Source organism: Bos taurus, chromosome 14, assembly GCF_002263795.3.
Source record: "Bos taurus isolate L1 Dominette 01449 registration number 42190680 breed Hereford chromosome 14, ARS-UCD2.0, whole genome shotgun sequence".
Lineage (NCBI taxonomy): Eukaryota > Metazoa > Chordata > Mammalia > Artiodactyla > Bovidae > Bos > Bos taurus.
Window position 1 is genome coordinate 63,431,657 of NC_037341.1, and position 274,582 is coordinate 63,706,238.

Sequence of the window (274,582 nt, forward strand, 5' to 3'; positions counted from 1 at the left end):
TTCTGAATTAGTTTGGAGCAGGTAGGTTAAAACTGTCAAGAGGAGAGAGGTAACACATAATTTTATGTTTTGTTTTAATGAACGCAAGTTCTACTGGTTTTCTTAACTCCTGTCATGCACAAAAATCAAATCAGGGAGTACCCTGGTGGTCCAGTGCTCAGGACTTCACATTTTGACTGCAGAGGCTGCAGGTTCCACTGCTCGTTGGTTAAGGTCGCGCGAGCCAGGAAGCAAAAATCAAACCAGAAGAATGAAAGATTTAAAAGCAAACTTTGGAATGGTCGTAAGATGTTTGAGTAACTTGCTGACCTTGAAGTCTGTAAGGAAAAGTCTAGTAAAGGTGGACTCAGAAAACTAGAAACATTAAAGCAGTCAATATATGAACCTTAATATAAATTCAACTGTATAGGAATTTCTTTATACCTGGAAGTGGAGGGAAACAACTGAGGAAAGACATTGGACAAAAAGCGAGTATAAATATGTAAAGAATTATAATAAAAATAGGAAAATGGACAAAGATTCAGAACAGGCATTTTTATAGAAGAAAATATCTGATCATTAAATACATGAAAAGAGGCTTAACAGAGAAATGGCAAACCAAGACCACAACTTAAATTAACTACCGTTTTACTCCATTTGATTGATACAGTTTGAAAGTCTGGCCTTACCAGACATTGGAGATCATGTGGGTGGAAATGTCACATACGGTGTTGATTGGAGTTTAAATTACATCCCTTTGGACAACAATTTGGCATTATCTTGTAAAGTAGCCAAGCAATTCTCTTGAACACATCTCTTAAAAATACTTGCATGTGTGCCCCAAGAAACTGAAATAGAGTTTTCAGAGCTAAACTATTGGGAAAAAAACCTAGAGACGATCCAAACGTTCATTGAAAGGAAATGGATAAATATTTTTCCCATGAGATAGTCCTCATTCATGAAAGTAAGTCAACTATGGTCCTGTCAATAACATGGTTGAATTTTAATAACATTGAGTAAGAAAACAGCCTCAGTAAACTACATAATACAGTACAATATAAAGTTCAAAAATGAGCAGATCTTTTGCCTAGGCAAACAATGTGATAAAACTTTCTGTACCGAGGACTTGTATGACAAGTACAAAATGTAGAACAGAGGTGAACTATGGAGAGGGATAGGCTAGGATGGGAAGACAAAGTAAATACGTTACTGGTTATCTGCTTGGGAGCAGGGCAGTGGGTTCACAAATACTCAGAGATCCATTCAAGAAGAGGGGTGAAACAAGGATTCTGATTAACCCAGTTCTGGGTATTGAAAGTCAAAGAAAGGAAAGGAACTAAATGGAAACAAAGTACAGAGGGCCAATCAGTCAAAAGCTTGCTTGAATGGTAAAACGATTGGCAGTTTTAAAAATAACGGAAAACAGCAAGATTCATGAAGCCGTCAATACTTAAAAATTGCCACCCCGTGCATTACACCCTAAAACTCCTACCATCCTTTGCATTTAATTGTGCAGGAGTAGGAAGCAAGAACCAGAGCTTTGGCCGGAAGAATGACTGAGCCAGTAAGGTGTGTTAGGAAACACTGAAACAAGTGAGGAATGAAGGGTCTCAACATGAAAGAGGAAAGTCTTTAGGAACTTTTGACAGCACATTCTGGGTCTATCCTGAAGAATTTTGGGGTCTGAAGAATTGTCATACCAGCCAAACCACTTCAGCGAATTCACCCTAAGTTCCTCACTCCTTAACATTTAGAGGAAACATGTTGCATTCAGTCCTAAATCACTGAGGCATTTCCTTTCGCACCTTCAGATCAGATCAGATCAGTCGCTCAGTCAAGTCCGACTCTTTGCGACCCCATGAATCACAGCACGCCAGGCTTTCCTGTCCATCACCAACCGATTCTTAAATTTTTCAATATTTTTTCATCTCTTGGATTCTTCAGGAGTTCTTAATTGGTTTCTGTAGGGAAAGTCTATTGAATTAAAAGTACAAAATCTACTTTTTTATGATCCGTACACAGAAGTACTTAGGTCAAATAGAAATACAGCTGTTGGTCCTTTGTTTTCTTTCCCAAGGTTTGCAAGATAGATATCCAGATAATCATTTTTGGAGACTTTAGTCCACACTTGGTCTTAAGGATAAAAGTTGAAGGGCCAGAAAAATTGAAAATGAGACAGTTTGGAGAAAGCTTTAAAGAGCTGGGCATGTCCCTCCACCACCACCTGCCTGCTTGGGAAGAAAGGAGAGGGCATTTCATAAACTTGTGAAATCTACTGTGTGATGCTCTGTGAAGCCAGGTTCACTGGGAATTCTCGAGTCGAGACAGTGTCTAGCTGGTGATACTGATAGCAGATGGGGAAAAGTGATGGCATTCGAAATGGTCTGCTCTCAGGATTTCTGAAGACAGAAGAACGTGGACATGCTTCCAGGAGGCCAGGATCAAGACCAGGAACTTGGTCTAAAAGGGTTGCCTGGCTGGGATCCCCTGAAGGGCAGAGCAGCAGCAGCTGATGGTGAGAGAGCTCAAGATTTAATCTGTGACTGATCTCCAAAGAATCAACAGATGGCTAGGAAAGTTGGCTTAAAACATCTGTCATGGTCAGAGGAGAGCAATGCTCATTTTCTTTGGTTCTCTTCCTGTGAGAGCTGCCCCCACCTAATGCAACCCCGCTGGAGCCAGTGCAGCTGGCCGCCGAAGGCAGAGTGGGCCAGGTGAGGACATGGAGAACGAAGCTGCCCACCCATCCCTCCATCAGCGCACCGCAAAGGAAGGAAATTAACAGGCTGTGCAATTAGGTCTTCATCTCCATTTTTAAAACAATCTCAGCTCAGTGAAAAATGACAAGGGTGAGACTGCAAAAGAACGGAAGGATTCACACTCTAAGAGCTTGAGTGAAAGAGCCATCTGAAAGAAACAGGAAAAAACGGTTTTTGATACGACTAAGAAGGTGAAAGAATAGAAACCAAAATGAAAAAGAAGACACTGAAAAAAACTGAACAGGTGATTGAATAATAATTGAATAATCTGGCAGGTAATCTAAAAAAACTCAGCTCAGTAAACTGAGAAAACATGTTCTTACTTGATTAAGTTTTCTTTCAAGGAACAAGCAAAAACACCAGTGAGGAATTTTACTTTTTCCAGAAAATAAAATCTGTCTTATGACACAAAACAGCAACCACTTTTTCCTGGGAAGAAAGCCTTATAATCAGTCTTTTATTAAGAAAAAACTGTTATATATTAATATAGTCCGTGTATCTTAAAACATTTAGCAAAATTTGAGAGTGTCCTCTCATCAAAGAAATAGGATCAATGTTGTGGAACTTCAGGTGATTTAGAGTTAAAAACCTTTTTTGATTGCATATTCTTAACAAGAGTAGCAAACATGAAACGGTCTTTTGTAAAATTTTAGACTTAGAGAAAAGTTGTAAAAATAATATGAAGAATTTTTATGTACCTTTCATCCAAGCTTTCCAAATGTCAATATATTGCCATATTTTTCTCCCTGAGTAATTTTTCTGAATCATGTGAGAGTAAATTTGAGAGGTGATGCCTCTTTACCAGTGTATGCTGGAGTGTTTATTTGAAAAGAGAAAAGACAGTCACAGGAATTCCCTGGCAGTCCAATGGTTAGGACTCGACACTTTCACTGCAGGGGGCGCCTGGATTCAATCCCTGGTCAGGAGTCTCAAGATCCTGAAAGCCACCACACAGCCAAAACAAAAGAAAATAAGAAAATCTTATATAAAACTATATAATGATCAAACCCAGAAAATTTACACCTGCGATTCTATAGTCTACAGACCTTATTCAAATCTGCCTGTTCTGCTAATGACCTTTGTGGCAGAAGAAAGGAACTTCTTTTCTGGGTCTAAGATCCAACCCAGGACCTTAGTTATGTCTCTGTAGTTTCCTTTAACCTGACACAGTTTCTTGGTTCTCGTCTTCATGGCATGTTTTCAGAGTACAGGCCAATGATCTGTGTTTCTGTTCTTGATTGTGGGCTTTGTTTTTCCCTGATGTTTTCCCGTTAGTTTCAGGTTGTGCTCTTTTTTCAAAGAGTTGCCCTGAAATGAGCTGGGGTCCTCAGGGTATCGAGACAGGAGGCATGTGATAGCCCCACCCCATTGCTGATGCTGTGAAAGAAAAAAAATCTCTCTTAAGAAAGTAGAGGGTACATCATTTATTCAACATTCTCATTGTTTTAAAATTATATAAATAAATTGCCCAAATACCACACTCTCCTTGTTGACAGGAGACCCCAAAATTATCCTGACCTCTAGCAGGAATTCAACAATGAATAAAACCATCCCCAGCTAGAATCTGCACATACAAGAGGACACCAGGAAAAGTGTACCCTCCCTACTCAGGGCAAGCATTCTGGAGACACCCCAGCCAAGTTACACCCAACAGGGACAGTGAATTAAGCTGCTAGAGGGCAAAAACGATGTTCTATTGATCATTCTGTTCTTCACTCAGCATAGAACGTGGCGCAGAATAGATCCTTAGCAAACGATTGTAAATAAGCCGTAAACCTCTTTCTGGCATCTGTACTAACAAACAAAAAGATTTTTCTCTTTTTGACTTTGCAAACACCTACCTGACTTCCCAGTTGGTGCCAGTGGTAAAGAACTCACCTGCCAGTGCAGGAGATGTGGGTTCAGTTCCTGGTCTGGAAGATTTCCTGGAGCAGGGTATGGCAACCCAAGCCAGTATTCTTGCTGGAGAATCCCATGGACAGAAGCCTGGTGGTCTATGGTCCATGGGGTCGCAGAAAAGTCGGACCCTACTGAAGCAATTTTGTACGCATACATAGCATGCAACAATGACTTACTAGAAATAGGGGTTCAAAAAATATTGTGTTAGAAGAAGGAATCTCACTTGTAATTTGCTCCCAAGACCGTATTTCCAGAATAAAGTCTGTTTTATATTTAACAGCTATTTTTTAATATAAAAAAATAGCCTCAAGGGACCATGATAATAGCAGTATCACTTTGAGTTATTGGCAAATTTGGAAAGCTTAGGGTGTATTTTAAAGACGTACCTGGCTCCTAGGGTTCTAGTCCAAGGTAGGCTTTATTATAGATGTCTGTCCTGTGCCCTGTGGATTGGTGGGGTCCGCTCTTGTTCACACAAGGACCTCCACAAGGATCTGTTTGGCTCTTAATAGCCTGCAGTCAGAGTGTTATATCTGCCTTCCCTCACCAGAAGTTGGCCCGATGTTAAACCCTTAAGCTCCAGGGAGGAAAAGGCCCAGTGTTCTGCAGCATTAAGGAACAAAGACAGCAGAGTTTATTTCAGGCATCTTGTGCTGACTTTTTTTCCTACAGGACCCTAAGACATGAGCTGATAAGCACTAAGGGTGTCTGTTCACCCAGGTTTTTATGCAGTGTAGTAGAGAACTCCTAAAATCAGAATTATTCTTTAAGACATAAAGAAATAATTAGTGCATCCCTCGTGGTGGGATTTCAGGCAACAGGGGAGGAGCTATTTTTATGCCCTCTCTAGCATCTCACGAATCATAATGCTGCCCTTGTATGTAAGGCGCCTACCCTGCTGTGACTTGATGGGACACAGGTAACTGGCCTGAATGGATAAGTCCAAATGTGACAGAAAATATCTCTGCCCCTGCTTCTCCCTCCCCGCCTCCTCTTTCTGTCCGGAGATGGCTTCAGTAAGTCATGGGCCAGGAGGAAAGGGAGCCTTTGCTTCAAAAGCTCCTGGGCATTCCGCTCTGTGGAAATGTCAGAAGAAAGGGCTGTCCAGCGCCAGAGAAAGGGGTGGTTCTCCTATCTCTCCTAGCTCATTAAACTCTCCATTCTCAAGCCTGGAAAAAACACCTAGTCCAACAACCATCTGATTAAAGAATCATGTATTTATTTATTCATTGCTTTATCCACTGGTGAACTGTTTGATAGATTCATGCATGAATTCAGCATCTAGTGAGTAGCTGCTGTGGACCAGATAATGTGCCGGTCACTGGAGAAGCTGAAATAAAAGGCGTAATTCAAGCACAACTGTTATTAATATAAGGTGATTTAAACAGGGGAGCACTTGGACAGGTCCTAAGCCTCCACGTGGAACATTTCTCCTGGTAGACTTTGCCTGGAACCTCAAAGGCCTGTATCTCCCAGCCTTTGGATGCTGTCCATTGATTCACAGGAAGTTCCCATCTTCAGACAGTCCCTATACCTACAGACAGAAACTGACCTCCCTGAGCCTCTGTCCCATAGGCCCTCTCTCTGGGCACCAGCAGGTGAGGCATCTCCCTGTTATTTAGTTGTTGGATCCTCACAGGATATGCATCTTGTTGGACTGGAGGAAGGCATATCCGTTTGGCCTCCCCTCATTGATTTATGCAAAAACATCTACAGACTTAAGAGCTACAGACTTAAGACTTGGTCTTAAGGCTCCAGAGAATTTCACCTACAGAAATCGACACTTAGTTAACAGCTCCTGAAGTGAGCCATCAACCTGGAGTTTCTCTTTCTTCTTTGTTACATCCTGGCTCCTAATTTCCTTCACAGTCTCTTGGAATCCTCAGAAGGGAATTAACTTCCTTCATCTTCTGTTGCATAAGATTGACTATAGAACTTCATGAAGCAAGAGATCCTACCCACTGGCCCAAAGGGAGCAGCCTCTTCTGGGTTGAGTGGGCAGCTCCATATCCATTTCCCAGCCTCCCAGCCTCTTGTCAAGAGATGACAAGAACAAGAGGAAGACTCAGAAGTACCCAGATGCTTCCAAGAGTGAGTGGCTGACTTCCCCAGAGGGTGCTCCCAAGGAGGAGTTCAGAGAATGATGGCACATCAGTGACGAAAGGGACTTCAGAGATCTTCAACCCCTCCATGTTACAAACGAGGAAACAGAAACCCAGGAGGCGCCAGTGGCAAAGAACCCACCTGCCAGTGCAGGAGACACAGGAGACATAGGTTCGACCCCAGGGTCAGAAAGATCCCCTGGAGGAGGAAATGGCAACCCACTCCACTATTCTTGCCTGGAGAATCCCATGGACAGAGGAGCCTGGCGGGCTACAGTCCATAGGGTTGCAAAGAGTCGGACACGACTGAGGCAACTTAGCACGCATGCATGAGAGAAACCCAAAAGACAGGTGATTTTCTTCAGGTGGACCCAGCTGATGGGTGGACAGGATGCTCATCCCAAAGGTGGGATGAGCATTTCCTGAGCACTGGGGCAGACTCTCATCAGGTACAGCTCTACTCTGCCCTGGGGCCTCTGGTTGTCTTTGTAGAGACAACTGCCTTCCAGCTCACATGTGGACCCTGGATGTCTTGAGCTGACTTATTTGTTGGTCATATTCCTTTACTTCTACATTTAGAGTCAAAACCTGCACTGTCCAATGCGAGATCCACGTCCACGCGTGACTCTTAGGAACTTGAAAGTGTCTGGTCCAGGCTGAGACGGGCCAGATTTCTGAGGGTGAGTATGAAAAAAGAATGTAAAATAAACTTGATAATGTTTTTATGTTGATTATAGAAATGATAATATTTGGCACATACAAAATTAAAAGGCATAGATTTTTAAAATTAATTTTTACTTTTTAATGTGACTACAAGAAAATTTTAAATGACATATGTGGCTTGCATGCTATTAATGATGGCCTAAAAAGTAAAAATCACTTATTTTTTTTAAAAAACTTTTCAAAAAGTTAAGAAAAAACTCTTAAATGTAAAATGAACATGTGTCAAGGATTTTTAAAAACTCACTAATTAGGGAACCAATAAGATGTTATGACCAGTACAAAGAACACATGAAAAGCCAAGATGTTAGGAATTAACAATGATTGAATAATGAAATGTTAGGACACAATTGCTGGGTTAGATATAAAACCAGTGAAATCTTAAGGGTTATTTGTTCCACTCAACAGAAATTATCTGCATCTCTACTGGAAAAAAGTTTATAAACTAACAAGTAACTTCATTACATCTAGAACTTTTAATCAATAGGAAACAATGAGATGTTCTAAGTACATTCCACTAGAGCAGTCCTCCCAACAGAAATAAAATTCAAACCACAGACATAATTTAAAACTTTTGATTAGCCATATTTAAAAAGGAGCTGAAGTTAACCTTTTTTTTTTTGATTTTTTTTTTGAAGTTAACTTTAGTAATAAATTTTATTTAACCCAATATATCTGAAATATTATCACTTCAACATGGAATCAACAGGAAACATTTTAATAAGCAATGTTGCAATTTTTTTCCATGCTGAGTCTATGAAGTCCAGTGTAGAGTTTCCACTTAACAGCACATCTCAATCCAGATGCCACCATTCAAAAGCTCACAGGCAGAGTGGCTAGTGGCTATTGCATTGGGCAGAACAATTCTAGACACTCTGGGGTGCTCTTTGACCTGCTATGATGTGAAAAGGTGTGCCATCTTCATCTTCTCTGCCTTATTTCCAAATGGTGGTTTTTATAGAGAGTACCCAGAGCTCCATATGAAATAGGTGGGCTCTGAGGATGTTTGGGATGGAAAAGTTTGTGCAGTGAATCTGAGCGTGGACTATGGATGATTGAATACGATGATACATGTCATATTTAGCTCAGTGTCCAGCACATAGGAGATGCCCCATAAGAACCAGTAGCCCCTCTGGCGAGGGAAGGAGTCATTCAGACGAGTCACCTGTACACAAAGCTTGGTAGAGACTCACCCCAGCCAGGGTTAAAGTACTGCTGGCTGAGAAACGCTTTTCAGAAACTTCCCCCATTTTTAGTGCTCACTCACCCAGAATTCTCTGCGGCCTCCATGGGGCTCAAACACGTTCAGTTCAGTTCAGTTGCTCAGTCGTGTCTGACTCTCTGAGACCCCATGGACTGCAGCATGCCAGGCCTCCCTGTCCATCACCAACTCCCGGAGTTTACTCAAACTCATGTCCATTGAGTCAGTGATGCCATCCAACCACGTTAGCTTCCTCCTTCTTATCCCTAGAAAGGCTGAAAAGGGGAAATGCAGCTTCAAAACTCTTGCAGGCAAGTCAAGTCCCCTCAGACCCAAGCAGCAGCCACAAGGAACAGCTGTGCTGTGCACTCCACAGGTGGCCTGGAGGTGAAAACCAGTCCGGACTCAGCCCGCAGAGCTGACTCATTCCTCAGTCTGAGAACCGTTCACTTGGTAAAAGAAGAAGTGAGGGCAGGGGAGCCTGATAAGAGAGGGCCACAACCTTCAGTAAAAATGCAGATGCTTGAAAAGCTTTCATAATAGTTAAAGACAGGTGTGATATTCAGCCTTGAATGCTGGATTCAAGCATCAGGTTCAAGCACCAGTCCAGCTGTTGACAGCCACTGCCTGTTCTAATAGGCTGGCAGCCAGGCCTTTCCAGTTAAGATGTTATTATTCAAATAGTATCTCTAGATGGAGGCACCCTTTATCAAACCTCTCAAGATGCTTCATGATACCAAAAGGAACTTATGGTCCTTCACTCATACTACTTCCTTGCCCTCTCTCTTCCTTGCCATCTCTCTTCTCCTCTCTTCTCCACTAGATTCAACATCGACAGACAAGCCTGCTACTCCCCTGTAGCTTGCCTGGCCCTTGGAAGAGAGACTTTCCAATACTATGCACTCTGTTGATCGGACCAGAGATGGTCAGCTGAGCCCCAAACAGTTGGCTGGTGAGTTGGGTATCCTGGATTGGACAACTGAGCTAGATCAATCATTCTAGAATTCAAACGAATTCTGTACCTTGTGGTCAGGTAGTGACAAAGCAAATAAAAACAAAGCAAATCAGAAACGGTACTAGAAGTTTATCTGGATTCTGGGCTTGGAGCCTATGGCAGCAGTCTGGGGGCTCATTTACAGGCTGATGAGCACACAGAGAAGCTGATCTACAGAGAAAAAGGAAGAGATGTACAGAGGGAGTCAGAAATGAGAGAGAGTGAGGGATGGAGGAAGGGAGGGAAGGGAGGAGTAGGAGAGAGAGAATGAAAAAGAGGTGGGCTCTTCTGGTAGTTCAGAGGATGGTTTCCAGGTGGTTCCTGCCAATGCAGGAGACACGGGTTTGATCCCTGATGTGGGAAGATCCCACATGCTGTGGAGCAATGAAGCCCGTGCATCTACTGAGCCTGCGCTCTAGAGCCCGGGAGCTGCAACTACTGAGCCCATGCACCCTGGAGCTGTGCTGTGTAACGAGAGAGGGCACCGCAGGGAGGAGCCTGAGCCAGGCAGCCAGAGTAGCCCCCACTCGCCACAACTAGAGAAAAAGGCCTGCGCAGCAATGAAGACCCAGCACAGCCAAAAATAATTTTAAAAAAAAATTTTTTTTTTTTTTTTTTTCAAAAAGAGAGAGACCATGTGTCTCCTCTGTTCTTTCCAGTGTTCCATTTCAGATCGATGACCCTGGGCTACATAACTCATTTCCTGGCTTAGGTTCCAGGAGATCCCTCAGCCCCTCATTTGAAGAGATTTCTATTCCTTGAAGTCAGATCAGCCTTGGCTAGGATATTATTCTTTGAGACTCAGATTGAGTGCCGCCTCATGCAAGGACCGCTCCCCCACCCCAACCCGCTCACCACCCTTCCCAATTCCACTGTTCTTGGCTGTTTCCTCTCTAGGTCCGAGGCTCCTCCAAGTCAGAGGCTTATCCTATGTTTCTTTGTATTCTCAGCACCCAGCACTGAGCTCACTAAATATCTGTTGCCCCATAGATGATTGAGAAAATTAAGCATATCTTAATGTTTTCCATCTCCAGTAAAAAATTCTTACCTTTGCATGGCTTTTGTAGCTTATAGAACCCGTTCATCCCCAGGCTTCTAGCTCATAGATGACCTGGTCAACCTGACTGTGTTCTTCTAGAATGACACAGACTTAGTTAGAGCTGACTGCTGCAGAGGGCTTCTGAGGCCCCTCTCACGTGGGCTATGGAGCAGTTCAGTGACCTGCCTGACGTCACACAGTTGGTGACATGACTGAGACTGGAAGATGGGTCTTCTGACTTCGAATCGGGATATTTCCTGTACTTGTAATCTGAATCCTTGCATTTATCTCCACCTTAATGGAATTTAGGCTGTGACGATCACCCTGAAATGCTAAGACTATCCTTGAAGAAGGCTTTTTCAGTCCCGCCTCTGAGCGTTCTCACCTTGCTCCGAGGACTGCCTGCTTAGCAAATCTAGGGCAAGGCTTTAAAAGGACATCATCAGCTCTCTAGGAACTGGGGCGGCTCTGCCCTCTCAAAGCAGCACTTGGCTCCCTGGTTGCTCTCCCCAGCTATAACCCTGCACAAAACCATAGTAACCAGGCCTCTGAGCTCCACGCTCTCCCCATTCCTCAGAATCCCTCCTCAGCTCATCCATTTCATTACCAAAGCAGTCCCCATGATTCCCTCATCTTGGTACCACTGAGAATGCTGGATGAAGCATCCACGCTCCAGAAGCAAGCTTCACCCTTCCTTGCTTCTATTAGCCACTCCTCCCCACCTCCCAGCAGTAACACGTGGGATGTCTAGTTCTCAAAATGTTACCCTTTAGTCAATATGCGCTTGATAAAAGAACAATTCTCTACAGCATTTTGAGTGGAATCTCCAAATTTTAGATGCTTCAAATTAGTGGCTTTTCCCCTGTATATAAGACATTTACGATACTAGGAATATATATACTAAACCAGCAGTCTGTGTACATCCCAATAACTAATGCAATTAAAACCATTTTAGCATTTTGGAAACGCTATTGAGTTTGTCAAAGAAAATGACTTATTCTACACTGTCCTCCATGACAGGCCAGTATGTGTCATTTCTGACAAATGAAAAATATTCTTTGAAGCTCTATACAAGGGGGAAAAAAATCCCCAAATTATGAGAAACACTTTTTTATGCTCCACAAAAACAACCAGCTCTTATTTTTTATTAATTGATGTGAATTCATGTTACACAGTGTCAATCATTTCAGAGTGAACGATTCAGTGTCACTTAGCACGTTCAGAAAGTTGTGTAAGTATCACCCCTGTCTAGTTCCAAGCCATTTTCATCCCTCCAAAAGGAAATAGAATGTCCATTGAACACCTGCTCCCTTCTGCCCCTGGCAACCACCAATCTGCTTTCTGTCTCCACAGGTTTACCAATTCTGGACACTTCATATATTGAATCACAATACCTTCAATTGTAGATCCCCTGCCATTTCATAGAAGAGACCTGAGAGGTTAAGGGACTGTCCCAGGGCCAGGGAGCACCAAGCACCAAGCCCCTGGCCCCACCGCCTCGCTATGGTGCTTCTGAAGCTCACTCTCTTCTTGGCTCCTGCCTTTGTCCATTCAGGCTATAGAAACAAAATACCAGAGACTGGGTAGCTTATAAACAACAGGGATTTATTTATCAGGGTCTGGACTGAGACCAGGTGCAGGCATGTCAGGTGAGGCCCCTCTTCCAGGATCAGGCTCCTGTGTCCTCACGTGGCGGAAGAGGCCACAGAGCTGTGGGGGGTCTTTTCTGGGTCAGTATCATTCAGGAGGGCTCCAGCCTCATACCCTAAGCACCTCCCAAAGCCCCGCCTCCTGATACCACCACCTTAGGGGTTAGGAGTCAATAAATGAGGGTATGGCAACCCACTTCAGTATTATTGCCTAAAAAATCCCATGGAGAGAGGAGTCTGGCGGGCTACAGTCCATGGGGTCACAGAGGCAGACACGACTGAATGACTAACAACACAACAAAATGCCTATCTCAGTACCCAAATCTCAGGTCCTCTGTGAAGGCTCCCGATGCCCCCACGTAAAATTAAGAGCTGGTTCCTGTGGGTCCCTGGGGTGTCTGCTGGTCCTCTGCTGTCGCCTTTGCCATCCCATCTGAGCATCTCCAAGACTCAGCCCCAGTGCGTGCATGTGCGCTCAGTCATGCCCAACTCCTTGCAACCCCAGGGACTGCAGCCGCCAGACTCCTCTGTTCATGGCGTTTTCCAGGCAAGAATACTGGAGTGGGCTGTGGTTGAGATCTTCCTGACCTGGCCTTTAGCCTGCAGTACCTGCCCCAAGGCAGCTGCACCCTCACCCCAGCCCCTCGGTCCAGCTCCCCGGACAGTGTTCCAGATACCCAGCAGGTCATGGTGCCCTGGGCCAGATGAGACAGTTCTGAAAGGCACACTGTGCAGGCGTTTGAGCACCTTACCCAGGCGGGAGACTATGCTGGGCCCTCAAGTTTCACCAACAGACCACAGAGGCTTTATCTGCCCTGTGTCAGTCAGTTCAGTGCAGTCGCTCAGTTGTGTCTGACTCTTTGCGACCCCGTGAATCGCAGTACGCCAGGCTTCCCTGTCCATCACCAACTCCTGGAGTTCACTCAAACTCATGTCCATCGAGTCCGTGATGCCATTCAGCCATCTCATCCTCTGTCGTCCCCTTCTCCTCCTGCCCCCAATCCCTCCCAGCATCAGGGTCTTTTTCAGTGAGTCAACTCTTCGCTTGACGTGGCCAAAGTACTGGAGTTTCAGCTTCAACATCAGTCCTTCCAAAGAACACCCAGGGCTGATCTCCTTTAGAATGGACTGATTGGATCTCCTTTAGTCCAAGGGACTCTCAGGAGTCTTCTCCAACACTACAGTTCAAAAGCATCAATTCTTCGGCACTCAGCTTTCTTCACAGTCCAACTCTCACATCCATACATGACCACTGGAAAAAACATAGCCTTGACTAGACGGACCTTTGTTGGCAAAGTAATGTCTCTGCTTTTGAATATGCTATCTGGGTTGGTCATAACTTTCCTTCCAAGGAGTAAGCGTGTTTTAATTTCATGGCTGCAGTCACCATCTGCAGGGATTTTGGAGCCCCCAAAAATAAAGTCTGTCACTGTTTCCACTGTTTCCCCATCTATTTGCCATGAAGTGATGGGACCAGATGCTGTGATCTTTGTTTTCTGAATGTTGAGCTTTAAGCCCACTTATTCACTCTCCACTTTCACTTTCATCAAGAGGCTTTTGAGTTCCTCTTCACTTTCTGCCATAAGGGTGGTGTCATCTGCATATCTGAGGTTATTGATATTTCTCCCACCAATCTTGATTCCAGCTTGTGCTTCTTCCAGCCCAGCAGCCCTGTGTAGCTTCCAGGAAAAACAGATATCACCATGTATCACATGTACTGATCTTCGCCTGTCCTCCTTGAATCACAGAGATGAAGAACTTGTAAATACTTAGTTCAGTGCATGTCCATTCCAGGTGAGAGACGAAAGTGCCAGAGAGCTAAGTGATTTGGTCAAAGCTACTCCAATTGTAGGTGGGGGCTGGGCTGGTACACGGATTCTTTGAGAGCTAGTTCTGTGCTTGCTCTGGTGGCTACCCTAGAGACTGAGAAAATCGAGGGTTTTCTTTTTTTTTCTCTTAACATCTGAGATAACAAGAGCTTTGTAGCAAATACACTTTCTTTATGTCGATTATCCCCCTAATTGATGCTCTGTGCGATTCAGCAGTTTAGCTGGGCTGGTGCCTGCACACGCCAGAGGATCAGAAGGGGTCTGGGCTGTGTAGAAGCTGATGAGACTAGCAATAGTGACCCAGGCACTCTATTGTTCAAAAACCCTGGCTTTCAGGGTTGAGGTGTCAACCTGAGAGTACTCTGGAGCCAGTTGGGTGCCGATAGGCACAGAGTTCTGGGAGTGAGCTGGGATGCCCCTGTGGTGAGCCAAGGAAACAGACAGAATACAGAGTCTGCTATCTGAAGAAGGACAGGAATCAGGGCAGAGATCTGGTGTAAAGGGCTCTGTTACAGGTTGAATTGTGTCCCTCAAGAAGGTATTGAAGTTATAAGCCCCGACACACCTGTGAATGCAGACTTATTTGGTAGTAGAGTCTTTTTTTTTGGCTGCTTCTTTTTTTTCCAGTTTTATTGAGATATAATTGACATATAACATTGTGTAAATTTAAGGTGTACAACAAACATAGACAGTATACTAAAAAGCAGAGACATCACTCTGCTGACAATGGTCCATATAATCAAAGCTATGGTTTTTCCAGTAGTCATGTACAGATGTGAGAGTTGGACCAAAAAGAAGACTGAGCGCCAAATAATTGATGCTTTTGAACTGTGGTGCTGGAGAAGACTTTTGAGAGTCCCTTGGACAGCAAGGAGATCCATCCAGTTCATCCTAGAGGAAATCAGTCCTGAATATTCATTGGAAGGACTGATGCTGAAGCGGAAGTTCCAATACTTTGGCCACCTGATGTGAAGAGCTGATTCATTGGAAAAGACCCTGATATTAGGAAAGATTGAAGGCAGGAGGAGAAGGAGATGACAGAGGGTGAGATGGCTAGATGGCATCACTGATTCAGTGGACATGAATTTGAGCAAGGTCTGAGAGATGGTGATGGACAGGGAAGTCTGGTGTGCTGCAGTCCATGGGGCTGCAGAGAGTTGGACACGACTGAGCGACTGAACAACAGACAACAACAAGGAGTGCACGTGTTGATCTGATGCACTTCTCTATTTCAAACTGAGGTAACCAGATATTTTCAACCCTTATTTGGACAATTATTTAGAAATAGAATCATCGAATGGATAATCAAGTTGTGGTCATTAGAGGACACCCAATATGACTGGTGTCCTTATAAAAAGGGGAAATATGGATGTGGAGACAGACCCACTCCCACAGAGAATACCAGCTGAAATAAAGGTAGATATTGGGATGGCACAGGAAATGCCAAAGAGTGCCAGCAAACCACCCCCAGCAAGGAGAGCATCGTGGAACAGATCCTCCCTCAGAATGCTCAGACAGAGCCACCTTCCTGACACCTCGATCACAGACTACTAGCCTCGAGAACTGAGGCAATAGACCTCTGTGGTTTAAGTCACCCAGATTGTGGTACAGCTGACACTTGAACAACACAGGTTTGAACTGCGTGGGACCCCTTATATGTGGATTTGTTTGAAGAGCAAATACAGTAGGAAACGATCCCAGTTGGTTGATCCTTGGATACAAAATGGCATGTACAGGAGGCTGACTATAGGATTTTGGATCCTGGAACCAATCTCCTCTGGGAACTGAGGCTCGACTGTATTTGTTACATCAGCCCTAGCAACCTAGTACAGGCTCCAACTGCAAGTGGACAAGAGGGAGCAGATTAGAGTCAGGGCTGGATGCTGCTTGAGAAATACCCAGAGTCCTAGAGGAGCCCCTGGTGGTTCACACATAAAGAACATTGCGAGGGAAGGGGGTGGAGGGATAAATTAGGAGATTGGGATTGACCCGTACACACAACTATATATAAAATAAATAACTAATAAGGACCTACTGTATAGCACAGGGAACTCTACTTAATATTCTATATTGACCAATATGGGAAAATAACCTAAAAAAGAGTGGCTATATGTATATGCATAACTGATTCACTTCACTGTACTGCAGAAACTAACACAATATTGTAAATCAAATATTCTCCAATTAAAAAAAAAAATCAGCGGGCAAGCTCATGATTCTAGATAAGTTCTCCTGCTGCTTCCAGACCTGGTCAGGGAGAGTCCTAGACCCTTTGAAAACCTGGATCTCTTCACCATCTCTGCCCACAGGGGCCTTGAGCATCTCTGAAAATCAGAGATGTCTCCGCTTTGTTAGATGCAGAATCAATTCAAATTGCTGTCAGCTTGTCTTCCACCTGTCAACTCCAGCCAGAGCATCATATATTTCCCATCAATAATTCAATTATATCAGCGATGGAGGCTCCAGGGTGTCCCCGAGGAGCCAGCGAGTACCATTCATTATTAAGTTCCAGCCCGGATGCCTTCTCCCTGACTCCTTCTCCCTTCCTCTCTCAGCCATCCCTTTTCATCTTCTTTTTCTGCTCCTTTCTCTGAGGCTGCTCCCCATCATCTGGTGTGGATACCTTTCAGATTTTGAACAGTTTCCCACGTCTATATGTGGTCACGCAACACAGGCAGGGATGCAAAAATCTAAGAGGAAAGATGTAGTTAAGAATTCTTCCAATTCTTCATCCCGCTTAAAAAGGTTTTTGATTGAGTGTAGGAACATTTATAAGTGTTTGCTCATTTGTTGCTCTTCCCCCGACCCAAGATCCTGGTGAATTGTTCAAACAGGGCATCTTGGCAGGGAAGCTGGGAAAAAGGACCACGAGGTTCCTTCTGATGGCTCCTTTGCACCCGCTGATTGCCTGGGAGCCACTGGTTTGGGGAGTGGTGGAGAAGAGCAAGTCAGGTGAGTGGGCTGTGCAGCAGCCAGGGGAGAGAAGCAGAGTCAGGAGAAAGGGACCGGCTAAGGACTAGCTGGTTCCCGCCTGGCTCCTTGAGCAGGACAGAGCCTGTGTTAAGGGGGTGAGGACAAGCAGTGAAGCGACTGGCTTCATCAGAGACGGTGAGGTTCTGGGATCCTCCACACCAGAGATTAGTGGCTGAGACAAGCCCTGGGACAGCGTCGGTGACAAGGCCAAACAGCAGTGGCAATGGCGAGACAGCGCTCAGTGGCAATGAGCAAAACTGAGTGGGATTTGGAACCTAAGAGGAGTAACACTGCACAGTCCGTGGCGACTGCTGCCAGCAGACAGTCTGGCTTGAGGGCACATGTGGACTCCTAGTGGAGAAGGCAATGGCAGCCCACTCCAGTATCCTTGCCTGGAGAATCCCCGTGGACAGAAGAACCTGGGAGGCTACAGTCCACGGGGTTGCAAAGAGTCGGACACAACTAAGTAACTAGCACACACACACACATCTGCGCTCCTAGAAGCAACCAGGAGAGTGAAGCAGAGTGACGGCCAGGGCAAGGCCTGTGGGCTTTCAGTCAGGCAGCTGGCAGCTCAGGGCCTCTGCATTTTGGAGATGGATGTTAATCAGATCTCTTTGGAATTCACAGTCTGTGAAAGCCTGCAACATGCAACTTAGAGTCTAAATATAGGGTGATTTAAAAAAAAAACAATTGTTGGTCACTTTCAAATATTTATTATTCAGTGTTTGAGTGATCTGAGACTAGGAAACAAAATGACCCAAGCTTTAACGGCTTAAAGCAACCATGTTTATTTTGCTCATGATTTTGTAGGTCAGGAATTTGAGGGAGGGTTCACTATCTCTGTTCTACACAATGTTGTCTGGGACAGCTAGAGGACCCAGGCCTGAGAGAGCTTTTCACTCTTGTGTCCAGCCCATTCGGTACCCCTCGGTCTCTCTCTCCCCATGTAATGTCTCATCTTCCAGGTCCTGTGCACACAGCTTGACCTTACAGCATGGGCGTCTCAGGGAAGCAGCATTTCTTACAGGGAGACTAGTTTCCAAGAGGCAGAATGTAGAGCATGACAAGCCAATTAAGGGCCACAAGAAGAACAGGCACCAGGCCATTTCCACTGTGTGGCCTTGATCAAAACAGGCACGGAGTCTTTCCAGGCAAAAGGAGAGGAGAAATAGACTCCACCACCTGATCAAGTACAGCAAGTTCTCATCAAAGAAGAGCATGTGGAATAATCTGGCCACCTTTGGAAAATTCAGCATCCCACACTAACTATGTTATGTGTGAACATATAATTAAAATTAATTTGAGAAAAATCACGGTTATCTCTATAATCAATATGCACACCTTGTGTCGCCTGGTATGCATCAATTCTACAGTCTTATGCACCCCAGACACCTTGGAGCGCGTCACCATCAGTGGTGGAAGGGACAGACGGGATGCATTCTTCCGTTTTCTAGAGGCCGTGAGGAAGAGGGTCACAACTATGGCGTTTCTGATTATCACCACTAGGGGCAAGGGAGCTCCCTGGGTTCTCTTTAATTAGTTAGTTCAGTCACTCAATCATGTCCGACTCTTTGTGACCCCATGAATCGCAGCACTCCAGGCCTCCCTGTCCATCACCAACTCCCGGAGTTCACTCAAACTCACGTCCATTGAGTCCGTGATGCCATCCAGCCATCTCATCCTCTGTCATCCCCTTTTTCTCCTGCTAACAATACCTCCCAGCATCAGAGTCTTTTCCAATGAGTCAACTCTTCGAATGAGGTGGCCAAAGTACTGGAGTTTCAGCTTTAGCATCATTCCTTCCAAAGAACACCCAGGGCTGATCTCCTTTAGAATGGACTGGTTGGATCTCCTTGCAGTTTGTGGGACTCTCAAGAGTCTTCTCCAACATCACAGTTCTCCTTACTAGGCCACTAATCTCATTTGTGGGGGCTCCACCCTTACTACATAATGACCTCTCAAGGCTCTACCTCCTAATACCATCACCCCCGGGGTTAGGACTTCAACATATGAATTCTGAGAGGACACAAACATTCAGACCATAACACATGTTCATTCTTAAAGAGTCAAGACCCATAAATCAAAATTTTGGGGAGTGCAAAAATTTTGTCTGTGTGAAATGAGTGAACATAATGACTTCAGAAAACTCATAAGTCTATCAGACTCCCACCCCTTCCAATTGCAACCCCCAAAGCAAAACAATAACCCCCCAAAAACACTGTTGTCTAATGGGTAACACTAATAGTCACTCATACAAGGCTTTTTCCTAGTGTGTAGGGTCTTTGCACTGATTGTCACCTGACTTTGATTTTCCCTAGGAAGGATGTCCAGAGAAGGCAATGGCAACCCACTCCAATACTCTTACCTGGCAAATCCCATGGACGGAGGAGCCTGGTAGGCTGCAGTCCCTGGGGTCGCAGAGTCGGACATGACTGAAGCAACTCAGCAGCAGCAGCAGCAGCAGCAGGAAGGATGTCACTTGGGATGAAGGCAGAGTCCCATCACATGAAGCTCTTAGGGTCCTGGAGAGGCTGTTTTCTACTCATGCCCCGCTTGGAGAGACTTTAAACTACTCATTATTTTCCAGGCCTGCATGACATAATGGGGAGATAGCTGTGTACAATTTTAAAATGTCTTCAGTGTTCTCAGGAAAGGCTACTTAATAATTAGCCAACTACTTATTTTCCCTTTAATCTCTGTAATTACCTTTTTATACCAGAGGCAGGAGGAGGACTGGTAGCCAAACAAGCCCAACAGGTGGAAGAAATATTAGGATGAGAAGAAAAAATTAGCCTGTCAAAATGAGGCAGAGAGACAGGGTCAACACAGGGAGCTAAAAGCTGCCCCAGTCCGCAGAGGGAGGGGCCAGATGGAAGCATCAGGGAGCAGAGATGTGAAGAAGGAATCTGACCCTTTTAGCAAAAAGTTCTCCAGAAAATGTATACTTTCCTATCTTAGTATGTGAACAGTACTGAAAATAATGGAATCACTAATGGTTGACTCATCCTTAGAAAACCTACACCAGCCTGCAATTATACTCTCATTTCTGAACTCATTGGAATAATGGCTTCCACCTCCACTGGTCTGAGTACTGCATGAGACAAAATCTGGGTTAGGTTTGCTCACCATGGTAACCCCAGAGGCTAGCAAGATGCTCGGCACATGAAGCTCTTAGAATAGCGCCTGGGAAGTACCAGTGAGTATAAAAATGTTGGCTATCATAATCATTATTGTTCATATAAGCTAGAAAATGGTTTCGGGTAAATCTCTGATCTGAGTTTGCAATGCTTTGCTCTTTTTAAAAGAATTCAGCCTAAACTAACCAATAGTTTCTGAAAGTCATGCTGTTTTTTTTTTAAACTTTTTATTTTGTATTGGCATACAGCTGGTTAACAATGTTGTGATGATTTCAGGTGAACAGCAAAGGGACACAGCCACACACACACATGCATCCCTTCTCCCCCAAGCTCCCCTTCCATCCAAGCTGCCACTACCATTGAGCAGAGCTCCAAGTGCTGTACACTACATATTTATCCATTTTAAATATAGCAATGTCCATCCCAAACTCCCCAGTTATCCCTTCCCCTATCCTTCCCCTCTGCCTGGCAATCATAAACTCGTTCTCTGTGAGTCTCTTTCTGTTTTGTAAGTTCATTTGTGTCCTTTCTTTTTAGATTCCACACATAAAGGATGTCATACAATATTTCTCCTTCTCTGTGAAAGTCTTGAGGCTTTAAATGCAGTGAAATTACGACGCATAATTGCTGGCAGTTTCAAGCTTATCTTCACTCTTCCTACATCTGTGACCAGCTCTTTTTTCTGACATTGACCCTGCCTGCTGACCAGTAGCATCTGCAGGCTCAACCCAGACACAGAGGTAATTGCCTCCCGTGGACTTCTCAACCAGCCATGTGTGGGTCCTCCAACCGCATACCTGGCTCCCCATGTTCCCTGAAAGCACTGACTTGTCTGTCCATGCCAGATCAGCCCTTCCTTTTAAACCCGCCTTTCTCAGTTTCTTCCACGATTGTGTAAGGTCTTATTCATATAACAAACCTCTTATTTTGTACCCGCAGGGGTTCTGCTTCCCTGATCAAATTCTATTATGGTTATGGTAGGTAGCTGGTCTCCAGACCTGACCCCCAGTTAGCCACTGAGAACTCTGTGAAGTCTGGCTGACCCTGTGGCTCTCTTAAATCAACAGAGACCACAGTGGAAGTGACAAATAATCTCTTAGGGCCCTAGGATTCAAGAAGGCCTGGAGACTTTCAGTTTGGCACTCATAGGACTGGCACCCCACTCCAGTGTTCTTGCCTGGAGAATCCCAGGGACAGGGGAGCCTGGTGGGCTTCCGTCTATGGGGTCGCACAGAGTCAGACACAACTGAAGCGACTTAGCAGCAGCAGGACTCCCCTCAGTCACCACGTAAGTCCTGCAGGACAGACTACGTGGGACAGCCTGGAGAGGGAGAACCCTGAGACTGTATGAGAGGGAGGAGCCCCCGTTTCAGCGTCCCTCCAGTCTAGCCTCTCGGTCACCCTCAGAAACCCGGGATGAGAGAGGGAAATGTGAGTGGCACCATCTTGAATATTCCTGCCCCAGCCAACATCTGACTCTAGAGGCAAGAGATCCTGAGTAAGACCAGAAAAAAACCAACCAGCTGAGCCCTGCAATCCACAGAAACAGGAAGAACAAGAAAATCATTGTTATAAAATTCTTTTTGACCTACAGATAAGATATGAAAACCGTATCAAAAAATCCCATATACCATTCACCCAAATTGCTCAAATGTTAACAGTCCATCTCCCTACCCTCCACCATGCTCAACTGTTTAAAAGTAAAACATGGTAACTCCTTGTGCTCATGCTTAGTCGCTCAGTCGTGTCTGACTCTTCGTGACTGCATGGACTGCAGCCCACCAGGCCCCTTCATCCATGGGGATTCCCCAGGCAAGAATACTGGAGTGGGTTGCCATTTCCTTCTCCATGGTAACTCCTTATCCCTGTGTAATTCAGTGTGTCTCTCTCTGAAAACAAGAAAATTCCTCTTTCATAAACAAGTTTAATTATTAAAACTGGAACTTTGTATTTTATAATATGATCATGTAATCTACAGACCTTGCTAAAATTTTGCCAGAGGTGTAAAAAAAAATGTCATTTACAGTAAAAGAAAATCCTGGGTCACATATTGTATTCACTTGTCATGTTTCTATTATCTCCTTTAACTTGTACCGGTTCCTCTGGCTTTCTTTGCCTTCCATGGTACTGACACTTTTGAAGAATACTGGCCAGTTAGCTTGCAGGCTGTCCTTCAGTATGGGTTTCTGCTGTTTCCTCATGATTAGATTTAGCTTATACATTTTTGACAGGAAATACTCTGGAAGAGAAGTTGTCTCTTTTTCAGTGCTTCAATCAAGAGATAGTCATTGTTGATTTGCCTCATTACCAGCAATATTGAATTTGAACTTGGTTGTGATGGTTTCTGACAGTTTTCTCAAAGTTACAGTTTTTTTCTTTGTTATTAACAGGTGTCTTACATAGAGATTCTTCAAGACCATGTGAATATCCTGTTTCTCATGACACTTTAATCCACTAGCTTTAGTATCCATTGATGAGTCAATTGATGAATCAGTTATTACCATTGTGATTGCCAACTGATGATTATCTATCTTCATCATTTCCTCTGCGTTTGATGTATTACATTGTAAGAGAGTTCTTCTCTCCCATTTATTTATTTTTATCAGTTTTTACCAATTTATTTGTATTTGGTTTAGTGGGTTATAATTTGCTCTTGTCATGATTTATTCCAATGCTTAAGTTGTCCAGGATTTGGCCTTTAGGGGGCTCTTCGACTGTTTCTATATCCTTTCGCATTTTCCATCATTCTTTGAGTACTTCTAAACTTTTTTGGCATAAGATGTTCCAGGCTCACTTTGTGCGATCCCTGCTCCAGCCTTAAAATCAACTGTTTTCCTAAGGAGCCCTCTTGCTTTTCAGCGGGAAAGATTTAGAAACCAAGATCTGGGTGCTAGGCATGCTCACTGCTACTAGAGTGTCACTGATTTTTGTCCTTCTTGGTGGAAAGAAGTAAGAAATATATAAATATATATATGTGTGTGTGTGTGTGTGTGTGAAAGTGAAAGTTGCTCAGTTGTGTCCGACTCTTTGTGACCCCGTGGACTGCAGCCTTCCAGGTTTCTCTGTCCATGGGATTCTCCAGGCAAGAATACTGGAAAGGGTAGCAATTCCCTTCTCCAAGGGATCTTCATGACCCAGAGATCGAACCCAGGTCTCCTGCTTTGCAGGCGGATTCTTTACCATCTGAGCCACTAAGGAAGCCCGTAAATGCGTATACACATGCACACACACAAATATATATATATATCTTCACACTTTATATATCTGTATTATATTAAAAACCATTAGTTCAAATCATGAGCTCATGCAGATACCTCTCATCCTTGCATTTTCTATATTTATAACTTCATTTTCCAGCAATGAAAATCCTGGATCCTATTATCCATGACACACTGACTTATCTCCATAACCCTAGAATATATAAAAAGTCACTTCAAAATTGTTAAACCACACCTCTTCCCAACTTTGCTTGGGATCCCCTCCCAATCCTCTGTTAATCTTTCCAGGCTCTCAGCTGTGGGTCCTTGACAATTATTTTGATCCCTGGTTGGGAAACTAAGATCCCATATGACGTGATGCATGGCCCAAAAAATAGAAATAAGAAAATAAAATATGTTGAAGAATGATGCTGGCCTTGCTGCCAGGCACGCAGGTGGGACATCGGTGACTTCTCAAATTAAGGAATTTGAAGAAAACTCCTTATTGCTGACTTGCTCGGGTGCGTGGAGCACTGTAACCACCACAGCAACAGCCCCACCGGGTGGTGAGTGGGCTTCAGAAGGATTGATCACAGACTCGGTAACCATTCCTCAGCATTTCAGACATTATTTAGGGAAGGAGGTGCTTATAATAAGAACAGAGTTTCCATCATAATCAGGATGAGGGCTGAGTCATTTTATTGGAATTTTCAAAGAGATGCAACCTTATGCGGTACTCCAGACTGGCTAGGCAGGACATAACTCCTTATATAACTTCATGTCAGGTGAGAAATGGGGCCTGCCCATCCAAATTGGTCTCCGCAGCTAATTTCACAAGTGTCTCAAGGGCAGAGCATGATAAATGGGCATAATGAATTTCAATATTACAGAGAGATTTCCAGGGAGTTACATTACAAATTAATAAGCTGAGACTGAATTTGGAGGGAATTAAAGTGCCTGCCTGGTCTATCTTCTGTGGCAGAGCTTTTTAACCTGAGGTTCAGGGGTGCACTTCAGGGGATCCATGTTCCCCCAGATTTATGATATTTTTATTTAGAGTCATGCTTGTGCATTTCAAAACTATTTATCTATTTTTGGCTGCCTCAGGTCTTTGTCTGGGCACGTGGGCTCTTCATTGTGGCACATGGGCTTCTCTCTACTTGTGGCTTGAGGGTTCAGTGGTTGTGGTGTGGGGGTTTAGTTGTCCTGCAGCACGTGGGATCTTAGTTCCCCGACCAGGGATCGAACCCATGTCCCCTTCATTGGAAGGTGGATTCTTAACAACTGGACCACCAAGGAAGTCCCTTTTTAAAAAGAGAATATTTATTTTTGTATAGGGTTGTGCTTGTGCATTTTTATGAGGAAAGAGTCTACAGTTTTCTTTAGATTCTCAGGGAGGCCCTTGACCCTCAAAGGTTAAGATTCTTGATCTCTTTCCACATCTCTGAGACTGGGCTTCCCAAGACAACCCCTGTAGGAGCCCTACAGCTGAAGGATGCCCTCCCATTGTGAGTTCAGATTTTAACATCCTCCCCCCTCCTCTACCCCAAATTGTGGCTGGAAGCAGGACACTACCTGGCTGGAAAGTGCCATAACTAACTGCTCCTTCAGTAGAAGTCTCTTTCCTCCTCACAAGGGAATATTTGAATGCAAGCGAGGGTGTACGAGGAGCAAAATGCCCTAATTTATTTCAAAGAGGAAATTAGCCCCAAAGAAATTATTTCCAACATTCCTCACACTCAGTTGAATCAATGCTCAGCTAAACAGTGAGATGTCCTTTGGAAGAACAATGAAAAATAAGAGTTTGAATTATGCAGTATTTGTGACCTGATGAGCCTGTGAGCCCCAGGGCAGACTTCCTGGGAGCCAGTCTTGGCTCTACTGCATCCCAGCAGTACAGTCTTGGAAGATTACTTTACTTCCCTGGGCCTCAGTTTCCTTATCTGTAAAATGGGGATGATAATAATAGCTCTGATTTTGTAGGGTTGTTTGTGAAGGTTTAACGAGTTTGTAGTTTCTAAATCCTCAGAACAGTATTCAACATGCAATAGAGAGCCCATAGATGGCAATTGTTCTTATCTTCACCATCAGTTTGAGTACTGATGCCTCCCGATGCTCTCAATAGTCAAATTTATCAGCTAGAGTCAGTTGATTGCTTGTGTAGACCCAAATTTTGCATCTATTTTGCTTTCAGTTGCTGTGTTAGAGTTTCATTAAATGGTCCATAGGTTTGATGAATCATTTCAGGAAGCATTTATGGCAGGGAGTGGATGGGCTTGCTTCTTTGGGAAACCCAGCTTCAGTCCTGAAACTGTGGATATAACATTTCTGTGTGTGAGTGCTCAGTTATGTCAGATCTTTGTGATCCTATGAACTGTAGCCTGCCAGGCTCCTCTGTCCATGGAATTTTCCAGACAAGAAATACTGTAGTGGGTTGCCATTTCCTTCTCCAGGGAATCGTCCCAACCCAGGGATTGAACCTCTGTCTCTTGTGTCTCCTGCACTGGCAGAGGGATTCTTTACCACTTGCACCACCTGGGGAGCCCTACAGCATTTCTGCTTGCATGCAAAAATCCAGATCACATGATGGTGAAAAACAGTAATGATCCCAGTGACCACTTACTGAGGGCCTTCTATTTTGTAAGGACTCTACAGATATTAATATTTTTCATCATAATTCCATAAGATCAACCTGATATACCATTTCACAGATGACAAAATTGAGACTCAGAAAGGTTGAATGCTTTTCTCAAGGTCACACTGCTGATGGATACCCATGGACTGACTTCAAAGCCCACATTCTCCCTTCTAGATTTGGCTTCCTCCTGTTTTCACAATTACCAATCAATGAGATGAGAATAATTTCATGATGCCTCCCAATGCTCTTTTATTAGCAATGCAGCTTGTTTCAAGCGGGTCTGTCTGGGAAAAGGTCCAGCAGATGTGACCCATTGATTTCTTCGTCCACACACCTCTCAAATTCAGTGTGTGTAAGGCTAGCCTTACTTCCCCACACTCCTTGTTCTATGCATGTCCTTCCCAATTCCTCCACCTTCTGTAGCCTCGGTGCTACTGGCTAGCTCACTCTCTTCCTTATCCCACTGGGAGGAAAGCAAGGAACTTCTCAGCTCCTTTGCCCCCAGCCTCCACTTCTGATCAGTCACCAAAGCCTATTGCTTCAATCCTTAAAATGCTTCTCCAGTCTCATCACTTTTTCTTAATTTGGACCTTGTCATTTTGTGGCCTGATTATTTCAACACTTTCCCAAGCCCTGAGTTTCTCCCCCTTATGATCCATCTCCATGTAGTCTACAACATTGCTAAAGCCAAATGTGATCTTTTTCATTCCTCTCAGTCTCTCCAGTTGCCCACAGGATAAAGTCCAAACCCCTTATTATGGCTTCCAGGGCCACAGGTGAGAATTTCTGGGGTATCCACCCAGTCCATGAGTCACAGGTCCCCTTTCTCTGGGAATCGTTCCTTCTCCCATCCAGGGTTGGGCTACCAGGCACCATATTCACAAAAATGTGACCTTGGCCTTTAGCAATAGTTGACTGAACCAGGGGCGGTCCCATGATGGGAGCTGTACCAACCAGAAATGTCACATCAAGAACAGGCACTGGGACCACAGAGCTGTTTTCTCTGGGTGTCTGGGTCTGTTTCGTGCAAACTCTAGTGCTATGAACAGGACAGGTGTCACAGAGACTGCATTGACCAGAATTCCTGTCTGAAAAGAGAAAGAAGGAAACATTTCTGTCTGCAGAGAGAAGAGTTAAAAATTGAAGCGTGAACACTGCCTGGGCTCACCATGACCTACCTCCAAGTTTCAGTCTTCTTGACTCTGTGATGTGGTCTTGTCTTCGGGTTCTGAGAAATCTCCTATTTCTTAAGCAATTCCATCTTTTCAACCTTAGTCAGCTTTGGTGGGTTTTTACATAGCATCCATACATGCATGCTAAGTCACTTCAGTTGTGTCTGACTCTTTGTGACCCTATGGACTATAGCCTACCAGGTTCCTCATGGGGAATCTCCAGGCAAGAATACCGGAGTGGGGTTGCCATGCCCTTCTCCAGGGATTGTCCCAACCCAGGGATCAAACCCATGTCTCCTGTGGCTCTTACATTACAGGTGGATTCTTTACTGCTGAGCCACTGGGAAAGCCCACAAACCACCAAAGTCCAGGCTAATTTGACCCCTACTTCTCTTCCTTGGGCTTCCCTGGTGGCTCAGAGGTTAAAAGCGTCTGCCCGCAATGTGGGAGACCTGGGTTCAATCCCTGGGTCAGGAAGATCCCCTGGAGAAGGAAATGGCAACCCACTCCAGTAATCTTGCCTGGAGAATCCCATGGATGGAGGAGCCTGGTGGGTTACAGTCCATGAGGTCGCAAAGAGTTGGACACGACTGAGCGACTTCACTTTCACTTTTCTTCCTTACATTTCCTACTAACTCTTTCACCTTTCCTCTGTTCTTCCTGTGCGCTCATCTTTCACGTCAGCCATGAAACCATCCTTACCATCTTCCTTACCACCTCCTCCACTCTCATCACTCTAGGCCTTCAGTTCAGTTGCTCAGTCATGTCCGACTCTTTGCGACCCCATGAATTGCAGCACACCAGGCCTCCCTGTCCATCGCCAACTCCCGGAGTTCACTCAAACTCATGGCCATCGAGTCAGTGATGCCATCCAGCCATCTCATCCTCTGTCATCCCCTTCTCCTTCTGCCCGCAATCCCTCCCAGCATCAGGGTCTTTTCCAATGAGTCAACTCTTCGCATGAGGTGGCCAAACTACTGGAGTTTCAGCTTCAGCATCAGTCCTTCCAATGAACACACAGGACTGATCTCCTTTAGAATGGACTGGTTGGATCTCCTTGCAGTCCAAGGGACTCTCAAGAGTCTTCTCCAACACCACAGTTCAAAAATATCAATTCTTCGGCACTCAGCTTTCTTCACCATCCAACTCTCACATCCATACAGGACGACTGGAAAAACCATAGCCTTGACTAGACGGACCTTTGTGGACAAAGTAATGTCTCTGCTTTTGAATATGCTATCTAGGTTGGTCATAACTTTCCTTCCAAGGAGTGAGCATCTTTTAATTTCAGGGCTGCAATCACTATTTACAGTGATTTTGGAGCCCCCAAAAATAAAGTCTGACACTGTTTCCCCATCTATTTCCCATGAAGTGATGGGACCAGATGCCATGATCTTCGTTTTCTGAATGTTGAGCTTTAAGCCAACTTTTTCACTCTCCTCTTTCACTTTCATCAAGAGGCTCTAGTTCTTCTTCACTTTCTGCCATAAGGGTGGTGTCATCTGCATGTCTAAGGTTATTGATATTTATCCCAGCAATCTTGATTCCAGCTTCTGCTTCTTCCAGCCCGGTGTTTCTCATGATGTACTCTGCATATAAGTTAAATAAGCAGGGCGACAATATACAGCCTTTTCCTATTTGGAACTAGTCTGTTGTTCTGTGTCCAGTTCTAACTGTTGCTTCCTGACCTGCGTATAGGTTTCTCAAGAGGCAGGTCAGGTGGTCTGGTATTCCCATCTCTTTCAGAATTTCCCACAGTTTATTGTGATCCACACAGTCAAAGGCTTTGGCATAGTCAATAAAACAGAAATATATATTTTTCTGGAACTCTCTTGCTTTTTCCATGATCCAGCGGATGTTTTCAATTTGATCTCTGGTTCCTCTGCCTTATCTAAAACCAGCTTGAACATCTGGAAGTTCACGGTTCATGTATTGCTGAAGCCTGGATTGGGGAATTTTGAGCATTACTTTACTAGCGTGTGAGATGAGTGCAATTGTGTGGTAGTTTGAGCACTCTTTGGCATTGCCTTTCTTTGGGATTGGAATGAAAACTGACCTTTTCCAGTCCTGTGGCCACTGCTCAGTTTTCCAAATTTGCTGGCATACTGGGTCATTCTGTTCTTTCTGCCTGGAATCCTCTTCTCTCCCTCATGGTTCGGTGAGACTCTAACCCTTTAAGGCACTATTCATGTACCACTTCCTTTCTGAAGCTTTACATTAGTCCTTCCTTTGTAGCCTCAGAGCTTCCTTTCTGTACTGTTAAACTTACCTTCTTGACTCTGTGTTTGTTTCTGTGCCATCTCAATAGATACTGAAGAGGCATATGACAAAATTCAATAACCTTTCATGATAACTCTCAGCAAACTAGGACTATGAGGAAATTGCCTAAAAATAATAAAGAAGATATAGCATTGCCAAAGAATTGATGCTTTTTTTTTTTTAATTTTATTTTATTTTTAAACTTGTGGTGTTGAAGAAGACTCTTGAGAGTCCCTTGGACTGCAAGGAGATCCAACCAGTCCATCCTAAAGGAGATCAGTCCTGGGTGTTCATTGGAAGGACTGATGTTGAAGCTGAAACTCCAATACTTTGGCCACCTGCTGCGAAGAGCTGACTCATTTGAAAAGACCCTGATGCTGGGAAAGATTGAAGATGAGAGGAGAAGGGGATGACAGAGGGTGAGATGGTTGGATGGCATCACTGATTCAATGGACATGGGTTTGGGTGAACTCCAGGAGTTGGTGATGGACAGGGAGGCCTGGCATGCTGGGGTTCATGGGGTCGCGAAGAGTTGGACACGACTGAGCGACTGAACTGAACTGATAGAATTTGCATTTCTAACAAGTTACCAGGTGATGCTAACACTGTTGGTCCAGGGACTACACTTTGGGAACCACTGATTCAGAGCCATGGTTCTCAACCTAGGTTGTGCATTAGAACTTTTTAAACACCCAATTCCTGAGTTGCACCCTGTGGAAATAAATGGAAAAGACCCAAAGCAAATCAAAAGCTAATTATTCACCGTCTGTTCTAGCAAGAGAAACAGCCACCATCACCAGCATTTGGTAGACTCAGAGGCAGGCAGAAGAGTAGGACAGCTTTAGGGTGTAAAAAAAGGAAGGCTCCAGGGGTGCCCTGATTGTGGTTGCTGGCATGGGGAAACGAGAAGAAGGGTTTCCTATATAGTTGGGTAGGGGTGCATATTTGACTTTTCTTGGTTCTTCCTAAGTTGGAAGCAGGAGCCAAAATTAGGGAAGCTGGCAGATGTAGATTAAGAACTGTGTGTCTGGTGCCAGTGCTAAAGAGGTTGTAGTTTGGTTTCCTCAGCTGGTTGCTGCAGACGGTGGGTCAGAGTTCTGTTGTCATATGTGGTTTGGCTATTGTCAGTTTGTATATTCATGTCTCTCAATCCAGACCAAATTAAGTCAGAGTTGGTGGATCCAGAGGTTTGGGCTTAAATATTTTAAAAATAAACTCTCCAAATGATTCCCACAAGAGCCAAGGTTAAGAACCTCATTTTGAGACAGCCTGAGTTCTCTTCCGGGGGAGGTGGAGAAACAGGAGGTACAAGGGAAGCGTTCTTCCTCTGCTGTCTGCCCCCAGGAACAAATGGCCTGGGTGAGGTGTCCCGCTCCCCATCAAGCTGGTTAGCAATCAGCGATCAGCTTATACCTTGAGGCACCTTTAGAGGAGGGGTCCCTAACCCCAGTGCAGAAACTTAACAAAAATATGACAGTGGGCAGGATTTGTCCTTTGTTTTAGCATCTCTTATAGATCAGCTTTTATTGAAATTAGCATAAAAATCCAAATTCACCAGGAAACTACAAAGCGTTAGTCGCTCAGTCATGTCCAACTCTTTGTGATCCCACGGACTGTAGCCCACCAGGCTCCTCCGTCCATGGAATTCTCCAGGCAAGAATACTGGAGTGGGTAGCCGTTTCCTTCTCCAGTGGATCTTCTTGACCCAGGGATCAAACTGGGGTCTCCCACCATGCAGACAGATTCTTTACCATCTGAGCCACCAGGGAAGCTATAGGACCTACAAAGTCCCTGCCAATTCTCTGGTCCAGCTTCCATCCCTGTCTCTCCCAGTCTCCACACTCCCCATTTACCATCCCCAGCTCAGCCTGGTCCTAAGGCAGGGCCTGTGGTCTTCTCCATCCACCATGCTCTCCCCTCAGATCTTCCCTTGATTTGCACATTATCATTCAGGATTTAGAAGAAACTCACATCTCGGGGACGCCTTCCCAAGCCTCCTTGCTGGGGTACTTCTCTCCTCTTCCAGTCCCTTTTTTGTCCTAGTGGTCGATTTTATTTTCCTGATAGAATTTACCTATCTGAAATTAATCAGTTTATTTATTTATTGGCCCTCTCCCCCAGCAGCAGTATAAGCTTCCTGAAGGTAGAGATTTTTGTCTGTTAGTAAGATACAGCTATATTCTTAGTGCTTGAAATATAATGCTGCTGCTGCTGCTGCTAAGTTGCTTCAGTCGTGTCCAACTCTGTGGACCCTATAGACGGCAGCCCACCAGGCTTTCCCATCCCTGGGATTCTCCAGGCAAGAACACTGGAGTGGGTTGCCATTTCCTTCTCCAATTCATGAAAGTGAAAAGTGAAAGGGAAGTCACTCAGTCGTGTCTGACTCTTCTCGACCCCATGGACTGAAGGCTACCAGGCTCCTCCGTCCATGGGATTTTCTAGGCAAAAGTACTGGAGTGGGGTGCCACTGCCTTCTCCGTGAAATATAATAGATGCTAATAAATCTTTATTGAGTGAATGAAGGGGGTCAGGACTTTGCTCTCAATTTATCCCTCTGTCATTTACTATGAGTTTGGGTCAGTCACTTCAGCCTCTCTGAACCTCAATTTTCTCATCTGTAAGTGGGAAAAAAATGATACTTTTCTAGACGATCTTCCAGTGCTGCTGACATGGTCTAGTCATATTTTGGTGGATTTAGGCTAAAAGTGCTCTTGCGATCATCACATCTGCATTTCAATAGGGCCTTCAACCAACATAAAGGCTTAAATGTCCAAGAGTAAGTCTAGTGAAAGTGGGGATATTTTGAGGAGATTGGGCACTTTCAGGGTCCTCAAATTCTGCCACCTAAGCAACTATCATCTCTGACTACACCCAGAGCCAGCCAATGGGCTACCTTCTAACACAGTCTGTATCACTCATGATGGCGGTGCTGCAATCCTTGGGGTCTTTGGGGAAAATCTACATCAGTTGGTTCAAGGGTGGAGGTGGCAGTCAAGGAGGTGGCCCCTTCCCATCTCCTTTCAAGAGGACCTGCAGGAAGCAGAGGTAACTGACAACTTCTAGCTGTATGCCTTTGTCTTCACCATGGCATTCACACCAAGGCCGTGTTTCCTGGAGCTACTTCCAGCTAATGCATGAGCACTGCAGAGATTCTGGAGCTGGGCATTCCTGCCCAACATGGGAATCTTCCAATGGGCACCCTTTGCTTGGAGACTCTGCACTGTCCAGCTAAGATTTCTCAAGCTGCACCACAGTCAGAAGATATTCCTCTCTGGGGCTCCTCCTTCCCACTCTCCTTGCACAGGTGTCAGACCTGAATTGTGAACCAAAGCCTCCCCCTGCCTACTCCTGATTCCTCCACTTTATCCTTTGCAGTATTTACCTCAATCTCTCAATCTCTCTCTGGCACATCTAATCCCATTATGGTATCTGTGTCTCAGAAGACCTGAACTAACATGGAAGAGTTGAAGACAACTCTCTTCTTTCCCTGTAGCCATAACCTCCTCATTTTGATCTCAGCCCAGTAACAACTTGCTAGGTATAAAATTTTAATAAGCATCATCGATTAGGAAACACTCTGTCTCATCCTCCTTTAATGGAGTCTGGAGCAAGCCTATCTGATGAAGTAGACATCACTTTCCTAGCTCAGGGCTGAGTGAGACAGCCCAAGGGCTCTGGTAGAGAAGAGTTGTGGAAATCACAAAAATGCATACTTTGGGAAGTCCTCTCTTTTCTAGAATCCCCAGTGGCCATGTGCTTCATTGCCCTCAAGTCCAGCTCATCCTATAAGGAAAGAAGAGCTGGGAAAAGAGGTTTGGAAATTAGGACAAACTTGCCAAGTAGAACTAATCAATGATAAGATGCAAAGAAAGTCAGGGAGGAGGAAGTAGCAATGCACTTAGGGAGATGTGCCTGGTGGACAAGATCCAGGAACAATTCCCACTCATCATGTAAAAGCCTTCAGTAAGCCCCTAGTGCAGAAAGTACTGCTTGGAGAGCTTGTCTAGGATAAACGAGAGACAGGACCAGAGGACTTAGAGCAGGGGTGCTGAGGGAACATCTTCCAGCCCAGTGCATTTCAAACAAGTCCCCAGGCATTACCTCTGACATTTTCTGGAAGGGGACATGGGGGTACCTAAGGATGAGTCTTGTCTTTTCACTGCAGTCAAAACACTTGAACCACGAGGGTTCTGCCTCTCAAAACCAGGCCTGGAAACCACTAAGGGCATCTCACTCTTTCCTGTTATGTACAGAATAATGGAAGCCCAGAGAGGCTGTGTGATTGCTCAAGGTCACACAGAAAATTAACAGCTAAGGTGATAGGATTAGAACTTGGGACCTTTGACCTTAGTCCTTCCTGCTCTCTTTCTGTTTCATAATGCCACTCCTCTGAAGAATTTATAATCTATATGTCAGCTTGGACGTAGTCCATCAAACTGAATTCACACATTAACCACATCGAGCAGATGTTCAGGCTGCATTGGGCAGATATGTCAATTTCTGTTCAGAGAAGATGAGTCCAAAAGGATTTCCCCGCTTGTCCCTTAAGGTGTCATTTATACATGTGTTACTTGGATTTACTCATGGATATTTAAATCCACCATTTGACCAACGTTCTACTACACAGACAATGTAGAGAGGTGGCAACAGACAGCCCTGAGAGCTGAGCAAGTCTAGGGTTGAACCCTGACTCCTACACCAGGACCTCAGAGAAGTTATGCCACCTTTTGGAGCCTCAGTTCTTCATCTGAGTAAGAGCACTTACTCTCCAGGTTGCTCTGAAGATTAGAAATGATGTAAGTGAAGCACTTAGGGGATCCCTGGTCACTCAAACAGTAACAAATCTGCCTGCAATGCAGGAGACCTGGGTTTGATCCCTCGGTCGGGAGAAACCCCTGGAGAAGGGAATGGCAGCCCACTCCAGTATTCTTGCCTGGGAAAGTCCGTGGACAGAGGAGCCTGGTGGGCTACAGTTCATGGGGTCACAAAGAGTTGGACACGACTGAGCAACTAACAAGTGCAGCACCTAGCCATGCCTGGCACATGTAAGTGGTGGAGAGTGTAATAGAAAGATTAGACACATGCTCTGCAGACCCTTGCAGAGTCCCAATGTTGTGGGGAAAACAAGGCCGGGGGAATGAAGGAACAATGAAGTGCTCATTATCTCTGCTGATGGAAAGGGATTCAGAGATGGGAGAGTAGGAGAATTAATTCCCAGAGACGATTTAGAGGAGAAGGGATGTGCCTTGAAGCTTAAGGGTTGGGGAGGCGGAAGGTATATGAGAAGAGCCTAACAACATGATCAGAGCGCATAGGAAGGAATCAGAGTCAGGGCCATGGAGCTCCTTGGAGTGGACTCGGTGAGCAGCGGCAGAATCACTGGAGGGCCAGGAGAAGCTCTGGAAACCCATGTCACCTGGTAGATTCTTACTGCTCCAACAGGAAGGAGAATTCTGTGACGTTTCATTCAGTGAGTTCTGGAAAGGGTTAACAGTTCTTATTGTGAATTCTGCTTTGGTTTAGGAGCTGAAGAAGGCATTAACCCTTGGTTTTCTCCTTTTCAGGTCTTTGAGCCCTTATCCCAGTTTTCCAGAGGTGAGGAACCTGAGAACCAAATGACCAAGTGCCTTCCCCAAAGTCATCCAGCTGGGAAGTGGCAGAGTTGGAGCTGCAGCCCGTACCTTCTGCCGCCCCAGGTCCATGGCCCCTTCCAGTTTCACAATTCTTTGGTTTCTCTGTGGTGCCAAACACAGGACTGGGCAGCTAGATAAATACTTGGGGAGAAAGTGATAAACCTTGACTGCAAATTCAAATAAACTGCAAGCCTTACAGCAGTGCTCTTCAACTCTTAAATGTACATTGGAATCATCCAGGGAGCTTTAAAAAAGAGAAATGCTGACCTGCCCCCCAACCCCGGCTCTGAGGCACCACTCACACCCAAACCTCAAGGGCGGGGCCCGGGTATCAGCATTTTAAGACCCTCAGGTGCTTCTGGTGGGCAGCCAGGACCGTGAGTCATTGAGCTGCTCTGTTTAACACGCCTGGGCCAACCTACGCTGGCGTTTCTCAGAAGAGCTCTTGAATGACACGCCATCTGTGTGCTTCTCGGGCCCTTCTGTGCTCGCCTCATCCTCAGGCAAGGATCTCCCTCCCTCTCTGGTTTTCTGCCACGTTGCCTCTGGATTGGGTCTTCATACTCGCGGTGGTGACTAATTAATCCTCCCAGAACAATCAAAGAGGACCTCGTCGTGGGTGAGCCATCTGGAGATGCCTTGGGTTGACTTGGACTTCAGGGAAGCTGAGGGGACGAAAGTGGGAGATGACTCATCCGTGAGATGAAACACAAAAATTGCACTTATTCAAGGAAGGTTGTGGTGCTTGGGGCGGCAACTTTTCCTCCTGCTTCTCAGTGGTTCCAGATGGTCCGTTTCCCCCTTCCACACCCCAGAGTCCACACTCATCACCACTGTATACAGGGACAGTGTGCAATCCCTGCTCACATCCCCTTGCCCAGGTCAGGGCACTCACCCCTCAGCTGCCACGCGCGGTGGCTGCAGACGGCTCCTAGCTGCCACCATCTCTGAAGTGGTCTTGGCCATTAGGTGCCCCCTACCCCCATCCAGGAAACCACGCCCATAGCCCATGACTGCCTGACAGGGAGTACAGGATGCAAACCCCTTGCCTCAAATCGGGTGTGGTTCACGGTCCTCAAAATCACGGCTTGCAAAGACGTGAGCCACAGCCTCGAACAGCATTTTCCCTTCTCTACTCCCAGCTTCCCCTAATCGCTTACAAGACTCCCCTCAGGCCACTGCCTCCAAATGCCACAGACTTTAAGATCCATTCTCAGAATCCCTTCCAGGAAACTGTCCAGCGACAGGAAGTTCTCTAGGGGATGTGAAGAGCTGCAAAGATGTTTAAGTTGTAGTTGCTTAGTCACTAACTTGTGTCCTGTAGCCCATCAGGTTCCTGTGTCCATGGGATTTCCCAGGCAAGAATACTTGAGTGGGTTGCCATTCCTGTCTCCAGGGGATCTTCCTGACCCAGGGATTGAACCCAGATCTCCTGCACTGCAGGCAGATTCTTCACCACTGAGCCACCTGGGAAGCCCAAAAGATATTTAAAACCCAATTCTTATTTATAAAATGCTTTTTGGTCCCTTACAGAGGCAACACATTAACATGCAAAAAGTTAAAGAAGTTAACGACAATGAAGTTACTTTGGGACATGTCACAAGGAACTAGACCACATTCAAACAAATTTTAGAGGTGGAATGGCTCAGAGGAGGGTGGCAGAGACCCATGAGTAGCATGCAGGAGGAGGAAATAGGAGCAAAAATATGATAAAAAAACAAGGTCCAGGAGGCACCACTGCAGTGCAGGGCTCCTGAACCTTGGCATGCAGCAGAACCACCAGCAGGGGCTGGGAAAGCGTGGAGTACCTGCCCCACGCAGTTTCTGATTTCATAGATGTATGTTAGGGTGCAAGAATTTGCCATTCTAACCATGCTGGTGCTGCTGGCCTGGGACCACACTTTGCAAACCACTGCTATCATGAGATGGGCTTCCCAGGTGGCGCTAGTGGGAAAGAATCCGCCTACTAGTGCAGGAGATGTAAGAGATGCTGGTTCAATCCCTGGGTCAGGAAGATCCTCATGGAGGAGGGCATGGAAACCCACTCCAGTGTTCTTGCCTGGAGAATCCCAGGGACAGAAGAGCCTAGCAGGCTACAGTCCATAGAGTTATAGAGTTGGACATGACTGAAGCGACTTAGCACAAACACGCATGCTATCATGAGATAAAGTTTGAGATAACAAGAATTTTCTTTCTCCTATGCATTATTCCAGGGTCCCCCCTGCTACCACTCAGGTAGCAGATTTCAGGGGAGAAAGGGTAGAACCTTAAAGAACAGATTGTCAAGTTCCTGGCTTCTGACCTTTCAGGAGACTTTCCTAAATAGCAGGCAGAGAAGTAATGACCTTAAAAGCTGTGACTTCCTAATGCAAGAACCAGGGCTCAGAGAGAAAAGGCTCTTGTGGGTTTTAAAAGCCTGGCTCTGAGTATCAAAAGCTAAAGTCGCCAAGACTGAGATCACAGAGTTTATACTATGAATCCAGGATCAGCAAACAGGGCCTGTCGCACGTTTTTGTGAATAAAGCTTTATTCATGCACAGCCACACCCTTTCCTCCACATATTGAACAGGTGTTTTCCTGCTGCAGTGGCAGAGTTGAGTTGTCACCACAGAGACAGAATGTTCCACAGAACCAACAACATTTAATAAATGAAAAAGTTTCCCAGCCTCTGCCATCAACCACAGAGTAAGGAAAATGGGGGAAGAGGAGTTTGATGATGGGAGAGCAGTTTTCCCATCTCTGAGAAAGAAGACAAATCTGTACCAGCTGAGGGAAAGCAAGAAATCATTCAGGTTATGAATTTCTCTCTGGGCCCCCAAATGAAGATACAAGCAAAGTTAAGTTCAGTTATAGGAAAAAAACTTCCATTTTTGCATTTCTGAATGATCTATAAAATTCCTAACTGCATAGGAGTAATTTAGCAGGATCAGAATAGGAAGAGAGGGAGAAAGTGAGACAAAGGTACACGTGGGTCAAACTATAGAGTGCCCCTATGCTTGGAGGATAAGGACTGGGTGTCCAGCCCTGGCACAGAGCAGGGTCGCTGGCTGAGAAGAGCTGTAGAACCACCATTGTTTCAAAGCTGTCCTCCCCCCACTCCCCTGAGGCCACACCTCATGCTTGGCAAGCTGCTTTCAGGCACTTCACCTCAACCCAGACTCATATCACCTCTGGGGGGGTGGGTAGGGGGGTACTTCCTGTCCCATCTTAGAGCAGAGGCACCGGAAGCTCTGAAAGTCTCTGGAACTTGTCCTGGGATCAGAACCCAGGTTTCCAACTCCCTCTTCAGGGCTCACCCAGTTCTGCCCAAGGAAGGGAGGGGCTGGCCCATACCTCAGGAAGGGGACTGCCAGAACTTCCTCCTGAGCTGCGTATCTGGGTGTGAGAGAGGACAGAGTATGCAAGGAGGCTGTGGAAGATGGTTCTATTTATAATAAAGGGAATACATTCACTCATTCAGCCACTCACTTACTCATTCACTCACTCATTCATTTTCTTGTATCAGAGGGCCTGTCCCTCTTGACTTCTGAAGAGAATGCATTTGACTTTTGACTTTTTTTTTAATCCTGAAGAGCTGTTGATCATCCTTCATAGTTAGCCAATCACACTGGTTTTGTAAAGCAGCTCAGCAGGTGAAAAAGGGGGGATGGGGGAGGCATAAGGCTCCATAGTCAGGTAACTTTAGGTTTACATTCCAGCCTTATGCATATACCTGCCAAGTGACTAAGCATCTGTGCCTCAGCTACCCAGTCTGAAAGTCAGGTTAATAAGACCTGCCTTCAAGCCCACTGGGTAACAGCATTATGTGAAAAGAGACAGGGTTTTCTGCTGAGTGACCAGGTGCGAACTCCAGGTTGCTGGGTGCTGAGCTGGCTGAAACGGGGGCTCCCCCTCCTCTAGGAGTAGGGCTGTGCTCACCCCACTGAGGGGTTCCTGGCTGCTATCAGCATCAGTGTGCACTTCCAAGAAGCCTTTCTCTGTCGTCCAGACCATTCTCAGGATTGCAGAAGCCTGCATTGTCACATGCTCACTGGGTGCTATTCTGACCCCACTCAGAGTCTCTGAAAAAAAAAAAAAAAAAAGGAAAGTGCAGGGGCTGCGGTCCCTGTCCTGGAGCACAACCTGTGTATTGTTCTGCCAAGCTCAGACAGTGCCAAACCAGGTGGGCCCCTTGGGCCCCACTTTTTTTCCAGCAATAATTAAAATATTTATTTAAAGTAATACATTTACAGCCCAAATAGTTCTACATTGTACATTTCAGGTTTAACCAACTTCATAAAAATACTTGAGAACAGCTGTATCCACAGATTTAGACTACTAAATTATTTCTTTGCCCATTCTTCTCTCTCTTTTCTTTCCTGAATAACCTCTTTCAGATATAGTTCAAGTAGAATTTATCCTCCTCATACTCTGTCCACCGCTCTTTAGGCAGGATCTGCTGCCTCATGCCCAGGTCCAGTGCTCTCTTAATGAGAAACACTCTGTAGTTACAAAGGTTCTCAGGAAGCCTTCTTATGGCTTCTTTTACATCGTCATCCTCATATATTGTATCATCTAGCGTTAAGCCCAGTTTATTGAATCTGTGCTGCACCAGGGGTTGGAATGAATTCCAACATCCACATGGCATGATTAAAGAACATGCTCTATAGGCGAAAGGGGAAATTTCCAGAGGCCAGTGCAGAACCAGAGAAGAGAAGGAATCTTCTCTGGCCCAGTGCTGAACCAGAGAAGAGGAATCTGTCTGCATTCTCCTTTCAGCCACAGAGAATTGTGCCTGGGGCTCAGACTCTGCTGACTGGCAGTTTGGTCTCTGTTCCATGACCAGACCCTCCCCCATGGGCCTCCCTTTGTCTAGGGTAATTGTAGGACAGCCCGTTTGACATGGAGACTATCTAGGCAGCTTGGACCAGTGGTCTGGATCAGGGCAGTGGGAGAGGGCGGAGTAGGCAGGATGCAAAGAATGTTTCTGGGCCTGAGCAACCACAGCAGCTCCAGGCCAGCCCCTCCCCTTCCTCCAGGCCAGCCCCTCCCCTTCCTCCAGGCCAGCCCCTCCCCTTCCTCCAGACTTGGGGAGCCTAGGAAGAGGAGGGGGAGTCTGCATCTGGTCACACACAAAAACCACCCACAGGACGTCTTGAACACTTGGGCCTGGACCCCAAGCTGTCTTCCCAAGTCAGGCTGATAACAATGCTTACAACCAAGCTCAGGGCTTCTAGAAACATGATTCACAAAGCAGAGCTGGCTTTTAACAGAATCATGAGTTTTATTTGGGGATCAAATAGAATCTCCCTCCCTGGGAAGTGGATTGAATCAGAAATGCTCTATTTTGACTCAGTGACAGAGAGGCAAGTCTGGATGAGACCAGATGACTAAAGGATGGCTCACAGAAGGGTTCTTATTTAATCCTATTCTTCCTACAGAGCAGAGGGTCCGTGCAGTCACTGGGCATTGGTGCCACTGACAATGTTCCAGAAGGAGGGATGAATAATGCCAGCTAATGAGTCAGGCTGGCTGCAGGCGCTGTGGTGAGCACCCACAAATCCTGGGGCGAGTTGAGGTAAACTGTTGTATCCACCTTGGAATAAAATGACTAAACAGTAAGATCCAAGCCTTGTTCTGAAAGGAACAATTTGTTTAAAAATAAAGTTTCCCCAGGAAAGTAAAGAAAAGCAATCAGTTCACGTTTCCAGCAACACTGTCCACATAAAAACCTGTGTTCTCAGTGGAGGCTGGAGACACAGAATGGGCTAGTTGGGGAGGTGGTGGCGTCTCCTGCCTGGGAAGCCAGGAGTGTTAGGCTGAATTCTCACTGGCCTGAGATGATTTAAGTGTTATTCTGCCTAAAAGCAAGTAACGGAACCACCAAAGGGCAAGCCTGTGGGGCAAATGATGGTGTCTTTAGCTGAATATCTTGTTTGAGAAACCGTTTGTTAAGCACCAATATCCTCCTGTTTAATCCGAATAATAACTCCATGAGGTAGACATTAATATGATTGTCACCATTTTACAGGTTAAAAAAATTGTGGCAATGTCCTGCAAAAGGTGAATGGATCACCTATCACGTAGCCAGATGACTTAATAGTAAAAAGAAATGAGCTATCAAGCCACAAAAAGACATGGAACTTAAATGCGTTTTGCTAAGTGAAAGCCAATCTGAAAAGACTACATACGTGCTGCATGATTCCAACTATAGGACATTCTGGAAAAGGCAAAACTCTGGAGATGATAACAAGTCAGGGGTTATGGAGGAGTGAAGGATGAATGGATAGAGCTAATATACTCTGTCTGATGTTATACTGGTGAATATACATCATTATGCATTTGTCAAAACCCACAGAATGTACAACACAAAGAATAAATTCCAATGTGAACTATGGATTTTGGTTGATTGAAAAAACAAAACAAGCGAGGGGAGGGATAAATTGGAAATTTGGGGTTAACAGGTATGCACTACTGTACATAAACAATAAGGACCTACTTGTAGCACAGGGAACTATTCATATTTTGTAAGAACCTATAATGTGAAAGAATCTGAAAGAGAATAAATAAACATAACTGAGTCACTTCGCTGTATACCTGAAACATTGTAAATCAACTACAATAAAACACAAAACCATATTATACAATACCGGGAAATAGAAAATATTTTATAATAATTATAAATGGAATATAACCTTTAAAAGTTGGTTACAATCACTGTATTGTATGCCTGAAACTTATAAATATGATATGCCAGCTACCCTTTGATAAAGAATAAATTAAAAACAAAACAAAACTGTGGTAGGTACTTACCCACCATTCATGTTCCCTGTGCCACACCTCCACCATCCTTCATGCTGTGCCCAGCATGCAGGGCTCAGTAAGTGTTTGTCAGATGAACAACTGAATAAGTGCCTTCTAACAGACGCAACTGTACTCAGTTAGCAGGTGGACATTTCTCTTATCCCTGGGAATGAATCATGATTAGTTCAAATCAGGTGTGGCAGCTTGGTTTCCTTGTGCAGTGATTGGCCTAGGAGTGGATGTACAGCCCAGTCTGGTCAATAAGACACAGCAGAACAGATGTTTAATAGGATATGTCAGAATGGTGGTACTAGTTATTAAACTAGTGAAATACTTCTGTACCAGGTGATAAATACTGTTCCCCTGGTCTTCTCTTCCCTTGCGTCTCTTCATAATCCAGCATCTACAAGGTTACTTCTGGCATTGAAGGGGCTTCCAAGACTTTGCTCCAGGGCTACATCCAGCATTTGATCTGTTCTGATTATCCTTGAATAAAATTTCTCCTTGAATAAAAAAGCAAAGGCTCATATCTTTTTGCTCATATCCTTTCTTCCTGCTGTATCACTGTTGTTAGCACCATGGCAGCCATCTTGTAACCATGAGGCAACAAGATGATGATAAGACAAACAGAACCTGAGTCCTTAATGATGCTGGTAAGCCATACTGCATCAAACCTGGAGCTGTCCTCCCTCTAGATGTGATACTATGTGAAACAAATATCTTTCATAGAAGGTTTAAGTTGTTCTGTTATTGTTCTAAACAATACAGACTCAGGCTCAATGGGTTAAGTAATAATCACATTGATACTGAGTGCTAACCATGTGTCAAGTGCTATGCTAAGCTACTTGTGCCCATCATCTCCTTTGCTCTTCTCAGTAACGTTTGATAGGTACTATTGTTATCCTCTTTTCAGAAAAGGAAACTAAGGCTTGGGAGATTTAAAAACTTCCTGAAGCTCGTGAAACCAGCAAACTAGAACTTGCACCCAGCTCTGGGCTGTATTAGAATACAAATTGTCTTTGTATTCATTTTGACTGCACACAAAGAAGACCTTGTGGGAAGATTTTTTAGGGCAGGAAGGATTTACCTTGGGAGGGCCACTGGCCCTCAGATGGGTCCCTGGCATGTGGCAGCTCCATGGCCTGGTCCCATATCCAAAGTCTGGCCCCTGATGTGCAGGTTAAGAAATTCAATTGTCAGTTACCCCAGGCTGAGTGGATGCCAGGTATCTGCCACACAAAAAACACAAGTAAGTGGGTGAAAAGAAGAGCTATCAAGCAGATCAGGTGCAGGTGAGCACTCGCTGGCACCTTCTCTCCCTTGAGGCTTGAAGATGCAAGCACATGGAAAATTAGATTACAAACCAGGAAGCTGCCTGCTAGACATGGGCTCCGAGATGATAGAGAGCTAGTGATCCTCACTGCAGATGTTCCCAGGCTCTGCAGCCCCTGCAGACAGATGGGGAACTCGCTGTGTGGGCCAAGGCACCCACCTGCAGACACTTACATCACTGGGCTTGCTCGGATTTTGCACATTTTTCACTTGGATGTGTGAATGCCTTCAGGCAGCTCGTTCCTAGCTTCCCAGCTGAAACCAAGTCATTCTCCTTCAGGGTGATTCTGTCTAGTTTGTAGGCAGCCATTACAATCTTGCTTCATCATTAAACTCCCTGGAGGCAATCTTGTTTCTGACTCCTTGTTAGTCCAATACTCCACCTGAGGTTTCTGTTTTGGTCCTACATGGAGTTTCATTCAAAAAAGCATCCTCTGACTGTGACAGTAATTTAAAGAAATTCTGATCTTACTTGGGTGGCTCAGGAACACTCAGGGGAATAATCCATAGCAATCCTGGGTTGGGATGATCCCCTGGAGGAGGGCATGGCAACCCACTCTAGTAATCTTGCTTGGAAAATCCCCATGGACAGAGGAGCCTGGCAAGCTACAGTCCATGGGGTTGTAGAAGAGTCGGACATGACTTAGTGACTAAACAACAATAACAAATGTGTCTCTGAGCTCCTCTGTTCCCTGGCTCTCATGGTCCCACACTTCCTCCAGAATCTCCAGCATCTGAAACAAGACTCAAGCACAGGTGGCTTTTTTCTTCTTTTTCTGCTTCTTCCTTTGCATCTCTTTGTTCTATAAATTGACTCAGCCACTCTGCTAAGACCTGTGTCCTTTTCTTCCAGCTTGTCCTCTCTCTCTTGGTTCTGCATCACAAAAGCTACCCCGTTAGGGGATGGGCAGGAACAGGTGTTAAAGGTTTGCATCCATCGAAATCTCCCCCAGCAGACACCAACCTGGACCCTGACGACAAGATGGTGCCCATGGCAGGGTTCTGGCCTCCACGGAGCTTCCAAGTTCTTGAAAGATACAGGTTGAGGCAACCTAGCCCAACTTGAGGCAGCTCTGACGGACAGGTGGGTGTGTGGATACAGACATAGGTTGGGTGCATACTGAGGACCGTGTGGACCTATTGCATGGATACTTACTGGCTGTATTGCTGCACCACCATTGGGAACCATGGCTGAGAATGTGGAGTCAGTGGAGAGAAAACCTCAAAGAGGAAAAGGGGCTACGTCTTGCCTTAAGAGAAGTTAAGTGCTTTAGTAGAAGGAAAGCGGCCTTGCCCTGGTCAGAGAGACATATGCAAGATTATGCATTCCTTCCTGTCACACCAACAAAGGAAAGGGATCAGGGCAGCAGCGAGGCCTCCACCTCTGGCCACGGGGACAAACTGGAGAAGTTAGTTACCTGTGCCTCTCTGTCCTGTGGGGGTGGAATAGAGGAATGGAGAGATGTGGGTGCAGCCTAGAGGAAGGGTAGGTGCAAGCTCCCAGGGGCTGACCTGTGAAGCAGTGATGTCCCAGGATTTGTTCTGCTTCATCCATTCTCACCTCCAAGCCTCCCAAGGTTTTTTCTATTACAAATAATGTGGCTATAAACATCCTTGGACATTAGCCTAGGGTGCTTTAGCTTCTATAGGGTAGATTCACAGGAATGAAATTGCTGGGTCAAAGCTTTGATTTTTTTTTTTTTTAAATTGTAATGGATGTTGTCAGGTTGCTTTCCAAAATGCCTATAACCATTCGCCATTCCACAAACAATGCAAGAGAGTTCCTTTTGCTCTGCATGGTTCAGTCACCCAGTCGTGTCTGACTCTTGTCACCCCATGAACTGTAGCCCACCAGCTTCCTCTGTCCATGGGATTCTCCAGGGAAGAATACTGGAGTAGGTTGTCATTTCCTTCTCCAGTGGATCTTCCTGACCCAGGAATTGAACCCGGGTCTCCTGCATTTCAGGGAGATTCTTTACTGACTGAGCTATGAGGGAAGCCCAATTTTTCTGCATCACTGTCATCAAAGGTGTTCCAGCTATTTTCATTTTTTCAAGTGTGGTGGATATAAAATTACTTTAATCTGCATATCCCTGGTGAGTTTTGGGCATCTTTTCAGATGTTTGTTGCTATTGAGATCTGCTTTCTCTGAGTTGTTATTTTTTTCCTTTCTTTTCTTTTATTTCTTTTCTCTTATTTTTTGGTACTTTCTTTTCAATTGTATATTACTTGTATATTATAAATATGCTTGTATATTATACATTAAATATTTCTTGTTACAAATGTAATATTTATTATACATTTGTATATGCTATATATGTATATTTGCATACATACAAATAAATATTAATATTATAAATATTTTACTCTGAACATCTATGCCCTTCAGCTTGAGAAAATTATTTTCTGCTATTTGATGACTTTCCACTCTTATTTTCCATGTTCACTGTTTCTGGAACTCATGAATCAGCTTGAAGTCCTGCGGGCAGGCAGTTGGGAAAGGAAGATGGGGGTGAAGCGGGAAGAGCAGGGACAAGGTGGAACCACAAGCACGAGTTAAGCCCCACAGGCAGGACAGAGTGACACCGGTGCCTGTTTTTGTCACCTTGACCCTTTGCTGTGATGTGGGTGTCTGCCAAACACACACCTGGCCCCCAGGAGCTAGAGAGGCTAAAAGTGGAGCAGGAGCTGCTGATTAGATGAAAGTGAAAGTTAAGCCGCTCAGTCATGTCTGATTCTTTGTGACCCCGTGGACTGTAGCCCACCAGGCTCCTTCATCCATGGGATTCTCCAGGCGAGAATACTGGAGTGGGTTGCCATTTCCTTCTCCAGGGGATCTTCCCGACCCACGGATTGAACTCAGGTCTCCCACATTGCAAACAGACGCTTTACCCTCTGAGCACCAGGGAATCCCACTCATCAGATGAGTGCACACATTGAGTTACAAATTGGTGGCCACTTCACTTCCACCCTTCAAATCACTCCTATCTCTCTTTTGGCCAACCCCAACCAAAATATACAGGGAAGGGAATTCTTGGAAATGTAGTTCAGCCAAGCCAAGCAGTTTAGTCACAAAGCCACCAGAGCTTTCTTTGAAATCTTACTTAACACTCATATAGCACACATATAACTATATGCCAACTACTGTGCTAAACATTGTGTGTATATTAACTCATTTAATTGTTATAATGCTCCTTACAAGTAGCTATTGTTATAAATATTCCCATTTTGCAGAGGGAGAAACTGAAAATAGAAAGGCTAAGTAAGCTGCTTAAGGCAGCCAGCAGGTAAGTGGGAGAGCTGGGCTATAAACCCAGGAAGTCTGACTCCAGGGTTTGCACACTATGCCACAGTGCAAAGGCAGCATTGTGCCCTGGCCAAGTAGATATTTAAAAGTGAAAATTGGTGAGCTGTAGAGCTTTATGTGGGGAGTTGTGTATTGATTGGTTGTGCTTTTATTTTGGACTCTCCCACAAATTTGTTGAATTCTGTACACTAAGGAATGTGTGTTCCAGTAATAGAGGGTCAAAATGAAATAGACTGCTCAAAGAATCTGCATTTTGTCCTCTCTTGATTCCTGTGCCCTCACTTCTCAAGTGCAGGCAATGCCAGCAGAAGGATGAGGTGGGCTCTCAGGAGGCCACTTCAAGGCCCCTCCTGTCTCTCTGCAGGCTCCAGGCTCCCAGGACTGAGATCCCTGGGCTGGGGTAGCCCCAGAGATGCCTCTGCATGCTGAGCCTCTCTCTGCAAGGTAGAAACGTGAGCTAACAGAGCCCGCTTTGCCACGGGTGCTATTCCCCTGGCACGGAGGAGAAAGCATGGGCTGCCTCTATGTTTAGGCACAGCCTGGTCTTCAACAAGGAACCTGAATCCCACACAAAATGGCAAGATACCTCCCCATGCCTTTTGCCTGGTGGCTCGGCTGTAAAAAGTCCTGAAATACAGGAGAGAAGGGTTTGGTCACTGGGTTGGAAGATCCCCTGGAGGAGGAAATGGCAACCCACTCCAGTATTCTTGCCTGGGAAATCTTAAGGACAGAAGAGCATGGCGGGCTACAGTCCATGGGGTTGCAGGAATCGAACACAACTTAGCGACTAAACCACCACCACCACCACCAAGTAGGTCATTAGAAGGGATGGGGGTGGCAACCTTGGTTTCCGACATTTTATAACCCTGGCCTCCTGCTCTGAAGCGCCTCACTCATGTGTACAGAACCCTGGTGCCCCCAAAGGCGAAGGCTGAGTGTGGGGTCACCTGGCCCCCTCAGCCCCGCTCAGGAGCCAGGGACCAGACCTCTCCCGGGGATCAAAACCTTCACTCCTGAGGCCTACCTGCGGCTGCTGTGGGCAGTGCAGGAGGTCACAGAGAAGCCTCCGGCCTGGCTTCCCCGTGCTGATACCCAAGCCTGAATGGTTGGCTGGACCCTTGTCTGCTCAGGAGCTGCACCCCCCCTCCCCCAAGCCCCCACAGTGGGTGTGAGAAGGCAGGTTAGCGCGTGACGCAGTGATCCTCAAACTTGAGTGCATAGCACAATCCCCTGGAGGGTTTAGGCCACCAGCCCCGCCCCCAAAGCGACCGAGGCCTGTGACTGTGCATTTCTTACAAGTTCCCAGTCGCTGCAGCTACCTCTGCCAGGAGGACCCCGCTTGGAGAACCACCTCTGCAGAACACCACATTGTCCTCTGAGGCATGATGCCCTTCCAGTACGCACTGCTAAACTGCTGCTGCCAACCCAGCCCGGGGTTAGCGGGGGTGGGACGGGGGAGCAGCCTGGAAGCCGGCCTTTCCTGCCCGCTGGCTCCCAGCACGGAGTTGCACAGCATCAGCAAAAGCCGCCAGAGAGGCCCCGGCCCTCAGTTGAGCCAGTCTCCTACACAAAGCGTCCTCTGTGGTGCAGACTTGCTGACAAGCACCACCCTGTGTTTTGGGGATGAACCAAATCTTCATGACATTAGACCCGTGGATTCCTGGCTCTGAAAACTAACGCGAAAAGTCCCCCTGCTCTGCCAGCTGGCCCACCCAGGGCCCGCCTCTGCAGGCCGGAAATGGAGTCTGGCCGGCCGGAAGTCTAAGAGTTACTTCCGGTGCCCCTGACACTGCCACCCCAATAGAGCTGAGGTGAGAATACTGTACTTCACAATCCCCTTGGCCTCTCCCACTTTGGCCTTAAAGGGCCTGTGACCGGACCCAGTACTCAGAACCAGAGTCAGGGGCCGGGCTGGCAGGTGGGAGCCACTCAGACCCGTCAAGGATGTCAGCTTTGCAGACAATCATGGAGGCACAGGGAACCTCACTTGACTTAAGTGTCCCTCTCAGAGCTTCCGTGGACGCCTAATTGTTTCTCGCTCTTTGGCTTTCAGAGTCTCAAGTCTCCTGACCTCTCTTCATTTTCCCATCACAATGAACTTCAGGTGATGGGCGAGGTATTCGTGCCTACAAAGATCTACTAACGACCTTCTTGGTGTTTAAACACAGGCTGTCTGGTCTACATGTCTTAACCTGGGCCCTGAACCCAAATACGGACAACGAGGTGAGTAGGTCAGCAGGTACTGAGGTGTTATTCATCTATCACGTGTTGTCAAGTGGAACTGGAGGGTTCGGAAAGATGCCTGACTGGAAAAACTTCAACCGCCCTTTGTCTCAGACTCCAGAGAAAAAAACAGAACATTCCTCACTGGGGTTCTTTCTGTTGAGTGTTTTTGCATGGTGACCAATCAGCAGACATTTGCAGTAGATAGAATAAATCACAGAGTTGTGCTGGCCATCAGAAGTCATTTATTTCACTAACTTTCAAGGGAATTTAAGAAGTTCAGAAAACTGCATGTATACGAGTAAATTCTAAACTCAAGCACAAAGAGGAGCAGTAAGTTTATTAATATAAAATTTGTTTCTCTCTGCTACTGCTAATACATATTAAATAAATATTTGTTAAAAATGGATTTGAAGGGGATGCAAAATTATAACTTGTCACAGATCTCACTATGACTCTGTGTAGATGTTTCTGAATTAAATCCTGTGGCCCCGGCTCAGGCCCTAGGCTGACCAAGGCTCTCTGCCTCAGGTTTAAGTAGGCTAATAACCAAGATTGAGGCAGTACAAGCTTTATTCGGTGGCCAAAGAAAGGAGAAGCAGAAACTAAGTTTACAGCTCAACTTCTTGCCCATCTGGAAAAAGACAAAGGCAGGAGGAATGAGGCTAGTGATGGGGAGGCAGGTGCATTAGTCTACTGGGAAAGGGACCAGGCTTCTTTCCAGGCAGTGGATGCCATCCTCTTTTTATCCCTTTTGGTCTTTACTGTCAGTCCTGGTCACTAATAGGTGTGCCATTTATTTACTAATGAAGTAAAATGAATGAAGTGTATAATGAGACTCAGCATCTGTTGAAGGTCACATTCCTGCCATCTTGGTCCTGGCTAGTTCCATTTAGTTTCTTTTTTTTTTTTTTGCCACACCATGTAGCACTCAGGATCTTAGTTCAGCAACCAGGTATTGGGGAACCCTGTGCATCCCCTGTTTTGGAAGCACAGAGTCTTAACCACTGGACTGCTAAGAAAGTCTCCATCTCATTATTGTTTGTTTGTAGCTTCCTTTATAATATCTGGACCCTTTAACTTAAGATTTATGTTAATTCCTACTAAAGGTGGGGTCATAGGTTTTGAGCAAAGATCTAGAGCAGCTCTGGTAGCATAAAATCTATGAAATGTAAGCTTGTCCAATTTTCGGGGTGAGTATTCATAGCTTTTGTTGCGTCACTAAAAACACCATGTACAACATCACCAGCTGGAAAAGGACAGGAACCAATGGCTTAGATAAAGCTCACAAGCCACTCCGACTTCTCTCCCCTCCCCTCCTTCTCTCTGCCCAGATGTCTCCAATCCTGGCTTTCCCCTGTGGACCTGATGAGGCACTAGTCTGGAGTCACATGTTTCACGAATCACCACCCAACTGTGGGTTAAAGTGAGCTGAAGGGCTTTTATAAACTGAATGAAATAATATGTATAGAAATACTTTACAAAATTATTCAAAAGTAAGGAGTTGAGGAAAAGGTAGGGAGTTGCCAGTATTGTGTTAGTGCAATGACCAATTCCCTGTCTCCTGACCACCTATCCGTGGGTATTTACTTAGTGCTGTAAGTGCTGAAGGGTACTGATGACCACAGCTAAGGTGTGCTGGTAGCTTCCTGTTCCACTTATTCCCCACACTAACCCTATGGGCCAACATTGGCTGGATCATGGAGAAAGCAAGAGAGTTCCAGAAAAACATCTATTTCTGCTTTTTGACTATGCCAAAGCCTTTGACTGTGTGGATCACAATAAACTGTGGAAAATTCTTCAAGAGATGGGAATACCAGACCACCTGACCTGCCTCTTGAGAAACCTATATGCAGGTCAGGAAGCAAGAGTTAGAACTGGACATGGAACAACAGAATGGTTCCAAATAGGAAAAGGAGTACATCAAGGCTGTATATTGTCACCCTGTTTGTTTAACTTCTATGCAGAGTACATCATGAGAAATGCTGGACTGGAAGAAACACAAGCTGGAATCAAGATTGCCGGGAGAAATAACAATAACCTCAGATATGCAGATGACACCACCCTTATGGCAGAAAGTGAAGAGGAACTTAAAAAGCCTCTTGATGAAAGTGAAAGTGGAGAGTGAAAAAGTTGGCTTAAAGCTCAACATTCAGAAAACGAAGATCATGGCATCCGGTCCCACCACTTCATGGGAAATAGATGGGAAAACAGTGGAAACAGTGTCAGACTTTATTTTTCTGGGCTCCAAAATCACTGCAGATGGTGACTGCAGCCATGAAATTAAAAGACGCTTACTCCTTGGAAGGAAAGTTATGGCCAACCTGGATAGCATATTCAAAAGCAGAGACATTTCTTTGCCAACAAAGGTCCGTCTAGTCAAGGCTGTGGTTTTTCCTGTGGTCATGTATGCATGTGAGAGTTGGACTGTGAAGAAGGCTGAGCGCCGAAGAATTGCTTTTGAACTGTGGTGTTGGAGAAGACTCTTGAGAGTCCCTTGGACTGCAAGGAGATCCAACCAGTCCATTCTGAAGGAGATCAGCCCTGGGATTTCTTTGGAAGGAATGATGCTAAAGCTGAAACTCCAGTACTTTGGCCACCTCATGCGAAGAGTTGACTCATTAGAAAAGACTCTGATGCTGGGAGGGATTGGGGGCAAGAGGAGAAGGGGACGACAGAGAATGAGATGGCTGGATGGCATCACTGACTCGATGGACATGAGTCTGAGTGAACTCCAGGAGTTGGTGATGGAAGGGAGGCCTGGCGTGCTGCTATTCATGGGGTCGCAAAGAGTCGGACACAACTGAGCTACTGATCTGATCTGATCTGATCTGAACCCTATGGGCGGAGAAGGCAATGGCACCCCACTCCAGTACTCTTGCCTAGAAAATCCCATGGATGGAGGAGCCTGGTAGGCTGCAGTCCATGGGGTCGCTAGGAGTCGGACATGACTGAAGCGACTTAGCAGCAGCAGCAGCAGCAACCCTAAGGGGCAAGCAGTGTTATTATCACCACTTTACAAATGAGGAAACCAAGGCCTAAGACAATTTAGGTAACCTGCTCGAGTTACTGGAAGATATTTGAACTGAAGGCATTCTTGCTTTGGCCCTTAGCTAATAACCTCCCCTGAGCAGCTGCTGTTTACCGGGAGCTGTGCTAACTGTGCTATGAGTATTAACCTCTGGGGTCTTTACAGTAAATCTGTGAAATGAGTGCTACTAGTATTCCCATTTTACAGAAGCCCAAACTGAGCTAGAGATTGCTTGTCTCTGGCCACAAGGTCCAAAACTAAAAATACTGGAGCTGAGATGACCCCAGTCTTACTCCAGAGTTCACACTCTTAACCCTCACACTGAAATTCTAGGCTTTAAAAAGCTGCTTAAACCAGCCTCCCAATAACTCTGGGGTGGGGACGGGGTGGTGCATTCTTTAAAGGCTATTTCTGTTTTTGGAGGATTTGAGCTATTAAGATTCAAAATCTCATGAGTAAAGAATAATTTCATCAGTCTTCTCCCACCTGCATGATCCCACTTTGGTTTCAAGAGATACTCTGCGTACACCTACTGTGTAGAAGCGCTGGGTACAGGGTGTAGGGGCTGCAAAGTTGAAGAAGAGTGGTCCTCACTGGCTGGGGGTACTTGTCTAGGCTGACAGATGCGACCATGTAAACACCACAGAAAGTAGACTGATGAGATGGCCTGACAAGGTACTAGAGAATTTGGGGAGCATTCTGGGGCTTTTGCTGACCCTTGGGTTCCCTGGTTGGGGGCCAGGGTGGGTGGGTGGGGGCTCAGCTGTGACAGGTGTCAGTGTTTTAAGAGGTGCCTACAAGCAGGGGAGACACACAGGGCTGAGATGCTACTCAGCCCACTAGCTCCTCTGCTGGTTTCAAACTGTAGGAAAAAGGAGGATTTGGTCTTGTCATCCATCTGGTCACATGCCCCAGCTGCTCTTTATTTCCTCTGCCCAATTTCTCTGTCAGTGCCCAACACAGAGACACATTTCAGGGTTGTGGGGTTCTGTGTGGTCACAGAGGAACAGACCCATCTCTCAACACTTCCGGCCTAGTGTTGGGGACATGGAGCCCTTGAGGCCCCCGCCTGCCTGTTTCCTAACTGATGATTAACTGTAGCTGACAACCTTGCATTACATAAGAGGATTATGAAATTCTGTAACAGGGAGGTAGGTGATCCGTGTGTATAAATAGACAAAAACCTCATGACTATGCTACTTTAAGACTCAGAGACATCTAGTGGCAGAAAATTGTATCTGCAGCCCTAGCAAACCTCCAAATAAGTGACTTGAAAAAGTTCTAATTTGTACCAAAACTAGGAAACTTTAGGTTAAATTACTTTCAAAGAGAAGAAATGTACTGGTTTTCCACTTGTTAGGAGTACAGTATGGTCTTTTTTTAAAAAATTGAAATATAGTTGATTTGCAACGTTTCAGGTGTACATCAAGGTGATTCAGACTATATTCAGATACTTTTCCATTATGAGTTATTACAAAATAATGAGTAGGGTTCTCTGTGATATACAATGGGTACTTATTATTTATTGTACACATAGTACTGTTGGCATGCTAAGTCACTTCAGTTGTGTCTGACTCTGTGCAACGATATGGACTGTAGCCCACCAGGCTCTTCATTCTATGGGATTCTCCAGGCAGGAATACTGCAGTGGGTTGCCATGCCCTTCTCCAGGGGATCTTCCTGACTTAGGGATTGAACTAGCCTTTCTTATGTCTCCTGCATTGGCAGGCAGGTTCTTGACCACAGCACCCCCTGGGCAGCCCCACATGTATTGCTTAATCCCAAATTCCTAATTTATCCCTCCCCAGCCTTTCCCTTTTGATAACTGTAAGTTTGTTTTCTATGTCTGTGAATCTGTTTCTGTTTTGTAAACAAGTTCATTTGTATCATTTTCTTAGATTCCACATATCGCACTTGTATTCACATCCTTTCCAGCATTTATTATTTGTAGACTTTTTGATGATGGCCATCTTGAGGTGTGAGGTGATACTCATTGCCGTTTTGATTTGAATTTCTCTGATAATAAGTAGTATTGAGCATCTTTATTATGGTATTGTCTTTAACAAAAAGTACCATAAGTCTGGGGCTTCCCAGGTGGCGCTAGTGGTAAAGAATCCACCTGCCAATGTAGGAGACACAGGAGACATGGGTTCCATCCCTGGGTCAGGAAGATCCCTTGGAGAAGCAAATGGCAAACCACTCCAGTACTCTTGCCTGGATAATTCCATGGACAGAGGAGCCTGGAGGTCCACAGTCCATGGGGTCACAAAGAGTCAGACATGACTGAGTGCCTGAGCATATACACCATAAGTCTACTTTAAGCCTGTTCTTCCCAAAGTTTTATGCACACAATTGAACAGTGTGTGAAAGAGAAAAATCAGAATATAGGATACGACTCTATTAACCACCTCTACATACTCACCTGTCATGATGCTGAACTTTTTTTGATGTGATTAGGTTTTGCACCAACTTCATAATTATCACTATCAAATTGGCCTTATAGGTGAACATACACAGATTGAGTAACTACTAAATGAAATATTGAGGAGAATATATGATGAGAAAGCTTCCCCACAGTCAGACTAGAAAATATGTTTCCTTGATTGAGGAGAAACAGAGAGAGCTGCAGGGGAAAAAATTTAGGGATGGGATTGGTGGGTCCCAGCGACTGAGGCCCTGTAGCCTGGACCACAGGCTGGGGCCCAGGAAGATAGTAAGCTACATCGTGGAAGGACAGAGTGAGAGCAGTGGTGGGACATGTGTCACGTGTCCCTGGCTGAGCCCTAAGGGACTGGCCAGACCTAGAGAAGCAGTGGCTATGATGTGATGTGCGGGACTCAGGCAGCCTCCCCATTTCCGATACCCCAGAATATCACAGGAATAGCAGAACAATACCTGCATGCCTGTGGGCAGCACAGAAAGAGGAGAAGAAAACACTGAAATTCTTGAATTGTTCATTGAGGACAAAACAGCAATGGGGTGTCTGAGGGGGAACATCCAATGACATCCCACTTGCCAATGCCTCGACACCAGGAGAGTGCCCCATCTAAGGCACAAAACCAGGGAAAAGTAGGTGGAGGCATTAAGTCCCAAACCAAGTGACCCTAAATGTTGCCACCGCAATGAAATGGAGATGCAAAATAGAAATTAAATGGAGCTATAGAAAATGATGAAAGTATTATTTCTTTAGTACCTATATTTGTGGTCTGAGATATATGCTACGTATCTGCTATATACACACAGAACAAAGTGGGACTTTTTGAAAGACTGTATACAAGAAATTTTGAAGAAAATTACCCCTCTTCATATTGCACACACATACGCACAACACACACACACACACAACTTGGGTATTAGGATCTTAGCTGGAAAAAGATGGCACACCCAAAATGGGTAATTTACAAAGTCACGGGTAGAATTCCCAGAAACTAACAAGACGTCATGCAGTACCCTGGGGTAAGGAAAGCGGGAAAGGTTACCTCCACTAGACAGAGGAGGGGGCCCAGAGGGGATTGCTGGACATGGACAGAGCCTCCAGACAGGAGCTGGGGACTTTGCTAGAAGGATGCAGCCTGTGACATAGGGAAGGAGCTTGGGAAATAAGTGCTGGTCTCATGTCTCTGTTAGTGCCTTTCCATTGGAAATCCCAACCGGAAACCAAGAGGCAAGGAAATCATCCATGGCATACACATGGGTCAGCCTCCTCACACACAGAGAAGAAAGGAAAAGAGGAGTTAGTGGGCAAGTGGAAGAAATACAGCCCTGATAGCTTTGTTCAAACTTCAGCACCTTAAATATCTACTTCTGTCTCACTCTACCACTCCCTCTCATTGCCTCAGCTACTGCCACCCATGCATATTCTAGCCACTCCTTCATTTTCAAAAACAGAAATTAAATGGATGGCTCAGTTGGTAAAAAATCTGCCTGCAATGCAGGAGACCCAGGTTTGATCCCTGGGTGTGGGAAATCCCTTGGAGGAAGAAATGGCAACCCATTCCAGTATTCTTGCCTGGAAAATCCCATGGACGGAAGAACCTTGTGGCTACAGTCCATGGGGTCATACAAAGAGTTGGACATGCCTGTATGCAGGTCAGGAAGCAACAGTCAGAACTGGACATGGAACAACAGACTGGTTCCAAATAGAAAAAGGAGTATGTCAAGGCTGTATATTGTCACCCTGCTTATTTAACTTATATGCAGAGTACATCATGAGAAACGCTGGGCTGGAGGAAGCACAAGCTGGAATCAAGATTGCCAGGAGAAATATCAATAACCTCAGATATGCAGATGATACCACCCTTATGGTGGAAAGTGAAGAAGAACTAAAGAGCCTCTTGATGAAAGTTAAAGTGAAGAGTGAAAAAGTTGGCTTAAAGCTCAACATTCAGAAAACGAAGATCATGGCATCCAGTCCCATCACTTCATGGAAAATAGATGGGGTAACAGTGGAAACAGTGGCTGACTTTATTTTTCTGGGCTCCAAAATCACTGCAGATGGTGACTGCAGCCATGAAATTAACAGACGCTTACTCCTTGGAAGGAAAGTTATGACCAACCTAGACAGCATATTCAAAAGCAGAGACATTACTTTGTCCACAAAGGTATGTCTAGTCAAGGCTATGGTTTTTCCAGTGGTCATGTATGGATGTGAGAGTTGGACTATAAAGAAAGCCAAGTGCCAAAGAACTGATGCTTTTGAACTGTGGTGTTGGAGAAGACTTGAGAGTCCCTTGGACTGCAAGGAGATCCAACCAGTCCATTCTAAAAGAGATCAGTCCTGGGTGTTCATTGGTAGGACTGATTTTGAAGCTGAAACTCCAATACTTTGGCCACCTAATGCAAAGAGCTGACTCATTTGTAAAGACCCTGATGCTGGGAAAGATTGAGGGCAGGAGGAGAAGGGGATGACAGAGTATGAGATGTTTGGATGGCATCACCGACTCGATGGACATGGGTTTGGGTGGACTTCAGAAGTTGGTGATGGACAGGGAGGCCTGGTGTGCTGCGATTCATGGGGTCGCAAAGAGTCGGACACGACTGAGCGACTGAACTGAACTGAACTAGTGACTAAACCACCATAGAAAATGATGAAAGTATTATTTCTTTAGTACTTGTATTTGTGATCTAAAATGTATGCTACGTGTCTGCTATATACTCATTGTAGTCTTTGTTATTCATGGTACAACCAGATTTTTTTCTGATTGTAAAGGTAATATGAAGACATCCCTGGTGGTCCAGTGGTTAAGACTCCATGCCCCCAATGCAGGGACCTGGGTTCAATTCCTAGTGGGGGAACTAGAACCCACATGCTGCAACTAAGACCCCGTGGAGCCAAATGAAATAAATATTTTTAAAAAATTAATATGAAACGAGATGCCAGTCCAGGTTTGATGCACGATACTGGATGCTTGGGGCTAGTGCACTGGGACGACCCAGAGGGATGGTATGGGGAGGGAGGAGGGAGGAGGGTTCAGGATGGGGAACACATGTATACTTGTGGCGGATTCATTTTGATATTTGGCAAAACTAATACAATTATGTAAAGTTTAAAAATAAAATTAAAAAAAAAGAAAAGGAAAGAAAAAAAAGCTAATTGAATAGCTATATTGTTAATGTAAAAAAATTAATATGTATTCATATATATATATATATAAAGATGTAAAGAAAGTAAAACTCATCTTAATTCCACTACACAGAAATGACCACTGTCAATGCTTTGATCTGTATCTCTATGCATATCTGGATATATATTTAAGAAATGAATCTTACCAACAAGAGATGTTTTACAGCATATTCTCAATAAATTGCATAGCTCTTTCAATGTCAGTGTAGTTACGTGTCATCAGTAGTATACAAGCATAGTATCGTATGCTATTCATAAACCATAAGTCACTTTTTTGAGGGTCATTTAGGTAGTTTCTGATGTTTTGCAATTATAAGCAATGTTGTGATACACATCCTTGTGTGCTGAGGTCTTTCGTTGCTTATCCAGTTCTTCCCCCAGGACAGTGGGTCTCGAAATACATTTCATGGAGCCCATGGGAATGCCTCAGAGGCTCTTGCAGGGGTGAGGTGAAGGCTGCCGGGCTCCAGCCCTCACCTTCCTTCATAGGTTACCTTACCAGTCATAGGTTCACCTCTCTGCTCTACTTGGTGAGAAGAAAGAGTTCATCCCTAACTGCAGCTGGAAATCCAGTGCTTTAGAACATAGTCAAGGAAAAATAAAATTGTTATGTCAGAGAGTAGGCATGTTTAAAGATCTGATACGTACTGCCAGATGACTCCTGAAAGGATAACTGATTTACATGCCTACCAAAAGCATATGTGTGCCTGTGTTTCCCACACTAACACCTTTTATTTATACAGATCTAAAGATATTCTTTTAACTTATATTAATATAAATAAATTTATATGAATTAAATTTATATTTCTTTGATTAGTCATTATATTACTTTTTTATTGCTGCTATAACACATTACTACAAACTTGTCAGCTTAAAACAGCATAAATGTATTATGTTATAGACCTGGAAGTTAGAAATCTGGCACAGGTCTTACAGGACTAACACCAGTGTGCCAGCAGGGCTGCGTTTCTTTCTAGAAGCTCTAATGGAGAACCTGTTTCCTTGCCTTTTCCAGCCTCTAGAAGCCCTGCATTCCTTGGCCTGTGGCCCTTTCCTCCATCATTATTCCAATCTCTGCTTCTTTCCTTATGTCTCCTTTTCTGACTCTGACCCTCCTTCTTCCCTCCTTTGGGACCATTCAGATAATCCAGAATAATATAATAATATTATAAATATTATAATAATATTTCAGAATAATCTCAAAATCCTTAAATCACTTTTTCAAAATCTCTTTTGTTACATGAGGTTAACATATTCACAGGTTCTGGGGATTACAACATGACATCTCTGGGGAGCCATTGTCCTATCTGTCACAGTGGTGATATAGAGCTTGTTTTCTTTTATTAATTGACAATCTGTAGTTCTTTGATAAATTATTTCTCTGTGACCGTTGCTAATTTTGCTATTAAGATATTTGTATTTTCCTGGTTGATTTGTTTTAAATATATATACATATATTTTGGAATTATAACTGTGTTGCCTATTACATATATTGCAAATCTTTTCCTTCACATTTCTGGTTTCTGAACTCTCTTTAGGTTGTGTATTTGTCTGCTTGGGTTGCTTTGGGTTGCCATAACAAAATAGACTGTAGTGTATTTTCTCACAGTTCTGGAGGTTAGAAGTCCAAGATCAAGTTGCCAGCATGGTCGATTTCTAGAGAGAGTTTTCTTTCAAGCTCACCAAAGTCTGCCTTCTTGCTGTGTCCTCACATGGCAGGGAGAGAACAAGCTCTGTGGTGTCTCTTCTTATGAGATAACTAATCCCATCATCAGGACCCCACCTTCTTGACTTCATCTAACCCTAACTACCTTCCAAAGGCATCATCTCCAAATACCCTCATATTGAGGGTTAGGACTTTGACATATGACTTTTATAGGGACACAGACATTCAGTCCGTAACAGGAAGAATTTGGATCTTTGTGTGGTCAGATCCATCTATCATACTTTTGATAATTTTGGCTTCAATGATAGCTTAGCAAGGCCGCTTTTACCAGAGATTTGTAAACATGTACATACACTTTCTTCTTCAACTTTTATATATTTGCCTTATTTAACATTCAAATTTTAGCCATTCTGTAATATAATTTGGGGTAAGGTCTTACTCTGTGTTTTGCCACCTTTGTTTACCATTTTATTCTTCAAATACAGTTTCAAAATAGTTTCTAAGGACGTGAGCCTTTAACCAGACAGGAGTCCTGGATTTGCAATCATCTGTATACTGGCCTTTTAAAACCAGTTTTTTTCCTTTGCTTTCTCAGCTAGTTGTAGAACACTATTTTCTGTCTTTCTGGAAAATCCATTCATTCAGTAAAAGACTAACAGCTGAAGCCAACTTTTATTTTAAAAGGAAACAATGAGTTTCCTTAATATTTCAGGCTTGAACAGTATTCCATGTAGAACAATTTACCATCAACTCATCTGAATGTGTACTTACAGTTTTCACATTCCTTTGAATTCTAAAGTTATTTGATTTTCAAAACCAATGGAAAAACCTATCCATGGAAGAAAATTATTTAGATCTTTGAAGTTTAAAAAACTTGGGCTGTATCTGTTGGGGCCATTCAGTGTTCCGCACTCTACAAGCCAGCATGAAACGTTTGTGCCTGGGAATCAATGATTGGGGTAAAGCTTCAAGCTGCAGAGAAGTGAGTTCTAATCTTATGAAACTGACTGAATAACTTGTAGCCACATGCAATAATTGCATATTATACATTAATAATTGTAATTCTAAAATAATATAACAGTAAATAATACAAGTATAAAATGACCTCAATGATTAAATATTCAGTTGTATTAAAATTCCCATTTACTCCAATGCCTTTCCTAAGCTCCTGTATGTGGTCTTGGCCCTGTGTTTCCAGGGACTAAAAAAATGCATGACAACAAAACAAACATTTGTGACGCAAATAATTTTGAGATACAAACAACAAATACAAATTTGTTATATAAAATATATTAATGTATATAAATTTACATGTAAATATGGTGTGATATTGCATGTGATATGGTGTCATATTACATGGTACATTTTAAGTAACAACAAGAGCAATTTTTCTACTTCATAGTCAGATCTTGAAAATGAATAGTTTCTAATCCACAAATGTGTTGAATTTGAAAAATTAGTTTCTAAATCAGTTGTTCATAACTCAGAAATTATGTGACTATAAAGATAAGATTCTAAGCGGTGGTGAGAGCCAGCCTGTGGGTGTGTGCGAGCTTAGTTGCTCAGTTGTGTCCAGCTGTTTGTGACACCATGGACTGTAGCCCACTAGGCTCCTCTGTTCATGGAATTCTCTAGGCAAGAGTACTGGATTGGGTAACCATTTCCTTCTCTAGGGGATCTTCCCAATGCAGGGATCAAACCTGGGTCTCTTGCATTGAAGGTGGATTGTTTACCATTGAGAGCCAACCTAGCTATAGGTTTTTTATTTGGTTGAAATTCTATGCATTTTCTATGAGAGGTAGTTGAAATAATATACATTTATTACAAGGAATACTTTTCAGGTATGATGCTGCTGCTGCTAAGTCGCTTCAGTTGTGTCCGACTCTGTGCGACCCCATAGACGGTAACCCACCAGGCTCCCCCATCCCTGGGATTCTCCAGGCAAGAACACTGAAGTGGATTGCCATTTGCTTCTCCAATGCATGAAAGTGAAAAGTGAAAGTGAAGTTGCTCAGTTGTGTCCAACTCTTAGCGACCCCATGGACTGCAGCCCACCAGGCTCCTCCATCCATGGGATTTTCCAGGCAAGAGTACTGGAGTGGGGTGCCATTGCCTTCTCCTTCAGGTATGATACTACTGATTAAAAGACAAAAAAAGCAATACCACTTAGTAAGACATGTTTTATTTATCTAGAACGATAATCCTTAAGGAAGTTGAAAGTTAAGTGAATGCTTTTTGTGGACATTTCAGAAAGCTTTGGGATCTTTCTAAGGGTTAGAGGTTGGTGGCATGGGTCTAAATTATGTCACAATTGCTCTTCTTGTTTTTAATACAGTGTCTTGCCCTACTGTTCTTGCTTATCAGTCATATTCACTGCTCTATTATAATTAATAAACGGGATGCTGAGAAGCCAGAAGAGCAGTGAGTTAATGAAGGAGAGGGCACAGCATTGTGAGATCCCTTGGCAGGGAAAGGGAAAGGTGGAGAAAAGGATGGTGAAGAGTCAGGGTCTTCTGTGAATTGGCCCTAAGGCCATTTTGGGGGAATCCTGCTAAAGATGCATAAGCTTCCTCAAATAATAATGATGGTCTCTGCTGCCATGACTTCCTCACCTAACCTGGTATTGAACATTGCCAGAATTAGGACTAAGACTATTGCTTCCCTAAGGGAGGGGAGATTTACATAATTTGGGGAAGAATTTGGGGATTGATGATAATTAAAGAAACAAAAACAACAAAGTTAATTATTAATTCAGGAGAAAATAAAAAACCAAGTAAGGAAAAAGAAGTGACTATAGTATACTACCAAAGAAGGCAATGGCACCCCACTCCAGTACTCTTGCCTGGAAAATCCATGGACGGAGGAGCCTGATAGGCTGCAGTCCATGGGGTTGCTAGGAGTCGGACATGACTGAGCAACTTCACTTTCACTTTTCACTTTCATGCACTGGAGAAGGAAATGGCAACCCACTCCAGTGTTCTTGCCTGGAGAATCCCAGGGACGGGGGAGCCTGGTGGGCTGCCGTCTATGGGATGGCACAGAGTCGGACACCACTGAAGCGACTTAGCAGCTGCATAGTCTACTACATGGCTCAGCTGTCAGTAAGATTTTTATACAATTATAAAAGATAACTTGTACCAGTTAGCAATTTGTTGCCTCTGGCCCCATATTCAAACTTCATTTCCGGACAAAAATTGATCTAGATCCTCCATTTCTCCTTTGCAGCCGACATGGTGTTAAAAACTATGTCAGTAGAGGGCACTGGAGGGACACTGGAGGAGGAAGGGGCTTCTCTTCCCAGTCTCAGTGTTTTCTGTTTTCCTTCTTCTTGTTCCTACTGTTTGGTTGCCAGTAGTGAATAGGTTGGGAGAGACATCAGTGGCATTCACCTATATTAAGTTTCAATAGCACCTCATGGAGAGCTTCCTAATGAATTTTCATGGCATTCCAATGAGTAGGTTTCCACTGAGTCATGCCAGCACCCCAGTGGTTGGCTTTTCAATCTTGACCTGTCAGGCTTCCTGAAAAGCTCCTTCTGCTTTCCAGTCTTGGCCATGGTTTTCTACCCACCTGGACCCTGGTGTTTTCTCCTCGTCCAGTGACTGTTGACTAGCTTTGACCTAGAGCAATTCAGTATACTTTTCTGCCAACTCAGCCTCAGGAAGGAATGTTTCTTCCTTGAGTAGGCTTACTTGCTTCTAGGGTTATTGTTCAGAGTTAGGTTTCTCCAATAAGATAGTCCCATATTGCTGTGAATAGTTGTTATACTAAACTTTCCCTTTACAAATTTCTGTGTGGTTTCTGTCTCCTGATTGGACCTTGATTAATTCAACACTGAAAACTAACCAAAATTGATTTAACTATTTTGAGAAGATGGGGAGGTGGAAAGCATGAGTGTGTGTGTGTGTGTGAGAGTCAGAGACAGAGAGAAAGAGAGAGAGAGACAAAGAGAGAGATAAGGTAGTTAAATCTTTATCTTTTGGGCTTCCTGGTGGCTCAGTGGTAGACAATCCACCTGACAATGCAGAGGGCACAGGTTCGGTTGCGATCCCTGATCCAGGAATATCCTACATGCCATGGAGCCAACTGAGTCCATGCATCACACCTATTGAGCCTGTGCTCTAGAGTCCAAGAGCCATAACTACTGAGCCCACATGCCCTAGAGCCCATGCTTTGCAGCAAGAGAAGCCACTGCAATGAGAAGCCCATACACTGCAACTAGAGAAAAACCCATGCAGCAATGGAGACCCAGCACAGCCAAACATAAATTTAAAAAAAATTTTTTTAATCTTTATCTTCCACAGTAAGAAATTGATAAGTAAAATCTAAAACTGAAAATTTATAGAATATAGTATAAGACTGACATTTGGATATTTGAAAGGGGTAATAATAGGAAATAGAGTGTGAGGTATCTGCTCTTTTTGTAACAAGACTTACATTTGAATCTTTATGATCATAGACAACTTTGGTAAGATTTTAAGTGATTAAAAGAAAATCATTGGGGTTGAAACAAACAAAAAAGAGAAGGAGGGAAAGACAGTAACAAAGTTTGTGTGATTCAAAAGATATGTCACTGAGATAGCTTGGTGTTCTTTTTTTTTTTCCATCAAACACACAATACATGATCAAACTAATAGTAAAGATAGTAGATCAATCACTTATAAAGCTTGTAGGAAAGTTAAGAGACAAAAGTAGTAAAATCATCTATATCCATAATAAGTGGTTAAGAGAGGCACATAACAACAAGATGTAAAATATGATGTCAAAAACATTAAATGTGGGGTGGGGAAGTAAAAATGTAGGATTGTTTAAAGGTATTCAAACTTAAAATAATTACATATGTAGAGAGATTACTATATATAAGGCTCATGGTAACTACAAAACAAAAATCTAAAAAGAGAATCACACACAGAAAAAGAGAAAGAAATCCAAATGTAACACTGAAGATAATCATCAAGTCACAAAGGAAGAGAGCAAAAGAAAAAGAAACAAAAAAGGACTCCAAAATCAACCCAAGAACAATTCACAAAATGGCAATAAGTACATACCAAAAATTATTTTAAATGTAAATGATTAAATGCTCTAGTCAAAAGATATATAGTGGATAAATAGATACAAAAGCAAGACCCATAATATATATACTTCTTACAAAAGACTCAATTCAGCATCTAAAGACACACAGACTGAAGGTAAGAAGATGGAAAAAGGTATTCTATGCAAATGGAAATCAAAAGAAAGCCAGGGAGCTTCCCTGTTGATTTAGTGGTAAAGAGTCTACCTGCCAATGCAGGAGACACAGGTTTGATACCTGGTATGGGAAGATCCCACATGTCATACAGCAACTAAGCCTGTGTGTCTCAACTACTGAGCCTGTGCTCTAGAGCCCAGGAGCTGCAAGTACTGAGCCCATGTGCACAACTGCTGAAGCCCACATGCCCTAGAGCCTGTGTTGCACAATAAGAGAAGCCACTGCAATGAGAAGCCTGTGCACCGCAACTAGAGAGTAGCCCCCACTCACTGCAACTAGAGAAAAGCCAGTGCAGCAACAAAGACCTAGCACAGCCATAAATAAATAAAATTGTATTTAAAAAAGAAAGCTAGGATAGCAATATTTACGTCAGACAAAACAGACTTTAAAATAAAGACTGTTAGAAATCCCTTGCATTCCTATACACTAATAATGAGAAAATAGAAAGAGAAATTAAGAAAATAATTCCATTCACCATTGCAATGAAAAGAATAAAATACTTAGGAATATATCTACCTAAAGAAACTAAAGACCTATATACAGAAAACTATAAAACACTGGTGAAAGAAATCAAAGAGGACACTAATAGATGGAGAAATATACCATGTTCATGGATTGGAAGAATCAATATAGTGAAAATGAGTATACTACCCAAAGCAATTTATAGATTCAATGCAATCCCTATCAAGCTATCAACGGTATTCTTCACAGAGCTAGAACAAACATTTCACAATTTGTATGGAAATACAAAAAACCTCGAATAGCCAAAGCAATCTTGAGAAAGAAGAATGGAACTGGAGGAATCAACCTGCCTGAATTCAGGCTCTACTACAAAGCCACAGTTATCAAGACAGTATGGTACTGGCATAAAGACAGAAATATAGATCAATGGAACAAAATAGAAAGCCCAGAGATAAATCCACGTACATATGGACACCTTATCTTTGACAAAGGAGGCAAGAATATACAATGGATTATAACAAGTGGTGCTGGGAAAACTGGTCAACCACTTGTAAAAGAATGAAACTAGAACACTTTCTAACACCATACACAAAAATAAACTCAAAATGGATTAAAGATCTAAACGTAAGACCAGAAACTATAAAACTCCTAGAGGAGAACATAGGCAAAACTCTCTCCAACACACATCACAGCAGGATCCTCTATGACCCATCTCCCAGAATATTGGAAATAAAAGCAAAAATAAACAAATGGGACCTAATTAAACTTAAAAGCTTCTGCACAACAAAGGAAACTATAAGCAAGGTGAAAAGACAGCCTTCAGAATGGGAGAAAATAATAGCAAATGAAGCAACTGACAAACAACTAATCTCAAAAATATACAAGTAACTCCTACAGCTCAATTCCAGAAAAATAAATGACCCAATCAAAAAATGGGCCAAAGAACTAAATAGACATTTCTCCAAAGAAGACATACAGATGGCTAACAAACACATGAAAAGATGCTCAACATCACTCATTATCAGAGAAATGCAAATCAAAACCACAATGAGGTACCATCTCACACCAGTCAGAATGGCTGCAATCCAAAAGTCTACAAGCAATAAATTCTGGAGAGGGTGTGGAGAAAAGGGAACCCTCTTACACTGTTGGTGGAAATGCAAACTAGTACAGCCACTATGGAGAACAGTGTGGAGATTCCTTAAAAAACTGGAAATAGAACTGCCTTATGATCCAGCAATCCCACTCACTGCTGGGCATACACACTGAGGAAACCAGAAGGGAAAGAGACACGTGTACCCCAATGTTCATCGCAGCACTGTTTATAATAGCCAGGACATGGAAGCAACCTAAATGTCCATCAGCAGATGAATGGATAAGAAAGCTGTGGTACATATACACAATGGAATATTACTCAGCCATTAAAAAGAATACATTTGAATCAGTTCTAATGAGGTGGATGAAACTGGAGCCTATTATACAGAGTGAAGTAAGCCAGAAAGAAAAACACCAATACAGTATACTAACGCATATATATGGAATTTAGAAAGATGGCAACAATAACCCTGTATACGAGACAGCAAAAGAGACACTGATGTATAGAACAGTCTTTTGGACTCTGTGGGAGAGGGAGAGGGTGGGATGATTTGGGGGAATGGCATTGAAACATGTATAATATCATATATGAAACAAGTTGCCAGTCCAGGTTCGATGCATGATACTGGATGCTTGGGGCTGGTGCACTGGGACGACCCAGAGGGATGGTATGAGGAGGGAGGAGGGAGGAGGGTTCAGGATGGGGAACACATGTATACCTGTGGCGGATTCACTTTGATATATGGCAAAACCAATACAATATTGTAAAGTTAAAAAATAGAATAAAATTAAAAAAAAATAAAGACTGTTAGAAGAAACAAAGAAGGACATGACGTAACGATAAAGGGATCAATCCAAGGCAGAGATACAACAATTGTAAATGTATACACCTAAATACACAAAGAAAATATTAATACACAGAAAGGAAGAAACTGGCAATAATGTGATATTAGTAATGGACATTAACACCCCATTTACATCAATGAACAGATTATCTAGAAAGAAAATCCACTGGGAAACACTGATCTTAAATGACACATGAGCATAGACGACTTAATAGATACATATGTAGAATATTTCATCCAAAAGCAGCAGAACACACATTCTTCTCAAGTGCGCATTGAACATCATCCAGGATAGATCTGCTAGTGCAGAGAACGAGTCTCAGTAAATTTAAGATTGGAATAATATCAAGCATCTTTTCTGCCACAACCCTATGGGACTTGAAATCAACTGTAAGAAAAAAAAACTACAGAAACATAAACACATGAGGGCTAAACAACATGCTACTAAAAAACCAATGATTTATTGCAGAAACCAAAGGGGAAATTACAAAAACACCTAAAAACAAATAGCAAAAATATAATGATCCAAAATCTATGGGAAAACAAAACAATGTACAGAGAGTTTCCCAATGGTCCAGTGGTTAGGACTCCGCACTCTCACTGCTGTGGGCCTGGGTTTAATCCCTGCTCAGGGAACTAAGATCCTACAAGCTATGCAGTGTGGGGACCAAAAAAAAAAAAAAACCTATGGAATTCAGCAAAAGCAGTTCAAAGAGAGAAGTTCATAGAGATGCAAGCCTACCTCAGGAACTAAGGAAAATCTCAAACAACCTAACTTTACAGCTAAAGGAACTAGAAAAAAGAACAAAGTCAGTAGAAGGAAAGAAATCATAAAGGTCAGAGAAGAAATAAATGAAATAGAGGTTTAAAAACAATAGAAAATATCAGTGAAACTAAGAGCTGTTTCCTTGAAAAGATAAAATTGATAAATCTTTAGGCAGATTCATTAAAAAAAGAGGGCCCAAATAAAATCAGAAATGAAAAAGAAGTTAGCAGCTGGCACCACAGAAAAAACAGAAATCATAGAGATCACTATAAACAACTATATGCCAATAAAATGGATAACCTAGAGTAAATGGACAAATTCTTAGAAATGTACAATCTCCCAAGACATAATCAGGAAGAAATACAAAATATGAACAGACCAGTTGTCAGGAGTAAAATCCAATCAGTAACAACAACAACAAAATTCCCAACAAACAGAAGTCCAGGACCAGATGGCTTCACAGTGAATTCCAGCTTTTAAAGAAGAGTTAACACCCACTCCAGTATTCTTGCCTGGAGAATCCCAGGGACAGAGGAGCCTAGTGGGCTACTGTCTATGGGGTCGCACAGCGTGGGACATGACTGAAGTGACTTAGCAGCAGCAGCAGCAGCAGCAACACCTATTCTTCTTGAACCATTCCAAAAAATTGCAGAGAAAATAATGCTTCCAAACTCAATCTGTGAGGTTAGCATCACCCAGATACTAAAAGTAGGCAAAGATATGAAAGAAAAAAGACCAATATCACTCATGAACAAAGATACAAAAATCCTCAACAAAACATTGGCAAACCAAATTCAACAATACATTAAAAAAGTCATACACCATGCTCAAGTGGGATATATCCCAGGCATGCAAGGATGTTTCAATACTTGCAAATCAATCAAAATGATATACCACACTAACAAATTGAAGAATAAAAATCATATAATCTCAATAAATGCAGAAAAAAGCTTTTGACAAAATTCAGCATCCATTCATGATAAAAACTCTCAACAAAGTGAGTATATGGGGACCATACCTCAATATAATAAAGGCTATGTACAACAAACCCACAGCTAAAATATACTTAACGGTAAAACGTTGAAAGCATTTTTTCTAAGATTAGGAACAACATAAGGATGCCCACTCTCATACGTTTATTCAATATAGTATTGGAAGTCCTAACCACAGCAATTAGACACAGTCACAATTCAGATGGTTTCAGACACAGCCCAGGAAGGCAAATGAGTCAGGTGGGCCTGGTGGGGACTGTCGCCTGTGAAGACAATCTAGTCAGAAAGCTTTCACTCCTGTCAGCTAGTGTTGAAGCTGAACTTCTGAGTATGACCTGCTGCTGGGTTGATGTGCTTAGTTACTCAGTCCTGTCCAACTCTTTTCAATCCCATGGACTGTAGCCCCAGGCTGCTCTGTCCATGGGGATTCTCCAGGCAAGAATACGGGAGGGGGTTGCCATGCCCTCCTCCAGGGCTGAAAGGAATGGTAATTAGTAGTCCTCTCCTGTGCAGTGCTCTCACCAGGGGTCCTCCATGACCCTGTTGGCTCCGGATAATCAGAGAGACCTTATCTAAGCCCTCTCCTCTCCATTTTGGGCCCTCATCTTCATCCCTCCCAGGACCCTCAAAAGGCCTGGCTAAGGCAGTTTTTCACACTGCAGTGTTAATGAATTAATAGCTCCCTGCTCACAATGGGTGTCTACCATTTCAAAGAGAATGGTCAGAACGGAAATAGATCTGGTTACCAATGAAGGTATTTTAGGGCCCTTCACACTTCAGAGGAGGGTCTTCCTTGGCTTTTCAGATCACACCAAGGGAGAAGAACAAAACCCGGTCTTTGAAGGAAGCTAGCTGAGTTCCAGCTTCTTCTGGGGCCTGGTTTAAAAGTCTTCAAGGACCCAGTCTTCCCTGCTGTTGAACAGTTAGTTGACTTATTCAATCCCCATTGTTAAGAGCCGTTTGATATCTACCAGGTATTGGTCAAAAAATACATCAAAAAAAGATATATTAAACCAGAAAAGGGAATGATCACTATAAGTTGATCTAGAATGATCAATCATTATTTCTAGTTTTTAAAAAAGTATCAGTTTTTTGTTTTTGTTTTTTGGTTGTAAGTGCATTTCTTTGGTTTTCTCCATTCAGCCAAAGGATGTCCCCTGGCTCCTAAAAGCAGTCCTTGCAATTTAAATGTGTGGTCACCAGGTGGTGGAAGTGGGCCATGTCCATGGAATCTAATTGGTGGCCCAAGAAGCTGAGTTCACCTTGCCTCAAATTGCCTTAAACCTAGGACGAGCTAGGACTTCTTTTCCTTTCAGTCATATTCAACATGGAGTTCATCAAAAGATGTTTGCCTTTCTGGCAATTCCTGTCTGAAAATGTCTAGATTGTAATGTACAGCCCTCTTGCTGAAAGATTTCACCCTTCTGTTCACTTCTGAGAAAGTCAAGAGTTCCTGTACTTAGTGTAAAAGCCTCAGAACCCTCTTTTTTTCAATCAGTGTATCCTTGTCATCTGACACTTTCTATTTCCCTTTCCCCTCTTGTTATGGTGGAAGAGCCTCTCCCCTCTCCTTACATTCTTAGGGAGGATTGCACACTCTGCTTGAGGGCAAGCCTGGAGGCTTTACTGAGTTGAGGAGGCAGGCAGCAGGCTGGGAGGGACCTGTCCAGGCAGGAGGGGATGGTGGTGATGGAGAGAAGAAGGGCTAAATGTTTCCTTTCCTTCCACTGCTGTATCTGACAAGTTGATCAGTAACTCCCTTTGGATACTTTGCTCGCTGGGAATGGCCTCACCTAGTCCCTCTGTTCCTTTACTGTTTTCATTTCCCCTCCAAGGACAAGAGATTCTCATTATTCATGGTTGTTATGTCCCATAGAGTTGCCACAAATAATCAACCATTGCACCTATGAAAACACAGGTTTAGGTTTCCATAAGCCTTCAACATTGCCAACCATTGACCAACATCTAATCTTGTTTCATGCATATTTCTGTTTAAAGACACCTTACTTACCTTTTGTACCGCAGTGGGTAAAGACTCTGCCTACAATGCAGGAGACCCGGATTTGATTCCTGGGTTGCAAAGATCCCCTGGAGAAGGAAATGGCAAGCCACTCCAGTATTCTTGTCTGGAGAATCCCATGGACAGAGGAGCTAGATTTAGAGTTCAAACTACTACTACCACTTAATATATTGATTTACTTTATAATGTTATTTTTATATACTGATTTGATATATCTGATATATTGATTAACCTTGAACTCATGGCCAATAGTAGTATAACTCATACCTGAATAAAGCTCATCTAACACAAGTATTTTCTCTATAAGGCACATCACAATCTTTCTGTACTTAGGGTAGGATCACAACCCACTTAGGGGCCATTTCAACAGTTAAGTTACCAGTAAAAGGCATAAAGGTATGATGTGTGATAAAAGGCATAAAGATGTAAAAAAAAAAAAAAAAAAGTGGCACCAAATGTACTGCACAAAGTTTACAGTATAAAAGCTGAGACAAGAAAGACTTGCCTTGTGTGGTCTCAGCTGGGAACAGATACATCAGGCAGCTCAAACTTTTACTGATCTGCGTCATGTATTGATTTGGGGGTTACAACTGAAGTTTAGCAAGTAGGCAAAATTACAAAGGCAAACCTATAGGATCAGCTGTACACATGCTCCCAAAATTCAGATCTCAGCTCTCTGAACTTTTCATTTCTCCTTCCAACAAGAGCTCTCCTATTCTCACATTGTCAACTATCATCTCTAGGCAAACTGCTTCAAAACATTCATTCAAAACCTTTCCGGGGAATTCCCTGGTAGTCCAATGACTAGGACTTGATGCTTTCACTGCCATGGCCCCAGGTTCAATCCCTGGATGGGGAACACCAGTGAAGCTTTCCAGCAGTGTCCCGCCATTCCTCTAACCAGACTTTCATTCTTTTCTTGAGGAAGAGAGTGGTGGCGAGGATTTGGTGACACATGGGAGATGGCTTGCTTCACTCCTTATGCCAAATTGTTCTGCATCCCAGTCATAGTTCATCAGGACAGACCTTTACAAGTGAAACAAGAATGAATGTATTCCACTCACAAACTTATGTAACTACACAATTCACGCCCCCACCTTCCTTCTCCCTAGGATTAGTGCTAAATCTCACGGCTTATGCAATAGCCTAATATTGGTGTGGAAGGGCTAACGCTTGATTTTAGTCTGGCCTATGATGTGAGAGAATCATATCATTGGGGAAGATTGGCTTCCCCAATGGCTCAGCCTCTCCCCTCTCCTTTCATTCTTAGGGAGGACTGCACTCTCTGCTTGGGGGCAAGCCTGGAGGCTTTTCTGGGTAAACAGCCCACCTGCAATGCAAGAGACATAGGAGACATGGGTTCCATCTCTGAGTCAGGAAGATCCCCTGAAGAAGGGAGAGGCTACCCACTCCATTATTCTTGCCTGGAGAATTCCATGGACAGAAGAGCCTGGTGAGCCATGGGGTTGCAGAGTTGGTTGCAGGGTTGCAACTGAGTGACTTAGCATGAATATGCTGACCTCCTTTATGATGTGAGAGAATAGACTTGGGGAGGGGGTGTGAGGAGTCACCACTATGGTTTCTAGTCCTGTCTCATTAGGGAGTCCCTTCCACAGACTTTGTTTCCAGAAAGGTCCCCATGGTAGCCAAGGCACATAGATTGTTCCTCTCTTGGGAGCTAGTTACTGATGCTTGATAATAGTGAATGTTAATTGCACTCTTCCAATGGGACAGTCTCCATACTGGAGGCTTTTAAGACTTTATCTCATTTAATTGTCACAAGAATCCTATGAGATAAGTATTGATATTATCTCTACTGTATAGACAGGCTCAGAGGACAAAAATAATTTGCCTCAATTAACAGCTAATTAGCAGAACTGGATGTTACCCCCAAATCCATTTGAGCCCAGGGTCCATGCACTTAGCTACTCACAATAAAACCTTTCCTCCCCTGGAAGGCTCTGGAGCCCTCCCTACTCTCCACTTTGCTGCAGTGACTCTTGTGTCCTGGTGCTGGTTGAGGACTAAAATTAGGTAGCTGTGTGTGCTCTGCTATAGTGCAGTCAACTGTTTATTCTATAAGCCAGGGTAAAGAAGAGAACCAGACCCTGCCCTCTAGAGGCTCACACAAAGCTCTGCCAAGCAGTTTGCTCCAAATGCTTCCTTTGAAACCATTCATCTCAGATTGGAACTTGAACCCATGTGCTGGAACTCAAACCAGGCCAAAACCCTGCTTGGGACTTGAACCCACATGGCCAAGACTCAAACCCAGTCAAACTCCACAGTCTCCAAAATAAGATCACACACCTGGTTTCAGGACCTAATGAAGCTCAAATTCTTGATGTCTCATCACAGAAAGAATTCAGTAAGTGACAAAGTGATAGGCAAGAAGTGGACTTATTTAGAGAGAAACACCCTCCATAGACAGAGTGTGGAACATCTCAGAAGGTGAGGGTGGCCTTGAAATGTGGTATGGTTAGCTTTTATGGGCAGGGTCATTTCATAGGCTGAGTGGGAGGATTATTCTACCTAATTTGGGGAGGGGATGGAGATTTCCAGGAATTGGGCCACGATCCCCTTTTTTGGGGGAGGGTGCTTCCCAGGTGGCCCTAGTGGTAAAGAACCCGCCTGCCACTGCAGGAGACGTAAGAGACACAGGTTTGATCTCTGGGTCAGGAAGATTACCTGGAGAAGAGCATGGCAACCCACTCCAGTATTCTTGCCTGGAGAATCCCATGGAGAGAGGAGGCTGGTGGGCTACAGTCCGTAGGCTTGCAAAGAGTCAGACATGACTGAAGTGACTTAGAACCCACTTTTTGGTCTTTTATGATTAGCCTTAGAACTGTCATGGTGCCTGTGGATGTCATTTGGCTTGCTGATGTGTTACAATGAGCATACGCTGAGGATCAAGGTCTAGTCAAAGTTGACTTACTTGTCTACCATCTTGGGCCCATTTGATTCTAACCAGTGTATGTTGGTGTCCTTGGGCTATGTCATTGCTTCAAAGGTTGTGCCCTGACCTCTTCCCTCCTGTTTTCACTTTTGCCTAACATGAGTCTATGTGTTCAGAGCACAGTGAGGCCAAACATACTGAAACAAAGGTCTAAGAGGCTGAAGCCTTTTCCCCACAAGCAAGAAACACTGGAAACTTTCATACCCTGGAGGCTCCACAGGCTCCTTCAGGACTGCCAGGGCAGAAGCTGTCCTACTATTCAAAACAAAAACCATCATCTTTGTTGCCTAAGGCCACAATGCCTATTAGTTAGGCCCATGAAGAGCCGAGGAGAAGGGCTGGTTGACTCTGACATGAGGTCTTTGAGGAGTCCCTGAGCCTTCCCCAGAGACATTGCTCTGCACAGGGAGCCTCAGTCAGCTGAAGGTTCAGAGGCAGAAACAGAGACTGGAAGAGGGAAGACAGCAAGAGGGAGGGGGAGAGGTGGCAGAGGGCTAGTCAGACAAGATGCCGGATGTTCTCAAGGAACGCGGTCCAGGATGCTGCCTCACAAAGACTTGCTCTGTGCTGAAAATGTCACCCAGCAGGGAATCCTGTCTCCTGCCATTTTGTACCAACTTCACCCAAAGGTCACCTATTGTCAGAGGGAGCCCAGGTAGAAAGTAAGACGAGAAAGGGTCCGGTAGGCTGGTTTCATTCTGATTTTTAGGATTTCTGTTTTTGTTGTTTACTTGAAGTATGATTGGTTGTTGACTAAAAAGGTGCACAACGTGAGAGCGTGAGCTAAGCTTCATTTGGGGCCAAATGAGGACTGCAGCCCGGGAGGCAGCACCTCAGAGAGCTCTGAGAGACGCTCCAAAGAGGCAGGGGGAAGGTCAATATATAAGATTTTGGTGAAGGGGGAGTCCAGTGCGATCAAGTGCTTACTTTACAACAAGTTTTCTGCTAGTCACAAGGAGCTGATGTCACCACGAAGGGACTTAGTGCTTTTCTAGATACGATGAGATGCAAGGATGCGAGGATTATGAAATCAGTTCCTGAAAATATCTCACTATCCAAAGACCTGTTCTACCAGTTTCCCTGGAGCAGAGTCCTTCCCTCTCCACCCTGAATTCCTATCAGGGAGTGCTGAAGGTCAGAAGCTGCAGCAGCACGCGTGTGGGCTAGTCGCTTCAGTCGTGTCTGACTCTGTGCGACCCCATGGACTGTAGCCCACCAGGCTCCTCTGTCCGTGGGATTCTCCAGGCAATATTACTGGAGTGGATTGCCGTGCCCTCCTCCAGGGGATCATCCCCACCCGGGGATTAAACCTGTGTCTCTTATGTCTATGTGCATTGGCAAGTGGGTTCTTTACCACTAGAGCCACCTGGGAAGCCCAAGGTGGATGGCAAATGCCCTTCTTGTTGCTGATCAGTCACCGGCAAATGCTCTTGGCAAGTGTCAATTTGTAGTTGACATGATTTACAAGGTTTCAGATATACAACAAAGTGATTCACTTGTACATTATATGTGTAAATCTGTATTTTTTAAATTCTTTTCCATTGTAAGTTATTACAAGATACTGAATATAGTTCCCTGGGCTCCACAGTAGGTCCTTGCTGTTTATTTTACATATAGTAGTGTGCATCTGTTAATCCAAAATTCCTAATTTATCCCCCTCCCCTTCCCCTTTTGCTAACCATACATTATTTTCTATGTCTGTGAGTCTATTTCTGTTTTGTTAAAAAGTCCATTTGTACCATTCTTTTAGATTCCACATAGAAGTGATATTGTCTGTCTTTTCCTGAAGTACTTTACTTAGTATGATAATCCTAGGTAGCTGGTTTTGTTTAAGTAAATTAATAGGGTGGAGTTCCAACTGGTTCCCAAATGGCAGTGAACTGTACCGTCACCCCAGAGTGATAGCTGATTTTAATATGAACAGGATTGTTCTGCATTTTCTGAAGGCAACGGTGACCAAGGAAGCAAAGGTGGATGCCCAGTCACCTAGAGAAGCTTGGAGAAGGCAGCCTTCAGAGAACAACTATCTGGTTGCCAGGGTTGAAGGTCCACACTGGTCCCTGTGGCAGCAGAAGAGAGTCTTGGGTGAACCACAAGAAAAAGACAGAAAAAGTTCTCAAATAATTGCAAACACTTGTATTACTCAGGGCACTTGGGTTGCAAACAACAGAAGTAAACTCTGGAAAACTGAAGGCAAAAAGAATATTTTTTTAAAACTTTTTATTTTGTATTGGAGTATAGACAATTAACAATGTTGTGGTGGTTTCAGACAGACAGCTAAGGGACTCGGCCACACATACACATGTATCCATTCTCCCCCAGACTCCCTTCCCGTCCAGGCTGCCACACAGCATTGAACAGAGTTCCTTGTGCTATACACTAGGTCCTTGTTGGCTATCCACTTTAAATATAACAGTATATACAGGTGGATTCCAAACTCCTTAATGATCCCTCTCCCCTGGTGACAAGCTTGTTCTCTAAGTCTGTGAGTCTGTTTCTGTTTTGTAAATAAGGCAATTTGCATCATTTCTTTTTCAGATCAGATCAGATCAGATCAGTCACTCAGTCGTGTCTGACTCTTTGCGACCCCATGAATCGCAGCATTCCAGGCCTCCCTGTCCATCACCAACTCCTGGAGTTCACTGAGACTCATGTCCATCGAGTCAGTGACGCCATCCAGCCATCTCATCCTCTGTCGTCCCCTTTTCCTCTTGCCCCCAGTCCCTCCCAGCATCAGAGTCTTTTCCAATGAGTCAACTCTTCGCATGAGGTGGTCAAAGTACTGGAGTTTCAGCTTTAGCATCATTCCTTCCAAAGAAATCCCAGGACTGGTCTCCTTCAGAATGGACTGGTTGGATCTCCTTGCAGTCCAAGGGACTCTCAAGAGTCTTCTCCAACACCACAGTTCAAAAGCATCAATTCTTTGGCACTCAGCCTTCTTCACAGTCCAACTCTCACATCCATACATAGCCTTGACTAGACGAACCTTTGTTGGCAAAGTAATGTCTCTGCTTTTGAATATGCTGTCTAGGTTGGTCATAACTTTCCTTCCAAGGAGTAAGCGTCTTTTAATTTCATGGCTGCAGTCACCATCTGCAGTGATTTTGGAGCCCAGAAAAATAAAGTCTGACACTGTTTCCACTGTTTCCCCATCTATTTCCCATGAAGTGATGGGACCAGATGCCATGATCTTTGTTTTCTGAATGTTGAGCTTTAAGCCAACTTTTTCACTCTCCTCTTTCACTTTCATCAAGAGCCTTTTTTTTTTTTTTTAAACTTTACATAATTGTATTAGTTTTGCCAAATATCAAAATGAATCCGCCACAGGTATACATGTGTTCCCCATCCTGAACCCTCCTCCCTCCTCCCTCCCCATACCATCCCTCTGGGTCGTCCCAGTGCACTAGCCCCAAGCATCCAGTATTGTGCATCGAACCTGGACTGGCAACTCGTTTCATACATGATATTTTACATGTTTCAACACCATTCTCCCAAATCTTCCCACCCTCTCCCTCTCCCACAGAGTCCATAAGACTGTTCTATACATCAGTGTCTCTTTTGCTGTCTCGTACACAGGGTTATTGTTACCATCTTTCTAAATTCCATATATATGCGTTAGTATACTGTATTGGTGTTTTTCTTTCTGGCTTACTTCACTCTGTATAATAGGCTCCAGTTTCATCCACCTCATTAGAACTGATTCAAATGTATTCTTTTTAATGGCTGAGTAATACTCCATTGTGTATATGTACCACAGCTTTCTTATCCATTCATCTGCTGATGGACATCTAGGTTGCCTCCATGTCCTGGCTATTATAAACAGTGCTGCGATGAACATTGGGGTACACGTGTCTCTTTCCTTTCTGGTTTCCTCAGTGTGTATGCCCAGCAGTGGGATTGCTGGATCATAAGGCAGTTCTATTTCCAGTTTTTTAAGGAATCTCCACACTGTTCTCCATAGTGGCTGTACTAGTTTGCATTCTCACCAACAGTGTAAGAGGGTTCCCTTTTCTCCACACCCTCTCCAGCATTTATTGCTTGTAGACTTTTGGATTGCAGCCATTCTGACTGGTGTGAGATGGTACCTCATTGTGGTTTTGATTTGCATTTCTCTGATAATGAGTGATGTTGAGCATCTTTTCATGTGTTTGTTAGCCATCTGTATGTCTTCTTTGGAGAAATGTCTATTTAGTTCTTTGGCCCATTTTTTGATTGGGTCATTTAATTTTCTGGAGTTGAGCTGTAGGAGTTGCTTGTATATTTTTGAGATTAGTTGTTTGTCAGTTGCTTCATTTGCTATTATTTTCTCCCATTCTGAAGGCTGTCTTTTCACCTTGCTAATAGTTTCCTTTGATGTGCACAAGCTTTTAAGGTTAATTAGGTCCCATTTGTTTATTTTTGCTTTTATTTCCAATATTCTGGGAGGTGGGTCATAGAGGATCCTGCTGTGATGTATGTCAGAGAGTGTTTTGCCTATGTTCTCCTCTAGGAGTTTTATAGTTTCTGGTCTTACATTTAGATCTTTAATCCCATCAAGAGGCTTTTGAATTCCTCTTCACTTTCTGCCATAAGGGTGGTGTCATCTGCATATCTGAGGTTATTGATATTTCTCCCGGCAATCTTGATTCCAGCTTGTGTTTCTTCCAGTCCAGCGTTTCTCATGATGTACTCTGCATAGAAGTTAAATAAACAGGGTGACAATATACAGCCTTGACATACTCCTTTTCCTATTTGGAACCAGTCTGTTGTTCCATGTCCAGTTCTAACTCTTGCTTCCTGACCTGCATACACATTTCTCAAGAGGCAGATCAGGTGGTCTGGTATTTCCCTCTCTTTCAAAATGTTCCACAGTTTATTGTGATCCACACAGTCAAAGGCTTTGACATAGTCAATAAAGCAGAAATAGATGTTTTTCTGGAACTCTCTTGCTTTTTCCATGATCCAGTGGATGTTGACAATTTGATCTCTGGTTCCTCTGCCTTTTCCAAAACCAGCTTGAACATCAGGAAGTTCACGATTCACATATTGCTGAAGCCTGGCTTGGAGAATTTTGAGCATTACTTTACTAGCGTGTGAGATGAGTTCAATTGTGTGGTAGTTTGAGCATCCTTTGGCATTGCCTTTCTTTGGGATTGGAATGAAAACTGACCTTTTCCAGTGCTGTGGCCACTGCTGAGTTTTCCAAATTTGCTGGCATATTGAGTGCAGCACTTTCACAGCATCATCTTTCAGGATTTGGAATAGCTCAACTGGAATTCTATCACCTCCACTAGCTTTGTTCGTAGTGATGCTTTCTAAGGCCCACTTGACTTCACATTCCAGGATTTCTGGGTCTAGGTGAGTGATCACACCATCATGATTATCTGGGTTGTGAATCATTTCTTTTTAGATTCCACAAATAAGGGATGTCATACGGTGTTTATCTTTCTCTGTCTGACTTCTCTCCATATGACAATCTCTAGATTCAGCCATGTTGCTGCAAATGGCATTATTTCATTCAAACAAAAGAATTTGGGCAGCCCAGAGAACTGAGAAAAGGCCTCAATAGGGGCAGAAACTAGGGCAGCTCAGAGATTCAGGAAGCGGAAGTGATGGGCAGCCCTGTCCTTGGGGATGAACCTGTTTTGCCATTTGGGATCCTTGTGTTCCGAGGCCCAGGGTCTAATTTTTACAGGACCAGAGTCCCATTTGCTTGGTTTGGAACATGTGCTCATGTCTGGTTGGGAGTGGGGCACCTTGCGGGACAGCCCCACTAGGCCTGCGTGCTCTGCATGGGGCAGTGTCTGGATGGGACACAGATGGAGACACAAGGGCCGCGCAAGGAGTGTGCCCCTGTGTATTCACTCACCTGGGCTTTCCCTGGAGACAAGCAGGCAGGCTCTCGTCGGAGTGAATTTTAAAGCAGCCCTGCTGGTTAGAATTGAGGCTGGAAATAAGAGAAACAGCAACAGGGAAAGTACTACAGCAGGAAAGAAACGGGAGGCGATCTCAGAAAAGAGCACCATTCAGGGATGTATGTGAAGAGAGGTGGGACACTTCTCTTCCTTCCCCTCTCTTCAGAGCTGCCGTGTACAGTTTGGGGAAAGCGCCCCATTAGCTGTGCCTGTGGGAAGGCACTAGTGTTAACCACAGATAGGAGACAAATATGGAAGAAAGAAAAGGAAAAAATTCACAAACTTTGAACCAAAGCATAAGGGCTAGCCTATGTTTGGGTGTCTAAAGACAAAATAAGTAAATGTCTTCAGTCAACATAGTCCCTCCTGGACTTCCCTAGTGGTCCAGGGGTTAAGAATGTGCTTGCCAGTGCAGAAGGGGGCGTGGCTTCCATCCCTGGTCCAGAGACACAGATAAGCCTAGAAGACTATAAAAGGACTACGCTTAGAGAACACTTGAAGTCAGGACCAAAGGCCTGCTAAGCAACAGAAACAAGTATGTCCTTGAATAGAAGAAGGCTGAGTGGCCTCTCTCTTGCTTCATTTACTCAACAGATAGATACTGAGCTTTGTTTGAGGTGCTGTGCCATGCCTTGAAAAGATACCACCACTGACTCAGTTCAGTTCAGTTCAGTCCAGTTGCTCAGTCATGTCCAACTCTTTGTGACCCCATGAATCGCAGCACGCCAGGCCTCCCTGTCCATCACCAACTCCCGGAGTTCACTCAGACCCACGTCCATCGAGTCAGTGATGCCATCCAGCCATCTCATTCTCTGTCGTCCCCTTCTCCTCCTGCCCCCAATCCCTCCCAGCATCAGAGTCTTTTCCAATGAGTCAACTCTTTGCATGAGGTGGCCAAAGTCCTGGAGTTTCAGCTTTAGCATCATTCCTTCCAAAGCAATCCCAGGGCTGATCTCCTTCAGAATGGACTGGTTGGATCTCCTTGCAGTCCAAGGGACTCTCAAGAGTCTTCTCCAACACCACAGTTCAAAAGCATCAATTCTTCAGCTCTCAGTCTTCTTCACAGTCCAACTCTCACATCCATACATGACCACAGGAAAAACCATAGCCTTGACTAGACGAACCTTTGTTGGCAAAGTAATGTCTCTGCTTTTGAATATGCTATCTAGGTTGGTCATAAGTTTCCTTCCAAGGAGTAAGCGTCTTTTAATTTCATGGCTGCAGTCACCATCTGTAAGGGATCTACATTTACTACCACCTTACCCTCTCCTACTGAAATTCCTCTTTAAAGACCTAGTGACAAAAATAGGGCAATATAGGGAATTCCCTGATGTCTAGCAGTTAAGACTCTGCCTTGCAATGCAAGGGACATGGGTTCAATCCCTAGTTAGGGAACTAAGATCCCACATGCTGCAGGGGAACTAAGTCCATGCACCACAGCTACTGAGCACACGAGCTATGACTAGAGAGAAGCCCACAGAACCAAAGCGAAGATCCTGAGTGTTGCAACTAAGACCCCATGCAACCAAAAATAAATTAATTAATTAAAAAAATTTTAAATAGGGCAATATAATAGTCACCAAGCTTTACAATTTCATTTCTATGTATCTTCTTGAGGATTTCCCTGGTAGCCCAACTGGTAAAGAATCTGCCGCAATGCAGGAGACCCCAGTTCAATTCCTGGGTCAGGAAGATCCTCTGGAGAAGGGATAAGCTACCCACTCCAGTATTCTTAGGCTTCCCTGGTGGCTCAGATGGAAAAGAATCCGCCTGCAATGCGGGAGACCTGGGTTCAATCCCTGGATCAGGAAGATCCCCTGGAGGAAGGCATGGCAACCTACTCTGGTACTCTGGCCTGGAGAATCTCTATGGCCAGAGGAGCCTGGTAGGCTACAGTCCATGGGGTCACAACAGTCGGACATGACTGAGTGACTAAGCACATACATAGCTGCTCAAACCATCATTTGAAAAAAGAAGCACAAAAATGGCAAATACAGTATGGAACTTCAAATCAAATTTTATATCAGTTTTCAAAATTTTTCTAATTAAAAAAGAAACTCTTGAAGCTTACCAACTCATTTTGCTGTTCTTTCAAAAGCATATCTTTGCTTTTGAAGCTTTGTTTAAAAGGTCATGCCTCTATTATGATAATAAAATAGTTTTTTAAAAAATTATTTAACATAGTACTCTACTCAGTTGGAAAAATACAGCAAAACATGAAGCAGGTTCAGAACTGAGAAAGATCTAGTCTAGTCTTGTGGGTTGTTTTTGGAGAGAAGAAATAGGCTAAGAAAGTTTTTGGATTTTGTCCAGGTCAGATCCAGTTCAAACTTCAAAGAGAGAACAATATTGTTATTTGAGTTCAGTTTCAATTCAAATTAAAATATCACTTTCCTACTTTGGGTTTAGTTCAGCTCCCTGCTCAGAGTGGAGAATGCCAGTTAGTGGAAGGAAAGACCCCAGGGCAATTATTTTTTAACTCATTTTGTTGCTCCTGAAGGGAGTGAAAGTGTCAGTTGCTCAGTCGTGTCTGACTCCCATCCCATGGACTGTAGCCCTCTAGGCTCCTCTGTCCATGGGATTACCCAGGCAAGAATACTGCAGTGGGTAGCCTTTCTCTTCTCCAGAGAATCTTACTGACCCAGGGATCAAAGCCCAATCTCCTGCATTGCAGGCAGATTCTTTACCATCGGAGCCACCAGGGAAACCCTGGTTACCTGCTACTCCACTGTAAATTGAGTATAGTCTGCACCTTTCAGATCCACAGAGGACAGTGGAAATCCTTCAGTGCACAGAGTTCCTTGGGCTCTGGGATCCATACGGCCAGAGAGCCTTTTTGAGTTCATGCCCTCCTCTGAGGAGAGGCAGGAAGGAGGCCCAGGTCTGATGGGTCCCTTGTGTGTGGGGGACTAGGGCTGAGGAAATGGGAGGTAGACTCTGGGGAAGCTGGCACTTGGCATCGAGATGGAAAGCAAAGGTACGCAGTGAGCTCCATCAGACACCAGGAGAAACATCAAGAGAGGTGCAAAGATACCTGTTTTCTGCTATTCATCCATTCCTAGAGACACAGAGAAGGAAAAGTGAAGAATATGGGAAGGCAATGATTCAATTCCATTAGAACTGAATTGCCTTTATAGATTTATTTGAGGGAAAATTGACATCTATACAATAACAAATTTCATTCAGCAGCTAGAATGCTGTTCTACTCTTTTGGTCTCTTTTTAATGTCCTTCAGTAAACTTATGATTTTATTCCTATCTTGCATATTTCTTTTTTCGGCTGTGCTGGGTCTTCGTTGCAACACATGGGCTTTCTCTAGTTGTGGCTTGCGGAGCACAGACTCTAGAGCGTGCAGGCTCAGTAACTGCAGTGCTCAGGCTTGCTTGCCCTGCAGCACGTGGGGTCCTAGTTCCCTGATCAGGGCTCAAACCTGCATCCCCTGCACTGGAAGGCAGATTCTTAATCACTGCACTACCAGGGAAGCCCCAATATCTTGCATATTTCTGACCATAGTTTTGCCTCAGTATTTTAGTATTTTTGTGTGTATGGCAACAATAAATAGAATCCTGGTGTGTTGCTTTTGTATCCTTCTTATTAGTCTCCTATTATCTCATTTGACTATCTTGCATTTTCTGACTAGACAATGATATCATTGACAAATAGTGACAATTGAATTCTCTCTTTAATTTTTAAAAAACATATTTATTTGTTTATTTTTGGCTGTTCTGGGTCTTCCTTGCTGCTCGAGGGCTTCCTCTCATTAAAGCAAGTGGGGGCTACTGTTTGTTGCAGTGCTCATGGCATGTGGGATCTTCCCAGACCAGGGATCAAACCCATGTCTCCTACATTGGCAGGCAGATTCTTAACCACTGGACTACCAGGGAAGTCCCCCCTCCTTTTTTTTTTTTTAAGTCGAAGTATAGTTGATTTGTAATATCATGTTAGTTTCAGGTGTGCAGCACACTGATTCATTTATACGTACATATATGAAAAATATATATATGCTTTTTCAGATTCTTTTCCCTTAGAGGTTTTTACAAAATATTGAGTAAAGTTCCCTGTGCTATATAGTATGTCCTTGATGGTTATCTATTTTATATATAGTAGGGTGTATATGCACTCAATATGCCAGCAAATTTGGAAAACTCAGCAGTGGCCACAGGACTGGAAAAGGTCAGTTTTCATTCCAATCCCAAAGAAAGGCAATGCCAAAGGATGCTCAAACTACCACACAATTGCACTCATCTCATATGCTAGTAAAGTAATGCTCAAAATTCTCCAAGCCAGGCTTCAGCAATACGTGAACTGTGAACGTCCAGATGTTCAAGCTGGTTTTAGATAAGGCAGAGGAACCAGAGATCAAATTGCCAACATCTGCTGGATCATGGAAAAAGCAAGAGAGTTCCAGAAAAACATCTATTTCTGCTTTATTGACTATGCCAAAGCCTTTGACTGTGTGGATCACAATAAACTGTGGAAAATTTTGAAAGAGATGGAAATACCAGAGCACCTGACCTGCCTCTTGAGAAATGTGTATGCAGGTCAGGAAGCAACAGTTAGAACTGGACATGGAACAACAGACTGGTTCCAAATAGGAAAAGGAGTATGTCAAGGCTGTATATTGTCACCCTGTTTATTTAACTTCTATGCAGAGTACATCATGAGAAATGCCGGGCTGGATGAAGCACAAGCTGGAATCAAGATTGCCAGGAGAAATATCAATAACCTCAGATATGCAGATGACACCACCCTTATGGCAGAAAGTGAAGAAGAACTAAAGAGCCTCTTGATGAAAGTGAAAGTGAAGAGTGAAAAAGTTGGCTTAAAGCTCAACATTCAGAAAACGAAGATCATGGCATCTGGTCCCATCACTTCGTGGGAAATAGATGGGAAAACAGTGGAAACAGTGTCAGACTTTATTTTTCTGGGCTCCAAAATCACTGCAGATGGTGACTGCAGCCATGAAATTAAAAGATGCTTACTCCTTGGAAGGAAAGTTATGACTAACCTAGACAGCATATTTAAAAGCAGAGACATTACTTTGCCAACAAAGGTCCATCTAGTCAAGGCTATAGTTTTTCCAGTAGTCATGTATGGATGTGAGAGTTGGACTGTGAAGAAGGCTGAGCACTGAAGAATTGATGCTTTTGAACTGTGGTGTTGGAGAAGACTCTTGAGAGTCCCTTGGACTACAAGGAGATCCAACCAGTCCATTCTAAAGGAGATCAGTCCTGGGTGTTCTTTGGAAGGACTGATGCTAAAGCTGAAACTCCAGTACTTTGGCCACCTCATGCGAAGAGTTGACTCATAGGAAAAGACTCTGATGCTGGGAGGGATTGGGGGCAGGAGGAGAAGGGGACGACAGAGAATGAGATGGCTGGATGGCATCACTTACTCGATGGATGTGAGTCTGAGTGAACTCCGGGAGTTGGTGATGGACAGGGAGGCCTGGCGTGCTGCTATTCATGGGGTCGCAAAGAGTCGGACACGACTGAGTGACTGAACTGAACTGAGGGTGTATATGTTAATCCTAACCTCCTAACTTATTCCTCCTCCCACCCACCTTTCCCCTTTGGTAACTATGAGTTTGTTTTTCATGTCTGTGAGTCTCTTCTGTTTTGGAAACAAGTTCATTTGTACCTTTTTTTTTAAGATTCCACATATAAGGTGATATCGTATGATATTTGTCTTTCTCTGGCTTTCTTCACTTAGTATGATAATTTCCTTTCAATCTTTATACTACTTTGAAAAAAGTATTTTTACTTTTCATTTTATTTATTTTTTTTGCTACACTGTGAGGCTTCTGGAATATTAGTTCCCCAACCAGGGGTGGAACCCAGAAGTCTTAACTGCTGGATGGCCAGGAAATTTCCTTATACTGCTTTTCTTGTATGTATTTTATTGATGTAGTAAGACTTTTGGTAGATTCCAGTGAATAGTAGTAGATGTAGAAAGTAATACTGTCATTTCCCTGGTTTAGTGGAAATACTATACTTGCACCCGTAGGTATCGTGTTTATCGTGTGGTCCTAGTAGCTAAGTTTTCATCTAGTCTGTCTTGTTGTTGTTTAGTTGCTGAGTCATGTCCAACTCTTTTGCAACCCCGTGGACTGTAGCCCCCCAGGCTCCTCTATCCATAAGATCATGTTTGTTTCAGGTGTACAGCACAGTGACTCATTTATACATACATATATAAATATATATATATATGCTTTATCAGATTCTTTTCCATTATAGGTTATTACAGAATATCGAGTAGAGTTCTCAGGCAAGAATACTGGAGTGGGTTGCCATTTCCTTCAGGGAATCTTCCTGACCCAGGGATCAAACCCACATCTCCTATATGGCAGGTGGATTTTTTTTTTTTTACCACTGAGCCATCTGGAAAGCCCTCTGTTCCACCTACTGAGAGTTTTAGTAGCAATAGGTATTGAATTTAATGAAAAGTTTTTCGATATCTCTGAGATATTCAATTGATTTTTCCTCCTTCAATCTATTAACATAATGAATTACATTAATAGAATTCCTGATGTTGAACCACTTTTGCAGCCCTAGAATTGAACTGCCTTGGTCATAGTGCATTACTTAAAATTTTTTTGTTTAGTATTTTAGCATCTATGTTCTGTGAGAATAGAACCTTAATTTTGAAGACTCTTGAATGCCAGGCTAGAGAATCTGGATTTATTTTCTGGAAACTATGAAGGTTTGATTAATATTTTTACCACCTTTGAACATCATTTTGTGATCAGTGCAGTGATAAGAATTTATCTTCAGTTAATTATCTGGGTCTCTTCTCTGCTCTCTGTTGCTGAATGTTTGTGACTCTGTCTTTTTCCAGACAGCATTATTTAGTGATTATTGCAGAGACATGACTATTAAATCTTTCCTCTTTGTATTGGAAGGGATGGATTCTATATAGTGACTCATAAGCATAACTGGAAAGCAGTATATTTTAGGCAAGTATTGTTTCTTTCATGCTTTCATGCCAACTATTCTCCAATAAAAATTAAAACAAACAAACAAACTGCACTTCCCTGGTGCTAGGATAGATAGGAATCCACCTGTGAGTGTAGGGGACACAGGTTCAATCCCTGGTCCAGGAAGACCCCACATGCCTCAGGCAACTAAGACCGTGCGTCACAACTGGCAGGCTGAGCTACAGAACCCACAAGCCACAACTAATGAATCTGAGAGCTGCAGCTGCTGCAGTCCACACGCCTGGAGCCTGTGCTCAGCGACAAGGGAAGCCACCACCATGAGAAGCCTACCCCCCACCCCCCGAAGAGACTAGAGAAAAGACCGAGCATGGCAAGGAAAACCCAGCACAACCAAAAGTCAGTCAATGGAAGCAGGCTACTCAAAACCAACAGAAACAAACTAGTTACACACTTCCGATGGCACACTGTCTACTTTCCCAGAAAGAGAAGCCGGAGTTGGAAGAGAAAGCCCACAGGTCACATATCTGTCCCTTACTCTCCTGTCATAAAGGCACTAAGTCATATCTCTTCAAGGCTTGCCTACCTATAGGGGACAGGCAAGCTTTGGCAGCTGAGGGACCAAGGGTCGAGCATTTTTTAAAAATATTTACTTATTTACTTATTTATTTGGCTGTTCCTGGTCTTAGTTGCATGATAGGGTATATCTTTAGTTGCGGCACATGGGCTATCTAGCTGGGGCACACGGACTCCAGAGCGCTCAGTAGTTACAGCACAGGCTTAGTTGCCCTAAAGCATAAGGGATCTTACTTCCCTGACTGGGGATCAAACCCGAATCCCCAGCATTGCAAGGCAGATTCTTTACCACTGGATGACGAATCTGCCTGCCAGTGTAAGAGATACGGGTTTGATCTCCGGTCCATGAAGGTCCCACATACCTCGGAGCAACCAAGCTCGTGCGCCACAACTACTGAGCTTGTGCTCTAGAGCCTGGCAGCCGCAGCTACTGAAGCCCGCAGGCCTAGAACCCATGCTCCAAAACAAGAGAAGCCGCCGCAATGAGAAGCCTGCGCACTGCAACGAGAGCACAGCCACCAGTACCACAACTAGACAAAAGCCCGTGCAGCAACAAAGGCTTTGCACAGCCAAAAATAAATCGATAAATAAAACGATTAAAAAAAAAAGACCCAGGGGGCCACGCCTTTTAACCTCTTCCTGTACTTAGAGACATGCCTGCTGTGTGCATGTTGGTGAGAGACAGGCCCCACTTGCCACGGAGGAAGCCCTATAGGCCTGTTGTTACTCACACAGAGAGAGAACAAAGCTTAGCCCACAGGTATGCCTGCCAGCTCAGATGTAGGAGGCCTGGAGATGCCAGGGCAGTTTAGTATCAGTTGGAGGGATGAGTAATAACAGTGTAGTAGTTAAACATGTATTAGTTCAAAACATAAAGAAAGAGTGAGAAATTAAGTAGCACTGTTATAGCAGATACAATCAGACATAATGAAATAAAATTCAGGGGAAAATTTAAATCATAAACACAAGGGAACATTCTAATATCAAGCTAACTAGATTATTACAAAATATTTTAAGATTTCCAGCAGGGCTCCTGCTTCTCTGCAGGGCAAATTAAGCAACACACATTTAACTTAAATTGCAACAAGCCAATGTAAACGTTGGTTAAAGCTCAGGGAGTATGACTCCCTGGGATGGGCACAGTGGCAAAAACCTCCAAGGAGAAATTATTTTCAGAGGCACAAGCTGAAAATATAAATAAATGAAGCAAACTTACAAATCAATGAAACAAGTGAACTTTAAAAAATACATGTTCTTTTCAACAAATGGTGCTGGAACAACTGGACATCCATGTGTAGAAAGGTGAATCTAGACACAGACCTTAACACCCTTCACAAAAGTAGGATCATGGACCTCATCGTAAGGTGCAAAACTGTAAAACTCCTAGAAGGTAATATAAGAGGAAACCTAGATGATTTGGGATATAGTGATGTCTCTTGTAGATATAACACCAAAGGCACAATTCATGAAATAAATAATTGACAAGCTGGATTTCATTAAAATTAAAAACAGAGGATTTGGGGGGAATCCCCTGGCGGTCCAATGGTTAACACTCTGCTCTGCCAGTGCGGAGGGCTTAGGTTCAATCCCTGGTCAGGGAACTAAAATCCCACAGCATAGCCAAAAGATTTAGAAAAAAGAGAGGGAGGGGGGATTTTTGGAAACGATAGTGGTGGACACGTGTCTTCATACATTTGTCTAAGCTCATAGAATGCTCAGCGTCAAGAATGAGCCCTAAGGTAAACCATGGACTTTGGGTAATACTTATGTGTCACTATAGGTTCATCAGTTGCCACAAATGTCCCACTCTGGTGGCGGATGTTGGCAATGGGGGAGGCTAGGCATGGGATGGGGGAGGAGGTATATGGGACATCTCTGTACCTTCCTCTCATGGTTTCTGTAAACCTAAAGTGGCTTAAACAAAGGAAACAAACAAAACTGTTTTTAAAAAGGAATGTAAAGAACTAAAATGATTAGGACCAGGCATTCTTAGAAAACTCATTTGGCCCAAAGGGCAGGAGATGAGGACTCAAGAATACGTGTTCTCCAGGCCCACAAATCCGTTGGAGTCTTTGTAGCACTTAGCAATACCTGCAGTTTTCTTCTTCATTTGTTCCCATGTTTAATCTCTGTCTCATAACACTGTGCACATAGGGATGGACTCTGTCTGCTTCTCACTGTAGAGACCCAGCACCTTAGGTACACAGGCCAGATGCTCAACATAGATTTGTGGTGGGCTGATCCCTTCCCCTTTCTTTAGGACACATCGGAACCTCAGTTCTGCTCACTTCCCTGCCGACTTTCTCACCCTCTACTCTCCAAGCAGAGGAGTCCTCACTAGATCTGAGATGTGTTAGAGCGGGGCTGGGGAGCCTTGCCCCATATCATTTTCCACGATTCTTCCAGATCTGGCTTTGCCAGAGTGCTTCCTCTGCCCCATAGGCCCAAATTATTGAATTGATGAAAGCCTTTGCCTCTGAGCCCCTCCCTTCCTAAGGCAGTGAGCCAAGGACCGCCAGGCTAAGAGACCAGAGTCACCTGCAGCAGTGCCAACCAGTAAAAAAAGTTCATCAAGCCACTGATGCAAGTCACATATCTATGTAATTTTTGATTTTCTAGTAGTCTTATTAAAAAATATTAAAAACATGAAAACTAATTTTATTACTACTACCCTATTTTACTTAATATATCCAAAACATTATCATGTCACTATGCAATCAGTATGAGAGTTATTAATGAGATAATTTCTCTTTTATTGTCCTGTCTTTGAATTTCCATGTATATTTTATGCTCACAGCACTACCGTAGGTTTGCACTAACCACATTTCTTTTTATTTCTAAAGAATATTTTCTGTAAACTCTTATTGAAATACAACACGAATAGAAAAGTGCACAAATCTAATGTATACAACCTGATGAATTTTCACAAGTGAACACCAACAAGCATTTTAAAGTGTTACATCTATATGTAATCCCTGAGAGGATTCCAGATAATACATTTTATTCTTGAAGAGGACATTGGTGAAGAGGATTCCCTTTCCCCAAGGACCTTTTTCTTTTTTAAAATTTTATTTATTTTCATTGGAGGATAATTACTTTACAATATTGTGATGGTTTCTACCATACATCAACATGAACTGGCCACAGGTATACATGTGTCCCGCCCCATCCTGGACTCCCCTCCATCTCCCTCCCCACCTTATCCCTCGAGGTTGTCCCAGAGCACCTGCTTTGTGTACCCTGCTTCATGCATCCAACTTGCACAGATCTTCTGTTTTACATATGGTAATGTACATGTTTCAGTGCTGTTCTCAGAAGTCTTGTTCTTTATCCGTCTGTGTCTCCTTTGCTGCCCTGCATGTAGGATCGTAGGTACCGTCTTTCTCAATTCCATATATATGCATTAATATAGAGTATTTGTCTTTTTCTTTCTGAACCACATTTCAGGTGTTCAGTGACCACACGTGGTAGGTGGCTTCGCAGTTTGGAGCAAGGAAAAAATGGGGAGAAAAAACCTCCATCGGTATTTTAAGATGTCCCCTCCGACCCTCACGGTGGCATCTCCAGTATACATGGTGCATCCAACCGAAGGGGAAGGAAGTGGGGGATGGGTGGCAGGGGCGGAAGGAATTGGCCACGCCCCCCTGTCTTGGATCCCTGACTACCTCTTCCCTTGGGGTGTCTGGCAGGCTGCTTGGGCCGTGCTGGGGAGTTGGAAGGGAGGTACCAATCCCCACCGAAAGCTCACAAAGAGTCAAGTGGAGGCCGCCCCCTCCGTGGTTCCACGTGGTCCTGGCCCAGGTGGTATGGAGGGCTGGCCGTGCAGAGTGGCAGGCGCATCTCCAGGCTTCTAGTGGGCTTCCCCTGTGTCTCGAGGTGTTAACAGCATTACTGCCAAACGCCAGCACCCTCGTGCTATTCTGTGCGGCGTTCCAAATAAGTGCTTTTACAGCGTCTCGGCGCCAATTAGCCTAAAGCGTAATTGCCCTATTGTGAAGCCCGGCCTTCCTTTAGAACTTGCCATCAAAGGTCTCCGGGGCTCCCTACCAAGTACTCGTGAGCTTCTTCCCCCTTTTTACTGGAGGCAAAGCGGCCTGAGAAGCCAGCAGCTGCCTATAAACAGCCGGTGAGTCAGGCAGGAAGCCAACTCCACCCGCAGGAGGCGGAAGCCCGGGAAGCCTTCCTTGTAGTGCGAGGTCACTGTCCGCTTAAGGAATGTTTCACATGCTTGCAGCTCACCCTTGTAACCACTTTTTTGACCAATAACCTAAAAGGGATTACGTAGGAGGATGATGAACATGATCTAACTTTTTCTTAATGAATCATGCTGATGATTCTTAGAATTAGGATCAGTAATTCTTAAATTAAGCTTCAACAAATAGCTTTTGTCTCTTCTCTAGCTGTCACTCCTAGCTGTCACTCCTGTTATGTGAGCCCTGCTTGCCTCAATGGCTCTTTTTCAAATGGTCTATGCAAGTCAGACACTATACCCTGTAGGAATGTGTGCAAACTAAGAGCTAGTTAGAAGCCCTGAAGAAGGATGGAGGGGGTCTCCCTCTTAGTAAGTGCTTGGGCTTTGTCACAGCTATTTTAACTGTCAAAGTTGGTTTTGTTTTGTTTTTTTTCCCCTGAATGTGATTTTTCCCCCTCTAAAGTTACACTTATCTACAGAAAATTGAGAAATTCTTTGATTTGTTTGTAAACATTACTTTCCTGGGTTATACCAAGTTTTATTTCATGTAGTCTTAAGATATTGGAGAAAATGATTCTAGCTTAGGATCCAAGCTTAGAGAACTTCCGGGAGAGCACACAAAGCTGGCATTATTTGCTATATCGAATGTTCTTATTTTTCACTAACCTCTGGGCACATTTACAAATATTCTTAAAGAAGGCATTCATAGCTTATTATCTATCCAAGGAAAAAATGGAACCGAACCTGCTTTCACTAACACCTACCTTTCAAAAACACATTCACACAGTTTCTTATTATGAAAAGGGAAAAGAATGATTGCCAGTTGGCAACAGAGGAGGTTTGTTTTGGAATCTAGTGTCATGGTTGTTTTGATGGAATCAGAGTTCACTCTGGTTTTTTTTTAATCCTTGGGAGCATTTTTTCTCCGCTCCTAGCTCAATCAACCCTAAATTCTGTGAGATCTTGATAGGTGTAAGTCTCATTATAAGGTATAAGTCTCAGTTGTGGTAGAGGCAGAAATGCCATTGCTCTGAATTCTCCCTTCACAGAGTGAAGAGCTTCCCTGGGAAAGAGACCAGACGTGGAGCTGGTGGCAACGTAGACAGTGGAGGGGCAGAAAGTTTAGCAAAGCTCACCTTCATGGAAATGGGACCGTATAACAGCACAAAACAGATGACCCTACCATCCCAAAGAGTTTTGTTCCTACACACTGGGGTAGGATTTGGGGCAGGGAAAGCAATGTGACCCCGAGGACTTCTAAGAGATAATTTGTTAAGGAATTGCTGAAAGGTATTGCAACACATCACAATAGGAGGAGGCGGGATTCTGAGGACTGCAGATAAACCCGCACAGGGAAACGTGTTGACCAAGGGGGCCCTCTCCTTCTCATTTCCTTCTCAGGGACACAGCTTCCTCCGACCTGGGGAAACACTGAAAGCCCACAGCCATGCTTACTCACCAGATAAGCCAAGAAGAAGCTACCCCTTTCCAGGAAGTCTGTGACAACAGCGTAAGCATAGGTGAGCAAGGAGGTGTAACCAGCCCAGCCGGCCCCATCTCTGACTTACATTTGGACTATGCTTTTCTGGCTTCCTTGTGCCTCAGCTCCTCTGCCTGTCAAAGGGGAGGGGGAGGGTGTGGGATCGTTTGGTAAAATTCTCTGAAATCTTTTGCTGAAAGGTTCTTCAAAAGGGCAAGATAGTAAAATTAACCCTTAGCTATCCAGTGTGAGGTTGCTATAAACAGGGTCTGGAATACGGTCACAATGTCATAGGTTTGTTTACAACAATATAAATGGGGCCATATAACGATCTACGGGAAGCTTAGCAGAATTCTTTGATAGGACATGCATTCAGGAAAGCTGAGACTCAGTCCTCCCCAGGACCAAATAGCCCCTGTGCATGGGCTTTCAGCAAAGATTTTCCTTCCTCCCAGAGCCCTGCTTCTCAGTGTGACCAGCCCAAGGCAGCTCTAGAGGAAGGTGGGTTCTGGTTGATCTAGGAGGCTGGTCCAAAATCCAGTTTATACTGAAGTGATGTGCAGGCAAGTGTGCACGTGTGTGCACATCCAGGCATCTTCTTGCCAAATCTGAATGTACCTTTAAAAATACAAAAATAAGGGGACTTCCCTGGTGGTCCAGTTGTTAAGGATCCACCTTGCAATGCAGGGGATGCAGGTTCGATCCCTGGTCAGGGAACTAAGATCCCACATGCTGTAGAGGAACTAAACCTCCACACCACAACTAGAGAGTCTGTGCACCACAATGAAGTATCCCTCGCGACTCAGTGAAGATCCCGCGTGCCACAACTAAGACCCAATGCAGCTGAATTAATTAATTAAAAAAAAGTTTTTAAGTAAGTGTAAACCTGTAGCCTAGACGACCCCACTAAGTCAGTTCTAGGATGATGCGTGTCTCTGTGTTATAAACTTGGTGGTGGCCAGCCTTTAGCTCTACTAGACTGAAATGGGAAGCAATGAGCACAGAAACTGTGGCATATTCTGAAAGGATGGGTCAAGGAATCCCTTTAGTTGGGAAGAAGCAGGAGCAAAAATGTTGGCTGGGGCAGCATTTCAGTAATGTTAATATCCTCCTAACCCATAAGAGATGACTGGGGCATGGCAGAGAGGCAGGTTCAGGAATAAACACCAAAATGGGGTGTGTGACCCCATTGTCTGTTATCACAGGACACTTTGATAGACGTATATGGAACTTATTGGTGCACGGGGAAGCCAAATGTTCAGCTTTAGCCAAGTAAAATGGTAAGGTTTCTATTCTATTTTCGTCTGGAGTGCAGAACTAAGGAAGGCACTTCTTAAGAGAGATTTAATTATGGGCATGAGCATAAGAAACATATCAGAACTTGCTCTCGCCCTCCCCCACTCCCTCAAACCTCTTATTTCCTCACATTTTTGTTGACTTAGGTGATTAAATTGATGTTTTAGATGCCTGGTACAGAGTAGCTGTCCAACTGATATTCAGTGATTGAATGAAAAATAGCATTTAAACTTTTCAGAAGTAGACAGTGAAGCAGCCTAGTGAGGGTTAAGTCCATGACTGATCAGCAGATGGAAGGCAGCAGGGAGAGGTTCTACAGAGCAGAGACTCCCTTCCTGCCTGGCTTTCTGTCTCTCCTCTTTCATTTTGCCTGCCTCACCTGCCTGGAGCCTCTAACCTCTTGGAAAATGGATGTTGGTACTACACAACTGGGAATTATCCTGACTCTGATGCCCTGGAAGGGCCAAAGCTAAATTTCCCAAGTCATTCCATGCCTGCCTGGAATAACAGGGCAACAACGGAAGACTCAATGTCACATAGGAAGGACAGCCTGATGATATATCCCCACGTCCCTGGTAAATCCCAAGTGAGCTTCCCAGACAGTCGAGTGAGGTGGTTTGGAGCTTGGGTTTGCATCCCAGCTCTACCACTAGCTGCGTGTTCTTGTAAATGGGTTTAATTATTGCACGGACCTGTATGATCAGGCCACCCAAGATGCCTGTTCTTCTGCTCTCTTATGTCCCCTACTCAATCAGACCCTTCTTTTTTTTTTTTTTTCACTTTTATTTATTTTTTGCCACACTGGGTCTTCATTGCTTTGCATGGACTTTCTCTAGTTGCGGTGAGTGGGGTCTACTCTTCATTGCAGTACACGGGCTTTTCATTGCTATGGCTCCTCTTGTTTCTGACCACAGGCTCTAGGCACATGGGCTTCAGTGGCTGTAGCACACAGGCTTGATAGTTGTCCTCCCAGACTCTAGAGCACTGGCTCAGTAGTTGTGACACATGGGCTTAGTTGCTCCATGGCATGTGGAATCTTCCTGGACCAGAGATCAAACCCATGTCGCCTGCCTTGGCAGGTGGATCCTTATCCACTATGCCACCAGGGAAGTCCAATCAGCCCTTTCTTCACCTACACCTACTCACATGGCTGATCTTCCCTCTTAATCATAGAGCTCCCAGCCCCAGCTAGCGATTGTTTTAATCTTTAGATCAGAAAGTCTCTATTACCATAGCTTATCAAAGGGGCTGTGAAGGGCATGCTCTTCTCCTGGTTTCCCTGGTAACCAGTGAGCCAACTGACATCCTGGTATCCTCCACCTTCCCCCAGAGTAAAGACTGCTTCCATGGTCTGCCTGCCATCTGCTGCCCACAGTGGACTATCACCCAAGGATCTTGCTTCAGACATGTAAGATCCTCTGTCCACTAAGCCACTGAGGTCCTGGTCAGTGATGCTGGGCTCTTTCTTCCAGCTTGAGGCTGGGCAGATACAGGGCCTGCAGGCCTGTGGGATGCAGCCCAGCCAAACTTGTCAAGCTGTTGTGAGAACTAGGGAAGAAAATCCATGTAAAGCCTCTTAGTGCAATGCCTGGAACATAGTAAGTATTCTACAATGGTTAGATTATTGTATTCCATGATTCCTGCCAAATGGTCTCCTACCCGTGCTTCTGAGCCTCCATCACAGGTACATTGATTCAACCACCCATTCTTTCAGTAACCATTCCTGAGGATCTATGGTTTGTTAAGTCAGGTGTTAGGCACAAACTGTAGGATACACGTATGAATCTGAATCTGACCTGAGTCCTGCTTTCAGACAACTTATACTAGGAGTGACCAAAGTGTAAGAAACAGAAAGTGTCTTAAAAGAGATAGGAATAAAGTGTGATATGAACACTCAGAGGAGAGAACACAGTGGGGACTCTGCTGGTGGTCCAGTGGTTAAGATTCCACACTCCCAGTGCAGGGGGTGCAGGTTTGATCCCTGGTCAGGAAACTAAGATCCAAAAACTAAGATGTTTGGGGTGGCCAAAAAATAAAAAAGAAGAAAGAACACAGTGGCTTCCAGGAGAGGAAAAGAATTTTCAGCTGGGCCTTGACAGCTGGGCAGCTTTTGGACATGGTTGGAGGTAGGAGTGGGGATGAGAACATTTAGGGTAGAAGGCAGAGGAGGAGACTCCACAGAGTGGAGAAAGCAGCAGAAGCCGTGCTTGGCTTCGAGTGTCAAGGAAAATGGTTTGGAAAGGGGTTGGAGCCAGTTAAGGGGCACGGGCCTCATGTGTTTACTCAGCCTCCTATCCAGAGCCTCCTCTAAGCCCCCAGGTCTGTTTTTCGGGACCAGGATACAAAGACATAGGTGAGGGCGTTGGGGTAGGCACTGGACCCAAATGCAGGCAGTAGACTGGCTAGTAACCTGTAGAACAAAATCAACCAGGCTAAGACTTCTTTCTCGAGAACCTCGATAAAAATGGTTCTGGTCAGTATTGCTACATCACAGGTTATCCCCAAATATAGCTACATTTGCTCTGCCAGGGAAGGACAGGGCCATCATACATACAAGTGTTGTGCTCAGACTCTTGTGACCCCATGGACTGTAGTCCGCCAGGCTCCTCTGTCCACGGGATTTTCCAGGCAGGAATACTGGGATGGGTTGCCATGTCCTTCTCCAGGGGATCTTCCCATCCCAGAGTTAGAACCCAAGTATTCTGTGGTTCTGCACTGCAGACAGATTCTTTACCCGCTGAATCACCTGGGAAGCCCTCCCTTCTCCAGGGGATCTTCCTAACCCAGGGATCAAAACCGGGTCTCTGGCATTGCAGGCAGATTCTTTACTGTCTGAGCCACCAGGGAAGCCCCTGAGCCATCATAACATGAACCAAATAGCCCTCAAAGCCATATTTACCATCATCGAGCTTTTTGGAGAAAGTTTACCAGCTGTGCTCTAGGAAAACCAGTCCAGGAGCTGTGTGTAGGATGGGCTGGCAACAAAGAGAGTGGAGGCGAGAAGATGCATTGAAGGCCACTGTCAGGATCTGGTAGGAGGTGGAGAGGGAGTGAAAAAAGGAAAGGGTGTGTCCAAGGTTAGCCGACAGGTCTGGACGCTACTTGTGCAAGGAGAACCCAGAGAACCTGAAGCCTGCATTTCCAGATGGCTGTTCATTGTGTTCCTCACTGATATCTAGCAACAGGAAAAGCAGAAACCTGTCTTCATATTTCCCACCAGACCCAGGGGAAGGTAGGTATAAATGGATGTGCAGCCATGACCCAGAATGCTATGCTCTGAACTGCTTCTGGGATCAGGTAATAGCCAGAAACAAAAATGAGAAAACAGACCATGCAAATGAAGGTAATTTCAAAATTTTTCAGATCCTTTTCTTTCTTTTTAATTGAAGTGCAGTTGATTTATAGTGTTGTGCTAGTTTAAGGCGTACTGCCAAGTGATTCAGTTATTTATACTCTTTTCCAGATTCTTTTCCATTATAGGTTATTACAAGATACTGAATATACTTTGTGATACAGTAAGTCCTTGTGTATCTATTTCATATACAGTAGCTTGTATCCGCTGACCCCAATCTCCTAATTTATTCCTCCCCTACTCCTTTCCCCTTTGATAACAGTAAGTTTGTTGTCTATGTCTGTGAGTCTGTTTCTGTTTTATAAATAAGCTCATCTGTACCCAGATTTCTCAAATGCCGTGAAAGAGGGATAGGTGGCCACTGTCCCCACCTGCACCCCTGCTCTTGAGTGGCTCATGGTTCTCGTCCCAAAACAATCCAGTATCTCTAACAGGCTTCTGGGGCCTCAGCCTCTTATCACACTTCTTTCTACTTCCTCTCTGAAATCTCCATCAGGGAAGCCACATTGGCTTTGGCAAGGCCTCAGGGAAGATGGGGAACTAAGCAGAACCTGGCTGGAGTTCTTATTGGTGGACTGAAGAATAACCATAGGCTAACACATCTTATTCACTTTTCACTTTCATGCATCGGAGAAGGAAATGGCAACCCACTCCAGCGTTCTTGCCTGGAGAATCCCAGGGACAGAGGAGCCTGGTAGGCTGCCGTCTATGGGGTTGCACAGAGTTGGACACGACTGAAGGGACTTAGCAGCAGCAGCAGCAATAACAACAACAACAACAACGAATCTTAATCTCATCAAAACAGGATCCTGTACACACATGATCAACATCCTCCACCAGAATGGTGCTCTGAGTAGATATGATAGGGGGTCCATAGGAAAGAGAACCAGGAAAGAGGGTCCACAGGGAAAGAGAACCAGGCATGACTTTCTTGACATAAGAGAAGCCATTTTGGTCTAAGCCATTTTGTGATCTAAGCCTGGCCAAAATCAGATCAGATCAGTCACTCAGTCGTGTCTGACTCTTTGCGACCCCATGAATCGCAGCACGCCAGGCCTCCCTGTCCATCACCAACTCCCGGAGTTCACTCAGACTCATGTCCATAGAGTGAGTGATGCCATCCAGCCATCTCATCCTCTGTCGTCCCCTTCTCCTCCTGCCCCCAATCCCTCCCAGCATCAGAGTCTTTTCTAATGAGTCAACTCTTCACATAAGGTGGCCAAAGTACTGGAGTTTCAGCTTTAGCATCATTCCTTCCAAAGAAATCCCAGAGCTGATCTCCTTCAGAATGGACTGGTTGGATCTCCTTGCAGTCCAAAGGACTCTCAAGAGTCTTCTCCAACACCACAGTTCAAAAGCATCAATTCTTTGGCACTCAGCCTTCTTCACAGTCCAACTCTCACATCCATACATGACCACAGGAAAGACCATAGCCTTGACTAGATGGACCTTTGTTGGCAAAGTAATGTCTCTGCTTTTGAATATGCTATCTAGGTTGGTCATAACTTTCCTTCCAAGGTGTAAGCGTCTTTTAATTTCATGGCTGCAGTCACCATCTGCAGTGATTTTGGAGCCCAGAAAAATAAAGTCTGTCACTGTTTCCGCTGTTTCCCCATCTATTTCCCATGAAGTGGTGGGACCAGATACCATGATCTTCGTTTTCTGAATGTTGAGCTTTAAGCCAACTTTTTCACTCTCCACTTTCACTTTCATCAATACATGGGCCTAAATGGGTCTCAGTGATTACTGATCTTAAGAGAACAAAAGAATACAGGAACAAATAACTGCTATTAGGCAAGACAAGTAACAATAGTAAAAATAATGTATCAGTTGTAAAGATTCCTCAGTTCAGTTCAGTCACTCAGTCGTGTCCAACTCTTTGTGACCCCAAGGACTGCAGCACGCCAGGCCTCCCTGTCCATCACCAACTCCCGGAGCTTGCTCAAACTCATGTCCATAGAGTTGGTGATGCCATCCAACCCTCTCATCCTCTGTCATCCCCTTCTCTTCCTGTCTTCAATCTCAGTGTCAGGGTCTTTTCTAAGGAATCAATTCTTCACATCAGATGGCCAAAGTATTGGAGTTTCAGCTTCAGCATCAATCCTTTCAATGAATATTCAAGACTTATTTCCTTTAGGAGTGACTGGTTTGATCTCCTTGCAGTCCAAGGGACTCTCCCAAGAGCCTTCTACAACACCACAGTTCAAAAGCATCAACTCTTCAGCTCTCAGCTTTTTTTATGGTCCAACTCTCACATCCATACATGACTACTGGAAAAACCATAGCCTTGACTAGATGGACCTTTGTTGGCAAAGTAATGTCTCTGCTTTTTAATATGCTGTCTAGGTTGGTCATAGCTTTTCTTTCAAGGAGCAAGCATCTTTTAATTTCATGGCTGCAGTCACCATCTGCAGTGAATTTGGAGCCCAAAAAAACAAAGTCTCTCACAGTTTCCTTGTTTCCCCATCTATTTCACATGAAGTGATGATACTAGATGCCATAATCTTCGTCTTTTGAATGTTGAATTTTAAGCCAGCTTTTTCATTCTCCTCTTTCACTCTCATCAAGAGGCTCTTTTAGTTCTTCTTCGCTTTCTGCCATAAGGATGGTGTCATCTGTATATCTGAGCTTATTGATATTTCTCCCAGGGAAGTAAAGATTTCTAGTAGTAAAGATTAGCCTGAAGACAACCACCAGATAGACTGGAGCCTAATGATATTGTTTATTTCTGGCCTTTGTGACTTCAGCTAAAGCTCGGACTCTGTTGACCTTTGCCCCAGTTCTATGCTGAATTCTCTGCCAAAGCCCTTTCATTAATATACATGTACGCTTAGATTAAAACTTTCCCAATTTTACTGTTCAGGGAAAGATCCTCGGTGTTTTCCTTACTTGTTGAAAGTAATAAGTTCTTCCTTCTCCCAGTCTTTGGCTTGGTTGTGTCTTTTGGATCAACACCCACCAAGAGGCAAACACAGTTTTTTGGGTAACAGTACTTTTGTTACAATTGATGAATCTACATTGACACATCATAATCACCTAAAGTCCACAGGCTTCTTTCTTGGCGTTGTACAATCTATGGTTTGGACAAATGTATAGTAACATGTATCCACCATTATAACATCACACAGAGTAGTTTCATGGCCCTGAAAGATGCTTTCTGTTCACCATCCCTCTATGCCTAGCCCTTGGCAACCACTGACCTTTTACTGTCCCCATAGTTTTGCTTTTTCCACAGAATGTCATATAATTGGAATTAGACATTATATAACTTTTCACATCATTTTTTTTCACTTGCTGATGTTCAGTCACTAAGTCATGTCTGAGTCTCTGCAACTCCATGGTCTGCAGCATGACAGTCTCCTCTGTCCTCCACTATCTCCCAGAGCTTGCTCAGACTCCTGTCCACTGAGTCGGTGATGCCATCCAACCATCTCATCCTCTGTCACCCCCTTCTCCTCTTGCCTTGAACCTTTCCCAGCATCAGGGTCTTTTACAATGAGTCAGCTCTTTGCATCAGGTGGCCAAAGTAATGAAGCTTCAGCATCAGTCTGTCCAATGAATATTCAGGGTTGGTTTCCTTTAGGATTGACTGGTTTGATCTCCTTGTTGTCCAAGAGACTCTCAAGAGTCTTTCCATCACTACAGTTTGAAAGCATCAATTCTTTGGTGCTCATTCTTAGTAATACACATTTATGGTTCCTCTGTGTCTTTCTTATCTTGATAGTTCATTTCTTTTTAGCACTGAATCATATTCCCTTGTCTGAATGTACCACAGTTTATTGATCCGTTCACTCACTTTCAAGTAATTGTTGCTAATACAATTATGAAAAAATTATTATCTATTATATCAATTAAGAATGAAAAAAAAAAAAGAAAGGTTTGGTTTTACCTTCACTTATTCCTTCTATGTGCCTCTTTTATGTAGCTCCAAGTTTCTAACCTACATCATGTTCCTTCTCTCTAAAGAACTTAACATTTCTTGCAATGCAGATCCATTGGCAAAAAAATTCCCTCAATCAATTTTTGTTTGTCTAATTATTCCTCATTTACTATTGAGGGTTAATTTCACAAACAGAACTGTTGTTTTTTTTCTCTCATCATTTTAAATGTTTCACTACATTCTCTTCTTGCTTGCCTGGGTTCTGAGGAGAAGTCAGATATAATTCTTATCTTTGCTCCTCTCTATCGGTAAGATTTTTCCCCTCTGACCTTTTTCAGGATTTTTTTTAATCTTCTATTTTCTCTAGCTTGAAAATTATAAGTTTAGATGTAGGGTTTTTTTTTTTTTTTTCCCTGCTGTTATTCTGCTTGGTGTTGTCTGAGCTTCTTGGATCTGTGTTTTGGTGTCTAACATTAACTTCTCAATCATCATTGTTTCAAATTCCTCAGCCACGTCTATTAATAAGTCCATCAAAGGTATTGGTAATTTCTCCTGTGCTTCTGTTTTGTTTCCTGATATAGTGTTGTAGATCTCTAGCATTTCTTTATTCTTTCTTAGAATTCCATCTTTCTGCTTCCATGCGTGTATATGTTCATACTAAGTTATTTCAGTTGTGTCTGATTCTTTGTGACCCTATGGACTGTAGCCCACCAGGCTTTTCTGTTCATGGGATTCTCCAGGCAGGAATACTGGAATGGGTTGCCATGTTCTCCAGGGGATCTTCCAGACCCAGGGACTGAACCTATGTGTCTTGTGCTCCTACATTACTGGCAGATTGCTCACTGCTGAGCCGCTAGGGAAGCGCCTCTCTGCTTACCTTTGCATCTATTCTTGCATGCTGACTTCTCTGTCCATTAGTGCCCTTAGCATATCAATTATAAGTGGCTTCAAATTCCCAGTCTGATCATTCTAACATCTCTGCCATAACTGAGTCTGGTTCTGATGCTTGCTTGCTCTGACCCTTCAAAGTGTGTTTTTAATTTTAAATTAAAAAACTTTTTTTTCTTGATAGCCAGATATAATGAATTGGCTAAGAGGAACTGCTGTTCCTTTGGTGATGTGGGAATTGCAGGGCAAGGGGAAGCATTTTATAGTCCTAAGATTAGGGCTCAGTCTTTTAGTGAGGCTATGGCTCTGAACTGTGAACTTCACAGGTACTTCTCAGCACTCCCCTCTCTTTAGGTGGGCAGGATGGCTGGAGGGAGCTGGAGTTGGGGACTTCCTTTCTCCTATGTGGAAGGCCACAGCCAGCTGAAGTCAGTTTGGATCTGATAAAGCTCCAGCATGTGAGGCTCTGGTTAAATAGTTTCTCTTTAGAGTGGATCTTGTTAAGAACAGAATGCTCAGAAGTTTCAAAATGGTTCCTCTTCCCCTCCCCTTACCAGAAGCATGGGGGAATTTTTCTCCAGTATTCACTGTAAGAATCCAGTAGAGCTCCAGGAAGTAAAACTCACAAAAGTTTCAGGTGTCCTGATGACTGGATCCCTCTGGAATTTTTGACTTGCCCGCACTGAGCCTCCAGTAATTCATCGGTTTCAGTTCAGGTTTCCCTTACGTGGTGCTGGTCCCCATGAAGGGTTCTTCCTTGGTAAGTTGTAATTCTCTGTATTCGCCTGTCACTCCTTCCAGTTTAGGGGACAGTGATTTGTCCTGTGACCTCACTTCCATATGGATCTAAAAAGAGTTGCTAACTTTGCAGTGTGTTCAGCCTTTTACTTGTTGCTAGGATGGAGTGGTGACTCTCAAACTTCTTACAATGCCAGGCCAGAAACCAGAAGTTCTATCCATATGTTTTGAAAAGTAGAAGGACAGCTGATATGTATTGAGCACCTGCCCTACTGATATGTATTGAGCACCTGCCCTAAATCAGGTGCTTTACCTGATCCACTATTTCATTTTTTCCTTTTAATAGTCCTCTGTGGAAGATGTGACTCTCCCCATTTTGCAGATGAGAAGCTGAGAGTTACAGGAGAAAGGACTTGCTCAAATGTTCACGACAAGTACATGGTCTGCTTCACTCCAGATCCCATCTGATTCCAACTATGTTCTTATGTAGGAAATAAAGGAGGAATAAAGGGCAGAAGTAAGCAACAAAAATCATTTCCCATGATTATAAAAGCAGTTCATACTGTAACATTTATGAAGAAAAGAACTTTTGTGTGATTAGATTCTACAGAGATGAGTGTTGGTAAAGTCCCAGGGACTGAGTTTTTAGCATACTGCTCCTTAGACATAGTGCTAAGTTGTTTCAGTCGTGTCCAACTCTTTGTGACCCCATGGACCATAGCTCACCAGGCTCCTCTGTCCATGGGATTCTCTAAGCAGGAATACTGGAGTGGGTTGCCATGTCCCCCTCCAGGGGATCTTCCCAACCCAGAGATCGAACCTGTATCCCTTATGTCTCCTGCATTGCAAACAGGTTCTTTACCACTAGCACCACCTGGGAAGGCAGACATAGACTGGGCATTTAATACATTCTTGCCAAATGAATAAATGAATGAATGAGCATTCCATCCAGTGTGTTGTACGTCATTAAAGCATTCTCTCAGTGGGCCTGGCACTGTGCTAAGTACTTTGCATTCTTTATTTCATGTAATCTTCATAATAACATAAGGGAGGGGCAATTTTTTTCTCTGTTTTTATTGTTGAGGAACCAGAGACATAGAAAAAAATAACTTTGTGCAAGATCAAATAACTAACAAGTGTAGAGGTGGGGCTTGGGCTAGGCCTGTGCAGTTCATGCTCTACACCCGGACTGTCCTTCCTGAGAGGAGTAGGGGAGGGGCTTCCTCCACACACCGCCTCTCTAGGCAGGCACCGTTGCTGATGCTCCCACTAAGCGCCTCACATCCCTTGCACAGGATAGGCCCTTACCTCCCCCAGATGCCTTCTCTAAGGGTGCAGAACTGAAGATGTTTAAAGCTTCCCCTAGACTGCAGTTCATGACCTCACAGAATCAGCTAAGCTGGAGAATCAGACAGAGGACAAGCCCAAGTGCTGCTGCCTGAAAGACATGCAGTGTGGCCCAGGAAAGTCAGGGTCTTGAGGAAAGGAGGGTCTTGAGGTCCCTGCTTGGGAATGGACATGATCCTTGCTCTGGCCTCTCTTTCCGACCCTTGGGCATCAGATGGATGGAGCACAGGATTAAAAGAAGGTCCAGCTACAGAGACCTGGAGCCAGGCTGGCCGTGTCATCCTGGGAAAGATCATTAACTTCACCAAGACTCCGTTTCCTTCTCTATTGCATAATAATCAGATTAAGAATAACAATTTCTATCTCTTGGGGCTATTATGATAACTCAGTGAGACTGGGCAGAGGAAGGTTCTTTGTAACTGGGATGCAGTCTACAAGTGACTCAGTTCCCAGAGCCCAGGACAGAGGTTATTTCTACTCTACCCTGCACCTATTCATAAGGGGATGGGAACACCTTTCACGAAGCAAGGATTTCCCAGGACCTGGTATTTTGCCCGTGTCTGGTTTCTGACCCCAGCATCTGGAAGAGTAGGCAGTGAAGGAGCTTAGCTTCTCAGAAGCTATAGCTTCTGGCTGTGGTCATCCCTGTGGAGGAGTGGGGTTCGAGGCCTATCTGAGGTCCTTGCTGCTGCTACTGCTAAGTCACTTCAGTCATGTCCGACTCTGTGCGACCCCATAGACGGCAGCCCACCAGGCTTCCCCGTCCCTGGGATTCTCCAGGCAAGAACACTGGAGTGGGTTGCCATTTCCTTCTCCAATGCATGAAAGTGAAAAGTGAAAGTGAAGTCGCTCAGTCGTGTCCGACTCAGCGACCTCATGGACTGCAGCCTACCAGGCTCCTCCATCCATGGGATTTTCCAGGCAAGAGTACTGGAGTGGGGTGCCATTGCCTTCTCCGATCTGAGGTCCTTACATCTTTAGAAACCTAGAAAATTTAGCCTCTCCTTTCTCTCCCTTGGTGATCACTGACACCTCTCTACTCCCTGCACAAGCCTACTAGTTTCTCTCCTCCTGTAGAAGGTAAGGCTGAACCATTGTAAGTGATATGGGGCTTTTTTCTCCCTCAGGACACTAATAATCATGCCAAGACCCTCTGTTGTTGCTACTCCACCCTGGGACAGCCAGTGTCTTCTGGGAGCAGGTGTGGGTGAGTAGGATTGTTTAACCCCTTAATCTACATTCCCAGAATGTACATACCCAGAAGCACAGAAACTACACAACACAACACAGCACACACACACACAAGTTAACTTTTCACTCTTCTTGCACTTCATTCTTCACAAACTGTTGCTCAAAGAGTATGGTTATCAGAGACTGCTTGGGGAACAGTGTTCTGCTCTGAACTGAAAAGCTTAACTTAGACAGAGAGGCCAAGATGGTGGAGTATGAAGACCCTGAGCTCACCTCCTCCCACAGTCACATCAAAATCACAAGTATTTACAGCAAAATTATTGAGAACAAAGACCTGAAGCCTAGTGGAAGAGATTTCCTACAACTAAAGATATAAAGAAGAAACCACAACAAGATAAGTAATAGGTCTGGAGACATGGTATAATCAAGACCCATATCCCCAGGTAGGTGGTCTACAAATGGGAGGATAATTACAATTGCATAGGTTCTCCTAAGAATCAAAGGGTACAAGCCCCACAGCAGGCTCTCCAGCCTTGTGGCTCTGTACCAGGAAGACAAACCCCCAGAATGTTTGGCCTTGAAGACCAGTGGGGCTTACTTTCAGAAGAGCCAGAGAACTGTGAGAAATAGAAACTCTACTCTTAAAGAGCACACAAAAAATCTCACACACTCTGATACTCAGAGAAGAAGCTCTAAGTTGAAAGAATTTTGGATCAGACACACCTTCTGATCTTGGAGAGCTTCCCAGAGAAACAGAGGCAATTGGAGCTCACCCTGGGGACACAGACATGGGCAGCAGTCACTTGGAGAAACTTATTCTACCAAGAGGACTCTGGAGCTTCCAAGCACTATTTTGGAATCCCCTCTCTAACTTAGCGCTAGGTCATGGCCCCACCCACCAGGTTGTCAACACCAGTACTGGAACACTTCAGGTCAAGCAGCTAGCTAGGTGGGGATACAGCCCCACTCACCAGCAAACCAGCTGCCCTGGGACACAGTGCCATCCACCAAAGGACCCAGGACTTGGCCCCACTCAACAGAAGACCAACACCAGCTCCCAGACCCTAGGCCCTGCCTTCAGGGACCCCAGGACCCACAACATCAAGTGTACTAACATTCATATCATAGGAGTCTCAGAAGGAGAAGAGAGAGAGAAAGGGGCAGAGAACACATTTGCAGACATAATAACTGAAAAGTTTCTTAACTTAGGAAAGGGAACAGACATCCAGGTCCAAGAAGCATAGAAAATCCCAAACAGATGGCTCAGTAGTAAAGAATCTGCCTGCAACACAGGAGACTTTGGAAAACCCCAAACAGTATCAATCCAAAGAGGGCCACACCAAAACACATTGTAATAAAAATAACAAAAATTAAATATAAAGAGAGAATCTTAAAAGCAGCACAGGAAAAAGCAACAAGTTATGTACAAGGGAATGTCCATAAAGCTATCAGCTGATTTTTTCAGTAGAAACTCTGCAGGCCAGAAGGGAGTGGCCCAGTATGTTTAAAGTGATAAAAGGGAAAAAACTACAAGCAAGAATACTCTACCCAGCAAGGCTTTCATTCAGAAATGATGGAGAGAGAGAGCTTTACAGAAAAGGAAAAGCTAAGAGAGTTCAGCACCACCAAACCAGCTATATACGAAATGTTAAAGGAACTGCTCTGAGCAGAAAAGAAATGAGAAATATAAAAATTATGAAAGGAAAAATCTTGCTGGTAAAGGCAAATATACAGTAAAGAAGGTAAATCAACCAGGTATAAGCCTAGTAGGAACGTTAAAAGACTAAAGTAGTAAAGTCATCTATATCCACAATAGGTAGTTAAAAGAAATACAAAACAAAAAGACGTAAAATATGATGTTAAGAACAGTAAAAGGGGAGGGGAAGAGTAAAAATTCAAGGTCGTGAAAATACATTAAACATTAAGAGATCAGCAATTTATAATTATATACATACATTATACACATTATATATATGTATATATGTATATATATAGCTATATATAGACTTCATGCTAATCACAAACCAAAATTCTGTAATACATACACACAGGAAAAAGAGTGAAGAATCCAAATGTAACATAAAGATTGTCATCAAATCATGAGAGAAGAGAGCAGAAGAAGAAAGGAACAAGAAAGCACTACAAAAACAACCTCAAATCTATTACCAAAATAGCAATAAGTACATTTCCCATCAGTAGTTAACTCTTAAAGTAAATGGGCTAAATATTCCAATAAGAAACCTAGAGTGGCTGAATAGATACAAAAGAAAGACCCACAAATAAACTACCCACAAAAGACTCACTTTAAATCTAAAGACACACAGGTAGAAAGTGAGGGGATGGACAAAGGCATTCCATGTAAATGGAAGTGAAAAGAAAGCCAGAATAGCTTCATAAATATAAAACATTCCATCCCAAAGCAGCAGAATACACATTGTTCTCAAATGTACATGGCAGATTCTTTAGGATAGAGCACATGCTTGGCCACAGAACAATTCTCAGTAAATTTAAGAAACTGAAGTCATAGTTAACAACTTTTTTGACCACAATGCTTTGAGACTAGAATTCAACCACAGAGGGGAAAAACTGCAGAACAGGAACACATGGAGGCTAAACAGTATGCTACTAAATAACCAGTGGAACACTGAAGAAATCAAACAAACAAACAAAATACCTAGAGACCAGTGAAAATGAAATGCAATGATCCAAACTCTGGGGACACAGCAAAAGCAGTTCTAAGAGTGAAGTTTATAGTGATACAAGCCTACCTCAGGAAATAAGAAGAATCTCAAATAAAAAACCTAACCTTATGTTTTTCCTTCTGGCTTACTTCACTCTGTATAATAGGCTCCAGTTTCATCCACCTCATTAGAACTGATTCAAATGTATTCTTTTTAATGGCTGAGTAATACTCCATTGTGTATATGTACCACAGCTTTCTTATCCATTCATCTGCTGATGGACATCTAGGTTGCTTCCATGTCCTGGCTATTATAAACAGTGCTGCGATGAACATTGGGGTACACGTGTCTCTTTCCCGTCTGGTTTCCTCAGTGTGTATGCCCATAAATACAGTATACTAACGCATATATATGAAATTTAGAAAGATGGTAACAATAACCCTGTGTACGAGACAGCAAAAGAGACACTGATGTATAGAACAGTCTTATGGACTCTGTGGGAGAGGGAGAAGGTGGGAAGATTTGGGAGAATGGCATTGAAACATGTAAAATATCATGTAAGAAACGAGTTGCCAGTCCAGGTTCGATGCACGATACTGGATGCTTGGGGCTAGTGCACTGGGACGACCCAGAGGGATGGTATGGGGAGGGAGGTGGGAGGAGGGTTCGGGATGGGGAACACATGTATACCTGTGGCGGATTCATTTTGATATTTGGCAAAACTAATACAATTATGTAAAGTTTAAAAATAAAATAAAATTAGAAAGGAAAAAAAAAAAAAAAAGAAAATCCAAAAAAAAAAGAAATCATAAAGATCAGAGCAGGAATAAATGAGATAGAGACCAAAAAAAAAAAAAAGACCAATGAAGCTAAGCTGATTCTTTGAATGGGTAAACAAAATGGACAAACCTTTACCAGAAGGTTTTCTTTTTATCAAGGAAAAAAGATAAAGTCAGAAATGCAAACTTCACAGTCAACACAACCGAAATTCAAAGGATGTCATGATACCCCTATGAATGATTGTATGCCAATAAAATGGACAACTTAGAAGAAATGCCTAGAAATATATAACCCTCTAGGACTAAATCAAGAAGAAAACAAAACAAAACAAAACAGAGCAATTACTAGTAATGAAATTTAGTTATAAAAAAGAAAAATTCCCCAAACAAAAAAATCCAGAATCAGATGGTTTCATAGGTAGAATCCAGCAAACATTCAGAGAAGAATCGATACCTATCCTTCTCAAATTATACCAAAAAATAGCAGAGGAAGAAATTCTTCCAAACTCATTCTATTAATACAAGGCCAGCATCACCTGACACCAAAACTAGACAAAGATAACACAAAAAAGGAAAATTACTGACCAATATCACTGATGATAGACACAAAAATCCTTATCAATATATTCAGTTCAGTTCAGTTCAGCTGCTCAGTCATGTCTGACTCTTTGCGACCCCATGAATCGCAGCACGCCAGGCCTCCCTGTCCATCACCAACTCCTGGAGTTCACCCAGACTCACGTCCGTCGAGTCAGTGATGCCATCCAGCCATTTCATCCTCTGTCATCCCCTTCTCCTCCTGCCCCCAATTCCTCCCAGCATCAGGGTCTTTTCCAATGAGTCAACTTTTCGCATGAGGTGGCCAAAGTACTGGAGTTTCAGCTTTAGCATCATTCCTTCCAAAGAAATCCCAGAGCTGATCTCCTTCAGAAAGGACTGGTTGGATCTCCTTGCAGTCCAAGGGACTCTCAAGAGTCTTTTCCAACACCACAGTTCAAAAGCATCACTTCTTTGGCGCTCAGCCTTCTTCACAGTCCGACTCTCACATCCATACATGACCACAGGAAAAACCATTGCCTTGACTAGATGGACCTTTGTTGGCAAAGTAATGTCTCTGCTTTTGAATATGCTATCTAGGTTGGTCATAACTTTCCTTCCAAGGAGTAAACTTCTTTTAATTTCATGGCTGAAGTTACCATCTGCAGTGATTTTGGAGCCCCCCAAAATAAAGTCTGACACTGTTTGCACTTTTTCCCCATCTATTTCCCATGAAGTGATGGGACCGGATGCCATGATCTTCATTTTCTGAATGTTGAGCTTTAAGCCCACTTTTTCACTCTCCACTTTCACTTTCATCAAGAGGCTTTTGAGTTCCTCTTCACTTTCTGCCATAAGGGTGGTGTCATCTGCATATCTGAGGTTATTGATATTTCTCCCGGCAATCTTGATTCCAGCTTGTGTTTCTTCCAGTCCAGCGTTTCTCATGATGTACTCTGCATAGAAGTTAAATAAGCAGGGTGACAATATACAGCCTTGACGTACTCCTTTTCCTATTTGGAACCAGTCTGTTGTTCCATGTCCAGTTCTAACTGTTGCTTCCTGACCTGCATACAGATTTCTCAAGAGGCAGGTCAGGTGCTCTGGTATTCCCATCTCTTGAAGAATTTTCCACAGTTGATTGTGATCCACACAGTCAAAGGCTTTGTCATAGTCAATAAAACAGAAATAGATGTTTTTCTGGAACTCTCTTGCTTTTTCCATGATCCAGTGGATGTTGGCAATTTGATCTCTGGTTCCTCTGCCTTTTCTAAACCCAGCTTGAACATCAGGAAGTTCATGGTTCACATATTGCTGAAGCCTGGCTTGGAGAATTTTGAACATTACTTTAGTAGCGTGTGAGATGAGTGCAATTGTGCAGTAGTTTGGGCATTCTTTGGCATTGTCTTTCTTTGGGATTGGAATGAAAACTGACCTTTTCCAGTCCTGTGGCCACTGCTGAGTTTTCCAAATTTGCTGGCATATTGAGGGCAGCACTTTCACAGCTCTTTCCAGTTGAAAGAGCTCAACTGGAATTCCATCACCTCCACTAGCTTTGCTAGTAGTGATACTTTCTAAGGCCCACTTGACTTCACATTCCAGGATGTCTGGCTCTAGGTCAGTGATCACACCATCATGATTATCTGGGTGATGAAGATCTTTTTTGTATAGTTCTTCTGTGTATTCTTGCCACCTCTTCTTAATATCTTCTGCTTCTGTTAGGTCCATACCATTTCTGTCCTTTATCGAGCCCATCTTTGTATGAAATGTTCCTTGGTATCTCTAATTTTTCTGAAGAGATCTCTAGTCTTTCCCATTCTGCTGTTTTCCTCTATTTCTTTGCAATGATCACTGAAGAAGGCTTTCTTATCTCTTCTTGCTATTCTTTGGGACTCTGCATTCAGATGCTTATATCTTTCCTTTTCTCCTTTGCTTTTTGCTTCTCTTCTTTTCACAGCTATTTGTAAGGCCTCCCCAGACAGCCATTTTGCTTTTTTGCATTTCTTTTCCATGGGGATGGTCTTGATCCCTGTCTCCTGTACAATGTCACTAAGCTCATTCCATAGTTCATCAGGCACTCTATCTATCAGATCTAGGCCCTTAAATCTATTTCTCACTTCCACTGTATAATCATAAGGGATTTGATTTAGGTCATACCTGAATAGTCTAGTGGTTTTTCCTACTTTCTTCAATTTCAGTCTGAATTTGTCAATAAGGAGTTCATGATCTGAGCCACAGTCAGCTCCTGGTCTTGTTTTTGTTAACTGTATAGAGCTTCTCCATCGTTGGCTGCAAAGAATATAATCAATCTGATTTCAGAGTTGACCATCTGGTGATGTCCATGTGTAGAGTCTTCTCTTGTGTTGTTGGAAGAGGGTGTTTGTTATGACCAGTGCATTTTCTTGGCAAAACTCTATTAGTCTTTGCCCTGCTTCATTCCATATTCCAAGGCCAAATTTGCCTGTTACTCCAGGTGTTTCTTGACTTCCTACTTTTGCATTCCAGTCCCCTATAATGAAAAGGACATCTTTTTGGGGTGATTTTAATATTAATTTATATATATTCATAGAAAATCCTGAAGATGTTACCAAAAGCTTACTAGAACTCATCAATGTATTTGAGAGTTTCAGGATACAAAATTAATATACAGAATATGTTGCATTTCTATATATTAACAACAAACTATCAGAAGAAGAAATTAAGGGACTTTGCTGGTGGCTCAGTGGTAAAGAATCTGCCTGCCAATGAAGGGGACAATGAGTCTGACCCCTGATCCAGGATGACCCCACATGCCGTGGAGCAACTATGCCCACGCACCACAGCTACTGAGCCTGAGCTCTTGAGCCTCGGAACCACAACTACTGAGCCTGCGTGCCACAACTGCTGATGCCTCCATGACCAAGAGCCCGTGCTCTGCAACAAGAGAAGCCACCACAGTGAGAAACACACATGCTGCAACCAGAAAGTAGCCCTCGCTTGCCACTAGAGAAAAGCCAGCCCAGCAATGAAGACCCATCACAGCCAAAAATAAAATAAATAAACGTAGATAATGAAGAAATTAAGAAAACAATCTCATTTAAAATTGCATCAAAAAGAATGAAACATTTAGGAATAAATCTAATGAATGAAGTAAAAGAGTGTTTTCAAAAAACTGTAAGACACTGATAAGAAAAATTGAAGATGACACAAACAGATGGGAGATATATCATGGATTGGAAGAATTAATTTTATTCTAGTGACCATACTATTCAAAGCAATCTAAAGATTCAATGCATTCTATCAAAATACCAATGACATTTTTCACAGAACTGCTGCTGCTGCTGCTAAGTCACTTCAGTTGTGTCCAACTCAGTGCGACCCCAGAGACGGCAGCCCACCAGGCTCCCCCGCCCCTGGGATTCTTCAGGCAAGAACACTGGAGTGGGTTGCCATTTCCTTCTCCAATGCACAAAAGTGAAAAAAGGGAAGTCACTCAGTCATGTCTGACTCTTAGCGACCCCATGGACTGCAGCCCACAAGACTCCTCCATCCATGGGATTTTCCAGGCAAGAGTACCAGAGTGGGTTGCCATTGCCTTCTCCATTTTCACAGAACTAGAAAAAGTAATTCTAATAATTGTATGGAAACACAAAAGACTTGAAATAGCCAAAACAATCTTAAGAAAGAATAAAACTGGTGGAAACACCCACCCTGACTTCAAACTATACTGCAAAGCTACAGTAATAAAAACAATGTGATACTGGCACAAAAGCAGACACACAGATCAATGGAACAGAACAGAGAGACCAGAAGTAAACTCACTTTTGTGTGGGCAGTTAACATACCACAGAGTAGGCAAGAATATATAAGTGGAAAAAGACAGCCTCTTTAGTAAATGGTGTTGGGAAAATTGGACAGCTATGTGCAAAGGAATCAATCTAGACTATTCTCTTATACCAAAATAAAAATGAGTTAAAAACTTAAATGTAAGACTTGAAACCATTAGACTTGGAAGAAAACGTAAGCATTATACTCTTTGACATCAGTCTTAGTAATATTTTTTGTATATGTCTCCTTAGGCAAGGGGAAGAAAAGTAAACAAACAGGACTACATCGAACTAAAAATTTCACATGGTGGAGGAAACGCTCAACAAAACAAAAACACCATCTACTAAATGGGGTAAGATATTTGCAAATGATAGATCTGACAGGACTAATGTTCAAAATATACAAAGAACTCATACAACTCAACTTCAAAAAAAAAAAAAAAGCTATACAGTGTGATTAAAAATGTGCAAAAGATCTGAATAGATATTTTTCCAAAGAGGACATACAGATGGCCAGCAGGCACAGTAAAAGATGCTCAACATTACTAATCGTTAGAGAAGTGCAAATCAAAACCACAATGAGATATTTCAAATCTGTCAAAATGGATATTATCAAAAAGACAAAAAAATAGCATCTGTTGGTGAGGATATGGAGAAAACAGAACCCTTGTACACTGTAGATGGGAATATAATTTGGTACAGCCATTATGGAAGAGAATAGAGATTCCTCAAAAAAATTTTAAAAGAAAATATCACATAATCCAGCAGTCCACTCCTGGATATTTATCTGAAGAAAATGAAATCTCTATTTAGAAAAAATACATGTACCCTTAGGTTTATAACAGCATTATTTATAATAGCCAAGATGTAGAAGCAATCTAAGTGCCTATCCAGAGAGGAATGGATAAAGAAGATATGATATACATATATACATACACACACACACACATATATATACACATACACAGATACATACACATAAAATGAAATACTACTCAGCCATAAAAAAGAATTATGTCTTGTCACTTGTAACAACATGGATAGACCTAGAGGGAGTTATTCTAAGTAAAATAAATCAAAGAAAGACAAATCCTGTATGGTTTCACTTATATGTGAAATCTCAAAAATAAAGCAAATGAACCAACATAACAGTACAGAGTTACAGATGCAGAGAACAAACAAGTGGTTGCCAGAGAGGAAAGGAGAAGGGGGAGGAGAGAATTAAATGAGGGAAACTAAGAACTACAGACTTCCGGTTGCAAAATAAATGAATCGTGGATATGAAATGTACAATGTGGGAACACAGTCGATAATTATGTGGTATCTTTGGAAACATATCATACCTAGATTTATCATGGTGATTATTTTAAAGTGCATAGAAATATCAAATCACTATGTTGTGTCCCAAGAAGTAACATAATGTTATACATCCATTATAGTTCAAAAACAAAGGAACAAACTTACAGAAAAAGAGATCATATTTATGGTTATTGGGGGCAGGAGGTTTGGGTAAGAGAACTGGATGAAGGCAGTCACAGACTTCCCATTATAAGATAAATAAATACCAATACAACATGATACATATAATTAATGCTGCTATATATTTAATATAAAAATTGTTGCAAGTAAATCCTGAGTCCTCATCGCAAGGAAAACTATATATATTTTTTATTACTTTAATTTTGTATCTATATGAGATGATGAATGTTCACTAAACTTACTGTGGTAATCATTTCATGATGCATAAGCCAAATCATTATGCTATATGCCTTAAAGTTATACAGAGCTATCGGTCAATTATATCTCAATAAAACTTGAAGAAAAAAGTTTAATGTAAGACTTATGACTCAGAATAGAGCTAGTGCTGTGTATCATATGGAATTCCTTATCACTTTCCACTGGAGGTTTGTTCCTGAAAGTAAGTTTTCTCCTATTTTCTCTTGTTAAAAGGCAAGATCAGCCAGGGACATCTCTTGAGGTTGAAACGTAGCTCGGAGAATTAACACTCTATTAGATCCCTGGATACTAACCAAAGATCCCTCTGGAACCTTTGTCTAAAGACAGTTGCCAAATGTCCCAGTGACAAGTCAATATTGATGATCATGCTGCTGCTGCTGCTAAGTCGCTTCAGTCATGTCTGAGTCTGTGTGACCCCATAGATGGCAGCCCACCAGGTTCCCCCATCCCTGGGATTCTCCAGGCAAGAACATTGGAGTGGGTTGCCATTTCTTTCTCCAATGCATGAAAGTGAAAAGTGAAAGTGAAGTCGCTCAGTCATGTCTGACTCTTAGCCACCCCGTGGACTGCAGCCTACCAGGCTCTTCCCCCCATGGGATTTTCCAGGCAAGAGTACTGGAGTGGGTTGCCATTGCCTTCTCTGATTGATGATCATATTTATAATTAAATACATTATGTAAGTACAAACTATAGCAGCAACAGTTACAGCAGGATTCTTTTTAATCTCCCTCTGCCAACTATTAGTAACTGAGCCTCCCATACAATTTCAGAGCAAAACATAAATAAAACAAAATCTCATCACGTTACATGTATGTACTTTCTTTATTTTTAATTATAGGTCATAATATCCCTCCTATTATGAGAAATTCTAATATGGTTGATTAAATAACTAAAGCAAGAATTTCCAATTTATCTTTATCATTCAGTCAAAAAATATTTTGCAGAGAGTTCCCTTGTGCTCCAGTGGTTAAGAATCCACCTTGCAGTGGAGGGGACATGAGTTTCATCCCTGGTTGAGGAACTAGGATTCCACATGCTGCAGAACAACTGAGCCTGTGCACCACAACTAGAGAATCCTCATGCCGTAACTATGATCTGGACTAATACTATCAACCCGAAACACAGACACCTGTATATTAACACTTCATTATGGTGAGAGACAGTGACTAGCTCAGGAGAGTGATCAGGAGAGGAGAATACTTACTAACAAACAACTCTTTTGGAGAACTCTCTAAAAATACTAATATTTTTGCAACTTTGTGTTTCCAGAAAATTATCTAAGATTCATCAGCATCATAGAATTTGTCAAGGGTCAGGAATCTTGAGAGACCATTTTAGAATTCTGCCTACTGCACAGATGTCAGTGCCTACATAGTCTTTAAACTACTCGCTTCCTCTCTCTGAAGCCATGGGCGTTGGTTCTGAGCCCAGGCAGACAAACAAAAATGATATCACATATGCGCTGTGAAAAACGTATACACAGAGCAGAAAGAAGAAGTGATCTACTATGCACAGGTGGTGGGGCTGCCGAGGGGATATTTAAAGGAAGTTTCAAGAAGTGATATTTCAACTGGATGGTTAGGAAAAGAACCATGCCTTCACATTTTTGTCTTCACTGTCTGGGACAGTCTTAAGGTACATAACAGACCCCTGTTGGTGTTTATTGAATGACCTTGTAGGTGTCTTCTAGTGGAGGAGGGGAAAGAGAATTCTAGGAGAGTGAATCTCATGTACTGAGACCCAAAGAGTTGTTGTTTTTGTGTTTTTTTTTTTTTTAATAAGCATTTGTTTCTATTTGTATTATTTTTATTTATTTTATTGCCTTGTCACATGGCATGTGGGATCTTAGTTCCCCAAGAAGGGATCAAACCTGCAGCCCCTGCATTGAAAGTGTGGAGTCTTAACCACTGGACTGCCAGGGAAGTTCCCAGAGACCCAAAGATTTAAAGCCACTTGCTATGTTCAAGGATCAGTGAGAAGTGTCAGATTATCTAAACATACAAGGCAAGATATGGCAAGAGAAGAGGGAGACGATGGGGCCAGAACATGGGAGGCCTGGAATATGGTGCTAGGGAGATAAGACTGTATTTTGTAAATGAAGAAGGATACTTGAAGAGCTTTAAGGAAGTGAAAAAGAAAAAGACAGATTTGTGTTTGAGAAAATTAGCTCCAGTGGAAAGCATGTGTGAAGGCTACTTTGAGGTGAGGGTTAGGATGGATGGCAGTGAGGCTAACCCAGGGCTGTAGGAATTAGTGCCTCGTGGTCTCGGAGTACAGTGAGGGAGGAGGGTCTACACCAAGACAATGTCAGTGGAAAAGAGAAGGGATTGGCTCCCAAAGCTAGTTGGGAAGTAGAGGGACTGAAGAGCATGGCTGGAAAGAAGATTTGATTGAATATGAAGGATGACAAAGTCATGAAGGATGACCTGAAGATGACTCTGGTTTAGGAGATGGAAAAATGATGAGACCTTCCATTGACCTTGAAGTTTAAGAAGAACAGGTTTGAGGAGGAGGAGGGTGTTGGCAGTGATGGAGAGAAGGGCAGCTGTGAATGACAAGTATGCTTTGGGGCATATTGAGTTTGAGATGCTTGTGGAACATCCTAACAGAATCCAAGAGGAGGCTCTTGAGTTCTGAGCTCTAGAGCTTAACAGGGATGGATACACATTGGATTCTCTAACTCCTAGGTGACCAATCAAGTCTTAGCATTGGATAATCACAGAGGGATGGTGTACAGAGTAAGAAAACAAGGAAGCTGAATATAAAACCATGAGTCACCAAAAGTTTGCCATGTTGAGGGCAGAAAACATGAACTGGAATCAAAGGTGGGAGAAGAGAGGCTTTGATGGGAACCAGTGAATCTGGGAATGTGTAGTGACCACAGAAGGTAAACAAAGAAATGAGCTTCATGGTCAGAAGAAACTGTGCCCATGAAAATATTTGCTGGTATTGACTTCACTGGCTTGAATTGGTAAAAAAAAAAAAAAAAAGTCTAGGGAGGGCAAGACCCACCAGACCATGTGTAATTTAAACACAAAACTCTAAGTAAATTAGCTCGTAGGACAGATTGTCACAGATTTCTTTACTGGGTTAGGAAATATTTGGTTTCACTGGGTTCTATTCTTCTGAGGGGAAAAAAAAAAAAAAGAACTTAGAGTGAAAATGTATGATTCTCCTTTGATCTCTATAATTAATGGATTTGACCCAAGTATTCATCAGCCCTTAATGAAAATCAGTGGTATTCCTGTTACTTTCCATGGTTTGTTTTCTCATAAGTTGAAGAACAAAAGAGTATCTTTCGTAATATCATCAAGGGTAAAATAGGATGTCACAAGAAGAGAGATCACTGTGGAATAATAAAAATTTTTAAACAGGGCTGATCCATTTTTAATTTAGTTTTCCTTTGCCCATGTCAGTTCAGTTTAGTTCAGTCACTCAGTCGTATCCAACTCCTTGTGACCCCATGGACTGCAGCACATCAGGCCTCCCTGTCCATCACCAACTCCTGGAGTTTACTCAAACTCTTGTCCATTGAATTGGTGATGCCATCCAGCCATCTCATCCTCTGTCATCCCCTTCTCCTCCCACCTTCAATCTTTCCCAGCATCAGGGTCTTTTCAAATGAGTCAGTTCTTCACATCAGGTGGCCAAAGTATTGGAGTTTCAACTTCAGCATCAGTCCTTCCAATGAATATTCAGGACTGATTTCCTTTAGGATGCACTGGTTGGATCTCCTTGCAGTCCAAGGGACTCTCAAAAAGTCTTCTCTAACACCACATTTCAAAAGCATCAATTCTTCGATGCTCAGCTTTCTTTACAGTCCAACTCTCACATCCATACATGACCACTGGAGAAACCACAGCCTTGACTAGATGGACCTTAGGTGGACCTTTGTTGGCAAAGTAATGTCTCTGCTTTTTAATGTGCTGTCTAGGTTTGGTCATAGCTTTTCTTCCAGGGAGCAAGCATCTTTTAATTTCATGGCTGTAGTTACCATCTGCAGTGATTTTGGAGCCCCCAAAAATAAAGTCTGACACTGTTTGCACTTTTTCCCCATCTATTTGTCATAAAATGATGAGATCGGATGCCATGATCTTCATTTTTTGAATGCTGAGTTTTAAGCCGGCTTTTTTACTCTCCTCTTTCACTTTCATCAGGAGGCTCTTTAGTTCTTCTTCGCTTTCTGCCATAAAGGTGGTGTCATCTGCATATCTGAGGTTATTGATATTTCTCTCAGCAATCTTGATTCTAGCTCGTGCTTCATCCAGCCCGGTGTTTCTCATGATGTACTCTGCATGTAAGTTAAATAAGCAGGGTGACAGTATATAGCCTTGACGTACTCCTTACCCTATTTGGAACCAGTCTGTTGTTCCATGTCCAGTTCTAACTGTTGCCTCCTGACCTGCATACTGCCCATGTCAGACTCCACCAAACAACCTGAATGTGAAAGTTGTTCAGTCATGTCTGACACTTTGCAACCGCATGGACTGTACCGTCCATGGAATTCTACAGGCCAGAATACTGGAATGGGTAGCCTTTCCCTTCTGCAAAGTAACCTGAATAAATACTAGCAATTGCTGTGCCCCACCAAAATTTGGACATGCTTCCAACATCTCCAAAGAAGGACAATATGCTTTTTCGAAAAAATATAAAGATTAAGTTAACCAAGTGCGTGTAAATTCACCACAACCTCTTCTCATTATCCAGAGGGGATGGCCCATGATGATAATTTAGTTAAGGCCAAGTTAATCCAAAATGCAAAGATTCAAGTGCCAAAAAGTCAGTGTGTCTCTGCTTTTCTCCTCTGCTCCCTGGAAGCTGATGTCTTGCTAAGCAGCTGGCTAAGTATTCGCATTCTTGGTGACTTGGAGGAGGCGGGAGCCTTGGCAAAGCAGCAGTAACACACACCGAGACACCTCACTTCTTGTCCTCTATAGTCCCCTCAAACAGTAAGAATGTCAAACCTTCAGTTCTAGAATGAGACTGAGGGTGTTTATGTGAAATTATTCTCTGTGTGTACTCGGTTGTTCAGTCGTGTCCAACTCTCTGTGACCCCATGTAGCCTGCCAGGCTCCCCTATCCATGGAATTTTCCAGGCAAGTATACTGGAATGGGTCGCCATGTCCTCCTCCAGGCAATCTTTCCAACCCAGGTATCAAACCCTCATCTCTTGCATCTCCTGCATTGGCAAGTGGACTCTACCACTACCTGGGAAATTACACTATTTCTCTGCTGTTCAGTTAGAGGTGGCTGTGTGCCTGGGTTCGCACCAGCAGATGAGAGGATTGGGGAGGCTCTTGACCAGTGGAGCCAATAACATGGTCAAGAGAGACCCGACCTCAGGAAAGAGGAAGAGGCCCAAATGAGCAAGTGGCAGGGGAAGCAGCAGCGGAAATGCCAAGCGCTCCTGGAGCCCGTGAGAACAGAAAGCCAAGGTCAGGGAGCCCATTCACCGGAGCAGAAGGGGAGCCAAAGAAGAACGCACCCAAAGCTGGAAAAACAGAAAGCACAGCATATTTCCTTAGCAAGAATGAGAAAGCCACTCACCCTTCTCCTCCTCTCCCCAAACACGCGTGGAGTTTGGTTTCACTCATCTCTTTGAGGAGGTGTTTCCCTATGCGCTCCGGCCTACCGATTTACAAGAACATGTATTCATCACTTCCATTAAAAAGGAATGTGAATGTCACCCATGACTAGTTTCTCGAGTGGCAGGGAAGTAGGGCAGGTTTGAGTACTTTATTTCCTGCCACATGAAGGTTTGCTGTCAAGCTGAGGTGATCACATGCAATGGGCTGAGCAGAAGCAGACTGAGTCCAAACGCTGGCCCTGTCGCTCTCAGTGTGACCTTGGGTAGGCTTTTCATAGAGCTAAACCTCCATTTTCTCACCTGTATAGTATGAATTATAACATTCCAGATCCACAATCCCTTTGTAGCAATTCTGAAATCCAAAGGGCTCCAAAAAAACAGATTTTTTTGTAAACTTGTACAAAATTCATTTGATGGCAAAACCTGATCTGAACTACTAATGTAAGACTTAGTTTTCGTTTATCCCATTAAACATGATTATCTGCAAGTGTGGTGCAGGAACATCAGTGTGTTTGATAACAGATGGGTATTATGGGGCTGTTATCAATAATCCAGTATATGCACTGATTTGTCGCTCACAAATATGAACCATTTTGAATTCTGAAGCATACCAGGGACCTGTGTGGAATCTGAATAAGAGACTGGGGACCTGTTCTTTGGGGTTGTAGGAAGTACTAAGGGAAAATAATGTGTATCAGGTGATTCTAACAATGCCTTGTTGCTGCTGATACTTAGTCACTAAGTTGTGTTTGAATCTTTGCAACCCCAAAGACTGTAGCCCACCAAGCTCCTCTGTCCATGGGATTCTCCAGGCAAGGATACTGGAGTGGGTTACGATTTTCTGCTCCAGAGGATCTTACTGACCCCAGGCTCAAACCTGCATCTCCTGCATTGGCAGGCAGATTCTTTACCACTGAGCCACCAGGGAAGCCCACAGCAATGCCTGGCAGTTTGTAACTGCTCAAGAAATACAAACTAGAATTTATTATTATAATGCAGATTGGGAGTGCTCTGCCCCAATCCTGTTACTCTGGAGTTCACCCAGGGGAAACATTGAACTCTGAGGTTCTGACTCCCCATCCACCAACTGTACACTGAAGAGTCTGGACTTTTTGAGGAAAAAACCTCCCTGGAAGGCCATGTGTACATTCCTGCAGGCACTGTGGAGTTGAGACCCAAGACCTAAAGCCAAGAAAGAAATTCCAAATGCACAACATTTGAGGATTACAAGAACAGGGAATGAAAGAAGGGCTGAAACTGGACATGCTCCTGAAACTGGACATGCTCCCTCCCAGAGGTGGTGAGGCCTGGTGGAGGGAGGCTTGCCCTTGGAGCCAGAGAGATCTCATTCCTCGCCCTGCCCTCCCTCGTGATGGGAACTGCTGGATCTCAGTTTCTTCATGTGGAAAGTGGGCTAACAGTACTTCTGAAAGCTTCACTGTGATGGAAAAGCATTCTTCATAGGGGCCTGGTACATAGATGAGATTCAGCAAGGAACAGGCGAAAACACACAGACACCATTATACTGGGTGCTAAGAAAACCAAAGTTTCTACAGAGTATAATTCTGCCTTGCCCTGAATTCCTCTCCAGAGGAAAAGCCTTATGTTTCCTGCAAAAGTGAAACTAAGAGGCCACACGGAGGGGGCATTCCATCTATGAGGAACTCTAAGCCTGTAGTGAGCGGTTCTTCTCTTTTGACGAGACAGTCACCCGTGCTCCTTGGGGGACTTCTGACTCAGAAGGACAGCCATGCACAAGGTCAAGTTCGAAACTGTAAAGGTGATCTGTGGACACACGGATGGTCAATCAGACTTATTCACCCCTTGAATCCAATTTTGGCTGGATGACCAAGTCCCAGTGTGACCCCTTATAAAAGGAACAATTGTCAAGGGTACTTGGAAGAAAAGAGGGTTGTTTTCTGCCATTCAAAGTGGATCGTTTCATGAAGGAGACCTTTCACCCAAATAATCACCTTGTCCTCGCATGTCCAGATCAGGGCCAACACAGAGAATAAACAGATACCCATTATAGAGGCGGCCTTGAGATTAACCCCAGCCAATGCCTGGTTTTCTACAGAGACTTTGACCTGAGTAATCATGTTCTCTCCAGACCTGAGCCACACGACTTGAGACATGCCAGCTGTTAAGACATTCGCAACCTCCGGGCTTTCCTCAGCACTCCTTTCCTCTTTCCTGCCCATCATGGCTGGAGGTGAGGATCCCCCTCTTTCCCGCCCTCCTGAACCTCAGGGCTTCAGCCCCCTCATTCCGGGAGAGTCAGGGCAGCATTACACACCTTCGCAGTACCTGCCGCCAAGCCCGGCATGAAGAGGCTTCCTTTGAACGGTGGCTCCCCGTGCACTCATTCCCGTTTGTTCAGAGCAGTGGCTCAACAGCCAGACCAATCTCAGGGTTAGGGTCCTGTCAACTAAACAGAGGCACAACATGAGCATTGCGAGTTACGTTTTATTTGGGGCCAAATGAGGACTGCAGCCCGGGAGACAGCACCTCAGAGAGCTCTGAGAGACTGCTCCAAAGAGGCAGTAGGGGAAGGTCAATATATAAGATTTTGGTGAAGGGGGAGTTCAGGGCAATCAAGAACTTGTTTTACAAAAGGCTTCCTGCTAGTCATGAGGAGCCATGTCACCATGAAAGGATTTAGTGCTTTTCTAGATATCAGGGAGGAAATGCAAGGACTGGGATCATGAAAGCAGTTCCTGAAAATATCAATATCTAAAGACCTGTTTCACCAGTTTCCCTGGAGCACAGAGTGCCTCACTCTCCACCCTGAAACCCCTTCAGGGAGTGTCGAAGGCCAGCAGCTGCAGTAGCACGGGCACGTGGCAAAAGCCCGTGTTGCTGTTGCTCAGTTGCTGGCAAATTTGCCAATTTGTAGTTGACAGTACCAACAGAGCTGGAGCACCAGAGAAAGGCATAGACAATTGAACATGAGAGTGAGAAGAGGGAACTTTTTTAAGAAATAATCTGACATTTGATTAATTTCTTAAAGCATCAAAGTATAAAAGAAATATCCATGGGCCAATCCTGGTATAAATAAATAGCTGAGTAAATAAATAGATGGGGACATCCCTGGTTTTCCAGTGGCTAAGACTCCGTGCTCACAGTGCAGGGAATCTGGGTTCATTCCCTTACGGGGGAACTAGATCCCACAGGTCGCAACTCAGAGTTTGCATGCCACAGCAAAGATCAAAGATCTTGAATGCCGCAACTAAGACTGGGTGCAGCGAATAAATAATAAAATAAAAATAAATATTTTAAAAGTAAGTCAATACATAAATGTAGGAGAAAGGACAGCTCTTCCTTACAAAAGAATTCCACTTAATAAATGTAGAAAGAATGAAGAAAATAGAAATTCACCGTTAGAAACCACAGGAATAACTGCGGCAGGCAAGATCCTGCTAAAATTAGCAGGCAAAAGTTTGAGGAGAAACAGTATTTGCATAGTCTCCAAGTGTTTCTCCTTTGAAAGCGAAAACTCAAAATGTTTGTGGCTCAGTCGTGTCCAACTCTTTGCAACCCAATGGATAGTAACCTGCCAGGGATTCTCTAGGCCAGAATACTGGAGTAGGTAGCTATTCCCTTCTTCCGGGCATCTTCCTGACCCAGGGATCAAACCTGGCCTCCTGCATTGTAGGTGGACTCTTTACTGTCTGTGCCACCAGGGAAGCCCATATAGCCCAACGCTGTTGATGAATTAGTGTTCCTCCCCAGGCTTACCCAGTCACTCCTCACGTTCTTCCCACCAGCACTGCCACTGCTACCATCACTCCCACCGCCTCCAGCTGAGGTACCTGAGCCGCCCACAGTGATCATTTCACACCTAGGCTCACAGTCTAGGGTTGGCATTGCTGGGACCACTGTAGCTGAACTTGAAAGTCACTGTTAGTGTTGTACGGCATCTTGCTGCTGCTGAGCGTGTGGTCACATACTGCCAAGATGCTGCCACACGGCTGGCGTTTCACCTCCCATATCTCAGCCCCGGTTTTGTGACACGGCTCCCTGCTGTCTCCTGAGACTTCACGCTCAGCCTTCTGTTTAATGAGGATTGTGTACAGGGTCTGGACCTTGAATGCCAGGATGAGACACTGTCTTGCAGAATATTTCTTTTTTATGTTTTTCTGTAAGGGAACACTGTATTGTTCCACATTTTAGCTTTGGTTTTGTAATCACTGATTATATAATGAGTTCTGGTTCTCTGCTGGCAAAATTGGTCTACACTGTTAAAGATACAGCTGCTTTAGAACACACGGAGATGGAGACCGTGTCCGTATGACCCACTGCCTCCGCCACCATCCTTGCTAATCTCCTGAAAGATCAGGCCCACGTTATACTACAATGTGGCGGGTGGCAGTGCCACAGCAGGACAACTCCACTGTTGCACAGAGAGTAGCAGATTCTCGTTGTGAAGTTGGCAATTTTGTAAAACATCAGCTACCTCTACTGGGGCCAACTTGATCTGCTTCCCTCCTGTCTCAGAGCTTGAAAGTCTGTGTCCTTGACTTCCAGATTTGGGTTTCCAGATAAAACACACAACTCCCAGTTAAATTCCAATTGCAGATAAACAGTGAAAACATTTTTTCAGTGTAAGTATGTCCCATGCAACACCTGGGACATACACTAAAAAACAGTATTCATAATTTGTCTGAAATTCAAATGTAACTGGGCTGTGCTAAGTCACTTTCAGTTGTGTCTGACTCTTTGTGACCCCATGGACTGAGCCCTCCAGGCTCCTCTGTCCACGGTATTCTCCAGGCAAGAAGACTGGAGTGGGGAGCCATTTCCTTCTCCAGGGGATCTTCCCAACCCAGGGAAATGCAACTGGGCAGCCTCTTATTTTTATTTGCTAAATCTGGCAATCCTACTCAAGATCAGACTTTTGTCATTGTCCTGTCCTCTGGGTCTGTCCTTGTGGGACTCCAATAATTCATTCCGCCAAGAAGCGTGAGACAGAATGAGGCAAAGGAAGAATCTTAATCACTCTTGGCTTTTTGTTCTTATCTAGCTCCGAGTGTCACAGATATGCATTAAATTCATAAATAAATTAAAACCTCTCATTTGAAGTTTGATTCATTTCTATCCTAAAACTTTAGCAACATTGGATTCCACTGAGAGGAAGGATGGCTCATCCCAGGCCAAGCGGCCATGATGTGGCGTGCTCACGGCATAGCACTCTCTCTTTAGTCTCTGTTTGATAACTTAAAGGAGTCAATTAAATAAATTCTAAGATCCATTCCAGGGCTAATAATTCTATGGTTCTGGCTTAAAAAAGTCTGAAACTTATGACATGGCTGGCTGTGGCTGTGAAAGTCGCTCAGTCGTGTCCAACTCTTTGGGACCCCACAGACTATACAGTCCATGGAATTCTCCAGGCCAGAATACTGAAGTGGGTAGCCTTTCCCTTTTCCAGGGGATCTTCCCAAACCAGGAATAGAACCAGGTCTCCTGCATTGCAGGTGGATTCTTTACCAACTGAGCTATCAGGGAAGCCAAAACTTAAGACATATGTAACTGAAAGTCACAGTATTAGATTTAAAAAGTTTAAACATCAGGAATTTTTTATGCTGAATTTTTTAAAGTTGCTTACCAATTTTCTATCTGTTCAGTTCAGTTCAGTCGCTCAGTCATGTCGGACTCTTTGCGACCCCATGGACCACAGCAGGCCTCCCTGTCCATCACCAACTCCCTGGAGTTTACTCAAACTCATGTCCATTGAGTTGGTGATGCCATCCAACCATCTCATCTTCTTGTCGTCCCCTTCTCCTCCCACCTTCAGGCTTTCCCAGCATCAGGGTCTTTTCATATGAGTCAGTTCTTCTCATCAGGTGGCCAAAGTATTGGAGTTTCAGCTTCAGCATCAGTCCTTCCAATGAATATTCAGGACTGATCTCCTTTAGGATGGACTGGTTAGATCTCCTTGCTGTCCAAGTGACTCTCAAGAGTCTTCTCCAATGCCACAGTTCAAAAGCATCAATTAGAAGAGTACATCTTGACCTCCTCAGAACTCTTGTTACTACATTAAATACTTTGTGAAAACTTTTTACATAATTAGTATTCAGGTACAAGATTCACCTGTTAGAATACTCTTAATAGAATTTTCCAGTCTATCATTCTTTTTTTTTTTTTAATATTTATTTATTTGGTTGTGCCAGGTCTTCGTTTCAGCATTCAGGATCTTCAGATCTTCGAACTTTGTTGTTGCACTTGGGATCTAGTTCCCTGACCAGGGATTGAACCTGGGTCCCCTGCATTGGGAACTCAGAGTCTTAGCCAGGGAAGTCCCCATGTCTATTATTCTTAAATGACTTTATTAAATTCCAACATTCTTTTTTAAAAAATTATGTATTTTTATTTTAGGCCGCACTGGGTCTTCGTTGCTGTGTGTGGGCTTTTCTCTGGCTGTGGTAAGTGAGGGCTGCTCTCTGGTTGCCGTGTGTAGGCTCCTTGCTGTGGTGGTTTCCCTTGCGGAGCATGGGCTCTAGGCACATGGGCTTCAGTAGTTGTGGCACAGGGCTTAGCTTCTCCTTGGAATCTGGAACCTTCTTGGACCAGGGATCGAACTAGAGTTCCCTGCATTGCAAGGTGGATTCTTAACCACGGAACCACCAGGAAGCCCAGTAAACTTCAGCATTCTAAATTAAAGCTGTATCCTGAACTTGAGCCATTAGTAGTTACTCTAAGGAGAGACCAGTATGATCTTGGATAAAGGAAGATATTTTATGAAGATGTTCTTACTCAAGATCTAAAATACATGCTAAGGGAAAAGCACTTAGACTTAGGTGAGCATACTTTTCAAGTAGATTCAACAAACATATTGACTATCCCACTGGACTATCCCGTATACTCTTCTGGTTTTAAACTCTTATTTTATAAATGTTTATGGCGCCCAAATTTCCATGTTCACATTTCATTTTTCTCCTCAGTTTCAAACCAAATTTCTAACTCCCTAATAGAAATCACCACCTAAATGTCCGACTGCTGCTGCTGCTGCTGCTGCTAAGTCACGTCAGTCGTGTCCGACTCTGCGACCCCATAGATGGCAGCCCACCAGGCTCCCCCGTCCCTGGGATTCTCCAGGCAAGAACACTGGAGTGGGTTGCCATTTCCTTCTCCAATGCATGAAAGTGAAAAGTGAAAGTGAAGTCACTCAGTCGTGTCTGACTCCTAGCGACCACATGGACTGTAGCCCACCAGGCTCCCCCATCCATGGGATCCTCCAGGCAAGAATACTGGAGTGGGGTGCCATTGCCTTCTCCCACAGATACCTCAAACTCAGTAAATGTAAAATAAAGTGGAATAAATACAACATTGTAAATAAACTATACTTCAATTTTTTAAAAAATGCAGTGCCTGTTCCCTTCACCCCACAACCTGCTCTGTTGGCCTCTTCGAACTTGATTAATGGTATTAATATCCACCATCATCATTATCATGGTGGAATGATGTGGCAAGAATACTGGAGTAGGTTGCCACCTCCTTTTCCAGGGTATCTTCCCAACCCAGAAATTGAACCGGCAGCAAACCACAAGACATCTCCTGCATTGACAAGCAGATGCTTTACCATTAGTGCTACCTGGGAAGCCCATTGATGAGCAGAGAAGAGGTCAAATGTCAGCAGGCTGTAAGGGGGCAGGATATTCTACAGATTGGAAAATCTGTTTCTCAGTTGTTAAAAACTCATTACTCATTAAGTAAATATTCTGTGAATACCACTTAAATTCCAGGCTTCTTGATCTTGATTTTTACTTTTTTTTTGGCTATGCTTCATGGCTTATGGGAACTTAGTTCCCAGACCAGAGATGGAACCTAGGTCCTAGCATGGAAGCATGGAATCCTAACCCTAAATCACCAAGAAAGTTCCACTTTTGACATTTTCTATTATTATGCAGCATTTGATATTACGGAAAGGGACATGAAATATATGTATGGTTTAAAAGTAATTAGTGTGTGTCACCTCCACCCTGGGCTTTCCTGGAGGCTCAGTGGTAAAGAGTCTGCCTCCAATGCAGGAGATGCAGGTTTGGTCCTTGGGTCAGGAGGATCCAGTGGAGAAGGAAATGGCAACCCACACCAGTATTCTTGCCTGGAGAATTCCACGGACAGAGGAGCCTGGCGGGCTGCAGTCCATGGGGTCAGACATGACTGAGTGATTAAATAACAGTGACCTCCACTCATGCCAAGAAATAGAATTGCCAGGGCCTCAGACCCTTCTCCTCTTGTCTTTCTTCCTGAGCACTGGAGACATCACCATCCTGACTTCTGTGATAATCATTTCATTGCTTTTATTAGTTGTTTTGCCACATTGATAGGCTAGAGAGAGAGAGATACAGGTATATATTCCAAGTTCTCTAGGACAATAAACAGTGTACGGTCAAAAATGCCTACAAGGACATATGCTAACAAGAATGAAAACTAGAAGAAAGAGACCTCCAAAGAAATTTTGAAATTACTGCACAATATATACAAGCAACTATGCTTACTAAATTCAGAGAAAAAAGTAGAAAATATATGCAAAACAGGAGATGATAAAAAGTGATTTAGCCAATTTAAAAAAGAACCAAATAGAATGTCTCAACGTAAAAAATACAATAAACCAAGTTAAAAACTCAGCAGAAATGCTTAAGCAATTTAAACACACTGAAGAGAAAATTAGAAAACAAAATATAGATCAGGAGAAATTATCCAGAGTATAATATAGAAACACAACTGGAAAAAACATAACTTTGCAAATATGACTCAGATGGTAAAGAATCTTGTCTTTAAAGACTAAGATGACACTAATTTCCTTCAGAAAGAGCTTTCATTTGCCTTTGCTAGGCACACAGGCACACTTTACTGACAAAGGTCCAGATGGTCAAAGCTATGGTTTTTCCAATATTCATGTATGGATGGGAAAGTTGGACCATAAAGAAGGCTGAGCACAGAACTGATGCTTTCAAATTGTAGTGCTGAAGAAGACTCTTGAGAGTCCCTTGAACTGCAAGGAGATCAAACCAGTCAATCCTATAGGAAATTGGTCCTTGAATATTCTTTGGAAGAGCTGATGCTGAAGTTGAAGCTCGATACTTTGGCCACCTCATGCGAAGAGCCAACTCACTGGAAAAGACCCTGGTGCTGGGAAAGATTGAGGGCAGGAGGAGAAGGTAGCGACAGAGAGTGAGATAGTTAGATAGCATCACTGAGTCAACGGACATGAATTTGAGCAAACTCCAGGAGATAGTGACGGACAGGGAAGCCTGGCGTGCTGCAGTTGATGGGGTCACAGAGTCAGACACAACTTAGTGTCTGAAAAAGAAGGAGGCACACAGGAACATTTTAAGTCACTTTAAACTAAATTCACTTTAGTTTGAGAGAGTTTTATGGTTTTATGGTTTCCTTTTCTCTTTGTTTTCATTTATTTATTTTTCATCATCAAATGAATGTGGCTTTCAAGCTGTGAGAGTGCTAACCTGCAGTTGTATCTTGTAGGGCAGTTCCCTACCTTTCCCATCTGTCCTGCTCTGCCCAGTGTAAGGACCTGAGGGAGGCGGCACATTTACTTTTGTTTCCCCGTTGCTCTGAGGGTTTTTCCTGTTTTAGTAAGGAGAGGAGCAGGCGCTAGGTTTTGACTCTGTGCTCCTTGTCCTAAGAAGCCCTAAGAACCAAACTGGCCTAATTGGCAAATGTCCTTAGTTCAAAAACAGCTTTAGGGTACCACTTAACTTTCAGAGACCGTGCTTTCCTTTGATCTGGGGCTTTAACCTCTTACTATCTTGTCTGATCTTTGATGCTTTTAAGAAGTTATAATTTTTTTTTTTTTTTTTTAGTGAGTGTTTTTGGTTGTTTCTAGTAGGAGACTGGTCTGATCCTCATCCTGCCTTATTCTTGGAAATGCAAGTCCTCTCATCTTTCTAGGCTTAACTGAACTGCACACTTAGAAACAAAAACCCAACATGATCTTCTGTAAACAAGTTACCATAGGAAAAGCAAGCACGTGTTTTTTAAGTCTCCTGTGCTTTAGGAAAAGAATCATTGTAGAGTTCACTTAAATAGGCTACAAAACTTGAACTGCCATTAAAATTTTTAACAAATATATCTGAAATTTTCTAAGAAAAGTTTCCCCCCCCAATTTAATTTTCGAACCACTTCTAAATTATTTTTAAATTGCAACATTTTATCCAGAAATTGCTTTTCCATAGAACTCAACTACCCAAGAATCTAAAAGTATATAAAATGACTCTACATAATCCAGTTAGATGACAAAAGTGTTGTCACCTTATTTAACGTACTTTATTCATCAGAAGTCTTTGAGGCCTCATTCAGAGTTGATTAGCTCTTATTTTATACACAATCCAAAGAAAACTCATTCTTTGGTTTTCTAGCCCATAAACACAGAGAAGGAATAACTTGAAGGAAAACATGTATTTTCAAAGGCAGGCTCATTACAAGAGTCAGGGATAGCACTTAACAAACCCACAAGTGTAAAACAGGATTTTATATATACATGTATAAAATGTTCAGAAAGTTCTAGAAGAGGCACAGTGGAGAATTTCTTGGCTCTCTTGGGTCTTCGTTGCTGCTCTAGGGTTTTCTCTGGTTGTGTGTGGTGCGTGGGCTTTCGTTGCAGTGGCTTCTCTTGCTCTCTAGGGCATGTGGGCTTCAGTAGTTGCAGCACGTGGGCTCAGTAGTTGTGGCTCCTGGGCTTAGTTGCCCCGTGGTGTATGTGGAATCTTCCTGGAGCAGGGATCAAGCCCGTGTCCTACACTGACAGGTGGATTCTTAACCACTGGGCCACCAGAGAAGTCTACAATGGAGACATTTTGCCCAACATTCTACAGTAGTTCCTGGGAGGCTCATGGTACCATTCACAGCTTAGTGAACAAACCTCTACATTCTTGGTATTGTTCCTGTGGTAGCATCAAACCAGTGAGGCCATTTCTGAGAAAGACAGGGATGTAATGTCTTTGATATATTTTCTGTGTTTTTTAAGGAAGTAAAATTAAAAGTTACTTTTAGGATAAAAGCTTGCCGATTTGGAGAATCTCACTCACTAGTTGGGCCTGAAAAATAAGCATTTCTGTATTACAGCCTCCTGATCCAACTTCCCTTTGAGACTGACTCCAGAAAATTCAGAGCTTATAAATACCCTAAATGTACCTTTCAGTTCTTTAGCCTTCAATCTAGGAGTTGAGAGAAGGGGCATTTTTCTCAGTATCACTGACGTCTAAAACAGGAACTTAAAGAGAAAGCAACTATACTGGCCACAAGTGAAAGAAAGAGGCAGAGATGAGGAGGGTCTGGTTTTACTTTAGAGCAGTCCCATTTGGGCCAGGTTATATATAGGTATAGAAAAGATAACCAGTGCAAAATGAAACTGTCAAGATTGTTAAGTGATAGATGACAATCAGGGTTCAAAAGTTGCATGGGGAAGGGGAGATGAAGGGAGTTGGAGGACAGGAAACATCCCCAGATGGTCCTGCTTTTGTTTATCTCTGTTTCAGCACAAAGGGTGCCAATCGGCTTCCTGATGTATGTTAGGAGACACAGCTCTCAACTTACACATTGATTTTAGATCTCCCTGAAGTGTAGGCTCTGTTTCTGTGGTATAGGAGAATCATTACTTGAAAGGTTTCAGACTTCCCTGATCCCACAAGATGAGGTGCTGAGTTTTAGTATCATTATCACTATTACATCATTAGTATCATTCTAGAATCTCAAAAGTGGGAAAACCCAGACACCTGCTTAACTGCAAGATGCTGGCTATTCTATATCCAGTATATTTCCCCTTGCTTTCCCCTTAGTATTTATCATACCAACTTGACTTCCAAGTATTTAATTTGTAAGCTATTTTTTTTTTTAATTTCACAAATGAACTTGACAACTGAAATGTAGTAGGAGAAAAAGACTTCTGTTTTGATTAGAATTGGCAAGTAGGTTTCATTTTGCTAGTCAATTCTGGTAGATCTGATGGCAAGCCACATTCTGAAGAGTATTGAAACTGCTTCTAAGTTCAGAAGGAGAGAGCTCTGAGATCCATTAGCAATGTCTGTTCCAACATAGGACTGGGAATATAGCATGCCTGTCGAATATTTGTTATCTGTGGCTTAGTGCAACAAATACTGAATGTCAAGTAGTATGCAAAGTACAAGAGTTTGTTTTATATTGTTTTTGTTTTAAATAAATAAAACATAGTTCCTTTGTTTAATGTAATAAATGGCAGGCATATGACCAAATAACTAAAATCCGGTATGGAATATGCAGTAAGGAAAGTGTATCAAGGTCCAGAGGGCCAGAGAGGAAGAAGGGAAAATGGATCTTCAGGGAATGGCTCTAGGAGAAGGCCAATAATCAGCAGTTTCAGACAGACAGCTGGGTGACCTCAGTTTTGGTCTGAATCTACCCCTTCACACTTCAACCACAGGTGGCAGAGCACCAGTATATGGCCAGTTTTTGTGCGGGCAAATTTCCTATAGTATTCTAATAACTAGCTCATAGAGCTCTTGTCATCCACAGTCTTTATCTCATTATCAGTGAATCCTGGCTGGATGCCATAAGGGTATAGACTATGCTCTGTGGGCATCTAAAGAAGCCAGCCAAGGAGTACTGCACAGAGAGCACCCCAATGGGCTTATCCTTTCAAAGCACACAGGCTAACAATGACAGGAATGGCCCCAAACTAAGAACAAATATTTTTAAAAGGCATCAGCTTTGTGAGTAGCATCAGGAAGGTCAAAAATCCAGAATAATCCATGGCTGGAAAATGCTAAACAGAAGAGCTATTTATAAGCTGTGTTTGGAACAAAACAATTGACCAAGACTATGATCAATTTGGGAGAAGAGATGCATAATGCTAACATATATAAGAGCATTATAAGAAAATAATCGGGACTTTCCTGATGGTCCAGTGGCTAAGACTCTGTATTCCCAATACAGAGGGCCCAGGTTTGACCCCAGATCAGGGAACTAGATCCCATATCCCATTTAAGACCCAGCACAGCCAAATAAATTTTAAAATACATTAAAAAATCATAATTAACAAATTACTTCCTGTCATTTTCCTCTGTAGAAGGTATTTCTCATAGATTATGCATCAAATTTATCTAGAGTATCTGTAAAAATGTATGTTCCCAGGCCCCATTTCAGACCTACCAAGCCTCTCTCTAGAAGCCTGTGGGGAATGTACATTTTTAACAGCTCTTCCTTCTCCAAGTGATCAATATATACCCTAAAGATTTAAAACCACTACTCTTAGGGACAGAATGACAAGGGCTATAAGCTTCCCCAGTGGCTCAGTGGTAAAGAATCTGCCTGCAGTACAGGAGATGTGGGAGACTCAGGTTCAATCCCTGGGTCAGGATGATCCCCTGGAGGAGGACATGGCAACCCACTCCAGTATTCTTGCCTGGAGAATCCCACCAGAGGAGCCTGGTAGGCTACAGTCCATATGGTTGCAAAGAGTTGGACATGACTGAAAGGACTGAGCACGCATAAGGAAATGAAATCCAGGATAAATGAGAAGGTGGTGAGAGTGCCAGCTGCTTTAGATGTGTTTAATTCTGCAGCTCCTATGAAATACATCCAGGATAAAAAGTAACCAGCAGATGCAATTATATACATCTCAACATCAATCTTTAAGAAATCATGCTGCTGCTGCTAAGTCACTTCAGTCGCGTCCAACTCTGTGCAACCCCATAGACGGCAGCCCACCAGGCTCCCCTGTCCCTGGGATTCTCCAGGCAAGAACACTGGAGTGGGTTGCCATTTCCTTCCCCAATGCATGCGTGCATGCTAAATCGCTTCAGTGGTGTCCGACTCTGTGTGACCCTATGGACGGCAGCCCACCAGGCTCCTCTGTCCACAGGATTCTCTAGGCAAGAAGACTGGAGTGGGTTGCCATCTCATGGGAATGGTATAATTCCTAGAAGCCTGGACGGAGGTAGATGAGTATTTGTTGCCATCACATGGCAAAAGGGAAGATTCAATAAAATACAGAATTGTCAATTGTATATGGATTCCTAGTAAAACCTTGGAAAGCATTAATAGTATTTATTCATAAACACTTAAAAGTAGGGTTGATCATTGATAGTCAGACTGGAGCCATCACAAATAAATACATGTCTTTTACTTTCAGCTGCATCAACCTCTTCTTGAAAAATGTCATTATAAATTATAAATAAAAAACTATGCACACTAAACTGATCTCATTTTTTAAATAAGTCTCTTACAACAGCAGAATGATGGAATTAGCTTGTGTTGAGTTTTTCTTAGGCATTTGCACAGGGTCTCATGATATGTACTGAGCAAGATGGCGAAATGTGAGAAAACTGGTAGGACTAACCGTTTTTAGCCACTGGACCATCAGGAAAGTCCTGATTGTTTTCTTCTGATGTTCTTACATATGTTAGCATTATCCATCTCTTCCCCCAAATTGATGATAGTCTTACTTGGTTGATTGTTTTGTTCCAAACATAGCTTATAAATGCTCTTCTGTTTAGCATTTTCCAGCCGTGGATTATTCTGGATTTTTGAGAGCCTACTTTATGTCAGGAACTCTGCCAAGTGTTTTGTGATTACTATTTAATTTAAACATCTACCCATTTCTATAAAGTGAAAACAACTGTCCCATTTTACAGATGAGGAAACTAAGCAGAGTCATCAGGTAACTTGCCCAGGGTCATATAGCCAGGATATGGTAGAGTTAAGGTTGAGGGGCCAACTCTGTGATCAAACTTTGCGTGCCTACCAACTATGCTTTATTTCAGCTGGATGAATAGGTAGAATGCCGTGTCCAGAAAGAGTTAATCCGTGGTTCATGCAAACCTGAAGGATTCACTAATGACTGCCATGGGTCAGAGTTGTCCCAGAACTGCTCAACATTTTTACTAGTGACTTAAATAAAAATATAAAGGTTGGGCTTGTTTACAGATGGCATAAAGCTAGAGAAAGGGATAACTAAAACTGTAAATGAGATTGGCAGATGAGAACAACAGGCCAGAGTCGAAAAGATAAAAATTTTTAAAGGACCATGGTAAAATCCTATACCCTGGTTACAAAAGAAAGTACAATTAAGAACACACAGCTTAAGACAAAAGGTAGAAACTTGTATTGACCCGGTCAGCCTGCTATAGACTAGTTCAAAATGATTAATATGTGACGACAATGACTTCACGTACTTCTTTAACTGGCTCCCTGACCCATGCCCCTCCAAAGCTGAAGTTACCATATTTCATCTAATTTGAGATGCTGTTGATTGCAAGATGCACCAGTGGCTTAGCACCACTGAGAAAAGAGGAGGGAATGCCATCAATTAAACGAGGACACATGCTTTCATATTTAGTTCAGTTTGGTTCAGTCACTCAGTCGTGTCCGACTCTTTGCAACCCCATGGACTGCAGCACGCCAGCCCTCTCTGTCTATCACCAACTCCTGGAGTTCACTCAAACTCATGTCCATCGAGTTGGTGATGCCATCCAACCATTTCATCCTCTGTCATCCCCTTCTCCTCCTGCCCTCAATCTTTCCCAGTGAGTCAGTTCTTCACATCAGGTGGCCAAAGTATTGGAGTTTCAGCTTCAGCATCAGTCCTCCCAATGAATATTCAGGACTGATTTCCTTTAGGATGGACTGGTTTGATCTCCTTGCAGTCCAAGGGACTCTCAAGAGTCTTCTCCAACACTACAGTTCAAAAGCATCAATTCTTTGGCGCTCAGCTTTCTTTATAATCCAACTCTCACATCCATACATGACTACTGGAAAAACCATGGCCTTGACTAGATGGACTTTTGCTGGCAAAGTAATGTCTCTGCTTTCTAATATGCTGCCTAGGTTTGCCATAACTTTTCTTCCAAGGAGCAAGCATTTTTTAATTTCATGGCTGCAGTCACCATCTGCAGGGATTTTGGAGCCCAAGAAAATAAGGTCTGTCACTGTTTCCACTGTTTTCTCATCTGTCTGCCATGAAGTGATGGGCCCAGATGCCATGATCTTAGTTTTCTGAATGTTGAGTTTTAAGCCAACTTTTTCACTCTCCTCTTTCACTTTCATCAAGAGGCTCTTTAGTTCTTCACTTTCTGTCATATTGCTTTCATATTACTTAACATTTTTGTTTCATAATGGTGGAAGGAACATTTTAAACTTTACTAGCTCTTTGTGGCACCTCCTAACCCTCAGCTGTTAGTCTTGTGCAGGAACAGTTTAGTGAGGAAGGTTTAAGGATACTAGAAAGAAGCCCTCAGAGTCAAAGAGAGAGATTCACTGAATTAGAGTTGCATTAACCAGCTGTAATGGAAAGGAAGCCCCTGCAGGAAGTGGGCATCTTTATTTAGAGGCACAAAGGAAAGAACCACAGAGTGAAAGCACTTGGTCTTCCACTAAGACTCTGAGAATTACCACAAGAAAAATTTCTTGTGCTAATGGTCCTAGGACTTGGGATCACTTTCAGATGAGAGTCCAGAGAATTCCCTTGCAGCCCAGAAGTTAGAAATCTGTGCTTTCATGGCCAAGGGCCCAGGTTCAATCCCTGGTAAGGTAACAAAAATCCTGAAAGCCATGCAGCAAAAAAAAAAAAAAAAACAACAGATGAGAGTCCAGAAGCGATCATTGATTTGTTCAGTGCTTCCAAGATTGTTCAACAGGTTACTTCAATACAGAGCCAGGAATATAGGCTGATGTCACCATTACTGATGACTCTTAACTGTGAAAAAAAAAAAAGTTTAATAGACATAGATTTGTTTTTCACATCAATTGTGCATAATACAAAAGGAAAGCATAAGAAAAAATAAATAGGTTAAGGTATTCCCCTAGACTTCTTTTCTGGAATCCAATGTTCTAAAACGCATTTCACTGCAGAGTTGGGTATATTTGTCCTGTTTTTCCAAAGACAATCATCCTCTGTGCTGCCAGAGGTATCAGTTAGGCAGGATTTCTTTAAACAGTTCTTTCAAGGATTTTTTTCCCCCGCGAGCCAATGACTCCAGCCCCCAACCCCCAATTTTTAATACAGCTCCTTTCTTGATTCTTTTCAGAAGGTGTCAACAGAAGATTCCAGAAAACAACCAAGATTGTATTCCTTCCTGAATTGCTCCTTGAATTGTTTGTTGAGTGAAAAGTTGATGAGTGGCCATTGTCCATTTGTACCATTAGAAATATAAAGCAGGTCGTTGGCTCCTATGCAAGCAGTCACTGGCCTGTGTTATCTGTTACCTGGTCAACAGCAATTACAAGACACCATTGATCAGAAGAGACATCCTAATTTCAGAGATGTTAAATGTGAAAAGATATGTATCTAAGAATCAATCAAATTCAGTAATTATGCTCTACTTGCAGACTGAAGCCAATCCAAACTTCGGAATCTTTGCTGTTCCCTGACAAAGGAGGTTCAAGAGGCTCTTGAACATTGAAAGATTTCTTAGTCACAGTTCTGTTTACTCTGGTGTAATGTAATCAAATCATCCACCATTTTTCTAAGAGAAGTATTTGAATTCTCAACGTTTAGGTTGATTCATGAGTGAGTTGCCCAGCTGAAAAGTGACTTTGGCTAAATGACATCTAGTAGCCCTACCTCAATGCATCTTCCTGGTTCTTTACATCTCATAGAATGGTCATTGTCATCACATACTCATCAGCAATCTTGCATAATATAGCACTCATGAAGATGGGGATTTCTAAACTTTTATAAATATGATAAGAGCAAAAACTGAACTCAGGTCAACTTGAGTTCTATTACGATGCTCACTAGATGTAAGATCTTGGCTGAGTTTGCCTTGCTAAGCTTCAGTGTCCTTATCAGTAAAATAGAGGTTAAACCATTACTGTTACTATTATTATTACATATTAATATTATTATTATACATTTCTTATTATTAAATAAGGTAACATATGTAAAATGCTGAACACCATGCCTGGCACACACAGTAAATGAACAATAAATGAATTCACCACAATGAATTCCAGAAGGATCAAAGATTTCAATGTAAAAAGTGAAACAATAAAAATAGTTGAAGATGACATGGGAGATTATTTTTATAGTACCAGAATGGAGAAGGCTTTTTAAAAATGATATATGTGAATAAGGAGGAGGCAAAGGAGAAGAAAAGAGCCCCAAATGAAAAGACTGATACATTTGACCACTTAAAACATAAAATTTTTCTATCTAGAATTTAAAAATACCATAAAGTGAAAAAACAAATGACAAATTGAAAAAAGTAGTTGTGCCATACAACACAAAGGATTAATTTCCTTGATATATAAAGATCTTCTAGAAATCAGCAAGGAGAAACCCTGTAAATTAATTGAAGGTTTTGCAAAGGATCTTTAAAAGAATATAACTTGCTCTTAAATAGATTAAAAACAAGAAGTTTGACCTCACTCTAAAAAGTTAAGTAGACAAGTTGAAACTACAATAAGTTATTTGTCTTCTGCACCTTTCATCAGGCACGATGCCTGTCTCCCTGCCAGGACCTCTGTCCACTGACAGGGTAGGGTCTACCTCATGCTGTCTCTCTTCACCTTGGACTCCCCATCTTGCCTCCTTCTATAAATCCCCTCTGGATATAAACCCATTAAAAAAAAAAAAAAAAAAGGCTTCACTGGACTTCCCTGGTGGTCCAGTGGTTAAGAATCCACCTGCCAATGCAGGGGACATGAGTTTGATCCCTGTTTCAGAAAGATCCCAGTTGCCACAGGGCAACTAAGCCCGAATGCCACAACTACTGAGCCTGAGTGCTGCACCTACGGAAGCCCGCACGCTCTGGAGCCTGTCCTCTGCAAGAAGAGCGGCTGCTTCAGTGAGAAGCCCAAGCCCCGCGACTAGAAAGTAGCCCCTGCTCACCACAACTAGAGAAAGCCCACACACAGCAGTGAAGACCCAGCACAGCCATAAACAAATTAATTAAAAGACTTCATCTCTACTGGCCTCCTAGAATTCCCCCTAACTTCCGGGGTCTGACGATTCTAGTCTAGCTTCTCCAGTGGAGATTGATTGAGTTCTGCTTAGGATAAACCTTAAAAACATGTTTCATTTTGATTTCATGCAGTACTAGGTCCATATGCAGGGAGCAGTAGTCTAAAATATTCTGTGCTGATCAGCTCACCGCAGAGGCAAATGTTCTTGAGATAAAGGGTTGTGAGTTCAGAGGAGGGCAGCTGCCAGGGTGGTACTGAAACCATGTCATTCGCGAACCAGCTGAAAGAAATGAGGATGTTGGGGTTATGGGGAAACTCCTGGAAGGAAACATGTCCTCCAACAGGTGGGGATATCTGTCCTAGGAGAGGGGGTTAGGCTTCTTGGGTGCCGCTCCTGAAGGCAGAACTCAGGATGAAGGGTAGAAGTCACTGGGAGAAGATCTGATAAACGTCACAGAAATCAGAGCTTGTTTAAAATGGGAGGAGTGCCTTTCTAGGAATGAACTCTCTGTAGCTGGACATATTCAAGCAGTTAGTGGATGACAGACTTTGAGGGGAGACTTCTCAAAGAGGTTACCACTGGCCAACTTAAGCTCTCTTTCTTTTTTTCTTTCATTCTGTTTCTCTCTCTCTCTCTCTCTCTCTCTCTCTCTCTCTCTCTCTCTCTCTGTTTGTCACACACACCATTCTTCCCCTTCCACAGTTTATTTTTATTTTAAAATTTTTTCTCCTTACCATATATCAACGCCTGACACCCTATATATTCTTTTCATCACTGTGATTGAAATCTCTCCCCAACTTATTGGCAGTCTCCCCCAACCTGAATGGAACTTCCTGTCCATGAGGGATTTGCCTGCCCTTTTTGTTGATGGAGCCTCATCACTCAGGACGTGCTTGGCACACAGTACACTTTATTGCTGAATGAATAAATGATCAGGGATCACTACAGAAGGAGACCCTCCCTGGGGTGAGTGGTGGGTCTGATTATCTCTGGGAACATTTCAGCTTTAGAATCTTAGGATGTGATAAGCCCTACAAGGTGGGCCCTGCGTCTCCTGACACTTGAGCTACTCTTGACTGGAGAGGAGCACTGCTTTGAAAACCATTAAGGCCGTGTGTGCGAATTTCTAATGCATGCGAGTGGCACACAGCAGGCTCTGATGTGTGGATGCCGGGCGGCAGGGGAGAAAGGCCTCAGACAAGGAGGGGTCTGAGCTACATGCAGAGGAGGACATAGGTTTCAGGTGGGAATCTCAGCCTGTAAGTACGTTACTTAATATCTCTGAAGCTCAATTTCCTCCTTCCTATTAATATGAACCTGGCAGGATTGTTGTGAAAATGCAATCACTGGCCCTAGGGAGAATCACAGAAGTCTGTTATTCAGAAAGTGCCTGCTCCCCTTTGGGTGATGCTGTTGTGCTATTTAACTTGAGTTTTGACTGGGTGAGATTTTATAGAGATGTGTAAAAGGACTTGCAAAGTAAAAGGCATGGCCTCTAAGAAGACTTGGATGCAGAAACACAAACATTATACTGGAGGACAGAGTTCCAAAGCAGTGAGTCTAGACCCAAACTGCCTGGGTTCAGATCCTGGCTAAAATTTATGACTGGGTAAGCTCCTTGACCTCTCTGTGCCTCAATAGCCTCATCTATAAAATGGGTCTAGTAATATTACCCATGCCCTAGGTCTTGTGAAAATTGAATGAGTTATCATATGTAAAGCACTTAAAACAGTGACTAGCCCAATATGAGCACTCAGTACACGGCAGCTGTGAGGATTATTATACATGCTGAAGAAAGTCTACCGCAGGTCTGTTTGGTTAAGGTCAGGAGGGAGATGTGGGAAGGAAGGATGAAACCAGACATGAGTGTCACAACAGCGTGAACCCTGCCAGACACGGGCTTTTCACACCCAAGGCCCAACCCATCTCCCTCGTCTGCCTCCCACAGAAAGCCTCTCTCGACTGCCCCGCCCCGGGTCCCTAGGTCACCCTGGATTCCTGTGTCACATATACCACCTTGTATTATCATTTGTGTTTTTATATTCTGCATGTTGCCCCTGCCCCCTTCCTAACTCAATTGTGAGTTCATCGAGGAAGGAAGGGAAATACCTGTGAATCCAGTCCCTTCCTCTGTCCTCTGCTATGAAAGTGAAGTAGGGGTGAGTAGGGGGATAAGAGCAGTTTTGGAGTCACATGGTCCTGTTTTAATTCCAGCTCTCCTACTTTCTAGATTGATATGACCTGGGCAAGTTGCTTAAACCTATGAGGCCTCAGTTTCATCATCTATGAAATGGGGACAGTATTATCGCCTAGGGCTATTGTAAAGATGGAGATAATGCATGAGGAGTATTTAGCACAGAGCCTGTGGCCATAACAAACATGGGGTAAGTGGTGAGTGTGACTATGCTAAAGGCAAAAGAAACACTGCTAAGAAATGATTCTATCAGAAGTAGAGGTTGTGGTTTACAGTGGATTGGAGCAGTAAGTGACCACCCATTGGTCCATCACTGAAGTGATAAGGACCGTGGGCCCACACTCCTCAGCCCTCAGCCCTCCACCCTCAAGCCGGAAGCACTGTTTATTTCATTCCTTGAAGATGACAGTCTTAGTTTCAGTAACAAAATGAAAAGTACCTGCTATGCATTGTATCCATATCGTGCTATAGTGCTATGGTAATGTAACATGATATTCTTGAGGGAGGCTGGATGAAGAATATATGAAAGTGAAAGTGTTAGTCCCTCAATTGTGTCCGACGCTGTGACCTCTGCTCCTCTGTCCTTGGAATTCTCCAGGCAAGAATACTGGAGTGGGTTGCCATTTCCTTCTCCAGGAAATCTTCCCAAGCCAGGGATTGAGCATGGGTCTCCTGCATTGCAGGCAAATTCTTTACTGTCTGAGCCACCAGGGAAGGGTATATGAGAGGTCTCTAAATTGCTTCTTATGACTGTGTGTAAATTTGCAATTATCTCAAAATAAAAATTATTTTAAAATAAGTACCCAAATTAACTTATCTTTCATGACCCCTCTTTTTTATGGCCTTCTTTCCCCCTAGCTCCCTTTCCACAGGCCTTGATTATACATCCCTGTGTCCTGAACACAACAGCACTTACATTGAATATTGATGCCCTGCCAAAAACATGGGGAGAAAAGAACAACAATAATGGATTATAATTAAGTGTTTATGTGCCAGAATTGTTCAAAGCACCTTTATATATATATAAACTATTTTAATCTTTACAATAACTCTTGAAGTTTCTATAACCTTCATTTCACAAATGAGAAAACTCAGGCTTTGAGAAATGAAGTAACCTGTTCAAGGTCACATAGAGCCCTGACTCTGAATTTCCTGGGCTTCAGAGCCTCTTTGGCCACTCTTTATAGATCTTGTAAATTTAAGAGTGAAATTATAAGTTTAGTGAACATCTATTATCTCCTATAGATACAAAATAATAGAAAAAAGAATACTCTTCCTTGGCTGAGAACTCTTGGGATTTATTCTCTTTCATAGATGAGATACAGTAATGTTAATTATATTAATCCTGTTGTCATTACACCCCTAGGAATTATTTATCTTACAACTGGAAGTTTGTACCATCATTTCATCATGTATATAAGTCAAAGCATTAGGCTGTACACCTTAAACTTATACAGGGCCATAAGTCAATTATATCTCAATAAAATGGAGGGAAAAACTTTTTTTGTTGTTGTTTTTAAATTGAAATATAGTTGATTTACAATGTTGTGTTCATTTCTGGTGTATGGCATATATATATATATATAAAAAACTGAATTGTCATGTATATGTATATATGATACATATATTCTTTTCCAGACTCTTTTATACTACAGACTATTATAAGATATTAAAGATAGTACCCTATGCTATACAGTAGGTCCTTGTTGTTTATCTATTTTGTATGTAGTGGTGTTTGTTTTATTCCCCCTCTCCCTTTCCCCTTGCTGCTGCCACTGCTGCTAAGTCACTTCAGTCGTGTCTGACTCTGTGCGACCCCATGGACTGCAGCCCACCAGGCTCCTCCGTCCACGGGATTTTCCAGGCAAGAGTACTGGAGTGGGGTGCCATTGCCTTCTCCGCCCTTTCCCCTTGGGTAACCACAAATTTGTTTCCTATGTCTGTGAGTCCATTTCTGTTTTGTAAATAACATTTGCATCATTAAAAAAATTTTTTTAATGTGTTTTTTGATAACCACTGGGGTTTCCTTTATCTGTGCTCAATGGGTTCTGCAGACAGGCTCCCAGGAACCATACAACAGTAAGGAACCACAAACTCAATCCCTTACCTGTCCATGAGGCCTTTTCTGGCCTCCATATTAAATGCTGGCCAATCCCCTCCATAAACCTACCCCTGCTAGGTGACCAGCTGTCCTGGTCCTCCAGGAAGTAAGGGGGCTCCCATGGTTTTTCAGTTTTAAAATCAGGACAGTGCCTGGCAAGCCTGGCAGAGATGGTCACCCCTTCCTGCTCATTCATCCTTACCTCCCTTCTGCAAAAGCCAGGGAGGTATCCAGGGACAAAGCATTCTTAGTGGAATCATAGCAAGTAGAGGTCACAGTAAATACGAAGTCCTGAGGCAAAACATGCTTGATAGGTGGAAGGAAGAGCGAGGAGGCCATTGTGGCTGGAGTGGGATAAATTGGAGACAGCTGGTGGGCAGTTAGGAAGGGGAACTGAAGGAAGGCACAGATTGTGTGGCAATGGCTATGGATTCTACTTTGAGTGAGAATGGAAGCCATTGGCATGTTTGAGGAGAGAAGTAACATGACCAGAGTTACATGTGGAATTCTGGGGATAAAAGATCAGACTGGGTATAAAAAAATGCAGTGTGGACTAAACAAAGTGTGGTGTCCTGGACTGGGGCAAACGGTACAATACATCAGTGGAAAAACTGGTTAAACCCTAATAGTCTGGAGTGCAATGAATAGGAAGAGTCCAATGTTAGTTTCTTGATTTTGACAAATGTACCAGAGTAATATAAAATAACATTGGGAGTAACTGGGTAAAAGACACGTGGGGATGCTCCTGTTTATCTTTGCAGCTTCTCTGTAAATCTGAAACTATTTCCAAAACAAAAGTTGAAAGAGAGAGAGAAAGAAAAATGAGAGAAGGTGAGAAATATAGATAGCTCTCTCTTCTCTCAAGATGGGAAAGTTTGTGGGTGAATTTTTGGCTCTGCTGAAATTCTACCTCTAAAACTTTTCTGCTCTTTACCAAAGATTCCTTTTACCTGCTTTATCAGTCATTTATACCTTAGTATAAGTTAATTTGGGCTTCCCTGGTGGCTCTGACAACAAAGAATCTGCCTGTAAGGCAGAAGACCCAGGTTCGATCCCTGGATTGGGAAGATCCCTTGGAGAAGGGAATGGCTACCCACTCTAGTATTCTTGCCTGGAGAATTCTAGGGACAGGGGAGTCTGGCAGGCTACAGTCTATGGGATCACGAGGAGTTGGACATGACTGAGGGACTAACACTTGCACTTTTTTTTCATAAATTTGTTTATCAGCTACTTTTCTGAGAACAAATGGGGCAAGAAGTAAGGAAGTCAGGGTTTGCTTCCTTCGTAATTTTGTCTAGGACTATAGACGAATTGAGTGAGGTACCTTAAGCATGCTTAGCTTTTACTTTCATTCTTTGCCTTGTGTGTGCTCAGTTGCTCAGTCGTGTCCGACTCTTTGCCTTCCACAAGTATAAATGCATATCATTCTTAGGCTTGTTTTTTTCTCTTCTTTTTTTTTTAAATGGTTGTTTACAAAATTAGCAAAAACTGGGGCAGAAACTTGTTTTCTCCCTCGGTTGCAAAAGCTTTTAGGAAGTTGCAATTTTTTTTTTTACAACTGCTTTGCTCCTGGCAGTAACCCAAGGGTAATCCACTACAGAAAAACATATCTGAAGCCCCCAGATGGCATTGCCTAGTCAGAGGATGGTGGCAGGAATGGCAGTCTCTCTGAAAATTACACGTTCTCACCTTATCTCACTGTCACAGAGCCTTGAACTTTTTCCTTCCCCTGTCATTAGGCTGAGAGTATTAGATTCCTAGGAGCAGGAGGGAAACCATAACAAGATGAGAAGATCTTATAAAGAAACTGTCCTATGCATCCTTTTTTCCTGAGTCGAATACAGTACGTGGAAATTTGTAAGCCATTAATTATAAATGTCTTATGAATGAAAGCAATAGACATTTCAAACTAACCACATTTTATATAAGAAACTTCACAGGGCTACAGAACAACAAAACTTTTGACTCTTCAAGGATGAAGTTGTACTTAATTTTTATTTCATCCAAAGCAAAAATTTAATTTCTGAACACAGGAACATACATGCTAGCCAATTAGTAACTGTGCAATTTCTATTAAACTTTAAAATACAATTGAATTCATTATTACACATGAAATCCTTAGTTCCATAAAATGTGCATTGTTGTTTTTTCATTAGAAAAACTTGCAATCATAATATCCTTTTCAAATTTTTACTGTTGTAATAAGTCCTTTTTGATCTTTGTACACCGAAGTTCTCCTTGGCTTGGCTTGGCTTATGAGGCCCATCAGCACCTTCAGGGCCAATTTATAGAAAAATGAGAACCTGTCCAAGACCTCACTAAAGAGAAACACAAAATCCTTTAAGCTGATTGGATGTTCAGTGCAAATGGAACTCAGGATCCTTATTTCATCTGTAATTCCATTGCTGTGATTTTAGCTGGAAAGGAAAGGAAGTCCTTAGCACGCCTTCACATAGCATTCAGAAGCCTCCTTTGGCATGGTTGGTTGGGAAGGGCCCCCCTGGGAAAGTGACATTTAAGCTGAGACTAAGGCGGTGCCAACTTCAAGGGGGCAAGACTTGTGTGGTCACAGAGGGTCCACATTCAGAAGGGCCTGTGCTTGGTTTAATGCCCTGCTGTTAACTTCTTGAAATTCTGAATAATTTGGGAATAAGAGGCCCTGATTTTCATTTTGCACCAGGCCCTGTAAATTATGTAACTAGTTCTGCCTGGTAGAGAATAATGCTTTGTGGAATATTTGTTGACTAGATGGCAAGAAGGAGCCAGCTGTGAGGCAAACCTGCAGATGGTTGTACCAGGTAGAAGGACTAGCAAGTGCTGAAGCCTTCCCGAGTGTAAACTGGACTGCTATGCTGGGCATTTCTGGGTCTGTCACGTACCCTGAACTTACTGAACCCCCCTCCCAGAGTTGTGCAGCACACGACCTGCATATCTGTACATGGTGGCCCCGTGAGCAAGAAACAGGAAGGCCATTGTGAATAATCATTGCAAGGTAGAGGAAAGTTGGTGCAGACAGATTACTACAAAGCAAAAAGAGTGGCATACGAGATGGGAGAGTCAGGCAGTGATCAGATCTCAGAGGGCCTCACAGACTGTGGTGTTAAACTTGGGTTTTATTCTGAGATGAGATGGAACACAGATGAGTTTTAAGCAGTTGAGTGACATGATACATTTTACGTAGAAGATGACTCCAGCTTCAGTATGGAAAATGGATGGAGGGGGTCAGAATGAAATCAAGGAGGCTGGTTAATAGCCCAGGTCAATGATTGTGTCAAGATAGCTTGGACTTTGATGGTAACAGCAGAAAGTGAAGAATGAGCTGATAAGGTATATATTTGAGAACCAGCAGCAGTATTTATGCCTAGTTTCTGCTGGCAGCTACTAATCTGGTTTGTTCTACGTCATAGGAAATCACTGAATTCTCAGGTCATCCAACATGTCAGGGGTGATGGAATTCTGTCTGACTCACCTGCCAAGAGAAGACACAGCTGCATCACAGATCTCAGTTCAGTACAGTCGCTCAGTGGTGTCTGACTCTTTGTGACCCCATGAATTGCAGCACGCCAGGCTTCCCTGTCCATCACCAACTCCCAGAGTTCACCCAAACTCATGTCCACCGAGTCGGTGATGCCATCCAGCCATTTCATCCTCTGTCATCCCCTTCTCCTCCTGCCCCCACTCCCTCCCAGCATCAGGGTCTTTTCCAATGAGTCAACTCTTTGCATGAGGTGGCCAAAGTACTGGAGTTTCAGCCTCAGCATCAGTCCTTCCAATGAACTGGGTTTATTCAGTTTAGATAATGAAGTCATGCTCATGTATGAAACAAGGAATCTGGAATTTGCGAATATCTTTGGTTATCAAGACTCTCTTTTGTATCAAAAGGAAATGAAACCATAAAAAAAAAAAATCACCTATCTAATGCACTCAAGACAGGAACTGCTGTATCATAATGACTGTGTTCCCATAGAGATCTCACAAGATATGCAAAAACCTGGGGCCACTCCACAGTCAGCACATGACTATGGATTGATAATGAGCCCGTCGGTGGATGGTGGGAGTCTGCCTGTAGCTTCAAAGTCCTTTTTAACAGGCAAAAATATTCATCAGAAGCGGGATGCTGAAAGTTGCCATAGAATTCAGCTGCCTTGAAAATAGCCTGATACACAATTGTCAAACATTTAGGAACTAAGATTAAAAAAAAAAAAATTGAACACTTTGGAAATAAGCAACTTTGCACAGTGCCAGATTCATGACTGACCTCCAGGACAACAGGAAGGCTGAGAATAAGGTCACATTGGCGGGGTTTGTCCATGACCCAGGTGTCTGGCATCTTCAGCCGGTCAAGCACTTGAAAATGCATGAAATAGAGGGTCAGCAGTCCAGTGGATTTAAGCTTGAGTCCTTTAGTCATCAAGCTCCTCTTTCCAGCACTGGGCTGACAGAGTATGGTGGCTAAGGGTGTGACAACAACTGCTTCTCATTGCTGGGATGCTGGGTGAGACACGCCACGAGGACAAAGGCAACGTGACTGCTGAATGCTCAGGAGGAAAGGGAAGCCTATAAACCAACCTGTGTCACAATCAGACTCAGGGCGGGCCAGCGCAAGCAAATGGAGGCAGAAAGAACTGTGACAGTTTCGGAAACCAGTCCTGCAGATGGCTAGAGAATCACAAGCCGATAGACCGTGTTCATACCCCGGCGCAGTATTGAGAGAATGCTAAGAACTACTGTGCAGTCAGCGTTAGGAGAGGAGCAATGGCTGCCTCGGCACCTTCGAAGGGGAAGGCTGGAACCAGACGACGTAGCTCTGCCACCTACTAGCCTTGGAACCTTGGGTGTGTCTCCTACGTTGTCTGAGTCACAGGTTTTCTGATTTGTCATCAAAGACCACTTCGGAGGATCTGTCCCACTGCAGCGTATGACACTGGTACCATCCTGACCTTGAAGTGCCTTCCTTCCTCCACTGACTTCTCTAATCTCCTGGTCTCAGTCCCAATACCATGCTGACCACGCTACATGTACCTCTTTTCCAGTGCCCACTTTATTGTTTTTAATTAATTTATTTTAATTGGAGGCTAATTGCTTTACAATATTGTAGTGGTTTTTGCCATACACTGACATAAATCAGCCACGGGTGTACATGTGTCCCACATTTGAAACCCCCTCCCACCTCCCTCCCCATCCCATCCCCCAGGGTTGTCCCAGTGCACCAGCTTTGAGCGCTCTCCACGCATCAAACTTGGACTGGCGATCTATTTCACATATGGTAATATACATATTTCAATGCTATTCTCTCAAATCATCCCACCCTTGCCTTCTCCCACAGAGTCCAAAAGTCTGTTCTTTATATCTGTGTCTCTTTTGCTGTCTTGCTTATAGCGTCATCGTTACCATCTTTCTAAATTCCATATATATGTGTTAATATACTGTATCGGTTTTTTCTTTCTGACTTACTTCCCTCTGTATAACCCAGCGCTCACTTTAAATGCCAATGTCCCCTGCCCTGATCTCTCTTCCCGTGTCCTATGCTGGAGCGAGCAGTTCATGCTCAAGCTCCCATCACCATGGTGTTTGCAGGCTCTAACTCTAGCACCAACCTTTCTCAGGGTCTTTGGACAAGTGTTTCCAACTACCTACAGATCTGGATATTTCTCCCTGGACATCCTCAGTCAGCTTAAATTCACTATGCCTAGTGTCAAAGGTCGTATTTTCCTCTTTCCTCTTCCTCTAGAATCTCTACCCCAGGCGACACCATCACCAAATACCCACCTAGAAACCTAGGAGTTATCACTTCTCTTTCCTCTCCCTCACCATAGGATCAAAACAGCACCTATTTCTCAAATACATCCCTTCCTCTCCATACACACCCACTACTCCTTTTAAAAAGTATTTTTGGCCACATTGAGTCTTAGTTGCAGCACAAGGGATTTTCACTGTAGCATGTGGAATCTTTCCTTGCGGTACATGGGCTTCTCTCTAGTTGCTGCAAGTGGGGCTTAATTGTCCCACAGCATGTAGGATCCCAGTTCCCCAAACTGGGATTGAACCTGAGTCCCCTGTACTGCAAGGTAGATTCTTAACCACTGGACCATCAGGGAAGTCCCCATAACCCACTACGTTAGTGGGAGTGGTGCCCCTCACTTTTTTTGCCTGTCCTGTTGCAATAGTGACAGAGGCTACTAATTTTCTGAATAGTATTCACTCCCTGATCTTTGTTTTAATATAAAGCCCCAAGTTTTAGACACAGACTGCCCAGTTAGAGACTACATTTCCCAAGACTCCTGGTAGCTGGGTGGCTGCATGACCAGTTGTCAGCCAAAAGGATGTCAGAGGAATTAATGCATTCACCTTCAAGGCACTTTTTTTTTTTTAAAGAAATGGTTTGCCCTCTTTTTTGCTTTCTTTCCACCTTTCCACAGGCTCATCCCACAGTTTTGACCTGATAGATGAGGAAAAAAATCCTAGATGAGTGTTTCTCAGACTTGAGTCTACCTCAGAATCACCTTTATTTTCTTGGGCTCCAAAATCATTACACACTCTGACTGCAGTCATGAAATTAAAAGACACTTGCTGCTTGGAAGAAAAGCTATGACAAACTTAGACAGCATATCAAAAAGCAGAAACATCACTTTGCCAACAAAGGTCTGCATAATCAAAGCTATGGTTTTTGCAGTAGTCATGTATGGATAAGAGAGTTGGATCATAAAGAAGACTGAGCACTGAGGAATTGATGTTTTCAAACTGTGGTGCTGGAGAAGACTCTTGACTCCCTCAGATAGCAAGGAGACCAAAACCGTCAATCCTAAATGAAAATCAACCCTGAATATTCATTGGAAGAACTGATGCTGAAGTGGAAGCTCCAATACTTTGGCCACCTGACATGAACAGCTGACTCATTGAAAAATACCCTGATGCTGGGAAAGATGGAAGGCAGGAGGAGAAGGGCACGACAGAGATGAGATAGTTGAATGTATTACCAACTCAATGTACATGAGTTTGAGCAAACTCGGGGAGATGGTGAAGGACAGGGAAGCCTGGTGTGCTGCAGTCCATGGGGTCACAAAGAGTTGGACATGACTGAGCAACTGAACAACAGAATCACCTGAAGAGCTTGGTAAAACAGATTTCTGGGCCCTACCATATGGGTTTCTAATAAAGTTCCCAGGTGATTCTGATGCTGCCAGTCTAGGGACTACACTTTAAGAACCACTGTCTTGGGGGATAGTAGAGCAACAAGATCAAAAGGGATCTCAGTTCCCAAGTGGCCTTATGGAATAGTGTCACTTACATGGCCTTTGACCACTCATTTTTAGACTCTTACATGAGGAAGAAGGAAACTCTCCTGTTTGAGTCTTATTTTGAGTCTCCATGGTACAGAAGCCTGGTCTATACCCCTAAAATGCAGCCTGTATTCCCTCCTTTATGATTCAACTTAGGTATTTTCAAACCATTGATTTACTTTACATTTCTCAAATCTCGCCTTTTGCCTAGCACAGCTTAACTCAACCAGGATCTCCGGACAAATGACGAGGCCTGGAACATCATGAGAAAATGGCGGAACTTCAGGCAAACTGGGAATTGGACAGGATCGTCTTCTATTCCTCAGGCCGCGGTAAGATATTTTCAAATTTTAAGTGCTGCAAGGGAGAAACAGTGACAAGACCCTATCTTGTCAGGGTAGATAACCAAAAGAGCAGATAACCCTAGCAGCCTGGGAGTTACATGCCAGGCATATAATTGCCCCATGGGTGATCTACTATAATATTTCCATTTTGCCAATGAGAAGACAGAGACAAAGAAGTAAGAAAACTTTGTGGCAGACCCCGAGAGTGCCCTGCTCAGAGTCCCCCCAAGGGAGGACTTGCTGCCCCGCTGTCTGCAGACGACTGCCTCCTTCGGGGTCTGCTCCAGCCACAGAGACCCACATCACCTGAGCTCATGTCTGGCCTGGCCTCTGACGCCGGGGCGGGGTGGAGGTAAAGGCCTGGCTGTTTCACCCTGACCTGCCACAACCTGGACTGGCCAATATCCTCACTCTGGAGCTCCCTGTCAGGCTGGCCAAGACTTTCAGGGGCTGATCTTATTTTCCTCCTCTGCCCAACCCTGTTTTCTTCTTCTTTCTCCCAAACCTTGATTTCTAATAACCATTCTCCCAAGTGCATCTCAGTATCTGCCTCCAGAGAACCCCACCAGCAACGCTGCTTGGAATCACAGAGCTAGTGACTGGTGAGGCTGGACTTCCGACATAGCCATCTCCACATAATCACAGTTCCACAGCAGTTTGCCAAACCGACTCATGGGATAGACTCAAGTTCCTTAGGGTGACATTCAAACTGTGTAATTTGATTTCAATCTTCTTTGTTCACCATACTTGCCACACTGCCCACTATGGGACTTATTCCATTGCCATACCGAGAATTCACTCAAGAGGCGTTTTGACTGGAAGGCCCTCCTTCCTTCCATCGAGGACCTTCCAAATCTAGCTCAGACATCATCTGTGAGGTCTTTCTGATACCCCTAGAGAGTAAATAACATCAGGGTAATGACAGAAGCCCAGCCCATCTGCCTAGTTCGAATTCCAGCTCCATGACATAGCTGTGTGACTTAGAATTTTGTAACTCCAACTCCTATCTATAATATAGGGCTAATAGAAATAAATTCACTGGCTGTCTATTAAATAAAATCTGTAAGTCTCCTAGGCCCATGCTCCTCAACCTTTAGCAGGCAGAGATATGTCCTGAACATCTTGATAAAATGTAGATTCTGAATCAGTGGGTCTGGAGTAGGGCCTAGGATTATGCATTTCTAACAAGGGCCCAGGAGATGTAGCCTCCGATGGTCCACAGACCACACATGGAGTAGGAAGGCCCCAGCTCAGAACCTGGCACTTTGTAGTCAGTCAGTGATATTTGCTTTGCCCCACCCCCAGTTCCACTCCTTCCTCTTGGCACCTATAACATTTTGTTCCCATCACTTGCATAATGTTCACCACACATAATTTAGTTAGTTGTTATATTCATGTCTCCTGCCAGACTGTGAGCAAATTGAGGATAGAAATTGTATTACCTTTCTCTCAGTATCACCAGGACCCAGTGTAGGGCCAGGTATATAAAAAGGAATCAATAAGTATTTGATGAACTAAGCCTATAAAATGGAAATAAAAATATCAATTCTGCCTGTCTCAACAAGTTATTGTAACATGCGAATGCGATAATTTGGGAGAACATGGAAACATAACATGTGGTAGAAATATAAAGCACTGCTATCCATTCAGTTTTCCACTCTGCATCAGCTCACATTTATGCAGCTGATGCATGTTTCCTTGTGGCAGTTACTCAGACTGATGATTATGAAATTCAGACTCATCTATGGTTTAAAAATAAATTCTTTTTGCGATAATAACTGTGGCACTATCTGCCTATGATAAGAAACTAATTATGATGATGTAAGTAAGAAGGGTGTATCTTTCAATCAATCAATCAGTCAAGAAGCAGGCACTGAGTACCTGTCCCCAGGTGGCTCTAGACTTTCTTATCTACCTCCTTCAAATGAGTGAGTGATCCCAGCCTTATCATCTCCTGCCTGTTTGAAGGTGGGAGGATTCACGCGGGATAGGCAGGCTTAGAAGCAGGGTAGATGTGACAGCGGGGTAGAAACACTCGAGACCAGGGGGAAAACACACATGTCCTCTTGTGGGAAGGGGTGTGGATCCAAGTGGCTATTCCTGGTGACACTGCCTGTGCCATGCCAGGTGGTCCCAGGAGCTTGGAGAGAGTGGGCTTCGAAACTAGCCACCTGGGTTCCATTTCTGGAAAAAAGGCTACCACTGGAGGCTCCCACGGTGATTCACCTGAAATATGTTAGGTGTGTTTTCTTTTTGTGTCGCGGAAGATGATGCCAGGCAGGCCGCCACCAAGGTCTCTGCTTCTTAGTGGTAGTGGTAATAGGTGGTGGCTCAGGGCGGTGAGACGAGTCATTGAGAAGACCCTGCCACACCCTTAGGGACCTCTGGGCAAGTATAAGATTCCGACTTGGGGAAATGGGGTGGAGGGAATATGGGAAGGTTAACGTAGAGGCAAAAACTCCAAAATGTAGCAACCTGGAGACCATTAGGAAGGCAGAGCTGATGTGGCAGTTTCATGCAGATCAAGAATGACATGACATTGAGGTCGCTCAGCCGTGTCCGACTCTTTGCGACCCCATGGACTGTAGCCTACCAGGCTCCTCCGTCCATGGAATTTTCCAGGCAAGAGTACTGGAGTGGGTTGCCATTTCCTTCTCCAGGAGATCTTCCTGACCCAGGGATCGAACCCGGGTCACCCGCATTGTAGGCAGATGCTTTACCGTCTGAGCCACCAGGGAAGAGAGCCTACAAACCAATAAAATTATATTTTAAATAATTTTGATTATAATTAAGTAAAGTTCATGGCAAATTTTTTTTTAAAAAAGCAAAATACAAGACATGTATTAAGAATGTTCAAAATTAATTAAATGCATATTTGTATATCATTCAGAAAAATGTGAATTTTGGTTATACTTGGGAGATTTTAATTTCTGTGTTTATTTTTTCCAATTAATATGTGTTATTTTATTACCTACTTTTTAGCCATCTTTTTGGTATTTTCAGACACTTTCCTTATAGTATCCTTCCCCTTTCTTATCACTAAATTCCTGCATGCCTCTCTCATCAGCTTGATCTCCAGACAACTTCAGGAGACAGTGATTGTTATAGAACAACCAGGTCAGCCCGGGAACCTCTTCTCCTTCTGGCGCTAATTCTCAGAACACCCAGTGTTCCAAAGGGAGGCTCTTTCCTTGTCCCGCCTTTCCCTATCACCCCACATGGGACATGCTCATGCAGTGGGAGAGAGCTTTGGGCAGAGTGCGCTGAGAGGGTCTCTGAATGCCGATCCAAAGGCTCTGCACGTTTGGGGCTGTGGAGCACAGAGACCATGTGACACCTGGTTCCTCTCCCGGTAACTGGGCTCATGGAGCCAGAGTGCCTGGAAAGACCTGCCTTCCGGGAGTTACCTGACCACTCGGCATTTGATAAGTCAGCTATGGCCTCCATACAGAAGTGAAGTCACTCAGTCGTGTCTGACTCTTTGAGACCCCATGGACGGTAGCCTACCAGGCTTCTCAGAACGTGGGATTTTCCAGACAAGAGTACTGGAGTGGGTTGCCATTTCCTTCTCCAGGGGATCTTCCCGACCCAGGGGGGATCGAACCTGGGTCTCCCGCATTGTAGGCTGACGCTTTACCCTCTGAGCCACCAGGGAAGCCATACAGAGGGATACTGTAAATGTATTCGAATGGATAAGGTACGTACACCGGCTGTGGTTGGTCCTCTAGGTCCCTTTTTCTAGATGCAACCACTGTGACCGTCTGATAGATGGTTACTTAATTCACAGGATTTAGATAAGATAGGGTAAGTAGGTTAAGAAACTCAGAGACTACAGATATTTTCTCTAGGCCTTCCCACATTTTTAACGATCACAAAGACACTTTGTAATGAATACCACATTACAAGACACAAAATCAGGAGATTGCTGATGTTTTTTCTTCTTCAAACATATTTTACTGAAGTATAGTTGATTTACAATGTTGTGATAGTTTCCAGTGTACAGCAAAATGATTCGGTTATACATATATATTCTTTTGCATATTCTTTTCCATTATGGACTATTGAAAAAAGTGAAAAGTGTTAGTCACTCATCGTGTCTGACTCTTTGTGACCCCGTGGACTGTAGTCTGCCAGGCTCCTCTGTCCATGGAATTCTCCAGGCAAGAATACTGGAGTGGGTTGCCATTCCCTTCTCCAGGGGAATCTTCCCAACCCACTCCTGTCTCCCAGATCCTTCCTTTTCATGCTGTATGTCCAAATACTAAATCCTGATGGTGTTTGTTTCTGCAATGTTTCAATTGCACTGTAAGAATTCAGAACCATTTCTTCCTTTTCTAGTTGCTTTAGGTGTAGAGTTAGGTTATTTATTTGACTTTTTTCTTGTTTCTTGAGGTATGCCTGTATTGCTATGAACTTTTCCCTTAGGACTGCTTTTACAGTATCCCACAGGTTTTGGGTTGTTGTGTTTTCATTTTCATTCGTTTCTATGCAAATTTTGATTTCTTTTTTGATTTCTTCTGTGATTTGTTGGTTATTCAGCAGCGTATTGTTCAGCCTCCGTATGTTGGAATTTTTAATACTTTTTCTCCTGTAATTGAGATCTAATCTTACTGCATTGTGGTCAGAAAAGATGCTTGGAATGATTTCTATTTTTTTGGTTAGTAGAAGGAAAGAAACATAAAAATTAGAGCAGAAATAAATGCAAAAGAAACAAAAGAGACCATAGCAAAAATCAACAAAGCCAAAAGCTGGTTCTTTGAAAGAATAAATAAAATTCACAAACCATTAGCCAGACTCATCAAGAAACAAAGGGAGAAAAATCAAATCAATAAAATTAGAAATGAAAATGGAGAGATCACAACAGACAACATAGAAATACAAAGGATCATAAGAGACTACTATCAACAATTATATGCCAATAAAATGGACAACGTGGAAGAAATGGGACAAATTCTTAGAAAAGTACAACTTTCCAAAACTGAACCAGGAAGAAATAGAAAATCTTAACAGACCCATCACAAGCATGGAAATTGAAACTGTAATCAAAAATCTTCCAGCAAACAAAAGCCCAGGTCCAGACGGCTTCACAGCTGAATTCTACCAAAAATTTAGAGAAGAGCTAACACCTATCCTGCTCAAACTCTTCCAGAAAATTGCAGAGGAAGGTAAACTTCCAAACTCAATCTATGAGGCCACCATCACCCTAATACCAAAACCTGACAAAGATCCCACAAAAAAAGAAAACTACAGGCCAATATCACTGATGAACATAGATGCAAAAATCCTTAACAAAATTCTAGCAATCAGAATCCAACAACACATTAAAAAGATCATACACCATGACCAAGTGGGCTTTATCCTAGGGATGCAAGGATTCTTCAATATCCACAAATCAATCAATGTAATACACCACATTAACAAATCGAAAAATAAAAACCATATGATTATCTCAATAGATGCAGAGAAAGCCTTTGACAAAATTCAACATTCATTTATGATAAAAACTCTCCAGAAAGCAGGAATAGAAGGAACATACCTCAACATAATAAAAGCTATATATGACAAACCCACAACAAACATTATCCTCAATGGTGAAAAATTGAAAGCATTTCCTCTAAAGTCAGGAACAAGACAAGGGTGCCCACTTTCACCATTACTATTCAACATAGTTTTGGAAGTTTTGGCCACAGCAATCGGAGCAGAAAAAGAAATAAAAGGAATCCAAACTGGAAAAGAAGAAGTAAAACTCTCACTATTTGCAGATGACATGATCCTCTACATAGAAAACCCTAAAGACTCCACCAGAAAATTACTAGAACTAATCAATGATTATAGTAAAGTTGCAGGATATAAAATCAACACACAGAAATCCCTTGTATTCCTATACACTAATAATGAGAAAACAGAAAGAGAAGGAAACAGTTCCATTCACCATCGCAACAGAAAGAATAAAATACTTAGGAATATATCTGCCTAAAGAAACTAAAGACCTATATATAGAAAACTATAAAACACTGGTGAAAGAAATCAAAGAGGACACTAATAGATGGAGAAATATACCATGTTCATGGGTTGGAAGAATCAATATAGTGAAAATGAGTATACTACCCAAAGCAATTTATAGATTCAATGCAATCCCTATCAAGCTACCAATGGTATTCTTCACAGAGCTAGAACAAATAATTTCACAATTTGTATGGAAATACAAAAAACCTCGAATAACCAAAGCAATCTTGAGAAAGAAGAATGGAACTGGAGGAATCAACCTACCTGACTTCAGGCTCTACTACAAAGCCACAGTTATCAAGACAGTATGGTACTGGCACAAAGACAGAAATATAGATCAATGGAACAAAATAGAAAGCCCAGAGATAAATCCACGCACATATGGAAACCTTATCTTTGACAAAGGAGGCAAGAATATACAATGGACTAAAGACAATCTCTTTAACAAGTGGTGCTGGGAAATCTGGTCAACCACTTGTAAAAGAATGAAACTAGAACACTTTCTAACACCATACACAAAAATAAACTCAAAATGGATTAAAGATCTAAACGTAAGACCAGAAACTATAAAACTCCTAGAGGAGAACATAGGCAAAACACTCTCCGACATACATCACAGCAGGATCCTCTATGACCCACCTCCCAGAATACTGGAAATAAAAGCAAAAATAAACAAATGGGACCTAATTAACCTTAAAAGCTTCTGCACAACAAAGGAAACTATTAGCAAGGTGAAAAGGCAGCCTTCAGAATGGGAGAAAATAATAGCAAATGAAGCAACTGACAAACAACTAATCTCAAAAATATACAAGCAACTCCTACAGCTCAATTCCAGAAAAATAAATGACCCAATCAAAAAATGGGCCAAAGAACTAAATAGACATTTCTCCAAAGAAGACATACAGATGGCTAACAAACACATGAAAAGATGCTCAACATCACTCATTATCAGAGAAATGCAAATCAAAACCACTATGAGGTACCATTTCACGCCAGTCAGAATGGCTGCGATCCAAAAGTCTACAAGCAATAAATGCTGGAGAGGGTGTGGAGAGAAAAGGGAACCCTCTTACACTGTTGGTGGGAATGCAAACTAGTACAGCCACTATGGAGAACAGTGTGGAGATTCCTTAAAAAACTGGAAATAGAACTGCCTTATGATCCAGCAATCCCACTGCTGGGCATACACACTGAGGAAACCAGAAGGGAAAGAGACACGTGTACCCCAATGTTCATCGCAGCACTGTTTATAATAGCCAGGACATGGAAGCAACCTAGATGTCCATCAGCAGATGAATGGATAAGAAAGCTGTGGTACATATACACAATGGAGTATTACTCAGCCATTAAAAAGAATACATTTGAATCAGTTCTAATGAGGTGGATGAAACTGGAGCCTATTATACAGAGTGAAGTAAGCCAGAAAGAAAAACACCAATACAGTATACTAATGCATATATATGGAATTTAGAAAGATGGTAACAATAACCCTGTGTACGAGACAGCAAAAGAGACACCGATGTATAGAACAGTCTTATGGTCTCTGTGGGAGTGGGAGAGGGTGGGAAGATTTGGGAGAATGGCATTGAAACATGTATAATATCATGTATGAAACGAATCGCCAGTCCAGGTTCGATGCACGATACTGGATGCTTGGGGCTGGTGCACTGGGACGACCCAGAGGGAGGGTATGGGGAGGGAGGAGGGAGAAGGGTTCAGGATGGGGAACACATGTATACCTGTGGCGGATTCATTTTGATATTTGGCAAAACTAATGCAATATTGTAAAGTTTAAAAATAAAATAAAAATTAAATGTTATAATGTATAAAATAAAAAAATAATAAAAGAATTCAGAACCAACTTTCTTCTGGACTATGATCCCCTAACTGTCTCTGGATTAGCTGCTTCTTAAAATCATATTCTAGACTTTGTATTCATATTCTCCTGGAGCAGGAGTCGTAAATCCAAAATTTCCCTGTTGTCTTCTCACTTAAAAAACTCAAATGACTCCTTCTTATCCGTGAGACTTGAGGCTCTCCTTGATTTGACCCCTGTCTATTTTTCCAGCCACCTCACAACTCAACTTCCTATTGCTCATTCCCTTTTCTGTGGCCTAGGTTATGCTGAGAATTCCCTGCCTACCTCTCTTTACCCACCAACGGTCACTAAGCCTTTAAGATACAACTCAGATGTTATCATGGCCAAGAACCCTCCTCTGAACGCTCAGGTGGCTTGCAGCTCCCTGTCATTTATCCTATGACCATGTCCTGGGGAGAAACTGGAGAGACTAGCGCCCAATCTCCTAAGGTTTTCCCGTGACGGGGGTCTGGTACTCAACCTGGCAGATTCAGATACTGAAATCTGGTACTCAACCTTTGCAGATTTCATCAGCAAATTGATTGAAAATAAATCCGTCTCTTAATGGCAGACTCAAATTACTTAACTTCTTGAAAAATGTATAAAGACAGAATATAAAAAATTAATTATAAGAAGTATAATTTTCCTAAGGATGGTAAGACTGGAATGTGAGAGACCAGTGCCTTCTTTCCCTGCAGAGAGACTTGCCTGTAGAGATGAATGAGAATCAGAACAACGGAAGCTAGATGAATCAAACACAAACGGAATCAGGCTAAAAAACCTGATGCCTCTATCTCCACATCAGGAAAAGCCTCCTTGCCCACAGGACCGTAATGTTAGAAGTCTGTCAAGTCATGTTTCCTTTTCCGTGGCCAAAGCCTGGATAGTCACTGCCAATGCTTGTCTCTGTCATTCCGGGTTTACTTCCCCTGCCCCCTGCTCTCAGTGCTTCTCTCTCTCATGAATCCTTTAGTGAAGTTATTGAAGAGGCTCTTGGCTAAAGCCATCCTTTTGGCTTTTGCTTTGATCACTTAAGTGTGAATTTTGTAGTTTAAGAACTCAATCTTGCGACTTCCCCGGTGGTCCAGTAGTTGAGATTCCATGGTCCCCATGCAGGGGGGCATGGGTTTGGTCCCTGGTCAGGGAACTAAGATCCCACGTGCCACATGGTATAGCCAAAAAAAAAAAAAAAAGGCAAAAATAAATTACATCAAAAAAAAAAAAAGAACTCAACCTTATTTCCAGGTACTTGATGGAGGCCTCTCTGTAGGAGCCAGAGAGGCCTCCATCAAGTAGCAGCCACATAGAAACTAGAAACTTTAACATTTAACGCTCATTTCCTCATTGGCAGAAACAGGGGCCAGGGCCTTGCAGGGGAGGCAGCCGTGAGGGGGTGAGGGGAATGGAGAGAGGTGTAAGGATTGATTCCCCTCTGCCACTTCCATTCCAGTTTCTAAAAGCAACAGCCTTCTTTTTTTAAAAAAAATATTTGTTTATTTATTTGGCTACACCCTGTCTTGGACTTCCCTTGTAGCTCAGTTAGTAAAGAATCTGCCTGCAATGCAGGAGATCAGCGTTCGATTCCTGGGTCAGGAAGATCCCCTGGAGAAGGAAATGCCAACCCACTCCAGTATTCTCGCCTGGAGAATCCCATGGACAGAGGAACCTGGTGGGCTACAGTCCATGGGATCGCAAGAGTCAGATAGGACTTAGTGACTAAACCACCACCACCACCACCACACCCTGTCTTAGCTGGGGCATGCGAGGTCTTTGTTGCAGCATTCGAACACTTAGTTGCAGCGTGTGGGATCCAGTTCCCTGACCAGGGACTGAACCCAGGTCCCCTGTATTGAGAATAAGGAGTCTTAGCCACTGGACTATCAGGGAAGTGCCAGCAATGGCCTTTTAAACAATGCTTTAGAGTGAGAAGTTGCCTCTACGGTTGTGGTGAAAAGACTTTAGAGAAAGTGATTGAAATTCAGTGGTCAGACCTTGGAACCTTCAGAGAAGAAAGCCAAAGGCAGCATGGCTTTGTGTGCTTTCACACCTCCAGCGCCATCCCCCCATCTACCTAGCGCAGTGGTTCTCAAGTGGAATCCAGACCAGAAGCAAGAGAATCAACTGGGAGTTTGTTAGAAATGCAGATTCTCCTGGCCTCTCAGAAACGCTGGGAGTGCGACCTGGTAATCTGTGTCAACAGGCCATCAGGGTAAGGGTGATATGCAGCAAAATTGGAGAACTATGAACCCATGGCCCACACACCCCACCCACATCCAGGCAGACCTATTTCCTGGATGGATTCCCCCTTCATGTTTAGAAGTGGCTTTACCTGGGCCAGCCTCAGGGTTCTTGTTTGATGTACCTGTCTTCTATGGGTCCACACACTCAAGGGGTTTACTACATGGCTAATGGACTAAAATGAATTACATAAACTGAACTATACATAGTGACATAATAAGTTCGTTTATTTCTTCAGTTCAGTTCAGTTCAGTCGTTCAGTCGTGTCCAACTCATCGCGACCCGATGAATCACAGCACGCCAGGCCTCCCTGTCCATCACCATCTCCCGGAGTTCACCCAGACTCACGTCCATCAAGTCAGTGATGCCATCCAGCCATCTCATCCTCTGTCATCCCCTTCTCCTCCTGCCCCAAATCCCTTCCGGCATTAGAGTCTTTTCCAATGAGTCAACTTTTCGCATGAGGTGGCCAAAGTACTGGAGTTTCAGCTTCAGCATCATTCCCTCCAAAGAAGTCCCAGGGCTGATCTCCTTCAGAATGGACTGGTTGGATCTCCTTGCAGTCCAAGGGACTCTCAAGAGTCTTCTCCAACAACACAGTTCAAAAGCATCAATTCTTCGGCGCTCAGCTTTCTTCACAGTCCAACTTTCACATCCATACATGACCACAGGAAAAACCATAGCCTTGACTAGATGGACCTTTGTTGGCAATGGACCTTTGTTGGCAAAGTGATGTCTCTGCTTTAGAATATGCTATCTAGGTTAGTCATAACTTTCCTTCCAAGGAGTAAGCATCTTTTAATTTCATGGCTGCAGTCACCATCTGCAGTGATTTTGGAGCCCCCCAAAATAAAATCTGACACTGTTTCCACTGTTTCCCCATCTATTTCCCATTAAGTGATGGGACTGGATGCCATGATCTTCGTTTTCTGAATGTTGAGCTTTAAGCCCACTTTTTCACTCTCCACTTTCACTTTCATCAAGAGGCTTTTGAGTTCCTCTTCACTTTCTGCCATAAGGGTGGTGTCATCTGCATATCTGAGGTTATTGATATTTCTCCTGGCAATCTTGATTCCAGCTTGTGTTTCTTCCAGTCCAGCGTTTCTCATGATGTACTCTGCATAGAAGTTAAATAAACAGGGTGACAATATACAGCCTTGACATACTCCTTTTCCTATTTGGAACCAGTCTGTTGTTCCATGTCCAGTTCTGACTGTTGCTTCCTGACCTGCATACAGATTTCTCAAGAGGCAGGTCAGGTGGTCTGGTATTCCATCTCTTTCAGAATTTTCCACAGTTGATTGTGATCCACACACTCAAAGGCTTTGGCATAGTCAATAAAGCAGAAATAGATGTTTTTCTGGAACTCTCTTGCTGTTTCCATGATCCAGTGGATGTTTGCAATTTGATCTCTAGTTCCTCTGCCTTTTCTAAAACCAGCTTGAACATCAGGAAGTTCACGGTTCACATATTGCTGAAGCCTGGCTTGGAGAATTTTGAGCATTACTTTACTAGTGTGTGAGATGAGTGCAATTGTGCGGTAGTTTGAGCATTCTTTGGCACTGCCTTTCTTTGGGATTGGAATGAAAACTGACCTTTTCCAGTCCTGTGGCCACTGCTGAGTTTTCCAAATTTCCTGGCATATTGAGTGCAGCACTTTCACAGCATCATCTTCCAGGATTTGGAATAGCTCAACTGGAATTCCATCACCTCCACTAGCTTTGTTCGTAGTGATGCTTTCTAAGGCCCACTTGACTTCACATTCCAGGATGTCTGGCTCTAGGTCAGTGATCACACCATCGTGATTATCTGGGTCATGAAGATCTTTTTTGTACAGTTCTTCTGTGTATTCTTGCCACCTCTTCTTAATATCTTCTGCTTCTGTTAGGTCCATACCATTTATGTCCTTTATCGAGCCCATCTTTGCATGAAATGTCCCCTTGGTATCTCTAATTTTCTTGAAGAGATCTCTAGTCTTTCCCATTCTGTTGTTTTCCTCTATTTCTTTGCATTGATCACTGAGGAAGGCTTTCTTATCTCTTCTTGCTATTCTTTGGAACTCTGCATTCAGATGCTTATATCTTTCCTTTTCTCCTTTGCTTTTTGCTTCTCTTCTTTTCACAGCTATTTGTAAGGCCTCCCCAGACAGCCATTTTGCTTTTTTGCATTTCTTTTCCATGGGGATGGTCTTGATCCCTGTCTCCTGTACAATGTCACGAACCTCAGTCCATAGTTCATCAGGCACCCTATCTATCAGATCTAGGCCCTTAGGTCTCTACAATTTGGCAATAACCAAGATCACCTCTCTTTCATAGCGTTTCTTTCTCTTTTCCCCCAAAGGCTCCCTTTCCCCTTCCCCACCTCCCTGAATAATATACAGAGCTCTCTAAGGTCCTATGGTACTTAGTGTGTTCTTTCTCCTCTAAACTCAGTCCCACAGAAACATTCATGCTGCTTTAAATATCACGCTGTGGGGTAACTTCCACCAGAAGGCCCAGGGTATCATATTCAACATGGCCACTACAAGCGCTGGCGCTGACTTTCCTTCTTGCCCATCCTGCCCCCGGTTGTCTGACCTGGTCTCACCGTTCTCTCTTGCTGTGGTTCCAACTCTTACTGACATCCCTGAGTCTCTCCTGCATCTTTTGTATCCATTCATTGCTGTCAACACCACAGTGGCTAACATCTTAATTCCTGGACAACTGTGATTAGCACCCAGCTGTTCTCTACCTCAAATCTCTCCTAGCTCTGGCCTAACCACAGCTCATCACTGTCAGATCAATTTTCATCAGATACCACTATGATCCTGACAGGAGGGGAACACTGCAGAACAAACGGTCGTGAGCATTGCACACCCCTGCTCTTGCAGGCAGCATTTCTGTCACCAGGGCATTGTCACAGGTTTCTCCCGTATACTCCACCCACCCACCTTGTCTACCTCCTTCACCTCTCCTTCCAGTTAGGCTCCTCTCTCTCCCATTTACTCTGATTTTTCTCCCCTTCCCTTTGGAACTCAAAGTTTATTCTTCATCATGTCAAGCTAGCTCTTCCTACCATCCCCTCAGAACTACCTTTTGACAATTAAAATAGCCTAAGAAATTGCTTTGCTAAATCCAGCTCATTAACTGAAGACAGTTCTTTCTCCTAAAGGAGGTTCGGTTGACTGCTTTTAACCTTAAGAGTTTTTCTCCCCACTAAAGAGATAGAGAAGGAGAAGGATGGAGAAGTTCAGACTGCAGTGGGCTATCCAGGTGACCAGGCCTAGCCCAGGCCTGCAGGCAGAGTTTAGGGCCTACAGAGGCTTCCTGAGTGTGCTGGAATACTGAAGGAAAGGAACCAGCCTTGAGGGTGCTGGGAAGGAAGTGTGGTGCTGGAATCTGGCTGACTGTACTTTCACAGAGAACGCTGACCCCTTTAATTTTGGATGCCAAGAGAAAGGCCAACAACTAAACACCCAGAGGCCAAGAGACACTCTTCCCAAAGAGAAACCTCCTAGCTAAGAAGGTAAACCCAAACATTTCTTGGGAAGGTGTTCCTGGATTTGTTTGGGATAACATAATTGTTTTCTTACTGAAAATGCATCTCTTAATCCTGAGAAGGTTTAGAATTAAACAGAGATAGTGAAGGAAATCAAACCTCATGGCGTTGTACCTTTCTATTAAAGAAATCTCTGTGTTTTAAATGCTTCTAATTTTTTATTTTTATTTTTTGGCCACACTGTGCAAATTATAGGATCTTAGTTCCCCATCCCGGAGAAGGCAATGGCACCCCACTCCAGTGTTCTTGCCTGGAGAATCCCAGGGACTGGGGAGCCTGGTGGGCTGCCGTTTATGGGGTCGCACAGAGTCAGACACAACTAAAGCAACTTAGCAGCAGCAGCAGTTCCCCATCCAGGGACTGAACCTGAGCCCCAGCAGTGAAAGCTGAATCCTAAACACTGGGCCACCATGTATTTCCCTGTTTGATGTTTTAAATACTTTGAATTTTTAATAGATTCATTAAAAGGAGTGGTGCTGAAGCTGAAGCTCCAATACTTTGGCCTTAAGAGTTTGTGTGAAGAGCCAAACTCACTGGATGTGAAGAGCCAACTCACTGGAAAAGACCCTGATGCTGGGAAAGATTGCAGGCAGGAGGGGAAGGGGGCAATGCAAGATGAGATGGTAGGATGGCATCACTGACTCCAATGGACATGAGTTTATAAACTCTCCAATAAACTCCAGGAGATAGTGAAGGATAGGGAAGCCTGGCGTGCTGCAGTTCACAGGGTTGCAAAGAGTCAGACATGACTTAGTGACTAAACAACAACAATGTTTAATAAAGTATCTGAAAATTAACCTTGCAATGCTGATTTAAAGTATGTAACTGACTAATTAGTTTCAACTTTTGATATCAAGTTAAAAATCTTTGAAAAACTTATACACCATATTGAAATTTTTAAGAGAACTTGTTGTTTAGTTGCTAAGTTGTGTCCAACTCTTTGGTGACACCATGGACTGTAGCCTGCCAGGCTCCCCTATCCATGGAATTTCCCAAGCAAGAATACCACTTACCATATTTATTTGTTTGATTTATTAGTTTTATGAGAATTACTTAAGTATTTTGGAAGCTGGGTTAATCAGAAAATTAATGTGTTTGAAAAAATAAACAAATTATTAAATGAACAAATGCAGTTTAAAATGATTAACCAAATAGATCAGACATCAGTTTATTAGATTTATAAATAGAATAATAAATGGGTATACTTAATGTAAAGCTGAAGCACAAATTTGGAATTTAAAAGTAATGAATTTTTAAAATCCAAAGTAACTTCTTAATAAATGTTTCAGGGTGAAAAGTTTAATGCATTTTTTAAATCCTTTCTTCTATTTCTTTTATGCTACCATGGAGAAAGTTCATAAGGAAATATACAAATTTATAAATGTAGATTCTTCTGAATAGTGAATTGCTGAGAAAGGAGCATCTGAGGCTATGTAAGTAGGCAGTGAGTGTATAGTTTGAGAAAGAGAAATAGAAATTGATAAAAATGACACAGTATAAATTTTGATGTCTCACCTTCTTTCCAGACTTGATTCTCTATTGCCTTCAACTAAATATCCTGCACCACCTTCAACTTTGTATTTTAAAAACTTAGCTCATGCTTTTTTATACCCAGCTCTCTACTCCTGGCCTCAGTTAAAGCCTTCCCTGTAGAAATCACGCATTATTGCACCACAGTCAGTCCAAGTCAATAGACTGGAAACCTTGTAGCCAGTTTTCATTCTATTCTGTCCTCCCTCACTCTAAATTCATCACCTAGTCCTGATGGGCCTTTCTTTGCAAGGTCCACTTTCCTTCCCATTTTCTGTCATCACCACAGTCTATGACCATGTAACCCTGCACCAGGATTACTGCACCAGCCTTGGTCAGTCTCCCCTGCTGCAATTCGTTCTACACAGAGCTGCCAGAAGAGCCATCAAACTTTGTTTTCATCCCTAATGTTTATTTGCATGAGCTTTTACCAACTCCCCAGTGTCTGTCGAATAAAATCTAAGCTCCGCTTGACATCTAAGGTCTTCTGTCATCTAGGAGTATTCCTCATCTCAGCTTCATTATTTCTTCATGAAGCCCCCTCTCTTTTTGTCAAGCTAATTTGCTGGTGTGCTTTCTACACGACACTGTGCCTTAAAGCACCATGTAAATGTATGTTTTTCAGTAATGATGCAAGGTAAGCATGTGACTAATAAATGTTAACATAATGACCAATACGTGTTGACCTAATGACTCAAAAAGATTATGAGATGAAGAGCATGAACCATTATGTCATAAGCAGCATCACTTCATAGAAGGCATGTCATAGCTGATGCAAGTAGATTTAGTGATTCAAACATACTGAACATCTCTGACTTACAAAAGAAGTAAATAGGACTCCAGATAGATGTTAATAGAATCAAAGTCCTCATACACAAACAGCTTATTTTTAGAGTAATTTACTGTGTTTATTCAATTATGTGGGACAATTTGAAAGGCATGGCACTTGACCAAATTCTCTCAGGTTCTGGGCACTATATTTGAAATGAATTCAATATTTGCTCATTCAACATTTTTTTTGTTTTAGCAAATATTAATTGTCCCCCAACTGTATACCAAGCACTGTTTTAGGTCCTAGAGTTACCCTGGTGAAGAGAGTTCAAGTTCCTGTTCTCAGGGATCTTACATTCCAATGGGAAAGAGAGGACATGTAAATAAAATAATTGCAGATTATAACAAGGGCTACAAAGAATGCAGTGGTGAGGGGACAACTGCAAGGGGGTCCTGTAGATGGCACATTCAAAAAAGGCATCAAGAAGGCGGTGACATTTAAGCTGAGACTGGAGGATGAAGTGGAGAGTGACAGAAAGAGCCCAGAAAAGAGCATGCCAGAGTGAGTGCAACGGCTCTGAAGCAGGAAGGGGCTGGCCTGTGTTAAGAGGCGTATGCGATTGGAGCCTAGTGATAAAAACATCTGGAGTCAGATCATGCAAAGCCCTGTGGGTCTCTGGGAGGAGTTTGGATTTTATTCTACATGTAATGGAAAGCTGCTAACACGGCTTGCATATTATTGAAATCATAATCATACTATTTAAAAAAAATCATAGTCAGTTTATAAATATCTTGGGCCACTTCACAAAACTTAGCATGATTTGGTTCAAAATACAAGTTTAGAAGAAAAATGTCTGGGCATTTTAAAATGTGGGCCTCCTCCATAAGGATGGATGAGCTGGCTATACTATGTCTGTGCTATGCGATGGTTGCCGTAGGTTCTACCTGCTGTCAGCCTTACCCGTCTTGTGAAATTAAGATTCTTCACATTCCAAATGCAAGCCATCTCATCAACAGAGAGGCCACCTTCAGGGATCCTTTAAAACAGATTTACGGCTATGCAGTCATAACAAAGGAGACTGCTGATGTACTAATATGAAATATCCCTAAACAATGTTAGGGAAAAAAAGCCTTGTGCAAAACAAAGGTGTCCTTGTATATGCATAGGATCCATAAGAAATTGATAGCATTAGTCACACCGATAGTGAAGAGACCTGGGTAGCTGGGGAAGAGAGCGGGAGAGAATTCTTACTGTATACTTAAAAAAAATTGTTTTTTAATGTTTTAAATAATGTAAACATGTTACCTTTTCAAAAAAATTTTTATCAAAGTATAGCTGATTAATAATGTTAGTTTCTCAAAAAAAAAGTTTAATCCTAATTTTTTTTCAATATAGATACTTTATCTTAAAGGAAATGAACAATGTCCCAAATTGATGAGAATGAATTTGCATTTCTGAGTAAATTTAAAGGTATTTTATGTAATTAAAAAGAAGCTTAAAATCTGGACCTGTGCTGTTCAGTACAGTAGTTGCAAGCCATATGTCTATTTAATTTTAACTTTAAGCAAATTAAATTTAATTTAAAATTCCATTTCTTGGTCAGACCAGCCACATTTCAAGGCTTAATAGCCTTTAGCTGCATGTGACCAATGTCTACCATACTGGACAGCACTGATACAGAACATTTCCATAGCATGGAAAATTCTTTCAGGTAGTCTGCTCTATAGCCTTATGCAAAATACCACCAGGGGTCTGATCTAGCTCTCAAGACTTAATCTTGCTGATTAATACATAGAGACTCAGGAGTACAGTAGTTCAAATATATTCCAATGCTAATTTCCCCAAGATGACTCACTAGAATGGTACTTTGAGGTACAATCAAAACTTGCACCACTAGATTTCTAAGGCAGGCAGGGATATAATTTTGTCACCACAAAAAAATCAGTTTGCACTAGTATAGACACTGACAGTTATGGCCTGAGAGTTAAAAATTATTTTCCTAAATGTAAATTTAGATTAAGTAAAACTAACATACTTGATATTTACTGAATTTGATATTCTGCACTGATTCAATAAATGAGTCAGTAGTGCTAACATGATAAGGGTGACTAATGAGATTTAATTATGTTCAACTTCTTTAGTACAATTTGCCAACTTTTCTCATTTTTGCTATCACTTATTTATTTTTTATCTTTTATCTTGAGAATGTGTCACATTTTTCTGGTACTTCATATATCACATAATACTGGATTGTAACCTGGACAGTTTAAATGTTATGTTACAGAAACTCCAATTTTTTTTTTAAAATATATTCCTAAAAGGTGGGCTTTCCTGGTAGCTCAGCTGGTAAAGAATCCACCCGTAAAGCAGGAGACCCCGGTTCAATTCCTGGGTGGGGAAGATCCCCTGGAGAAGGGATAGGCTACCCACTGCAATATTCTTGGGCTTCCCTGATGACTCAGGCAATAAAGAATCCACCTGCAATGCGGGAGACCTGGATTCGATCCTTGGGTTGGGAAGATCCCCTGGAGGAGGGCATGGCAACCCACTTCATTATTCTTGCCTGGAGAATCCCCATGGACAAAGGAGCCTGGTGGGTCATGTACATGGGGTCACAAGGAGTTGGACACAACCGAGCGACCAAGCACAGCACAGCACAAAAGGTATTGAATTGTTTGCTTTAGTGGCCAATTAACTTGTTTAAAGTCAAACTGCAAACAGTATAATGCCTGTGTTGAGTGCCATTTATATCTCAGTTCAGATTTTAATAACTCATTCACATATGTGCGTGGTTGACAACTCAGAGGGGTTTGGGACAAGTTTCTACATGACTGGGTTTCCCTCTTTTGGTGGTCTCCTATCCTGCCTCCTCTTCATTCTCCTGTGTTCTTAGTTTTTTCCCCTGGTACATTTTTGCTATCATTTATGACCACAGCTTTTCACAGATTAACACATTTTAACTGACTATAGTCATCATTTTCTTTTGATACTCCAATTGATGGAGTTAGTTAGTCATGAGTGTCCCTTTAAATTGGCTTCTGTGTTCTTCCATGCAATACCATTATTACTGACCAATAAAATGTTTCAAGGCTCACCTGTGCCTTCCCAGGCCCAGGCTTGAATCAGTCAGTTTTCTTAAGCATGTTGTTTTCTTTAAGTGTAAAATAGCATCAGACCCCAACTTTCAGAAATTAGGAGTGCATAGCATCAGTCTCATGATGGTAGAAAAATACTGTTCCTTGACCATTTAATTGAACAGAGCTGGAAAAGATATGTTTTATTAAATGGCATTCAGATCAGATCAGATCAGATCAGTCACTCAGTTGTGTCCGACTCTTTGTGACCCCATGAATCGCAGCCCGCCAGGCCTCCCTGTCCATTACCAACTCCCGGAGTTCACTGAGACTCATGTCCATTGAGTCAGTTATGCCATCCAGCCATCTCATCCTCTGTCGTCCCCTTCTCCTCTTGCCCCCAATCCCTCTCAGCATCAGAGTCTTTTCCAATGAGTCAACTCTTGGCATGAGGTGGCCAAAGTACTGGAGTTTCAGCTTTAGCATCATTCCTTCCAAAGAAATCCCAGGGCCGATCTCCTTTAGAATGGACTGGTTGGATCTCCTTGCAGTCCAAGGGACTCTCAAGAGTCTTCTCCAACAACACAGTTCAAAAGCATCAATTCTTTGGCACTCAGCCTTCTTCACAGTCCAACTCTCACATCCATACATGACCACAGGAAAAACCATAGCCTTGACTAGATGAACCTTTGTTGGCAAAGTAACGCCTCTGCTTTTGAATATGCTATCTAGGTTGGTCATAACTTTCCTTCCAAGGAGTAAGCATCTTTTAATTTCATGGCTGCAGTCACCATCTGCAGTGATTTTGGATCCCCCCAAAATAAAGTCTGACACTGTTTCCACTGTTTCCCCATCTATTTCCCATTAAGTGATGGGACCGGATGCCATGATCTTCGTTTTCTGAATGTTGAGCTTTAAGCCCACTTTTTCACTCTCCACTTTCACTTTCATCAAGAGGCTTTTGAGTTCCTCTTCACTTTCTGCCATAAGGGTGGTGTCATCTGCATATCTGAGGTTATTGATATTTCTCCTGGCAATCTTGATTCCAGCTTGTGTTTCTTCCAGTCCAGCGTTTCTCATGATGTACTCTGCATAGAAGTTAAATAAACAGGGTGACAATATACAGCCTTGACATACTCCTTTTCCTATTTGGAACCAGTCTGTTGTTTCATGTCCAGTTCTAACTCTTGCTTCCTGACCTGCATACAAATTTCTCAAGAGGCAGATCAGGTGGTCTGGTATTTCCATCTCTTTCAGAATTTTCCACAGTTGATTGTGATCCACACAGTCAAAGGCTTTGGCATAGTCAAAGAAATAGATGTTTTTCTGGAACTCTCTTGCTTTTTCCATGATCCAGTGGATGTTTGCAATTTGATCTCTGGTTCCTCTTTCTTTTCTAAAACCAGCTTGAACATCAGGAAGTTCACGGTTCACATATTGCTGAAGCCTGGCTTGGAGAATGTTGAGCATTACTTTACTAGCATATGAGATGAGTGCAATTGTGCGGTAGTTTGAGCATTCTTTGGCATTGCCTTTCTTTGGGATTGGAATGAAAACTGACCTTTTCCAGTCCTGTGGCCACTGCTGAGCTTTCCAAATTTGCTGGCATATTGAGTGCAGCACTTTCACAGCATCGTCTTTCAGGATTTGAAATAGCTCAACTGGAATTCTATCACCTCCACTAGCTTTGTTCGTAGTGATGCTTTCTAAGGCCCACTTGACTTCACATTCCAGGATGTCTGGCTCTAGGTCAGTGATCACACCATTGTGATTATCTGGGTCGTGAAGATCTTTTTTGTACAGTTCTTCTGTGTATTCTTGCCACCTCTTCTTAATATCTTCTGCTTCTGTTAGGTCCATACCATTTCTGTCCTTTATCTAGCCCTTCTTTGCATGAAATGTTCCTTTGGTATCTCTGATTTTCTTGAAGAGATCCCTAGTCTTTCCCATTCTGTTGTTTTCCCTTATTTCTTTGCATTGATCTCTGAAGAAGGCTTTATCTCTTCTTGCTATTCTTTGGAACTCTGCATTCAGATGCTTATATCTTTCCTTTTCTCCTTTGCTTTTCACTTCTCTCCTTTTCACAGCTATTTGTAAGGCCTCCCCAGACAGCCATTTTGCTTTTTTGCATCTCTTTTTCTTGGGGATTGTCTTGGTCCCTGTTTCCTGTACAATGTTACGAACCTCATTCCATAGTTCATCAGACACTCTATCTATCAGATCTAGGCCCTTAAATCTATTTCTCACTTCCACTGTATAATCATAAGGGATTTGATTTAGGTCATACCTGAATGGTTTAGTGGTTAGTTTATATTAATGTTTCTAACTTAGCCTCACATTGAAGTATGCCTACCTCCATTTTTTAATTCTTCATCCAAATTATATTTCTTTAATAATTCAGTGAAACATTATCACTCTAAGTAAAAATATTGGCTTCCTAACAAAGTTACTATAATCACTAATTCTTTTATCACTAATAATCACTAATTTTCTTTATTTCTTTTAAGCATAAAACAGTAATACAAAGAGTGAAACTACTACATAACATTTGAATTTTCTTTGCTTTTCTCTTTGAATACATCTCACTAAGGATGTCAACACCAATTGTTTTGCCACTCAGTAAGTCTTCATTTTGCATTTTTATATTATACTCACCAGTGTAGGGTCTGGTTCTTTCCTTTTGGTCCATCTGACTGCTTCAGTAGGCAGATGACTGACACTTCTGAGTTCTTGGATGAAGTGACTTTCAGCTTCTCACTTTTTCCTCTTGAGAAATTAGGATTTTTTTTTTCTCTTAATATATATTTCATTATAGTTCACTTACAATGCTTCAGATGCACAGCAAGATGATTGAGTTATATATATGCACATATGTTATTTTTTTGCCAACAAAGGTCTGTCTAGTCAAGGCAATGGTTTTTCATGTGGTCATGTATGGATGTGAGAGTTGGATTGTGAAGAAGGCTGAGCTCCGAAGAGTTGATGCTTTTGAACTGTTGTGTTGGAGAAGACTCTTGAGAGTCCCTTGGACTGCAAGGAGATCCAACCAGTCCATTCTGAAGGAGATCAGCCCTGGGATTTCTTTGGAAGGAATGATGCTAAAGCTGAAACTCCAGTACTTTGGCCACCTCATGTGAAGACTTGACTCATTGGAAAAGACTCTGATGCTGGGAGGGATTGGGGGCAGGAGGAGAAGGGGACGACAGAGGATGAGATGGCTGGATGGCATCACTGACTCGATGGACGTGAGTCTGAGTGAACTCTGGGAGTTGGTGATGGACAGGGAGGCCTGGCGTGCTGCAATTCATGGGGTCGCAAAGAGTCGGACATGACTGAGCGACTGAACTGAACTGAACTGATATGTTATTACAAGATATTTACTATAGCTCCCTGTGCTATACAGTAAACCTTTGTTGCTTGATGCAGATCTATTTTTTAATTATAAACCTAGCATTCTATTCATATGAAGTCAAACAAGTGGAATCAAAATATAATAAAATTTTTAGTTAGGCAAAAATACGTAAGTTTTCTAAAATATATATATTACATGTATGACTTCCCTGGTGGCTCAGACGGTAAAGCGTCTGTCTATAATACAGGAGACCTAGGTTCGATCCCTGGGTGGGGAAGATCGCCTGGAGAAGGAAATGGCACCCCACTCCAGTATTCTTGTCTGGAAAATCCCAAGGATGGAGGAGGCTGGTAGGCTACAGTCAATGGGGTCGAAAAAGTCAGACACAACTGAGTGACTTCTCAAGGCTTGATAAAGCCTTGAGAATATCAGAAAAAAGAAGAGATGGAGAAATTAGAAAACATAAACTAAATGAAATGAGAGCACTGAATATGAAATACAAAAAGTGAAACAAACCTGATAAAAATAAAAGATCATGATATACCCCACTGTTTTTAAACATGGCTGTTCATTAGAGACCTATCTGGAGCTCTGGAGGAAAAAAAAGCAATACCTGGGCTTTGGTATTTTTCAAAAAATTCAAGATAATTCTGATATGCATCTGGGCTTTAAAAAGTGATTACAGGTTTTCCTATTAAATCATAGTTTTGGTGATATCAGATCAGATCAGATCAGTCGCTCAGTAGTGTCTGACTCTTTATGACCCCGTGAATCACAGCACGCCAGGCCTCCCTGTCCATCACCAACTCCCGGAGTTCACCCAGACTCACGTCCATCGAGTCAGTTATGCCATCCAGCCATCTCATCCTCTGTCATCCCCTTCTCCTCTTGCCCCCAATCCCTCCCAGCATCAGAGTCTTTTCCAATGAGTCAACTCTTGGCATGAGGTGGCCAAAGTACTGGAGTTTCAGCTTTAGCATCAGTCCTTCCAAAGAAATCCCAGGGCTGATCTCCTTCAGAATGAACTGGTTGGATCTCCTTGCAGTCCAAGGGACTCTCAAGAGTCTTCTCCAACACCACAGTTCAAAAGCATCAACTCTTCGGCGCTCAGCCTTCTTCACAGTCCAACTCTCACATCCATACATGACCACAGGAAAAACCATAGCCTTGACTAGATGAATCTTTGTTGGCAAATGTCTCTGCTTTTGAATATGCTATCTAGGTTGGTCATAACTTTCCTTCCAAGGAGTAAGCGTCTTTTAATTTCATGGCTGCAGTCACCATCTGCAGTGATTTTGGATCCCCCCAAAATAAAATCTGACACTGTTTCCACTGTTTCCCCATCTATTTCCCATTAAGTGATGGGACTGGATGCCATGATCTTCGTTTTCTGAATGTTGAGCTTTAAGCCCACTTTTTCACTCTCCACTTTCACTTTCATCAAGAGGCTTTTGAGTTCCTCTTCTCTTTCTGCCATAAGGGTGGTGTCATCTGCATATCTGAGGTTATTGTTATTTCTCCCGGCAATCTTGATTCCAGCTTGTGTTTCTTCCAGTCCAGCGTTTCTCATGATGTACTCTGCATAGAAGTTAAATAAACAGGGTGACAATATACAGCCTTGACATACTCCTTTTCCTATTTGGAACCAGTCTGTTGTTCCATGTCCAGTTCTAACTCTTGCTTCCTGACCTGCATACAGATTTCTCAAGAGGCAGGTCAGATGGTCTGGTATTTCCATCTCTTTCAGAATTTTCCACAGTTGATTGTGATCCACACAGTCAAAGGCTTTGGCATAGTCAAAGAAATAGATGTTTTTCTGGAACTCTCTTGCTTTTTCCATGATCCAGTGGATGTTTGCAATTTGATCTCTGGTTCCTCTTTCTTTTCTAAAACCAGCTTGAACATCAGGAAGTTCACGGTTCACATATTGCTGAAGCCTGGCTTGGAGGATTTTGAGCATTACTTTACTAGCGTGTGAGATGAGTGCAATTGTGCGGTAGTTTGAGCATTCTTTGGCATTGCCTTTCTTTGGGATTGGAATGAAAACTGACCTTTTCCAGTCCTGTGGCCACTGATATAGAGTTCTATTATATTTCTTTGACCAACCATATACAATGGTGTTAAGTGAATAACAGGTACATAATCACAATATGAAAGATGTTTATCAGTTTTCACAATCAATAGCCAGACAAAAATTAAAAGATAATTGCAATTGCAAACCATAATGGGAACATGATTAACTTAACAATATAAAATAATTACATACAATTTCGGGGGGTCAAGCAGAGTGCAGTGGTAAGTGGAAGAGCATGCATGCTCATGTTTTCATCCTCCCAGCCAGTCTATGTCTTTTGGTTGCTGCATTTAATCCATTTACATTTAAGATATATATGATCCTATTACTGTTTTCTTAATTGTTTTGAGTTTATTTTCTGTAAAACTTTTCCTTCTTTTGTGTTTCCTGCCTAGAGAAATTCCTTTAGCATTTGTTGTAAAGCTGGTTTCATGGTGCTGAATTCTCTTAACTTTTGCTTGTCTGGAAAGCTTTTGATTTCTCCACCAAATTTGAATGAGAGTCTTACTGGGTAAAGTATTCTTGGTTGTAGGTTCTTCTCTTTCATCACTTTAAATGTATCATGCCACTTCCTTCTGGCTTGTAGTTTCCCTTGAGAAATCAGCCTGATGGGACTTCCCTTGTATATTTTTTGTCATTTTTTTCCCCTACTGCTTTTAATATTTTATTTTTACCTTTAATTTTTGTCAGTGTGATTACTATGTGTCTCAGTGTGTTCCTCCTTGGGTTTATCCTGCCTGGGACTCTCTGTGCTTCCTGGACTTGATTGACTATTTTCTTTCCCATGTTAAGGAAGTTTTCAGTTATTATCCCTTCAAATATTTTCACAGGTCCTTACTCTCTCTCTTCTCCTGGATCCTTATAATGTGAATATTGGTGTCTTTAGTATTGTCCCAGAGGTCTCTTAGGCTGTCCTCATATGTTTTCATTCTTTTTTCTATACTCTGTTCTGTGGCAGTGATTTCCACCATCTGTCCTCCAGGTTATTTATCCATTCTTCTGCTTCAGTTATTCTGCTATTGTTTCCTTCTAGTGTATTATTCATCACTGTTTGTTTGTCCTTTAATTCTTGTAGGTATTTGGTAAACATTTCTTGCATCTTCGGACTTCCCTGGTGGCTCAGACAGTAAAGTGTCTTGCTTACAATGCGGGAGACCTGGGTTCAATCCCTGGGTCAGGAAGATCCTCTGGAGAAGGAAATGGCAACCCACTCCAGTACTCTTGCCTGGGAAATCCCATGGACAGAGGAGCGTGGTGGGCTACAGTCCACGGGGTTGCTCGTTGGACACGAGTGAGCGACTTCACTTACTACACTCACTCTTGCATCTTCACCGTTGTTTTCCCAAGATCCTGGATCATCTTCACTATCATTAGTCTGAATTCTTTCTCTGGAACGCTACCTATCTCCATTTTATTCAGTTGTTTTTCTCGGATTTTATCCTGTCCCTTCTGTGATTGTGGTTTTCATTCTGTCTGCCCTCTGATGGATGAGGATAAGAGGCTTGTGCAACCTTTCTGATGGGAGGGACTAACTGTGGGGAAAACTGGGTCTTACTCTGGTGGGCAAGACCATGCTCAGTAAATCTTTAATCCAATTTTCTGCTGATTGGTGAGGCTGTTTTACTTCCCTGTGGTTTGACCTGAGGCCAAACTATAGTAGGGGTAATGGCAACCTCCTCCAAAAGGACTTATGCCAGCTGTGCCTCCCAGGACAGCTGCTTTCAGTGCCCCTGACCCCGCACTGACCCTGAAGCAGGGCATTGTTGACCCATGCCTCTACCAAAGACACCCAAACACTCACAGGCAAGTCTGGCTCAGTCTCTAACTCCTTTCTCCTGGGCCCTGGTGTGCACAACGTTTTGTTTATGCCCTCAAATAGTCTGTTTCCCCAGTCCTGTGGAAGTTCTGTAATTGCAAAATTCAGACTTGAATTAAAGAAAGTAGGGAAAATCACTAGGCCATTCAGATATGACCTAAATCAAATCCCTTATGGTTATACAGTGGAAGTGACAAAGAGGTTCAAGGGATTAGATCTGATACACAGAGGGCCTGAAGAACTATGGACAGAGGTTTGGAACATTGTACAGGAGGCAGTGATCAAAACCATACCCAAGAAAAAGAAATGCAGCAAGGCAAATGGTTGTCTGAGGAGGCCTTTAAAATAGCTGAGAAAAGAAGAGAAGCGAAAGGCAAAGGAGAAAAGGAAAGATATATCCATCTGAATGCAGAGTCCAAAGTATAGCAAATAGAGATAAGCCTTCTTAAGTAAACAATGCAAAGAAATAGAGGAACAGGATAAAATGGGAAATAAACCTATTTACCTCAGAATGGGACTTGAAACCACCTGGCTGGGACTGGAACCCAGGCAAACCCACGCTACCTGGTTTCAGGACCTAATGAAGCTCAGGTTCTTGATGTCTCATTGCAGAAAGAATTCAGTGAGAGACAAAGTAATAGGAAAATCTAAAGAAATGAATTTATTTAGATTCAGAGAGAAGCACACTCTACATACAGAGTGTGAGCCATGTAGGATGGTTAATTTTTATGGTTTGGGTAATATCATATGTTAATGAGTGGGAGAATTATTCCAACTATTTTGGGGGAAGGATGAAGATTTCCAGGAATTGGGCCACTTCCTACTCCTTGGTCTTTTGACAGTGCCTTGGAACTGTCATGGTTCCTCTGAGTGTGTCATTTAGCTTGTTGATTGAAGATTAAGGTCTAGTTAAAGCCATCTTCCAGGGCTTCCCTGGTGGCTCAGAGGTTAAAGTGTCTGCCTCCAATGCAGGAGACCTGGGTTCGATCCCTGGGTTGGAAAGATCCCCTGGAGAAGGAAATGGTAACCCACTCCACTATTCTTGCCTGGAGAATCCCATGGAAAGAGGAGCCTAGCGGGCTACAGTCCATGGGGTTGCAAAGAGTCGGACACAACTGAGCGACTTCACTTCACTTCATGTTAAAGCCATCTTGGACCCATTTGATTCTAATCTGTTTATGTTGTATCCCTGGGCTATGTCATTCTTTCAAAAGTTGTGCCCTGCCCCTTTCCCTCCTGTTACAGACAGACTAGCAGTCTCTTCAGGAAAATTAGAGATACCAAAGGAACTTTCACCCAAAGATGGGCACAATAAAGAACAGAAATGGTGTGGACCTAACAGAGCCAGAAGATATTAAGAAGAGGTGGCAAGAGTACACAGAAGAACTGTACAGAAAAGGTCTTAATGACTTGGATAACCACAGTGGTGTGATCACTCACCTAGAGCCAGACATCCTGGAGTGTGAAGTCAAGTGGGCCTTAGGAAGCATTACTATAAACAAAGCTAGTGGAGGTGATGGAATTCCAGCTGAGTTATTTCAAATCCTGAAAGATGATCCTGTTAGAGTGCTGCACTCAATATGCCAGCAAATTTGAAAACCTCAGCAGTCCTGGCCACAGGACTGGAAAAGGTCAGTTTTCATTCCAATCCCAAAGAAGGGCAACGGCAAAGAATGTTCAAACTACTGCACAATTGTACTCATTTCTCATACTAGCAAGGTAATGCTCAAATTCCTTCAAGCTAGGCTTTAAAAGTATGTGAACAGAAAACTTCAAGATATACAAGCTGGATTTAGAAAAGGCAGAAGAACCAGAGATCCAACTGCCAACATCTGTTGGGTCCTAGAAAAAGCAAGGGAATTCCAGGAAAAAAACATCTATTTCTGCTTCATTGACTATGCTAAAGCCTTTGACTATGTGGATCATAACAAACTGTAGAAAATTCTTAAAGAGGTGGGAATACCAGACCAATTTACCTGCCTTCTGAGAAATCTGTATGCTGGTCAAGAAGCTACAGTTAAAACCAGACATGGAAAAATGGACTGGTTCCAAATTGGGAAAGGAGTATGTCAAGGCTGTATATTGTCACCCTGCTTATTTAACTTGTATGTAGAGTACATCATGAGAAACGCTGAGGTGGATGAAGCACAAACTGGAATCAAGATTGCTGGGAGAAATATCAATAACCTCAGATATGCAGATGACACCACCCTTCTGGTAGAAAGCAAAGAGGAACTAGAGAGCCTCTTGATGAAAGTGAAAGAGGAGAGTGAAAAAGCAGGCTTAAAACTCAACATTCAAAAAGTTAAGATCATGGCATCCAGTCTCATCACTTCATGGCAAATAGATGGGGAAAAAATGCAAACAGTGAAAGACTTTATTTTCTTGGGCTCCAAAATCACTGTGGATGGTGAATGAAGCCATGAAATTAAAAGATGCTTGCTCCTTGGAAGAAAAGCTATGACAAACCTAGACAGTGTATTAAAAAGCAGAGACATCACTTTGCTGACAAAGGTCTGTGTAGTCAAAGCTATGGTTTTTCCAGTAGTCATGTACAGATGTGATAGTTGAACCATAAAGAAGGCTAAGCATCAAAGAATTGATGCTTTTGAACTGTGGTGCTGGAGAAGACTCTTGAGAGTCCCTTGGACAGCAAGGAGATCCAACCGTAAACCTTAAAGGAAATAAACCCTGAAAATTTATTGGAAGGACTGATGCCAAAGCCAAATCTCCAATACTTTGGCCACCTGATGCAAAGAGCTGACTCACTGGAGAAGACCCTGATACTGGGAAAGATTGCAGGCAGGAGGAGAAGGGGGTGACAGAGGATAAGATGGTTGGATGGCATCATCAACTCAGTGGACATGAGTTTGAGCAAACTGCAAGAGATTGTGAAGGACAGGGAGGCCTGGCATGCTGCGGTCTGTGGATCCGCAGAATCAGACATGACTGAGCAATGAACAACAGCAATCTTGTCTCTTCATCTGGGACATAACTTTCTGCTTTTTTTATCGTGATTAACTTTCTGTAGTATGGTTTTTTAGTGGTGTGGGACTGTGCTTCTTGCTTCTTCAGTCTGGTCTCTGATGGATGAGGCTAAGAGGCTTGTGTAAGTTTCCTGATGGGAGGGACTGCCATGGGAAAAACTGGCTCTTGCTCTGGTGGGCAGGGCCTTACTCAGTAAAACTTGAATCCAATTATTTGCTGATGGGTAGGGTTGTGCTCCCTCCCAGTTGGTTATTTGGCCTAAGGCAGCCCAGCCCCTGGGTCTAGGGACAGTGTTTTAAAATTATTAGTGAAAAGGAAATGATATGCTTGGGTAAATCTGAAGTAAGTCTAACCGGGTAAAAGTAGGTTTACAATCCAAATTATATAGAGATAGTTTTCCAAGTCAGAGACATAACTGGACAGGTACTTACATAACTTTGTCACTACAACATACACGTGAGGACATAGGCAGCTATCCATCACTTAGTGTAAACATATTTTTTTGCTTAACCTATGAAGGAACTCAAAGAATGATATCTATAAGGAAGTTGTTCATACCTGTTGTTTTCCTAGAAGAAGAAACAAAATAAACCAATGAACCACAGTTACAGGAGCTGTCTAATCATTAATGATACAGAACTGGAACTGATTATCTTCATTTAATCTGACAGGTAGGTCACCAGTGACTCAGGAGAGCAGCTGCAGTGCTCCGTCAGGGCCTGGCCCAGTGGACGTGGCACCAGCACTGAATGTGCTGCTAGTGGGCTGGCTCTGTGCTGACCTTCCCTGGGCCTCGCTTTGTTTCTCCCTTGAGCTGTGTGTTGAGTAAAGGAGCTTGCTAAATCGTGGCTGTTATTAAATTAGGAAAAGTCAGCCTGATTGCTTCTCTCATGTCCCTGGCCCCAAATGCCCAAAGCTGAGTTCAGTGTACCTGCCTGTGTACCCAGAATGCCCTGTGCTCACCTACTCCTACACCACTCACTGTGCTGCCTTGCAATTGGTAGCAATCATGTCTGTCGCCCCACTCGACTATATTACCTTCACGAAATATTTTACCATTAAAGAGTCTCCAGAAAATCTGCCTTTTCAGTTGGGAGATGCTACATTCCCACTCTATTCATAGCAAGTGTGTTAGTCACTATGTTGTGTCCAACTCTTTGCAACCCTGTGGACTGTAGCCTGCCAGGCTGATCTGCTCATGGGATTCTCCAGGCAAGAATACTGGAGTGGGTTGCCATTTCCTTCTCCAGGCGATCTTCCCAGTTCAGGGATCAAACCTGGATCTCCCACATTACAGATAGCAGATTCTTTACCATCTGAGCCACCAGGGAAGCAGTTCATAGCAAAGAGGCTTCTTACTGTTAAACTCTTGAGAGTCCCTTGGACTGCAAGGAGATCCAACCAGTCCATTTTAAAAGAGATCAGTCCTGGGTGTTCATTGGAAGGACTGATGCTGAACCTGAAACTCCAATACTTTGGCCATCTCGTGCGAAGAGTTGACTCGTTGGAAAAGACCCTGATGCTGAGAGGGATTGGGGGCAGGAGGAGAAGGGGAAGACAGAGGATGAGATGGCTGGATGGCATCACTGACTTGATGGATGTGAGTCTGGGTGAACTCCGGGAGTTGGTGACTGACAGGGAGGCCTGGCGTGCTGCGATTCATGGGGTCACAGAGAGTCGGACATGACTGAGCAACTGAACTGAACTGAACTGAGAGAGCAATAGTTTGAAAATTATTTATAAATCACTAAGGAAGTTCAGTGGGGTTTCCCTGGTGGCTCAGGGGTGAAGAATTCGCCTGCAAAGGCAGGACAGGTGGGTTTGATCTCTGGATCAGGAAGATCCTCTGAGAAAGAAATGGCAACCCACTCCAGTATTCTTGCCTGGGAAATCCCATGGACAGAGGAACCTGATGGGCTACAGTCCATGGGGTCGCAGAGTTGGACACGACTTAGAAACAACAACAAGGAAGTTCAATAGTCAAGTTTTCTAGAGAACTTTTCAATCTATGCACTAAGCTTAAATAAATGTCTACACCAGAGTTGAATTAAATGATGTTAATGTCATTTTACATTATTTAAGGTAGAGAGTCTCTTCCCCGTTTCTGTATCTACTGTGTTTCAAGGTTCTTAACATATCACTCAGTAAATATATGTTCAATGAATTAAGACATATGTAAATGTAGATCCAGTATAGTTCTCCTTTAGTCATTCACCAGAAACCTCAGTTTGAAAGTGACTTCAATCTACCTTTTTTAAAGAGCCCATGCATATTTGAGATATGTTGCCTAACAGCTACAAAACCATCAGTTTCTATAGAGTTGGTAAGCTTTATGCAGAGCCTTAAACAAGCATACACCGTAGGCCTAAATGAATATTTGGTTTGTAGTTAAACAAAGGGATGAATTCTATAATTCAGTGTCCTTTATATAAAGATACATAATAATGATTTTTTTAAGAGAGTCCCTTGGACACCAAGGAGATCAAACCAGTCAATCCTAAGGAAATCAACCCTGAATATTCATTGGAAGGACTGGACTGGTGCTGAAGCTGAAGCTCCAATACTTTGGCCATGATGCAAAGAGCTGACTCATTGGAAAAGACCCTAATGCTGGGAAAGATTGGGGACAGAAGGAGAAGGGGGTGACAGAGGATGAGATGGTTAGATGGCATCACCAACTCAATGGACATGAGTTTGAGCAAACTTCAGGAGATAGTGAAGGACAGGGAAGTCAGGGGGTTGCAAAGAGTCAGACACAAGTTAGCAGCTGAACAACAACAAGATTTATTACAGGAAAAAATTTGTATTCCTGAAAAAAACTTGTGTGCTTCTTTTCATTAGGCAGTAAGAACTTGTTTTCTTTGACTTCACTTCCTGGAAGAGCAAAGTGAGGCCATTCCAAGAATATCTTAATTGGTCTCCCTTTGTTTCTCCTCTTTCAAACCAATACTTCTACACTGTCACCAGAATTACTGATAATCCACAGATCACAGGACTAGATCCCATGCCCCAGTTTATTTTCCTAGGAATAAAGCCCCAATCTAGTTTCCAATATTTAAGCCCTAATCTATTCTTCTCTTTATGCCCCTCTCTTTCACTCTTTCGCTTGCCTTTACTGCAATTTGTGTGCCATGTTTCAACCATAAGATTTTCTCATACCCTCAGCACGTCTTGCTTATTCCGACCTCCATGACGTTCCTGATGTTATTTCCTCCACCTTACAATGCTCTTTCCTCTTTTTATTCCAAGTATTATTTCCCTTAATTCCCAGATCAAAGATTTTATCCTTTGATCTTGCACTACCTGTGTTTGAATCAAGGTTATATGACTTCTTTAAGCCTTGGTTTCCTCATTGGCAATACTGTTGTTTCATATCTGATAGAGTTGTTGTGACGAGGCTTGTGAGTACTCAACAAATATTAGCTCTTAGAATTAATAAAATTTCTTCTATTTACCTGAAATATATTTTTGTCATTCTCTATAGCTTAATTTATGTACTTAGATTATTTGTGCCATGGTCCTAGAATAGAATCCATTTCAAAGTTCTCTTGATCCCCTCCTCACATAATCCACAACCTAGATAACTGACTTTAGTTTTGCTGTTGTTATTCATTTGACATTTAACACTGTCTTAATGTAGCCATTGTAATTTTCTGTTCTCCAGATTGGCTTAGGACAGTGATGGTCGTTTCTTTTGTGTGTCTGTATGTATACGTCTCTGTGTAATATTTCTGCCATGGATTTGAATTTAGAATCTGCCAAATTGATATGTGCTTGTATTTGCAAAACTAGGAACTGTTCAATCAATGGTAGCATTGTGCATTATATAATTTAAGCTTACATATCATACCCTATTCAGGTCTCACAATAATCCTATTAGATAGGTGGTGGTATGCCTGTTGTTATCATTATACCAAACAATGATACTGATTTAACTAACACAGATGGCTATGCCATCAGAAGAGCATTTTGTAAGAGACCTAAGTATGCTGAAATTTCTCTAAGTTTCTTATTCTCTTTCGCAATAAAGCCATTAATTATCCTTTTCTCCCAAGATTGTTTCTCTGCTTATGAGTCGATGTTTACGACTCTCAGTGGGTCTTTGTTTCAAGATCTGTATCTTTGTACTTGGCAGCCATTTGCTCAAAACTAATGTCATGTTATGTCATCTGACACACAATGTCAGAACCACTTTCAAACTCTTGTATAAATCCCTTTGTTCTTTTGATATGAGGAAAATATGTAATGTATATGGAAGGAAACATAAAATCTGAATGGGAAATCTTACAGGAAATATTTCTGATCATGAGCATGACAGATTACAAATTTGAGTAGGTACTATATTCCTCACCAACACAGCAGACCAATGAAGCAGTAGTTAATATTGTTAAACACTGTATAGCTTGGGTCTTATTGTGGACATTGTTTAGTATTTTTCTGTTTCAAGGAACATATATCATTTCTGTTTGTATGGAAAGTATATCCTTTCAGTTGGGAGGGGCTATTATATTCCTTTCTTATTCAGCTCAAATATATCTCTCAGTATTATCCAAAGATCTTATGAGGCCAGTCAACTTTAGTTTGTCATACACTACTTGAAATAAATTATTTTGGATATATTCCAAATATATCCTAGATATAGCCTGAAAATTATTTATAAATCTCTAGAAAGTCAAGGCTATGGTTTTTCCAGTGGTCATGTATGGATGTGAGAGTTGGACTGTGAAGAAAGCTGAGCGCTGAAGAATTGATGCTTTTGAACTGTGGTTTTGGAGAAGACTCTTGAGAGTCCCTTGGACTGCAAGGAGATCCAACTAGTCCATTCTAAAGGAGATCAGTCCTGGGTGTTCATTGGAAAGACTGATGCTGAAGCTGAAACTCTTAATACTTTGGCTACCTCATGTGAAGAGTTGACTCATTGGAAAAGACCCTGATGCTGGGAGGGATTGAGGACAGGAGGAGAAGGGGATGACAGAGGATGAGATGGCTGGATGGCATCACTGACTCAATGGACGTGAGTTTGAGTGAACTCCAGGAGTTGGTGATGGACAGGGAGGCCTGGCGTGCTGCGATTCATGGGGTCACAAAGAGTCGGACATGACTGAACAACTGAACTGAACTGAATGAGGTTCAAACAAACAAGTTCTCTGGAGAATTTTACATTTTATTTCCTAAGATTAAAAACAGGTTAATTGAATGATGTTGAGGCACCCACAGAGAGATGCTACACATATAAAGACATGATCCTGTCCCACAGCTTGCAATCTAAAATTAGATATACACAGGCAAGCTGGAAAAACATAGCATGCTTTTTTTTTAAGACCAAAAAGAAATGATGGGAGAGAAAAATGAGAGTGGTAAATCAAAAAATCAAAGGGAACTGACACATATTCTATCTTCTGCCTTTTATTTGTAGCCTTAATTATCTTTGTCAGAAATGATCACACTGTTGAAGTCAAAGAGGGAAGCTGTCTGATAGCCTCTAAAGGGTGACAGGACACTAATGGGATTGCTATGCACAGTGTCCTCTGCTTTGGAGGTCCCCGAACTCCTTTTATCCCTGATTTGTCCCTGAGTGGCTGACTCTGGGGTACTCAAATTTACCTTCAAGCTTAGTACTGGAGATGAGCACCAAGCCACTATGTTAGGAAACACTCCCTCCAGTTGCCTGCAGAATTTGGGAGTAGTGCACTGTGGCAGGCCAAGAGGTCTGGACTTGAACCCAGCCATAGCTTCCCACGTGAACTTCAGACTGAGAGCTCACTATTAACCCCCAACCTATGTGGTTAGTCTATAAGTCTGTCTGGCCTTCTCCCTGAAGTCAGGTTAAAAAAGAAAAAAGCACCTCCAATGTGCCAGGCTTCATGCCCATGTTAGGAATACAGATAAATAGAATCTAGACTCCCCACCCCCCGCTACCACTCCAGTATTCTTGCCTGGAGAATCCCATGAACGGAGAAGTCTTGCAGGCTACAGTCCATAGGGTCTCAGAGTCGGAAACACCTAGCATGTAGACTCTCTTTTGGAGCTTATAACTTATTTTGGAGAGACAGCTTCAGTTCAGTTCAGTTCAGTCGCTCAGTCGAGTCCTACTGTTTGCAACCCCATGAATCCCAGCACCCCAGGCCTCCCTGTCCATCACCAACTCCCAGAGTTCACCCAGACTCATGTCCATTGAGTCAGTGATGCCATGCAGCCATCTCATCCTCTGTCGTCCCCTTCTCCTCCGCCCCCAATCCCTCTCAGCAATAGAGTCTTTTCCAATGAGTCAACTCTTCGCATGAGGTGGCCAAAGTACTGGAGTTTCAGCTTTAGCATCATTCCTTCCAAAGCAATCCCAGGGCTGATCTCCTTCAGAATGGACTGGTTGGATCTCCTTGCAGTCCAAGGGACTCTCAAGAGTCTTCTCCAACACCACAGTTCAAAAGCATCAATTCTTCGGCACTCAGCTTTCTTCACAGTCCAACTCTCACATCCATACATGACCACAGGAAAAACCATAGCCTTGACTAGACGGACCTTTGTTGGCAAAGTAATGTCTCTGCTTTTAAATATGATATCTAGGTTGGTCATAACTTTCCTTCCAAGGAGTAAGTGTCTTTTAATTTCTTGGCTGCAGTCACCATCTGCAGTGATTTTGGAGCCCAGAAAAATAAAGTCTGACACTGTTTCCACTGTTTCCCCATCTATTTCCCATTAAGTGATGGGACCAGATGCCATGATCTTCGTTTTCTGAATGTTAAGCTTTAAGCCCACTTTTTCACTCTCCACTTTCACTTTCATCAAGAGGCTTTTGAGTTCCTCTTCACTTTCTGCCATAAGGGTGGTGTCATCTGCATATCTGAGGTTATTGATATTTCTCCCGGCAATCTTGATTCCAGTTTGTGTTTCCTCCAGTCCAGAGTTTCTCATGATGTACTCAGCATATGTTAAATAAGCAAGGTGACAATATACAGGCTTGACGTACTCCTTTTCCTATTTGGAACCAGTCTGTTGTTCCATGTCCAGTTCTAACTCTTGCTTCCTGACCTGCATACAAATTTCTCAAGAGGCAGGTCAGGTGGTCTGGTATTCCCATCTCTTTCAGAATTTTCCACAGTTTATTGTGATCCACACAGTCAAAAGCCTTGGCATAGTCAATAAAGCAGAAATAGATGTTTTTCTGGAACTCTCTTGCTTTTTCCATGATCCAGTGGATGTTTGCAATTTGATCTCTGGTTCCTCTGCCTTTTCTAAAACCAGCTTGAACATCAGAAAGTTCACAGTTCACATATTGCTGAAACCTGGCTTGGAGAATTTTGAGCATTACTTTACTAGTGTGTGAGATGAGTGCAATTGAGCGGTAGTTTGAACATTCTTTGGCATTGCCTTTCTTTGGGATTGGAATGAAAACTGACCTTTTCCAGTCCTGTGGCCACTGCTGAGTTTTCCAAATTTCCTGGCATATTGAGTGCAGCACTTTCACAGCATCATCTTCCAGGATTTGAAAGAGCTCAATTGGAATTCCATCACCTACACTAGCTTTGTTCGTAGTGATGCTTTCTAAGGCCCACTTGACTTCACATTCCAGGATGTCTGGCTCTAGGTCAGTGATCACACCATCGTGACTATCTGGGTCGTGAAGATCTTTCTTGTACAGTTCTTCTGTGTATTCTTGCCACCTCTTCTTAATATCTTCTGCTTCTGTTAGGTCCATACCATTTCTGTCCTTTATCGAGCCCATCTTTGCATGAAATGTTCCTTGGTATCTCTGATTTTCTTGAAGAGATCTCTAGTCTTTCCCATTCTGTTGTTTTCCTCTATTTCTTTGCATTGATCGCTGAAGAAGGCTTTCTTATCTCTTCTTGCTATTCTTTGGAACTCTGCATTCAGATGCTTATATCTTTCCTTTTCTCCTTTGCTTTTTGCTTCTCTTTTCACAGCTGTTTGTAAGCTTAAGAACAAACTATGTTGTTCAATAACATAACGTGGTAAATGTAGTAGCAGAGGAGTGGTGAGGGTGAAGGCCAGAAGAAGAGTATCCAGCCCAATGTGGTGCTTGGGGGTTGGGGACAAGGAGACAGGGGGTAAGTCTGAGAGCAGGACAGAAACCAGGAGAGTTACCTCCCTGAAGCCAAGAGAGTGTGTTGAAAAAAGAGAGAGAGAGGAGGAAAACAGAGTCGGATCCTTCAGCTATTGAACAGTATGGACAAGAAAGTCCATTGGATTGACAGATGGAGGTCATTGGTGACTGTTGATAGGGCAATAATTGGGGAGGTGCAGGTGTGGAAAGTCAATATAGTACTCATGCTGAGGAATTAAAGGGAAGTGGAAATAAAAATCTTTGCTGTGAAAAGAGTAAGTTGGAAATCTGTCATTGAGGGAAAATTTGTCTTGACTTTTAATCAGAAAAACAGGTTTCTAATTGGAGAGAAATGAGCTGGTTGAAAATAAAGAGGTGAATGATGGATCAAGGGAACAGGTTTTTGATTCCAGTTCCAGATCCCACTCTTCTTCCTCCTAAGGTGGCCTCTGTCTCCTCCTGATTCTATTAGCTCCCTCCTCTCACAGATGGACTTTGCTTCTAGTCTCCCTTGTACAGACTCAGCTGTAGCTCCCTAAAACATGACAGTGACACCAACTGAATGTCAAGAACCATGGCTGCACAGGAATCCTGACCAACTTGATTCTCACAGTATTTACTAATCTACAAAGAACTGATACACCTTTCCAATGACAAAAATTACTTTTGTCTACCACCTAGAGCATCTTTTCCTGGGTCAAAGTGCCTGGGGTTCAACTAGTAATTGGGAGGTTGTTTGTTCAAAATGGATTATAACAAAGAGGTCATTTGTGAGTTATTTAATCCAGCAGCTAGGCAATGGCAACCCACTCCAGTACTCTTGACTGGAGAATCCCACGGGTGGAGGAGCCTGATAGGCTGCAGTCCATGGGGTCCCTGAGGGTCGGACTGAGCGACTTCACTTTCACTTTTCACTTTCATGTGTTGGAGAAGGAAATGGCAACCCACTCCAGTGTTCTTGCCTGGAAAATCCCATGGACGGAGGAGCCTGGTGGGCTGCAGTCCATGGGGTTGCACAGAGTCAGACATGACTGATGCGACTTAGCAGCAGCAGCAGCGAAACCTGAGAGTAAGCCCTTTCTAGTGACTGGAGGACCCACATCCACTTTAGAGCACTTGCCAAAGTTTCTGCTGACAAAATTTTCTAGATTCAAAGCAGACCATTTTTTCCCCACCTTTATTACTTACAATGATGTTTCAGTGAGCTCCATCAGAAATTGCACCCTCATCTTTCTCTACCAGCAGTGTGGATATTCTTAGCAATAATATGATTTTTGGTAGTTTCAGCTCTTGGTGTGATAGAATTTCCAAGTTATAGAAGGTGATTTCCTTTCACATTTCTTCTAATGAGTGTACCTCTTCTTTCATTCGTCTGATTTTTTTTTTATACTCAATTCAGTAATTTAATGAAAATACTAAAATGAAATATTTTCTTTTAAACAATGGAATTTCCATCCTCATTTTTTTTAAGAGAACAAATTTAGAATCTAATAGAAAATCATCACAGCCAGATAAAACACTGGGATTGGATATTTACTGTACTCACTGTAATGCTTATGTTTATCTGATTAGCAGAGAACTCATTAGAAGCCTCTTGAGGAAAGAAATGTGTCTCTCAAGTATCTTCCTCACATCCAGATGCACTTGGTATGTATTCAATAAACGTATGGATGGACTGACTTTAACTAGAGAGTTCTATTAGAGTGAATGGTGGTTTGTCGTCTAGGATAAGATCTGTCTTCCTAACACACAGTCCTCAGTCCCCAGTCTTGCTCTTTTGCCTAATGAACTACATAAGGCAACTTGTTTTCCAAAATATCAATATTATTCTCTTCCTACCAAGATAGGGGCAAAATGGCACTTATGTGGGATTCTGCAGGTTTAAATTTGAATTAAATGAGAATAAAGTACCCAGTCCACAACCAAAAATATATTTAACATGCCTTAAAGTTTACTGAATTAAAGAATGAATTGGACAATCATTTGAGACTGTTCTATTGACTGTGGTTCAGACCATGAACTCCTTATTGCCAAATTCAGACTTAAATTGAAGAAAGTAGGGAAAACCACTAGACCATTCAGGAATGACCTAAATCAAATTCCTTATGATTATACAGTGGAAGTGAGAAATAGATTTAAGGGCCTAGATCTGATAGATAGAGTGCCTGATGAACTATGGAATGAGGCTCGTGACATTGTACAGGAAACAGGGATCAAGACCATTCCCATAGAAAAGAAATGCAAAAAAGCAAAATGGCTGTCTGGGGAGGCCTTACAAATAGCTGTGAAAAGAAGAGAAGTGAAAAGCAAAGGAGAAAAGGAAAGATATAAACATCTGAATGCAGAGTTCCAAAGAATAGCAAGAAGAGATAAGAAAGCCTTCTTCAGCGATCAATGCAAAGAAATAGAGGAAAACAACAGAATGGGTAAGACTAGCGATCTCTTCAAGAAAATCAGAGATACCAAGGAACATTTCATGCAAAGACGGGCTCGATAAAGGACAGAAATGGTATGGACCTAACAGAAGCAGAAGATATTAAGAAGAGGTGGCAAGAATACACAGAAGAACTGTACAAAAAAGATCTTCACGACCCAGATAATCACGATGGTGTGATCACTCACCTAGATCCAGACATCCTGGAATGTGAAGTCAAGTGGGCCTTAGAAAGCATCACTACGAACAAAGCTAGTGGAGGTGATGGAATTCCAGTTGAGCTATTCCAAATCCTGAAAGATGATGCTGTGAAAGTGCTGCACTCAATATGCCAGGAAATTTGGAAAACTCAGCAGTGGCCACAGGACTGGAAAAGGTCAGTTTTCATTCCAATCCCAAAGAAAGGCAATGCCAAAGAATGCTCAAACTACTGCACAATTGCACTCATCTCACACACAAGTAAAGTAATGCTCAAAATTCTCCAAGCCAGCCTTCAGCAATACATGAACCGTGAACTTTCTGATGTTCAAGCTGCTTTTAGAAAAGGTAGAGGAACCAGAGATCAAATTGCCAACATCTGCTGGATCATGGAAAAAGTAAGAGAGTTCCAGAAACACATCTATTTCTGCTTTATTGACTATGCCAAAGCCTTTGACTGTGTGGATCACAATCAACTGTGGAAAATTCTGAAAGAGATGGGAATACCAGACCACCTGATCTGCCTCTTGAGAAATTTGTATGCAGGTCAGAAAGCAAGAGTTAGAACTGGACATGGGAACAACAGACTGGTTCCAAATAGGAAAAGGAGTTCGTCAAGGCCGTATATTGTCAACCTGTTTATTTAACTTATATGCTGAGTACATCATGAGAAACGCTGGACTGGAAGAAACACAAGCTGGAATCAAGACTGCCGGGAGAAATATCAATAACCTCAGATAGGCAGTGACACTCAAAGCCTCTTGATGAAAGTGAAAGTGGAGAGTGAAAAAGTGGGCATGAAGCTCAACATTCAGAAAACGAAGATCATGGCATCCGGTCCCACTACTTCATGGGAAATAGATGGGGAAACAGTGGAAACAGTGTCAGACTTCATTTTTCTGGGCTCCAAAATCACTGCAGATGGTGACCACAGCCATGAAATTAAAAGACGCTTACTCCTTGGAAGGAAAGTTATGACCAACCTAGATAGCATATTCAAAAGCAGAGAAATTACTTTGCCAACAAAGGTTCGTCTAGTCAAGGCTATGGTTTTTCCTGTGGTCATGTATGGATGTGAGAGTTGGACTGTGAAGAAAGCTGAGCACCGAAAAATTGATGCTTTTGAACTGTGGTGTTGGAGAAGACTCTTGAGAGTCCCATAAACTGCAAGGAGATCCAACCAGTCCATTCTGAAGGAGATCAGCCCTAGGATTTCTTTGGAAGGAATGATGCTAAAGCTGAAACTCCAGTACTCTGGCCACCTCATGTGAAGAGTTGACTCATTGGAAAAGACAGTGATGCTGGGAGGGATTGGGGGCAGGAGGAGAAGGGGACGACAGAGGATGAGATGGCTGGATGGCATCACTGACTCGACGGACGTGAGTCTCAGTGAACTCCGGGAGCTGGTGATGGACAGGGAGGCCTGGCTTGCTGTGCTTCATGGGGTGGCAAAGAGTCCGACACGACTGAGCGACTGATCTGATCTGAACAGTAAAATAAAATTAGTACTTCTCGCTCCACCTTCCACACAAGATTGCTGTAGAGAATAAAAGATGCTAAAGCTTTAAAAATTGTACAGTACTAGTTTGAAGTGGGATTTGTATGTTGATTTAATGTCTTTCCTATCAACTGGTATTTTTGCAATTGATTCATTACAGCTGGCCTTCCTATTAAAGCCCCCAACTAACTCCACAACTGTTGTATACATTTTTAATACTGCGTTTAGACTATTTCTGATTTTGCCTGGTTGCAAGTCTGTGGAGCCATGTACGACTGTGACAGACTCGCACTTTGCAGGAAAACATTTTTCTGGAGTCCTGTTCTCTTTCAAATTGCTGGCAGAAGTAGCACGAAATCAGTGACTCCACCCTAGCCTCTTAAGTGAATTGTGATCACGATACTTTAAAAAGGGAAGCGGACAAAGATCTCAAAATAGTTTGCCCAAATTAAAATCACGCTGACCAACGACAGCGCCCAGATGGGATACCCGGGAAGACTCGTAAGGGCTCGGAAAGGAGAGGACCGGGAGTCCGAAGGCCCCTCCGCTCCCCGGTCCTCTATTGGAAGCACGACCCGGGTCCAGCGCTGGAACGGTTGCGAGAGGCGGGGGTGGGTGAGTCCCCGAGCGGGCGGCCAAGACCCGCGGCCGGTTGGGGGTCAGCGAGCGCCGCGGCCGTTGAGGACTCCAGCTCCCAGCAGGCACCGCTTCCGCGGTCGAGGCGCGTGGCGGCGCTGCCCGCTGGGACTCGTAGTGCGGTCTGGTAGGAGAACCGGGGAGCCAGCCTGGGCTCCTTTTCGCCCACGTTGCGGAAACTGGGCCTGGGGAAAATCACGCCGGCCCACTCTCGCCCGGCGGCCCTAGAGGGCGGGGGTGGGGGCGAGTGGAACACGACTGGCTGCGGCGGGAAGAGGGTCCTTGGGGGCCGCGCACGTGGGGGGTAGTTAAGCGCCGAGAAACCCGGAAGCCCCGCGCACCGCCCACCGCCCTGGTGACGGCTCAACGCCTCTCCCGGGTGGAGGTGGGGCGGGGTGTGTGGGAGGAGGGGCCGGCCCACCCGACTCCCGAGAGAGCCGCCAGCGAGCCGGTCCTCCGCTCCCCTCCCCTCCCCCACGGGCCCTACGCCGCGCGGGGCCCGCCCACACTCCCCCACCCCGACCCCGGCGCGTGCGCAGAAGCCCCGCCCCTCCGCCCCAGCCCCACCCCCACCCCCCCACACCCGCAGCAGCCGCCGCCACCGCCGCCACCTCCTCTCCCTTCCTCTCTGCTCTTTTCCTCCTCCTGTTTTTCTCTTCCCTCCTCCCTCTCCGCCTCCTTGTCGCCTCCCCCTCCGGCGCTGACGCTCGCGTAGGGCCCTGGCGTCAGACGCGCGGGGGGCGGGGCGAGTGCGGTGGGGGGTATAAGTAGAGGGTGCAGGAGGAGGTGCTTCCCCTTCTCCCCGGCGGTTAGTGCTGAGAGTGCGGAGTGTGTGCTCCGGGCTCGGAACACACATTTATTATTAAAAAAATCCAAAAAAAATCTAAAAAAATCTTTTAAAAAACCCAAAAAAAAAATTTACAAAAAAATCCGCGTCTCCCCCGCCGGAGACTTTTATTTTTTTTTTCCTTCCTCTTTTATAAAATAACCCGGTGAAGCAGCCGAGACCGACCCGCCCGCCCGCGGCCCCGCAGCAGCTCCAAGAAGGAACCAAGAGACCGAGGCCTTCTCCCGCTGCCCGGACCCGAGACCGCCACCCTCGCTCCCCAGCCGGCAGCCAACAGCCAAGCCTCCAGCGGCAGCGGATCGACCCGGTTCTGCGGCCGTTGAGTAGTTCCCGATTCCGGTTGATTTTTGTCCCTCTGCGCTTGCCCCCGCTCCCCTCCCCCCGGCTCCGGCCCCCCGGCCCCGGCACTCGCTCCCCTTTTCTGACGGGAAAGGTCGCGCGGCCTGTGGCCCTGCAGGCAGCCGTGCCGAGATGAACCCCAGCGCCCCCAGCTACCCCATGGCCTCGCTCTACGTGGGAGACCTACACCCCGACGTGACCGAGGCGATGCTCTATGAGAAGTTCAGCCCGGCCGGGCCCATCCTCTCCATCCGGGTCTGCAGGGACATGATCACCCGCCGCTCCTTGGGCTACGCGTATGTGAACTTCCAGCAGCCGGCGGACGGTGAGAGCCGGGCCCGGCGGGCGGGCGGGCGGGCGGGCGGCCATGAGGCTCAGGCGGCGGCGGGCGGGCTAGGCCGGCGGGCCCGGGGGGGAGGGGGCGGGAGGGCATGTCACCCCACCCGAGGCCAGAGGGCCGAGGCTGGGGCTTCAGGACCCCGGATCCCCGCGCCGGCCGGGGCCCGCGCCGCCGGCAGCCGCACGCCCCTTGCACGCCGGGGCACTTCCTTCTCCGCGACCATTTTCTCGGCCTCAGCAGCGCTCAAACTTTAGGGTGATGACGCGCCCGGACGGTGGGTGAGGTTGGGTTCTAACACCACGCGGCGCCCCCCCCCCTCCCCCCCCGTTAGCGGCGAGATCCTGGGGGGTGTCGAGAGCCGAGACCCTTCTCCGGTAGTCGGTGGAGGCGCTCCCACCACCCCCAGGCTGCTGCCGGCGCCCCAGGACAGGGAGGAAGTGCATTTCGTTGCTCGAAAAATACCACGTGTTGAACCCGGTAACCTCCCAGGCCCTAGGCCTCTATCCTGCCGCGGGGCCAGTCGCCTGGGAGAGTCGCGGGGACTTTGAATAAAGTTAATCTGGTGCTCTGGTGGTCGTCCTCAGGTTTCTGCTACCATTCTCACTAACGTGTGAGTGACTGACGGCTCCAAAAGTGTAAATTACCACCGAGACGTTGCGTTGGGGGTTCAGACAGTTCTTGTAACAGCAAGTTAGGAGAGAAGGGATGTAGAAGATGACCCATCGTTTTCTCAGGCAATTTAGTTAGTTTTGATTTTTTAAATCTAGTAGTTTCGTAGTACTGGTAATTCGGGTTTTTTTTCTTTTTTCTTTTACCTCCTGAAATCGTCTCTGGTTTTGAAGGATTTTACTTAAAAATGTCATCCCCAATTTTGACTGTAAAATGTTGCTTGTGAGTGTAGTGTGTACTAGACCATTATACTTACGAGGTATTCTAGTGGTGATTTCCTTATAAAAGTGGTCCAGATTGTTCATACATCATGGGGAATGATTGACTGAAAAGTAAGGGATTAATTAGTTTGAATGTATGAGAAAAAAGATGGAATTAACCTTATATTTTTAAACAGTTCACAGAAATTCGAATATTTGGCAAATAGGTATGTGGCCTGATGAGTTGCCGGGATTTTTCTTTATAGCTGAAATCAATTGACTTGAAAAAGTCATTTTCACTTAATTTTATGATCCATTTTTGCCCTTTTTTCCCTTGGCTACTTGAATATATGTCAAGTATTATAAAATATAAGGAATTAATTTTTGTAGGAAAGGCCTGGAAGGTGGAATTTAAAACTTTTATCTCGTTAAGGAATTATTTTGTGGTCAGTTTTTCACTAGGTAAAGTGAATACTGAGATTTGGGGTAGACAGGCTGTTGAGCCACACCAAGTTGTAAAACTGCACTGCAGGTTTTCTGCCCTTTGCTCTGCAGGCAGTAGTTCCAAATGCCTCTCTGTAAGGATTCTTCCCAACTCTGATCAAGTTTATCACTAAATGGAAGATCAGGGAAGGTAATTTGGGTGCAGATAATCACAAACTGAAGGGTTGATAGAGAAAACTTGAACGAACAAATTCTAGAAATGTGAACTTTTGAAACTGACTGTTAACATAGTTTCTAAACTTAACAGTTTTAAATCAGAAAAAAAATTTAATTTCTTAGGATTTGAAAAGTTGAACTTCAGGTTACCATGGTTACAGTACACTCACTGTATTATTCTCTTTACCAGTAGACTTGTACTGTTACTGCTGAAAAGAAGGTAGCATTTTTCCATCTTCAGTTTATTTTATTCCTGTATGTATACAAATTATTCTCTTTCCAAATAAGTAAGTGATTTTCCTTCTACTCCCCTCTTATTTTGCAACATCGGTGTACTTGTAGAATAGCTGCTGAAAGTGATCAGTTTCCAATTTAACAGGAAAATGTGACTCATTCAAAAGAAGCTCAAGCAAAGTCAGCTAAAAAACTAGGGGAGCTGAGTAGGTGTGGCCAGTTGATAAATGAGCTGACAGCTGATTGTCACTATCTTCTAGAAACTGAAATTTTCATGTATAGAAAGAAGTGGCCGGAAAATTTGTTTTCTCACTTTACAGTTAACACTAGCATGGCATTTGTGAAAATTGATGTTTCAGAACTTCAAATGGATTGTGTGTGTCCCTTGTTTAGGAACTAGTCTTTTCTACTTAAGAGGATATATTTTTCCATTTAGAGTCCAAACTTCTTTAATAAGTGTTTCTTTAATGGTACAGGTGCACATAATTTGATCCTTCATAGACTCTGAACTCAGATTTTGAAGTTTTCTAGCACTATCCAGAAGTAACTAATCAGTTACTAAGTAAATGATCTAAGATAAAACTGGTTTTATATGTATTAATAGTGAGTTGGACTATTGTAAACCAGGTTATTTAAAAAATTTTTGTTAATAGCTAAATATGCTCAACTTCACATTAGTTTTTGAAGGCATGACTCAAATGATTCTGAACGGATAAAACCTTTCATTTTTTTTAACATGGTAGCAGGAAGTTGTGCCGTGAGTCACTGAAATCCCCCCAATACGTCAGGAACTTTTTTTTAGAAGATGGGCTAGTTTTTGTGTAATACTGACAGGAATAAGCAATAAAACATTTTTAACAAGTAGCAGGGAATAAGTTAAAATGCTTGAAAATCCGTAAACTGCTCTGCTTGTGGATAACCTATAGTTGCTTTTGGTGTCTTGTTATATTGTTTATCAAGCAGATTGTGAAGGGGAAATCTGTTTTTATAGTTAACTAGGAACAAAAAAGCGCTTTTAAATTTCATGGCAAAGGAAGAGATTGCTTCAGAAATATATTAGTTCTAAACAATATGTCATCTGTTAACGTGGGAAATTTGGGATTTCTTGATACTTGTCTTTGTGTTGTATGATATAAATCTAGACTGACAGGTATAAGGTCCAGCCATCTTCGGCTTAAAGAGGTAGAGGGGCTCAATTATTCTCTCCACAATAGATTATATTAAGTAGACTGTAAAAGTTTTGAATAATATTTACTTTGAAAATGTCCTTTCTTGCAGCGGAGCGTGCTTTGGACACCATGAATTTTGATGTGATAAAGGGCAAGCCAGTACGCATCATGTGGTCTCAGCGCGATCCATCACTTCGCAAAAGTGGAGTGGGCAACATATTCATTAAAAATTTGGATAAATCCATTGATAATAAAGCACTGTATGATACATTTTCTGCTTTTGGTAACATCCTTTCATGTAAGGTAAGCAAAAATGTGATAAGTAAACATAATTTACTGTTCATGGGGTTCTCAAGGCAAGAATGTTGAAGTGGTTTGCCATTCCCTTTTCCAGTGGACCATGATTTGTCAGAACTCTCCATCATGACCCATCTTGGGTGGCCCTGTGAGCTACAGCATGGCTCAGTTTCATTGAGTTAGACAAGGCTGTGGTCCATGTGATCAGATTGGTTAGTTTTCTGTTCTGTGATTGTGGTTTTCAGTCTGTCAGCCCTCTGATGGAGAAGGATAAGAGGCTTATGGAAGCTTCCTGATGGGAGAGACTGACTGAGGGGGAAACTGGGTCTTGTTCTGATGGGCAGGGCCATGCTCAGTAAATCTTAATCCAATTTTCTGTCATTGAGCAGGGCTGTGTTTCTTCTCTATTGTTTGACCTGAGGCCAAACTATGATGGAGGTAATGAAGATAAAGGGCAACCTCCTTCAAAAGGTCCCATGCACGCTCACACTCATGCACTGCTGGACTGCCCCCAACCCTCCAGCAGGCCACCACTGACCCACACCTCCACGGGATACTCCTGGACGCTCATGCGCAAGTCTGGGTCAGTCTCTTGTGGAGTCACTGCTCCTTTCTCCTGGTCCTGGTGTGCACAAGGTTTTGTGTGGGCCCTCTCAGAGTCTGTTTACCCAGTCCTGTGTAGGTTCTGCTGGCTCTGTGGTGGGGTTAATGGTGACCTCCTCCAAAATGGCTTATTGCACCCAGAGCCCCTGCCCCACAGCAGTCCACTGCTGACCCGTACTTCCGCAGGAGACACTCAAACACAGTTCTGGCTCAGTCTCTGGGTCCTGGTGCGCACAGTTTCGCCCTTCCTACCATCTTGCTGGGCTTCTCCTTTGCCCTTGGATGTGGGGTATCTTTTTGGTGGGATCTAACATTCTCCTGTTAACTCCTGTCAGAGCCTAAATAGGCCCCAAAGATGAAAGTTGGATAAGACAAGGTGCTTGCTCTTACTGAGCACACAGTCATCTTTAACTAGATTATCAGAAACCAAATTTGGAAAATAATTGGGAACGCTGGTGTAGGTCAGAGAACCCTATGCGAAATACTTGGTTCAAAACAACAAACTATCCATGGTGGAGTTTGTCTCGTAATAGAAGGTTATAAAAATGAAAATTAAGTAATAAAAAAATTTTTAAGTGATAATAGTAAAAATATATCTAGGAGTTTCTCTGGAGCTGTTGTGGGTAGTGTGAGCAGCTGAACTGAACACTTATTACAGTGTTGTAGCCGTGTGCTTAGTCGACTGCTCAGTCTTGTCTGACACTTTGCAGTCCTTCGGACTGTAGCCTGCCAGGCTTCTCTGTTCGTGGGGTTTTTCAGGCAAGAATAGTGGAGTGGGTTGCCAACTCTTTCTCCAGGAATCTTCCTAATATAAAGACCAAACCCCCATCTCCTGTACCTCTTGCATTGCAGGCACACTGAGCCATGGGGAAGCTACTTGTTTATTCCTTAAGATAGCAGCTGTGCTTTCTGTTAATAGATATCTTTATTTCCCAAATACTGAGGTTAGGTAGCTGACAAGTTATCTGAACATTGGAAAAATCCTAAATCAATAGTAAGTAATGAAAAATTGGTATACATTTTTCCCTAGGTGGTTTGTGATGAAAATGGTTCCAAGGGTTATGGGTTTGTGCATTTTGAGACACAAGAAGCAGCTGAAAGAGCTATTGAAAAAATGAATGGGATGCTTCTAAATGATCGCAAAGTGTAAGTATAAATATGAAGTTAATAATACTTCAAATCTGTTTTTAATAGTTAAAATCATTTCATCCATTTTACAAGAAATGTATTTGTGCTCAAAAGAGATAACAGTGAAAATTAATAAACCATATCTTGGTAGATTTTATAATTGTCTTTTCTCCATATTTACTGTAACATACAAATAACAGTGAATTAATACAACTGGTCAGCATTCAAACCGAAAAGAGAAAGGAGAAGCTAGGTATGCTGAAATATAAAGCTTTCCCAGAAATAAGTGCATAGTTGGAAAACTAAGAAATCCAGGCAGAAACTTAGTCATAATTCTTAAGGTAATAATTAGCCCATTTTACATTCAAAACTGGGGCTAAAATGATTTGCCTATGTTTTACATGCTGGTACAACGGATAAACTGGGATACAAATCTGGTGGATAAATTCAGAGCCCAGGGTAGCTCTTTACTGGCCTTGTTAGTTGCTCAGTTGTGTCCTAACTCTGTGGCCCCCCATGGACTGTCACCTGCCAGGCTCCTCTGTTCAGTGGAGTTCTCTGGGCAAGAATACTGGATTAGGTTGCCATTTCCTTCAGGGGATCTTCATGACCCAGGGATCGAACCCGGGTCTCTTGCTTGGCAGGCAGATTCTTTACTCTCTGAGCCACCAGGGATTGTTTACCCTACTCCTACAACGATTATTGTAATTGTCACAGTTTGGCTCCCTTTTCCCTGTAAAGATAAATCAGAAGTCTTCATGGTTTATCTTTTCTGAAATAGACTTGTTCTTAAAAGTTGGAAAGTTTAAAAATGATGATACTGATAAAACCTCTGTAAGACTTTCTGCTACAGCTTGTAAAAATACAGATTTTTATGAGCCCAAAGAAATTACAAATCTTCTATGCCAGTGGATTTTTCTTATCTGGGCAGATTCAGCCTTGAGGTCATCTTGTAAGTGATCTGTGAGTTCATGTTGCCATGTAAACTGGGGTAATGGCACACAAATTGGGTCTGGTTCTTAGAAGTCAGCTACATCACTCTTAAATCTGTGTCAGGTGGCATGGTCAGTCTGTTCATGGAGGACTCATCCACATGGTGTTAGCTGTTTGAGTTCTGTCAACTGCCTGGTTAAGGAAAAGAACCTCATATGTCTAAAAAAACCAGCAACTTCTCAGTGTGAATAATGTTTACAAAGGATAATTCTTAAAGTTAGTACATCTTTAGATGAGAAAAATGTTCAGCATTACTAGCATTTACAGATGAAAATGTCTTTGGCATGCCAGCAATGGTTTAGAGGAGAAAATGGCTACCACTGGTGACGGCCTAGATTAAAATAAGAACTTGATTTATTGCTGTTTTCTGAGTATAAAATGGTATAACCCTGTTTTGGAAAGCAGTTTGTAGGTATAAACTTAAGGTCATTTATATAACCTTTGAACTGCCGTGATTTCTACAGTGCTATCCTAAGAACAAGTAACAGTCTGGTAAAGTTAAGACATTATTTATAAAAGCAAAAAGTTGTGCTAGCCACAATGGAATAATGTTCCCATTGAGAACATGTATAAAACTAATTGCATGGAGAAGCACCACTGTTGGGAGGAGGGAGATGAGGGGGGTTCTAAGAGAATAAAATCATAGGTATCTTCTCTGAAAAGAAATTGTGCTAGATAGACTTAAACACAGAAAACAAAAAGATGCACTAATCTCAGTCGTGTTCCAGGTGCAATTACCTGATGGATCTTTACTTCGATGTTTATTCGCGTATTCTGCAGTGACACACTACTGTTACACTGCGCAAAGCCTTGTTTTAAAAACACTTTTGTTGATAACGTCACAAAGAAATTCGTCCCATGCTGTTGGGTGTGTGAGGACAGAATTCAGTAGCGTAAATTTCTGTTGTGGAAGAAGCCATGTTGCAACAGCAGTGATGAAAGTTTTGTCTCTTCACTGGCCTGCTCCATGTGTACTTCCATTCCTTGCGGTTCTGGATAGAATCTTAACCCAGGTTAGCTAGAAGGACAGCAAAGGAGTATATTAGGAAGAACATCTTTTTTTTGTGGTTATAGTAGGGAGGTTTGTTACATTTGGTGCTTTTATTTTTTCACTTAAGACCCTATTTCTGTTTTATAGTGTGTCCTTTTTGTTAGAGATTCTGAAATTAGCAGTGACTATTACAGAATCACCTATCAGGCTTAATTAACCTGAACTTCATAAAGTAGAACCTAATTTTATAGTTCTTACATATTTTATTAGATTTGTTGGAAGATTTAAGTCTCGTAAAGAACGAGAAGCAGAACTTGGAGCTAGGGCAAAAGAGTTCACCAATGTTTACATCAAGAATTTTGGAGAAGACATGGATGATGAGCGCCTTAAGGATCTCTTTGGCAAGTTTGGTAATGTGTCTGAATTAAATTTTTATATTCACATTGTTAATTTTGGATAATATTTTATACTAAAAATAAATGAGACTTATCATGGTACTTAAATTTTGTAGTTAATTTGGATTAAGCTACTGATAGTCCATTATACTAGCATATCAGTAAAATTCTATCCAGTTTAAAGGTCAATAGCCTTGCGTTAGCACAGTAAGTTGTGATTGTAATTGGAACAGACTTTAAAAGGTTTTGCCATGTTACGAAATTGTGCTGGATTTATGCACTAACAGATCCCATCTCAACAGAGGCATTGCATGTGACACAGCCAACTTAGGTTGGAATGTAGTCTTTAATTATGGGTTAGGAAAGCTGGCCAGCTTTAGGATATTTGGCCAGTCTCAGCATCATGTTTGAGCAATTCAAAATAATAACTTCAACGATCCAGATTTTCCAGTGAAGTGTAACCAGTCTCACTTTAGACAGTTGTGTAGCTGATCAGAAGATGAACCTGACATTGTACTCTTGCGGATGATTTGCTTGCCCCTTAACTTTGCTTCCCCTTCTGGTTAACTTAAACAGGTGTCCTGTTTTTTTAAGAGTATTTCAAATCATAAAGAATCAGGAAACATAATCCTTTATTATTGCCAAGCTGTCATGCCACATTGAACCCTCTAAACAGTCGTATCTGTGCCCATAAATCTTGCAGATTCTCTGTAATTAGATGTGATTTTTTTTTTTTAACCTTTTCCCCCACCTACCTAAAATAATACTCAGTTCAGTTAAGTCTATTTTATTGAGGGGTTAGTGGGGGAGAAGTGTGTCTTCAGAAACATGCCATCTCCAGGTACTTCTGTTTTGTCTTCCCCAAAGGTCAAACCCTTTGTTTCCTCTACTCCCTGTTGAAAATCAAGTGGGCCAAGGCTTAAGGAATTCTTAAGAAAATCAAGTTGTTTTAGAACAATGCATCTGTTTTGTACTAAATGCTAAGAATAAATTAACTCTGTCATTTACATTTGTCTGAAACATAGCGCCTTAAATGGAAGGAGGAATATTTCAGAGAAAGAGTTTACTTAGCTTCTTAGAAGAAATAAAGGGTCTTTGAAGAGAATGTTTAGTGCCCATGATAGGAGAGAGGGTAATTAGAGGAGGAATAAATTTCTGGAGGTTTGGGATTTTTTTTAATCCCCATTTTTATATTCTTTTCTGCACAGGTTTTTTGAAACTTAAAACATATAAACTTAAATGTATGGGATATATTTGAATCATTAAATTTTTTTTCAGGACCTGCCTTAAGTGTGAAAGTAATGACTGATGAGAGTGGAAAATCCAAAGGCTTTGGATTTGTAAGCTTTGAAAGGCATGAAGATGCACAAAAAGTAAGACTTAATATTAATTATCAGGCAATGTGGGTTTTCTGTATTTTATAAGAAGTGGGGGATATAAAGTTGAGTTGCTCTTGCATCGAAATACACAAGCATACGGCTGGCTATTGTACATGTTGTATTTCATATGTATTGTTTTGAATTACTTGCATTTGGTGTATTAGTTTTGAGAGTATAAATTGGAAACTTATATTATGTCTTAAGACTTCCCTGGTGGCTCAGATGGTAAGGCGTCTTCCTACAATGTGGGAGGCCCGGGTTCAATCCCTGGGTTGGGAAGATCTGGAGAAGGAAATGCCACCCCACTCCAGTATTCTTGCCTGGAAAATCCCATGGATGGAGCAGCCTGGTGGGCTGCAGTCCATGGGGTCTCAAATAGTCAGACACGATTGAGCAACTTCACTTCCCTTCACTTCTTCATTATGTCTTAAAACCTCAAAGTTTAGTTTTTGTGGTGGGTCCATTTTTAGCTTTTAAATCTAACCGATTTTCTTTATTGTTAAAAAATGAACTTATTAGTGCAAGTTAGTAATTAAAATTTTGTGTTTTTGGTTTCTTGTGGTAAGGCTGTGGATGAGATGAATGGAAAAGAGCTCAATGGAAAACAAATTTATGTTGGTCGAGCCCAGAAAAAAGTGGAACGACAGACAGAACTTAAGCGCAAATTTGAACAGATGAAGCAAGACAGGATCACCAGATACCAGGTTCATTTTTTAACTGAACAAGTAAAACTAAGGAGTGAGGAAACCTATTCTATGTTCATTTCAGTTACTGCCAGGTAACTGGAGGGTTTGAGAGGGGAAAAGGAGAGGAAACATGGGATAAGCTAATAGGAAGTATGTTTAAGTACCACTGTGGTTTTCTTTTTCCAAATTTTTTTTTTTATTTTAAGGGTGTTAACCTTTATGTGAAAAATCTTGACGATGGTATTGATGATGAACGTCTCCGGAAGGAGTTTTCTCCATTTGGCACAATCACCAGTGCAAAGGTAAAGCATATGGTGCATATCTTTTTTTAAGATTTGAGAAAAATATGTGCCCATGGATGTATGTATATAAATTTGATATTTCATACTGGAGTGTTGTAAGAGAACTTGGAGTATGATAGTATTTATTCCTGAATGTGTTTATCCTTTATGTTCCCTGAAAAGCATTTAAATGGAGTATTGTGCATCCATTTATTTTGAATGTATGAAGAAGCATGCATGTTTTACAAAGGAGAGTCTTTATAAAAAGTCCTTTTTAAAAAGAAGTCCTTTGTGGATCACTATATCACTGTTGGCAAGGAGATAAAAAGTTTGGCAAGAATTTATTCTGAGAGAGGAGGTCATTATGTTAATTTGGTAACACTTGCTGAAAAACATTGATCAAGACAGAAGGGTGACAACTCCGTGCTGAAGTCTGGCAAAGGGCTTGGGTGGCCGTCCAGATACTTCCATGCTTGTATACTCACCGTATGCGTATAAACTTCTTATAAAACAGAGTCATAGTGTACCTGTTCTGCAGTTTGTCTTTTTATTTACAGATCTGGGTACATATTTATCTCAGGCATTTTCTCATTTTTCACTAAAGGCTGGCTGTTCATGGTATAAGTGTACCATAATTTATTCTGCTGTGCCCATATCGTTGGACATTGGGGTTACTTGCGTGTTAACAGTGTTAGACCTGCCACTCTAACATCCTCATATGTCTTTGCATGTATACATACCAGTATTTCTGAAGTCCTAGAGTTGGAATAGCTGGTTAGTGGATATGTATATTTAACATTAATATGACAGAATTGTCCAGAAAGGCTGAACAAATTAAATTACTACTAGTCTTGTCAAGTTAATAGAAAGAGATACACATCTTTTTAAATGAGACATGCTATTTACGTGTTTACTTGTTTAGCCTGTTCTTTGCCTGTTTTCACATTGCATTGTTTATTGATTTCATAGGGAGAATTTCATGTTTTTGTTTTATATTGCTCTTTGTTTTATATTGCAAATATTTTTTCCAAGTCTTCCATTTAAGACTTGGGGGTCTTGTATCATCTTAGGTTTTCCCTGTATTTTGCATTTTTTGTTGAGTCAGAATCTATCTGGCAATTGGAATTGTTTCAATATGATGTGACTATAAGCTCTACGTTAATTCAGAATTATCCCATTGTATCATATACTAGATAGTCCAAAGTCCATCTTTTACCCACTGTTCTAAAATGTAAGCTTAACATCCCAAGTTCCCATACTTGCATGGGTATATTTCTAGACTCTTGTTGAGATGTAATTGACATAAAACATACTCAAGTGTACAACATTGATATTTGTGTATACTGCAGAGTGATCACCACGATAAGTGTAGATAACATTTATTACCATAGATTAAAAATATTTTTTTCTTGTAATGGTAACTTTAAAGATCCATTCTCTGCAACTGTCAGATGAGTAACACATATTAACTGTAGTCCCCACACTGTCCCTGTACATCCTGTTTGTTGCGTCCCTAGTCATTGCTTCCCTGTGACTTTATGCCAGAGTTTGTACTTTTTAACCACCTTCATCCGTTTCCCCAAGCCCCCTGCCTCTCTGGCAGCCACCAATCTGTTCTCTGTGTCCTTGAGGCCAGTTTTTTGTTTTGTTTTGATTCCACATTTATGTAAGACCATGAATCTGGTTTATTGCTCTTTTGTTTGTTCCTGTGTCACCAGCATGATGTTTAATACAGATGTATAGCATGCGTACATGTAGGTCTACTGAGTAGTTCATTTCCTTACTGCTTGTTTAAAAAATCTTTGGAGTTATTGTGAAGTTTCCTGAATGTTGTTTATACCCCAATATTTATGGCCCTGTGGTTATGAATGTGAAATTTTAACTTTAAAATGAGACTCAACTGCTTCCCCCACCCCAAAGAGTAATAAAGCATCTTGTCAGCTTGACTTGTTAGATTTTAATTGTGCATTTTTCTAAATTTTTTACTAAAATTTAGTAGGCTTTGAATGTATTTAGAAATTGAACCTTAATATTGAAAATCTAAAAACCTTAAAGTTTCTGTTGTGTCTCCGCCCCTTTACTTCCGCTTGGCTAGGATAATGCATGCATGTAGTTTACCCTTAGTATTTGGATATTAACGGGAAAATTGTGGGGAAAGGATGAAAGTATTGACAGGGTTAAGTGTGAGGTGGTGGCTCTAGTTGATACTGTCTTTGTGCCTCATCCTTCTATGGCATTAATTGTGTGGTTTTTTAATTTTCTTTCAATAGGTTATGATGGAGGGTGGTCGCAGCAAAGGTTTTGGTTTTGTATGTTTCTCCTCCCCAGAAGAAGCCACTAAAGCAGTTACGGAAATGAACGGTAGAATTGTGGCCACCAAGCCATTGTATGTAGCTTTAGCTCAGCGCAAAGAAGAGCGCCAGGCTCACCTTACTAACCAGTATATGCAGAGGATGGCAAGTGTAAGAGCTGTGCCCAACCCCGTAATCAACCCCTACCAGCCAGCACCTCCTTCAGGTTACTTCATGGCAGCTATCCCACAGGTAGGTTCTAGAAAAGGACAAAAACCTCATGAAGGTTTTCCTGTTAGGTCACCTTCCTTTAATGTTTTGTCATCCCCCCCCACCCCACCCCCCAAAAAAAGAGAATAAAGTCTTAAGATGAAAACATTGAGATGTGAATTATGATTGCATTTGAAAAATGCTTAAGAGTGTGCATGCTATGTACTAAGTCACTTCAGTCGTGTCTGACTTTGCGACCCTATGGACTGTTGTAGCCCCCCAGGCTCTTCTGTCCATGGGATTCTCCAGGCAAGAATATGGGAGTAGGTTGCTGTGCCCTCCTCCTGGGGATCTTTCCTGGAGTGTGAGGACCTGTTAACTATTTTGAACATGCATAATGTGTTGTATTATCTGCTTTTTCTATGACTGATACGTTTGCTTGCTTCCAACAGACTCAGAACCGTGCTGCATACTATCCTCCTAGTCAAATTGCTCAACTAAGACCAAGTCCTCGCTGGACTGCTCAGGGTGCCAGACCTCATCGTAAGCTTTTTTTTTTTTTAAGTTGCAAAGTATTTGAACTAAAAAACATAAATGAGGCAAATTAGCTGTTATATCCGTATATATAACAGCTAATATATATATAACCGTATAATATCCAATGGTATATTAGCTGTTGCTTTCCGTAATTTATAGTTAACGGGTGTTCATTTTGGGCATCTTTAGCATTTTGTTCTTTTAAAAGAATCTTAAAATGCTAGTAATATGTATGCTGGTTTGATTCTTTTTGTTTTTCCTTTTTATCACAAGTTTGGGAATGCATCCAACTCCATTTCATATTTTTATGCTCTGATGAGAAATGGCATAAAAGTCTGAAGAAAATGGCAGATAGAAGCCTAAGCTTTTAAAAAAATACACTTATTTATATTTGGTCATTTTTAGTCTTTTGTGCAAATCTCAGCTCTGAAAAAGCAAGATGAACACTGAGTTTTTCCCAGTTAATGTGCGTTCATGTCTTTAAACGTAGCATTCCAAAATATGCCCGGTGCTATCCGCCCAGCCGCTCCTAGACCACCATTTAGTACTATGAGACCAGCTTCTTCACAGGTTCCACGAGTCATGTCGACACAGCGTGTTGGTGAGTCTTAATTAACCCTTCTCGTAAAAATTGGTCTCCAATGGAAATACGAAGATAAATACAAAAAATGTTTTATTTTTTTAGCTAACACATCAACACAAACGATGGGTCCACGTCCCGCAGCTGCTGCAGCTGCAGCTACTCCTGCTGTTCGCACCGTTCCACAGTACAAATACGCTGCGGGAGTTCGCAATCCTCAACAGCATCTGAATGCACAGCCGCAGGTCACCATGCAGCAGGTGTGGGTTTGATGGCTTCTTTATGATGACAGTCCTTGACTGCAAGGACTTTGAGGACAGCCATATGATGTGTGAGAGCTTAAGCTATCTAGAACATTTTGTTGAAGTCCCACTAATGGCTAATATGTAAAAATACGTGCTATACTCCAGGAACTAGAGCAGCGTTTTCCCTTCCTGAGTTGCTTATGTGGTTTGAGAGTTTTATTTGGCATAGTTGTAAGAAAGGGTGAAATAAAGTTTAGTTTGTGAGATTTGGCTTACTGTTTTTTGGTTTTTTTGACCCCTGGGACCAAAATTGTGGTTGATTATACTAGAAGTATGGTTCCAAAGACTACTCCAGATAAAGAAAATTCAACACCCCTGTGCTTATAATACTTGAGCACTTAGGTGTTAATAGCTGCCTTAGGCTGCATTTTCTGGTTCACTCAGCTTCTCCTGTTTGTTTAGATTATAGTCTTTATTCAGTTATTTTCCAGTGATGACTGTATTTGTGCTTGCCATTACTTCTGTACTTAGGAATTTTCCCATTTTCTTTCTAGCCCGCTGTTCATGTACAAGGTCAGGAGCCTCTGACTGCTTCCATGTTGGCATCTGCCCCTCCTCAAGAGCAGAAGCAAATGTTGGGTGAGTACCTTTGTCCGACCTGCTCAGTTACAGTGAGAGACTAGAAAATAAGAGGACACTTAGACTGCCTTTGCACCTAAAAATGACAGCTAGGGTGGCGGGATCGGATTGGAATGAATGAGCACCATGGCAGTTTGTCTGCCGAACTCATTAAAAGCCTGGAAAGCTATTAAGACGTTGCCTTTGATGGACAGGGTAATGGCATGACTTGCCAGGTATCCTACCACATTTTCTGAAGGAGGAGTTTGAAATTTGAACCAAATGAGTACGCCACTTTGATTTTGACTGAATACAGATTTAACACGTAGCTTCATTTCATCTTTTTTTGGCAAACTGATGCTTTCAAGAATTAGTTGCCTTGTGGTAGATCTTAATCCATTTTATACTGATCATCTCATGAAAGATACTAAAATGGTGGATTATGGGTTCGCATTTATTTGCTGTATACGAAGGGTTCATAAACCCCAGTTTTACTATAGTAGATGCCTTAAAAATTTTTTTTTGATTGAAGGAGTTTTTGAATGTTTTTGTTCCTAGGTGAACGGCTCTTTCCTCTAATTCAAGCCATGCACCCTACTCTTGCTGGTAAAATCACTGGCATGTTGTTGGAGATTGATAATTCAGAACTTCTTCATATGCTTGAGTCTCCAGAGTCTCTCCGTTCTAAAGTAATTTAAATTTATCATTTACCTACCAGCTTCTTATACTACATATTCCAGGATGTTTTGTAGAACATTTATAAGTGCTTTGTACAAGTCACGCACAGTTCTAAGAGCTTTATAAATATTAATTGAAAATCCTAATAACCTATGGTGCTGTTATCCCTATTTTATAGACAGGGAACCTGAAGTATAGAGAGATTAAATAATTTGCTCACAAAGCAGCTAGTGAATGGCAGAGCTTGGTTTCAGATCCAGTCACTGTAACTCCAGCGTCCATTAACTCTTAACTGCTCATCTGTATTGAAGAAAGGGATATTTGCTGATATTTCTGAACTTTGGGGGATTTTTGGTGGGGAGAAAGTAGGAGGTACAAGAGGTTAATAATTCCAACACAGTGGTGGAATAGAGCCCAAGGGATACAGATGTATAGTTGGAATGTGTTTTTTCCATAACAGTCATGAGCACCTGCATCTGAGGAAAGGAGTTTGCCTTTGTTGGACGTTTGTAGGTTGGCGGTTTGAAGCTGTGTTCTAATTATTGTTTTTCAGAACCAGTTTGTTTTCGTTTTTTCAGGTTGATGAAGCTGTAGCTGTACTCCAAGCCCACCAAGCAAAAGAGGCTGCCCAGAAAGCAGTTAACAGTGCCACTGGGGTTCCGACTGTTTAAAGTGAGCCTGCCTCCTGTTTCTTATTCTCACAGTTTGAGCGTGTATTGAAACATAGCAAAAACTCATTTTATCACTAATCCAAATGCATTGCCAGTTTTTCAAAGAGAAGTAAAGATACAGAGGAATTAACTACATATTACCCTGGTATAGACTTGAATTTTTGAGATCAAGACCCCTTCAGACGTTTTGCGTAGTAATTTGTGTTAAATAGCTGTAACATGGATTGGCCCTGTGTAGATCGCTGAAGGACTTTCATAGCTTAATACATTTTCTTGGGTGGCAGTTGTTTTTTGGCCTTTAATACTGCCTTTCATTACCCCCAAGAAATAGGGTGATGTAGCTTTGTAGCCAGAGCCAGGCGTGTGTACAAAGCTTTCCTATAAAATAGGAAATAGCTGGGGCTGTGCGGGGTGTGTTCCGTGTTGAAGCTCCTCTGCCCCGCTGTCACCCTGTGAGAGCGGCCGAGCAGCTTGTGAACCAGCAGGGGTGGCTGTGGTTCATAGAGCTTTACAGAGACAGGCTCTCGGCAGGCTGAACCTGGCTGAGGGCTTTCACACCCACAAGTGCCAGTGTTGGTCCTCTTACTTTTGTTTTTAGTAAAATACTTGACATAACAACATTGTGTAAATTTAAGGTGTGTAACGTGTAAATTGGATACATTTGTATATTGTAAGGAGAAGGCAATGGTACCCCACTCCAGTACTTTTGCCTGGAAAATCCCATGGACGGAGGAGCCTGGTAGGCTGCAGTCCATGGGGTCGAGAAGAGTCGGACATGATTGAGCGACTTCACTTTCACTTTTCACTTTCATGCTTTGGAGAAGGCAATGGCAACCCACTCCAGTGTTCTTGCCTGGAGAATCCCAGGGACGGCAGAGCCTGGTGGGCTGCCGTCTATGGGTCGCACAGAGTTGGACACGACTGAAGCGACTTAGCAGCAGCAGCATATATTGTAAAATACGACTATCATTATAGCTATAATTAGCACTTCTGTCACTTAGGTAAAGGTCCTTTCTTTTTAGTGGTTGGAATCATTATGTTCTGTGTCTTAAATTTGATGATCATAATCTCTTTTTCCCCCACATTTACAGATGATCAGGGACCATGAAAAGAAACTCGTGCTTCACCGAAGAAAAATACCTAAACATCGAAAAACTTAAATACTATGGAAAAAAAAACATTGCAAAATAGAAAATAAATAAAAAAAGGAAAGGAAACTTTGAACCTTATGTACCGAGCAAATGCCAGGTCTAGCAAACATAATGCTAGTCCTAGATTACTTATTGATTTAAAAACAACAAAAAACACAAAAAAATAGTAAAATATAAAAACAAATTAATGTTTTATAGACCGTGGGAAAAAGAATTTTCAGCAAAGTACAAAAATTTAAAGCATTCCTTTCTTTAATTTTGTAATTCTTTACTGTGGAATAGCTCAGAATGTCACTTCTGTTTTAAATAACAGAATTGATAACTGAGCAAGGAAACGTAATTTGGATTATAAAATTCTTGCTTTAATAAAAATTCCTTAAACAGTGCATAGTGATGTTATGCTATTTTATTTCTCTTTGTAATTGACTTGGGAAAATAGGTGATAGTTGAAACTGACGTTAAGAGCCTCTTTCAGAACAAAGGTACTGATTGTTTTTCAGAAGTTTATTAGGTCTATGGAAGAAACATAAAACAGTGCCTCTAATGCACTTTATGAAGTCAGATTTCTATGTGAGTTCTTTTGAGATGATTTCAATATATGATACATTGAGGTTTCTAGGCTGGGAGATAGCTTCTAAACTATCACTTATGTGGTATAAAACAGTAATAACTACTGTGTTTGCTGGACAGGCGAGTGTAGATAATATAAAAATTATACCAAAAACTAGTTACATTAAGTGTATTTAGGATTAGTTTTAAGCCTTAATTTTAGAGACGTGTAATTTGACTTATTGATTGTGACTTAACTCAGAATAATACTTTATCATCGAAAGTACTTTTAAATAATGAAGATAATAGGGCTTCTACATTGAGAGGAATGGATTTAAAACACCAGGATTGGGGCCCAGGGCATACACATTAAACAGGTATCCCTGACAGTTTCAGTGTGCTTTAGAGAATGATCTAGTTTTAACTCTACTTCATTCTCTACACACTACTGCCAGAGTTTGCTTTGTGAGTTGCATATCTGATTATCACCATGCTAGAATTACCTCAACTATCTTGCCTTTGGGAGCAAATAAGTCTGTCTAAAGCCTTAGCTATGACAGTGCCAGCTCTCCCTGCATATTGAAGCCTTATGCGTTTCACTGTATTCTGAAACTCAAGATACACAAACCCCACTTCCTGCCCCATGGCTTATTATCGTGCACCTAGTAGGCATTATTAACAGTGATGATTTTGTATTTTGCCTGGCTGCAGTCCTACCCTGACTGTTGAGAGGAAAACAACTTTTATGAATCATGAAAGCTTTATCAGGGATATATCTCAGTTTGAATACAGAATGGTTCAATCTTCACGTTTTAAAGGAGCAGCTTCTAAGACGTCTCAAGCTAAAGTTCTCATAGTTGAAAACCGTCCCAGATCTAGAGTTGCAGATGGTGTTCTCAGACAGTTTCCTTTGTGTGTTGGATAGCTAGAAGTCAGTATTTCTTGTGTGATCCAAAGATAAATCATTTGATTTTGAAATGTCAGTTTTCTTGGAGGAGACAACAAAACAGGTAGATGTCTGTAATCTTGTAGGAATTGACATAGGAAAAAAATCTTCATTGTTTGTGTAAGTTCACCTACTCAACCAGAAATTACTTGTCACCCACAAAGTCCTTGTGCAAACAGATTTCAATCATCTGTGGATAGCACAGAAAAATGAGTCACCTGAAATCCACGTGTTCCCAGCAGAACTAAAAAATGTCTTGTTTCAGCTCTCAAAAACAAGTGTCCTTTTCAAGGCCTGTTTGTGCCTCACTTTGACATTCTCGTGCTCTGTGTGTCTATGAGTGAGTGTGTGTATAATTTTACTGTTTAAATGGCCCCTCTGGAGAAAATGTAAATTTCGTTTGGGCATAAGTTATAGAGAGCTGTCAGCTGTGGGTTCAGTGTTCAGGCAGAAACACAAAACTGTGTGTCAACTGATGAAAATGTGATAGGCTCACAGGTACCTAACTTATTTCCCCTAGGAGCAATGACTTACCAGTTTCAATGTTAGCCAGACTTCACAAAACAATCTTCATAGATGATAACTGACTAGTGTCTGATAAATGTATGGCTGGGCTTTCCTGGTGGCTCAAACAGTAAAGAATTTGCTTGTAATGTGGGAAACCTGGGTTCAATCCCTGGGTTGGGACCATCCCCTGGGTAGGGAGGGCATGGCAACCCACTCCAGTATTGCCTGGAGAGCCTCTAGGCTACAGTCCACGGGGTTGCAAAGAGTTGGACATGACTGAGCACACCCAACTTCATGTAGGAATTGAAGCACAGTGAAGGACACTACCGTATCTTACAAGGCTTACTTAACAGCTGCCTCTTGGCAGGTAGGAGATGATAATGGCTACTTGGAAACTGCTTGTTCAGCCTAGAATCTCCTTTTCTGTAGCATGCACACTAAGTTGCATGGCTAAAACAAGCTAATGTATCTTGTTTACAGGAGGCTACCTTTGATTATACCTCTACCAAACTAATGGATCACAAATGAGTGAAATTTTAGAGAGTACTTTGAAATTTTCTTACTCTTGATGTAAAATCATGGTCCCTGTTCATTTGCAGTGAGTAAATGAGGACCTGGATAGCTGTGCTTAATAAATGCATTCTCCGTGTAAGACCAGTTCTCATGGAAATGATCAGGTTCGGTTTTCTGTCTACAATTTTAAGTTTGGGGGCAGGGTTGGGGGAGAATTTGTCTTTTCAACAAAGATAGTGGTGGTGATGGTAGTTTAGTTGCTAAGACTTGTGACTCCATGATCTGTAGTCCATTAAGACCTGTACATGATCTGTAGTCCATGGAATTTTCCAGGCAAGAATACTGAAGTGGGTTGCCATGCCCTCCTCCAGTTATCTTGCCCAGGGATTGAATCCAGGTCTCCTGCATTGCAGGTAGATTTCTGTACTGACTGAGCCACCAGGAAAGCCCTAACAAAGTTAGAAAAGCATGCAATTTACTTTGTTACTGAAAACATCCCCAGAAAGTCTGAAACAGTTGATTCATTTATTAGCCTAACCTAACATACTCCCTTTAGAGAAGAAGCTCTTGATGTTGGAAGGCAAGAATATTTTTTTAGATCCCACAAAATACGTAGCAACAATTGATAAGGTATATATGAGCAGGTGGATATGTGACTGGTGATGATAAGGTTTTGTTTCTATGTAGTCCCAACCTGAAGTAAGAAAAATATGCTGTACTTGGAATATTTTATTCTGATATTCAAATCTCTTAAGTAAACATGCCAGACTGACATCCAAAAAATCTTTCATCATCCCCCAAATGTTAATATTTCCCAAACCATTGAAATCAATCTAAGATACTTTGACCATTTTTTTTTAAGTAACAGCATAAAAAGTTCTAAAAAATGTAAAAAAATGAATCAGGTGCTTAATTGTATGCTAGACACAGTTTTTAAATGTTATAGACCTCATTTTTTGTAAGTAATCACTTAACAAATGTTGGTGATTATTTACAATACCGATTATGATACAGTGATAATTTGGTGGAACAGTAATTATGGGCAACAACAAAAATTGTGAAATGAGTGAGGAATGGAGATCGTGTGCACTAAGCAGTTATGGGCACCTGTGTAGAGCAGGGACTCTTAAGATGGGTGGAGCATTTGAAAAATCAGAATTTCTTTTAAACACTGAAAAGCTTGCTTTTGAATATTGAGCAAGTGCTACCTGTTGACTTATCAAATGAACTCAACATGTACTGTCTCATTCAGTTCTTAAAACTATCCCTAAGTTAGATTCAGTCATATATTCTCATTCTACAGGTGAAGAAACTAAAGCTTAAAGAAGTTTCATGATTTTCCCAAAGCACATAGTAAGTGGTAGTGAAGCTTGGATTTGAATCCAGATCTACAGGCTCTGCAGTGCTGTTAGGGTGTGCTCTTAGGGTCTGTGTAAACTGCCTATGAACTATGAAAAAGTGAAGGTCCATAAAATCTCAGATGCTTAGGCTACCTTCAGCCTGGGAGACAGGAGGTGAGGAGGTGATGGGAGATATCAATGCTTGAGAGTAAGGCGAAACAAAGATGCTTTTCTGTTGTCACATATTAGGGCAGTCAAAAAAGAGAAAGTCATTATTTAGTATAATGAAAAAGGACATCTTTGACCAAGCTGAGCATAATTCGAAATCAATCCTTTCTTTAGAGCGTCTTGGACTGCCTGGGAACATCAGACATTTCTTTTAGCAACCCTGTGATCATTTTTCTGAGTTTGTTCGTATTCTCATTCTAGGTTCCCTTGGAATTCTAAATGGACTTAACCAAAACCTTTTAATTACCCTAAGAGTTCATAAAACTTGTGGAACTAACCTTCTGACCCTGTATTTTATTTCTGTGCCGTGCACGCATGCCAAATCACTTCAGTCATGTCCGACTCTTTGTGATCCTATGGCCTATATCCTGCCAGACTGTCCATGGGATTCTCCAGGCAAGACTGCTGGAGTGGGTTGCCATTTACTCCCCCAGGGGATCTTCCTGGCCCAACAATCGAACTCCTATACATCTGCATTGGCAGGCAGGTTCTTTTTTATTTTTTTTTAATACTTATTTTTATTTATTTGGCTGTGTAGAGTCTTAGTTGTGGCACGTGGGAACTAGTTCCCTGACCAGGGATCGAACCCACCCCCCCTGTTTTGGGAGCACAGAGTCTTAGCCCCCGGACCACCAGGGAATTCCCTGGCAGGCAGATTCTTCACCACTGAGCCACCTGGGAACATACCAATCTTTTCTCAACAGTTATTAGCAAATAGATAAAACGCTGCTGCTAAAGAAGTTTCCAACAAAATGGGTATGTTTTATTTAAGTAACCTTCTGTTAGTAAGTAGCAAAACCAAATCTAGAACTCCAGGATCTCTGACTCGAGTCTGTGCTATTAACTATCATTTTAGTTTAGCGGTTATTTCTCTTGCTATTCCTTTATGCTGAAAAAAATTCAACAGACAAGAATTCTTTGTACTTCCTTTCCCAATTACCTTAATGGATAACAACTTTTAAAAACAGAGTCAGAGATCACTGAAGTGATGTCAGAATCATGATCAGAGTCCTTCTTTTCTCTATCCTTTTGAACAACTAAGCAGACCACAAGAGAACAGAAGTGCCTCCGCACATTACACCAAAGGACACACCAGCCCGCCTGTGCAGAGATGACAGGTTTTTAGTAGGCTGTGCCTCCAAGGGGTATGGTGAACCTACCCTGCCCACCACCACTTGCCATGGATTGGGGGTAAAAGAGCCTGGAGGGTGAAAAACCAGGTGGATGGTGGGTATCCACCAGCAAGAGAGAGCTTGTGGAAGTCTAGCCTGCCTCGGGAGATTCCAGCCTGCCATCAGAGCAGCATAGACACAGAGATAAGTTTGGAAGAGGGAAGAACTCACACGGGCGGCCCCTTTCCCAAGGAGGGCACAGCAAGGGGCTGGGCTTTTTTTGTGACAGCAGTGGTCGCCTCTAAGGCAGAGGAGGTGGAAAGTCATGACCTCACTCATGGAGGAGGTAGGTGGAGAGCAAAAGTGATGAATGAATGCCCGGCTACCACAGTTGTGCAGGGTTTAGCTGGAGAAACCCATGTCTCCAGCAGCACCAGATTGCTGAAGACGGACCTCCATGACTGGAGAGGGAAGAGAAAGGTAAGGATATGAAAGAGTTAAAGAAATGCACTTCCTGTCTGTTTAAGGACTTCAGCAGGTCTACCCACAAACCTCTGAGAGTATTCCACTCAAGGCTCCCTCCACCAGGCTGTGGGTACACTCATTACTCCAAGTGCCAAACCCGCCTACACCCCAGTCTACTGCCAACTCCTTGTCCACATTCCTGAATCCATCGCAGGACCCAGCTCCAGTACACACACAGGTGCCCAGATACAGGTCAAGTTCAGTGAGCAAGAAAGAAAGTCACAAACTTGAGCTTTAGAGCCACAGTCTGAAATACAAAAGAAAGGACTAATAGCCAGCCTGTTGAACTCCAAAAACCAAAGAGAACATAAAAGCTTGGTTAAGAATGTAGGTGGTGCTCCATCACTCTGTCATGTCTCTTTGCAACCCTATGGAGTGTAGACCACCAGGCTCTTCTGTCCCTGGAATTTTCCAGGCAAGAATGCTAGAGTGGGTTGCCATTTCCTCCTCCAGGAGATCTTCCCAACCCAGGGATCAAACTTGTTTCTCTTATGTCCCCTACATTGGCAGGCAGATTCTTAAACCACTGTGTACCTGGAAAGCTAAGAAGGTAGCTGCTGCTTCAATTGCAAAAGCAAGAGCACATACCTACAAACGTGAATACTTAAGTCTGGTATCACACAAAAAAATAATTCACCAACTGAACACAAGACACACAAGATTGCAATCTAACTGATAATTTAAAATCGCTTTAATGAAGAAATTCAATGAGCTACAAGAAAACTCAAGGGGCTTCCATGGTGGTTCAGTGGTTAAAAGTCTGCCTTGCCCTGCAGGGGACACCGGTTGGATCCCTAGTCTGTAAAGGTCCCACATGCTGCTGAGCACCTAAGCCCAAACACCACGACTACTGAGCCTGGACTCTAAAGCCTGCAAACTGCAACTACTGAGCCCATGTGCTGGAGCTCCTGAAGGCTGTGTGCCCTAGAGCCCATGTTCCCCCTCAAGAGAAGCCACTGCGATGAGAAGTTTGCGCACTGCAACTAGAGAGGAGCCCTTGCTCACTGCAACAAAAGAAAACCTGTGTGCAGCTACGAAGACCCAACACAGCCAAAAATAACTAAAATTATATATATACACATATGGAAACTCAGATAATTCAATGAAATCAGGAATAAAATTAATGAACAGCAGTTTTTAAAATTTTTATATTTTTGTTATATTTTTTATATTTTAAATTTATTTTTTATTTTAAAATATAATTTTATTTTTATTTTATGTTTTTTATTTTTATTTTATAATTGTATAGTTGATTTACAGTGTTGTATTAGTTTCATGTGTACAGCAAAGTGGTTCAATTACAGAAGGAATTCTTTAACAAAGAGGTTTAAATTATAAGAAAGAACCAAACGAATTCTGGAGCTGAAGAATTAAATAGGTGAAGAATGCAATAGAGAGTATCAGTAATAGGACAGACCAGACAGAAGAGAGAATAAGTGACTTGGAGAATAAAAATATAAAAATAATTCAGTTAAAAGAGAGAGAACTTAGATCTAAAAAGAGTAAAAAAAAAAAAAGACCCTGTGAGAGCTATTGATTTCAATATGAAAGGCAAGATTAACTGGTGTACCAGAAAGAGGAGAGAGAGAGAAGACATTATTTAAAGAAAAGGTGAGAACTTCCCAGAATTTGGACAAACATACCACAAAGCTAATAGAACAGCCTATTACTTCAATGCAAAAAGACCTTCTCCAACACACATTACACTGAAACTTAAAAATCAACTATAAAGAATCTTAAAGGCAGACTGAGAGGAGAAAAAGGTAACCAACAAAGGAACCCCCATTAGACTAGCCGTGGATTTCTCAGCAAAACTCTACAGGCCAAGAGTGAGTGAAATGACATATTCAACATGAAAGATAAAAAATGCCATCCAAGAATACTTCATCAAGCAAAGTTATCCTTCAGATATGAAGAGAAATACTGTCCTACACAAAAGCTGAGGGAGTTTACCACCACCAGACCCACCTTGCAAGAAATGCTGAAAAGAGTTAAGTTGAAATTAGTATGCTAATTAGAAACATCAAAACATACAAAGTATACAATATTCTGATAAAGGTGAAAAAGAATTAGAAAACTCAGTATTAGAATGGTGTGTTAGCCATTTAGCTATAATATAAACATTAAAGGAAGAGAATATTTTAAAATAGCTACTATAATTAGTTAATGAATATATAGCATAAAAAAGCCAAATTATAACATCAAAAATATAAGAGGAGAGGAGCATATAGACATACAAAGGTAATTGCTATCAGTATAAAATGGCCTATTTTATCTATGCAGTGTTTTAAGTGAGCCTTATGGTCAAGGCTATGGTTTTTCCAGTGGTCATGTATGGATGTGAGAGTTGGACTGAAGAAAGCCAAGCGCTGAAGAATTGATGCTTTTGAACTGTGGTGTTGGAGAAGACTCTTGAGAGTCCCTTGGACTGCAAGGAGATCCAACCAGTCCATTCTAAAGGAGACCAGCCCTGGGTGTTCTTTGGAAGAAATGATGCTAAAGCTGAAACTCCAGTACTTTGGCCACCTCATTCGAAAAGTTGACTCATTGGAAAAGACCCTGATGCTGGGAGAGATCGGGGGCAAGACGAGAAGGGGATGACAGAGGATGAGATGGCTGGATGGCATCACCGACTCGATGGCATCACCAAGTCGATGGATGTGAGTTTGAGTGAACTCCGGGAGATGGTGATAGACAGGGAGGCCTGGCGTGCTGTGATTAATGGGGTTGCAAAGAGTCGGACATGACTGAGCTACCAAAAAAAAAAAAAAATGGTAAACACAAAGCAAAAAATCTGGTGTAGATTCAGGAAACAAAAGGAGAGAGGACACCACCATGGAAAATCACCAATTGACAAATGCAGGCAGAAAGGGAGGGGAAAAGAAACAATGGAGATACAAAATAGCCAGAAGTCTAATAATAAGATGGCAGTAGTAGGTCTTTATATATCAATAATTCCTCTAAATATAAGTGTGCTGAATTCACCAATTAAAAGGCCAAATGGCTGGATAAATTTAAAAAAAAAAAAAAACAAGACCCAAATATGTTTACTGCCTGAAGAAGATTCATCTTCAGCTGTAAAGACACGGGCTCAAAGTGAAGGGATGGAGAAAGAGATTTCGTGTAAGTGGAGACCAAAAGAAAACAAGGGTAATCACATTTATATCAGACAAAACAGACATTAAATCAAAGCCAGTAATGAGCAGACTCAAATAAAATTATAAATAAAAAAGGAGATGTTATAACTGATTGCTATAGAAATACACAGGATCATGAGAGACTACTATGAAAAGTGATATGTCAACCAATTAGACAACCTAGAAGAACTGGATAAACTTCTTTAAATACACAGCCTATTGAGACTGAATCAGAAGTAGAAAATCTGAACAAATAATAATAAGTAGAGATTGAATTGATAATCAAAACCTCCCAACACAGAAAACCCCAGAACCAGAGAGCTTTACTGCCAAATTCTACCAAACATTTAAAGAAGAATTTATGTCAATCATTTTCAAACTCTTTCAAAACATGAAGAGGAGGGAATGCTTCCAAACTCATCCTCCAAGGCCAGCTTTACGCTGACACCAAAGCCAGATAAGAACACTATAAGAAAACTCTTAGGTCAATATTCTTGATAAACATAGATGCAAAAATTCTCAACAAAATAATCAGCAAACTGATTTCACAAACATATTAAAAGGATTAACATGAGCAAGTAGGATTTATCACTGAGATGCAAGAATGTTTCAACATATGTAAAACAATAAGTAACACATCATATTAAAAGAATGAATGATAAAAATCACTTGTTCATCCCCCTAAAGAAAAAAACACTTGACAAAATACACATCCTTTCAAGACAAAAATCCCATGACGCAGCAATTCCACTTCTGAGTATATACCAGTTGAGAGGCACTGAGACGTCCTGTGATAAAGCTTTATTTGCCTACCTTGAAGCACTGACCTGAGGGGCAGGCACCTGTTGGGGTTCTCTCTGGGAATGGACATGGGTGGGTGTCATCTTTGCTCTCTTCTGCCTCACGTCAGCTTGCTGGAATCTCTGGGAAAGGAGCTTGTCCCCTCCTTGAATGTTGCTTTTTATGGCTGCCACCAGGGACACCTTTGAGGTTGGCTGGCTTTGGTGACCCGTCAGGCTTACACTGGCAGGTCCCACTGGCATGTAACCCATGGAGAAAGTGTTCTTAATTGGCTGCCACTCCCTGGGCACAAGAAGCAACAGACCGAGGCATCGAGTCCTACTATGAAAGCAGCCTACTAGCTTATCTTGATAGCGGTGTCCTAAAGGGCAGGCTTCTAATGAAACACACACATGTGAGGGTCCACTGTAATCCTCTGCAGAGACCCCAAGTGTGGGCACTGTCTTCATGCTGTCCCTCTGCCATGCTCCAGAGTGCCAGTATCTCCTGGAGAGTAATGTGCACACGTATCTGGTGCCCTGGCTTTTTGTGGCTGCTGCCCAGAGGCTGCCATTGATCACTGAGCTCTGATGGCCAGTGGGGCTTGTGTTCCTTGTCCCCTGCTAATGCTAAGTCGCTTCAGTCGTGTCCGACTCTGTGCGACCCCATAGACGGCAGCCCACCAGGCTCCGCCATCCCTGGGATTCTCCAGGCAAGAATACTGGAGTGGGTTGCCATTTCCTTCTCCAATGCATGAAAGAGAAAAGTGAAAGTGAAGTCGCTCAGTCGTGTCCGACTCTTATCGACCACATGGACTGCAGCCCACCAGGCTCCTCCGTCCATGGGATTTTCCAGGCAAGAGTACTGGAGTGGGGTGCCATTGCCTTCTCTGTCCTCGTCCCCTGGGACTGTAACAAATGGTGAGACAGTTCTGGGCTGGCTACCATGCCCAGGGCACTAAGCAGACAAGCAGTCTGAAACACACTCCCACACTTTCTGTGAAAGAGACCTATTTGCTTATCCTGGAGCTTCAACCTTACAGGCAGGCTTCGAGTTTGACACACATTTAGGAGCCTGCTCGGGCTCTAGGGATGAGGTCAGCGGATAGTATTTTTCATGCTCTTTACCCTGCTCCAGGCTACCAGTATCTCCTGAAAGGAACTAGCATACTCCTCTGTTGCCTTGGTTTTTGTGACTACCACCAGAGAACATCTCCAGATCACCTGGATCTGGTGGCCAGTGGGACTTATGTGTGCAGTTCCACAGGTCTGTATATGTCTGCATACTTTAGAAGCTGCTACTTGGGGGTCTAGCTTTCAATCATCCTGAATCTAGGTACCAAATAAGACCTGTCCCTTTGGAGTACTGACAGGTCTTGACATACGCTCAACTACTGGGAGCTACAAAAAATAAAATAGGCTGCTTGGACAATCACAAAGTTTTGAGAGACAACTAAAAGAGGGCAAAGTCAAATGATAAGGCTCATCCACTACACAAGATTATTCCAAGACAAAGAGAGGTGGGGTCTTTTATCTAATACATAGAAACTAACACAGAAGGTCAAGGAAAATGAAAAACCAGAAAAAAGTTCCAAAAGAAAGAACCAGATAAAACCTCAGAAAAAGCCATTAATGAAATAAGAAAAGTGATTTATCTTATAAAGAGTTCAAAATAATGATCATAAAGGTGCTTACCAAATTCTTGAGAAGAATGGATGAATACAGTGAGAATGTCAACAAAGAGATAGAAAATATAGCTTTCAGCTCTAGAGTCATAAGAACTAAGTGGAAGAAGCAGCAAATGTGCATGCTGAAGTGCCAAAGAAGAAAGATGCAGAGGTTCAAGTACATGTGTACACATATGGAAGTCACAGGAGCAGAAACAAGGGAAGCCAGAGGCCAGGGCTGCTGGTACAAATTGTTGGACTGCAGTGCCTACTGTCTAGAATTTGTCTTAAAGGATCTAGAACACCTATGGCCACCCCAATTACCTAGACCACCTTTGAGAGGCCCACCTTGCTCATATCAAAATGGCTCAAATCAAAGGACATTTTGGTCCTTTGTCCTGGACCTGTGACATTCTGGACTAGTTCTGTTCTCAGCCGTGGCTGAATGTAATATGTGTATAATAGGTCATCTCTTTTGAAAAAATAAAAAATTAGTTTTAAAGAATATGTAAGATAGAACCAAATATAAATTATGGGGCTGAAGAATGTAATAACTAGACTGAAAAATACACTAGAGGTGGAGGTGTTCAACAGCAGACTAGATGAAGAAGAATCAACGAACTCAAAGACAAGAAAGTGGAACTTACCCAAGCAAAGGGGAAAAAACGATAGCGTAAGATTAAGGGACTTATGGGACAATATCAATCAGACCAATGTGTATATTATAGGGATCCCAGAAGAAGGGGAGAGAAAAGGGAGAAGAAAACGTATTTGAAGAAATAATAGCTGAAAACTTCCCATGCCTGGAAAAGGAAACAGAAATCTAGATTCAGGAAGCTCAGAGAGTTCCAAAAATGATGAGCCCTAGAGAGCAACACCAAGATGTATTATAATTAAATTATCAAAGTTAAACAAAGTAACAAAGATAGAGTCTTAAAATAAGCAAGAGAAAAACAACTTGTCATATTCAAGGGAACCCCTACAAGATCATCAGTAGATTTTAACAGAAGCTGGAGGGCCAAAAAGAATGGCCTAATATATTTAAGTGCTGAAAGAGAAAAAAAAAAAAAGAACTTGCCAACTAGTAATACTTTACTTGGCAGAGTTGTCACTCAGAACTAAAGGAAAAGTAAAGATTCCTCCAGGAAAGCAAAACCTAAAGGAACCTATCATTACTAGAAAGTCCTTCATCTTCATCACTAAGATGAAGCAAATGGTGCTAAAGAGCAAGAGGAAAATACATCAAAGTGTAAATCTCACGGTAAAGGTGAATATACAGTAATATTCAGAATAATCTAATGTTGTAAAGGTGGTAGGTTAGTTACTAACAAAGCTAGTATGAAGGTTAAAAGACAAAAGTAGTAAAAATTACTATAACTACAATATTTTTTAAAGAGAAATACAAGATAAACAATGTAAAATGTGACATCAAAAGCAAAAGACGGGGGGCGGGGAGGTATAGAATAAGAATGTAGACCTCTAGAATGTGTTCAAACTTAAGTTGCTATCAGCTTAAAAAAGACTGTTGTAAGCTGTTATTTGTAGGCATAACAGTAGTCACAAAGCAAAAACTTATAGTAAATACGCAAAGGAGAAAAAATCTAAGCATACCACTACAGAAAAACCATCAAATCACAAAAGAAAGCAAGAGAAGAAAGGAACAGCAACAAAACAGTTAATAAAATGGAAACAAATACATACCTATCAATAGTTAAATGTAAATGATTGAATTCTCCAATCATAAAACAGAACGGTTGAATGGACAATTTACAATTGCGTCAAAAATAATAAAATAACTAGGAATAAATTTAACTAAGGTAGTGAAAGACATGTACACCAAAAAAGACAAGACACAGAGAAAAAAATTGAAGAAGACACAAATAATTATCCTTTTAAGATGTCTATACTACCCAAAGCAACCTACAGATTCAATGCAATCCCTATAAAAATTTTAATGGCATTTTTCACAGAAATAGAAGAAACAATTCAAAAACTTTTATGGAGCTAACACACACACACATGCACCAAATCGTCAAAGCAATCTCGAGAAAGAACAACAAAACTAGCGATAGCCTGTGCTCTGACTTCAAAGGATCACAAAGACCTATAGTCAACACATTATGTGTCTATGTTTATGCCAAAACCAAGGATCAACAGAACAGAATTGAGAGCCCAGAAATAAACCCAGGTGTATATGGCCAATTTATTTAGGGCAATGGAGACAAGAGTATACAGGGGGGAAAGGACAGTGTCTTCTATAAATAGTATTGGGAAAACTGAACCGTTCCACGCAAAAGAATAAAACTGGACCATAAGACTGAAACCGTAAAATTCCTACTGGAAATCAGGTGGTAAGCTCCTTGACTTTGGTCTTCCTTCAATATGGCAAAGGAGACAATTAACAAGATGAAAAGGAAACCTATAAAGTGGGAGAAAATATTTGTAAATCATATCTGATAAGAGGTTACCACTCAAAATATATAAAGAATTCATATATGCATACAAGTGGAAATTTGCACATGTATATAAAAATACAGAAAGTATTATAATAAATCAAATGTTCCCATCACCCACTTTCAACACTTACTGACACTTAGTCAATTTTGTGTCCTCTACCTTTCCCTGAAACCACATGCCTTCAGATTATTTTGAAGCAAACTTTTTTTTACTTTTAAAAATTTATTTATTTTTAACTGGAGGATAATTGCTTTACAATATTGTGTTGGTTTCTGCCATATATCAACATGAATCAGCCATAGGCATATATATTTGAAGCACACTTCTAACAGTATATCACTTTACCTGTAATTATTTCAGAGGGTATCTATAAAAAAGACTCTTAAAATAACCACAATGCCATCATCCAGCTAAAAGAAATGAACATTAATTCTTTAATACATAAAATATCCAGTCAGTATTCTTGTTTCTCCAATTGTTGAACTTTTATTTGTGTGTGTGTGTGGTTTTGAGTTTGCTTTTGTTTGTCTTTTGGTAACAGCTTGTCTGTCTGAATCAGGATTTAAATAAGTTCAATTTATTGGTCTTGGGTGACATGTCTCTGACACATCTCTTACTGTCCTTAGTTGCTCAGTCACGTCTGACTCTTTGTGATCCCATGGGCTATAGCCCACCAGGCTGCTCTGTCCATGGGGATTCTCCAGGCAAGAATACTGGAGTGGGTTGCCATGCCCTCCTACAGCGGGCCTTCCCAACCCTGGGATAGAGAACCCATGTCTCCTTCATTGCAGGCGGATTCTTTACCAAAGTCGTTCAGTCGTGTCCAACTCTTAGCGACCCCATGGACTGTATAGTCCCATGGAATTCTCCAGGCCAGTATTCTGGAGTAGGTAGCCTATCCCTTCTCCAGGGGATCTTCCCAACACAGGGATTGAATCCAGGTCTCTTGTTTTGCAGGCGGATTCTTTACCAGCTAAGCCACAAAGGAAGCTCAAGAATACTGGAGTGGGTAGCCTATCCCTTCTCCAGTGGATCTTCCAGACCCAGGATTTGTATCTCTTAAGCCCCTCTGAATTTAAAGTTGCCTACTACTGACCACTTGTGATACTAGGCACTTTTTCCTTGCTTATTCACCACTCCTGTGTGTATCTTATTTTGTGAAATATCTGTTCAAGTCTTTTGCCCAAGTTTTTAAAAACTGGGTTTCTCACCTTTTTATTGAGATACAGAAGTTCCTTATTTAGTCTGAACACAAGCCCTCTGTATGTGTGTGTGAAATATTTTCTCGCGTTCTGTGACTTATCTATTCATTCTCTTGAAAGTGAAAGTGAAGTCACTCAGTCGTGTCTGACTCTTTGTGACCCCATGGACTGTCGCCTATCAGGCTCCTCCGTCCAGGCAAGAGTACTGAGTGGTTGCCATTACCTTCTCTAGGGGATCTTCCCGACCTAGGGATCAAACCCGGGTCTCCCGCATTGTAGGCAGATGTTTTTACCGTCTGAGCCACCAGGGAAGTCCATGAAGTTCAATACATCAAATTTTTCTTTCTTCATGCTATCTGGGTCCTTCTCTGTACTCAGTAAAGGTATTATATTTAATATTATTAAATTCCTTTATGATTGTTGGAGCAGGGTGATGAAGGTCACTGATTAGCAAAGTCTTAGAGGCTAAGATGGTAAATTATGGCATTTAAAAAATAGAGGTGTAGTTAACACATTAGTTTTAAGTGTACAAGGATTCAATATTTGTATATACTGAGAATTGAGCACAATTGTTGCTAGTTAACATCCATCACCACAGGTAGTTATAATTTTTCTTGCAACAAGAACTAAGATCTTCTCTCTTAGCAACTTTCAAGTATATAATACACTGTTGTTAACTGCAGTCACTATTGTATACATCTCCATGACTTATTTTATAACTAGAAATTTGTACCTTTCAATTCTGTTCACTCGTCTTGCCTGTGGCATGTTTTCAAAAAAATGTCTGTATTATTTTGTCCTCTCACTTATTCTAAAAATAACAGCTCCTCTTAAAAATGATTCAAAATAAAGCAGAAAGTAAAAGTCCTTCATTACTGGGTGTGTGGGGGGGGGTTTGGTATTGGGGATGAGGAGCTATGAAGTAAAACTTAGAAATATCTATTACATCCTAAACGAATGATTTTTTACACTTTCAAGCAAAAAATCTTGACCTGATCAAATCAAAACAATCACGCCCATGTTCAAGGCCCCAAATCAAAATACGCCCGACCGTGGAGCACCTAGATTTAAATGTCCCGTTACTCTGCTGAGTGTACTGGTTTTTAAGCTTTTTACTTGGAAACAATCACAAGTTAAAGAAAAGTTAAAAATGTAATATGAAGAAAACATTTTTCTAAACCATGTATGAGTTGGTTGCCAACCTGATTGCCCCTTTCCATAAAGCTGCTGCTGCTGCTGCTGCTAAGTCGCTTCAGTCGTGTCTGACTCCGTGCGACCCCAGAGACGGCAGCCCACCCGTCCCTGTGATTCTCCAGGCAAGAACCCTGGAGTGGGTTGCCATTTCCTTCTCCAATGCATGAAAATGAAAAGTGAAAGTGAAGTCACTCAGTCGTGTCCGACTCTTAGTGACCCCATGGACTGCAGCCTACCAGGCTCCTCCGTCCATGGGATTTTCCAGGCAAGAGTACTGGAGTGGGGTGCCATCGCCTTCTCTGTTCTGTAAAGCAGTTCCTGTTTTCTATGAAAGGACATTTTCCTACAGAACTGTAATATCACTATCTGTAGTATTGATGCATTATGGCCATCCAGCCCTCAGATCCCATGTAAGTTTCTCCAATTGTTTCACTGATGTCCTTTATAGCAGAGGATCTAGTTTAAAAGCATGTGTTACATTGAGTTGTCATGCCCTTTTGTCTTCTTCAACTTGGGGCAGTTTCTCAGTCTGTTCTCAGCTTTCCTGACCTGGATGCTTTGGGACCCGACAGCATAGCCCTCAAATCAGATGTATCTGAGGTCTCCTTTCTGTGAGATTGAGAGTGTATATATTTTTGGTGGGATTGTCACAGAACTGGCACTGCTTTCTTCCCATCACATCCTGCCACTTGGCCCCAGTTTCCATTTGTCCCATGACTGATGATGTGCAGTTTCAACACCTAAGTTGGTATCTGACTCTCTAAAGTTGCTATTTTCCCCTTTGTATTTAATAATATTTTGTAAGAAGCATTTTGAAACTATGTACATACCCGATTTCTCCTCACACGTTCCATTTATTCACTGACTCATTCTTATCTGTGTGCAGACATGGTTCCCTACTTTATTCAACAGGTTGTAATCTGTTAGTCTCATTATTAATTATTATATGCCAACTGTCTATCACGTGACCAGTGGCAGTCCCTTCAAGCTGGCTTATGTATCCTTTTGTTCCCGTTATTTTTTGAGCACTTTCTTGGTTGGGGAAGGTTTTCTTATCTTCTGTTCCAGCCCTAAATTGAGCCTTTTTCTCTAAAGAACCCTGGTTTCTTTTAGTGGAAAACAGCATTTATAAACCGAGACTTGGGTGTATATATTATATATATGCTTGTATATTTTAAGAGGGCTTCTGCTCTTAAGCTGTCTCAGTGAAAAGTGCAAGGGAATATACCGAAGGCCTGTGAATTAGAGTATGCATTTTTAACAAAACCCCTGGCTGATTCATGCGTGCATTAAAGTTTCAGGAGCACTGCCCACCAACCGAGTAATGACTGCCGTGTCCTAACCAGCTGTTGGCGTGCCAGCTGTCACAGCTCCATCTAAGGCATCAGGAAGGAGGAAGGAGGCAGAAGGACTCACCCCCTGTTGCCTCACTTTCCTTTAATCCCAGAAAACCCTTGTGGCAATGCTGCTAACATCTTGCTTAGAACTTAGTCACATGGTTGCATGCAAGGGAGCAGGAAAATCTAGTTTTTCAATTGGGCCCAGTGTCACCTGGGATAAAACTAGTGATCTGTTTCTAGGGATGGAAGATGAACGATGGGTACTGGGGAGGTTACAGGAACCTGCCCCTCTGGCTGATTTGGTTGTCTCTCTGTGTGCTCTCAGCATGAGGGGAAGGCGTTGGTAGCAGGAGCTGACACTGGGCACAGCTGCCCATCACCCACTTGTGGACAGCAAGGAGGTCATCATGGCCAACTCAGAGACAAAGCACAAAGGTAAAATCAGTCTTTTATTTACCACTGAACCACTGGGGAAGCCAAGTCTTTATTTAGGCTCGGCTTCCCCAGTGGCTCAGTGGTAAAGTATCTGCCTGCAATACAGGAGGCACAGGTTTGATCTCTGGGTCGGGAAGATCCCCTGGAGAAGGAAATGGCAACCCACTCGAGTATTCCTGCCTGGGAAATCCCATGGACAGAGGAGCCTGGCGGGCTACAGTCCAGGGGGTTGTAAGAGTCAAACATGACTTAGTGACTAAACAGTAACGATAGTAACCATCGCGTCTGTCCACCTCACCTTCTGCCTGGCCCCAGGATGGAGCGAGGGGCAGATTTCAGGGACCAGCAAGGTAAACCAGAAAGCATGGGCTGCAGAGTTTAGCACAGAGTCTTAGCTGGGAGACTCTAGAAACCAAACCCCTAGATTCAAACCCCGGCAACAGCACTTACCAGCTGTTGGGCTTTCAGTAAGTTACATCTCCTTGCTAGACCTCAACGGCCTCCTCTTAAAAAGAATGAGCACAGACCAACCTCACAGGTTCTTGTAACAATGTGATGGAAAAACCCACAATAACAATAATGATAATAATAATGCACAGCTCTTGGAGTGCCTGGCCCACATGAACTCTACACGAACAAAAGTTATTATTACTGAGCAGAACTACCACGAGCAAAGACGTGACCTTCCTGAAGACAGCTGCCAAGTCTGACGGTGGATTTGGGTCCAGAGGCCTGCCACACAGGAAGTAAGAAAACCACCACTTGGAACTGCTGGTTATTTACTTAATACTGTCATCCAATATTCCCACCAGCTTAGAGAAGGCAACCAGCTTCACTGACTATTTAACACCCTTGTGACAAATCCCCAGGACTTTCCTGCCTGTTGTTATTTTATGGCGCAGTATCTTTTCTTTCCATGAGCTTGGTTTCCCTTCTTGACTATTAGAACTGCATTTTTTTTTTTTTTGGAACAACACTTAAGCAAACAAAAAACCAACGTGCTAGATAGAGCGTTTGGCCTTACACTCATCTTCTCCACAGCAAAGCCTGCAGCCGCCACTGTCCCTTCACAAGGACTTAGTGAACGCTGGCAAATCCACATTTGTCACTGGATACGTGAAAAGGGACACTATCATTTTCTTAGACAAACATCCTGGGCAATCTGGTTTCTTTTACTTTGTCATTAACAACCGGTTTTGCTGAGGGCCTTAGGGGACCTTGAATGACCAGTTATTATTTCAACCTCCTCACTAGCTTATCATTTGGATTTGTCATTCTAACATATTTGCCAATGGCTTCCAGGTATCATTGAAAGAAATTCCTAAGATAAACAAAGAGCATTTTTTTTCTTTTCTTTTCTGAGACCTGCGTCTCCATAATAGGGAGTTGAAGAATGTCAACAAGTTTTGTGAGCAGGTGTTTATGCAAAGCTAGGACTCAATGTCCCCGGCAGCCTCTGTTGAGCCCTTTTGGCCACTTCCCAGTTTGGCAGAAACAGTTGCAAGTAATCCCTTTGCCTCTTTAACCTATGATTTATTTAAACTGAGACTTAAATGACACCTGGTTGGCCACCTCATGGACCAGAGAAGTGAGAAGAGTAACAGCGCCCCCTACAGGTGTGTGCCCGTGACAGTGAACTGCTGCTGCTGCTAAGTCGCTTCAGCCGTGTCCGACTCTGTGCGACCCCATAGACGGCAGCCCACCAGGCTCCTCTGTCCCTGGGATTCTCCAGGCAAGAATGCTGGAGTGGGTTGCCATTTCCTTCTCCGTGACAGTGAACTAGAAACCTCTCCTAGGGCCCCTTGAAGCAACAGGGTTCTGTCCCCTGGTATCTGGCCTGATGGCAAGTGCAAACTGGTGATTAATGGTGACAGTAAGTGTGGTACTGATTGCCAGCGTCTCCAGGAGCCGGGAGACTGGGCGCTCCATGCTGTCTCTGTGGTGGGCTGTGACAGCTACAGCTGGGGTCTTTCCAGCCAGTTTCCCCCCTCCTCTTCCCCGTTCCCTCCTCCTCCACTGCAGATGAATCTAGCGGGTTTGACACCCTGTCCACAGGGTAGAGTTATGACCCAGCCAGGGCAGTCTTGGATCTGCCTCCCTTTGGCCATGGTTGAGCAAGCTGGAAATCTGTATGTCATCCATAATACCAACTGCCTGCTCACCAGCTATATCAAAGCTGTCAAGGCCTGCCAATCTCACTGCCGACATTTCTTTCTTGCCCATCTCTCTGGTCATCCTAATCCCAGCTGTCACTGTCTCTCTCCCAAACCACTGTCTAGCTTCTAACTGAAGTTCCCACATCCATCTGGGCCACCTCCATCTAGTCTACGGCAGCTAGAGTCTTTCTTTCAAAGGTCAAATATGGGACTTCCCAGGTGGTCCAGAGGTTTAGAACTCGCCTGCCGATTCGGGGACATGGGTTTGATCCCTGGTCCAGGAAGATGCCATATGCTGCCGGGCAAGTAAGCTTGTGCACCACAACTACTGAGCCCAGGTGCTGTTGAGCCCCACAACAAGACGAGCCACCGTAATGAGAAGGCCACACACCACAGCTGGAGAGTAGCCCCTGCTCATGGCAACTAGAGAAAGCCCATGCTCAGCAAGGAAGACCCCGCAAAACAAAAATAAAATATGTAAACAAAGAAAAGGACAAATATGATTGTGTCACTCCACCCATATCCTGTGTCTATCCTGGCTTCCCATGGCTTTAGGACAGAGATAAAAAAAATTTTTTTTTTAAATACTTATTTGGCTACATCAGGTCTTAGTTGTAGCATGCGGGGTCTTTCTTGGACCATGCGTGATTGGTCCTAGTTATGGAGTGGGGGCTCCAGACCTTACGGGCTCCAGTAGTTGCCGTGTGCAAGCTTCGTTGCTCCACAGCACGTGAGATCTTCCCCTAGCAAGGGCTGAACCTGAGTCCCCTGCCTGGCAAGGCAGATTCTTAACCACTGGACCACAGGGAAGTTCTGACAAAATGTTCCTAGTGTCACCCACAAGGGACTCCACAGACCGCTCCCTCCCCGTTTTTCCTGTCTTACTTGAACTGCTCTCTGCAGGGTATTGTTCCAGCCACTCAGGACTTCCTGCAGCCCCAGGCCTTCGTATTAAAACACAGCTTTGCATCAACAGCAGTATAACAAGCTGCTCCTTCTACCCTACATACCCTGCAACCTAACTCTTCACCTAGGCTACTCATCCTTTGATCTTAGCTCGAACATCATTTACTTAGGAAAGCTTTCCCTGACCTCCAATTGGGGTCAAGGCCTCTCGTACAATCTCATAATACCACCTATCTCTTCCTCAACTCCCTGGCCACAGTGCCATCTTGCCCTTGTGGCCGTTCATTTATATTTGTCTCCTCCTCCTGGTGTTGGAGAAGACTCTTGAGAGTCCCTTGGACTGCAAAGACATCCAACCAGTCCATCCTAAAGGAAATCAGTCCTGAATATTCATTGGAAGAACTGATGCTGAAGTTGAAACTCCAATACTTTGGCTACCTGATGTGAGGAACTGACTCACTGGAAAAGACCCTGATGCTGGGAAAGATTGAAGGCAGGAGGAGAAAGGGGACGACAGAGGATGAGATGATTGGATGGCATCACCGACTCTATGGATATGAGTTTGAGTAAACTCCGGGAGTTTGTGATGGACAGGGAGGCCCGGCGTGCTGCAGTCCTTGGGGTTGCAAGGAGTTGGACACAACTGAGTGACTGAAGTGACTGACTGATCTTGAGCTTCATGACTATGGTGTCATTTTATTTATATTTATTAAATGACTGACAATAAATTGGTCCAAGTGGTGAGCAACCAGGATAGGCTGGGCTGACTGGAGCTTTTCCCTAGCTTTCCCAAGTCAAAGGTGGAGGAGAATGGTTCTCTTTTATTTTGGGCTCAGGAGTTACCAGGAGGCAGGCTCTAGGTTGCAGATGACCATCTTCCCTGCCTTATCTGTCTGCAAGATGGAACTTGGCAAGTGGAGAGGAGACACGGTCCTGCCAGCATGGCGTCCCTCGCTCCATCCTCAGGCCCCAAGCTCAGGAATTCTCCCCCTAGTTCTTCAAGCCTCCCCAAGTCATTCCCAGTGGTGAAAGCCAGTAAAACCCCAGGTTGTAAAAGCTGGTTGGGGTTTTGTGACTTGCAACAGAAAGATCTTTGGCTCAGGCAAGTTAACCTGCTGGCGTGAGCCAAGAGACTGAAGAGACATTAAATTAGGATTTTAACAATCAGCCTAAATGCAAGTTAAAATTGTATTCGACATGGCAAATTTTGCCTGCTACAGTTAGATGGCCTGAATCCCCACAGTCATCTGCCATAGGGAAGGTGGCCCTAACCTGCCAGCAAGCTTCTGGGGAGCGGTTCAAGTATTTCATCTAAAAGCTGAGTCCATCTCTGCAGCAAGTGAGCAGCCAATCTAACCAGCCATCCGTTCCTGCAACACACATGTGTTGCGTACCTACTATGCGCACCAGAGATTCGGCAGGGAACACAGGATGGATAGGATCCAGCCTTCTTGAGAGACTTACAGTGTGGTCTGTTATGGGGTGGGGCACGGATGTGGACAGGATAGAAAGTTCTCAGAACTATGGTCACGTAGCCAGCTTCCGACAGACGGCATGAAGGGTGGGGCAGCAGCGTGCCGGTTAGAGTCAGAAAGCCCAGGCTACGGATTTTGGCTCTTCTGCTCACTGACACAGAGCCTCACTTAGCTTCCCCTGCTGTTAATAGGGATAATAATACCGCTGCAGGTTATAAGGAGGATTAAAACAGAAAATAAGAAGCGCCAAGCTGAAAGGCTTTCAGCAAATTGGAGTTAATGTTGTTATGTGTCCAGATGTCACCAGGGAAGATCCCCTGACCAAATTACCCCTCCACACATCAGCCAGAACACCTGAAATCCTAGCATGAGGGATTCGGGTTTTGAGTTTACGGTTTGATTGCTATAAGGTCCCTGTGAAAATGCACATGTATTGCTTGAAAGTGCTAACACAATGAGTCAATGGAAGGGATGAATTAAGTCAGCAAAGAACACACTAGAACTGGAGAATAAGGCAAAGCATACTATGACCCAGCTACATGCAGGCACTGTGCAGCCTGTGTTTTTCACACCCAATTTCCCTCGGATAATTGACCTAAGCTCCTGGTGGCTCAGCGTCCTCATCTGAAGACTCTAACAATAACAGCATCTCTCTCATAGGATTGTTTTTAGAGATAATTAAGATATTACAGGAAAAGCACAGCCACCATGCCTGGGCACGCCAAAATTGGGGGCCCAAGCCTGTCTGAATGGTTAGGAAGCATGTGGAGCCACAGTCCATCTAGTAGGAAGATCAGTTCAGTTCAGTCTCTCAGTCATGTCCGACTCTTCGCGACCCCATGAATTGCAGCATGTCAGGCCTCCCTGTCCATCACCAACTCCCGGAGTTCACTGAGACTCATGTCCATCGAGTCAGTGATGCCATCCAGCCATCTCATCCTCTGTCGTCCCCTTCTCCTGCCCCCAGTCCCTCCCAGCATCAGAATCTTCTCCAATGAGTCAACTCTTTGAATAAGGTAGCCAAAGTATTGGAGTTTCAGCTTTAGCATCATTCCTTCCAAAGAACACCCAGGACTGATTTCCTTTAGAATGGACTGGTTGGATCTCCTTGCAGTCCAAGAGACTTTCAAGAGTCTTCTCCAACACCACAGTTCAAGAGCATCAATTCTTTGGTGCTCAGCTTTCTTTACAGTCCAACTCTCACATCCATACATGACCACTGGAAAAACCATAGTCTTGGCTAGACAGACCTTTGTTGGCAAAGTAATGTCTCTGCTTTTGAATATGCTATCTAGGTTGGTCATAACTTTCCTTCCAAGGAGTAAGCGTCTTTTAATTTCATGGCTGCAATCACCATCTGCAGTGATTTTGGAGCCCAGAAAAATAAAGTCTGACACTGTTTCCACTGTTTCCCCATCTATATCCCATGATGGGACCATATGCCATGATCTTAGTTTTCTGAATGTTGAGCTTTAAGCCCACTTTTTCACTCTCCACTTTCACTTTCATCAAGAGGCTTTTTAGTTCCTCTTCCCTTTCTGCCATAAGGGTGGTGTCATCTGCATATCTGAAGTTATTGATATTTCTCCCGGCAATCTTGATTCCAGCTTGTGTTTCTTCCAGCCCAGTGTTTCTCATGATGTACTCTGCATAGGAGTTAAATAAGCAGGGTGACAATATACAGCCTTGATGGACTCCTTTTCCTATTTGGAACCAGTCTGTTGTTCCATGTCCAGTTCTAACTCTTGCTTCCTGACCTGCATATAGGTTTCTCAAGAGGCAGGTCAGGTGCTCTGGTATTCCCATCTCTTTCAGAATTTTCCACAGTTGATTGTGATCCACACAGTCAAAGGCTTTGGCATAGTCAATAAAACAGAAATAGATGTTTTTCTGGAACTCTCTTGCTTTTTCCATGATCCAGCGGATGTTGGCAATTTGATCTCTGGTTCCTCTGCCTTTTCTAAAACCAGTTGGAACATCTGGAAGTTCATGGTTCACGTATTGCTGAAGCCTGGCTTGGAGAATTTTGAGCATTACTTTACTAGCGTGTGAGATGAGTGCAATTGTGTGGTAGTTTGGGCATTCTTTGGCATTGCCTTTCTTTGGGATTGGAATGAAAACTGACCTTTTCCAGTGCTGTGGCCACTGCTGAGTTTTCCAAATTTGCTGGCATATTGAGGGCAGCACTTTCACAGCATCATCTTTCAGGATTTGGAATAGCTCAACTGGAATTCCATCACCTCCACTAGCTTTGTTCGTAGTGATGCTTTCTAAGGCCCACTTGACTTCACATTCCAGGACGTCTGGCTCTAGGTCAGTGATAACACCATCGTGGTTATCTTGGTCATGAAGATCTTTTTTGTACAGTTCTTCTGTGTGTTCTTGTCACCTCTTCTTAATATCTTCTGCTTCTGTTAGGTCCATACCATTTCTGTCCTTTATGGAGCCTGTCTTTGCATGAAATGTTCCCTTGGTATCTCTAATTTTCTTGAAGAGATCTCTAGTCTTTCCCATTCTGTTGTTCTCCTCTATTTCTTTGCACTGATCACTGAGGAAGGCATCTCTTCTTGCTATTCTTTGGAACTCAGCATTCAGATGCTTATATCTTTCCTTTTCTCCTTTGCTTTTCGCTTTTCTTCTTTTCACAGCTATTTGTAAGGCCTCCCCATACAGCCATTTTGCTTTTTTGCATTTGTTTTCCATGGGGATGGTCTTGATCCCTGTCTCCTGTACAATGTCACGAACCTCCGTCCATAGTTCATCAGGCACTCTATCTATCAGACCTAGGCCCTTAAATCTATTTCTCACTTCCACTGTATAATCATAAGGAATTTGATTTAGGTCATACCTGAATGGTCTAGTGGTTTTCCCTACTTTTTTCAATTTAAGTCTGAATTTGGCAATAAGGAGCTCATGATCTGAGCCACAGTCAGCTCCCGGTCTTGTGTAGGAAGAGAGACAGCCAAAGGGGAGGAGGGAGCCCTCAAGTTCATCTGTGGCCAGAGCACTTACGACGCCGTAGTAATACGACCACAGAGCATGGCTTCACCAACTCTTTTCCCTGGATACAGGCCCAGGAGTGAGATTGCTGTATCATATGATAGTTCTAGCTTTTGAGGAACCTTCATAATTTTTCTATAATGACTTGACCAACTGACATTCTCATCAGTGACGTTATAAGGGTTCCCTTCCCTCTATATCCTCACCAACATTTGTTACCACCAACTGAAAATGGTCAGTGAAGGGATGAGGAAAGGCTGATGCAGCTGGATCCTTTTGTGATGGCAACAGGAAAGACGACATTGTTACCAGATCTCTCTGACCTTGAGAAAATCTGTTCCTGATATTCCACTAGTTCTGTAAATGCCACCTTTTAAGGTGCGTTCTCTCTTCTTGTATTTCTAAGGACTAAAATGTGCTCCATGTGTACTATTTTAAGACAGGGGAACTGATAATAAGATGGTGCCGGCTAAAAGATCTGAAAGAAATGTAAACACTGAGACTTCTTGTTGCAATAGTCCACAGGGGGGCATTGCATGACAAATCATAATTTATGGAATTTTCTATTTCACCACTAGACACCTGAAGATCACAAAGTCCTACACACAAATGACAACTCTGTTATTCTCTCAGTGGGAATTGATTCTCTCTTGTCTTTATTAACTCGACTCTTCTTCTGATGGGAAGGGTTGCTTTTTTTCAATAAAAGGTCAAAGGCAACAAAAGCAAAAAAAAAAAAGGTGGGACTACATTAAACTAAAACACTTCTGCACAGCATAGGAAAACCATCAACAAAGTGAAAAAGGCAACCTGACCATGGGAGAAAATATTTGCAAATCATATATCTGATAAGGAGTTAATATTCAAAATATAGAAAGAACTCATACAACTCAATGCTTTCCTGATAGCTCAGTTGGTAAAGAATTAGCCTGCAATGCAGGAGACCCTGGTTCAATTCCTGGGTTGGGAAGATCCCCTGGAGAAGTGATAGGCTACCCACTCCAGTATTCTTGGGCTTCTTTTGTGGCTCAGCTAGTAAAGAATCCACCTGTAATGTGGGAAAACTGGGTTTGATATCTGGGTTGGGAAGATCCCCTGGAGAAGGAAAAGGCTACCCACTCCAATATTCTGGCCTGGAGAATTTCATGGACTATATAGTTCATGGGGTCGAAAAGAATCAGATACCACTGAGTGACTTTCACTCCCATACAACTCAATAAACAATCTGATTTTTTAAATAGGCAGAGGATTTGAATAAACATTTTCCCAAAGAAGACATACAGATGGCTAACAGGTACATGAGAAGGTAATCAACATCACTAACTGACAGGGAAATGCAAATCAAAACCACAGTGAAGTTCCAGTCACAACCAGGCTCCCAGTGGACAATCACAACTTAAATTTTGTGGAATTTCTAAAAAACACACAAAGCACACTAATTAAAAAATTGAGCTCACGGGTACAGAGAACAAATTGGTAGTTAACAGAAGTAGGGGAATAGGGAGTGGGGAAATGGGTGAAGGGAGTTAAACAGTACAAACTCTTCTAAAATAAATGAGTCTCGGGCATGTGATATGCAGCACAGTGATTACAGTTAATAATGTGTGTGTGTGCTCAGTCATGTCTGATTCTTCGTGACCCCTTGGACTGTAGCCTGCCAGCCCCCTCTGTCCATAGAATTTTCCAGGCAAGAATATAGGAGTGGGGTGCCATTTCTTCCTCCAGAAGATCTTCCCAACCCAGGGACTGTACCCACATCTCTTGTGTCTCCTGTATTGACAGGCAGATTGTTTTTTTTTACTGCTGTGCTGCCTGAGAAGCCCCCATAATTAATGAGTGTATCCTATATCTGAAACTTGCTAAATGAGTAGATCTTAAAAGTTCTCTTTACAAAGAAAAAAACATTGTGTGTGGTGATGGATGTTCACTAGCCTTATGGTGATCCTTTCACAATACATATGTTTACTGAATCGTTATGTCCATACCTGAAACTAATGAAAGGCTCTGCGGCAGTTAAATCTTGATATAAAAATATGCATCAACTTTGGAAACAGAAAAGATGGGGGAGAGATCAAGACGGCAGAGTAGAAGAACGTGGAGCTCGCCTCCCACCAAAGAACACATCAAAAATACATCTAACGTGTGGGACAATTCTCACAGAGTACCATTGGATAACAAAACAATAACCTACTACAAATAATAAATGCTGGAAAGGGTATGGAGAAAAGGGAGCCCTGGTGGGAATGCAAATTTTTGCAACCACTATGGAGGACAGTATGATGTTCCTTAAAAAACTAAAAATAGAGTTACCATATGATCCTGCAATCCCACTCCTGGGTGAAAAGATGAAAACTCTAATTTGAAAAGATACATTCACCCCAATGTTCACAGCTGCGCTATTTACAACAGCCAAGACATGGAAGCAAGCTAAATGTCCATGAACAGATAAACGGATAAAGAACATGTGGTATACACACACACACACAAGACTATTACTCAGCTATAGAAAATGACATTGGCAGGAACATGGATGGACCTAGAGATGATCATATTAAGTGAAGCAAGTCAGACAAAGAAAAACAAATATCTTATGAGATCACTTGTAGGTGGAATCTGAAAAGATGCACACCAGGGCGCATTTGGCAATGTGGGGAGGTATTTCTGGTTGTCACGCCTGGAGGAACATGGAGTGGGAGAGATCAGAGATGTTGCTAAACATCCTAAAAGGCACAAAGCTGCCCCGCTACACAGGAATTTCCTATCAAAGTGTCAGCAGTTCCAAGGTGGAGAAACCTTGCCTGAGGGATTTAACAGAGGACGTGGAGGACATTTGGGAAGTGAAGTGCTGGGATTCCGTCTTCTCCCTTTTCCCAACTGAACCACGTCTGGATAGTTTCAAACTTCCACAACTCAGCCTTTCCCAAAATATCTTCAAAGAAAAGGGACCCACATTGTCTCAGAATTCTTCCCAGAGTCTGAGATTTAGTTTATATTAGAGGTTCTTATCCCAGGATCCAGAGCTATAGGGAATTTATAAGCCGCCTGAAATGGTTTACAAAACCAACACAGTGGGGGAAAGAGGGGGCCAAACAGAGAGAGTGAAAGTGAAAGTGAAGTCGCTCAGTCGTGTCCGACTCTTTGCGACCCTATGGACTGTAGCCTACCAGGCTCCTCTGTCCATGGAATTTTCCAGGCAAGAGTACCGGAGTGGGTTGCTTTTTCCTTCTCCAGGGGATCTTCCCGACCCAGGGATCAAACCCAGGTCTCCCGCATTGCGGGCAGACGCTTTACCCTCTGAGCCACCAGGGAAGCCCCCAGACTGAGAGAGTAGCACTGACATATCAAAATAGCTAGCTAGCGGGAAGCTGCTATAGAGAACAGAGAGCGCAGCTCTGCACTCTGAGGACCTAGAGGAGGGGATATAAACAAAGAAATACACACACATACACATATGGCTGATTCATGATACTGTACAGCAAAAACTATATAAAGCAGCAATTATTATTATTTTTAAAGTGTGTGCATGTCAATTTTTTCTGGAAAAAGTGTCATTTCTAAGTGTGTTCATGAGCCAAATCCTTTAGATCTTCTAACCTATTTTTCCTCCTATTCAGTTTTCTGTGGTATCTCTTCATAGACAGAAAATTCTGTTATCTGATGCCAATCAAGACCGAATAGCCAAAGCGATCTTGAGAAAGAAGAATGGAACTGGAGGAATCAACCTACCTGACTTCAGGCTCTACTACAAAGCCACAGTCATCAAGACAGTATGGTACTGGCACAAAGACAGAAATATAGATCAATGGAACAAAGTAGAAAGCCCAGAGATAAATCCACGCACATATGGACACCTTATCTTTGACAAAGGAGGCAAGAATATACAATGGATTAAAGACAATCTCTTTAACAAGTGGTGCTGGGAAATCTGGTCAACCACTTGTAAAAGAATGAAACTAGAACACTTTCTAACACCATACACAAAAATAAACTCAAAATGGATTAAAGATCTAAACGTAAGACCAGAAACTATAAAACTCCTAGAGGAGAACATAGGCAAAACACTCTCCGACATACATCACAGCAGGATCCTCTATGACCCACCTCCCAGAATACTGGAAATAAAAGCAAAAATAAACAAATGGGACCTAATTAACCTTAAAAGCTTCTGCACATCAAAGGAAACTATTAGCAAGGTGAAAAGGCAGCCTTCAGAATGGGAGAAAATAATAGCAAATGAAGCAACTGACAAACAACTAATCTCAAAAATATACCAGCAACTCCTACAGCTCAACTCCAGAAAAATAAATGACCCAATCAAAAAATGGGCCAAAGAACTAAATAGACATTTCTCCAAAGAAGACATACAGATGGCTAACAAACACATGGAAAAGATGCTCAACATCACTCATTATCAGAGAAATGCAAATCAAAACCACTATGAGGTACCATTTCACACCCGTCAGAATGGCTGCAATCCAAAAGTCTACAAATAATAAATGCTGGAGAGGGTGTGGAGAAAAGGGAACCCTCTTACATTGTTGGTGGGAATGCAAACTAGTACAGCCACTATGGAGAACAGTGTGGAGATTCCTTAAAAAACTGGAAATAGAACTGCCTTATAATCCAGCAATCCCACTGCTGGGCATACACACTGAGGAAACCAGAAGGGAAAGAGACACATGTACCCCAATGTTCATCGCAGCACTATTTATAATAGCCAGGACATGGAAGCAACCTAGATGCCCATCAGCAGATGAAAGGATAAGAAAGCTGTGGTACTTATACACAATGGAGTATTACTCAGCCATTAAAAAGAATACATTTGAATCAGTTCTAATGAGGTGGATGAAACTGGAGCCTATTATACAGAGTGAAGTAAGCCAGAAGGAAAAACATCAATACAGTATACTAATGCATATATATGGAATTTAGAAAGATGGTAACAATAACCCTGTGTACGAGACAGCAAAAGAGACACTGATGTATAGAACAGTCTTATGGACTCTGTGGGAGAGGGAGAGGGTGGGGAGATTTGGGAGAATGACATTGAAACATGTAAAATATCATGTAAGAAACGAGTTGCCAGTCCAGGTTCGATGCACGATACTGGATGCTTGGGGCTAGTGCACTGGGACGACCCAGAGGGATGGTATGGGGAGGGAGGAGGGAGGAGGGTTCAGGATGGGGAACACAGGTATACCTGTGGCGGATTCATTTTGATATTTGGCAAAACTAATACAATTATGTAAAGTTTAAAAATAAAAAAAAAAAAAAAAAAAAAGACAGAACCAAGAAGTAGCTATGATGCAAACAGGGAGGAGGTTGAGCCATTTGTCCAACGACACTGTTCGCTGGTGGCAGAGACAACTCTAGACCTTCCCTCGGCACCTCACGGAGAAAGAGGCTTTGCAAAAATGTTCTAGCAAAATGGCCAAGAGCACTGGCCTTGGAGCCAGGTGGCCTGGTTTGGAATTCCTGCTCTGCCACCTCTGGTTGTACAATTTTAGAGATTTTTAACCATTTTGTGCTTCAACTTCCTCATCTGAAAAATGGGGGTAGTAATACCAATCAACTCACACGGTAAGAATTAAGAGGTTAACATGCTTTGAATGATCCTAGCAGGGGGTAAACACTTCATTCTTTCATATTTGTTATTTACACAGTACTGCTCTATATTTTTAAACAAATGAATACAGTAATCAATGTTTTTGACATGTCAGCATGAGGGTTGTTTTGTTTTGTTTTTTGTTTTTTTGGTATCCTTGAAGGCAAACTTTTGTGTGCAAAATTAAAAAAAAAAAATCACCGTAATATCCAGCATATAATCTGCCAGATGGTGGTGGTTAGAGCTGTGAAGACAGATAATGAAGTAGGACAAGGGAGACAGAGGGTGAAGGGGTGAGCAGAGGGCATGGAGGATTTTGCACAGGGATGGTCAAGGAAGACATCTCTGAGAAGGTGACATCTGAGCGCAAGAAGGCAAGGGATGACCCATGTTGCCACCATGGAAAAGAGCATTTCTGGCAGAAGAAACAAAGACATGCAAAGGCCCCAGAGCTGGGATGCTTGTCTCAGCCATGAACCTGAAGTAAGCAAAGGAGAGAGCGGTAGGAGATGAGTCAGGAAAGTCGGAGCAGTGGGTGGGAGTTAGCATCCTGAGTGCAAAAGGAAGTGCCAAAAGTTGGAAAAGTGTCATGACCTGGCTAATAGAGGATGGGGGTAGAAGTAAGGGACCACTTTGGAGCCTGTATTTTTTTTTTTTAGCTCAGGAGAGAGACAATGGTGGCTATATCACGGTGGGTGTAGGAGTGAAGCTAAGTAGGGAGGAGGACTCTGGATATTTTTTAAAAGAAGTGCAAACAGGCTTTGCTGATCAGAATGGGATGTGAGAGAAAGGAATCAAAGTAAATTACTATTTCTAAAGTAAACACAAGCCTCTTCTGAAACTTAGTTCAAGTTCTGTAAACATCTTAAGCTGTGTTTATACATTTCACATTTTTAAAAGCATCTCAAATGCTAGATTAACAAGGATAATCATCTAGTACTTAAACAATCATAGATAAATCTAACGAACTAGATGACTGATGAAAAGAATTTGCTAGTTATCTTGAACACTAGACTATTGTTAACATATTTGGATAAATTCTATTATATTTTAACTTAAAATCTAAAGTCCACAATTGATTACTCAATTACACATTTTACACTGGAACCACAGGGCTAATATGTTACAATCCCTTCAAACATTACAAACACTGTAGGCGCCAACTGACAAATGTTACACAAACTATTTTCAAATTTAATACAAAAATATAAATACAATTGCTTTAGCTTCATCATCTCTAAGATGATAAAAGTAAAGATGATGTAAAGTCTAAGACTTTACAGGGGTAAATTTGCACACACTCAGTAAGGAAACAGTTTCCCCTCAGTTCACCTGGGGTGATATCTCCTCTCACTGACTATTCTGAGATTAGTGGTGAATCAGATAGTATTGGCCAGGAAACAAGTTCTGAAGATGCAGAGATCCAGGGAGAGATGTGTATTTGTTTTTTTAATAAGAAAGGGCAAGTGGAACTTAAATGAGAAGGACTCTTTTCCCTCCCCAGAGGTTTTGGAGGGGTGGGAATTTAATGGCCCACCTCCTCTGGACTCAAATTACGCAGTGCCTAAGTCTTTTGTGATCTCCAGATTTGATGGGACAATAACTTTCCCTCCGATTATCTCACCACTTGATCAGACTCAATCTTGGGTGTGGCTCTCAAACTTGGCTGCCCAATGGATTCCTCTGTGGGGCTTTATCAACAGTGAGTCCAGGGTCCCATGCAGAGACTCTGATGTAATGGGCCCGGGATAAGACCCAGGTCTTGGAATTTTGACAGCTCGCAGGTGTCTGCACTATGCAGCCAGGGTTGAGATCCATTGCTGATGCTCATCAAATGTGGGTACAGGCTAAAATCTCCCAAGTCTTTCTATTCTTGTGGTGATTCAGAAATTCTTTTTAAGTCTTAGAGTACTCAGGGGCCAGGGCAGGAATACTCAGGAGCAGCAGTTTTTTCCTCCAGTGTTTGTTGAGTGCTTTTCCTGCACAAGTCATTCCTTAGGCCCTGGAGGTAGGTACAAAGTGGTGGCTCAGACACCTCTCTGCCCTACTGGCACTTAACAGTCCAGAAGGGAGACAGTTGACAGCCAAATAAGGAAGAAAATCAGTCAACAACAGTGTGAAGAGCAGCTATATGGCCTAGTGGTTAAGAACATGGGCTTGAACTAGCTGGAATCTAAGTCCCAGTTTGGTGTGACCTTGGACAAGTTCCCAGGTGGTGCCAGTGGTAGAGAGCCCGCCTGCCAATGCAAGAGACATAAGAGACAGATCCCTGGGTAGTAAAGATCCCCTGGAGGAGGGCATGGCAACCCACTCCAATATTCTTGCCTGGAGAATCCCATGGACAGAGGAGCATGGTGGGCTATTGTCCATGGGGTCACAAAGAATCAGACATGACTGAGTGACTTAGCACACACTCACATGGACAAATTACTTACCCTCTCTTGCTTCTGTTTCCTCATGTGTGAAAAAGGAATTGTAGGACTTCTCTGGTGGCTCAGTGACTAAGACTCCACACTCCCAATGCAAGTGGCCTGGGTTCAATTCCTGCTCAGGGAAGTATATCCCACACTCCACAGCTAAGAATTCGTATGCCGCAACTAAAGATTCTGTGTGGCAGAACTAAAAGATCAAAGCTCCTGCATGCTGCCACTAAGACCTGGTGCAGCCAAATAAATAAATGAATATTTTTTAATGTTAAAAAAATTGTAATAGCTAGGTTAGTACCAACTCATAAAGTTGTTAGAAGAATGAAAAGAGTTAATATATATAAAATATTTAGACTAATTTCAGATGAATAGAGAACAGGGGAAATTAACGATTATTTTAACCTCAGAAACTGATAATTTTATAATAACAAATCAAAGTGAGTCAGGGAATAAAAATGGTGGGAGTAAGAGAACAAAAGTCTGGGAAGGAAAAGGAGGATTGTTATTTTAGCTAAGGTGGTCAGAAAAGGGCTCTCGAGGAGGTGACATTTATGCAGAGACCTAAGTGCAGAGAAACAGTGTCAGACTTTATTTTGGGGGGCTCCAAAATCACTGCAGATGGTGACTGCAGCCATGAAATAAAAGACACTTGCTCCTTGGAAGGAAAGTTATGACCAACCTAGATAGCATATTAAAAAACATAGACATTACTTTGCCAACAAAGGTCCATCTAGTCAAGGCTATGGTTTTTCCGGTGGTCATGTATGGATGTGAGAGTTGGGCTGTGAAGAAAGCTGAGTGCCAAAAAACTGATGCTTTTGAACTGTGGTGTTGGAGAAGACTCTTGAGAGTCCCCTGGACTGCAAGGAGATCCAACCAGTCCATCCTAAAGGAGATCAGTCCTGGGTGTTCATTGGAAGGACTGATGCTGAAACTGAAACTCCAATACTTTGGCCACCTGATGTGAAGAGCTGAATCATTGGAAAAGACCCTGATGCTGGGAAAGATTGAAGGCAGGAGGAGAAGGGGACGACAGAGGATGAGATGGCTGGATGGCATCACTGACTCGATGCACACGAGTTTGGGTGAACTCCAGGAGTTGGTGATGGACAGGGAGGCCTGGCATGCTTCGATTCATGGGGTCGCAAAGAGTCAGACATGACTGAGCGACTGAACTGAAGTGCAGAGAGGAAAGAGTGAAAGAAAGTGTTAGTGGCTCAATTGTGTCCTACTCTTTGTGACCCCATGGACTGGATAGCCCATTAGGCTCCTCTGTGTTTCTCCGGGCAAGAATACTTGAGTGGGTAGCCATTCCCTTCTCCAGCGATCTTCCTGACCCAGGGATTGAACCTGGGTCTCCTGCAATTGCAGGCAGATTCTTTACTCTCTGAGGTCTGACCCACCAATAAAGAGGATGGGATCCCTCAAATATTCTGAGCTGAGAAAATAGCAAAACACAAGACCCTGAGGCAGAAGACAGCTGGTGGGGCCAGAAGAAAAAAAGGAATGGAAACTATGGGGTGGAGTGAAGTGGAGGCGGGAGCAGGGGTGGGGAAGGGCCCATTGTGTTGGGCAGCACATCCGTCTGTAGACGTGATCACCCCACTAGACTGTGATTCTCAAGTCTTTGTATTGCTAGATACTGTGCCAGGCCATGGAGTATGCTCAATACATGTTTATTAAATAAAGGGAAATAAATTATTAACCAGATAAAGCCCCCTCCATCAGCAAATTAGAATATCAGTATTCCAGACTCAATTGTTCACTCCCAAGTTCCATGCAAAACCCATCTGGGAGGTGTGACATTTATAGGTCTCCCAAGGCCTTCTTTTATAAAAGACAGAGTCAGCAGCCCACGAGGAGGGACGTCAGATGGGCCACCAGTTGATAAGAACAATGCAGTCCTTTCCTTGGTACTTACAAGTGAGTGGATACAATTCCCTAGAGGGCCATTATTATGCACAGTTGCTTCTGTGCAGCCAAGGGTTACCAAAATTAGTGCTTTGCTAGTGTTTCCTGGGGACTGATTTAACATTCAACGGAGGAGCTGAGCTGCCAAGTCCGGCTCTGGGGGGTCGCCATCTCCCACTGTGCGTGTGCACGGCATAGCTGGAATTCCTGCCAATTTTAGATGAAAGCTTTGTTATTATTGCATCATCAGTGCAGTTTAGACAGGGATCATGGCTTTCTCTTGCAGTTTTTCTTGCATTTTAATGATAACTCTCTGTTTCTCTTTATCCTTAGGAATCTGGTTCGTTATGGGTTGGTGTGGTAAACTCTAGAGGCTGTGGTAGAGAATGTTCCATCAATGTTTCTCCATCACTTAGGTTCTAAGTCATGGGTAAACTGGTTTTTGAGCACAACTGTTACCTTAGCCTAACCAGCTTTGCTTCTGCTTTCATGCAGAAGCAGCACTCAAGTTTTATGTTGGGGACCCCTCCTCAACTCCACATGTCTCTAGTGGGGTGTTTAACTTGGAGTCTTGCTTCTCCTGCTTCCTTCCTGGCCCCTGCTCCAAGCATGTTCAGCTACCCAGACTAGCCAAGAAGAGCACTTCCTTCTAGCCACATTGAGTCTGGGTTCAGGGGTGGGATCTGACCCATTCTAGATGATCAAGGTCCTCCTTGTGAAGTTGGCAAATTGACGCTCATTAGGCAGGGGAAGGCTTTGTCCTTTTCGTCTAGGACACTGGTTCTTAAAGCCAACACTTCCTTTTTAAAAGCAAATGTTGTTATTATCCCTTTGACATACCAAAGAGAATTCATAGATAATACACACCGTTAAAAATAAACAATGTTGCCCTAATTCTAATATGAAAGAGAAAAATTAAAAATAAAATTAAAAGACACATTAAAAATAACATAATAAAAATAGCTTATAAAAAGTTTACAGTGAAGTAATGATGCATCAATATGTACAAGCATGAGCATGCCTACTCTAGAAGACGACTACTAATATAACGACAAAAGAGAGGTAGGCAAGGTTTAACAAAAAGGCTCATCTCCAACATGAGTTTACTCCTTTAAGGATGGACTTTTTGCCGCTGACTCCTTGTGACCCCATGGGCTGTAGCCTGCCAGGCTCCTCTGTCCATGGACTCTTTCCAGGCAAGAATACTGGAGTGGGTTGCCATTTCCTACTCCAGGGGATCTTCCCAATGCAGTGATCAAACCTGCATATCTTGTGTCTCCTACATTGGCAGGCAGATTCTTTACCACTGTGCCACCTGGGAAGCCCTAAGACTGGGAGAGGTGGTTGTTTTATCTAATATACAGAAATCAACTTCCCTCGTGGTTCAGATAATAAAGAATCTGCCTGCAATGCAGGAGACCCAGGTTCAATCTCTGGGTCAGGAAGATTCCCTGGAGAAGGAAATGGCTACCCACTCCAGTATTCTTGCCTGGGAAATTCCATGGAGTTGCAGGCTACATGGAGCTGCAAAGAGTTGGACACAACTTAGTTACTAAACAACAACAATAACATATAAATCCTCTACATATGAATGAGTTCTGTTCAAAGAGTACATTCATAAGTCCAATTTGTATGTGGGGTGCTAAGTCGCTTCAGTTCAGTTACTCAGTTGTGTCTGACTCTTTGTGACCCCATGAATCGTAGCACGCCAGGCCTCCCTGTCCATCACTAATTCCTGGAGTTCACTCAGACTCACGTCCATCGAGTCAGTGATGCCATCCAGCCATCTCATCCTCTGTCGTCCCCTTCTCCTCCTGCCCCCAATCCCTCCCAGCATCAGAGTCTTTTCTAATGAGTCAACTCTTCGCATGAGGTGGCCAAAGTACTGGAGTTTCAGCTTTAGCATCATTCCTTCCAAAGGAATCCCAGGGCTGATCTCCTTTAGAATGGACTGGTTGGATCTCCTTGCAGTTTATGGGACTCTCAAGAGTCTTCTCCAACACCACAGTTGAAAAGCATCAATTCTTTGGTGCTCAGCCTTCACAGTCCAACTCTCACATCCATACATGACCACAGGAAAAACCATAGCCTTGACTAGACAGACCTTTGTTGGCAAAGTAATGTCTCTGCTTTTGAATATGCTATCTAGGTTGGTCAGAACTTTCCTTCCAAGGAGTAAGCATCTTTTAATTTCATGGCTGCAGTCACCATCTGCAGTGATTTTAGAGCCTCCCAAAATAAAGTCTGACACTGTTTCCACTGTTTCCCCATCTATTTCCCATGAAGTGATGGGACCGGATGCCATGATCTTCGTTTTCTGCATGTTGAGCTTTAAGCCAACTTTTTCACTCCTCTTTCACCTTCATCAGTAGGCTTTTTAGTTCCTCTTCACTTTCTGCCGTAAGGGTGGTGTCATCTGCATATCTGAGGTTATTGATATTTCTCCCGAAGTTGCTTCAGTTGTCTCCTATTCTTTTCTACCTTTTGGACTGTAGCCTACCAGGCCCCTCTGTCCATGGGATTCTCCAGGCAAGAACACTAGAGTAGCTTGCCATTTTCTCCTCCAGGGGATCTTCCTGAGCCAGGGATCAAACCTGTGTCTCTTATGTCTCCTGCATTGGCAGTGGATTCTTTACCACAAGTGTCACCAGGGAAGCCTGAAATTAACCTAGGTATTCAACTAACACCGTTGGCTATATAGTACTCTAATAGTTTTATAATACTTTTCACCCAATAATACCTAAAAAACAAGCACAAAAAGTAAAGAAAACATTTAAAATCTTATAGTACAGTATCTTGAAAAGTGCAGTAGTACAGCAGTACCGTACAACACCTGGCATACAGGGGCTGGAATTGAGCCAGAAGAGTTACTTGGAGTCTGGCTTCTCCTGCTTCCTTCTTGGAAGGAAGGGGAGGAGGAAGGGAGAAGGTGGGAGATGGTAGAGCTGAAGAATCATCAGCAATAGGAGACAGAGGGGAAGCTGCAATTTCACTCATGCATGATGTTGACGATACACTTTCTGCTCCCTTGCTGGAACCAGATGCATGTTCACATCTTTGAAAGTTTGCACATTGAAGGTCTGTATGTAGGGGACTTATAGTATAATAATAGTAGAGAACTTTAACACTTCACTTTCATCAATGGATAGATCCATACAGAAAATCAATAAGGAAACATTGATCATAAACAACATGGTAGACTAGATAGAAACACTTCAGAATAAGTAACAGAATCAACATTCTTCTCAAGTATATGTGGAACATTCTCCAGGATAGATCATATTAGGCCACAAACAAGCCTTAATAAATTTAAAGACTGAAATCATGTCAGCATCTTTTCCAACCACAATGGTATGAAACCAGAAGTCAATTATAAGAAAAAAATGGAAAAATTCACTAACATGTGGAGATTTACAACATACTACTGGACAACCAATGGTCAAAGAAATAAAAAATTACCTTGAGATACATGCAAATGGAAATACAACATACCAAAACTATGGAATGCAGCAAAAGCAGTTCTAAGAGGGAAGTTCACAGCAATAACCATCTACATAAGAAATAAGAAAAACATTTCATCTTAAGGAACTGGAAAAAGAACAAATGAAGCCCAAAGTTAGTAAAACTAAGGAAAAAGCAAGAATCAGAGTGGAAATAAATGAACTAAAACCTAAAAAGATGATAGGAAAGATTTTCTTTTAAAAAACTAAGTGTTATGAAAAGATAAAATTGAGAAAACATTCACTACATTCATCAAGAAAAGTAGGGCTCAAAATCAGAAACAAAAGAGGAGATGTTACTATTGATACCAAAAATTATGAAGGATCATAATTACTATGAACAGTCATATACCAAATTGGGCATCCCAGAATAAATTCCCAGAAACTTACCAAGACTGAATGAAGAAGAAATGGAAAATCTAACCAGACCAGCTAGTAGTAAGGAGATTGAGTCAGTAATGAAAAACTTCCTAACAAAAGTCCAGGACCAGGTGGCTTAACTAGTGAGTTCAACCAAATATTTAAGGGAGAATACCAAACCTTATCATTTATTCTAAAAAATAGAAGGTACACTTCCAAACTCATTCTATGAGACTAGCATTACTGATACCAGAATGAGATAAGAATACCACAAGAAAAGAAATTTACAGGTCTATATCCCTCAAGAATATAGATGTAAAAATCCTCAACAAAATATTAGCAAACTGAACTTAACAATACATTAAAGGATCATATCCAATGATAAAGTAGGATTTATTCTAGGAATGTAAGGATAGTTCAGTATCCACAAATCAATGTGATACCACATTAATAAAATAAAGGATAAATTCATATAACCATCTCTAGATACAGAAAAACACTTGACAAAGTTCAACATCCATTTACAATAAGAAGTCTCAATGAAGAGGCTATAGAAGAAATATACCTCAACATAATAAAGCTAAATGACAAGCCCATAGCTAACATCATATTCAACAGTAAAACAAACTAACAAAAAACCACAGTGAAAACTTTTCACCTAAGATAAGGAACAGAACTTTCCCCCTAAAATCAGGGACAAAGCAAGAACACCCACTCTTTCTACTTCTATTCAACATAATGTTGGAAGTCCTAGGTAGAGGAATTAGGCAAGAAGAAGTAAAAGTCATCCAAATCAGAAAGGAATAAGTAAACTGTTGTTATTTGCAGATGACACAATATTATGTATAGAAAATCTTAAAGGTACCATCCAAAAACTTGTTGGAACTAAATAAACAAATTCAGTAAGGTTGCAAGATCTACACACTAATAATGAATTATAAGAGAGAGAAATTAGGAAAAATCCCATTTAAAATAACATCAAAAAGAATAGGAATAAATTAAACTAATGAAGTGAAAGACTGATATACTGAAAACTATCAGATATTGATGAAAGAAGCTGAAGACACAACTAGTTGCAAAGATATTCCATAAGAATGGATTCCGTTCAGTTCAGTTCAGTCGCTCAGTCGTGTCCGACTCTTTGCAACCTCATGAATTGAAGCACTCCAGGCCTCCCTGTCCATCACCAACTCCCGGAGTTCACCCAGACTCACGTCCATCGAGTCAGTGATACCATCCAGCTATCTCATCCTCTGTCCTCCCCTTCTCCTGCCCCCAATCCCTCCCAGCATCAGAGTCTTTTCCAATGAGTCAACTCTTCACATGAGGTGGCCAAAGTACTGGAGTTTCAGCTTTAGCATCATTCCTTCCAAAGAAATCCCAGAGCTGATCTCCTTCAGAATGGACTGGTTGGATCTCTTTGCAGTCCAAGGGACTCTCAAGAGTCTTCTCCAACACCACAGTTCAAAAGCATCAATTCTTCAGTGTTCAGCCTTCTTCATAGTTTAACTCTCACATCCATAGATGACCACTGGAAAAACCATAGCCTCGACTAGACAAACCTTTGTTGGCAAAGTAATGTCTCTGCTTTTGAATATGCTATGTAGGTTGGTCATAACTTTCCTTCCAAGGAGTAAGCGTCTTTTAATTTCATGGCTGCAGTCACCATCTGCAGTGATTTTGGAGCCCCCAAAAATAAAGTCTGACAGTTTCCACTGTTTCCCCATCTATTTCCCATGAAGTGATGGGACCAGATGCCATGATCTTTGTTTTCTGAATGTTGAGCTTTAAGCCAACTTTTTCAAATAAATATATTGTTAAAATGTCCCCATATACACAGTAATCTAAAGATTCAACATCAGTTCAGTTCAGTCGTTCATTCGTGTCCGACCCCTATCAAAATTCCAATGGCATTTTTCATAGAAATAGAAAAACCTCTAAAATTTACTTTGACCCACAAACTCCAAACAGCCAGTGCTATCTTAGAAAGAGCAAAAAGCTGGAGGCATCATGTACTCTGACTTCAAACTATATTATAAAGTTCTAGTAATCAAAATAGTATGGCATTGGCATAAAAACAGACACATAGATCAATGGAACAGAAGAGCAAGGCCCTAAATAAACCCACATTTATATGGTCAATTAATTATGGCAAAGAATCCAAGAACATCCAATGGGGAAAGGATAGTCTCTTCAATACATCAGGCTAGGAGAACTGGACAGCCATGTGCAAAAGAATGAAACTGGACCACTAATTTACACCACACTCCAAATTAACCAAAAATGGATTAAAAACTTAAAAGACCTGAAACCATAAAACTCCTAGAAGAAAACATAGGCTGTAAGCTCCCTGACATTGATCTTGGCAATTAATTTCTGGATGTGACACCCAAAGCAGGTAAGTAAGTGGGACTGCATCAAACTAAAAAGCTTCTGCTCAGCAGAGGAAAATATCAATAAAATGAAAAGGCAACTTACCAAATGGGAGAAAATAATTGCAAATCATATGTCTGGTAAGGGGTTCATACTGCAATTATATAAAGAACTCATACAACTTAAGAGCAAAAAATAATCTGATTTAAAAAATGGGCAGAGGACCTTCTTTTCCAAAGAAGACACACAGATGGTCAACAGGTACATGAAGACATCTTCAATATCACTAACCAGGGAAATGCAAAGCCATAATGAGAGATCGCCTCACTTCTGTTAGGATGCTTATCATCAGAGAGACAATAGTGTCCATGATGACGTGGAGAAGAGAAGCCTTTTGAACTGTTGGTGGGGTTGTAAACTTGTTAACCCACTATGGAAAATAGTATGAAGTTCCTCAAAAATTAAAAACAGAGCTACCTTATAAATGTGGCAATTCTACTTCTGGGCATTTATCCAAAGGAAACAAAAAACTAACTTGAAAAGATATGCACCCCCATACTCACTGCAGCATTATTTACCATAGTCAAAATATGGACGTGCGCTTCGGTGGATGTGCAGATAAAAAGATGTGGTACACACAGAGCAATAATGTGAAAGTGAAAGTCACTCAGTCGTGCCTGACTCTTCGTGACCCCATGGACTGTACAGTCCATGGAATTCTCCAGGCCAGAATACTGGAGTGGGTAGTCTTTCCCTTCTCCAGGGGATCTGCCCAACAAGACCAATAATATTCAGCCTTAAAAAAGGAAGGGTATCTTGTCATTGTGGCAACATGGATGGACCTTGAGGGCAGTGTGCCCTCAACGAGATAAGTCAGAGGAACAAAGGCCATATGCTTTCACTTATTTATGAAATTTAAAGGAAAAAAAACACTAAGCACATAGATGGGCTTCCCTGGTGGCTCAGATGGTAAAGAATCCACCTGCAACGCAGGAAACCTGTTTGATCCCTGGATTGGGAAGCTCCTCTGGAGAATGGAATGGCAACCCATTGCAGTGTTTTTGCCTGGAGAGTCCCCATGGACAGAGGAGGTTGGCGGGCTATAGTCCATGGGGTTGCAAGGAGTAGGACCCGACTGAGCAACTAAGCGCAGCACAGCAAGTGCATAGATACAGAGCAGGTGGTGGTTGTCAGAGGTAGGGGTTGGACAGTGGACAAAATGGGTGAAAGAGATCAAAAGATAAAATCTTCCAGTTATAAAATAAATCATAGGAATATAATACAATGGTGACTATAGTTAATAATACTATATTGTATACTTGAAAGTGGCTAAGAGCATAGATCTTAAAAGTTCTCATTACAAGGAAAAAAATATGTAACTCAGTGTGGTGATAGAACTTAATTAGACATTGTGGTGACCGTTTCACAATGTATATAGGTATTGAAACATTATACTGTATGCCTGACACTAAAGTTATGTCATTATGTTATGTATACTCAATTAAAGATGACTGTGCAAACGGCTTTATATATAAAACGGGGTTAAGTCTAGGCTCAGTTCATTACAAATAGGCTCTCTACCTACATGAATGTCCAGTGGGACATTAGAAACTGGCATAGAACATAAGAACTCTTCTTTGTATAGGAGTGCCCCATGGTCCGTAGGATGTCTAGCATGAAATTCAAACAGTAGCTCCCCACCATCACCGTGACAACCCCAACTATCCCCACAAATTTCCAAGATGCTTTCTAGGGGGTACACCCCCTCCCACTCCTCTCGTTGAGGAGCACAATTCCAGGGTGGTGAGCTTCATGCTGGGGCTGCTTGCAGTCATCTCACACAGCTTCACAGACGCAGTCATTTGTGGAAGATACATATGAAGCCAACATGGAGAGGATGGTAGAACTGGAGAGAGAAAGGCAGAGTCCAAGATATCTTTTGAGCTCCTGGATCCCAATACACCTTACGTTAGATCTAACATCTGTACTTCCCTCTTTACATGAGCATAAAATTTCCTTTTTGTTGGGTTTGGTTTCTGACATGTGCAACTAGAAAAATTTGGCCCAATACATGCTTTAAGAGGCAGCTGTAGACATAACTTATTTTCTTTTTTGCTTATTCAATGATATTTTATCATCACAACTTTTTTTCCTTCTGCAAAATAGGAATATAAGGGAAGTCTATTCTAACGTGTCATGAACTCTAAGGTGTTATGTTCCAATATGGCAGACTTACTAATGCCTGTGAGCCAACTGACTCTTTTTCTCATGGGATTTATCTACACCTAGACACACACACACATTCTAGCAGGCATATTCGTATACTTTGGTCATGCTCTCCGGGTATGCCTGATTGGACCATGGATGCTCATCATTGTTCAGTCATTAAGTCATGTCTGACTCTTTGCGACCCCATGAATTGCAGCACACCAGGCAATGGCACCCCACTCCAGTACTCTTGCTTGGAAAATCCCATGGACGGAGGAGCCTGGTGGGCTGCAGTCCATGGGATCGTGAAGAGTCAGACACGACTGAGTGACGTCACTTTCACTTTTCACTTTCATGCATTGGAGAAGGAAATGGCAACCCACTCCAGTGTTCTTGCCTGGAGAATCCCAGGGACGGCGGAGCCTGGTGGGCTGCCGTCTATGGGGTCGCACAGAGTCAGACACGACTGAAGCGACTTAGCAGCAGCAGCAGCAGGATTCCCTGTCCTGCACTATCTCCCGGAGTTTGCACAAGTTCATGTTCATTGAGTTGGTGATGCTATCTAACCGTCTCATCCTCTGGACTATGGTGGACCACTCAAATTCTCTCTCCCTGGAATTTCAGCCCTAGGCTTAGTGGACTGAAGCTCTCTCCCTAGGGCTGGAACTGTTACAGGTAACATGAACGCTAGGGAGGGGGAAAAGGAGAGCTGTAAGGCGATTTTATTCTGTCAGATGATTTTAAAGAGGGAAACTGACTAGCAGAGGTGCAGAAAGAAAAACAGTTTCAGAAGCATTCTAGTTCCAAGACCCATCCCTTCCCAAGATTCAACTGTATTCTGCTCGTGGGCTCTTCCAGAAGCCTTATATCTTTAAATGAATTTCCACCCTTTATTTACATCTCCAGTGAGTTTCTATTATTGTCTCTAAAGAATTCTAACACTTTATTCCTCTAGGTATTCTAAGTTCTCTCCTCACATCAAATCAGATCACTAGGAAGCCCGCTGTGTGGTGAGGGTAAGGGGGTGAGTCATCCCTGCAGAACAGGGGAGGGGGTTGGGAGAGCTGATGGGGAGATTTAAGTGTTGCCCTCAGCTTTAATCAAACATCAACTCAATGTATGGCAAAACCAATACAATATTGGTAAAGTAATTAGCCTCCAATAAATAAATTTATATTTAAAAAAATAAAAAAATCTCAAAAAAACAAAAACAAAAAAAAACCACAAACCAACCAGAGGCTTTCACAACCAAATCCAGAAATCCAGGCTCTGAGCCTCATCAGCTGTGTCTCTTTGGGTAAGTTACTTAACTCCCCTGATCTCTAAACTTGAGACCATAATGATAACCCACTTCCCAGGGTTGCAGTGGATAGCTCAGTGAGATGAAGACAGAAATGTGCTCAGCGCAGTCATCCGAGCTCAGTAAATATTTCTCCTACATTCTCCCCTGTCCTCTTTGCCACCTTGCTCTTAGTGGCTAACCAGCCCCTCAGTATCAGCACAAGTAATGCCTCTCTTGCACTTGAATTTTAATCTGAAATTCTGACAAAGCATAGAACGATAGAGGAGGATTGAGTCTTCAAGTTTATCTGGTCCAACCTCCCCACCCCTCTTTATTTTCAAAACAATTAAAAAATAATTTATTTTTGACTGTGCTGGGTCTTCGTTGCTGTGCAGGTTTTTCTCTAGTCGCAGCGCGTGGGGCTACTCTTTCGTTGCAGAACACGGGCCTAGGGTGCTCCAGCTGCAGCAGTCACGGGTCTGGACTCTAGAGCTCAGGGTTAACAGTTGTGGCCCACGGGGCTTAGTTGGTCTGAGGCATGTGGGACCCTCTCAGATCAGGGATCAAACCCGTGTCTCCTATATTGGCAGGCAGGTTCTTTACCACTGAGCCACCAGGAAAGCCCCTTTTTTAATTTTTAAAAGTTTATAGAGTTGCATATAGGTTAAAGAGTCAACTAAGTCTATAAAGTTTATGAAGATAAGCAGTTCTCTAGACCTCACCCCCGTCTCACCCTCCAGAGAGGCAATCTCTCCCTGTATCTGACTGATAACCTCCACGTCACCAAATGTCACCCTTACAATGCCACTTATTTTTCAGGATCAGCCTCATCTATTGACTTCTCACAATAGAAAGTGAGGATCTGCTCCCTTATTTTGCAGATCAGAAAGCTGAAGTGGTTCAAGATCAGTGACTTTCCCAAGGCCTCACTCAGATAATCTGGGGTTGAGGTCAGAGTTTTGTTTTTTTTTTAAGCTTCTCAGCATTTTCTCATACTCATGCATGTTTGAGAGCCACTGCCAAGGCAGTGAGAGCTTTAGAGGCAGAACTTCAGCAAGACTTCAACTTCAGAAGTCTTGACTCCGATGCTTCTGGCTATGTCACCTTGAGAAAACCTTTTCTGAGCCTCAGTTTCTTAATCTATAAAATCGGCACATTTTAAAGGCCTTATAGGAATAAAGGGGGTCAAATGCTGTATGAAGATGTGTGATGACTGAGAGTTCCAGCTACAGCAGCACAGGCATATCAGTGAGCTTCCCAGAGTCTCATTTTCCTCATCAGTACAGTGGGCCTCACCCGACCCCATCTTACCTCTTCCTCCTCCGTTCCAATTCAATGGCCTTAGTCCTATTTTTCTGAGAGTGCTAAGAGCTTCCTCACCCTTGCCCATTTTTCTACCTTAATCACTTCTCACTTTCATCTCTTCATCAGACTAATCCTGACATACTTAAGGTCTCAGTTAACTGTGCCTTGTCCAGAGAAGCCTTACCTCTGCCCCTGACTCAGGGTTGACACTCTCCCACTCCAGCCCCATGCATGTGCCATGCTCTACGCTTGTCCCTGCGTGGAACAGATTGTGCTTGGAGACTGTTGTGTTTTTTCTTGCTGAATGTCTGGCTTCCCCATGAGCCAGTGTGAGCGCAGAAGCCACTTCTGTACAGTCCCTGCAACACCCACAGCCCAGGCACAGGGCCGACGCTTCCATGGAAGTGGAAGTGTGGGTCCCCCAATCGTGTCTCTTTGTGACCCAGTGACCGTAGCCCACCAGGCTCCTCTGTCCATGGGATTCTACAGGCAGGAGCCCTCCTCCAGGGGATCTTCCCAATCCAGGGACTGAACCCAGGTCTCCTTTCATTGCAGGCCTATTCTCTACCTTCTGAGCCACCAGAAAGACACACGGTAGATCTCCACTAAACATTCTCTCCTCTTGGCTGAATATCAGTCCATCTTGCTGGCCCGGCTCACTACTGGAACCACCAGCTCAACCTTGCTCCTACAACTCCCTGACTAGAGATGCAGAAAATCTGGTTGTCCTCAAGTTCACAATATCACAGTCTGACGGCTCAACAGTAAGACGGGCTCAGCAGGTGGGGCATACTCAGGCATGTTATTGTTGACAGAGTGTCCCGGCTTGGCTGGTAATGTTCTGTCTTCATCGCCAGCCTTGAAGTTGTGGCTGTCGTTTCTGTTAAACACATTTTTTTCTTAAAAAAAATTTTAATCTGTCTCAGTTTCTATTTTGAAAATATTTTTATTAAACTTCTCTCTTTTTTTTTTTTTTTTCCCCTGGCTATGTTACATGGCATGTGGGATCTTAGTTCTCCAACCAGGGATCAGACCCAAGTACCCTGTATTGAAAGCCTGGAGTCTTAACCACTGGACCACCTGGGATGTCCCTAAATCTTTATACAAACCCTTAAATAAGAGTTTCAAGTGACAGGGAGGGTCCTGCTCTATTTCTGAACTGTGGGGCATCACTGCAATTCACATGGTATCCACAGTATCCTCACAAGCGAGGAAGAGGAACCAAAAGGAGAAAGCAAGATTTTCCCAAAAGGCATTCCCTGTGACCTCAGAAAAGTGCACCTTGGGTCATCTCCAGACATACTGCTGGGAAAGAGTTCTCTTTTTAAACTTTCAATACAAAGGTTTTTGTTCAGTGGCAATCTTATGTGACCCATTTCTATTGATTTTCAAAAGCCAAAAGTATTCTTTAAAAACAGTAAGGCCAACTGTGTTATGAAACTTTATCACTGGAATAGAAATTTCTAGTGCTAAACAAATTCATACCTAGAAATGTTTTCCATTCAATGAATAAACACCTGAAATGGATGTTGCAAGGGGACTTCAGCAAGGGGTAGGATCATTCAGATGGCAAATGATGGAGTCTGGGTAATGCAAATACAAGGTGTAACTGCCATCTCCCCACCCCACCTATGACAGGAGTGGCTAAGTTTTGGTAACAGTTAAGTGGGGCAGTGTAGAATGTGGTCTCTAGAATCATGCTGTCTAGGTTTGATTCCTAGTTCTTTCTTTTAACAGCTGCATGACTGTGGGCAGTTTACTTGGCCACACGGTGCTTCAGTTACTCATCAACACGGAGGGGAAGTGCCTGCCTCGTGCATGCGTACTCAGTCACTCAGTCGTGTCTGACTCTTTGTGACCCCATGGGCTGTAGCCCCCAGCCTCCTCTGTCCGTGGGATTCTCCAGGCAAGATTACTGGAGTGGGTTGCCATACTCTCCTCCAGGGGATCTTCCCAACCCAAATATCGAACCTGCTTCTGTTTATGTCATCTACATTGCAGGCAGATCCTTTACTACCAGCTCCACTTAGAAGGGGGTTTGGCCCAAAGTACTCAAAAAACATATTAAGCTCTTAAGTCAAAAAGTAGACACAACCCAAGTAACCACAACAAGCCAATGGATAAACTGTGGTATATCTGCACACTGGAATACCACTCAACAATGAAAAGAAAAGCTATCAACTAACACCCACAAGAACCTGGGTGAATCTCCAGATAACTACCCTGAAGGAAAGAACCCAGGCCGGAAACACTATATGATTCAATTTACACAGAACCTGTGAAAAAACAAAACAAATTGTTAGTAACAGCACATTAGAGGTTGCTTGGGAATTGGGGGTGCAGGGAGAGGCGGTAGGGAAGAAAAAAGGACACAAAAAAACTTTTGATGGTGATGAATTAATATGTTCACTATCTTGACTGTGGTGATGATCTCATGAATTTATGCATATATCAAACTTATTACACATTTTAAGTATGTCATTTGTTATATGTCAATTATATCTCAATAAAACTGCTTAAGAAATGTCAGCCATTACCAGTTTCCCACTAATCCATCCTTGTTAACAACGTCCCAGGTGGTCATTACTGGATCAGACTCATTCAATTCTAGTCCTCTTGGTTATCCCTGCTGCTGCTGCTGCTGCTGCTGCTGCTGCAGCGAAGTCGCTTTAGTCGTGTTCAACTCTGTGCGACTCCATAGATGGCAGCCCAACTTTTCTGATTTTCTACCACTTTTGAGAATTTATGATTCTGTAACTTACTAGTTCTCTAATCTTAGACAAGTCACAAGCTCTCTGAGCCTCCATGTTTTCCATCAGTAACACATGGAAATTTTATCTATCTGCCTTTCTGGATGGTTGTGAAGACAGAATGTGGAAACGTTCAAAGTGCTCCAAAATACTGTACGGTGTTACATGTACACGAGGGAGGGACATGTGCTGCGTTCCTCTGAACACGTACTGTGTTTGCCAAGACTTGGTCTGCCAGCAGAACTTGATACCAAGCACCTCTCAAAATAGGCCTTCTGCAAATACTACTCAAGTTTATGGTTTTTGTATGAACACCTTTGTTAGCTCATTTTTATGGTTACTCATCAGGCTGTGCTGAGCAGAGGTCCAGAGATGTCAAGAGTCTGAGGGACCCAGGCGAGGCCACTCTGAGAGGCATGCCAGTGTTGGCAGATCACCTTATATAGGAATTTTCCAGGTGGAGATGCCACCACCTGTCAAAGCTGGTTCCTTCTGGCCCGGAGCCTCTGCCCTTTGATGAGTTAAAGCCTGCTGCTGATTAGCATAGCGGGGCCTAGGTTTGATCTCATAAAAAAACAAAACAAAACAAAAACAGCCATTTAATACCACTCCAGAGAACCTACCAGGTTGTTCTCCAGAAACAGTGCTTGATAGAAGACCTCATTTTTGTGGTGAGAGGAAGTTTATAAGCTTAAAAAAAAAAAACCCACTGGAAAGACACAACTACAAGTGTACTAAATAGGTGTTGAGAGGTATAAACCAAAACAGTAATAGTGGCTCAGACTTCCCAGGTGGCGCAAGCGGTAAAGAGTTCACCCGCCAACACAGGAGATGTAAGAGGCTGCGGGTTCGATCCCTGGGTTGGGAAGATCCCCTGGAGTAGGAAACAGCAACCCACGCCAGTATTCTTGTCTGGAGAATCCCATGATCAGAGGAGCCTGGCAGGCTGTAGTACGTAGGGTCGCAAAGGCACAACTGAAGCACCTTAGCACATACGACAGTGATTACCTTTAGACTTAGGGTGAAGATTTTTACTTTGCTCTTAGCTTTCCTGCATTTTCTAAGTTTTCTATGAGTGGATGTCACTTTTACAATAAGAAACTTAAAAAAACAAAAAACAACCAAGGTATGTCTGGCATAGAATTGCTACCTTTGCCCAGAAAGGCAAAGACATTCTTATGACCTCTAACCAATAAAGATGACCATCAGCTGTAAACAGGAACAGAATTTAAATGCCTTTAAGTATGATCTGTCAGCTCAGGCATCCATCTCTGAGGGCTGTGGCACCAGGTAGTTTCAGGAAGAGCTTGCTCTGCCCCTTGACCCCGAAATAAAAATGATCGTGCTGGCCCCAAGCCTCCTTAAGTCCCTTAATGCTAGATCTTGTTCTGGAATCCACACATCTCAGTTCTTCTTGAATCAACATGTTTTCTGTCTGTATGACTTAGCTTGAGACTAATCATACCCTGAGTTCCCCCCAAGCCTATCAGTCACTGGATCCCACCAAGAGCCATGAAACAGCCATCACTGGTTCATGTCCATCGAGGATCATATTGAAACCAGGAGCTACTGCAAGAAACCTTTTAAAATGTACAGTGACCCCAGGAGCATCTCATGTATCCATTTCGGCCATGCTCCACAACTGTCTTTTTGTCTTAGACTTTCCTGCAACGCCCAAACAGCCAAATTTCAAATCTTGGGGTTTACCAGCTGGGTAATCTTGGATGAGACAATTTCTCTGTATTTCAGTTTTCTTGTAAAGTGAACTCAGTAAAATCTCTTTCTTAGAACTGGTATGAGAATTAAGTGATTGATATGGCAAAGTTACTCCAAGTAGCACCTGGCACATGGTACCTACTTATACACATGAACTATTTTTATTCCTGCCCAACGCCTCTGCTCAGCTTTTGAGCTGCACTCACCTCAGTGGGTCCCCAGCAGTGTGCGAAACAAATCTTCATTCTGCAAACGAATGTAAAACTTGGAATAAAATCCCAGGTGATGCTTCACAGACTTCATTTTATCCCAGAAAGCAGCTTGGATGAAGTTCTAAATGCAGCCAGCCTCCCAGGGAGCCATCTCTCTGAGATTAGACGCTGTCTCACACAGAGCAAGGTGGAGCCAAACTCCAAACTTCAGAATCCGAAAGAGCTAGGAAGGGCTCTGACTATAATGGCTTTTATTACCTTCCCATATCCCTCACACCTGGCAAGTTTTAAGAGCCTGATGCCCAGGATGTATCCCCACACCAATGAAATCAGAATCCCTGAAGGCGGGACCCAGGCTTCGGTATTGCAAGCTCCCCAGATGATTCCAACAAGCAGTCACGGCTGAGAAGTGTTGCCTGGGCCTAAGTCGAAGGTCATGAGTGGGTGAATGTTTTCACAGTAGGAATGGGTGACAGGTGGTGGCTAATGCTATTTAAAGATATAAGATACTGATGAATTGGCAAGATTGGAGGCAGAAAAGGGTCAGGAATGGGGCCCTTCATGAGACAGGCTGGGACTTGGGACCCTTTGCTGCAGTGCTCACCTCTGGACAAATGTCTCCTCCGGTAACAAAATAAAAGAAACTATAAAGGACAAAAAGTGACTGTGTGCATGTATGGCTGGGGGCAAATTATGAACAAGAAGATACAAAAAGGCCCAAACAGCAACTTCCACTTCTGAAGTGCCGGGAGCAAAAGCAGGGAATCTGCGCGTGACCTCTGCACATGGCACCACCAAGAGGGCCAGCACACCACGTGCGCCATCCCGCCCCCCGCCCCGGCCGACCCAATCTGCTCCCATCCTCACCCCATTTTAGGGACCATCTTGCACCACCTTGGGGAGCTAGCGGGGGCACCTGTTACTGGTTTTCACTTCCTTGTGCAGCAGTGGGTGTCCCAGTGAAGTTTTGCCTGAATTCCACGCCTGGCCTCTGATCAATTTTTACTGGTCAAAGAGTCCAAGAACGTGGGTCAGTAACATTAAGATGTTCAAGCTCCATGGTACTTGATCTTGACAAAAGATGCTTGACTTTGCAGGAATCCTCAGGTAGTACTGCTTGTGTTCTTGTAATGTACAGAGCTTTAGGGGACCATCTCCCTCTTGTTGGCTAACACCTGTCCCACGCTCATAACTTCCCACGAGAACACAAAGGCAGGGCTGGGCAAAGGCACATTTGAGCCTCACATTTCTGGAATGGAGGCACTCGGGGCCTCACGGAGGAGAGTTGAGGGATAAAGGGGAAATGACCAGCCCTTCCGCATATGCTGAAGGTGTGATGGGAGCCGAGCCTGGAAGCATAGAGAAGGGGGCTATGAAGAGTCTCTGAAGAGATGAGAGGCAGTCGGAGGAGGCCACGAGGGAGGGACACGGGCTATGTGTCCCTAAGCGAGTTTCTCACCCTCACAGTGCCTGTCCTTCAAACGTCAAGTGAGGATAATAGTACCTATCTCAGGGTCACTGTAAAGACTGAGTTGGTACCACTTAGATAGTGCTTGGCGCTGAGAAAACCCTTACAGGGTAGGTGTGTTTTCATCTTCATCACCATCAGTATTAAGCAGCAATGGTTATTTAGACTCTTCTACAACCCAGATTAAGCTTTCCTCAATAACGTGCCCATCACTTTTGAGAGGTGATAGACTCCTTTCCATTGTGGTTTTTGGGCAATGCTTTAGGTGGTTTTTGAATTCTCATGTTCAAGGTCTGTGCTGCTGTTAAAATCGTGGTTGACATCTGCACTATCTGTAATAATTTAATAACACGCTTACACTTCAGGAGGCTTCCCTGGTGGCTCAGATGGTAAAGCATCTGCCTGTAATGCGGGAGACCTGGGTTTGATCCCTGGGTCAGGAAGATTCCCCTGGGTTCAATCCCTGGGTCAGGAAGAGAAGGAAATGGCTACCCACTCCAGTATTCTTGCCTGGGAAATCCCATGGACAGAGGAGCCTGGTACGCTACAGTCCATGGGGTCGCAAAGGATCAATGCAACTGAGTGACTTCACTTTCACTTTTCATTCTATATCCCATTTCTCTACAAAAGGTCATTTGTTCTTCATCTCTCTCATGAAAATCATCTATCTTTCCCCCAAAGCTATGCTGCCCTTAGAGACAGTTGCCAAAGTGGGCGCTTGTGGCCCACTGGGCTTCACACAGTGTTATGACAATTGTCTCTTGTGGTCTCCATGGGTCAACCTGGGTACCTAGAATTGGTCAGGCTCACAAAGGGCATATAATCTAGGCTTACAGGAGGCTGACGTACTGGCCAACCTCTGATTTATTGAACTACCAGCAGGGAGGGCAATTCTCCATGACAGGGTATTGCTGGCTGGGGTCTCCAGGACACCACTCCTTTGCCAGTCTTCCCAGAAATTCAAATTACTAGTCAGGAGTTTGTGCTATGAGCATCAAGTCAAAGTGGAGGACACTGGATGGTCTTGAGTGGTACCTCGTCCTGGCTGTGCAGAAGCCTGAAGCTCATCCTCTGTCTCACAGCTCCATGGCCGTAGGTACAGGATGGATAAGTCACTTCCTCCTCTGGACAGAACTTGGGGAGGGACAGAAGGAGGAGCCTGGGCTGGTTGGCTGCCCTTCCACCAACCAGAGACCTTAGGGTTCTATATCCTTTCTTGGATACTCACTTCAGTAAAATTGATTTCATTCATTCAGAGGAAGTCTTCTAGTTGTCTTAACTGCACTTCAGAGGCTTTTACCAAGTTTCCACAACATGAGCCCACGTCACACCCTCTGTGCCTTTGCCAGACGACCGGATCCTCTCCTGTGATGTTGGCCTCCCACTGTATTCCCATTCATGGTCTCATCCTTCCTCTCCAGCCTGAATTGAATCCTCCAACTGACTTTCTCTCCAGCACATCCAACTCAGCCCATCCAAACTCGTCTTGGGCTTCTCCCATCCCCTACCTGCTGTCTCCCCAGATGGAGGCCCCAGTGTCCATTGAGCCTCTCCAACCCAAACCCTGAGGCAGCCGTGGGTCTTCTTTATCTTCTTTCTTTACCTCCCATGCCCATCATTTTGAGCCCTGCAACTTTCTCTCCTCCCCCCCGCCCCCGCCACAATTTAAGTACATTGAATTTACTGCAAGATATGATGATATGAAGGACAGGGAAGGCTGGCATGCTGCAGTCTGTGGGGTTGCAAAGAGTGGGGCACGACTGAGCGACTGAACAACAACGATGATGTACAGTGCCATGCCATCCTTGTCTGGTGAAAGTGAAAGTCGCTCAGTCGTGTCCAACTCTTTGTGACTCCATGGACTTACATACTCCATGGAATTCTCCAGGCCAGAATACTGGAGTGGGTAGCCTTTCTCTTCTCCAGCAGATCTTCCCGACCCAGGAATTGAACTGGGGTCTGTCCAGCAGTCATCATTCATAATAAAGCTAGATGTAGATGTTTGATGTTTGCTCTTGCACCCTTATTTCTTCAAAAGTCAATCCCTAGTTCGTTGCTTCCCATACACCTGGCTACCAGACCAGAACACAGCAGTTGTTAGGAGCAACCATTACATGTGGAGAGAGGAGCTGAGAGAAAGGAAATAGAGCCCACAAATTACTCTAAAGTTTGGATCAGGAATAGCTGGTCAAACTTTGCAACATATTGTGCAAGGATTACAGAGCAGCTTAAAGTCAAATAAAAGTTATCAGTGCCTTCAATTAACATCCGTTGGCTACTTGAGAACAAGAACCATTGCTAATTATCTAGTTGGTGCTGTGTGTGCATGCTCAGTCGCTTCAGTCGTGTCTGACTCTTTGCGACCTTATGGACTGTAGTGTGCTAGGCTCTTCTGTCCATGGGATTCACCAGGCAAGAATACTAGAGTGGGTTGCCATTCCTTTCTCCAGGGGATCTTCCCGACCCAGGGATCAAACCTGGGTGTCCCGAATTGCAGGCAGATTCTTCACTGTCTGAGCCACCAGGGAAGCCCAGTTTGTTCTGTACTCCTTCAGATTTTAAATCTATCCCTGAGAACACTGCCCTGTCTTCTCTGGCACAAGGACAGCATTTCCTAGGATGCCACTGCTCAGAGTGTGAACAGAAAGACCTCAAACAGCTCCAGGTTCCTCTGCTGCAGACTTCTTAAACTATGTCGACAGCCCAGGAGGGGACTGTCACAAGCAGGTTCACCCCAAGCTCTTAGAGCAGGTTTTGAGGAGCACTTTACAGGAATCTAGAATCTCTTTTAGCCAAAGACTTCCTTGCTGGTCTGACAGCCTCTGGTGGTGCAGTCACCAGTGACCCAACTAAAACGCAGGCACCACACCCTCTCTCTGTTTACAAAACTTCAGTGGCTCTTCATCTACGGGACAGACTCCAGGCTTCTTGGCCCAGCGGCTATGCCTTTCAAATCCTGCCTGCCTCCCTCGCCAGTCTCAACATGTCCCTCTTTGAGCCTCCTTATAATAATAAACTTCTTGTTTTGGTTTGGTTTAGTTGCTTGATTTGTTTGTTTTCCCCAACCATCCTGGGTCTTTGCTGCCTCCATCCTGGAATGTTCTCACCAGTTAACTTCTCCTTGCCCTGAAAGGGGGCTCCCCTGGTGGTTCAGGCGGTAAGTAATCTGCCTGCAATGCAGGAGACCCAGATTCAATCCCTGGGTCAGGAAGATAGCCTACAGAAGGGAATGGCTACCCACTCCAGCATCCCATGGGGTCGCAAAGAGTTGGACACGACTGACACTTTGACTTTGACTTTGTCCTGAAAGGATCTCCAAAAGGGACAAAGCTCCCCTCCTCTAGGAAGTCTCCTCTGCCTCCCGCCTCTCTCTGTGCCGGTCGGGTCAGGGTCCCCTCTTTGTGCTGTTGCTGTGCACCAGGCATCTCTCTGTCCTTGAACTCACCGCATGCTGGTATTTCAGAGTCTGCAGGCCTGCCTCCCCCGACCAGGCATCAAGGCCCCCCTGCAGTCAGTCCTTGGCCCTTCCTTCCTTCCCAGCCCCTGATGTGGCGTTGGGAGGCACTGGGGCAGAGCTGAACTTGTTGGCAGCCTGTTCACAGGCCCCCTTGATGGGCTTGCTTCCGCAACGCCCTATTCCCAGCAGTTTCATATCCACAGTGTAATCAATTCCTAATGTCAGTGCCCCAAATCTGAAGGCCCTTGACTTTCTAGAGTTCCTTCCATGAGCAAGCACCACCTGAAAAGTTATTTTTGTTTGGAGAAGTGATGGGGAGCAAGGGCTCCAGAGACAGGGGTTTCATCCTGACTCTCCTCTTACAAGCGGTGTAACTCCGGACAAGGGTTCCACTCCATGCACCTCAGTTTGGTCTCCTGTAAACAGGAATGGCAAGTTCACCCAGCTCATACAGTTGTAACAGGGGTTAAGTGGGTTTGTATGTGTAAACACGTAGAGTCACGCCTGGCCCAGAGTGAGCACTGCATAACGTTAGCCTGTCTTGTTATTTTCATGGGGAAATACTTCCTTGCTTCTTCCAGTTTCCAATGACCCCAGGCATTCTTTGATTTGCGGCAGCAAAACTCTATTCTCTGCCTGTCTCCCCACAAGACTTTCTGTGTGCATGTCTACGTGGCCTTTTCCATGCCTTGTAAGGACACTTCAATTGGATAAGCCATCTTAATCTAGCAGGCTGTCATCTCAACTCTTACCTTAAATGCATCTGCACAGATCCTATTTCCAAACAAGGTCCCATCTGAGGTTCCAGGTACACATGAATTTTGTGAGGACACTATTCAACTGATTACAATCAGTCTCTGGGTTTAGGGGTTCCAGATCAGAAAATCAGCTAGGAACCCTGGATGTTTCATAACGACCCATTAGCATAACTTTGAAGCTTTTATGTTTTCTATGGTTCTGTAGTCCTCTCAAGTTCTCAACACAGCCCAATACGGGCAGAGTCGAGACAGAAAGAGACACACAGCCCAAGCTCTCCAGTTCTCCTTTATAACTCACATGTTTGAACTCAAAGAGCTAAAGAGAATGCTGACAAATGAAGAAAAATACGATGGGAAGATTTAATTTTACACCCCTCATCTTATGCCTCTTATACCTTAGTATATTTGCTCAAAAACGCTGCCCATCAACCCAGAAACTCTTTGCATGTTTGCTCAAGTGCTTTTGTTCATATGGCCCATGGCTTTGACCACTGGTGCCCAAAGACTGAGCTATAAGAAAAGAGGAAAGGGCACGTATGTACGGATGGGTTCCCGCAGTGTACGTGAGAGCATCAGTCATTATGAACCACCCAGCTGGCTCTCCGATGGACCCCACTACACTGCCCATCTCAGAGGCCAGAGGGTGTGGACTCAGGAGAGGCAGAAAACTCAATCTCATTATTCATACGCTCAGAAAGAGCGTGAGTACCATATATAAAAGGACCAGAAAGATTACAAACAGGATAAGGAACTACAAGCAAATAACATTTTAAAGGCTTTAAAAGCAGTAAATGTGTACTTGTTTGGTAATATTATAGAAGTTGCCTTAAAAAACAAAATCTAAAAACTAGCCTGTAGGCTCTGTGAGGTTAGGATACTGAAATCTGTCACTGCAATGCCCAGCCCATAGGAGGCATTCAATAAATCATCCTTGACCGAATGAATGTTGAGCTTTTGTTAAATGCCTACCATGTACCAGATCAGATCAGATCAGTCACTCAGTCGTGTCCGACTCTTTGCAACCCCATGAATCGCAGCACGCCAGGCCTCCCTGTCCATCACCAACTCCCGGAGTTCACCCAGACTCACGTCCATCGAGTCAGTGATGCCATCCAGCCATCTCATCCTCTGTCGTCCCCTTCTCCTCCTGCCCCCAATCCCTCCCAGCATCAGAGTCTTTTCCAATGAGTCAACTCTTCGCATGAGGTGGCCAAAGTACTGGAGTTTCAGCTTTAGCATCATTCCTTCCAAAGAAATCCCAGGGCTGATCTCCTTCAGAATGGACTGGTTGGATCTCCTTGCAGTCCAAGGGACTCTCAAGAGTCTTCTCCAACAACACAGTTCAAAAGCATCAATTCTTTGGCGCTCAGCCTTCTTCACAGTCCAACTCTCACATCCATACATGACCACAGGAAAAACCATAGCCTTGACTAGATGGACCTTTGTTGGCAAAGTAATGTCTCTGCTTTTGAATATGCTATCTAGGTTGGTCATAACTTTCCTTCCAAGGAGTAAGCGTCTTTTAATTTCATGGTTGCAGTCACCATCTGCAGTGATTTTGGAGCCCAGAAAAATAAAGTCTGACACTGTTTCCACTGTTTCTCCATCTATTTCCCAAGAAGTGGTGGGACCAGATGCCATGATCTTCGTTTTCTAAATGTTGAGCTTTAAGCCTACTTTTTCACTCTCCACTTTCACTTTCATCAAGAGGCTTTTGAGTTCCTCTTCACTTTCTGCCATAAGGGTGGTGTCATCTGCATATCTGAGGTTATTGATATTTCTCCCGGCAATCTTGATTCCAGCTTGTGTTTCTTCCAGTCCAGCGTTTCTCATGATGTACTCTGCATAGGAGTTAAATAAGCAGGGTGACAATATACAGCCTTGACATACTCCTTTTCCTATTTGGAACCAGTCTGTTGTTCCATGTCCAGTTCTAACTCTTGCTTCCTGACCTGCATACAAATTTCTCAAGAGGCAGATCAGGTGGTCTGGTATTCCCATCTCTTGAAGAATTTTCCACAGTTTATTGTGATCCACACCGTCAAAGGCTTTGGCATAGTCAATAAAGCAGAAATAAATGTTTTTCTGGAACTCTCTTGCTTTTTCTATGATTCAGCAGATGTTGGCAATTTGATCTCTGGTTCCTCTGCCTTTTCCTAAAATCAGCTTGAACATCTGGAAGCTTATGGTTCACATATTGCTGAAGCTTGGCTTGGAGAATTTTGAGCATTACTTTACTAGCGTGTGAGATGAGTGCAATTGTGTGGTAGTTTGAGCATTCTTTGGCATTGTCTTTCTTTGGGATTGGAATGAAAACTGACCTTTTCCAGTGCTGTGGCCACTGCTGAGTTTTCCAAATTTGCTGGCATATTGAGTGCAGCACTTTCAAAGCATCATCTTTCAAAATTTGGAATAGCTCAACTGGAATTCCATCACCTCCACTAGCTTTGTTCGTAGTGATGCTTTCTAAGGCCCACTTGACTTCACATTCCAGGATGTCTGGCTCTAGGTGAGTGATCACACCATCGTGATTATCTGGGTCGTGAAGATCTTTTTTGTACAGTTCTTCTGTGTATTCTTGCCACCTCTTCTTAATATCTTCTGCTTCTGTTAGGTCCATACCATTTCTGTCCTTTATCGAGCTCATCTTTGCATGAAATGCCAGGCACAGAGTAAATTAAAATACCCCTTAGAAACAATATAGAATTGATTCAGAATGAGCAGCATAAAATTTCTTTACTTAAAAAACTGTATTGAGTTAAAAACTATAAAGGTCATGGGGGTAACGAAATGGCATAGATTTCACAAGGAACCCTTGAAAAGTAGCCATCTGGTCTTTTCAATAAATAGTGCTGGGATAGCTTGACCACTGTCTAACACAATATCCCTCCCAATTAAATATGGATTAAAGACTTGAATGTAAGACCCAAAACCTTAAACGTTCTAGAAGAAAACATCCGTGGTAAGCTCCTTGACACTAGTATTGGCGATGAATTTTGGGATGTGACACCAAAAGCAGAAATAAATGAGGGGGTGCATCACACTAAAAGCTTCTGCAGAGCAAAGCAAAGCGTCAATAAAATGAAAAGGCAGCCCACCAGATGGGAGAAAATATTTGCAAGTCTTATATCTGATAAGGGCTTAATACCCCAAATATATAAAGGATTTACACAACTCATTAGCAAAAAAAAAAAAAAGCACTATGATTTAAAAATGGGCAAAAGGGACTTTCCTGTTAGTCCAGTGATTAGAAGTCTGTCTGCCAGCGTAGGTGACATGGGTTCAATCCCTGGTCCAGGAAGATTCCGCATGCTGCAGAGCAAATAGACTGATGGTCGCCATGGGTTGGGGGTGGAGGAATGGGTGATGGCGGTCAAAGGTACAAATTTCCAGTTTATAAGATGAAAAATTTCTGGTGATCTAATGTACAGTATGGTGGCTATAGTTAATAATACTATACTATGTACTTTAACATTGCTAACAGTAAATCGTGAATGTTCTCACTAAAAAAAAAAAAAACTATGTGAAGTGATAGATATATTAACTTAATCATGGTAATATTTTACAATATATACGTGTATCAAGTCATCACATTGTACACCTTAAACTTACACAATGTTAGATGTCAATTATAGCTCAATAAAGCTGGGAATAAAATACTCCAGCAAAAAAAAGTTCATTGACAATAAGTGATTAAGACCTGATTGTCAACTTAGAGGGGTGGGATGAGGTGGGAAGTAGGTTCAAGAGGGAGGGGACGTATGTGTACCTATGGCTGATTCATTTGATGTATGGTAGAAACCAACACAATATCATAAAACAATTATCCTTCAATTAAAAGAAAGACCTGCAAGGGGCAGAGATCAGGGATGAAGGAGGGCAGGGACTTACAGAGAGGCCAGTCCTGTTCTCAGATTCAGGTGTGACATAAGTTAAAGGGAGGAAGTGGCTTGTTTGGACTTTGCTGGGGGTTGAGTCAGGACCCAGGCCCCTCACAGGTAGAAGTAAATCCCCAGGAGGAGGAACCTGACCAGGGCGCTCCACATTGCTGCCTGAAGACTGGACCAGATCCCAGAGCGTACGCTTAGCCTCTAGTCAAGGGGACGCTCAGGGACACCTCTGGCCTTGCTGTGGAGTGCCCCTCCACATTAGACAGGGCCCATAGGCAAAGGAAAACCCTGAGCCCCAGCTGTCCTGGAAGGAAAGTCCTCTTGAAGTGGGTAGCGTAATTAACATGATTTCAGAGACGGAAAGTACACACTTTAAGAATCCAGGGACTTCTCTGGAAGTCCAGTGATTAACAACCTGCCTTCCAACACTGGATTTGAGCCCTCGCTGGGTTTGATTCCTGGACATGTGTTTGATTCCTGGTTGGGAAATAAGATCCCACATGTGGGGCAACTGATGAGCCCCCGTGTCACAACTAGAGAGAAGCCCACATGCCACAAGGCAAGATCCCACATATGACAACTAAGACCCGACACAGCCAAAAATGAATAAATAAATATTTTTTAAAAACAATCCACTCACATGCGAAGACCTCTGAGTGAGAGGCTGCTGAGCTGGGATATAAATTCCTACTGCCACACTCTTAGCCACACTGCCTTCTACAGCCTCCCTAACTCCAGGGTTCTAAATCTCAATTCCCTTTTCTGAAAAAGCAGAACAGGTTCCTAGCTCCAAGTTACTGGGGCTATTGAACAGCATGATGTACATCACAGCCCAGCATCCAGCAAGCCGATGGGAACCAACAGGGTTCGGCCGTGCTGTGCTCCTTCCCTGTCTCGGCTTCTCACGTCAGGCCCTCAGTTGTCTCCCAGTGATAAGCATCTTAAAGGGCTTTCCATGGTTCTGCTGAAGTTCTAGAATAAACTATTTGGACCTATGAAAAAGTGATCTGTGACTTGTAAAAGCTACCTCATTCTCTGGCCTGTCGTGGGTAGGATGTTACTCTTCATGTTTACCTGGAAGACTTTATGGGAGGATAAAGGACAGGATAAAGCCCAATGTCCACCTTCGGCTTCCCAGGTCGTGCTAGTGGTAAAGAACCTGACTGCCAGTGCAGGAGAACTAAGAGATGCTGGTACAATCCCTGGGTCGGGAAGGTCCCCTGGAGGAGGAAATGGCAACCCACTCCAGTATTCTTGCCTGGAAAATCCCATGAACAGAGAAGCCTGGGCAGGCTACAGTCCCTGGGGTCCCCAAAAGTCGGACACGACTAAAAGTGACTTAATACACCACACAAAGGACAGGAAGTGAGGAGAGAGCCCAGGGCCCACCTATGACAGACACGCGTGGGACTTCTACCTCCCTCCACCCTCCACCCTGATGACCAGGCAGCAGGAATGCTATTTTGGTTTAACTAAAATAAGGGAATTAGGAGGATTACTTTCCAACTAAAATGAGAGACTGCTGAAAGAACTTAAGATGGTTAGTCCAGAGACCAAGGAGTTTAGGGGAACCCGGCTAACTGGGTGCTGGCACCTGTTTGAAATCAGGGCTTCTTGGGGATCAAGAGTTGCTGAAACCACTTCCATTTGATGAGGTTTCTGGTGTATTAAAGGAAAAAAAGGTTTTGGTTTTCTTTTTTTCTTTTTAAGGAAAAATATTTAGTATTTTAGAAAATCCTAAAGTGGTATTGCAAATACTATGGCATATCTCAAGTATTGCCTTTAACAAATGTTAATACAAAATACTGAATGTAATACAAATGTTCTAGTCATAGGGTAATTACTTGTTGTTTAGTCACTAACTCATGTCCTACTCTTTTGTGACTCCATGGATTGTAGCCCACCAGGCTTCTCTGCCCATGGAATTTTTGTACTCTCGAAAGAGTACTGGAATGGGTGGCCATTTCCTCCTCCAGGGGACCTTCCCCACCCAGGGATCAAACCCACTTCTCTTGAGTCTCCTGCATTGGCAGGCAGATTCTTTACCACTGAGTCACCTGAGAAGCCCAGGGTAATTACTAGATGTAGGAGAAGGCAATGGCACCTCACTCCAGTACTCTTGCTTGGAAAATCCCATGGATGGAGGAGCCTGGTAGGCTGCAGTCCATGGGGTCTCGAAGAGTCGGACACGACTGAGTGTCTTCACTTTCACTTTTCACTTTCATGCATTGGAGAAGGAAATGGCAACCCAGTGTTCTTGCCTGGAGAATCCCAGGGACAGGGGAGCCTGGTGGGCTGCCCTCTATGGGGTCACACAGAGTCGGACACAACTGAAGCGACTTAGCAGCAGCAGCAGCAGGCGTATGTTGACAGTCTTAATTCAC

At 42.9% G+C, this 274,582-nt stretch overlaps 1 protein-coding gene, 1 long non-coding RNA gene, 1 other non-coding gene and 1 pseudogene across 5 annotated transcripts; 3 read left to right on the top strand and 1 right to left on the bottom strand.

Annotated features, from left to right (window-relative positions):
* Window positions 1–39,347: 39,347 nt before the first annotated feature.
* Window positions 39,348–39,813, bottom strand: LOC101907120 (cytochrome b-c1 complex subunit 7-like; annotated as a pseudogene).
* Window positions 39,814–48,228: 8,415 nt separating this feature from the next.
* LOC101905128 (uncharacterized) lies at window positions 48,229–190,420 on the top strand. 3 transcript variants are annotated; one of them, XR_811312.4, is made up of 7 exons: window positions 48,229–48,416; window positions 48,659–48,828; window positions 92,527–92,645; window positions 105,234–105,313; window positions 113,353–113,453; window positions 151,117–151,232; window positions 190,124–190,420. It is a non-coding gene; the product is annotated as an uncharacterized lncRNA (long non-coding RNA). The 3 variants fall into 3 exon arrangements; XR_009490535.1 differs by having other exon boundaries at window positions 190,127–190,420; XR_009490534.1 differs by lacking the exon at window positions 113,353–113,453.
* On the top strand, window positions 173,817–173,888 carry TRNAY-AUA (transfer RNA tyrosine (anticodon AUA)). The gene has a single exon. It is a non-coding gene; the product is annotated as a tRNA-Tyr (tRNA).
* Window positions 190,421–194,121: 3,701 nt separating the features above from the next.
* PABPC1 (poly(A) binding protein cytoplasmic 1) lies at window positions 194,122–211,895 on the top strand. The gene is made up of 15 exons (NM_174568.3): window positions 194,122–194,828; window positions 197,885–198,078; window positions 199,706–199,821; window positions 202,058–202,197; window positions 203,461–203,555; window positions 204,128–204,265; window positions 204,454–204,549; window positions 206,799–207,071; window positions 207,482–207,572; window positions 208,057–208,167; window positions 208,252–208,406; window positions 208,946–209,030; window positions 209,568–209,698; window positions 210,266–210,359; window positions 211,450–211,895. Exons 1-14 carry the CDS (start codon window positions 194,636–194,638, stop codon window positions 210,356–210,358), a joined length of 1,911 nt encoding a protein of 636 aa, NP_776993.1. The 5' UTR covers window positions 194,122–194,635; the 3' UTR covers window position 210,359; window positions 211,450–211,895.
* Window positions 211,896–274,582: the final 62,687 nt, after the last annotated feature.

What these genes read in the sequence shown, in the direction of transcription:
- PABPC1 (NM_174568.3), top strand. Translation starts at nt 194,636, where the DNA reads ATGAACCCCAGCGCCCCCAGCTACCCCATGGCCTCGCTCTACGTGGGA. An exon ending in TCAGGGTGCCAGACCTCATC is followed by an intron (nt 207,573 to 208,056) that starts GTAAGCTTTTTT and finishes CTTTAAACGTAG; the next exon opens with CATTCCAAAATATGCCCGGT. An exon ending in CGCAGGTCACCATGCAGCAG is followed by an intron (nt 208,407 to 208,945) that starts GTGTGGGTTTGA and finishes TTTTCTTTCTAG; the next exon opens with CCCGCTGTTCATGTACAAGG.